Source organism: Colius striatus, chromosome 1 (genome assembly GCF_028858725.1).
Source record: "Colius striatus isolate bColStr4 chromosome 1, bColStr4.1.hap1, whole genome shotgun sequence".
Taxonomy (NCBI): domain Eukaryota; kingdom Metazoa; phylum Chordata; class Aves; order Coliiformes; family Coliidae; genus Colius; species Colius striatus.
Window position 1 is genome coordinate 93665864 of NC_084759.1, and position 288358 is coordinate 93954221.

At 38.7% G+C, this 288358-nt stretch overlaps 2 protein-coding genes across 3 annotated transcripts; one reads left to right on the forward strand and one right to left on the reverse strand.

Moving 5' to 3' along the window:
• Nucleotides 1-274: 274 nt before the first annotated feature.
• On the forward strand, nucleotides 275-122104 carry HLCS (holocarboxylase synthetase). Of its 2 annotated transcripts, none has more exons than XM_062001158.1 (11): nucleotides 275-514; nucleotides 3721-3873; nucleotides 9113-9275; nucleotides 11804-12753; nucleotides 16142-16324; nucleotides 42948-43219; nucleotides 109278-109345; nucleotides 110330-110490; nucleotides 113628-113742; nucleotides 117085-117298; nucleotides 117812-122104. In XM_062001158.1, the coding sequence occupies exons 1-11, from the start codon at nucleotides 275-277 to the stop codon at nucleotides 117981-117983; spliced, it is 2691 nt and encodes an 896-aa protein (XP_061857142.1). In that variant the 3' UTR covers nucleotides 117984-122104. The 2 variants fall into 2 exon arrangements, with proteins under 2 accessions (XP_061857142.1, XP_061857152.1); XM_062001168.1 differs by lacking the exon at nucleotides 275-514 and adding an exon at nucleotides 712-790.
• Nucleotides 122105-125720: 3616 nt separating this feature from the next.
• On the reverse strand, nucleotides 125721-183164 carry SIM2 (SIM bHLH transcription factor 2). Its single transcript, XM_061988637.1, has 11 exons — nucleotides 182990-183164; nucleotides 173814-173896; nucleotides 170834-170923; nucleotides 164520-164628; nucleotides 149094-149179; nucleotides 146669-146868; nucleotides 142712-142818; nucleotides 136635-136782; nucleotides 134595-134763; nucleotides 132604-133012; nucleotides 125721-126448 (listed from the first exon to the last, which is right to left on the reverse strand). Exons 1-11 carry the CDS (start codon nucleotides 183162-183164, stop codon nucleotides 125721-125723), a joined length of 2304 nt encoding a protein of 767 aa, XP_061844621.1.
• Between the last annotated feature and the right edge of the window lie 105194 nt (nucleotides 183165-288358).

The window sequence follows — 288358 nt, forward strand, 5'->3', positions numbered from 1 at the left end:
ACGCCCAGCCCCCGCCCGGATAAGCGCGGCGGGAGGCCTCACGGACCTTCCCGCCGGCGGCGGGGCGCGGTGCCCGCGGGACCACCGCCCAATCAGCCTCGGCGGGGCAGGAGCTGTTGCCCCTCCTCTTTCTCCCTCCGGGAGGCCGAGCCGGCGGTGGGGTGGGAGCTGTTGCTCCTCCTCCTCCCCCACCCCTCCTCTTCCTCCTGCTCGGCGGTTGGTGGCCGTTGGGAGGCCGGGCCGGTGATGGGGCGGGGCGGGGGCGGTGCGCGCCATGCTGATCACGCTGTGCTATCTCTACCTATGGGCGCGCTGGGGGCCTTGTTCGGCCGCGCTCATCCGGCGCACTGTGCGCCGTCTCCACCGCTCCCGCTGCTCCTTCACTTTCTGCTGCTGCGCCGGCCCCCCGGCGCCCGCGGTTCTCCCTGCTCGGCAGCCTCACAGGCAGGTGCCTCCCGAGGACCGAGTCTGCCTCAGGATAGGGAACAAAGTCTTTTTCACGGACGAGACGCAGGTACCGCCCCGAGGCGTGGAGATGAGGCCTGGGAGGTGCTTCCCCGCCGAGCAGGGAAGCGGCGGTGCCGGGAGCGGCCTCCCGTGTTTCCGTGGCAACGGCGAGCCGCCTTCCTCACCGTGCGCCGGCAGAGATGCCCGGTCGCCGCTTCCTTCCCTCCCTCGCGGCTCGGCGCGGCGGGAGGGGGCCAGGGTAGAGCTGGGGGCGGCTGTGGAGGCAGCGGAGCCCGGCGGGAGAGTCAGCGGCTGTGGGACTTGGGGCTACGCTTCTCTTTCGGTGTGTGCCGCAAAGCTTGTCAGTAGCGGGCAGGGACTTGTGGCCGAACAAATCGCTCCTGTAGCTGCTGGGGCCCGTCACGGCCCTGCTTGTCAAGACTAAAGCATAGTAGATGGGACGCAGGCCATTGCCTTGGTAGAAAATCTTAGTACACCTCGCTTCACTAATATAGCTTGTTGGCTGAGGAAGGGTTTCTTTACTATATGCATGTAAAGCGCAGCTTTGACAGTAGGCGCACTTAGGAGGACTTGTTAGTATTTCAATGCTAGTAACACACTTTTAGCACATATAAAGCTTTGGGCTAAGCATACATGCGATGTTTGCGTGTTCGAAATTTGTGTCAGGGATTTAAAACATAGGTGACTCTCATGGAGTCTCAATTTGGCATTTGCTTCTGGAGAACAGCATGCTTCTCCCCAAGCAAAACACAGTTTCAAGTGAGGAAGACAAGAAAAACACGATGGGTGAAAGTCGCTTATTTCGCAAATGAACGGTGAGAGGGGAAGGTGGGGTGAGGCTGTGATAGCCTGCAACATTGGGAAGATACTGTGGCAGAACACAGCTCTCTTGCCATCACATCAAGTAAATAAAAAAAGAAGCTTGCTTCTGACTTTCAGCTTTATAAGTGGAACTCCTGGCACCCCTCCCACCCCCCCCCCAATGAACTCAGTTAATTGAACAAATGTTGAATTTGTCTAAATTTGCCCCTAAATACGAGAGTTCATGTGGGTAAGAATCTTCCTGATCTCTCCTTTTTTTCTGATGTTTATATGTGTGTTTGTGGAATTTATTCCAGTTGTTACACATCTTACTTAGGTAGGAATTTCTGAAATCTATTTATGAAGTGTGTTGCTGGCTAAGCACTGCTCTTTCAGAAGCAGAGAAGCTTTTCGTAAATTCAGTGGGTAAATGATAAGTTTTCAGTGCAGTGAAAATAACATCAGGAATGCTGATAGAGTTTGTTCAAAAACAGTCTTCACTGTTTGATGAGAAGATTATTTGATACTTAAAAGCAATGGTGACAATCTCAAAATCTCTCAGAGAAAAGTTAAATACTGAATTTGCATTTCTAGCATGCAGACTGACTTTATAAGCTTGTCAGTTGGTTTGTGTTTATTGGGAATTGAGAAGCCCTCTAGGGAACTGTAGTTCAGCTTGAAGCTTTGTCTAAAGTCAGTGTTGTTATTCAAAATATATTTGCCTCTTAAAAATATGTATTGGAAGTTAACCTATTGCGTTTCTCTCTTGTGGATCCCCGTGGAAGATGCCTGCCACGCTGCACCTTGGTAATGTGGCATATAAGGGCCCTGACCTGACTGTATTAAACATAGAGGCAGCATCACTGTTGAGCTCTCTACATTGTCTGTGAACACCGTGAAGAGAAAAAAGTTAACTATCATGTTTTTTTCAATGTCTAGGAAGCTAGCTGAGCTACTTTCCTTTCTCACTACGTATAATTGCCTCTGAAGTGTGATCAGTAGCTTCTTTAAGATAAGATACCAGCAAGTCATAAATCGTAACCTGTAAAGTGTTTTTTCTTGATCTCTAATCAAACTGGATGCTTAAGATAATATAAAGCTTCACAAGTTCAGCTTGCTTTCCTATGGAAGGTGAAAATGTTTACTCTTGCAGCTTCTGAGCTCAGTAAAGCTGGCTGCTTTGGCAAGGTATTCCCATAGACTTTATAGTATGTGGTTTCCTTTTAGAGTGATACACGCATTTAGTATGCTATAGGGAGATTCTCATCTGTTTCCACATGAAATTACTGAATGTGTACAAAGCGTGTGCTTCTAGTGTATCAGTAGCAAACATTTCTAATGTTTATCACTTTTAAAATAAGTCAGAAAAATTAAGTTCAATGTAGTATCTGCATAAAAGGTGATGTAATATATAGTGTGGGAACAGATTATGTGTTGAGAAGCTTGGAATTTATTGAAACTGTTCTTTGGTCTACTGACTCCAGCTTTTGAGTTTTATTTTCACCTTTGTGAGGACAAGAGAGGGGACCATTTTTGTAATTTAACAAATAAAACATTTGTCAATGGTGTGATAGGTAAATAGATTACCTTATGGACAAATTAATTTTGAATGAGTTATTTCTTTAACTCTAAACTCAGTTGCATACTGAATGAGTAGTTTTGGTGCAAGTGCAGGAGGGCTTAATATATTAAAAGGTACTCTTTCCTTTTATTTAAAATTTTTTGAGAGTTTTCAGATCGCTTTTTAAAGATTTTGTCCAGGGATTGTAAATATCCACAAAAAGGAAGTCCTAAAACTCTTTAAATTAGGTTTAAAAATTAGACCTTTGTAGAAAAAGATTTTTTTAGTTCTTGGGTCACTTGTGGCTTACAGGTTGTTTGGTCTTTTAGCAGATGGGTGTAGAGACAGCATGTATGACTGCATGTTTCCTGGAGGATGGTTGCTGAACTAGAATGAATACCACTTGGACTGTTGCCCAGTTAGAGGGGTTGTAGAGTCTGACCATGCAGGCTGTGGGTTGTGACTGCTTTCCCAGTCACTGCCAAGTGACAGTCTGTGTCCTTCAGCCATCAGAACTGAGACATCAGTGCCATGAGTTTGTGGAGTCAGGGGAGAAGAGTGAAGGAAGAGGCAAGGTGAACTACAATGAGGATGGGAGAGGAGGATTGGGATGCATGAGGGATGTTGCCATTTTAAATGAACCGTGACAGTCATAGTGCCAATGGCACAGTTGTAGTGTAGCCTGCTTACTTGTGCACTCTTCCTGTAAAGCTGAAAGTTTGGGTCTGAATTGGCATAAAAGCTCAGTTGTCACTTATAGTTTTACTTTTGATTTGTTCCTACTTAATAGTTCAGGCTAGATTTTAATTTAGGCTGGGCATAATTTAAAAATGAGTTATTAAATTGGATACTTGCTATACAGACTTATTTTTATTTCCTGTCTCTTTCAGTTCCTTGATGACTTAAACAGGTGGAGTCTGTTTCTCATTTCTCCTTTTATTTATCCTGATAAGTTACTTAAAGCAGAGCATATAGCTTTTGTGACAGAAAGCATTTCATCTCAGACAGATCATTTGCAAAAAGTACCTGGCTCTTCAAAAGAGGTGAGTAGTTCTCTGTGTTTCTTGCCTACAAAGTAATACAGATAGTTGACTTGTTAGGTACAAACCTAAAACATTTGAAGGGAAAAAAAATCAACACCAGAGAGATTCTGGATGTTTATAATGTTATTGGGAATAAAAACATAATCTCCTAAATAAAATGAATCACTGTGAATACTCTAGTTCTGCTTTATGCTTCAGATAGACCCATACATATTTTTTTACATACATTTACATACATATTTTTTTAGTAGCACACTTCTGCTGTTGTGGATGAGAACTGCAGAATCCCATCATGACTTTGGATAAGGCATGTTTGGTCAGATACATTGAATAGGAAAAACAATGTTGGAAAGCTGCCATACTAAGGCAGATCAGAAATCTGTTTAGCTCAGTTATCTGTCTCTGACACTATCTAAAACAAATATCTCAGTGAGAATATATACAGCAAGTGTATATAAAACTTTCTGAAGAGCTCTTCAAGACTTCAGAGGGGTGGTTATGAAAAGTTGTAATTGAAGTTGTAATTGGAAGCTTCCTTTTCTTGTGATTTATAGGAACAAGTATTATACTTTTGGGTAGTTTTGTCAGTCTACACAAGTAAGACCAAAATCAAGCTTTTGATCTGTTTGCCTTTCTAGAAAATGCATCGGGGGAATGGCAATACTTCTTGGCTGGAATTTTATAAATTGCTTTTGCCTTTTAATGCATAATACTTAGAAAATATTATTGAGGCATCCAAAGATACAAGTTAAACTAGTACTGAAATCTTTATAGTAAGCAAGCATACAAAACATTTGTGTCCTAGATGCTTAGAAATCCAAAAGTTGTCTTCTCCACTACTCTATTGAAAGTGTGGATTTAAAGTATGGTGTTCTAAAACTTGTATTTCTGAAAATATAGAAAATTTAAGCAGATTATGCATAAAAATAGTATCCACATCCTATCAGACCTTACTATGAACTTGAGATAATGTCTCTCTCTCTCCTAAATTTTGCTGGTTGTAACATCTTCCTGACGTCAGGAATGCTTGCTTCCTAGGCATCTCAGCTTGGAGGCTTGTCTGAAGAGAGAGAGAAAGGTTGTAACCTAAAGCAAAAGATAAACTTATTTTGCAGGGAGGAAATATCTTCTAAGTAGTAGAGATTGTCCTAATTCCTTCCTAAGGCAGGCAGTTGTGTATGCTGTAACCTCTGCAGTGAAGTGGAACAAATTGCCTACTAGAAACAGGAGAAATAGAAAGACATGCATGCTGTGTTATTACAGGCAATAATAAAACTTTTGACCTGGTCACTGGGGTACCGTAAAATCGGCAGAGAGCCTTCCCATTATATAGGCAATGCCACAAGCAAATATTACCACCTGGGGACACTCGATAAGGTATCATCCTGAATAACCCTTACTCAGTACTCTGAAGGGCCATTTGTCATCCTTGTCTTTTGGCATCAGGTTTTAGGCTACATTTTGGAGTTAAAAGAAACCTGTCACATACACAGGGGCTTGTGGTCTGTCTGTTTCTGTGGATGAGGAACTTAAGTTTTGCAGGCCACTTGTTCTGGGAGATGATCCAGGAGTCCTTTTCTGGAGTGAACATTGAGAGCAAAGTATTTGGTAAATAGACTTATCTACCTTGACTGCAGGAACAGAAGGACAGATTTGGAATGGGAACAATTCCATATTTGTGCCTGCAAACAAATTTTAAGTACTTTCACCCTCCATGGAGGTCTCCCAAGTCTAGAACATGCTTTTGGAGCATGTTAGTCTTTGCCCTCTGGAGGACTGATGTCCAAGTGAAGTGCTGTATCAAGCCAAAGCATTACTTCTGTGAAGCTGGAGGCATTGAAAGCTTCTTGAGAAGTCTGAGACATTTTCTACTGAAATCTTCTGACCCAGCTTCCAGTGGCCTCGTGTTTCCTTGGACCACACGGGAAATAGCCTTATTAGCTGGTTTGTAAATGTTTTTAATGCATTTGATGTTAAGACTGTGGAATCCACCCCAGGGCTCTGCTTCTGGGAAGTAAACTAGATACGATACCTGCTGTGCTTTCTGCATTGTCTCAGAGTGCACCTAGAGAGTGGTGGGCCAGCTCAGACAGAAGGCTAAGGGAGACTCTTTCCTTTTTTCCTTTGTAGTAGAGAGGTCCACAAAAACACCTGTGTTGAAGCTCTAAGTTTGTTGTTCTTTTGGTGTTTGTTGTTCTTTTGGTGTTTGTTGTTCTTTTGGTGTTTGTTGTTTGACAGTCTTTTATAATTTTGCTTGCCTTTTCCTTCGAAAGGAAAATGTTTGCCATCTTATGTAGACGTTAGTAATGAATTTATCAAACTCAAAAACAGTAGTCCAGGCTGAAGGTCAAAACTAAAGAGGAAAATGACTGCTGTTTTGGTTATTGTTTTTCTGTGTACCTGTCACTTCTAGCAAAGTGCTCTTAATTCTGCTACCTCTGACAAATAGCTGTCAACATAGATGGGGCTGTAAAAACAGATTACTTCTGTGACCTATGAGAATTTTTGGTCAGAAAAGCTGTTCTTTGTAGGGCTATTAGTGATTTGTGGCTGCCTTCTGTTGAAACTGAGGTGGACCCAGAAAGGAGGAATATAAATAATTTACCATCTCTTGTAAAGGGCTGGCCTTTCCTTCTGTATTCTGACAGAATTTTGATGATTTCTGGTTGTAGCAGGAAAGCTTGTCCTGTTTGAAAATATTCTGAGATTTTTTTTTCTGTTGTGAGGTAAATGGATTGTGGCATGAAAAGGGTTACAGGTCATATGTTTTGGCAACAGCCTTACTTTGTGAGGTACTTTTGTGTATTCACTTTATTTGCACTAGAATGCAATAACTATTTTTTACTTGTTAGCATATCTAATGTTTTATTTGGTGCCATGAAAAAAAGCTTAAGATCATCAATACATCTTCCTCAAAATTTCCAGGTGATGTGGGAGTTATCTGCTTGCACCTGTTATCTGGCTAAAATAGGATACCTAAATATGGTATGAGTCTCTTACCTTCCACCACAGAGAGGAGCCCAGAGTCACATGCTTAAAAAAATAGAGAAGGAAGCTACTATCCTATATCATAAATACATCTGCCATGTTTTGTCATTGGTGATTGTGAATTGCCAACAGTTAGGAACAGGCCCTCGGGAATTTTACACCTTATGACTATGACTGGAGACTTTCATTCCATCTGTGGATGTTTTGCCAATAGACTAAACAGCTGGTAATACCTTTTGTCTGGAATGTGATGATGTTTTCCAGTTCACCACTCAAGGCAGTTGGTTGGGACATTTCTGGCTGACTTGGCCACAGACTTCCCCAGTGACAGTGGGGTGAAGCCTTACTAGTGTGCCCAGAAATCTATCCTGTAACTTTGGACCTGGTATTTCTTTGTGGTACAGACATGGAGGTAACCTTTCAGAAGGTGATGGAGATAGAAACTCACTATTGTTACTAGTTGGTGGTTAGTATGGGGTTAGTATAGGTGATGTATCAGAAGATACCTAGCTGGTTTTCTTGTTAGATATATGAATATGGGCTGGATGGTCTCATTTGGGTTGCACTAATCAGAGACTGTCTTTGAGAACAACTTGGAAACAAGATGCAGCCATTAAGGTTGTATGAAATCTGAATTTCTTCGTTCTTCTTGTTACCTTGGAGGTATTGTAAAGATAAAAGTTAGAATTAGGTTCTTTTCAGTATTATTTAAACAACTGCAGTAGGTAAAAAAGTAAATTTAGCTGATAGTCTAATGAACTTATGAACAAGTAAAATAACACCCGCATATTGTGCTTTCCGAAGAAGTGGGATTTTTACTGTATTTTTTTGTTACTGTATTTTGTTACTGTATTTAATCTGTGTTACATCTTATGTGTAGTGATAAAAGGGTGAACTTTTATTTTGGTGCATCAAATTTCACTTTGTCTCTCAGTATTTGGACCATATTACATGGTGAAGAGAAATATTTTATTAGGTCACAAAAACATGTGATGTGTCATGGTCTCTAAAAATGCCTCCACAGGAGAACAATTGGTTTGGATATCCTATAAAGGATAAGGGGTGTGGAATCATTCACACAGTTTTTACAGAAATTTGGTGCCTTACTCAGTTTTTACTTTCAGAATTGACTCTTAAATCACTTTGTCAGGTGTCTGAATATTGGATTTTTAGGTACTGTTGGTTTATAAACAAGGTTTAAAAAGGGCTCTTTTCAGTTAACAGTCAGCAACTAGATTTGTAGTCTTTATTAATGTGTCTGTCTTTCAGAGGAAATCAAAACCCTTTTCACTTTCTTCCACTGTGATTTTTATAGTTAATCTTGAAACTTGTTCTGCAAGATAGTACAGCTGTGTAGTGTGGGTGTAACAAGCCTTCTTGAGGAAAACAAACCTAAGTGTGCCACTTGGATAATGTTTCTTTTCTGGAGAGTGGAATTTTTAGTGTAGATAAGCAGCTTGAATCTTCCATGTGTAGTTAATGCTTCTGAGAGTCAGTGTGTACTTCTATTAAACCCTAGAAGTTTACTTCTACTCTTTTTAGAATTTGTGCTGAAAGCTATGTCTTGGAAATAATTATAGTAGAATTTTCATTCTAGAATGTGATAATGCTCTTGTGCTGTTTTGTGTGTTACTTGAAGCTTTTTATAGCCTTCATTTTGGGAAAGATGGATTTGTATTTCACATTTGCTTTCAACGCTCAGTGTTTGCCTCTGTCAGGACTGAATCTTGTAGCCGGTATTGTTACTACGTGACCCTTTCTCATTAGATTCTTTGATTGTGTTTATTCTCATACATTGACATTTGTAGTCATGAAGGATGCACTTTTGTGTGAAAGAAATTGTCAACCGAAAGCCTTCTCTAGTTGAGCTGTGTTGTCTCATCATACCATTAAAAGTAGTAGTTGTTTTAAACACATCAGGCACTACAGAAACAAGTCTTAAAAATTATTCTGCCAATTTAGTATTCTATAAACCTAGTAGCTATGTATGTTATGTGTTGTACATTGTGTTATGTTTTTAAAGTACTTTCTTTACTTCCAGTCCTTGGGTTTGCCAGTTGTCACGTTAGTTTGCTAATATCTCTCTATTGGATCTCCCTACTATTGTACAGCCTTTTAATAGCAGAATCCTTTGTGTAGGAAGGGCAGTTTTTATTTTTCAGTTCTTCTTGCAAACTCATAATACTGTTGGTATTTAGATATTTTTATATAACCTTTTCAAACTGAAAAACATGCATATGCTTTATTGTAGATTGTGAAGTGGTCAGATTATTGTTCACCATTGGCCTATAAACCTGGTGAGCCTTATAAGTTAATTGCTGAAGCAAGTGTTGATAATTTCAGTAACCTTGGAATAGCATTCATGGAAGACAGGCTTCAAATGGATAATGGAATGGTGCCACAAAAGATTGTTTGTAAGTATCTTCCTAAATTGTTTTTTTAATTGCAGAACATATTTATTTCATGGTTATATTAGGACTGTGCATATAATCTTTATACTGACATGAAAAAACATGCTTTTCTTTTGGCACAGTGCTTTTTCCCATTGTCATTCTAGGTACTCGATCACTTTGTAGCACTATTGCATTTCATATAGAGATCCTTTTAAAGTTAAACCATTTTTTGAGTGAGTTTCTCTTTTTACAGACTGTCTTACAAATGCAACAACAGAAGTAAGAGAAAAATTATTTGCAATATTTTTGGGAAAAAAATCTTTCATTCCTCTAAGCTACTGCAAATAATTACCCTTAGTGTGATGAGATCTCCAAGTATCACAGATGGTGTTTAACCTTTTGCAAGTCCATGAATGTATAAATGTCACAAAGGTTAGAAAATATTGTTTCTGTAATTCTTGTCTGTTAGAGTAACTAATCTAATTGAAAAAAAAAGCAAACAGCATAAACCTTTAGGCAATTTACAATATTTTCAGATTTGAAATGAAAATGTTTTCAAAGCTAAACATAGGTTGAGAACAGTTGCTGTAACTTAAGTATCTTAATCCTTTATATCAGTAAGAGTAAAACTCACAGATGCTTTCTAGACAGAGAGAATTAATAACCAGGGGTAGGAGGGTGATATCAGTAATTGAATTTTAAATTTGTGATGGATTATTTATTTCTTTAGGAGGTGACTTTAATGATATCAAAACTACAAGCCATTATGTCCTCATTAGTTTAATAAGGAGGGAGTAGTTGTGGATGCACTTTTTACACTATTCTTAAGTATGGTTGTTGTCTGGGCTGTGGAAAGTCTGCTCTGCTAAATGAGATCTGAACTTTTTTCCAGCACCATTTAAAAATGCCACGATATGCAGTCTGTTAGGGTACTGTGGACTAGTTGTGTCTCTCATTTTTGTTCAGCAACAGTCTCATTTCTTCCTGCCTAGTTGTGTCTTCTCATCTGTGTTGATAAAACTGTGTATCACTTTGAATTACAAAGTAATGATTTGGGCTACAGGAAAATTTCTCTCTCTCTCTTCCCCTCATCAAAGAAAAAAAAAGGATGAGGCTTGGGGTTTTTTGGTTTTGGTGGACTTTTTTTGTGTTTGCGTTTAATTTGTGTTTGTTTGCTTGTTTGACTGGTTGATTTTTTTTTTTTTTTAATGTAAATGCATTGGCAAATGTCAGGGAATGACAAAATCAAGAAGAGCTAGCTAGGGAGCAAGAGAAATATGTTCACAACAGTAACTAGTGCGAAACTCTGTCTCTTGGTGCTCTTGTGCAAAGATATGATTGCAAGGAGGGGACAGAAGCTGAGAGAGTGCCCCGGTCATTTGCTTTTCATATTATGTTCTGGCTCATTTTGCTGCAAAATTCTTCTGGGTTGTGAAAAAACCTTTGTGTTCCAAATTAGGTAAAGGGAAGATATAATTTCAAGGGAATGCAAGTGTTATTAAGCAGAGAAAATGATTGAACTTGGATCTGGTGTGTTGTGGGGCAGTTAACTATTTTGGTGATAAAATCTCTCACTGAATTTCTTTGAGAAATCAGAAACAATAACATAGTAAGTTTATTTGCTGCTATGAAAGTGGAAAGGGATTCAGTAGTTTCATGCTGACAATAATAACCTTTGCCCTTCTTTTCTCATTTGTGTTTGCCAGAAAATTTTTGTCTTTGTATTTCCATTCTTTTCAGAGGGAAAAAGGGCAAGGTTTAACTATTCTATTTGCTCAAGTTTTCCCTCAGATTTTTATCTCCCAAGTCTTGCTATAGGTGGGTATATCTCTCTACAGACTGAAAGTAGTTCATATCTTTATTTTTCTTTTTTATTTGTAACTCCTTTTTACTTGTGCCAAACTTTTATCTGTAGCCTTCAACAATGCAAGTGACATTGTTCAATGTTTCCATTTTACCCAATTTCATCACTTTATTAGCTTATTTCAAAATAGTTTGTTTCAAAATAGCAACAAGCATTTTTCCACCCTGTCCTCCTAAAGAGATCAGTGTTTTCCAATCCCTGGCTTCATATTTTGTCTTTTGCTGAGGACAGAGGGACAGGCAAAATAACAAGCTGCCAAGGTGATGCATTTATGAGAACTTCCTCACCTTCCCACTCGAAGACTGTTGTTCCATTAAGAACACATCTGCCTTGTGCACAGTAGCAATCGTGGGGTTTCTTTGTGCAAGTGTTTTTGCACTCAAAATAAATGTTAGTTTGCTTAAACATGCCCTTTAAATGTTGAGTGTTGTGCTCTCAGTCAGACTTTCCTGAAACAAATAGTCATTAGAGTAAATGACATGTTATGGGTGCAAAGTTACTGTGTTAAAGGGGGAATGTAGGGGATGGGGATAGAATTTGTGTTTCAAACAAGTGAAATTCTTTCTGTTCTAGATGATTTTTACTGAAATGAAATCTAAATCCTGCTGTGGTAGTGATACTCATCACAGTTCTTTTAATGTTATTTTTATAACCCCTTTTTTTTCTTGCTCTTTAACTCTTCCAGCTGTCCATTTACAGGAATCTACTCTGAAGGAGTTGGTGCAGGTGGCACCATCTGTAAAAGGGGAAAATCTAAGCAGTACACAAATGGATGAAGTAACTCCTGCTGCTACTCTTGGGACTACTGTTAAATCAGGATTAGGAGTAGCTGAATCAGCAGGACAAGGTGAAGAGGAGAAATCCAAACTAGAGGAAGAAAGTGAGAATGAAGATGAATTCAATAGTCTATCTGATGAAGAGACAAGTGCTGGAAAACATCATCACTTGCATCTTTCCAGCTGTCATGAATGCCTGCAACTTGAAAACAGTACTATTGAATCAGTTAGATTTGCCTCTGCAGAAAACATTCCAGAACTTTCTGATGATTGCAATAGCAAGCTGGAAGAGAAGAATGATGACTGTCTAGCAAGAGGAATAAAGAGAGTAAACCTTGCTGGAAAACCTCCTAATATATTGATTTATCTTGGCTCTGAACCTGCAAAAGCAGAATTTGAGCAGGTAAAATCAGTCCTTCAGGAATGCATTGATGCAGACAGCTACACCCTCTACCAGCTGCATGAGGAACAAGTTCTGAAAGCTCCGTGGATCGATAATTCACTGTTGTTGATCATTGCTACAGAGCAACCTATTTCTGAGAAGAACCACAAACAATTTATGAAGTTTTTATCTAAAGGTGGGAAGATTCTAGGATTTTCTTCATCTTTTACATTTGATGGGGTACAAATTAAAAAGAAAAACAAACTGAAGAAAATTGTTCATGAATTAATGGTCTCTAAAATGGACAGCACTGAAATGAAATTAAATCTTTTGATCAGTGGCTGTATTTTTGAGGAAGTAATGAAGGAAGATACCACCAAAATGAAGATATTGAGTCGATTAAATAATACTGATGAAGATATAGTTATTGTTCATCTGACTTACGGAGACAGTGGAGGAGAAGCTATTCTTTCTCAGGTACCGTGTGTGCAGAAGCATTATTTGCTCATTTGCTTCATGATGTTGTACTATGCTAAAAGATTCAGTTATTCCTGTTGCAATGCTCTTGAGGACACTTGACAAGGGGAGATACAGGTGAAGGTCTAGATGAGTGTACAAGGACTCTGAATACAGCATGGTTTTGACTTGGTCCTCAGGAAGCTTGAAGAATAGTAGAGAACTTCACTGCTGTCCCACTTCCTTGTTTTCAGCTTATAGATCACGCTGGATCACAGTGGGTGGTAGAGGAGAGAGCAGATTTGCATAGTAAACAAACATCTTCAAGAGCAGAGCTGTCTTTTTCTGCCTGCTAGAAGTTGTGCAGTAATACAACTGTGCAGTTTGCAGATTTTAGGAGGTAGGAAAAGGAAGAGCTGTTGTTGGTGAACTCAGGGTGAAAGCTTATACTGGCAAGTTAAAAAAAAGAGCCATCCTTACAAAAAAAGAAACCAAACTATGGTGAAGTTAGAAGGGGTTGTAAAATAAACCTTGCAAGAAACTTGTAAGACATCTCCTCTTAAGGTTTAAGGTTAAGCCAGCCCGCACTTCTGGAAATCTGACCAGTGACAGAGAGTCCCAGCTTCTGTTAATTGATTCATCTCATGTCTAGAAAAACTACAGTACAATTCTTGCTTGTGCTCTCACTGTACTGAAATGCCATTGTTGATGTAGGTCTGCTAGTTCTTTTTTGGTAGTGTTGCTACTGTTTCGTTAGTTATATTCTGTTTCTATTTTAGCATTGTGTATGAAGGGAACCATTTACTGGTTTCTTTAGCAGTGTTTTGATTAAAGTTAATTTCCAGATGGATTTCAGGTTCATGATGTTGACCTTGCTGTTCTGTCAGTTAAACCTTTTATTAAATTATAATGCTTTTTTTTTCTGTTTACTATCAAAATTAATATTCTAAAGTTTGATTTTTTTGGTTTTTGGGTTTTTTTTGTAAACATTGACATGATTTTGGTCAGTGATATATACTCCTAATTTATTATCTGAGGGGGAATTAGGAAGAATATCTAGTCTGATGGAAACTTGCTTTTTTCGTTTCCTGAGTTTTCCTTTGGGCTTTAAACCTGGGGGACAGAAGTAGGGGAGTCTAGAATGAAACAAAATCTTATTTATTCCATTTAAGAATAATGATATCCCAGCAAATTGGTACTTCTCCAGTGTTACAATGTTGTGATCTCTGTAAAAAAAGCAAACAATACCCACACCTCATATGTTCATAATGTTTTTTTGTTATTACTCCTTGTCTTCCTGGATAATGTGTGAGGAAGCTTCCATGACTGTGTTAAAGGTAAATGTTGGTCACTGATTATTTAAATATTCACAAATATCTGGCTACAGTTTTGAGTGATAGAAAGGCTGATAAGAGGTATTGTAAGTTTAGCAAATAAGTCTGTGCTTTGGAAGTATGCATCTACCTGAGTGTGTAACCTGTACTATTAAATCTAGATAGATTTCAACCATTTTGTAGTAAAACTTCTGAAGTGAGCCCAAAGGCAACTTGCACATTTTGAGTTAGCCTCCGTAGGAGCAGAGGTGAAGATCTTTTTAGTATGACTGTTCACAATTCTATCACTTTTCTTACTCTGCCTTTGCTTTCAAGCAGCACATTAAGAAAAGCAGAGCAGTATTTATTTAACAGTATTTCAGTAGATGCGGAATATAATGGATATATAGCTGAACAAGCTTTATGAAAGATTCTAGGACCCCTTTTTACCAATATTTCAGTTACAGGAGAACTTTCTCAGGAGCTCAGAGCACTCAATTTAACTGCTCATGTATCAGTTTGCATACACCCTTCTAGCAATTGCATAATTCAGAAATACTTATCATATTCTTAGTAGCATTTTCATCTCTTATCAGTTTATCAGATTATATCTGCTAGCTTTTTGGGAACTATTGTACATAGTAGCATGTTTATAACTTTGCGTAGAAAGCTTTGCCACCCATGTGCTGTATGATTACTAGAAAATTGATTAGATACTGTTGCTATCCATTTCTGCGAGTTCCATGGTAAAACCTGCTTTGCTGTACCGTTTAAATCGACCCTTCTGCTGTAGTAAAACTTAATACTGCAGAAGTTTTCCCCAGAAAAACGGCATTATAGTATAGCTTCAAAAATCAGATTAAAAGGATTAGTGTGTCATTTTATAATTTTAAATGACTTCCAGTGTGGATTTGAAAAGCCTTATTGTTTTCTCTTCTGAGAGAAATGACAGTGACATCAGCCATTAAATATTCCATCACAGTCTTGTTGTTTCCTTTTATTTCTGTACTCTTCTGTTGTCCATCCCCAACCCCGCCCCAATTTCAGCATATTCCCCTGAAATACGATTTCAAAACCAAATAAGAGACTACAACAAACATCAAACAAAAAAAACCTACCTAAAAACCTCCAAATCAAGCAAGAGATCTAGAAGGGATTTTTTTTTTCTTCTGTATTTCATTTCTACTTTACTATCTGCTTCAGCCTTGAGAATTGATTCTCTACAAGGTAGTGTTTTGGGACTCTTTAGTTATCTTTCAGACAGAAACATTTCTTTATCTGGTCTGATTGCAACTTAATTCATGTGACACAGTAAGGACTTGCTCAGCCTGAGTTCTACATATCTTGTGCAACCTCTGATAAAGCTAGTGACAAAACGTGCGGTAATGGAAAAAAGCTGGAACATAAAAAGTTCCATCTAAACATAAGGAAAAGGTATTTTACTGTGAGGGTGAGGGAGCCCTGGCACAGGCTGCCCAGGGAGGGTGTGGAATCTCCCTCTATTAAGGTTTTCAAAACCCACCTAGATGCATTTCTGTGTGACCTGACCTAGGTGGACCTGCTTGAGCAGTGGTGTTGGACTAGATGATCTTTAGAGGTCCCTTCCAACCCCTACTATTCTATGATCCTGTGATAAAGCTCTTTCAATTTTAATGTAATTCTACTCTTGTACAAGCCAAATAGGACCAGTATTGCTGTTGGTTCTAGGTTGCTAGCATACATGAAGAGCAGAAGGAAAAGTTTAAGTTAATAAATACAAGTTTGAACAACTCCTCCAGAAAAAGACCCATTTATTAAGAAGGGATATTTTGTGTAGGTTCAGAGAAAATTGTAGTGTGCTGGCAACTGTGATTCCCCCAAATCAGAACTATCAATATATAGGTATAAACTAGTGTATTAGGATAATAGAGCCTTACTTATATGGATATGGTGAAGACATGAGAAACTTTAAAATTGCACTTAGTAACACTGGACATTTCAGCAAGCAGTCAGGACAAAGCTGTTTTTGGAACTGTGGAGCTTATCTTGCTCTGCTGCTTTAAAATGTGTAATACCACAAAATAATTTTTTTATTCCCTTTGCACATATCCTGCTAGGTACACTTGGAACTGGATGTCAATTCTATGAATGTCCAAACTGAGGAGGATTTTAATCTGCTTAAGATGAGCAATGCCCAGAGATATGAAATTCTCAGAGAGATCCTGACATCGCTTGGCCTGAGTTGTGAATTAAGTAAAACTCCTATGTTAACACCTATTTACCTTCTCTCTTCTGATGAGGTAAGGCTTCTGTTTACATTGCATCTGTTTGAGTATTAACCCTACAAGACAAATTCAGTGTTCACTTAAATACATCTTGTTTCTTATTTGTTATTTTTGTTTGGAGAAGTTTATATATGTATTACAGGTAAGAAAAAACTCTATTTCTACAGTATTTTGTTACCTGCTAGTAGTAGTTTTGAATTTAACCATGGGGGAATTGTGTAACATTAAATTTTCAGATACCTTTGCTGTATTTCTGTTAAGAACTTTTACTGTTAATTTGCATGCTTCTGCAATATCAAAACACAAGGCTGTGGTAAACTGCAGAAAGAACTGCCTTAAAAGACAGAATTTGTTTTCCTCAATCAAGGTAGAAAGTTCTGTACAAGCTGCCAATAAAAGATCAAACTCAAATTGCGAAGAATGGTGGGACAGACCAAAACAGAAAGACCTAAGTGAGCAGAGAAGAATGTGTGGTTACACAATTAAGACCTTTGTTTCTGAGGACTCAGTTTCCTGGAAATAGAATAGCTTATTGTAATTCAAATAGTCAGCTAGCTATTCTGGACCTCTCAAAGATACTGCTATGGAGAATTGTAAAGAACATATAAAGCGGTAATTTAAACTTTTTTTAAACATGACTTCATATACATGAGAACTGTATTATATTGATCTGAAGGCGTGACACAGTAGATGACTAAAAAGCAATACAGACTACTCAGACTCTTTGAGATTTGTTGTTTCCAATATAGCATTGTCACTACTTGCTCTTAGCGTGATTTATGATTCCTACTCCTTTTCTGTACCACTCTTGCATGAGCACAGAAATGAATTGTCGGTATTTAGGGGAACTCAACTATAGAAGCTCTTCCTTGGATGCCTATTTCCAGCCGTATCATACAGGTAAATGTTTTTAGGTACCTTGGATGATATTTTAGATTTAGCTGTCACTTCTCAAAACAACATTATTTAGTCCAGAAGATACGTATGATAAGCACCGCACAATTTATAGATTGAGAATATGTGATATGTGACTTCAGGGGACTGGAGTGTTTTTCTTGTGAAGAAATCTTCAGCCTGGAGAGGACTGAGGGGGAACTTCATTTATGCTTATAAATATATGAAAGGTGCATGTCAAAGGGTTGTGGCAACACTTTTTTTGTAGTGCCCGATGACAGAACTATGGGTCATGGACAAAAGGTGGAACACAAAAAGTTCCACTTAAGGAAAAACTTTCCTGTAAGGGTGAGGGAGCCCTGGCACAGGCTGCCCAGGAAGGGTGTAGAGTCTCCTTCTATGGAGGTTTTCAAAACTCCCCTGAACCCATTCCTGTGTGACCTGATCTAGGGGGACCTGCTTGAGCAGGGACGTTGGACTAGATGGTCTTTAGAGGTCCCTTCCAACCCTGACCATTCTATGATTCTGTGATTCATTGTATAGCAGACAAGTGGATCCAGACAAACTGACTAAAATATGTGTATCTGTAAATTCAAGTCTACATTTGTTTTCTATGTCTTTCTGCTGGTACATTAAGTAATACTTTTGTATAGAAACTCAAGTTGGGTGTAACAATTGATCAAAATTAGGCAAAATGCAGACAGGTTTGGTGGTTTTTTTTTATTCCCTTTGAATGATTCCTCTTCCATGTGTGCCAAACTTTGACAGATCCAATAGTCTTTTTGTCAGTGTGAAGTGAAGATGGAAGTGCTTCTATCCAGCCTTCTGCTAGAAACAGGACTATTACCAACACTAGATCAGATCAGCTAAGCCCTTTGGTTGAATCTTCAAAAACTCCAAGGGTGCATACTTCAACTCTGAGACTTCTTGCATTCTAGTTGTACCATTCTAGTGATTTTTTTTCTTTTTTTTTTTTTCCTGATGTCCAACCTTAAGTCACAGTTTATAGCAGCTGATGGCTTATTGTCTGTCACTGCAAAGATGAATTTGGCTCTGTAATTTTTTTAAAGTCCCTTAAGTTGTTACAGGTTGTTATTAAATCAATCCTTAGCCTCCTCTTTGCCAAAAAGAAAGAACCAAGCTTCCTCATCCTGCTCTTATGGATGTGTTGTGCACCACTAACCTGTCTGTGTTTTTCTTCCAAGGAATCCTAACTAGCAATTCCTTCTATAAGCTTAAATCTGCTTTCCCAAGACCTAACTCTGTTGCTTCCCTTCTTAGCCTTCCTCCAGATCTTGGATTCTCATGGTTGCTACAGCCAATGCTGCTGTCTGTGACCAAAAAAGAAACAAGTTCTTCCCTGTCTGAAAGCAATAAATGTGTAAGAATTAATTATCTATTTGTGTGGCAGATGTGGAAACAAAATGAAAACCCATTTGGCCTTTTTGACTAATATTAAATGTGCTCTATACAGAAGACTTGTGGCTTATTTTTTTTTCTGTTGTACTCCTTCATTCTTTTTGCATTATTGTTCCTTTCCTACACATTTGAAATTTTCAAACACCTCATGAATAAAAAAAAGTTAGCTCATTTTTATCCAAACTTGCCATCTAGTGGCATATTACAGGTTACAGGCCATCTGTTAAAGATTTTTTAGCATTGTGTGCTGTATAGTTAAAGTTTATACCTAAACCAGTCTTTTAAGTGTTTTTTCCACTGTTTTTTAAAAGGTAGTTTTCCTGTGCTTGTACATAGAGTCATTGTTTAGATGTCTTTTGCTTTAGCCATGACATACTTCCAAGATATTGTGTGAAAGGAAATTGCAACTTGTATGTAAACACTGCAGTTGTTAATGAAGAGATAGCATATTAAAATAAAGATGAAGTATGTTCAGCTTTCTAACAAATTTATTTGTCTCCATAAATCATGTTCTAGGGAAGTCTTCTTTCTTTCCTAGAGAGCAAAGAGGTACCTGGCATTTGAATAGTTTGAGGAAATACTTAAGCTTGTTTGAGAAGAGAGTTAATGAATACTCTTGAATATCATTTTATCACTATTTGTATGGGGAGCTTATCTGGAGCTTTGTCGAGAGATTATCTAATACTCCTTGACAGTAAGTGATTTGTGGATGATCTTCTTATGCTTCCTTATAATAAGAAATGCCATGATGAGTCAACTAATAATGAAGCAAGCTCAATGTCCTGTTAGCACTTCCAAAAATGGAACAATCGCAAATGCTCTTCTCCTTGTTTCTAAGAGTTAGCAGTTCCCTAATGATTCTTCACCCTCAAACTGGAGGCTGCATTTGTACCATGATGTAAACATGGTACATGTTTACATCAGTCATGTAAACTGATGACTGACATAACCCTGTGAGATTTTTCTAATTAATTTTAGAAATTACCTTTATTTTGTGTCAAAGAAATAATGATTGATTTTTGCTGTGCATTTGCTACTCCATTGAGAAAAAAATGTAAATTTTTAGGGCACTAATATGAAAATTCTTTACATTAAAATACTAATTTGGTTAGTTTGTTTTTCTTTTCTGATCAGTAAGTTTTGATTTACAGTAGGACCATACTCTATTTTGTGTGATTTCCTTGGTTTGTTTTCCCCACCTCCTTTTTCACTTCAGAACTTTCTTCAGACTGATTTTCTACTGCATTTGGACATCAAATAAAACTTTCTCAACTTTATTGTATGAATAAGTGGCTACTCTTGATTTTTCCTCTGCCTACAATTCCTGAACAATCTATGTTTTTTTGCATTATTGTTGCAATGCCGTTAGTAATGCCATCAAATCTCCTATACTGGTTGATATAAATTTTGGTATTTACTTTCAGATCTTCCCATCTATTCTCTGGGTCTTGGATGATGCCTTTTACAATGTAATTTTTAGCTGCTAAGGAGTGGATTGGAATTTCTTTTTTCCTCTTTAGGACTAACATTTTGAAGTTTCTACTTTATATGGTTATCATGTATCTTAAAATCCCAGTATTACTGTATGGATTTTTAAAAAGCCAGTAAAATATAAGCAAAACTGTCATTAGCTTTGTGAAAATCGGTGTAACTGTAGCATTTGTGGAGACAAGTTCTTTAGTTCCTTATTTTATAAAAAACGCTAATTTTGAGGATAAGGATTGAATTTTGACTTCATGCCCAGGATTTCATATTTTAAAAAGTTATCTATTACTTTTTAAAAAGTTTATATATAATAAAAACTAATGGCTAGTTTGATGTATGAAAAAATAATCAAAGGTATAATTAACTTACACATAATTAAATTTTAATGTAGTGTCCTTTTCTTTGAAAAAAAAAAAATTGGAGAGGCAGTTGTTAACATTTCCTGAGTTTATAATGCACTTTTTGCCTTTGGAACATGAAAATTTTAATTTAAGGTGAACTGTGGAAAACTTGGGAAGAAATATTTAAACCTTATCAATAGTTATATTGAAAATTTACACAGTCATTCAAGAAAAATACATATAGAAATGAGATGATGAAGCTCTTAAAAAAAGTGATGTAATAACTACATATACCTTAGCCAGACTAGGTTTGTGCTGCTTCTAAAACAGGCAGAGATGTCCAGCTGTGCTATATTCAAGTTGGAGATAGCATGAGTCGGAAGCTGTACTAAATGAACACTAAGTCTCATTTTAGCTCTAGAATATCTTTCTGAACAGTGGAAATTAATTCACGTTGTTACTGTTGCTGGGGAAACATTATCTAGGTTACTTGTCAGCAGAAAGATAATGTCAGATTGAGATGTCAAATAAAGCTACTGTTGTGATTGATTCCCATATCTTGGGGATTTTCAGTTTTACTTTTTTTGTTTTCTTCCTTTTTCTTTTCTTTACCTGCCATTTTCTTAAAATATCTATAGCCTCTGCCAGTCTGAAGTTGAAATTCTGTTTATATTATGCCTTTGAATTCAAATAGAAGCTCCAGTACTGAAATAATGGATCATAATGTCCACCTGTCCAAGAGGTCCAGATCTTACTATGTAGGATTATGCTAGTCAATCCTTGACTAGTGGTCACTGCCATTGGTGTTGAATGATTGCTGTGACAATGTGCACTTTTTATTCCTGATCTCCTTTCTTATAAACAGAGTATCAGGTAGGAGATCTGGAAAGTAACAGCACTTGAAGCAACTTTTTCATCACAGGACTTTTTGCACTAAGACTTGCAAGTATGATTTGTTTCAGATACAAATGCATGGACAATTTAAATTCGGTTAACTGGGAAGAATCTATATTTTACAATAATACAGCAAAAAGGAAGGCAGTGTTTGAACCAAGAGCAATGTAGGATGAAAGGCAGATTACTTGCTTGTTATTTTAGAGAGAAGTATTGATACTAAAACGCAGCACCTTTCTCTTTTCCTCTTTCCTTGATCTGTTGTAAAGCAGTTAAGCAAACTGTAGGCTTGTACATTGTGTAAAAAAAAAAATAATCTGTGTCACTGTAGTGCAGGATGAACTCAATATGTTGAAACAAATGGTGACCACTATAAGCCTGTTGTTTGGCACCTCTGTGTTCAGTGGCAGCTTCAAGCATAGAGATCTGATTTTTTTTTTTCCTGCAGCTTTGCCTTGAAATGTTCAGATATTCACTCTTTCACATTGCCATTTCAAAGGATAATTTTTCGGACATAAATTCTAGGATTGTATTTTATTGCTCTGAGTTTCAGCCTATTTTCTAGGTTTCAAAACAATAATTCACTCCTTGAAGAATGAGAGGTTTGTCACAGTAATGGTTATTTCCTTTAAGAAGTATATTACACCCCGCACCTTTGCTCATCTGAAACCTCTTAGACTTTACTACTAACTTCTCAGACTGTGTTGGACTGAATAACTTTTTTCAATATCTTCCAAATGTATGGTGACCAAATGGTGAAATGTAATCAATCTTCATTACTTAGCTTTTAAACAGTACATCCTCCCAAAATAATAAACAATCAATAGAAGCATATTGGCTGAAGCTTCAATTTGGGGGGATTTAACTCTTGTTTGCTGGATACTGGAAGTACAATTGAACATACCTCTTGAATGTCAAACTTGCCTTTAAATTATGCTTTGAGATACAGAATACTGCACTTGCAAGGACAATGCAGTGCCAGGAACTTTGTGCATTTGAATACCTTGGTACACTACAGAACAATCAGAATTAAGTCAGACCAAACTTACGTGTCTTGACCTGCAGGTTTAATTCTGTGATGACATTGTCTGTGTTTAAATTCCAAGTCCATTATATCAGCAAAGAGAGTATGAAGTTACTTTATCCTGAGTAAATCTTTCTTTGAGGATGGGAAATTTGAACTTTCAGCTAATGCTATAATGAACCTAGATTTCAGGGTACATTTTGAGACAATTGTTTCTGAAATATTTCCATACATATTAATGTGTATTGTTGAACTTGAGATTCAACTGTGAAACTTCAGAGTTTTTTTTTAAATTTTCCAGTGCCAAAATGAGGCATAGTTGTACTCCAATGCCTTGTTTTTATTGTTATCCAAATTTTTGTGCTTAAAAGTAAACAAAAAATGTATAATCCAACAAAATATGAGACTCGCTTATTTTCCCCTGTCCTCAAAGCTAGGCATTGCGCCTGTCTTTTTAGCCAGTATAACAAAAAGCAAGAGGCCTTTGAAGGTATTTATTCCAGAGAAGAAATTTGCTTTTTACTCTAGCTCAGAAGCAACCTGAGAGCTGAGAAAAGTACTGAATGAAAAGCACACCATGTGAGAGATCTGAAAAGATTCTGTTGATCCCTGATAAATAGTTCATCTAACTTTTTTTTTGGCTTTTCTTAATGTGATATATGTATTACTTCGAATGAACAGTGCATTGTTGCCAGAAAGCTTTGTCTGTACTTGAAAGCTTTGTCAGTTTGTCTCTTGGCTAGGAATAACAATGTCTTTTGTGGCAAAGTTGCCTCAGAAAAAAAAAAAAATAGATGTAGCAATGTAAATGCATCTGTACCAGTAAAAATATGTATTTGATGAAATAGCTTATTCTTTTTGGGAAACAGACTTAATGTATGCCATGTGTGGAACCCTATTTGCTGCTAAAAGCTATGCTTCTACTAGACTGGTTGGAGAATGCAGTGCATTTGGCAAACCGTTTACATTCTGACAGGTAGTGTGCTTTTTCTCTTAAGTGACTTTCTGAAGAACTTCTCTGTAAAACTTAACCCAAGCACTGATAACAAAGTGCTGTCAATTAAAAAATATTTGTTGTTTAACTCCATGTGGTTAGGGATTTTTTTTTCATAACAAATTCAAAGTTGTTGATTTGCAAGACTTTGAGTTGCATGTCTGTGTAGGAAGGGAGGGTTTGCTTTTGTTTGTTTTGTATTCTTCTGCCTCCCCTCCTCAAATTAACTTTTGTTTCTTTGTATCAGAATTTGCAAAGGGGGGGTGGGGGGTGGGAGGGTGTGTCACGTTGTAAATCAAAACTAATTCAGTACTGTTGTCATACTTTGAAAAGCTCTTTGTATCAATGTCTGGATTCTAATAATATAATCTCTACAGTTTTGGTGGAGTTCAAGCATGTGGTTCTGAAGGAATGGCCCTCTGAGGTGGGATGGTTATTTGACAGTCAGTAGCTCCTTTTTTCCCTCTATCAGCACTCAAGATAATGAAGTTAACATAGGGACCACCTCCTGCTTTGATAGTTCAGAGCTCTTCTTGGTCAGAGAAAATCAGGAAGCTATTCTTTGGAGAGCTAATGCCACCTTTTCGGAGATGTGATCCCCTGCAGATTCCTGATTTGTGCCTACTTCCAGAGGTCAGAAGTTTGACAGCTGAAATCCTCTGCCTGGAAAAGAGACAGTCTCAGAAGAGCTTAGGCTGCACAGGGCTTTTTTTGGCACTGGTTCCATGATGGTGCTGGGCATAAGAGAGAACTGTAAACTGTGGTAATGTAGAGTAACTGACAGGAGGGATGCTCCTCTTTTCTGTCCTTATCTCTAGCATACAGAGGGAGGACTTGAAGGTAGGTGCAGCATGAATGAGGATGAATAGAAAAGCAAAGACAAGGAAATCTGCAGATGGGAACCAAGATACTTGTTCTTGTTTCTCAGAGATACTTCCTCTTATACCTTGGTGAACAGTTCTGTTAAACTTGTTATGTTAGTTGTGTTAGAGAGAGGTAGAATAAGTACCATATATTTTGACACATCTTTCTTCTCTCTTCTCAGTCTTCTATTATTCTGCATACTCTTATTAGTCTAGTTTCCTAACAGATTTGCCAGTTCTTCAGTAAAATTCTTAAACTTTTGGGTTCCAACTATTCAATAGAGGTAAACTTTAAAAGAAGCTGAGTTTCTGTAGCAAGTTTTAATAATATACAGGGCAGGGCAGGATACTTCTCAAAGCTAGTTATATTCAAGGCAGCCTGTAAGTCTTGTCTGGCAATAAAAAATTGCTAGTGAGATTGGCAGTTTGCTAAAACATTCCTCTAACAGACACCCAACCTCTTCTGCTCCCCTCCCAGCTAGCTGGGCAAGCAGTAGTAATGTAGAGGCAGGAACTTGGGAGGTACTGAAGATGTTGGTGTGAGGGGAGGACAGGAGTGTCATGCGGAGTTGAGATATGGGAGTTGGAGATACAGGGTAGATGTGGTGGAGTGATATGAGCTCTATGTATAACTGTGTAGGTGATCTTATGGGGAGCTGCAAGGACATAACAGTAAGAGATAACTGTAAATTGACTGCCTAACATCCATGTTCTTCCCCATAGCTGAAAGAGGTGATGAGAGTGTGACAAAGGAAGCAGCACACCGCTGACACAGAAAGAACATCAATGTGATATTGGACTGTCTGCTTCCTCTTATAACACCTACCCACATTCAAATAAGGGAGGAGCACAGGGAAAGGCAGCACTTTTAACTGGAGCCTTGCTGTTCTCACTACCTAGAAACAAGAGTGAAAAGAGTCTTGACTCTTTAGATACAAAGAGTTGGCTTGGATTAGTGAGGGTCATTAAATTAACATCTTGCCTTGAAAAATGTTTTGTTCTTAAAAAACCCCTTTTGCCTATGCTGCTGAGAAGCATTTGGCTGGCCCTATTGAGAAAGGAGAGAGAACGTGTGTGAGATCAAAATATAATGAGGGCTATTGCAGTTAAACTGTGAGACACAGTTACAGGAAACTAGGCTTTCCTAGGTCTCTGCTCAGAGCCTGCATTTTTTAGTCAATCTCAGTGCAAAGTGACTATGAAACTTAAAGTTTTTACTAGCTTTTGAGCCAAAATGGAAGTGTTCAACAGAGATTGCTTTTTCATGAGTGTTAACTCAGTAGTCTGGGATCTGACTGACAGTTGCGCTTTGTTCATGCTGGCTCCTGCAAGTTTTAGAAGGCTGCATTATCTCTTAATTTGTTCACTTGTAAAAGTTTCTTCAGGCTTCTCCCTCTTTGTTGAAGAGAGGCTGGCATGCTGCAGGTCACCAGCACTATAAGACTTTGGTATTCATCAGCATCCCTGCCCAGGCTGATGCTAAAACAGGCTTGGCATTACATTAAAATTACCGTGAGTCTATAGCTTTCAAAAGCTGGATGTATTTGTGGCTTTTTCTGTTTCTTTAGTGAGGGGAAGGTTTCTTCCCACTAGGGGTCACTTACGAGCTGGGTTTAGAGAACACAGTAAGGCAAAAATTAGGGAACGGATGGAAAACATTTCGTGTAGTGTGTTGTATATAGATTTGCATTAAAATATCATTGCATGTTTGCAGGGACTGCCCTGTATAATATTTCCTCAATTTTAAAACAACATTTTAAATTCCACAGGAATTGATGGTATGTAGTGTCAAAGTACAGTAAAACACTTTCAGTTAAGAAATCTTGGTGGGAGATGAAGGGGACTCCAAATGTGGCGCCAAGTAATTCCAGGTGGTTGCTAAAGCTGCCTTTTGTTTTTTGGGGAAGGAGGAAAGAGGAATCTGTCAAACACTCTCCTTATTTTACACTTACCTAGTTAAAACTGTGTTGTCCTTCTTGCATGATAGTAGTAGGCATGTTGTTTATACTAAACATCAAGCACATTTGTAGGCACATAATAATGAGTATCATACTTATGTTGCATTATGGTTTGTAAACAACTTTTTGGCTATGTATTGATTCAATAAATGTTTTTCAGGATCATTTGGAAAATGCAAGAACCTTTGAGGAATGAAAGAAAATATCTTGTTTATAGCAATCTTCATAAAAAGAGTCTTTATGCTGCTGTGAGAACTAAAAGTTAATGCTTTTTGTGCTGAGTAGCATTTAATCTTATTGTAGAGCTAACTCTGATATGAAATTATTATGTGCTGGCGTCTAACCAAAGTGCCACTCACTGAAGTATATTCTATCATGTTTCAAGGCTTGCTTCAAGGCAGTGTGCATGATACTTCACAACCACTTTCTTCAGTAGACATGTTCTTTCTGTACTGTAGAGAATGGAAAATGTTATTAACTTTTCAGAATAGCTTATGTAACATATTTAAAACATTTGTGAGCTTGATGTTCATGTCTTCTGCTAACTTCTAACTCTTGATAGATAATAGCGTTAGGGTTGAGTACCTTTTTTGAGTATAGATTGCTCTGAATAGAGCTTTGCTAGACAGTGTGTGAAGTTGAGTTTTCTTAGTTTCAGTTTATCTTGGAGTTTGTAATAGGAATCTAAATATAAAAAGTAAAATTCACAGTGGCAGACTAATCCAAATTTACGTTAACTCTGTGTCTAACACAGGCACACATTCTGTTTTAACGTTAAGGCTGTAATTGAAGTGATGGGTCTTGGATTTTGTTTCAGCACTCAAGAGTTGCAATGAATAAACCTTTCGGAATCAGAGTTGGGGGTAATGCCTTTGAGCAGATGGGTGATTTTAGATAGCAAGACTCTACAACTTGTGACAAACGCTCTGGAGATCTATGGCAATTTGGCATCGATTCATTTACTATGACCTCACTGGTAAAGATCTGACAAAAGTGGAGTATTTCCAAACCAAAAAAATTGAAATTCTCTGACTGTCAGTGGGGCCTGTGGCTAATTTATGTAAGTGAGACTGGGAAAATGAGAACAGGCTTGGCATCAGCTGGAGTCCTGTGAGATGCTATCATGTTACCATTGCTCAGAAATGACTGTACATTTCCACAATGAGAATCATTATAATGGTTATCTAACAATTTAATTAGTGCTTCTTTTGTATCTTTACTTTTAAGCAAATTATGACTACATGATGTATTTTAATTAAATAGATAAGTTGAATAAAAATATAGAATCAAGAGGAAATAGAAGTGTTTCCTTATATTGCTCTTCCAAAAAGACAAACCAGCAAACTTTAGCTGTTTTTGAAAACGTGCATTTACCACATTGAAGTCTTCTGAATATATTTCTTTTAATAATTCTTTGACAATTCGGTCACACAATAACTTTATTAGAAAAAAAAGTCACAACAACACAAAGCTTATTATTTAAGTTTATCAAGCTGAATTTATTCTGGAAAATTAAGATACTTAGTTATCATTGATTTAAAAGAGATTCCAGTAGTCTCAGTTTGTTGAAGACAAAAGACTGCAAAAAATTATCACATGTGATGTGTGTCAGCAGCTGATAGGGGAGGGACTGATTTAGAAATTCTGTTGTATTTATAATTTGACAGTTCATTTTAATAAATGATTTTGAGTTTTCTGACATGTTGAGGGAATCCTGAAATTCCAGGTGCAGTGGGAATGGAACTTGGCATGTGACTATCTGGCTGACGTTATGCAGTTCTTACAATAAAAAGCTGATTAAAGAACAGCTGTTAGCTTGAATCAGAAAGTTTGCTGTACTTTCTACTACACTTTTTATGTGAAAGGGTTTTTTTTTTTTTTTGAGTTGCCGTTGGTCTTTGCAAGAAGTGGAATTGGTTCCAGTTTAGTAAATCAGTTACTTGGCAATTGTAGTGGTGACATTAATTATGAAAGATTTACATGAATATTGAAGCAAGGTTTTCTCAGAGGAAAAAAAAATCAGAATATATCTTGTTCTTTTGGTTTCCATGGTATGTGTATTTTTCTTCTGCCAGTAAAAGCAACCTCTGTAAAAGTGCCCTGTAGCTAAGTCCATCTGGACAACCAGGATTACATGATTTAATTTTAAGAATTTGAGATAGTCACTGTTTTATCTCTGTCAGTATCTCCTTATGCAAACACTAGAGGATCTACAACAGTGATGAAGTTTGTGTGTAACTATATATACAGACTTGTGTAACTCTGTATGTATGTGCATATGTATGTTAACATGTATATTTTTTAAATGTCTGCATCATAATCTTATTTTATTAGCCATATTGGCAACCTCAAGTTTCAAATTAGGTCATCTTCTTTTTTTACCTCTTCCTTAATAAATACGTTATATAGTAGAAATCATGAGTGACATGGGCCCTGGAGAACTCCAGCTCTGAGAAAAGCTGAGATGGGAGTTATTCATCTAGTGTGTAAATTGGAGCATGCTCCTTGACTGATATGGGTAAGAAGTTTTTTGAGAGAGAAAAACCTCAGGAGGAAGAGCTAGTGGGTCTAGTTTGATACCAGATGAAAGAGAGGACAGACACTGTGTGGGAGGAGGAGAGAGGGGAGTGGGACAGCAGCTGAAGAGGCAGAGGTAAGAAGCAAGATTGACCATACAGAAAACAACTTCCCTACAGCAGCTAGTTATGATAATTAATATATCTTAATTTTAACTATAAAATCTGTGCTACTTTGGACTGGTAGTTTCCCTAGAATGTAAGATAAGGGAAGACATTTCATTTTGACATCTTGTTTTATTCAGAATCAGTTATCTAGTATGTATTGTTTCTCAAGTTTGTACTAAGTTGTACTATTGAACTTGTTCAGCAAGTATTTTAAGTACTACATCAGAAAAAAATAAAAATATTACTCTTAATTTGTAAAAAATGAAGAAATGTATAATAAAAATGGTTGTTAAAGCCATGTCTTACAGAACCGGTATTGAGGAGACTAGTACAGTCTGTCCCCACTTGTTTTAACACAGAAAAGATTTTCTTCTACAATTTAAGAGTAATAGCGGCCATAATGAATTTTCATTTTTTTCATATGGTGAGAACTAAGATCTTGGGACAGAACAATAGATCATTTAATAACTTAAGTCTTTAGAAGTGGGTACAGAGACTGCTGAGTCTCAAAACATTCTTCAGATAAATAACCCACATCTAGATATTTGCTCAGCTTCTTGTCTTTCAATATAGACTTAGTGTAAAGCGAATACCATGTTTTAACAACTTCAAGACAGAATCTAAATAAAGATTTCTGTGTAACTTACCTTTCAACAGATGAAGTAAGTCATAACTTCAGTAAAAAAACTATATTGTTCTTAATTATTTGAAAGGAAGAGCAATATTCAGTTGGAGAAAGCATATGACCTCTGTTTTAAAGAATTTTGCCTTAGTGCTCACTACCTATGGTATGAAGACAGCTTTTAGGAATTGAAAACATCTTAAGCTCTCTGAATTTTAAGATGGAGAGAACTGTTTTGTGAGGGTGTGTCTCAGCCATTCTGTGTAGTCAAAATTGATGTAAATTAATTCCTGGAGGCATTTCTGAAGGTACAGAATCATTGAGAATTAAATTTAAAAAATTACATTAAATAAGCAATTACCCATGCATTTTTGTGGTCTGGAAGATACTTTTTTTTTCCTTTGCAAAATGGAATTGTTGTTATTACAATTAGTTCATGTACAGTTAGTACCTGACAAGAACAGCAGCTGCAGAGATAAAAGTTATCCGATTAGTTTTGCATTTTTTCACTGAGTTGATATCTAAGTACGATGTAGTAGCTGATGAAAAAGAAAATACAGTAGCTGAAAGCAAATGCTTATTCATATTTTCTGCTTCCTATAGGGAGAGAGGCGCCTTCCCAAAGTTACCATAAACAGAATGACCTGCAAATTACCATAAATATTTGAGCTGCTCGTTTTCATTCCTGAGGTTTTGTTAGAAATACATGAAAACGTTTGAAGTGATGCTTTTGTCTTTAGGATACTTCTGTCATTATTTTAAATGAGTGTAGTTGATATCAGGAATGTTTTGAACTGAGTTCAAAAGATTACCTGTGTTTCATAGGAGAACAATTGATTCGAGCTGTGAGCATATGCTCATTGGCTTGCAAATTCTTGTGGATTGTTAGAAGAAGAGATAGTTACCTTATGCTTGCTGTGCTCTTCTCTTGTGCATCTGCTGCTGGCCACTGTTGGAGAGAAGGTACAATTTAAACAGATTATATACTGATATGGCTGATCCTTTGTCCTTGTGTTCATTTTGTTTGAGCAACAGCAGCTTTTGACAAGAGCTACTCCTTTCTGCTAGGTGCTAGGTATTTTATAATTTGAAAGAGTTGTTCGTCAGTCGTTGCAACCATGGGGAGCTTTTCTTTGTACCTGTTTTAGCCATAAAGAACATCTGGGAAGCAACAATGTTTAATTTGGTATTTTGGTCAAATGGAATGTATGAATAGCTAGCATGATAAGGATATGCTTTAGTTATCTCTGCAGCAACTACTTCCTTTTGGAGGTGGGAGAGAACTTCAGTCTTCCCTAAATATTTTCAAGCTTTTTTCTTTCTTCATTGATGCACTCAGACTAATGACAGTCTCCACTTAGAAGTCTGGAAATAGCAGGTTAGGCAGTTTTGAACTGCAATAAACCTTACTACCGTTATTGCTATAATTATTACTCCATATAAAACATTTTCTCCATCTGTTAAAGGATATCTCTTCCTGTTAGAAGCATATGATAATTTGCTGGTAGAATGTTACTTTCACAGCCACTGTCACATTCTTGATTTTATGTAATAACACTAGCATTAAAAACTGAAAGTACACCTCAAACTTTAAATTCAAAATTAGACAATAATTGCTTTGCTCTCAGTCTCCTGTTTCCCTGGCTATTACATTCAAGGGACGGAGACTTAAATTGTCTCTGTTTAACCAAGGATAAATTAGTCACTGGGTGTCACAGACTGAGTATACAGACTTTGTAACTTGAGTTCATTAATCTATGTAGAAGTGTTCTGGAAATGCATTTTAAACATTTTTTATGCATTTTAATACTGGTAGAAGTAATCCTGGAAACATTTTCCCTCCAGACAAATTTTTTAGAAGGGAACTCTCTTGTTTGAGACTGGTAATTAAGAACCTTCAACAAAGGTGGTTCATATTTAATCAGTTAAAAATTCATATTTGAAGTGTATATCTGCAGAACGAGTTTTCAGTCTTTCAAATTTTGCTTCATTCTGGCCAGGTACTTGACCAGGTTCTTGTAATCTGTGTAGGGTGTTATAGTCTTAGTCCTCATTTCTGTAGAGCTCCCTTAGCCAGACCTCGGCTGTTTTAATCTTTTTAATCTGTTACTCTTTAGTATTACAACAGGGTTGAGAAGTTTCAATTCTACTACTTTTTGTGAGCAGTCAGGAGCTAAGAAATGCGCAATATAGCCATATGCCCAGGGAGCCAGAATCTCCTTTCACTCACTGACTGCTGAGCTGAAATAAAAAGTTGCATTAAATTTTACTGCTGCTCCACTTGAAACCTTTCATACGTTGTCAGAAGTTTGAGGCTTGCACTGCATTCGATAACATTTGCAATAGACTACGCTGGTGCCTATATGAATCAAGCATTTACTGTTTACATAGTTTTCAGCAAGTATTTACATAAGGTTATATTTTGTTGTTCCCTCCAGACTGCTGCTTCCAAGACATTTCCTTACCTGGGTTAATACTAAATTGTAATGGGAAAAATCTGAAAAAATGAAGTCATCATCTTTTTTGGGTGTGCTATTCAGTTGAGTCTTAAAACTGGGCAAAATAGCATGTTTCCAAGCTTTGTTGTTAGATTTTATTAAATGAGGTCTCTTTGGGCTGAATGAGTTCTTGCCATTTGTGTTAACAAATGTTGCAAAATTTTGTTTGACAAATTGGATCTTCCCTAAGCACAGAAACAGGTGGTTATCCTCAGAAACAAGTGGAGGGAATTCAAAGTCCTTTAGAGTAAAGAATGTGTCATTGTCAAAAATGCTACCGACGGCCTGTATTTGCTTTTGTTGACCACTTATAAGCTGCCTTGGTCTTGAGTCTATTCTTGTTTGCTTCTTTGAGTGCCTTATTTCCCAAAATCACTCCTAAACCCCTGAATTTCAGTTATGAGCTTTGATTTCTGCTGTATTGTCTGCAATACCGTTAATGTTTTCTCAGCATCCTTGATTAGCAAGGAGATCTTGGTTACAGTGACAGTTAGCAGTGATCTTAGTAATGTTTTTTATCTTTGGAGTAGGTATACTCTAAATAACATACCGAGCGTATTCTTGCCATTACAGAGTATTATTTCCAAGAAATTAATCATTTCTAAGATGTTTCGTTTGGTATCTTTTTTCATTCATAAACTGCTATGTCAACCTGAATATAGTTTAGAAAAGATTATAAAATATATGATACATATTGAACATTAACCGTGCAACTTTAGGAACATAACTGTATTGTGATCTCTGAATTATGGTACGTGTAGAAATGTGTTGTGTTTTCACTCTAGTATTTCACAGACATTTCTTTTAGCTCAGAAACACATACAGTGTGACAGAATTGGGAGCTCCAGTTCAGAAGAGGCAAAACTGAGGTATGGCTGAAATCTTGTTGAGTTTAGTGGATGTCTGCAGTGCTAAGAGGAGACCCTTTGACTCTTGGTCTACTATTTCATATTCATGAGCACTAAATTCACTCACATGTTATATATATAAACCTGTTGAAAAGCAAAACAAACCTGATGGAAAAGCTTAAACTAAGAATTGTGTATTATCAGTGCTTAGAAGAAATATTTTCATAGATTTTGTTTACTCAACGCATTCCACTACTACTTCCAAGATTTTCAACAAATAATTTTATCCCCAGTTAAAAAAAAAAAAAGGTACCAAATAAAAATACTATTATGTGATAGCTGTTTAACAGAGCCAGTTTTACCAGCTGAATATATTGCATCTAATTTATTGCCCTATTAGCTGAGAACAAAATTCTTCTGTATTTTTTTTCAAGTCAGTACTTGTGAGAGTAATTTAAAATGTGTACAGCATTTAGAGTTAGATTTATATCTTAATTTATTCTTCTAAACATGACTTTGATTTTTTTTATCCCCACTTTAATATGCATAATGTTCATATTTTAGTTTAAAAGTGGAATGTCTTTTCCCTTCTGTCTTGCTTCTCTATACATATTTTTAGCACAAATGCACATATGCTCAACTTAGTGTACAATTTTCTTCTGCAAAAAATAACAATTTTGTTACAAAGTAGATGTCATGAAGACTTAGACGGTCAAACCGTAATTTGTTGTGCCTTTTTTTGGTAGGATAAATCAACACCTACCACTCTTCTGATTTATCAGCCCTTTCATTGCAATACTGATTTTTGTGAAGTGTTATGTAGTGATGTTATGTCAAAATTTGACCTTGCTTTTATTGATCCTGCACCCTCAAAGTCAACTTTAAAGTCTCTTGCAGCAAATGTACCCCAATTACCGTACTATGTTATGAGTTTACTTTGCATAAGTGATCATATACTATTTAATTTCTGAAATTAAGATTTACAAACTATTAAATGAGATTTTTGGCCTGTAATTTTTAGTGTCCTTTAGTTTGGAAACATCTATAATAAAGTTTTAGTTTAAATTTTGCGAAATATGTGGGGGTTTTGACACATACATTCTTTGTTCCTTTTTGTGTGTGTGTATATTTACGTGACTAAGTGTAGTTATATGGTAACATGCGATTACAATTGGCTTAAAACCTGGTTAAATTCAATCCTTTACTGATTCTTGACAGAATTGGGAATTCTTGAAGAGGTTTTGACATCTGACTGTGGACTCTTGCATTCAAACATTTTCAAATAAGGTTTGAAACTGACTTGGCAAGTGCTTGTGAAGAATTTAATACACATGTGTTTAGTACCTCATCTTGCTCTGCTACCTGCATCATAAAACCTGCAATGTAATATATTTTTTTTTTGGTAAAACTGATACTGAACCTAAATCTGTTGTTTTTTTGTTTTTGTTTTTTTTTAACTTGTATAGCACATTGATGATGCATTTGTAATGTGTTAGAGGAGTACTGATTTTGTTGTTGTATGTGAACATGGAGCTAATTTATTCAGTGTTATATGAGTTGATAAGATACTATAGTGTTGTTTAATACATTTTTTTCAATCATAAAACACTGAAGTTTGAGACCCATGCAAGTTTCCTAATAAAAACAGAAGTTATTCAATCAGCACAAGCCACAGTAAATTAGTGCAACGTTATAAAACACTGCTTCATCAAATTAAGGAGTTTTTGTTTAAGTATACTTTTGACCTTTCAGAATGGAATATGGTTGTCTTTGATGTGCATTGTGCTTTTTTTCATATGCATGGATGGCTTCAGGTTTTTTTTAAAGATATGCTTTCAGTTCTGGATGACGTTTAGCCTTTGACCCAGCAACTTTCTTACAATAAACAGTTTGTTGATGAGAGCAGCTGTTGGGAAGATTGCTTCCAGACTGTTCTGTTGCAGATCAGTATGAAAAGCAAAAGCTAGCATGCACCTTACAGCATTGCTCTGATGTCCCCTGTGTTCCTCCACTGGGCTCTGGTTTGCCTTGAGGACAGTGCAGCTAGCTGCCTTCTGCAGCTGGCCTTGTCCAGTGCCTGCAAAGGTTGTTACGTAGTCAGCACTGCAAATGAAAGTGCTTTATCAAAACTGAGAAACCAAAACAAATGTGTTCTGCTTAGGGCAGTACGCATTCATTGTTTGTTTTTTTAAATTATTGTTATTGTTCTGTCCTTTTAATACTATATTTATACTTTTTTTTTTTTGCATATAACAATAAAAAATATTATTGCCTCATTTCCTCTATTTGTTTTACATGACAGAATGATACCATGTACCTTCTAGCAACCCCAATACCTGTGTAATACTGTGCTAAAAACAATAGAGAGATACTGATGTAAAAAACTTGACATGGAGACCATTTTTCATTTTCATTGCTGATTTCTTTTATCTCATTTTTGACCTTATTAACAACATTCTTTTCTCTATAGAATGTAACATTTGATATATTTTTATTAGTCAGTGAATTCTGGCATGGGCCCCCCAGCCTGTTTTTAGAATGGACTGATGCACATTGACTAAATTAATTTTCTGCCTACATACAGTGCATTTTAAAGCTAAATTAAATTTTAGAATCAAATTTAGGCACAGATTTATGAGCAGTTGCTGGACATGTAGATTGGGAATGGGTTGAAATCTAAGATACTTCATGTTTGAAGAAATATAACGGCAATAAAAAGCATAAGGATACCTTGCAGCACTTTGTTAAAAATCTTTCCCATTTTTAGACTAAGTATTCCACATATTGACTGGCAAAATGGACCCACATTATATGTGACTCTTGCTACCTCTCCTACTTCTGAGATCATGCACTGTGTAACTGTTTATGTAATGTAGTACTTGTTTTTTAAAACACACTGAAGTATGGAGACAAAAATAAAGAACTTGGTCTTGAATGACCTTGCAGAAATGATTAGCTTTTTCTGCCTCTCTTGAGAAAGTATCTTGCAGACTAAAGTAACTACCCAAACCACTAGAGACTCCTAAAAGTCCTGTTTGTTGTGAGTTTAAAAAGTTACCAAATGCTGCCATCTTTCTAAATGCCCTTCCATATTTTATGCAATCAACTCAAGTTTTGTACTGTATCTGGGTTTAGGAAATATAAAAAGATTATTAATAAACTGAAACAGACTTCCTAGTTATGTAGTATTCTGAGAATGCATAGCAAATATCAGCCAAGTAACTACAGAAGTTCATGAGAATGTACCTTGGTTGTACTACAGTAAAATCTTTATGAAGTTCTTTGGGGGATGGGGAAAATGAGTGGAGAACTGGTGATTTCTGTCCTTCCTAAGATTTTAATACTATGAACTGAAACACCAGTCATGAAAACAATGGCCTTCTGCATGCTGAGTAGACTAAGATAGATTTACAGATTGTCCCCTGACTTAGCCTGGAGGAGTGACCTCAGCTCAAGTATGTCTTTTTTATTGATAAAATATGCAAAACAAAGTAAAATATTATAAGTAATCTGAAGATAAATTAAAATCAGTTAGTGGAGCCATGGAGGGTAATTCTCTAGCTTGCTCAGTTTTTATCTGTTTCCTTGAACAAGGATTGAACTTTGACTTAGGCAGTTAATATTAAAAGTTTTCTATATGCTTTCTGAAAATGAATTGAGTGGCTTATACATTTCAAATCAGATTTATAATGGTTTTTTTGTATTTTATAGTTCTATTTTTTTTCTTGTTTCAGTTATTACAAAATCCATCTTCAAGCTTACACTTAAGTCTAAAAGGGCAACTATTCAGGACTCCAGACATTGATGTGCAGTTTGGTAATGTTATTAAATATTAGTGACATCTGAACAGTATTGAAATAATTATTGTGACTGTCCAATGAAGTCTTTTAATCTGATTGTCTGGTTGAGGCACTGGCTTTGACATACAAACACAAAAACTAGATCTGCTATTTACAGCTTTTCTCAGTACTGCTGAACTTGTAGAAAATTGCCACTACAACTTCATTGCCGATGTAGTTTTTCCTGGGAGAGTAAAGCAACCTTTCTCCCATTTGAGTATTTCTATAGAAGTGGTTACAGCAGGCCTATTCTTCATCCTCTTCCAGTTCCTCTGTCAAGATTGTGATTGCCAAGAGATTATCTTCTTTCCTTATCTGATATATCAGCTTTGGGGTTTTTTTTATCCTTTCTTTTTTTTTTTTTTCCTAAAGAGAAAGACATTGTACTGTGGTTTTCCCCCCTTGGAAAAATAATAAAATGCTGCCTTTTAATGACTGATCGTGATACTAAATTTAGTATTTATAGAATGTTTTATAAAGCCTCAGTAAAAGGTAATACATATATGCTAGGATTTGAAAACAATAAGGATAGTGTATAACCACTTTTTTTCCTGTGGCTTCTGTATATTTACAGTGAGGGTTTTTTTAGTGCTATTTCTTATTTATGTATTTATTTTAAGCATTTTTTCTATATTAAATATGAACGTGGTTTTAAAATGGGACTATGGTTGTGTTATGAAACTGTCTTCTGCTCCAGACCTTAAAGTATGGCATTGTTACAGGAAGTAAAAACACAGACAGCATCAAAAAAGCATTCTTTGTGCCTCGTTAGTAAAAAATGTCTGCCAAAACTTTGCCCTCTTGTGCTAATAGCTGACTTTTCCTGCTGCCAGCCTCCTAAGTCGCTAGCATTCAGGGATGGAGTTGCCACTCTAGATGTGTTTTTTGCTGGCAACAGCATACTGCTTACTACCATGTTGGGCTTCAGTTTGTTTCTATTGGATTCAAGAGATGCTATGGAAGCTCTCCAGTGACTAATTTAACACCTCTAGACTTGTAGAGCTGTTGAGCAAAGCTGTGTAGTACAAGAAGGATGTATTTTTTTGTATGTAAGTATATGCATGTGTGAATTTTTATATTGTAAAGTTGAAATTAGCTTCCAAATTCCTTGCACTCTGTATTAAAATACATTCTTTTCTGTCATTGCTATTGTAGAATTCATATAAAATATGTACATTCAAGGTCATATCTGAACCAAATAATACTCATTTGAAAACAGCCAGTTCAGAAAAAAAGAATTTAGTCATATTGAAGGTGTGATGTCTATAAATGTGATTATGTTCCATATAGGCTATTCATATGCTCCTCTAAAAATATGGTACCTTGTGCCTGTGCAAGCTTCTTCACTTCCTTGGAGTTAATAAATATATATATATGTACATGACAATCAGTACATCAACTGATGAATCAATGCATGAACTGCAAACTTTATTAAAGTACAGTGAAGTAAGAATGGAGGTAGTTCATTGGAAATTATTACACTTTGCAAAAGAAGGAGAAAAATTTCTAGCTATGCATCCAGAAAGTGGATACTTGGCCTCACTCAACAAGCAAAAGCTAAAATAGAGTATAACATTATAGTCACAAAATTAAGTCATCAGGTAGAGTATCAGTAGTTTAAATTGTCTCATTTTCCTCCTAAGAAAGGAGAGAGCTGACTGATCTATAATGTTTACTTAGTTTATGGCATTACATTTTTAGCTTTCATTTAGTTTCACCTCCATGATTTTAATAGAAACCAAATGAATTTAGACTGTGACTGAATTTTAACCTAACAAAGAATTCCATTGATACAGAGTTTAAGATGTATTGTCACAGAGTTTGGTAGAAAACAGCAGCTTCCAAATATGTCCAATGAGAGAGATACTTGTGTATATGTGTGTGTACTAAATATTAAAAAAGAAAATACATCAAAATTATCTGTATAGAAATAAAATATAAGAGTAAAGTCTTGGATTTGGAATTATTTAAAAGCATTATAACTGAAAGTTTATGTGCTCTGTGCATTAAGTCTCATTGGTTGATAGAGCCCAGGTGCAAATAAAATCTTCTCCATCAGGAGCTGTAATTTTCTGTTATTTTATACTACAACAGAGAAGGGTTCATATGCAGCTGGTTTTTGTCTCTCATGTTTCCCTTTTTTTTATCCTTTTTATTCAATCTCAACTGCTAAGTAAGTGTTAGGAAAAAGTGAAACTAATGATTAAAAAAATAAAAATAATTTTAAACAGCAAAGGAAAACTTATGTTACACAGAGTTTCTTCACACACCTGACCAAACTTTTAAAATCTAGCAAGCAGATGGTAAATCACAAACAAAATACAGCTTTTACTCTTCCTTCTTTATGTTACAATTGCTACTTAAATTTTAGTTCAACAACTTGCAATGTCAGACCTCCAAAATCTCATACAGTGACCCCTAATAAACCTTTTTGCTGATCAGTGGAGGAGCTGAAGATATGTGGTATGCAGTAGCTTAACTCTATGAATTTTGTGAATTAACATTCATTATCTCCCTGTCCACTCAGAACAACTTTTCATTCATTGTTTAAATCTGACAATCAAAGTTCTGTTGGCTGATCTGTTTATCCCTGTGCACCAGATTAGTGAGGTTGTCACTGGTCTGTAGTTTTATATCTCTTCATGCTTCTGTCTGGGATAATTTTGAGTGCTGGGGGAGAATTTGTTAGTACAAAGTGATGGGTAGTACCTGCTGGTGTAATTATTTCCTGATTTTTGTGATTGTTTCTTACAATGCATTGAAAATATATTGTGCTTTTACCATTAAAAGTACTGGTAGAAAATTTTTCTCATGATAAATATTACATTTGTAGTTGATTATTTTAACTGTGAAAAGCTGATAGGCTCTCTTGTCAACAAGTTATTTGGTTACCATGTCAAATTTCATTTTTACCTTAAGAAAGAAGGCAATATCTTTGCTTTAGAGAGTGTGATTTGAAAATAGAAACCATATAAATATCACATAAATAAAAAATAAATTGTGATTTGAAAAATGAACAGGTTTTTAGGAAATTAAATTTCTCTTGACTTCAATTCTCCTATCCAAAACTGATACAGTAATGATAAATAACAATTTCAGAATATATTTGTGCCACAGTAAAGCAAGTGTAGCTATTTTATTTACAAAGTATATTTCTGGTAATTGTGTAATACAGATTTTAGCATTTTGTATGTGTAAGTAGCTGCAGATATTGTTGTATATTGTTGTAGATATTGTTGTTAGTGTCTGAATATGTAAGAGCCATAGCTTTTTTGATTGGACATTCATTTAAAGCTTGTACTTGCATGTTTCAGGATTTTGGTATTGGTCAGGGTAAGCAGTGGCTAGGAGTCTGGGTATTCGCTTACTTTTGCCTTGGGTGCCTTGCTCGACACACTTTATCTGATCCCAGAGGTGTGGAAGGCCAGACAAGTTCTTGAACCAAGACTTTTCATGCAAATGTCCACCAGAGGTTGCTGCAGAACGGCAGACGTGGCTGGCGGATGGGGCTTGAATTTAAAGCTGAGTCCTGAACTTAGTAACAAATCGAACAGTTTAGGTTCTGAGGTGATTATATTGAGGCAGAGGTTAACTCTGACTTCTTATATATGTTTTTTTCATTATACAAAAATGTACTTTTGTGTGTGCCGGTATAATTATGGGCACAAAACTGCATTGGTTCAGCATATGTGTTTCTGTTACTTTGTGTGAAGAAGGCTCTTACAGGGAAAATTAGTTTTTTCTAGTGTGTGCTTCTGCAGCACTGGAAACTTTGAAAATGTAAAAATATATTTTTAAGGAATTTTAAAATATCAAATTCTGGTCTTGATTATGTATTGCACATGCTCATATTTTTCTTCAGCTCAATAAACTTGTACATTATAGGGAAAAATAGCTTCATAATTATACACATGTAACAATTCTTAAACGGTTCAATATGTGCTAGAAGCAGGAAAATTAAATCAAGGAATAAACCTAAAAGCAATGGGGGGAAAAAAATTACCTGAAAGAATATACTCAAGAGGATAAATGGTAGGAATTGTGTGGCATATTTCTAATAATGTAACATCACACATAAATATATGCTATTTAAATATTTTCAGATAGTATGCTGTGGCAAAAATACACCAGACTTTCTAACAGATAGTATCAAGTACTTTCGTTGTTTGTTTAGAATGTAGTAGTACTTTAAGCACCTTTATTTTTTTTAACCTAGTGTCTGTTTCTGTGAGTTTCTTAACCCATCCTCGTGTGAGTTAAAATTATGATTTTGTGTCTGGGACTCATATGTTCTGTTATGCTAAGTGAATTTCTGTGTTTGGAAGGCAATAAGACAATGCACTTTCTGATTAAGCACAGGTTTTCCATATATTACCCAACAAGAATGAAAGCTATATTTTTTCTAAATATCAGTTACAGCTAATAAGTTACTCTGTATGTGTGTAAAACAAGTAGGATAGTGTGTAAAGAATTTAGCAGCAGTCTGTCAAAGCTATGATATTAGACCAAGTGAAGATATAAGTGCTTTATGCAGATTAAGTCAAAGAAGTGCTCATAAAACTTGTTATGCCACATCATTATTTACGATGTATCTGCAAAAAACAAAACCCAAAGAATTTAAAACGTACTTTATCCAAGAAGTTAGATGGAGAGTGTACGGATATAGCTTTAGAAAACCAAAAAATGGGACATAATTTTTCTGTAACTAAAATTTAGCTACCAAGTCACTCTTAGATCATCCTAGGGCTTGGTAACCAGTTCCTGACTGCATTTGGCAAGAGACTATTTATTTCTTTGTGTTATGAGCTGCTACCCATAGTGCAGGGCTACAAACCAGTAAGCCTGCTGCCATTCATTATACAAAGTAAGTCACACGAGAAGCAGTGTCTGAGCCTTTAGAATGTGTAGTTTCTGAGGATGGAAAATCTATAGAAAGGTGCTAGAAGCAAGACCACTTTTCTCATTTCTTCTTAAGATGTAAGTGGGATTTGAAGTAGTTATTTGGATAGATAACTGTCCAAACTTTACTGTTAATTGTGGTTTGTGGATGTTAAATGAGTAGGGCTGGAGCTCAGAGACATCTTGCTCAAGGGCAAGAGAGCTTAGTCCTATCTTCAGCACTTACGTAGGAAACAATCATATTCTGGTTTCCAAATACGGCAGTATTAATAGGAAGAAGGAGCATATATTTGGTTAGAAGTTTTAAATTTAAAAGTCAAATGTGTTCCTCTTAAAAATTTGAGGGCAAGAATCACTAATACATTATTTTCAGTAGAACAGAAACCACAGTTATTGTGGTTTCATATATCATAGATCTTTGAAAAAGCTTTTTGAAATTTAAATCTACACACTTAGTAAAAAGAAGTCACAGCATCGGTGTTCATGGGTTATTAACTTAGGGTTCCTAAAGAAATGGCAAACATTTCATATCAAATCTCAAAATAGATATCTCCAGAAAGACTTCTGTAAGTGGATAACAGTTGGTTTAGGGTGACTCCAGACAGGTAATAATCCCAGTAATTCAGCACTTAATTTCACATTAAAAAAACTCGTATTTCTAACTGACCTAAAATAAAGGAAAGGAAAATCAACATTTTGATGTGTAGATATATACAGTTATATATGTGGGTACACGTATGTTTCACATTTAAAGTCTTTTGCAGAGTAATTTATTCTAGCTGTGCCATTGCCTGGGACAAGGATAGCAGAACATGCATATAACTACATTTCATACACTGGTAGAATTTTCTTAGTTGTGTGCATTCTTGAGTTACACGTGTCTCTTTTACCTAGCTAATTAACAGCCACTTTTGTCTATATTTAAGGTAATAGTAGTTAGCTGAAGGTATGAACTCTTTCAGCAGGTATTCTGCTGAGAAATCTGTAACTACTTTTCCTAGCTGTGGCTTTATCCTTCAAATCGAGTCTTATCAATGGACTACAGGGCTTCCAGCAAAGAAACTTGGTATATTGAAAAACCTATGTTCTTCAGTAGCTGGAAGAACCACTACAAACCCTGTTATAGGGAAAGATTAAGCCTAATTCATCTGCAAAGGAGCATGGTCTCAAGTCCAGTAAGACAGTACAAAGTAATCAGGCCAGATGAGACTAGAACAAGCAGCAGAAGTTGATTTTGAAGAGGAAAATGAGCTAATTTTTCTATTTTGAAGGAGAAGGTGATTGCTTGAATACAAATGTCCTGTGAAGAGTGCTTTTGTGTTTTCATGTATGGTGGGCCATACTTCCATGCCTTATTTTATTTATTTTGCCCACAGGAAATCCATCTTGCTTTTCTGAAATGGCTCGAGGGAAATGTAGATGCTGAAGGACTAAGAGCATCCAGTAAGGTGTCCCTTAAATTTGTTTCATCCTGTGAATCAAAAATGGACATAATTCCATCTCTCATGCCAGTCATCACTGAGATGGGAAGCTTCTCATCAGAACACTTCAGTTTGAAGACATATCAACAGAATCTTCAAACAAAGAAGCTTGGAAAGATTCTTCTTTTTGCTGAAGTAACCACAACAACAATGAATCTTCTAGATGGGTAAGATAGATCTTGCTGAATAAGCTTTCTGATCTGGAATTTACAATTATAATTACACCCAACATTCAGAAAGAAACTTTTTTCTCTTTGGTGTATTTGTTGCCTACAAGCTAGCAAAGGTAAAAAAATAAAAAAGCTAAATATCTTCTGGATAGGACACAAAATAGAGAACTTTTGTGTTCGGAGATTATTAAGTGCTAATGTATAAAATGCCAAGCTTTAAAGGATGGGAAAATCTAAGTGTGACTATTTTTTATTTGACAAAAGAGTTTAATCATTATTTCTCTTGCAAAGCATGAACATCACCATAGGAGAGTTTAAGGTATTAAATATGCATATTTGGGAGATTATGTGCTTTTTCTAGTAGAAGTTATTTTCTAGGATCATTATTTGACAAAAGTAATACCAAATAGATTGTGGCTTTAAATTTAACTCTCAGTCCTTTCACTGACTATTTCACTAAAATGGTCTTTAGTGGTTTGTTTGTGTTTTAAACGTCGACTGGGGTTATGCTAAACATTCTTTCATCATCGCATAGATGACCCTTGTGAATGAGTCGTGGGATTCCTTTGAGAACGTAGTTCATTAGTTTTGAATGAGATTAAGCGATATGAAAATCACAGTTACTAAATCTTAGGTTGGAATCTATGTACAAAGACTATACTGTTATGTTTCATGAAATAGTCTAATGTAAAAAAAATCCTGTCTTTGGAAAGTTGTTGCTCTTCTGGATAGATTTTTCTATGTATGTTTCTACTTGCAGCTATAACTTTTATTGACAGCTGCTTTTGAATATCAGTGCTAATTTATCTGCAGAAATAGCAGATGAGTTTTAGTGTTGAAAATAACCTCAGGAATTGAGTTTTGGATTTTTTTAAATTGACATCATCAGTAAAATCATCTTGAATGTTACTGTAACTGGTTAGTTAAACTGCAAGAATAGCTTTAGTTCTCAGCTAGAGAACCTAAATTTTGAGACTGGTGTAAGTTATAGAATATGCCTTTTTAAAAGTAATAAAGGTGATTGTTTTAGGATATATGCACACAAAATCTGTGAATGAGAGTACATTATAGCACCATGAAAGTAAATTCGTTTCTAGACTTGCAGTTTACACTGTGATGGAATTTACAAATGGTAACTTGTGCTACAATACTACAATTTAGAGACAGCTGGAATAAAATACAGATTTCTTCTAATTCCAAACTCTTCTCTGTGTGTGCATATGTACTCGTGCACATACATTGACAAAATGTGGCTAATTTTGCCACTCCTCCTCCCCAATATCTACATTCTTACTCTGCAACTGATTTTGCAATGGCTCTTGAACATGGAAAAACATGCTAGTTCAATAAGAGGCCACAAAGAAAAGAGCTATTTTATAGAAGTGTTTGTAGCATTTGCTGCTTAATTTTTTATATTCACAGCATATTCAGCCCAATGGATTCAAAGCAGACGCACTGTGAAGAAGCCAACAGTGATAATTTATTTGGTTAAGATCTTTCTTCTCTGACGGTTGTTTTTGATGGTGCTTCTCAGTAGCACTATTCACACATCTCAGTAAAAGGAAGTATATAATTCAGAGCTTTGTGAGTTTATTTAGATATCACAAGCTAAATAGAATCATATCTACTCAATTTGTATACTATTATATTACCAAAAAAAAGCAAGAAAGCTAAGAGAAGTGTCCATGGTTTTTCAATGACCGTGGAAGTTTTACTCTCTTATCTTTAAAGTGCTGTCCCAGCAGAGTGGTCAGCATTCAAGTAGTTTTTTTACATTAAGTAGTACAAATGCAATGAAGTGTTTACAGATGTAGATCTTCAAGATGTTCTCTGTCAGTATGCAGCTTAAGTAGTTGGTTTTCAGACGTAAACTAGAAGTTCTGGCTTTAGGTATTTTACACTGGGAAGATGATCCTAGTCAGATTATAATTGGAACAATTAAATTTATCTTACAGAAAGACCTTTGTTTTAATAAGTGAAAATATTTGTCTTAAGTATTGTGGTTGATGTTATTGTAAATACTTTGTTGTCATAGATGATAGAATAATGTAGTCTATGTAATTTGCATAGTACCATGAGACTTCACAGGTAATATTTCATAAATCACTAGAAATGGATGTAAATACCTATTAGGTAATTTTTATTGAAGATAAAAGCTACCAGTTTTTTAAGGTACTTCCAAATGAACCAATATGAATTTGTTAGGAAATGTGTATGACACTTTTTTTTTTTTAGTGGTGGTCTAAAGGGCTTCCAGCAAAGAAAGTTGACATGTTGAAAAACCTGCATTCACTCCATGCTTCAGTGTCTAGAAGAACCACTGCAAACCTTGTTACAGGGAAATATGAAGATTAAAGAGTAATTCTGAGTGGAAGCAAAATTGTATTTCAGGAAAAAAGAATTTTCTTTGCTTGAACAGAAGAAATGTGTGAGTGATCCAGATGCCTATGGATCACTCGTCATTTTCAGAAAAAAAAAATGCAATAACATGTTTATGTACTCCCATACTGCAATAATCACTTGTTACATGATAGACTTTCTTAGAGTCTCTTGAATTTTAGCAAGTTTATGATGATTGAAAATATGATACAGATACCTCAAGAACTTAATTATTGTAATTAGAAGTAAATTTAGTCTGCGAATTGTTTAGTTAATAAATTATAAATAAATGTAGCATTTAACTTTTGTGACTTTAGATTTTCTTATACCTTTCCCACCATCTGAATGTCAAACTTTTGTGTCTCTTCCTTTCTGCTTCCCCAAACATTCATACCCCCCAAAAATTAAGACATGGAAGGAGAAAGTGGGCTGGAACTAATTTAATGGCTGAGCAACCTCACAGTAGAGAAACAGCCGGAGCCTAATAGGAGTCTTTGTCTGCATTTCCACCCTGACTGGTAACGTGCCAGTCAAAAGTCAAGCAAGAGAAACAGGTGGAAACTATTAGACCTGTCATAAAGTTTGAAAAATTGATTCTGGAGTCTAAGTGAATAGATTGAACTTGACAGTGTTATCCTAAAGATTCTAAGAGAAAATTCTGTAGTTTAATTTGTGATCCCTCGATTGTTCATTAGCTTTCCAGATGGCAGGTCTTGGCAGTTTGCGTATTAATGTACACACTGTATTGTCACGCCTACGTTTATGTGTCCTAAGGTAATAAAGTGTAGATTCACCTGTAGGTGTATCTAAAATTAGATAGTATTAGTCTAATTGTAAAATAAAGATTTTATTAAAGGCCATATAGTTTTAATTGATCAATACTACTTGTATGATTTAAAGTTAAAAGTTTTATGTGCATCATTGGAGAGTGTTTTTAAAATTGTATCCATTTTTATTTATTAAAAAAAACCCTAAATTCTTTACCAAAGATTAGAAGCTTCTTGGTTTTTCTCTAAAAATAAATTATTTCTGTGAAGTTCAGAAACCTTGTCATCAAAGATATTTGTCCTAATGCCACTTGAACAGGTTAACCTTGCCAGAAGCAATTCCACTTTATCTGTCTCTTCTCCTCAGAGCATGCCTGGAACTGAATGATTTAAGATGAAACTATTATTTTTGAGGATGCATCTGGTATAGCAGTACAGGTGTTATGGTGTAGAGACACACTTCTTACACTAACAAGACCTGAACCTGATAAAAGAAATGTTTCTAGCACTCTCTAATTGACTGGAATAATTTCACAAGCATTTCATTAAAAAAATAAATTAGACATACATTTCAGTTTTATTCTTTACCAGCACCTTATATCCTGTTTTAATATTTTAGTTGGCGGAAGGTTTGATTTATACATGATTAAGCCAACATGTGGTATATTCTATATGAAATGCCATTGTGAATCCCTTTTCCTCGATATTTAAGAACCACAAAGTGCCATTGTTAGGAATAATTTGATACAAAAATGATGAATTTTAGTGGAAATGAAATGTGGGATGAAGTTGCTTTCATAATTGCTGAATAGAATATTTGAAATGGCAGCTTAGAATAAATAATTTTTAAACAGTTAAAAGCTTTGAAAAGGAAAATCCTTTACATCATTAGTGTCCTTTTAGTTTTTCTTTATATTTTTGTAGATTCATATTGTTGAATTTTTAAAAAATGTACTAGAGCTGTATTGTTTGAAAGTGAGCATTAGGACTAATTTTATTTTAAAACTCTTTTTTAGTTGCATTCAAAAATACTTGCTGCTAATGCAGGTACGAGTTAGTGAGAAGCAGGAGTAGTGTATAGTTGAATGGAAATGGAATGGCACTTCAGACACGAGTAAAGAAGTTGAGCTCAACAAACTGTATTTTGTACTTCATTATTTTTATTGTTTTTTCCCAAATCTTTGTGATGTTTTGTTCTGTGGAAACAGAGCGGTCTCACGTTGAGTCATTCCATGCACTCTGCTGTTTCTCTGTTTAAACCTTATTTTTTAAAAAAACAAATAAAATAAGCTGGGGGAGTGGTTTGAAATGTCCTTTGAAACTTGGCATTAATGTAGCTTTTGCAAAACATGCCATATAGTCACAGTGCTTGTTTTCATTCCATAGTCAGGCATACCTGTTTAAAGCCTTCCCTCTGAGATACTTGCCTCAGAATTCTATTTGGACTGTACCTACAAGTCAGAATGATGATTCTTACAGCTATTGGCTCAACTTGATTTACCATTTTCTTAAAAGCTATGGAGATATTTTACAACTTTTTGTATTAATTTAGTGAGCCATGTCTCATAGTATAGGCTCAGGCGTGTGAAGGAAGCTGTTTTGCTGTAATAGTCAAAAACCAACTGCAAGCTGTGTCACTGACCTTGTGGTTTCCTCTCTTGAGGATGTAAAGGTTGTTGAAGTACAAAGTCTTCAAAGAGTATTCTTTGTCTTTTAGCGTGGTGAGACTATCCTAGTATATTAATAGCCTGCTATAAAGAAGTGTTTTATCACCAACATTAACAGTTTGTAAAAGTTAACCCTATAGACCAATCTCCTTCAAAAATGTGTATTGGAGCTGGAAAATACCATGGTGGGCAGGAAAGATGTCTTTCCAACAGCAATACCTATTTCCTGAGAGATATTTAAAAATCATGTGCTTATAAATTACTTAGTTGCATTAAAGTGGTATCTGCATTTTATACATAGTCTTTTCTAGAGATACATAATCAATATATCTTGTAAGTTTGGAGCTCTCTTTGTGCAGAGAGCTCTCAGTATTTAACGTTTTTCCCCCAAATCTTAGAGCTTTTTGTTTAGTTTGTTAAACTGTAGTGTGAAATGGGAATACCGTGATATTTGCCTTGATATCTAACCTAAAAAGTGAAGTTAGATATAAGTGGCAGTAGACCTGCTCTTTAAGGAATTTTATGCTTTTAAATCTACATCCCTCTCATTTAACTTAGCCTTGATACAGTATCATCTTCCTTTGTTCTTTATGTCATAGAGGTTACTAACTTTTAAACTTCCATATTTTTAAAAATTCCATATTTTTTAATGCAATTGAAGGGCTTTTTATTCTCAAAAGAAGACAGTTAGTGCATTGGAATAGTTTCTTTCATGTTTGTTTTCTTTAAGTGTTTTTTTTAATTCATGATTTTATGCCTTCCTTTGGTGATAAAGATTAACTCAAATAATGGTTTGTTTCCCTAAAATAAAACTATTTTCAACAGTAATTTTTGCTAATTGAATTTTTAATTTATAGTGTTTCATACTTTATTCTTCCATTCACTTTTCAGTAGTGTTTTGCATCATCGTGTTAGAAAAAGCTGTTCTTCAGCCTGATAACAAAAGATCATGCAGGAATTTTTGTAATACAGCCAACAGTCCATTCCCTTCCTTCCCTGTAGAAAGAGAAGAATTCGGAAGTTTTTGGCACTGATTTGGTTCTGTGCCATTCCCAGACTCTTCTCTGCAATACCATTTTTCATTACATGCTTGCTGAAAGATTTCTGTATTAGGATTTGTCATCTCCTTTGCGTCAATTTTCCGTGCCTTTCTTTCCACCTGTTGTGAACTAGACTTGAGGGCACTAAACAATTAGGTCCCTATTTTTCTGTCACGCACCTTGTGTGTCTGATTTTTCATGGAATTGGAGGCAAAATATGTTTCTTTTTATTTTTTTTGTTATGTAAAATTAGTAGATTTTTTTTCCTGTTAATGAAGTGGGCCTCCCACTTGCACGGTTTTTGTCAGTGCACGGGGAGGTTTGACATTCCCAGAGGGAACTGAGTCATAAAAAAAAGATAGCCGTTTTGCAGAGCAATTAACCCACGTTGAACTCTTATAGTATATTGTATTACCCTGCTGCTGGAAGTTCCTGAACAATTCACATTGTTGTATGAATACACATGTAGCCTTGGAGCACTCATCATTTGTTAAATATGAGAGGAAACCCTGTAAGACTCCACACTTAGAACGAGAGCTAAAGAATGGAAATGCAATGGTTTCAGTAACATTTTACTGTTTTGTTTTACATGGTGCTGTTTTCGTGCACATATTTTAAAACAGACTTTTTGTATTAAGATGAAAAAAATTGAATGCTGAAGTTACAAATCACATTTTTTGAGGAAGAGGATTAACTTGAAAAAGTATATATGCAATAGAATAAAATGCATAATAATGCATTCTATTGTTATATATATTTATAATATTAATTAAAACATGTTACATATATCACTAGTCTTCTTTTTTTACTCTGTGAATGTCATTTCTGCCTTTGAATTTTAACTTTTATTTAATAGTAAGAAATGTTACTTAAACTACCCAGAAGCACTTCAAGATTAATATTTGCACCTCATTGAGAAAGAGATTTTCATGCTTTTTCAATCATCATTTTGTAGCAGATTAACAGTGTCAGTTCAGCAGAGTCAGTATGAAGACATGTCAAGTAGGGCTCTCCTTGTGTTCATCAAATAGCTTTCTGTGCAGTGGGACACCTGCCACCTTATTGTCATTGGTTCAAGCTTAGGTCAGAATGCAGCCTCTAATGAAGTCACGTGGTTATAGTAATAAGTTAAAAACCTCAAAGACAAATGTAAGTCAATGTGGAACATGACCCATTGACTTAAAGAGGAGGGGCTTAAGGCATAACAGAACTAGATAATGGTAATAATGTCAGGTGAAACAACCTCTCTGCCTTTCTAATTAACCTCATTGACTAGTTTGGGACTTTGACAAGCCATGGATCTGCATTTCTCCCCAATATCTTTAAATTGTAATTGTTACAATCATCAGACTAGTAAAAGAATACATTGAAGATGTTACATTTGAGGAAAACAGAGTCACGGTTCTAATTGATTTGATAATGTATGTGATTAATGGGTTGTACACATTATATGTGGCTGAGGAAGCCCCAATTTAGGAACTACACTGCCCAAGTGCCCGCTTGACTGGGCACTACACATGTTTCTTACATGTGACCTATGAAGAAGATGTGCTGGAGATATTTAGTACATGCAGGTTCCAAACAGGCTCTCTGTTTTATTCAGAAAATGGAAATTCTAGATCCCAGTATGTGCTGCTTTGGCAACTCTTGTGGTCTTGCTTTAAGTGATGCATAGGGCCTACCTCAGCTTCAGAACTGTGTCCACAGATTAGTTTTTGTCTATTTATTTTAGGAAGGTAATGTGAAGAATCACTGTTGACTGCCATGGAGACAAACATGCTGTGTGATAGTTTTTTTTATTTAAACCTACAGTAAAAATCTGAATGCTAAACTATAACTAAGTGCGATCTCACAAAGCTTGAGTTATTCTCTGAATATGCCAGTTTCTCATTCTGACTACACAGGGAGAAGAGCTTATTTCTTAATTTCTGTTTCTTAGAAAGCCAAAGATTGATCATGGCTTTCAGTTTCCATTTTGCACATCTCCATCTCTTTGCCCTCGTTAGGAAAAAAGAGACTTTACAATGGTATGGGAGCTAAGAAACTTATGGCATGGTTGTTTAGGGTAGTTTAGACAACACCTGTTCTGGTGTTAAGAATAAATACGTTAATTTTTGTTTGTTCTTATGCTGCCAGTCAGAAGATAGTAATTTAATTTCAGAATAATTCCCTAATTGTTTCCACAGCCAAAAACTTTCGAAGCTTGTGTAATTTCTAACTGAAGCAGTAAACTAAGAAAATCTCACAGAATCTGAATTCTTTACCCAAATCCCACTGGCCTAATTTATTTTCACTTATACTCCTAGTTAAAATATTTTAAAAATCTGTCTGTATTCAAACGAAGGCTTGCATTTATCACACCTCATATCATTTAGGCTAAAATGTCATGGCCTGTAGAATTGTGTGTAAAAAAAGCGAGGTTCTCCCACTGCAGTTTTGTTATCCCCAGAATTGCTATAAAACACTGTACCTCATGTTGCTTTCAAAAGAATTTACTGGCATTGTTCTTGTTGCTTAAATGCTAAGTGTGGATGAACTTCCAAATGTTTTTTGTAAACTTTGAACTGACAGTATTTTTACAGATATTATGTTATATAAAACACCCAAAAATATTTTAAAGGATTATTTGCAAACATAAAGCTTTTGTGGCATTTTACATTAAGCAGCTGTGAAATACCACTATAAACTGTCCTATAGACATTTTTCATTTGATCTGTGTTTGAACGGATCATCAGTCCGTCCCTTAACAGACCAAGATGAAGAGGCATACTGAAGAGAAAAAAAGAGAAGAAAAAGCAGGGGGATGGAGACTGAGACACAGAAAAGGGGAACTAAAAATATGTCATTCAAGGGAAACAAATCTTACCTGAGTTTACTGAATATTTCCTTACCAAACATACTAAACTTAAGGCAAAATAAGTGGGATATAAGAAGATTGAAGTATTAATTGGGGAAAAATCTACACGTTGTCAGAGTGCTTAGCAAACCAATAGTTGTTCAAATGACAAATTGTCTACTGAAAGATAATTTAGATAGTGTTTGAGTTTGATTTCTTCTGAGGTAATGAAGGCTGGCAATAACCCCACTTAAGCATGCAGTGGTTCCATTTCTATTTTTTGTGGTTGAAGCACTTTATTTTGTTGAATCTAAATAATAATTCTACTTGCAGTCATAATTTAATCTGCCAGTTATGTTGTCCTGCTTTACTATGCAACCTGATCTAGATGGACCTGCTTCTGCAGGGGGGTTGGACTAGATGATCTCTGAAAGTCCCTTCCAACCCCTACCATTTGATGTTTCTATGATCCTTTAATTTTTTCCCACCATCATAATATTTTTTTAATAGCTAATCAGAATCCCACAAATTGCTTGTTTCATGCTTTTAAAATTGTGGCTTACAATATATTACATTGAACTTTTTGGATATCATGTAGTTCATGAAATTGCATGTTACAGTACAGTAGAAAATCTTCAGAACTCATTCCACCTGACTGTAATGCTTTCCATCTAATAATATATTATCTTTATTCAAATAAAGAAACTGCCCTTGGATGGGCAGTTAAAAATGCAAAATGGAGTTTCTTTCACTTGTTTCTAAGCCCCTGAAACTTACTGGTAGACTTAGACTTAGGGCTGTGGGCTTAGTGAAAAAGAACAACATCTTTAAACTGCTGCATCTGTCAGCTAAAATATTTCACCCATAGAATCAGTTGCTTTGTTTAAATGCTAAGACTTGATTTTCTCATATATCTAAAAGAGAAACGAATATGTTCTTGCAAAGTTGCTGCTACAGAAACAGCTTTTTGTGTGTGTGTTGCACAGTATGACTGTTGCAGTGAAACTAAGATTTATGAACACTGTAGGAATAAAATGCAGATCATACTTCAATGGCTAAAAATATTATTTCATTCTACATTGGAGTAAACCATGACTTAGAATCATAGAATTGTGTCAGTTGGAAGAAACCTTTAAGATCACCAAGTCCAGCCTTTGTCCCAGCCCTATCAACCATTGGACCATTTCCCTAAGTGCAACATTCACCCATCTCTTAAACACCTCCAGGGACGGTGATGCCCTCAGAATGAATAGTTGTTTCATTTACTGGTGTAAATGCAGGTGTATCAAACAGGCTTACAAGCCATTTTAGAACTGTTTATTACTAGCTTTGGATAGGACCCTCTGATGAAGTACTGATCTTAACGCCAAAACCAGTTTTCTTTCCTTGTTGAATATAGACTCTCTTCAGAGCCCTAGGAGAAATTTTTAAGAAATCTATTTTCATAAAGTTTTTTAACCTTTTTTCTCCAACATGTTCTGTTTGTGCTACTGGCTTCTGAAACGTAAGTTTTTTCAAGATCATACACGTATGAAGCAATAAAGAAGAATGCTTATATGATCTCAATAAGGCATCTATCAGGCTTCCCTTAAAGAAGAAAATAGTTTAAAATATTGTCCATGGATGCAGAAAAAAAAGAAAGAACATTGTTTTATGACTTTTAAGTTTCAAGACTGGAAATTAGATAGAGTTGTCAGTCAAGTCTTGATTTATTAACAAAGGATAATGTGTATACTTTATATGGAGTATGGTACCAGATGTAAGATATTAAATAAATTACTATTTGCCACTTGCTTTAATGCACTTTTAAAATCTTGTGTGGTAGCTGATGTCATGTAGAATTCATGTGACAGAGAATAATTCTAAGTTGGTGGACCATGTCAAAGTTAGCAAGGATTGATGCTTGTGGAATGTTTAATATTTTCCATCACCATTTATCCATCTATTTGAAAAAAAGAGAAGCAAAATAATCACCTTTTGCCATGGTTTTTGAAAAGCAGCTGTGAGTGGCTTGGATATTTCTAATGGTAGCCAGGCACCGCAGAATATTTAATGGAGAGGTGTTGGAAAGTCAGTAGAGTGCTATGACTCCAGCTTTTTTCTTTGTCAACTTGTTTCTAATGTAGCATCATCATTCTACTACCATTCAGTTATTATATTTGCATAGTTTTATATGGAACTAAGTGCAGATTTTTTCTTCTGAGGCATGTTTTCTCCATCAGGATACTGAAAAAGTGCTGACAGAGAAAACAGACAGAAGATGCCCTTGAGTGCCACAGTACCAGTATACTTTAAAGCCTCAAGTAGGAAAGAATCCTTATCCGAAGAGACTTCTTGCTTTTTAGTAGTACTGTCAATTAAAGACAGTTGAAATGCATGTTGTATGGAAATATTCAGTCTGGAAAACTATATTCAAGCACAGAATATCACCTTTGCTTTGATTTAACTGACTATGCTAATCTTGTCCCTAGCAACTGACATTTGTTTGATTAACTTGGATTTCAACAGAGCCATGTGCTGTAGCCACAGAACTGGAAATTGATTACAGAATATATTGTCTTAGGTATTTTGCTGCATGCCGTGTTCTTGAGAGGTTTTTTAACCTCTGACGGAACAAGATGAATAATTTTGCTTAACAGCCAAATGTGACCTTCACAGCACCATAAATGATATTATTAAATGGTCATAATTTGATATAATTTATCTAAGCAGTTAAATTTTAGATCTTCTGGACAAATTTATGCTACTTTTCTGCAATAGAAAAGCATTGAAAATTCATGCTTATCTTTTGGGGACAATAAAAAGACAATTTCTGTGTATGTTATGTTTTGTCTAGTCACAGTCTTTTCCTCACACATTTCCAGTTTTTTTATTTTGTCAGTAATTTTTATTTCCATATTTTTGTAGTTTTTGGTTTGAGTTTACTTTTGAGATGGATGAGATATAACTTATTATTACTGCAATTTAATTAATTAATACCAATTAGTAAAACTAGAAATTGCAGAAGTCACATCTCTGAAAAAAAGTGATTTCATGTTAAAATTTCTCCTTTTTAATTTTTTTTGTTTAATTATTTAACAGCATCTATCAGAAATGAATATTATTTCAGTGCAGACTCAGATCTTGACCTGATACATGCTGGAAAAAAACCCTTATTTTGGTAAACAGTATTGAATTTAGCCTTTCCTGTGCTTTGTTGTCTTAAAACTTTTCATTGGTCTACTTCAAATCGTGCAGTTCCAAATATGGTTTGGAACAGGTAGGTTGTAATGATTCAATACTTTAATAAGAAAGGCTAATATTCTAAATGTTCCCTTCCTTTTTTTCTGTGTCAGCTGACTTGAAATATGTGTAAATTACACGTATTTCTCATGTGTCATCAGAATTTTGCACATTGCCTTCTCTACCTTCTCTGTTATTTTCCATCTGCTTGTTCTTCCTAAAATGAGTTAAGACATTTTTTACACTGAGACTGTTTTCAGAGTATGACTAAACTATAGAGTCAAGTATGAAATTCAGCAGTTACACCTTCTCTTTAACTAACAACAGAAATAGTTCAAAAAGATAAAAGCAAAAGGAAAGAATGAGCACGTAAAATCAAACTATTTTCAGCTATAGGCTGCAAAAATAACAATGTGTTTTCCTAATGTTTCATGCAGAAATAGCAGTAGACAGACAAACGTTTTTTGGGGACATCTGAAAAATGGATGTAACATATTGTATACTTAATGCTAGTTGATACTCTTCTGCAAGACTCGCCAGAAAATTCAACCCAGAATTCTATGGAAACCAGATAGTAAAGGCAACAGGCAAACCACCCACTCTGAAGATTATAGATACAACATGGTCATGTTTTTAGGAGGAGGGTGGAAGAAGAAGGGAAGAATAAGTAAACTTGAAATAAAATTAAAGATTCCTTTTTTATGAAGTCCAGCGCGATTAAGCAGGTGCTGTTACTTGCTGGCTGTGATATAATTCAGTCTGAAAGAATATCTGCTGATCATCATTAGCCCCTTGCTAAAGGTATGTTACTGTTCCAGACTCTTATCGTTTTTATTTCAACTTGACATGGACATAGAAAGTATGGTGGGTGTTTGGGGGAGTGCAGGTAACTGGAAAATTAGGTTTCTACCTCATAACCTGATTTATATCTAATGTACCATTTGGAGGTTTCATCATTCAGTGGTCATCAGGCAGATAATATTTAGTCATTGAAAAATTATATTTCACTCATATCTGGAGAATAGCTGAACAGAAACTTTAGCCCTTTACCTGTGAAGAAGGAACGAATGTTCTCCAGTTGGCTGAAGCTGTACTACAGGGTGTTCGTGACAACAGAGTTATATTGACTTAGAGGGAAAATGGTAATTTGCTATGAGGCATTAGCTTAATAAACTGATGTGCCAACAGGAGAGGTTAAGAAGGGTGAAAATGTTCTATTTTGATGTTTTGCCAAGTTAAGCAGTGAAATATGGTGAACATGAACCAAGTGAAATGGAATGCTTTCTACTTGGATTTGAAACCAATAATATTAGTGAGTGAGTGAGTCAGAAGTGGTGGAGTGTAACAGTAGATAAGTAGATAAGTATCCTTCCTTCCCTGCTTCCTCTCCCACTGAGGAAAAATTGCTGAGCAAAAATCTAAGTGCTGAGGTGTTTATTTTAACACAGGGAAACACTTATTACTCCAAATATTTGCCTGCTTGTATATCATATCTATTATACCAGCTGTGCCACATAGAAATTGGACATGGCTCATAAAGTGTGGTAACCTTAGATTTTTTAAGATTTTGAGTGTAAATTTTACTTTTATTTAACTATTCTCTAACTCATGTCAGGGAGGCTTTCTGGTGATGGAGGGCTATGGCTTTTTAATTAAAATCCTTAGCAGAATTCTTCCCACACCTTAAATATAAACTTTGTTCAGTTCTTTAAAAAAAAAAAATCTTTAGATAGTGTTAAAACAAGAAGTGTAGAAATGGAGGTTGAATCTACTGGATCCAGAACCAGGTCCTCTTAATTATTTGGCTAGGTCTGTGGCTGCATTTATCTAGTACCTAGCATATAGAATGCTAGGTACTATAGCATACTATAGAATACATTTGTCTATTCTATAGAATGCATTTATCTAGTACCTAGCATATACCTTGAAAATAGAAAAGATTCTTTTACAGTGATGGTAACTATACAAAGAAAGCATAAGCTAAATTCAGATCAGAGGTGAATAAAATATAAGAACAACACCAAGAGTCAAATTGTGATGTAATTTTTTTTTCACATTTCCTTGCACTGAGAGATAATTCAGATTAACATTTTATGCATGTGTTTATTTTCTGCTCTATATCAAATGGGTGTTGGCATAGGAGATAACATATTAATTTGGTTGACGGGAAAATTGGATTTTTTTTTTTTTATGACAAATAAAGAATGCTCCAGGCATCCTACTCTGGACTTTACAGAAGAGATGCCAGGCAACTTTGTAGGCTAGCCTGCTTGCACTGTTTGCCCATTGTAGCTGGCTGTGGAGCCAGCTGGCAGTCGCATTCAGTACTACACACTGTGACACGAATGAGCTGCTCTTCAATAAAATAAGGTGTTCTGTTCCTATATTAAATAGAATCTTTAAACACTGAATTCCAAAAAACCATGTTGTGAATGTGCAAGCTTCAACCACATAACTATTAAAAAAGCTAAATTGTGAAGGCTGAGTATTACAAACCATCCTTTAATTTTTAAGAAAATAAAAAACTTTGATTGTTTTGTTTTCAATCTGTCATTTACTTCAGTATTTCTAAAGGTCTTTTTTCTAATGTGCAATATTAATATCATCAAGGGAACGAACTGTAAGGCAGAAGTATTTGCCTAGTCTGTGTTTTCAGTTTTATGTGTTCTAGTAAATCTGAGGTGCTTCGTTCTGGTTTTTAGGTTTCAAAATACATTAACCATCTCTCCATCTTATGCACTGGCTCATACCCACCTCGTTACAAGAAGGGTAGGAATATGATCCCTAGATGTGTTTTTTCCTAAGTAGGTGATTATTGGTGTGTATACTATTTGTGCATAGATCCCTGCACTGGCCCATATTACATAGTGTGTTAGGTCTTCCTAGCATTAGTTATGTTTACATGTAGGATTTTTTCTGTGTGAGCACATTCTGGAGAGTGGTTTTGAAACACTGATATTCATGTTACTGGGGATATGTGTGGTGTCTGCGTTGTTTGCCAGTAATCCGAGTTGGATTTGGTTTCAGAAAATGTGAGCTAGCTTTAAGTCCACTCTGATTTTACCTACGTCTGTTTTAAAGCACCAGCTGTATGGCAGATGCTCACGTTAAGGTTTTGTATTTCAAGCAGAATCAAGAAATTCTCAGGATAGCTTATTTGCTTCTACTAGAGATTTTTCTCTTTCAGACTCAGCCAATCCATAATCATGAGTGTATAACTGTTTCAGTCGTGTCAAAATTCACTGACTAGAACCTGTTTTCCTCCTTAAATTTCTCCACTTCTCTGTACTGCTTCTCTTCTGCCAGACCATAATTGGTGAGTATAATTTGCACTGGAAAGGAAATTCTCTTCTTTGTGTTCATCTCTATCAACTCAAAATTTTGTCACTACCTGCAAGAAGTGTATGTGTTTGACTTCTTTTGCTCTTCATGATATCCATGTTGTTAGTTTTTTAATCATTCAGCAGACCAGTCTACTGTTAGTCTTATGCAGTTTGTATTAGTAAATAGCAGAAGTGATCTGATACTCTAAAAACAGAGACCCTTAACCTGTCTTTCTTGGACAGCAACTTCTTTTTTTGGTGATGGTGATGAATCTAGTTGGCACTGCACTTTTTTGTTTGTTTCTGAGATCAGGTTCCCCTTGCCTTGCCTTCTTTTTTTCCTTTTTTATTTCCTTTTTTCCATCTAACTGCATATCAAAATTTCAAGCCTTCTTTTTAAGTTGGTACAACAGTTCTGCATGTGGACTTGTAAATTAAAGCCAGAAACAACACTGGCCATAAAGCAGTTATGGTATAATATTCTCTCTATAGTATTCTTACTGCTGCTTCAAGACTAACTTGCTCATGTTTTTGTTGAGCCTGTGTGTGGTTTTAAGGATACTTACAAAGTAGAACTTGGTACTAGAGCAGAGTTAAAATTTACCTGTCATATTTGTGCCATTTTCCACCTTTGTTTTTTTTCTGTAAAACTACAGTTGTTTAAAGCAGGTCGTAAATATAAAAGTCAAGTCTACAGGCACTAACTGAGAGTATAATCTGACCTTCCCTCATGTGAAGTGAACAGTCCAGTTTCAATTTTCTTGAGTAATTCTTCCTCTCATAATTTTGCTTCCAGAACTAAAAGCATCTAAATAAACTTATTTTCACTTTACATAAATTATGTTTTTAAAAAATACACAAAAATGTGTTTTAAAAAATACACATAAATACTCTTCCTCAACCCTTTTTAATGGGTGTCTATATTACGCTGTGTGTTTTCAGGAAAAAATTACAGTTTTCCAGTAAAGTTGAATTATAAGAAAAATAAAATGTAATTTGTGCCTCATCCTTTAATTCTCATAACTTCAGCATGTTTGGTTCACAAGGTTTATGAATGGCTAAAATTGAAAAAAATTTGTGTTCTTTTTTGTTCTGTTGATGGAACATAATGCAGAGAACTACTAAAAAACCATTTTATTGCGATGCTCAGGAGGATTTTAATTGTTAGGTTTAATTTTCAAAGTCATCTAACAAAACCCCTAAAACAAAGTTAATTTCTCAGTTTCTAAGTGATATCAGAAGAGTTGCCTTGTCTGTGGTAGTTTTTATAGCTGTATGTGGATTATAGGAAGTTGAATAAAAGTCGCAAAATAAGCCTGAGAATAAATTTTTAGGGAGAAAGCATTAGTTTCTTGCATAATATAATGTCACAGAGATGAAAAGCTAGCATAGTAATAATCAGCAAGCACCTATTTACATCTATATACATATTGCTGTATATAAATATATATATAGATATTTACATATAGATATATACATATTGCTGTAATAGCAAATGTCTTTCTAAATTGTATTTATATTTTTATAGCGCATGTGTTGAATAGGAGTGAACTAAGTAGCAGATGTGGTCCCTATGAAAACCAAGTCTATGTGAACGTGAAGGGATGAGCTCTGCAGAGGATAGCAAAAAATGGATTATGTTGAGTTTTTCTTAATAGGACACAGTATCACATGTATTTTCAAGACCTACAGTACTGTGGATTCTACAAAAAAAACACAGAGGATGTAAGCCAGGTGGTTTTTGATTGTTATGTAGAAGATTTCTGATCAGTTGCACTTAAATGATTACAGAAGGATAGCAGCATTGTTGATATAAATGAAGTATTTGCATCATGCATAACAGAAGCATGAACAAGAAGAGTGCCTTGGAAGCTCAGCTAGGAGTACAAATTGCACCCTTTGACCCACTCCCCACTTAATTGAAGTGAGTTTTCTGGTAACAGGTTCTAATTTGATTCCACAGCAGTCTTGCAGAAAACTGCTGCTGCTGGAACTGTTTCTGCTGTCCTCTGCATAGTGTTGCAAGCAATAAACGAAGCTTTCTCAAAGTAGCCTATATGTGCCTTTGGTCATTCCAAGTATCTTTTTAAAGGTAGAATATCCATAGGTTTGATTTCATCAGCTTTAAAATTCTGGTCAAAAATTATACCCCAAATTCCTCATGCATCAATACACCACCTTGGACATATTCCTGAGGGAAAGGAACAGGTGTTCAAAGAAATTCTCTGGTCATTGTAAAATGCTGCCTGAAACTTTTATACCTTTGTGACAATGTCCTCTGAAATATGTTCAAATAGCAATGACCCCTAGAATTAGGAATATAGTCAGCGACTACTGTTGTTCTGGCAAGTGGAGGGAGCTTGCAGCTTCCTTCTCCACTTGGATGCATCTCTACACACATGAAACTGCTATATGAAATAGATGTCTCTGGAGGCCCAAGTTTCAGAGACTGTAGTTTGTAATCTGGTAAGAGTTGCCATTTGTTATGTTTGTATTACAGCTTCTGCCAAGTACTTATGACAGAATTATGGAAGTATGAAGTGCTTAAACAGAGACCTTGAGAAAGAATTCCTTGGAGGAAACAATATTTCCTTACTGTGGTTAGGTGACTGGATGACTATAGACCACTATTTCATTTGCACTGTGTGGAGTAAGTGCTGGTTCATGTGGGTGGTTCATTGGTTTGTTTTGCTAGGGATACAATATTTCCTTTTCAGGCACTGCTACTCCTGATAGATAATTCAAAGGTTGATGTGTGATAACTCTTGCTCATTTGCTGTGACGGGAGCACTACATGTCCTTTGTAGGAATTAATGTCATGGATGAGGGCCACCATTTTGAAATACTGCCCAGTGAAAAGTTGCAGGTTGCCAAAGAAACCACATGTCTTACTCTCTGGGAAAATGCAGCTAACTGAAGTCTTTTAACTGTCACATACAACCAGCATGCCTGTTTTGTAGATACATACATAGAACTGACACTGATGAAGTTACATATGAGAAGATCTAATTCAGAGAAATTCACCTCCCCCAAGTAGTAGATGAGCCATTTCAAGTGGTATCATGAACAGCTAGCTGCACTCACAGTTCAAACTGCTGTAAATAGTTAAAACTCTGTTTTCTTGATCTTAATTTGTGTTTCTCAGAAGATTGTCTTCTGCCTGAAGTCATTTTGTCTACATGCCAATTCTTTCCTCACGGAAATTTGACTATAATTTCAATTCAAATGTTTAAACAGCTAGTCTTTGCATGAACTTATAAAAGTGTATACCTGTCTGGGTGTCCAGCTGATAAGCTACAGAGACTTTCACCTGGTTGATTTTAGTAAGCATCAGCAAGAATAAAATTTTCAGGTGATAAGAATTCAGTTATCTTGCTTTGTGGAGGTTTGACCCTGGCTGGATGCCAAAGTGCCTACCAAAACTGCCCTATCACTGCCTGGACCTCAGCTGAATAGGATAGAGGAAATACAATGAAAGGCTTACGAGTCAAGGTAAGAACAAGGAGACCACTCAGCAGTTACTAGCACGGCAAAAACAAACTCAGCTTGGGGAAAATTAATTTAATGTCTTGCCAATCAGAACAGAGAAGGGTAGTGAGAAATAAAAACTAAATCTTAAAACACTTTACCACCACTCCTTACTTCTTCCTGGGTCTCTACCTTCCCCCCCACCAACATCACAGGTGGACAGGCAATGGGAGTTGCAGTCAGTTCATCACATATTGTCTCTGCCACTCCTTCCTATCATGGGAAGGACTCCTCACATTTCCCCTGCTCCAACATGAGATCCTCCCACAAGAGACAGTCCTCCATGAATTGCTCCAGCCTAAGTCTTTTCCATGGGGTGCAGTCCTTCAGGAATTAACTGCTGCAGTGTGGGTCCCCTATGGGTTCATAAATCTTGACAGAAAACCTGCTCCATCCTAGGCTCATCTCTGTCCATGAGTTCTCAGGTCCTGCCAGAAGCATAATTCAGCATGGGCTTCCCACAGGGTCATAGCCTCCTTTGGGCACATACCAGCTCTGGTGTGGGGTCCTTCCCAGGCTGCAGGTGGATCTGTGCTCCATCATGACCTCTATGGCTGCAGGAGCAGGGCCTCACCATGGGCTGCACCACAGACTGCAGGGGAATCTCTCTGCTTCAGCACCTCACTTACATTAGTTCCAGATAACTCATAGTTGTGAAGTTTTATTCAAAAAGCTCTCACACTTGCAATCATATGATAAGCAGAAGATCACAGCTGTCTAGATGACTGCTTTTACTGGGATTAGAGACATGCTATTTTAAAATGATAATGTTACAATGATAAAAGTCAATAGCATTTTCGTTAAAAGTCTCGGTAAGCTGTATGAAACTTGGTGGCTATGCAGGTAACAGTAACAGATAACTTTGCCATTTTAAAATTCTAAGCAGAGCATACCTGTGTTATTCCTTTATGATGGACCCTCTGTTATAAAATCTGTTGATGTAGTTCATATTAAATGTGTGCTAATTCAAATAGTGCCCTGCTGACACTAGAGGAAAGAAGGGGAAAAAAAAAGTAGAAATCTCAAAAATGACAATGAGAGAAGAACAAGTAAAAGGATTCTCACTAACTTTCCCAATTGAAATAGCAACATGAAGGAATGTTTTATCTGGCATAAGGTGGATGTGCATTGAAATCAGTTCTGATATGAAGGCTGTAGAGATTCTTTGAGCCAGTTTCAAACCAGCATACACAACACTATCACACGTGGTTGAGCCTGTATTCCTAACCTGTGTTAGCTCCAGTATTGTGCTTTGCTGCCCTTCTTACTATTTACAGATACTTGAGCTCACTAGTGAAAGCAAGTTTGGGAACTTCACATGAATTTCAATTGCTGCTTTTAGTTTGCTGTGTGCAGAAAGTCTTAGAGTACTGACTGTATCAGCTGTAAGGATGTGACATGATTCAAGGAAATTCATATCCCACAAAAGGAATCTAAAAGCTCTGCCTAGAAATGATAGTGACAGCATGGTCAGTTATGCCAGGGATATCTTTCCTAATTATAAACAGATGCTTTCCTTTCTATCTTCTCTTTAAGCAGTTTAGGAAAAGTGGAAAAGTGGAACCTAACAGCACATTAATTTTAGCATTAAATGTTCAAGTCAGCCTTTCTAATAACTGGAGGAGGCTGAAACTGTGCTTTTGCAAAAGCTTCTTTCTACTTAGAGACTGAGAGGAAAAGAAAATCCCACAGATTTCCCTGAATTTGGGGTCTGTTTTAACTTTGTAAATCACACTTAGGAATGCAGTTTCAAACCTGCTAAGAATAATAGGGGAATAGTAAAATCCAAAACATAGAAGATTTTAACTTTAGAAAATATTTGTGTGTATATACTAATGTATATACTATGCTTGTTAAAACAAGAGGTTACATAAATATTTGAGTTTTTAAAGATCTACTGCAGTCTTCTTACAAACTAAATGTTTTATTATCCAAATTTGTGTATAATATCTTATTTCAGGAGTGATATTAAGTATCTAAATGGCAAAAATGTGGATTTGTCACATAAGCAGTCATGGCTCTCTGTTTCATCCTTGGTAAATCCAGCCTCGCCAAGAGACAAGGCCGGATTATTTTTGTGCTACAGAAATGATTCCAAAACAAACCCTCTCTGTAGTTACATTATCCTTCAATGTAAGGAACATGTTTGGCTTACATATTGCTGACATCTGCCAAATGTTTCTTTACCAAGTGTTCAGTGTAATTTGCAGTGAGCTGGTGAATACTTAATGGTCTTTGTAGAACTTCATCTTTTATGTCCTCCTCAGCTAAAGCAAATCCTTTCATCATCAGTGTTACCTTTGTGCTGTCTTTTTGCTAGTTAAATCCTTGCTTTTCCCACACCCAGTTTCTCTGGGATTTCTGGGATTTGATTTGGAAGTGTATGGGTTTTTTTTAATTAAGTGGTCCTGAATAATATCCAATGAATATAGGTGGTATAATGAAGGGACACATTTTTCATTTAACTCCTAGTAAAATGTAAGGATTTACCTTCTTTGGCATCCCATTTCAAGTTGCATAGGTGAAGTTGGATTGATATTGAAATGGGAAATTTAAAGAGTTGGTGGAAGCAGTAATGGTAGCTTTTCTTCTCTTTTGATTTTTTATGTGTAGGTGCACCTAGTTCTGTTTTTATTAGGAAATATTACTCCTTTCTTTCTCCTCTCTGTCCTTCCTCAGTTTCCTAGGCAAGAAAAATATCACAATCATTTCTGTACAAGTAAATTAGGCCACTAAAATTAGTTTTATGTTGTGAATCCAGACCATTTTCTAAAATGTTTGAATTTTGGAAGGAAGGTTGGAGATAGGGTAATTATGTCTACTAAGCTTTTCGCATTTTATTATGAAATATACTTGGGTTCTCTGCCATAATGGGATTGAGTATTTTTAAAATCAAAGAATAATGTTAATTCTAACTGGAATATAAAAAACACAGGAATCAAAAAACTTAGTTTAAAGATTACCAGTGGTAATCTCCATACTCCTCAGTCCTACAAAATTAAGCTACCTGCTTCCTTTACAGGAAATACAGAAATCCACAGTCCATTTAGACCCCTGTAAATGCTAGCTGAAGTAAAAAAAAAAAAAAAAGCTTGGAAAAATTTTGTAAGACATTGAAAATATCCATTCTCATAAGTCACAGAGAAGATGGATAGGGTGGTAAGTTTTTAAAGCAGGCAATATTGGGCCAAGCTGAGTAAAGACAAGTCTTTATTGATGGGAATGTTTTCTGAAAGCTCTGATGTTTGCTTTCAGATTTAGCTGTTATTTGGACAAGAAAGACTCATATTACTTTTTCAGATCTATATGAGCACAGCTTCAAGGTTGCAGATATAAAGAACTTTTACAAATTTTACACCTTCATCTATATTATACTTAATTTCTTTTTAGTGATTTCAACTGTGTACTACTGCTGATGATGGAAGATGCTCTCTAAGTTTTATTTTCTAAGCTGGTTTTGCTGTAAACTGTGCAGCAAAGTACTTAAAGTAGAATCTTCTTGATGTTTGGTGAAAGCCTCAAACTTCAGACTCTTTCAAATGCAATTTTACTATAGAATAATCAATTTCCCTGTAGTGAATTATAATAGGTAGTAACAGAATTATCTTTTTTAATAGCGCCTTTTTTTCACCAAAATAATTAATTTTACTTTTTAGTAGCAACTGACATCTACATAACAGCACTTTTTCTTCTCATTTTCATAAATATCTTCTCTATGTTAAAATCCTTAAGTTTGTGTATTACAGAAAGTTTTTCCCATGTATAACCAATATAGTTCCAGGTTAAAAACTTGTTCTTCTGAATATAGCTGAATTGGTTCAGGAAGCCTTTTGGCTGCAGGTTGCTACCAGAACATCAGACTATTACAGATCTGGTTTACTGCAAACTCACCAGATTAGTTCAAGTTGTAGCTCAAGACAGCAAGTCCACTGGATGATTTCTCAACGAATCAGTCTTGAAAACTCCTGTGCAAGTCAGTGTTCCTGAATTTTGGAGTGCTAATTAACAACTGCAATGAAAAAGTTGTAGCTCCTTATCATTATTGCAGAGACTGCAGTTAGGGGATTATGTCTCAAGCAGTTCATTGGAAAACAGAGTTATTGGATTGTTACGGTTTGAGGAAGACTGATGAAGAGTATTTCCAATCAATAACATGGTTTAGACCTACTGAACATCTGTGTTTTAGTTAAAGGGGCTACCAACTCCAATTTTTAAGAATGTTTTGCATATCATAACCATGCATTGTAATCAAAACTCATTCATGTTTGGTTCAACAAATGAAGATTTCCTAACAAGATTCATAATTGATGTTTAAAAGTAAAATCAATCATTTCTATATAATTGCCCAATTTATAACCTTTCCTTTACCTTGTGCTTCACTTCATAGAACCATGGAAGTGTGCTGTAGGTAGAGAGGAAAAAGAGGAAGGAAAATGGGTTATTTGGTGAAGCATAGGGCATGCGATTGTTGTTTGTTGTTGTATGAAATCACAATCAAAATTGACACAAGTTGCTATTAAACTCTATTTCCTGTGTTAAAAAAAGTCAGTATTAGCTAAAAAGAAACCTGTAGCAGTAGATTTGCACATAGACCTTAATGAGCCCAATTGACCTTCTGTGCTGTATTTACAATTGGCTTAAAATTGTAAGCAGATGTTTGAAAAACTTTTGTTAATAGGTCCCTAACATCTGTTTCACCAATGATATTGCCCACCAAAGCAGTTGTAATTAGTAGAGCACCTAGTGCATACGTCTTTTTCTTATTGGTGCAGATGATCATATTTCTCCCTCGGGTATTAAAGTAAAATCTTATTGGCACTTTTGTTTTAATAAATTCTACAACATCTCTTTTGTAAAGAGTAAAGGTATTCCACCAAATGCAGAGTACTGTAATAGTTTTTCCCTATGAAGTCTTAAAAAATGCAATACAGTACGATACATCCACTAACACTAGGCAAAATGCAGTGGATGGTGAAAGAGTAGAATATGAAATAGTGTGTGCAACTGAAACTTTTGATAGCATTTGTCCATTTGTGCTGCTCATAAGCATGATAGAATGTGTGTTTCAAGTGGAAAAAAGGAAAAATGAAAGGAAGAAAATCTTAAACTCTGCTGCTGCTTCAAAAAAAAAGCCAGTGTCATTTGACCATTAAAGTTCTTTTGTATGACATAGTTTCCATTTATGTGAGAACACAAAAACCTGTCTGCTTGTTCAGTTTATATAGCACTTCTTTCAAAGAAATTGTTATGACAGTCTGCAAGGGTAAAGGTTCAGCATTAACCTTGTGTTGGTTGCCAGCCTTCATAGCTCTCACGGCTTCATTTTTTAAAATAAACTACAATTTGAAAGTGATTCTTTAACTCCTACTTTATAAAATGTAATATGGAAAATGCAACTTGGGGGGAGCTGTGCAAAGCTGCCAATAAAATTTCCACTCCAGCTGTTTCCATGTGGACCTCATTGGAGATAAGTCATTGACAGAGGAGTAGTCCCTCTGCACAGAGAAAAACCTTTTTGGAAATGTTCTGCTAGCTCCCAAAGCAGCTGGTAGCCTTACAAAGTACAGGACTTTGCTGCAGCAACCCTCATGTCTTTTGAAACCTGTGAAGTGAAAACTGTATTATGCAGTAGTTGGAGTTTGTCTAAATACAATAGATTTTACCTACATCATAGATACAGGCTGTATAGTGATGTAAACTTTCCCTTCCTGCAAGTAAGGGAGGGAAAAACTTTTAAGAAATGGGATTAAAAAAAAAAAAGGGTCTTTTTATCATGATGAGGCTACAAGAATGTGTTACTTATTTTCTGCTATCTGTGCCATTCTGTGGTTTTTTTTACAAAACACAGCTTTTTTACAACAGCTCATTTTCAACAAGAAAATTTTCTAAGTTCAGTTTCTGTAATAGCTGTGCAAATACAGTTACTTTTTTTTAAGAACTTGAATAATTTTTCAAGTCCTGTTTTCCTTCCAAGGAAGAAATGTAAACCAGCTTATTTCCTATTCTTTTTGCAGACCTGAAATGATGTAGATAGTAATGAAACAGGTTTTCTCTCAAGATGCCAAAAAGAAACATATTTGACTTATCACAAGAGAGACATTTGTCCATTCTTTATATAGACAAATGTAAAAATAGAGAACATCGTTATGAAAACCAGCTGATACACAGAGGCACTTTAACAAACCACTTCCTTTTTTTTATGTGGTAAAGTTCCTTTCATTGATGCTTAGTTTATGAAACAAAGGAACTTCACGTTTACTCTCGCAAGTCATTTCCAATGTCTCTGCTCTCTAACTAAAATATCTTTTCAAAATAAGCAGTAAAGTTAGTACTCTACAGCTAAAATACATATGCAGTTAAACTTTTAAAACAAGTTTTTCTTTGTTTTATTGGAAAAAAGCCTAACTTTTTACTTGCTTGATTTTGTCAGCCTTCTGTTTGGAAGTAGATTAATCTAAATTTAATCAAAACTCTCAAGTCAAAACATTCTTATACCTAAAGTAAGACTGGAAAAATTTCTATTGTGAAAAGCCCATGGATTTTTTTACATAGTACTTCTTAGCTTTTAGATGTTGTGTTTAAGGGGGGAGGATGTATAGATGTGCCCAGGAGTGTAGGAGGATAAATCCTTGAAAATTCAGACTTCCTTATAGGAATTATTGGAAAACTTCGGCAGTTGATAATTCACAGTCATTTAAGCATCCTTGCCACCTGTGACTTTGTAATGGAAGTCATTCTAAACGTCAGTCTTCTCTAAGGATCCTCTGATTTAAAAAAAAACAAACACACAGAAATGTTCTTTAGAATTCCACTAAGATTTATCAAATGTTTCCTAGTTTAATTAAATACCATCAATAAATGGAAGCTTGTACTGTGCTGATATCTAAGGAATACATTCCTGGAATAAATTCCTCTTATTTTTTTTCCCTTTTCACTTTTTTAAAGTAATATAGTATCTGTGGATATTAAATTCATTTGGTAGACACTATCAGTTAGTGATCACATTCTCTCTGTGTAACACATTGTAATTCAAAACCTGCACATTTTTTCTTGATGTGAACAAATACATGAAATCCTGTGGATATCCTATTGATCAATTATCCATTCAACTTTTCCTTCATTAAACCTGTAGAGAATTATATTTTTTATATTTAAGATTTGCTTTGTAGATTAGAGGTAAGTCATCTAACATGATTATGCTCTTGGACAGCTCATTGTACAGCCTGGAGAAACAGTGAGAACATTGTCTGTGAACATTGTGTAGGTCACTAAAGATTCCACCAGGGCCATTTTAGGATTTTTTTTTTCCCCTCTACCTCTAGTTTCTGTGGATGCTGAAGATGTATGTAACACGTTTATCATTTTTCAGGAAAAAAACATTGAATGCAGATTTGAGAGTTCTAAAATTATTTAGTGGGTAAAACATGTAGCGCTGCTTTAATGTTGTCGTGGTTTGGCGCAGCAAGCACAGCAGCACCATGACAGTCTCTTGCTCAGTGCCCCCATTCACCCCCATCCTCGTTAGGATGGCGGAGGCCCCAGCAAAATGGGAGTAAAAAGATAAGCAAGATTGTTGTGGATTAAGACAAAGGCAGGGAGGGCTCACTGCCAATTATGGTTCCGGGCAAAACAGACTCCAGTACTTGACTTAGAGAGGAAAGTAGGAAAGTTTATTCTACAAGAAACAGAACGGAATAAAAGCAAAAAGGGAGTAGGATGATGAGAAAATTACAACCAGCACTTTAAGATCTCCCTCCCCCACCCCTCCTTTCTCCCCGGGCCCAGCTCACTGCTCCCGATATCTCTACATCCTCCCCTCACAATGGCTCAGGGGGCAGGGAATGGGGGATGTGGTCAGTCTCTCACAGATGGGCTCTGCCGCTTCTGTCTTCTCAGATGAGGACGACTCCTGGCATTCTTCCCCTGCTCCAACACGGGGTTCCTCCACCAGAACACAGTCTTTAACGAACTTCTCTGGTGTGGGTTGTTCCCAGCAGCTGTGGCTTCTGCCAATACAGGGTCCCTCACATGGGACACAGTTCTTGGTGAATATCTCTGCTGTGGATTCTTATAAATCTCAGCTTCACCAGTCCTCTCCACAGAATGCAGGGGAGTCTCTGCTCCAGCACACCTCCTCCTCTCTTTCATCACTGACCTTGGAGTCTGCATGGTTGTTTCTCTCACTGTTCCTGCTCCTTGCACCACCACCAGCCAGAAGAAGAAGGGGCAGAAGAAGGAAAGAAGATGGAGAAAGAAACCTCCTTTTCTGGCTTCTTCTTAAAAAGTGATCGTGGAGGCGTCTAATTGTCTCAGCCCCAGAAGTGGGTCTGGCTCAGAGCTGGGGAGAGTTGCGAGCAACATCTTACAGGAGCCATCTTTACAGCCCCTTCCCCCTTACCAGAAAAGGCTATCAGGTCAAACCATGACAAATGTTCAAAAACAGAGCTTTTGCAAAAAAATATCAGAAACGGGAACCTGCTAAATCACAATAATGTAAGACATTCTGATAGATTTTCTCGTCAAGACTGTGTGCAAGTTACCTTCATAGTAGCAGTGTTATTGACAATTTTCTCAGTACTTGGCTCTCTGTGAAAGTGGGTAGGAGGTGAAAGAGATGACAGCAGCTGAGACCTAGGCATTGCAACCCAGTTGGCCTTTTCTTATTTATCAAATTTTTATCTAATGAATGACAGAGGCATTTATTTACATATGGGTATTGTGCAGCCACCACTATCAGGTTTTACGGTTTTGTAATTGAACCAGTGGTCCTGTCTCTTTATCTTGAAGTAATGACATTGTTCAGCCTACAACTAACTGTAGCTTTTGAGTACACTTTGTGCTGTGCTAACTAGTGTGCGTTTTCTGACATGAAGCTACTTTAGTGACGTACATATTATTGAATGACATGATTTTGGGATAATTACAGTTTTCCCTTTCTTCCTTTAGGTTTTGCTGCCTTTTCTCTCTGTCATTTTAGCACTTGCTTAGAAAACATGTGATGTTTCTGCCATTTAGAAGGCCTGATAGTCATGGGTCAGTTCTTTCCTTGCTTCTAAAGGGCAAAAAATTACCCACATAACCTATCTTCAACTATACTTGTACAATTCATGACTTCAGTTAGGAATTTTGGCAGTAAGGAACAGCCAGAAAAACCCAAATGAACAAACAAAACAAAACCCAGAATAAAGTTAGTACAGCTTTAAAGCTACTCCTACTCTTATTTGTCTGATAGGCAAAATGTTGAGCATTGAACGTTTAGTTTTATTCTGAGGTATTTAAGTTTAAAAAACGTTGCAAGGCTTCTTATAAAATGAAAGGTGCTGGTAATGTTATAGTATATCCCGTTGAAGACATCAACGTCTGAAGGCATTTACATGTTCTAATAGCCAAATGGGCTACATAAGGAAAAACAGATAAACTACTTGGAGAATACATGTATTTATTCTTCACAAATATTTTTTTGTTATAGATTGCAATTGCAATCAATTTTCCTATATGGATTTACAAATATATCAAGTCAGGTGGTGTGAACTAATAACCTAAACTTTCCTCCAAAGCAAAACATATAAGGTGAAATAGTTTTCAAAAGTTTGGAGATGGTGAATACATCAATAGTCAGTGTGTATGTATTATGGTTAAAGATAGATCTTGCTTTTTTTCTCGAGATATCATAACTTTTAAATTCTTACTATTTATATGCCATTTTTTTTAAACAATAAATTTTAAAAAAAGGAAATACTCAAGAGGAATGGCCTCTACATTTTGAGTGTACAGAGTAGAAAGTCTGAATGTATAGAATTTCATGGTTTCATGTGGGCTGTATGGGAAACAGTAGCATTCATTATATAGTTTGACAAAATGTTCATGATTGCAGTTGACTTGCAAATTTTTCTAAAATTACACTTCTGTGAGAAAACAGCTCTTTCAATGTGTAAAAATTACCATTTATTTCTTTAGTTTTGACCTCTGTTGATCTTACTAATTCTTAGTTATTCTCATATGTTCTAGTTTTGCTGGGAGGAAAAGTGGGACTTTAAAGTATCTTATATTCTATCAGAGATTTGGGGAGATTTTTTCAGAGAGCCATAGCAGTACCCATTAGCCAAGGTAAGATTCAGTTGCAGCTTCTATTACAAATCTTTGAGGAAACTAAAGCTCAGTTACTTGAGTTCTATTTAAAAATGAATGTGCCAGCTGTGAGGCTTTTTTATATGTCTTTGAAAATTAACCCAAAATTTGGTTAAACATTTACAAAATTGCATGTAAGAAAATTCAACAAACACACTGCTGTATTGATACTTGGTATTACAATAATATAACAATTCTAAAAATCACAATATGAAAATGATATTCTCAAAGGGACTACAGCAAGATATAGTTGTTTCTATATTTTTAACAGTACCCAAAGTTTTTAACATTTACCCTCTTGTAGTCAACAAGTTATTTAAGGACATGTAAACTATGTTGCATACAGCTGAAAACTCTGAACTGGTCAGAAGATTACTGTATGAAATCTGTTTTGTCTCCAATTATGAGCAGGCGGAGTCTTGGTTTGAAAGAGCTGTGCTCTGGGAAGGCAGTGAGTGTGCATCTGTGACACCTGTTTAGATCAGGAATTAACTTCTGAAAGAAATGCCATTATCCCCACTTAAATGCACTCTGATTCATGTTCCAGTGTTCCCATAGTGTTAACTAGATTGCTCTCAAGTTAAACGTAACCAGAAGCTGTGCTCTAGAAGTGCACCTAGTATGTTTCAACCAGTCATTGGCATTCAGTCGCTGGAAAAAGACTGGAGTTACTCCAAAACCTGTAGACATTGCATCCTTATCACCATCTGTTCCACTCTGCAGATCCACTCATAGTGTGTTGCAGATCCACTCATAGTGTGTTGCACTACTTGCTATTTACACATATCCAGTGTTACCTACTGGTGATAGAGTGACCATAGTTTTAAGGGAAATGCAACATTATCAGACTGATGTGCTTCAGAGGTTCATTTATCTGTAGCCAAGAAAGCTTCCTGGTCCCTTAGAGATGTGGCCTAGGGGATTTCCCTTACTACAGGTAGTTGCTGGAATAGGCCTGAGTTTTAGGGAGTTCAACTGTCTTTTGAAGGGCCCGTAAACTGAGTTAAAGATGAATGAATAAATATTTAGCGGTCTGAAAACTTATCTGTGTTAGGTTGTGTTGTTTTTTTGATATTTTGACTGGTTTCTTTTCATGATGTGAATGCTAAAGGATTTTTTTCCCCATGTATTCATGGTTTTCACTATGTATGAGGATCTCAAATGTCATGACAGGGTTTTTTTATGGATTTTGATGTTATAGTATCTGTTGTGTATCAAGGCCTGTCAGTTCCATTATTTGGGGGTTTGTAGCAATGGCTGTGTAGAAAAATCAAGTGATGTTTTCTCCCAGATGGGAATAAGAGGAGAACAAAAGAATTGGAAAGAATTATACATTTCTGTGTGAAGTGCATTGAGTTGTCCTAAATTTCCTTACATTAGTGTCCATCACTTATCTGTCTTCACTAAAGCTATTGTTTTTATAACTTTTGAAGTGCAACCATTTCTTGACCCATCGCAAAATTTGGAATTGCAGATAAATATGAAAGCTTGTATACCTTTTAACTATTCAGTAAAATGTTGTTACCCACAGGTGGTTTATTCTTAAATTTCTTTATTTCTTGTATTTTTTCTTTTTAAAAATTAAATACCATATCTCACTACCTGTCATTTTCATGGTTCAATTATTGTCAATTAGCAGCATTTACCTACTCAGTTTAAAGTCTCACATTCAATAGTAAGGTTTGGTCTAAACAGTTTTGTACTATTTAAACCTGTCAGTCAGAGGTATGATTTATTTTTTTAACCAATGTAGTTGTATTGATGTGTATCCTGGAATAAACATAGTTACATAGGTATGAGGATATATTTCTACCAATTTTTCTTATTTCCCTTTCCTGTCTAGCAGCATACTTGTTAGTAGTACTACTTTGTATATGAGCAAGATCTTAGGAAAAAAAACAATGCAGAAAAGATTATTGCCCTGTTATGTATTTATTCTACTGGCCACGCTCGCTGTGATCAGTCCCGTTTCTATAGTGTAGTGAGGACATTCTTGATTTGTATATTGTGAGCAATGTGCCAGTGAAGTTTTGGCATCTCTGTAGGAATACATTCTGGAATGAGAAAATCTTGGTTTTCCATTCCTATCTAAACATAGATGTGATAGTTTTGAAATTTCTCAGTAAGAGCAGGATTTTCGTCTTCTTGTATTTGTAAATTATGCTTATAGAATACTTTAGTAAACAGGATTTACTCAATTAATCAAATTTACAGATTAACTTATTGATCACAACTATTTTATGCTGTGGATCAATGCTAATGTACTTCAAATCTTTAATTGTTAATCCATTTTTGAATTAACATTGATGTTTGTAGGTATAATCTCTGCTCTTTTTTGGAGGGGGGGGAGGATGCAGAGAAATGCTTTCTTATCCATTAAGGCATTTATGGGAAGAAAAGGACAAAAAGCAAACAATTCATTTTCTGCGTATCATTGAAGATGTTTTTAGCTAAAGAATCCATGTTTGACTTAATAGTTGTTAGATGTATATTAGGATATCATGTATTATAATTTATAGAGACAGACATACAAGATATGGGGAAGGTAATAAAATATTTCATGTTTAGAACTGGGAATTTATCCTCATTTTAATCAGGGAGATCAGTGATGTCCTGATTCCTATAAGCCATTGCTGCAACTCCATAATGTTCCCATATGAATTGCTAAGTGTCTTAATAGTATTAAATATAATACAGAGCAAAAACAATTGTGCATTTTATGTCCCTACTTGTTTACTGTCTTGCTCTTAATTACTGAGACAGTGGGTAAGGAACAATGATGACATACAGGATAAACAGGAGGCTAAATGATGACTTATGGGACCCCTTATGGTCAGTATTCAATTCAAATTTCTGGTTTCATCCTCAGTTCACTAGAAGCACCGGTTTCATGGTCTGTTTGGAGAGGGGGTTGTGAATAGCAGGGAGGAAAAACCTCAATGTCCTATTTTCTCTGTTCCTTACCTGTCACTCCCTCAGGCTAAAGATCTGCCAAACCCAAACTCTATGATTTATTATTGGCTTATCATGTTTAGGCAGTATTTCTTTTCCACAATGATGCTGGAAGGAGGTGAGAGAAAAGTGGAAACATCCATCCAGCATAGATGACCCTGACCTCGATCAAGCAGGCAGGCAGCAAATCCTCAGCAGAGCAGAACGCATGTTAGCAACACAGAAAAGTGGAGATAGGGTAAGTTAGAAAGGACTTTAAGCTTCCTTGTCCACAAAACCTAGAGACAGATGGTGCAGGAGCTTCAAACAGCTTCCTGCTCTTTATGACAATTAATCTGGTGACTCTGTGTCATACTACTAGTAATTTTTCAGGTGATTGAGAAAATTAACTTTCAGGAGATCAAAAGCAAGACCAGCATCACCACTAAATCCTCTACAGCATCATATGCTGTTAGATCCACGGTCTAACAGCATATTCTCTTTTTTAAAATAAATAAACTTTCTTAGCAATCATTTATATATAAACTTTTAAATCTGAAACTTTAAAAGGGAATTATTTAGATGGCAGAGTCAAGCACTTAGGCTAATAGATCCAACATATGCTGTTTATTGCATACTTCTGTTTATTGCTTAAGGCACTAATTCCCTTAAGTGAAACACAGTATTTCATAGAATTAAATATAGTAACAGAAATTGTTTCTTTAACCACCTTTAACGTGATGAATGTTAAAGACACAGTAGAGTCTACTATTATTATTGGTATAGTTATTGCTTAAAAACTCAACCATAAGTTAAGTTAGCTAACAGAGAGCAAGCATTGTAGTACAGGCAAGGTAGTTCTTTTACATTTTGACATGATTTAGCAGGTGAATTAAATTCCTGTTGAGTCGTGGAAACAAACAGCATCCCTTATCAGCTTGCTGACTTAAGGTACGCATACACTGGGCTTTCGTAGCCAAGGCCTTCATTGGGCCCTGGTTCACTTCTAGATTCTTGTCTTGGCATATGCGTTGCTATGTGGAGTTTTGCTGTGGGCAGTTTGCTCAACTGTGTTTTGGTTTTTGATGTATTGTAGTCTTTAGCATACAACAAAGAGTAATGAGTCTGCATGTGGAGCTTTGACAGAAGCATGGTGAGGTGTATGCAGAGCACACTTTAGGTGCTGAAGCCTCTGCAGATGAGTGACAGTCTATACTCATTGTCATCCCTTTGGAAGATTTTGTTATTTTGCAGGATTGGATGCTAAGCCAAACAGGTTTTTGCTCTGTTGTAAGAGCTGGAGTTGTAGGATAGATTTTAAGTCAGTGAAAGTGTCAGGCTTTTGATGAACTGGATACATTTTGCTAAATACAACTGCTTGTTGGTATTCGATTATTAAAAAAGCAGCATGACTAAGCAGTAAAAATCTGATACCATTTTAATATAGTTTATGCTATTGTGTGGAAAAAAACCTTCTATGATAGTTGCTTCAAGTAGATAAGAATTGAATGTGCTAAACGCATGGTCAGAACAATCTCTCTGAAACAGCTTAACTCTGGTGATCAGTAACAGATTCTCACTGAAAAGTCTGCTGTTTTTTAATGACATACTTGTCAACACGTAACCTTAGAATATAGACACCATGGTAACAGTTTTAACACAGTCTCTTTAAAGAGCATAATTGTGTGGAGCACAAATAGAAACATCTTGACTCTTGTAGTCTTTTAATCCACTTAAGACAAATGCTTTTCAATCCATCAAGCAACATTTTCTGGATCTTGTTGAACATCTGTCTGTCTTGAAATGACTTAGAATAAAAGTCTAAACAGGTTCTACCATGCTGTGTTTACTGTAGACCTTAAAATGAGCACTTACACAATGTAAGTATTTTGATACTAGAATTGAGCTGAAGCACACTAAACAGAATTCTGAAATTCATTTGACTATATTATAACAAAAACATGAGTGGCTCAGATGCTTGGTTTCTTGTAAAATTCATACACTGTGTTAGATTCATGATGGCTAATAACTGTCTGGACAGATTTTGGGCAGTAAAGGCAATAGGATAACTTTTGCTGACATAGTGTGAATGCACAAATCATTGTGTGTGTTGGCAGCTGTACATTACTGGATATTTTACATAGAACCTCTCTGTTAAATATCGGAGTACCATAGCCATGTGGATATCTTTTAGAAGAAGCAGTCCATTACTGTGCTTAGGGCCATCTGAGGGATAAGCACCAAAGTTCCAGCATCTGGAATATTTTCAGTGCTGCATATGGAAGAGCCCTACAGGAAGGTGTTCAGAGTCTGGACTGGTTATACTGCCCTTTGGAGAGCTTTCAGGTTGACAAGTAAACAGGCTCTGGTATGCAGCTATGAAAATGTAGCAGAAATCAGTAACATTTCTGCTAGGCATGGCATAAACCGAGTGTCTTGATATGGTCTAATCTGATGTCTTTTTTAATCATGAGCATGCTTTTACCAAATGCAGTTCAATAACTTACTCTGGCTGTGATGACCCTTTTCTTTATGGTGATAGTAGTAGTTTATTTCCTATAACTGGCTTATCTTTGTAACCTGATAATAATTGATATTCTAGTATGGGAAAGTAAGTGCCAAATGACAATGCAAAAAGATAAGTCTTGAAAATCATGATGTCATTGTTGTCTACATACATTTTAAAGTATAGACTTAAATAGACTTCTATTTAAAAAAATAGAAACTATGTTAGATTTCTCTATCTATGTGAATATCTTTTTTGTTTGACAGTAACATTACCTGGAAAACATTTGCTTTAAAAGATCAGAGTCTTTCTGTATATACATGGCTTTTTCCGTGGTGGATTATTGTGGGCAATATCTTCTGGTCACTGTATATTGCTGGTCACTGCACTCTTTACTTACACAAGAGCAGCATAACCTTTTCATCCCTAATTCAGGAGTCAGGACATAAAAATACATTTAGCAACTGGAAGGAATATCAAGTTCTCAGCAGCAGCAACATTCCCTTCAAAATCTGATTTTCAGTCTAGTTGTACAAAATATCAGCTTTTTTGCAGCACAATCTTATTCTATAACTACAGGAACATTTCATGTGTCGTGTGTCTTTCAGATTACGAGAAAATAAAGCATTTACCATGAGTTGCCTTCCCAAGGATATGGTGTGGTTTTGGTGTAATATCAGACTTAACACAAGTGCATGGTGTGGCTCCTATCTTATTGATACGTGTGATTCAAAATACTGTTCTCCTTCCTACTTCTTTGCCTCTGCCTTAAAAAAATCAAGTTCTGATTACACACTGTTTTATGAGAAGGTATAGTTTCTATTCCTATTTCTTTCTCTTTACTTCAAGCTAGAGAGTAAAAGGCTCCTAATTTTCAGTTGTAGTCATATAGCTTTATTTTGTAGTAGGAGCTGTATTACACAGCTTCAGTGCTGTCCTCAAGAAGCCTATTAAATCTTTCCTTTATGTAGATTTGTGCAGGTTTTCTCACAATATTCTTTCACAAATATATTCACATTACGTAAATTGTTAGTTTCCAACTTTGTGTATTTTTATGAAAATAGATTGATATAAAAAGTTTTGCAAAGCCAAATTCTTACCAACTTCCTTTTTTTAGGAGTATTTTAAGTAAATCAGTGCATGTCTATGCTGTACAAATTAGTCGAATTTATTGCTTCTGTCTACTTTTGGTCAATAATACATTTTCAGAATTCTTTGGACAAAATATTAAGGATAGAATCTGGAAATTCTAGAAGACTAACAGACACTAAGTTTCTGCATAAATATTTATAAACTTACATGAACACAAATACTACCACAAAGATACATAATGCACAAAAGTTAGTGTGTTGAAGTGAAATGACAATATGTTGTTTTGCTTGCCTTCACTAAATTGTCTTTATGACTCTGTGATAGAATTGTTAAAAATTATCAGCAGTGTGTCACTTTTATAACTTTTTTAAGCTCTGTTTCTCTGAATAATATAAGAAAGCCATTATCCTATTTTCTGGGTGGAAGTGTATGTTAAGAGCTATTCAGTTATAGGATTTTCAGTGAAGTCAGTTTTTAAATACAACACTATACTAAATGAACTTCTAATTTAGTTTTCACTTTTTACTTAGTTGTTCTTAATGGTCTTTTTTTTTTTTTTGTAGCTGTTTGTAATGATTCAGTTATTTCTGTGTACAAAGACTTTATCCCATTAAACTTAAGCAAACTCGTGACAGTCCATTGTATTGTGGAAACTGTGTGTTTCGTTCATTTCCTGTGATTTTAGAGCATGAAACATTTTAGTGTCAACATTGCAATCCTTCACTAGCCCTTCAGTTCCCTTTTTGAAAGACAAAATGAACATAATTTTTTTGAGGGGAAACAATATGTTAGAACATTTTTATTTTTTTGTTCATCTTTAAGTAGGTCAGTTTGTGGTAGTTGGAACTAGCAGAAAGTATTAGTTTGGATTTTCCATCTTCTCCTAAAGTATCTTCAAGATGGTGCTTATGTGCTGATTACAGGATTATATCACAAAAGCAGACCTAACTGAAAGTTAGTATGTGATAGCCTAGCAAAATATAGTGCTAGAAATCCCTTCACCCTTCTTGGAGTGAGAGCTGCTCACTGCTGAATTGCTCGCTTGTCTTGCATGTTATATTCTGAGTTTGTTTACAGATAGATGTCAGCAAGGCATTTTAAAGAATAGTTTTGACTAAAAACCAGCTAGATGAGGCATGATCTCAAACAGTCATAATTTTTTTTCTCTTTTTTTGCCAGAGTCTTTTGGCCTAAATCTGAATTCCATTCCTTTCTTGAATTGAAGGCAATTCAACTCTTGATCAGTTGTGGTAGCAAAATCACAGCACATTTTAATCACCATACTAGACAATGTATACATATGTTGAGAGGATCACAAATAGCTTTGCAGAAATCACACCCAGTTCTATTTTTTTTTTTCTTAATTTATCCTGTATCAGGTCTTTCAGGTTACAAATTAAATGAGACCTTTCTTACAATAAGATTTATTCTGGTGTCTATAAATCAATAAATATTCTGTGAAGTATACTTGACTATTAGTGGTAAGTTTCATGAGATATTTATTGTTTAATTAGGATGGGCATGTTTTACTTTCTAAAGTTGGAAAGTAGAAGGTGAAAGAAAATATAAGTTTTCAATGCAATTTTCTACAAAGTTTTGTGTAGAGTATGCTTTTTGTCAAGAAACCTGCTTAATCAAGTTTTGGTGATGCTACCTGCTTCTATTATATTTTAAGTGCTGAAAACACCAGAACATTCTAGATTTACAGAAGGCAAAGGGTTTGATTTTTCATTCTCTCAGTCACACTTCAATCTGAAGACAGCAATGCTAAATGAGATTATGTTGCCTTTTGGTATCCTCTTCATCTGGAAATGAATAATATTGTTTCATAAAGATTGACATCATCTATGTTTCGATATGGTTCCACTACCATTTCAAAATTACTAAGAAAATTTGCCTCACAATGTGAACTACATCTGTTTTCTATTGCTCCCCATCTTCTTTTATTCTCTATATTTACTGGTGAATAAGAATTCTGGTTTTGACCTTTCAGGCTTTTGATGTTGCTGCCTGCGGAGTGGAAGGTATCCAGATGATATTTAGCCCATTTAGAGGTTTCCTTGCTTTATTGCTCATAGATGCTTAAATTGCTTGGTTAGATACAATATTCAGTTAAAAAGTCTGATTTTTTTGTCTAACTGTATCATGATGTACAAACTGAATGTGCATTTGACAAAGTTACTAGCATTCTTAAAGCTCAACATCAGCATGTTAGAAGCACCACATTCTCAGGTAGTAACTTGATAATTTACTTTTATTTCTTTCTGACGTACAAGCAAACACTCCTAAACATAGTTACACATTCCGTATCACTGGAACAGACACTAAGTAGGTTATTTACGTAAATATTTGCTTAAAGGAGGCTTGAGTGTCCACTTTTGTAGGATATTTGCAATGTCATGGAAACTTAGACAATATCTATTTACAGTAGTAGCATGAATATAAGTTTCATTTTATTGATTTGATTTTTTAACAGTTTTTAAGAGATGGTGCTCTTTGCAGGTGCATCAGAAAAGATGCACTGAGTGGTTTCTATCCAACATATTGTAACAAAAGTCGTTTCTTTAAGACCTTGCACTTTTAATGAACCATCTTATTGTCAAATCTCAGAATCTACTAGTGTGCCTTTTGGTGACGTTGTTGAGAATTTTAATGCATTTTAGTTCTCATTCGGCACGGCCTATGTGCTCCTCACGGGAGGGTCTTTAGAAATAGGATTAACTTCTAGAGGAATGCATTAGCCATGCCACAGAAGTAGGCAAAGCTCTAACTAGCCTGATAGATTGCTCCACGCTTCAAATCCTTCTAACTACCCCCTCCCTCTTTTTATTGACAGCTTCTCATTGAGCGGCTAGAAGCATTAGTGTATTTAGGAGTTAGATGTTTTGTATGATCCCAGGCTGATCTCATATTCGCTTTCTGAAATTAATTCGACACTGCTTTACATGTTAATCCGCAAAGGATTGATTTTGAGAAGGTCAGAGCAGTGCAGCCTCAGAAAATGGAAGAAAAGCTCCACTTAAAACAGCTCATTTCAGTTCCCAGAAATAAGTATAGATGCCTTTTCATTGTGACACTTAGCCAGCTGTAGGAGACTTGGTCATCTTACAGAATACATCAAATAGTGGCGTTTGATGGGATCTGCAAGGAAGTTGAGCTAATTAAATTTAGCTTCATTAACCAATTGCAGCTTGCAAATGGCACAACTAAACTCTGAAAACCTGCAGTATAACAAAAAAAAACCCCCGTCCTCTTTTAACAACCAACATAACTGCATAGTAAGAGCAAGCAGGATCACAGTTTAACATAATCTGATGTCTTTATTTTTTCTCTTCTTTGACTGCATATTTATAGAACTTTCAGAGTTGCTAAAACTGGAAATAACAACACATGGAAAATACCACTATGTTGTGGAATATGCAGGTGTTGGACCACTGTGGGTAAATAGTATATTTTATTTGGAGCTACACAGAAGAGCAGGGGATTTGAATGGTAAAGTACAAGACCAGGATAAGGGTGTCTAATAAAAGAAAGTATTACAAATATTGAGAAAGTGTAACTAAGTTGCAGCTGCAGCTTGCTGAAATGATTCTTTCCATTTGAAAGCAAATGTCTCTGATGGGATGGTAATAGCTCTTGGTATTTAATAACATAGTATATTTGTGTGAATACAGAATGTTAAGCACAATATCGAATTATTCCTCACTCTGTCAATTAGCTTAAAAATAAATACTATTTTATATGAAAATGCAAGAGAGGTTTTAATTATAATGCACTTTTAGCTTGTAGATTCATTAAACAATCCCGATTAAAAATACCAGGAAATTAAATGTTTTACAGTTTGTATTTTCACCTTCTTTAACTTTCATGAGTGCAATGTACATATAACTGTTTTACAAGAAAAAAATTTGGATTCACATTTAGTTTGCAAGAGTTCAAACTCTTTCAGGTAAAATTTGTCCCCAAAAGCCTGTAAATATCTAAATTTGACTGCATTGCTCCCTGAAAGAGTAGTGAAGTCTTTTATGGAGTTCAGATGTGCTCCATTTTTTATTTTGGTTTGCTTTTTTTTCCCTTTCTAAAATTTGAGGAGCAGACAATAATAGGACAATATTTTGAATTGTTTTCTGTTACAATGAATTAAACTTCATCCACGTACATCTTTTTCTTACAGTCAGAGATTACTAAAGTAAATTGTGAAATAAAAGTAATTCAGTCTTTGCTGTTTGGTCATATTCCCTGTCTGTGCCTTTCTGGTCCTGGAGCATCATGTACAGTCTTGAATATTCGTGAGCGGGAAAAAGTGAAAACAAGCTTGGGGATGTTTGGAAAACAATACAAGGATTAAGATGGATGGGTTCAAACTGAAGGAAGATGGCACAAGCTCATTGGCAAGCTCATGACTTCTTCAGAGATCTAGATACAGTATGAAGAGACACTAGTTAGCCTAAAGAAAACTAAGGTGTCTTGAAGAAAAACTAGGAATCATATGGAAAAATAATTTGTAATACTGTTACAATTCTTAGCTGTGATGGCCTAAGCATTTATGCTAGGTACAGCATGCAAAGCAGGGTAGCATCTCTTCTTAGATCATCTCTTCTTGAACTTATTAGAGTTATCCCCCTTGATCCTGTATCCCTCCCTGTACCTGAGTGATGACTGCTGGCACTCTATGAATTAAGGGTACTAAGTGTCTGTTGTGTTGGCTGCTGAGCAGCTTTCAAATGGGAGATTAAATCTAGTAATGAGTAGGGTGGGCATATAAAGTGTACCTTTTCCAATGACAGAACATATAAAGATGTAAAATTCATTCCTTAAATGCAAATAAAGTCACTGCGCAGATGAGTTAATAGAAAAGAAATCCATTGAGGATGGAAAGATACTGCCCTTGGCTCACAGAGCCTCTGAGCTGCAAATTGTTAAAAGCAGGAAGACTATCCTGGAAAGGTATGGCTTTGTGCTTGCTCTGGTCAATTATTCTACCCAGGCCATGCTTTTGTTCATTATTGTGGTTTGGATGCTAACCTAACTGAAGCTTTGCTCTGGCAGAGCATTGTCTTTCTTATGTTATTGACTCACCAGGTATTATGGCCGGGTTTGAAAGAATTATTCAATAGCATGTAGCACAGTTTGGCTATAGCTCTTGGTGGATGTTTACAAGAAAGCTGAAGATTAAATGCTGCTTGAAGGAGGTATTTCTACTGTGGGAAGGAATTAAAGTTTCTCCCTTCAGAAGAAATGAGCATTTAATCAGTTAGATCAGAGCTCAGTCCTTTAACTGCAGTGTTGGCACCGTGCAACAAGGTTTTCCCATGGAGTTGCTTTTATTTTTTTTCCCCTATAGCTTTTCTAAGAAAATATCTCCCTGAATTTTACAGAGATAAAAAGTATAAAGTATATATGCAGTTAACTACATTAAATTTGCACACTTGTTAGTAAGAGCCATTGGTTTTGCATTTGTTTTGTAGGCCATCCATTCTGGTAGAAATTAATTGATGAACAAACTGAGGCTGCAATTATTACTTTACGTAGTGTTTTGGCTATGTAAAGTAGTGTACATGCCACATACAGTACAATGCTGTAACATAGGACATGATAGGGAGTGCCATAGTTTTGTCTGGAATGCTTTTTGGAATAAGAGACGTTTTTCAATCTCCTCCTTGAGCCCTGGGCTCTACTTTTGATGTCAGCCACTCTAGCCAGATTTTGAATTTTTCCTTTCACAATTCCCTGCCTCTTACGTTTCTTTAGAAATCTTGTTTTAAATCTGTTCTTTCTTTTAACTGTTCCAGGTTGTAGGATATACTTCTTTTAGCCTGGATGCAGCTGTTTCCCATCGCAAAAAAAGATTTAGTGGTTGTATGGGGAGACTTGGATTGCCTTCTTCCCAAAACTAACAGATGGCTTAAAGATACCTTTAATTGAAGCTGTTTTGCCTTTGAGCACTTACCAAGTGATGACTTTGGAAAAAGGACTTGTTTGAGGAAATCTGAAGCTCACTACAACACATAATTGTGCTTCTAACTGAAGGCCTGAGATTCAGTATACAGCTTTCCCTTCCCCCTTTACCCTCTTCCAGAAAAGATGAGGAGATCATTTGATAGAACAGGAGTCATAACAAATAGGAAACATTTCCTAACGCAATGGTGGAAGATTGGAAAGGATATGAATGGAAGTTCCTTGTTAAAAGGTGATTCATGTGAAATCGTAAACTGTAGTTACTCAGGACTTTAATATTAATTACTATCCATCCTAGAAGATAAGCAGGTTTATTGAGAAACTAAAGTAGAATTCTTCTCTGCCATCTTCTATTGCTGCCTCAAAATTGTCCATTAGTTTAGTTTGGGATATAGATGTCAGAGGGAGCACTTACTTAATCCAGTGGGAAAACTTGTACTGAAAGATGTCCATCATAGTCTGCTTCCATACTTAATGCTGTATTTCACAGTTGAAAATGATCAGTGAAAACATATTATGCTACTGTACAGCTCTGCTATAGATGCTGCTATTAATGACAACTCATGTTTTTTCTTTCTGATCTAACCTATTCGTAGGTGCTTGCTCTTTGCCCTCCTGCCCTCCTCCTGTGGCTCCACAATGTTCCGCATATGAGAAAAATTTTGAAAAAACTGGAAGGAAGCAATTGAAACTATGCAATTAGGAAAAGAAAGCCTGTTCTCTCCTATTTTTTTACCAACATGCAAGGAAAATAAATGATGTTGGTACTAGCACTGTAGATTGGCTGATAGATTAAGGAAAAATAGCTATGGAGGTACTCATTTGTTATTTGGACTTTTGGGTCATGTTTTTCTGACTAACCTATGGACCTGTTGGGATTGGTGATTTGATTTTTTAACTGAAATGCATATTTGCAGGGTTTCAAAAGGCACCTTAAAAAATACTTACCACCACAGTGTGAAGTTTGCAGTAACATCTTACCACCACTAAAATACTGTGACTAATCTGAATGCTCTCCGAGTGTGCTGGCCACTGAGGCATCCTTGATCTTAGTTTGGATTGAATGCTTGGGTACTTTTTTGAAGCAGAAATCATCTCACAAGAAAATAAAAGTAAATAGAAATTAAGGATGCATTTTACAAACTTTTCAGTCACACAAAATGTGTGCAATTCACGTCTCATACATAGAATCGTGTGTCCAAGTATTTGTTTCTGGTGGTGTTTTTTCCTACTAGTGAAACACATGTGAAGATATCTCTCCTTAGACACCTTATGAAAACATTTGTTTGCTGTTTGTATTATATTCCCACTTTAATTTTTTTAAGTGAACAAATATATACGTATTGCCCACCCTCAGATTTTTCTAATTTCAGCCTTGAAATTAAGGCATCATACAAGATGTAACCAAGGGATAGGGAGAATAAGAGAAATACAAGGACTGAATTGTTTAAAAATGTCTTTTTTAACTGGAGGAGATAGTTGTTTCCAATCATCATGGTTTTTTACATTCTTTTGTCATATCTGATTGATAGTGTTGAGAACAGAAGGGTGCAGTCAAGCACTTTCCATATGTAATTATTTCTAATTGCTACTTAATATAATAGGCTATGATGGTATAAATATTTGAAAATAGTAATAATTATTCTTACATCTCCATAAGCTTCATCTGCTAACAACCAAGTTAAGATTGACAGATGCATAGAATCTTTGTACAAAGATCAAATTCTGAAACAAGGCAAAGGAACAACAACAAAAAAATCACTATTTTATGACTATGTAATCTTAGTATATTAATAGATATTGGTATCCATTCTTGTTTTATCTGGAAGTCAATCTGTAGACTTCACCTTCTGAATCTGAATTACATATATTCTTAAGCAACCTGTCCCAAAGTCTGAAATCCCATGCAAAGTAAGCAAAGATAATGGCGAGCTTCCTGCCATTGCTCTTCAAAGTGTGTTTCATGCCAAGTCTTCAGAGAGTGCTTCTTCAGGTGGGCAAAACCATGCTAACCCGTGGAAACGTCAGCAGAGATGCTAGTATCTATCAGTTAACACTGTATGTGGCGACATTATCATTGAATGGTAGTGGCTTGTATTGTTTGGAGGATTTAGCTCTGTATGTGTTTTATAGGGTAATCTGTACTATTAATACACCCCTTTGAATATTAGAAAGGTGCACTTCTCATTGCACTCTAAAGATTTAGGAGAGAGATATCAAATGTGTTTTAATAACGTGCTTTTTTTCACAACATGTTTTCCATTTCCAGCTTTTGTTGTGAAACTTTCTTTTTTTAACCTGATTACTGAATGTTATTTATTGATTTTGAAAGCTCTATGAATAAAATTATATTTTAGCTTGCCTAATAAAATATTTCTTACATAATTATTCACTATCACCTCCTGTGATTTTTAGTTCTGTTCACACAGTTCCCAGCTGCATTATCTACCCTCAATGTAGAAAATTAAGTCAATGTAAAAGTATACTCTGTTTTTTAAAAAGAGGTCACGAATAGCCTTTCTTCCCTCGGTAGTCACCAGTGTTCTTATTACGCTTCATTTATATAGTTGGAGGATTTGGGAGAACCAGCTGGGCTCCCTGTCTGCACTCATCAAGAGTTAATTTCTGAAAGAGGTGCTGTTGTCATGAACAAGTGCAGAAGGTACTCTGGTGGTCCTGCCAAACAACAAGAGCTCTTAATTAGCAGCAATGTTCAATCAGACTGCTTAACCTGCCACAGAGCAGAGGAGGTCATGTTCCTTCCTGATGCACTGTCAGCCTAAAAAGCACCTAAGAACTGATCCCAAATGTGGGATTTTTTTAAAACATGTACTTGGTTCATAGAGGCAAGGAAGGCAAGGCGTGTTCTGTTCTTGAAAGCTGTCAGCAGCAGACTGTTTTGTTTTTTTTTTTTTAAAGGATATGAGGATTTCCTTTTCTGTGGTTTTTCAGGGAAAAATTGTAGCACTGAAGACTAGGAAAATTCATAGACTTTCTATGTCTTGATTCTGATCTGAGAGGGATTGCCCTGGGCTCTAGTTATTTTACAAAGCAGAGCCTAGTGATGCTTTGCAATGCATTCTTTGTTCTCATCAACAGATCTTATGATATTTGGATGCTTAACTGCTTAGGATGTGTAATGCATGTCTCTTAAGTTGTTGGAGGGAAGTTTCTGAGAGCACTGTGGCTGCCTTGGAGGCCATTATCTGTAATGTAGAGGTTGGAATGTGGATTACTAGCTGATCAATTCCTTTAGAAGTTTAATTCATGAGTTACTAGTTATTGTATATAAATTACAAGTGCTAGGTGTCTACTTACGTACTCAGGTATTTTGTAGAATGAGGATGAATAGCACATGAAGAAGGACCCCAAAGTTTGTTACTGTATGAGCAGCTCCAATTAAAATGGTCTGTTAAATAGACAGACTTTTTGAAAACAAAGCACAGTAAATGCCAGAATATCAATATTGATAAAATTTCAAGAAAACTTATCACTTGAACCACTGAAACTACTTGCTTGCCCTTTTCAGTAGCAGTTAGTAGTTGAAATAAAACAATGAAGCGAGCAAACAAAGTTATGCTTGAGCCAGATCCTATTTGTTTTTTGTTTATATTGATTATTTCAGTTGATGGTCTCTTTCCATGAGAAGGATTTTAATTAATACTTATGAAGGCACACTTTCAGGCTTTTATGTACTGTTTTTCACCTTATTGTTCAAAAACTGAAGACTGACATATATTATACCATACTGATGAATGGTTATGACCAATACAAAAGGGAGATAAAAAGCTAAGGCCCTATCTTAAAGTGAAAGATATATTTTTTTAAATTATACTGCTTTTGTTGAAAAGCATATTTCCATTCTAATGGTACAATTCCAGACAGTTGCAAAAGAGGCAAAGATAAGGTAATGTTCAGCAGTGATAAATGTTATGTTTGCAGATTATCAACAGGAGAATCAAAGGAGAGTCAAAACTGAAACTGTAGCTACAGTTTTTATTGCTGTGCAGAGAACTTATTAATAAGCTTGTGTAAAGCATTTCAGTTCTATGCTCATTTCAACCATGTCTTCTTTTCATTTGTAATATATGAGGACTTTTGAATAGGAAGAAATGATTCCAAAAAGTTTTTGTTTATTTATTACAGCATGGGAAGATGCTGTAAACCACTAAGATGAAAGAAACTGACTACTTATAAGCTCAATTTAAAAAGCTTTAATGATGTAGAGGTCTGTTTTTTTTCTAAAGAACAGTAGTATTTCTTTATTTCTCAAAATCCCCTATTTTAAATGATTGAGATAACTGTTGAAGTAGCTCATAAGACAAAGATTGAAAATACATGATAGTTCAAGTTATTTAAGGAGAGGAAATATCTTAGTGAAAACCTCAATAGGATGCAAAGCAACTAATAAGTGAAATGTCAGCAGATAAACAATGTATTTTTGTAGTTTAACAATGATGGGAATTTAAGAGAATTAATCCCAAGGAGATACATTGCTTTATGTGAAGAATGAACTGAAAATATGGAATTCTTATTTCAGAGATTTCTTATTTCTTATTCTTATGGATACATATTTCAGAGTTTAAAATGCATTATTTCATTTTAATTTTTATTTTGGAAATAACCATATCTGCACAGATAGGGATATGTGCATACAAATACAATGGGACCAATTTTTTTGGCTTTCTGGGAAGTCTCTTGTGCTACAACTCTTTGATTTGAATGTATAAATGTTTACTGTTCACAGTAATATTCAGGAGTTATGAGTACCTGGACTGAGATAAGTAATTTGTCAAGTGTTGCTGCTTTGATATTAGCAAAATCTCAGAATACAAAAACTGTTCATCATTACTGAAATAATTATCTTACAAAACTGTAGTTATCTGACACCTGTTTTCTACCTGTGTAAGAAAAAGTTGTTTCAATGCTTGCATTGCTTGATTACTCTACTTGATTAACTCCTGAGCTTAATGTATGTACTGTACACTGTAATGTGTTAAAACAAAACAGTGTCATGCACAGTTAAAATAAAAAGCACAGATATGCTTGTAGAGGCTTATTTTTCCTTCATTTTTTTGGTTTTTACTTAACGACTTGGAGTTTTATGACACCTGCCTGCGTTAGTGATCATCCAGCCACTTTATGAGCGGTTTAAATTAAATGAATGTTTCAATCTTTCCAATGCAGATAGTTGTGTATGTACTAGTGTAAGTCTTAACTGTATCAGAAATAGCTTTTAAAAAATTAATTACATTCACAAGGAAGTGAAATTATAATATGGACAAAAAGATCACTGTCTTTGAGGAAGATAAGACAGGAGATTGCCACAAGCTCCCTTTATAAGATCTTTGCTTAGGTGGGAAAAACCTGGCCTAAAGAGGCCAGGTGTAGATAAAGTACAGTTTAATGTATGTATCATTTTTGTAATAATTTTTAAAATCTAATTTGCATCTGTTGAAAATAGGACCTTTAGTGGTGCCAAGAACAAGTTCTCTAGACAAAAAAAAAAAAAGTAAATGTAAATAAAAGGAACCTCTAATTTTTATGTTTGTACAGAGAATTGGATCCACATCATTCAGAGAGTAAGGACTTTTCTTTTTTCTTTGTAATGATTTGTGAGATTAAGTAGATTAGGAGTGTGACAGGTTACGTTATTCAGTATTTCTTTTCCAGCAAGATTTGTAAGTACCTGTGCTCTTAAAAAAGAACCAAGTAACTATGTATCTGACATGATGACTGAAGAAATAGCAAACTACAAAAGATGACTGTCTCTTAAGGCTCTGGCATTAGCATAATGCTGCATGATGGCAAAAAGAGACTATCCATTTTCACAGAAGAAAAACATATTAGAAGTCTTTTTGTCTTACTGTGCGTAAATTAAGATGTTGCATTAATAGTATTTACGTGTATGTGTATCATGATGCATACATTGTTCTGATGGCTTTGTACAGCTCAGAAGAGTACAGTGTATGTGCTGCGTAAGTATGTAAGACAAGAAAGTCTGCTGTCTTCCTCAGAAGTGTGAATTCTGGGTCTTTGTGAAACCAGTCTGCTTGTTATTTGTAGGATGCCCGTTATTATCTTCTAGAGTTTGTTTTACCTCTCCAGTTGTCATTTTGTCTAATGGTATGTTTGTATAAGTTCAAATTCTGAAAGAAAAGTATGGGCAGATGGAGGTGGAACTGAAGATTAGTAATTTCACTGCTGAACTAAGAAATTTTGGAAATCTTTATGTCCTACTTTTAGCTTAGTTGTGTTTACATGAGTCCTAACGATGATTTTGTACATTTTGTTTGCTGTGTTTTCATGACTGCCATTGTAAACTAGGACGGTTAGGTTAGAATAATAATTTTTCATGAAGGGCTGGATTTCAGATGTCAAGCCCATAAATTGAAGCATAGATTCAGTAGAAAGTGACAAGAAAAAGACCATATCAGTCTCTGAGACAATATCGTTTTATTAATTTCAGTAAACGTTGTATGAGTTAACTAGTCTACCAAAACAAGGGAATAAGAAAGGAAAAGAGTATTTTTAAAGTGAATCTTGTGATTCTAAATGTACAGACAGTATTTTGAGTATTCAAATTGGACATAGTGTTGTAGTATTGATTATTTTTTCATCTCAAGGTCTTGGGAAGCCTCTTCTAGCCTTGAAGTCTTTCAGAGAAAAGTTAATCCTTGTCAGTATTGTTGACCATCCTCTTGTTCCGTCTTCTCATCTTATTCTTAAAATGTAGTCTCCTTGAGGCAGACTGTATAAAGAGTTGCGTAATGGAGTCTCCTTCATAACTGAGAGAAGGTAATTACTTTCTGCCTGAACATCTCTTGCATTTTCCAGTTGGAAAATATTTTCCAAAGTCCTTACTGTTAAGAGCAGGATAATACTGTATTTTTCTGACAAACAGCTGCTGTAGTTTGTTGCTGAGGTGGTTACGTGTGGTGAATCCCAATGAGCTTTTTTCCTAGTTTCTGAATGTATATTTTTCAGTACACACCAAAAAAATATACCTTTCAAAATTAAGATGTTGAATGTGCAAAGTTCTCATTTTATTCTTTTAAATAAAGTGAGATGCTGACATTTCTAAAATGAAAGAGATTATTCCTTAATCAGTAGTTCATTTTTTTCTGTAATTTCACAGACTGGAGTGAGATTTAACCATTTTTTGCAGGGGGTGTGCATGTTTTTGGGATTGGGTTGTGTGTATTGGAATGTGCTTGAAATAACTTGGGTGGTTGTAGATGTACTTGATCTCATTTTCATCATCACAAGCCAAAGATGTCAAAATAATTATTTCAAACTTAATTTGATGAGCATCAAATGCATATTTTAAAAAAGTAAAAAATGTCAGAGAAGTTAACTGTTTTGATTTTTCAGCTTGAAGAAAATGCATTTGAAGATGAGAATGAATGACAAAGCCAATAATTTCTTCTGTGCTTGTATGTCACTTAATGTATAGTTTAGTTTACACTGTTTTTCTGTAACCAACCTTGGACTGATTGTATAAGACACCACCTCCAGGAGTCTGAGAACCTTCTAAAATTTCATGTGCATCTTGCCTTGGATTATTGGACATAGCAAATTCTGTGGGTTTACTGTGTATTTGTTGCATGACTAGTGAAATATTAGTTGGCCTTACATTCAATAGATGGATGTCAAATCAAAGTCCGGCTGACTGCTATATAGAGGCCTGGAACTAGACATGGTAATTTGTGAATGCCCTGAAACTGTTTCAATAGTGCTTTTCAATGTGTAGCAGATGAGTTTATGGTTAGAACTGCTGTCAGATATTCATTGTACTCTAAGGCAGAGGCACAGCATATTTGACTGCGTGCACTAATGTCACATTTCTGGCACAAGATGCCTGTGGTTGTGGAAGAATAAGACTTTTTTTATGTGAAATCTTGTCCTGTAATAATTTTTCAGTCATTTGCACATCCACTGTTTGATTTATTTCTCTGACACCCAAGTATTTTCAGTCCCAGACGTGGGGTATGTGATAAACATGATAGTTATAGCTCCATCTTAGACTATTGTGCTGTCATCTCTGATTTTTAGAAATACACATTATTGATCTGTGTCACCTATGGGATTAGAAGGAGTATGCACAGACCTTCACTGCCTGTACAAAGTCAGAAGTTCAGAGGCTAAACAAAGCATGTCCTTCAAGTTGCACCAAATGAGAGACCTTGGTGAACATGCAAAGCTCTTCATAACATTGCTTATGCACTGTGATAACAGAGTAGTAGAACACTATTGCCCAATGTATCTAAGTCACTAACTGTATAATTTTTTAGAAATGGCACTAGTATGCTCTTTGTGCTTTTATAGCATCATCCTTTGGTAGGTTTTGAAATACTTTGCCAATAGTTATCATTTAGCTTTCCAAGGTCTTTTAGAAACACTTAGATAAATAGTGATTAAGTGCATACAGACATGGGGAAATGGAGCCACGAAAAATATGATTTTGCTTTGCATCTTACAAAAGCATACATAAAAAAATTATTTATGGGAAGATCCTATACTGTCAAAGAAGGATTGAATAGCAAGTAGTGACTGTCTAGACAAATCAAATTCATTTTATCTAATAATAGTAGATTGAAACCAAAGTTCTACCCATTCCTCGCATGCAATCTTGAATATTTAAAACTAGTAGAAGAGGGAGACTTTGATCAAAATTTCAGTGTTATTTCCCTCCCACTTTGAGTTACATATTTTTTTTTTATCAAATGTGGACTGATACTGATAGTTTATCCTGTTTAGCTTCCTTTTTCTTTTCTGTGATTAAAAAAATTAATTTACTTATGTAAGTGATGTCTAAATGGAACTCTGCCATGCCTGTGCCATCCTCATATGATAGCCCAATACACAGCCCTGGGTCACGAAAATGCTCATCGGGACTGCAGAGCCTTTGTGGTAACAGAAACTTAATCCCTGTTTGTCTGGGAAAGAGACAGCCATGTGAACAGCTGCATTTCATGAGGCCTCATGGCAAACTGCCTTGCAGATAATATTTTCACTGAGTTGTGAGACAACCAAAACCATCAAAATATAGTCCAGAGATGATAGTCAGCCATGCAAATAACTTTGTGCTCATATGGGAAGGCACATCTATAGTTATGTATTACTTCTTTCAAGTCCTTTTATTTACAGTGAATACTGTTTAACTAGATTACAAAAAAAAAAATTCACTAGAAAAGACCTGTGGGATTTTATTGATGTGCATATGCACTGGCAACAAAAGGGGTACTAAGGGAGCAACTTGATTGCAAACATTTTATTTCACTTGCTAGAATGGGTTAATTTTTTTTGTGTTTGTGTATACCTAAGCATTGTTTGGACTTACTCCTCACAATGTTTGTTCCACCTGGAAAGAACTGCTGAGATTATAGTTAGTTTTGCATAATGGACAGATAGATAAAGCATTCTTCTGCCGTCACATTTTAGATCACCTTTCTAAAATTCGGTTATATTTTCCTTGTGGAAGTATCCCAAAAGCTAATAAATACAAGGAAATTCAATTATAGGAACGCTTCAATAAAAAAAACCCAAATATTCATGTCAGAGGAGGAACAGAGTGTGATAAGTAATCAAAGATGTATTTTATGCTAACTTCCAAGAGATTTTTTTGCCAGTAGGGTTTTAAAAAAAGCATTTGAAATTGAGATCTTGACAATGTGTTTAATGATTTTGGAAGCCACCTTGCTTTATCTGATATTGGAATACCTAATATAAGTTTTATTGCTTGAAATACATAACTCAAGGGAAGAAATTTTTTACTATTAGAAAGATTTTATAGTAGCTTTTAAAAATGGATAGTCATATACAAAATTGATTTAAATATAAAAACAATAGGCTATAAGCAAATGTAACTTGACAATATCCAACCATTCAGTTCCTGCATTCTATGTGAAGATTTTTGTTTTTTAAACAAAAAATCTTTTCATCTTTTGTTGTTGCCAAACCACTGAGAATTTCTAGGTAAAATCACAGTGTAAATATGTACCCTTTACTTTGAGTTTGAGAGTTATGCTTCTTTTGTTGTACTTGGCTTCCATCACTGTGTGTCTCAGCTTTCAGGATCTGTAGAACAAAAAGCCACACTGGAGAATTAGGTTCTGTGCTGCGTATCGACAGAGGTCTATTTGATCATGTCTGCATTTGATTTTGGAATGAATGTTCCATTTCTTACTGTATAAGAGTATCTGATGTGTGAAAGTATTCCACCCGACTTGAGCACTTAGCATATATCTTGCCTGTTAGTAAACTCTGGGCTCTGCTTACGTTCTGATGTATAGCCGTGGAATTAATGTAACGCTTCTGCAACTTAATACCTGAAACAGTTTAGTCTCTATACATGGGAAATGCTCCCAGAGTTCCAGAAAACCTGTGTGTTTATGTTCTGAACATGTTCATGATAAGAACCCATATGTTGGGTGACAGTCAATTAATTTACTGATCTCAAAAGTTAGTTCTTTCTATATTCTAGTGGGAATTTTGTATATGAGAGAGAATCATTTCGCTGTGGTGGATGGGCTGCAAGGATTAAAGATGTGACATTGCTGTCTGAGCCTTGTATTTTACCTGTACTTGGCCTTGTCAACGTGGCTTGTAAACTCCAGTCCCATTTGGGTTTCTCTTGTCGAGTCATTTGAGCCACCCTTGTTATTGCTCAGAGGCTAGAAGTTACACAACACAAAATAAAGATTCTTGACCCAGAGCTTACAAATTGTGAATAAGACTTAGAGGGATAAGAGGACTATGGGATGTTAGATTGAATATAGTGAACGGTCTCGGAAGTGAACACAAGGAGCTTGTATTTGCTACAGTAAAGAAGTTCTCCCATAAAAGAAACCAAGGATGATGAAAGGACAATGAATTTTACAGGTTTATTCTGGATGGATAGGAATATAGTGTTCTATAAAGTATTTCCTCACCTTATTCTTTCTTAGTTGTAGTCAACATAAATATGTGTGAAAGTTGGAGGTGACCGCTGCAAACACTTGACATTTACGAATGCAACTTTATTAATTCTATGAAGAGTTTCTTGTTAAAATTCTGTTCGTGGAGAAAGGGAAAGATTTTTTTTTTTTCTTCAGTTAATCTTTCTCTTTTTAGATGCCTAACTCCATAGTATCACAGCTGAAGTGTTTAAACACCCTCCTTAAAACTAAGGCCCATGTGGAGTGTGCTTTACCAATTTTTAAAGTGGATTATGGCCTATTGGAACTTGTTTTATGCAAAATCCATGATGGTTTACAGAACAGGATTGCCTATTACATTAGAGCTTCTTGGGCTTAGGAAATAGCTCTGACTTTTCACAAAATCTCAGTGATTAGCCTAGGAATAGTATTTTTGCCATTAGCACTCAGAGTGAAAAGTAGTTCCGTAAAATTATTTGTCTGGGCCAATATACCAGTTATACAATTGCGTTTTGCTTCTTGAAATAAAGGAATTTAAGATGCTACAGATAAGGCTCTTGTTTTGACTATAGCACAAAGGCCCATTTAAATAACTTCCTTGTTTCCATGTCTGCTGTGTATATCATTGTTCCTTTCTTAGTCACTCTTTGTCCAAAGTGGGTGGTATTTAAAGGTTCCTTGAAGATTACAGTTATTGTTCTTGCTGCTTGGAGCTTCAGCATCACAGATCATATTTTCATTGTCAGATGTGTGTGTTTGAGAAGATTCCCTGTGTTTTTCTGATTACATTTGAGTAATGTTCATACTTCTTTACATTGCATGTGACTTCAGTGATTCTGCTGATTCATTTACTAGACTGCTGAGGCTTCACATCTGCCAATACTTCAGCATAGCTCAGTCATTTTCATTAATAATTTGGATGACAGAATGGAGTGCATGCTTATCAAAAACTAAACTCTGGAGGGAGAAGCTATAAGGCTGTAGGAAGGTAGGATTCAAACTCTAAACAATCTTGAATCAAAGAATGGCTTGAAATAAATAGGGTGCAGCTCATTAGGGATAAATGACAGAGTAATGATCAGATGCAAATAATTAAGATAGGGTGGTTGGATTTCAGTTTTCAAGTGAGGTTATGTAAGCTTGAGTCAGCAACTGAATATAAGTTTAAAAAAAAGTCTTACCGTTGTAACAAAGGAGGTGAGGACTGAGACTGAGATTCATATAAAAATGCTTTAAAATATGCTGCACATAAAAATGTACAGAGTAATCCTTCCAATTCTATTCAACACTGGATGTGCTTAACTGGAGTTATTGGTCCAGTTTTGAGCACTGGGATTCAAAAAGTGTGGATTTTCTGAGCACGGATTACAAGGTCTAGGAAACATGACTTCTTAGATCAGGAGAGTGGGATATACAAGAACTACGTTTCTTTCATCAAAAGAAGGCAAGACTGGTGTAAAGAAACCTTTACTCAAATCAATGGTCCCTTATGGGAGGAAAATGAATAAGCATTTCTCCATTTTCAGAGGGTATGGGACAATATTTTAATGCAGAAATGTAGATGCAGTTTTTTCCTTTAATATTGCTAAAGAAAGGTAATTTGCCTGAGTTGTCATTTCTCTGTTATTGCAAGTTTTTATGAATAGACTAGAGAAAGTTTTACCAGACATAGAAGAGGAAGAGGTGAAGACTTAGATAGCACTTAATGTTCATTCCAACTCTTTGTGGCTGTGGTGTAAAATTGTGTCATGAACTGTAGCTGTCAGCATTGACCTGTTGTTAAAGTAGGGTTTTGGCTTGCTACCATACAGCTGTGGCTCATATTGCCATGAATACAAGTCTGAGTCCTGGGAGATAACCTTCTGCTGATGAGGTGGATTTTCACTTTGCACGAATGTACTAACTTTTTTTCTTCCATGTACTTATTAATTGTATTAATTTCTGACTGTTTCTGAGTTGTTTTACATAGTACCATGTATATGTCTGTTGATGCTTCCCATTTAAGACATTCTTCCCAGACCATTTTTCTCTTCCTCCAGACACAAAGGACTTATTTACTACAGACCACCCTAATGTTGTATAAAACCTTACTGTTTCATTTAAAATAAAATGCCACCATGTCTGTCTCTCAATTTCGGCTTGCTTAGTGTTAAGTACTGCTAAGAGTCATGGTATCATATAACTAATCCTCAAGTCTTCCTCATTTGCTTTCATGCTTGCTTCTATTGCATGTGATCTGAATAGTTCTACTCATTCGCTTAGTAGCCCAGAACACTTCTGCTAAGACTTCACATCTGACTCAGCTTTGGTATAACACAATTTGAGTGTCAGGGTCAGCTAACATCTGTTTCGCAGAAATTTATCAGTAAAGCTGAATGAGAGAGTTTCTTCTCTATGCCTGTATTTTGCTTTCGCTTTACAGCTAAAGAATGCACAGAAAAATTAGATGAAAGAGGACTCAGAGGTTTGTCAGAGGGTTCAGAAATTATTTATGATGGATTTCATCTATTACTCTGTGAGTACTGGTTATATATCTGATGAGCAAATACAGGAATGGCACGTCATCAAACACATCCACTGAGACCTAACAGGACTTAATGACCAGATCCTGCCTATTGAGATACTTCAACAGAATAACACTACAGTGGAGATGGAGGAGAGGGGCAAATGGCAGGGAATGAGCTATTCTACTGTTTTGGGGTTTTTCTTACAGTTGAACTACTGTTTATAATGATATGCAGTTAGAATTTGACAAATATTGTCAATATTTGGAAGCAATTCTGAAATTGGCTGAGATAATGTGCGAATGAAAGGCATTTTTTCTTTGGTGATATTTGGTATATTCAGACTTCATTGTCATTGCTCAGAAAAGTGCTAAGATGCCAAGATCCAAGAATATATTTACCTGGGGGACCTATATGGTTTCTTCTCCTCTAGTAATTGCTGCTTAAGCAGCAGACATGATCTGGATACATGATTCAGGATGGTTGTGCAGCTCTCCCCATTTGGATATGAGCTCAGAGCTTTACCTGTTCGTCCACCTCTTATGGTAAGAGGTATTTGTATATATTTTCTTGTCTTAAAATGGGCACTCCTTTGTATTTTACAGAAGTAGGAAGTTCCTGCTCTTGCATTTGCAGAATTTGAAGTAACAAGGATAGCTATGGACCCTTGAGCTTTCTCCTACTCACTCTGACAAAGAGAATCCACTGCTTCAGGATTTGAATATCAGCTAGATTTTGTGTTGGGTCTGTGGTTAAAGCCTACATTATAATGACGGTTTCTGGAGTCTACAGAGGATGCTGTGGCCAGCATAAAGAAACTTCCTTATGTTGAAATCCATTCTTAATCACCCATGAAATTAACTATTGGAATCTGCCATCAAGTTGGCACAGTCTAATAGTAGGGGTTTTAAAAATATTTAACAACATATTTGGAAACAGAACTTTTCTGTTCTTTATTTATATGTTTTTGGATGTTGGCTCTTGCATGAGAAAAGTGCTGTATGCTTTAATACTGAATTTAGAAATCTTGTTTCTGTTGGCACTGTGAGGGAGCAGCTAGTATAAGACTCCAGTACCTGATGAGAGCATTTTTTGTGTTTTAATTATTAGATGCATCAATACACAGCCAAATTAGTTCAGCTATTCTGTGTGTTTGCCTTTTTTTACTCACCATTAAAAAAACCAATCATTTTTCTGGATTACTATCTCTGACATGGTCTGCGACTTGAAATCAGAAAAAAAGCTGAAGTATCATTAGTTCTTTCTTCAGACAGGGAACAAGAAATTGCAGAGAAATTCTATTTAGGGATGTTGAAGTGTAATGTTCAAGATTTATAACCCAGCTCAATGCTTCATTTCAAGTCAGCTAAACAATGAATAAATGCATATAGGACTTTTATGCCTTGTGAGGGTTCTATTTGGGATAACTCATGTTGCTACTCTGGCTGGTAGGCCAGATTCCTCATCTTAAAGTATGTCCCCTGTGAAGTGTTGCATGGCTTAACAATGAGAAACTACAAGTTGGATGGCAAATGTAGCTCCCTAACAGAATTTGAGGCCTCAGAGGGAAACTGAGGCATGTGAAAGTCCTGTTGTGGTACCGTGGGTAGATACATTTCAAGGTTTAAATAATTGAAAACTTTAGCATTTCCATATATTTAAAGCAATATACATTTTTATCTAGGCTGACAATACTCCCAAAATTGTAAAGTGTTTTAAAGGAATAATTACATTGTTTCAGACAAATTAATTCCTCCTTCTCTTAGAGAGAAGTGGGTTTTCTAAATCTGTATTTTCTATAAAAAATTGTTTATATGGAAAACATCTGATCAGGTCTATTAATGCCTTTAAAAAAAAAATATTCTAAACTTTACTTGCTCAACAAAGTATTTGAAATGATAATTAAAATTTTAGAGGTAAATTGCCATTTTCTAGAATTTCTTTTTTACATGGCTTTCAGTTGGACACTTTTTTAACTAAAAATACCTTTGTTTCTAGGAATTTTACAGTTAATTCTGGGCTTATTGATGTAGAAGGAATGCAGTGCTTTTGATTGCTTTTGCACAGCAAAAACGTGTTAGTAATACATTTTTCAAACATTTAATATTCCACAGTACTTAATGGAAAAAAAGACACGCAAGTAAAATAATTGTGCTTTATCCGGCAGTTTATGAAGCCATGGTATTTTTATAATAGTTGTAACACCTCAGTAAAACTATGGAGATTTGATTTAATGCCAAGTAACGTGTCAAATTACCATCTTCATGATGACGCTTGTAATGTACATTGTATAGTGTGTCCCATATCATAAAATAAGAATATGACAAGCATTTAGATCTTAACGACAAGTTCTGTGTGTATTTTTAAATTATGTGGTAGAAAAGCATTTGGAAATTTTAAAATTGAGGCTCGGATCAGATTGGCCAAGGAAAATGGTGGTAATAAAGAAATTTGCATGAAATTTTAGTTATTTGTTTTTCATATTAAAAATATTTGTCAGAAAAAAAGTTAAACTAACTGACAAGTCTCCTGGAAGTAAAGTCTAATTTATAGACTACAAGTATGTTCAAGCAACGTAAAAATTTGCTACATTTTGGTTTAGTGTAGGAAAAATATTGAATGTACCTTTCTAAAGAAGAGAAAAACTAATATTATTTTTTAGTTATCATTGGGTTAGGAAAACTAGAAATTACCACATTCTTAGGTTTATAGCAACAACTACATTACCATTATCATAAACGCCCAGGGCCTAAATTGGAAGCATAATATGTGTTGCAGGCATAAAATAAAATAAATGGAAGTAAAACACGGAAGAAAATTCAAAAGCTTTTAGAGAGTATTCTTTTAACTATAAATTTCTTCTGTGATTTTAAGTGTTATTGGTTTAGATTGAAACTTTCAATAGTAAAAGGATAAAGGAAACATTGTAAATCTGAGGGAAAAAAGTGCTACTGCTAATATCTTAGGTCTTCTACCATTACTGAGCAAGGAATGGATGAGGTTTTTCTTGAATGTCCTGATTTTTTCCAGTTTGCAATGGAAACCTATGTGGAGGATTAGGAAGGACAGCTAGTTTCTGCTCACATAAAATTGGTTTTGATGTTCTCTTTAATTTACGTGATATGTCCAGTGACTTTTGTTCTACATTAACTGTAACTATTTGAGTGGATACTTGGGAATAACTTCATCACTTGTCTGGTGGAAAGTGGCAACTATTTAACACCCTCTGTGACTTAAGACAGGAAATAAAGTGCTGTCTTAGTAAATTACAGAGACATTTTCATAAGGAAATGTAATTACCCAGGCTAGAAGTTGGCCAGAATATGAAGTTAAAATCACTGTGAATGCAAAAATTTCTGTTTGCTATTTAATCTGAGAGATGACTTTAAGTAATAGTGGATGAAGTCAGAGTCACAATGGATTACTTTTGAAATCCTAATGCATGTGATGCTTCACACTATAAATTAGAGAATCCAGTACTTATTTAAAATAGATTTGCCACCTTACTAAAATGCTGGGGTTTTTTTCTGTACTGAATGGGATTACTTATAGCTTTCCCACTCAAGACAGTGACAGAACTGGTACACTCTTATAGAAGTATAGAATAGTTTGGGTTGGTAGGGACTTTTAATGGTCATCTAGTCCAACTCTTCTGCTGTGAGCAGGGACATCTTGAACTAGATCAGTTTGTGCAGAGCCCCAACTAACCTGACCTCAAATTTTTCCATGAATGGAGTATCTACCACCTCTCTGAGTAATGTGTTCCAGTGTTTCACTACTCTGGTAAAAAAGTCTTACTTATATCTAGTAAATCTACCATCTTTTCATTTAAAATTGTTACCCATTGTCCTATTGCAACAGGCCCTACTAAAGAGTCTGTCCTTATCTTAGAAATCTCCGTTAAGTGTTGGAAGGCTGCTCTAAGTTGTCCCTGGAGCCTTCTCTTCTCCAGGCTGAGCAATCCCAACTTTCTCAGCCTGTCCTCATAGAAGAGGTGTTCCATCCCTCTGATCATTTTTACAGCCCTCTTCTGGATTTGCTCTAACAAGTCCATGCCTTTTCTTTGAGAGCTCCAGACCTGGATGCAGTACTGCAGTTGGGGTCTCACAAGAGTGGAATAGAGGAGGATCACCTCTCTCAACCTGCTGGCAATGCTGCTTTTAATGTAGCTCAGGATACAATTGGCTTTCTGGGCTGCCAACTCATGTCCAATTTTCCATCTGCCAGAACCCCCAAGTCTTCCGCAGGGCTGCTCTCAATCCATTTATCCCCCATCCTCTATTGAAACCTGAGGTTTCCCCGACCCAGGGGCAGGACCTTGCACTCAGCCTTGTTGAACCTCACGAGATTCAAATGGATCTGCTTCTCAAGCTTGTGAATCTAATGAAATGTGATGAAATTATTGTTGAAGACGACATCAATACAAGCTGTGTTTATCTGTATAGTTTAGACTTTTTATAGCATCTGCACTCTGCTTTACTTTGGGAAAGAGTGTTTAGATCTGTGTTTAATCAATTCATTTATAACTTTTTGTTTCACTCCGATGAGCCGATTCTTAATGTGTTATGATAAATATATTTCACTGTATTCCAGTAATTATTCTGTTTCTAAAATCTTGACACAGGAGTTTAATTTTTTAATGAAATCTCTTTCACTTCTGTTTGTCCTGTGTTAACTTTTCAGTATAGTTCAGGTAGCTTTCTCAAATAAAAAAAGGTCATGAGTTGAAAAGATCACTTATTATAGGGCAAAAAAAATTTGTTCAAAACAGTAGAGGTATTTGCTTTTCATATTAAAAATTGAAACTACTTAAACTCCTAAACGTTCCTCACATCTCCTTTGGAAACTCCCTTCTTTACTGTAACCCTGTGGTCTTGATGATATTCACAGAGAAGCTGATTTTCTGAATAAAGAAGTTCTTTAAGTTTTCAGTTTTGGAATGGTACCAGTATGTCTGAACCCAGGTTTCAAATTTTACTGGCATTTTGTTGGCAAACCCAATTTTTTGCAGTCCTTTCTTATTTGGGTATGTTTCCTGACACCTTTGGCTGTATGGTACTGTGTTTTAAAATTCTTTTTCTCTTTTTAAGAGGAAAAGCCTATAAACACATACAAAGGACTAATTATAAAATATCTGGTATAAAAATAGAGAGACAAGAAAATGACCAGCTGAAAAATGCAGTGAGCAGAAAAAAAATGAGCATTTAATGGTAAAGTTTTGTCCTGCCTGTTCAGCAGGCCTAATTCTCAAAGCAATTCCACAGGCAAAGCATGCACTATTCTGAGGCCATAAGACAGTAATTTAAATCAAGCATAAGTAAGAAAGAGGTGATTTAGTCTTCCCTTCTGTCCACTGGCCTCTTTTACTGTTACTTCCCTTTTGCCAACAGCAGTGTTCATTATGGTGAGCCAGATTAGAACACTGATCCAGTCTTCCCGTATACTGTAGTTTTGCTGAAACTATATTGTTATTAGTGCACTGCTCTCAAAGACTAACCAACTAGCCAGGTTGCTAACCTACAAGTTGCTAACCTGTGTCGTTCATATATCAATAGATTATTCCTTGCAGAAAATGTCATGACTAGTGTAGGACAACATTGTTTTTGTAGTATTTAATCTTAGAATGGATAAAATTAATAGGACATAAAATTAATAGGACAATGTGATTTTTGTAGTATTATTGAAGTAAGGTACAAAAACTAACAGCCCAAGGTTAGACTGTTTTCTTGAAGTCTGGCACACTGAAATCCCTTAATGCTTTTCCTCACTGATGTAAGACGTTATCTAAGGAGTTCAAAGAGGATCCGACTCTAATTGGTGCTTTCTCTACTAACATTGCTGTAGGGAAACCTGCAATGAAAGAAGCTATGAATTTTTGCAGTAGAACAGAAAAGTACATTCATGAAATGGTGTATTCTGGCACATATTTTGTCAGAAATACTCCACAGATTCTCTGGGCATCCAATTCTAGCGCTTAGTTACCCTCATAATTCAGTGTTATTTGCAAACTGATAAATCATGGAATCATAGAATCATAGGAGTTGAAAGGGACCTTTAGAGATCATCTAGTCCAACCCCCCTGCAGAGGCAGGTTCACCTAGATCAGGTCGCATAGGAACATGTCCAGGTGGGTCTTGAAGACCTCCAAGGAAGGAGACTCCACAGCCTCCCTGGGCAGCCTGTGCCAGGGCTCCCTCACCTGAACAGTGAAATAGTATTTCTTATGTTTAAATGGAACTTTTAATGTTCCAGCTTCATCCCATTACCCCTTATCCTGTTGCTAGAATAAAGGTATGTCCCAACCTCCTGACATCCACCATTTAGATACTTATAAATATTAATGAGGTTCCCCCTCAGTCTCCTCTAGACTAAACAGCCCTAGTTCCTGCAGCCTTTCCTCATAAGGAAGATGCTCCAGTCCATAAAAGTTCATGCCATTTCCTCCTATAGGTTGTTGTTAAAGGTATTAAGATATTAAATAGAATAGGTCTCAGGATAAACCCCTGAAGAACTGCAGTTGTATCCAGCCTACAAGTAGAGTATAAGCCATTACTTTTCAATTGAAACACTTTCTGCTCATCTGGTGATGTATGCATCCATCTAGACCACAATGGCCACTGGATACACGGATACTGTGAAAGATCGGCTTGAAGATGCTTGCAACATTTGCCCTTCTTCTTCCATCTGGGGCTCCCCCTGATCTCCATGACCATGATGATAGAAAATAGCCTTGATGTGCCAGCAGTAAGCTCCCTCAGTCCTCTCAGATGCATCCCATCTGCTCTCACAGGCTTGTATATGTCAAGATTTATCAAGAAATTTACGAGATCAATCCTTTTCTACTATTGTTATTGTTGAACCCTGCTTGTATATGTATAAAAGCCTGAGAGACCATGTTGGTGAAGACTAGGCCAAAGAATGCATTGAGTAACTCAGCCTTATACCTATCCACTCTGCTTTTGCTTCAGTCAGCTGCAAACCCACATTTTCCTTGTTTATTCTTATCATGTATCAGTAGAAGTTCTTGTTGCTATGTTTCTACTCTACTATGGTTGAGCTTCAGCATTCCTATAATCATCTTTACCTGTCTAGCCAGTGTTTCTGCATTTCTCCTTTGTCACATTTCTCCTTATTTCAGTCTCTTCTGTACATTCTTTTTAAAGTCGTGAATTCCATTATTATCCAAAACAGACCCATTGTTCTTCTACTTATTTTCCTCAGGATTTTGGTAGACCATTATTTTGTGAGAGGTTGTCTTTAAAGCCCAGGTCTGGTGAGCTCCCTTGCACTTCAGAGCTGCCTCTCGTAAGATCCCATCCATCAAGTCCCCGAATAAACTGAAACTTGCTCTCATGAAGTCAAGGGTTTATACTCTGTTATCTACCTTCATTTTTCTTCTCAGGATACTGAACAGCATTGATTCATGATTGCGATGACCAAAACTGCCACAGATTACCACTTCCCCAATTAACTGCCTGTGTTTGTAGCAGATGGAGTAAATCACTCCAGTTAGTCATCTGATATTTGTATTAAGAGCTTGTCCCTAGCATCTCCCACAAATTGGCTGTATTTTTTGCATCCCACTTTCTTGCATTTTAGTAGGTATGAGGATATTGGGGTCTTCCATAGGAATCAGGATGTGTGATCTGCAGACATCCACAAGTAGCCCAAAAATAGTTTTTCCACTTTGTCCTTCTGATTATAGAATCACAGTATCTTACTAGGTGGTTTGTCTCCCACCATGAGGTCATTCTTGCTGCCTTTTCCCCTGATCATGGTCCACCAGCTCTCAGTCTACTGCTTGTTTTACCAAAGACCTTCATATCTTTAAACTCTTTAAGGTATTCAAGTTCTCATGGTAACAAGTTTCCAGGTAGAAAAGAAAAACCTAGACCAGTGCTGCCAACAAGGAGTCAGCTGCCTGGACTTGAGTTACGTACTCTGCTTGGTCAGCATACTCACTCTCAGGCCATTCAGTGACTATAATCAAGACACCGCATCAAGCATTTAAGGGCTATGAAAAGGAGATAGAGGGCAATGGAGGAGAATTTAGGAAACATATTAGTAGGCACACTGCTCATTTTCAAATGAACATAATGGACAGGAACAGTGGTTTTGAAGTAGTAAAGCTAGTGTTCATGTCATATTTTTGTGCAAAATAATACAATAAACTGGTCAAAAAACATATTCCATTTGACTAAAAAGTTAAAGGGTTGGTTTTTGATGGTGCTTTTATAATACTCTGTAAGTAAACTATTTCACAGTGAGATTTTCAGATAAGGAACTTGAAGTGGAGGAAGAAACCTGTTCATAACTTACCCTCTTGTGCCCAGGTATTTTAACATCTGGAATGTAATGCTGCCTGTTGCAATACCTCTGCAATACTGTAACACAGCAGGATGCATTAATGAGAGTTTCAATCTTAAACCCACAACATCAATGAAATTTATAGTTGTCAGGCCATTAAAATTATTCAAACACAGTTTTTGTGGTTTCAATTCCCATTTTACATTCGTGTAGGAAGAAAAGTCATTGTGTTGACTAGCCATGAAGACAGAGTCCTCCTTAGACTTGAAATTTCTATAAAACAATTAAGTATTTTTATATACTCTTGACAGCATTCATAGTGTGCAATACAGGGCAGGGAGAGGGTATTTGTATAAAAAGATGTGATATATTTAGAACTGCTAGAATATCTCTTAATATTTCATCTAGTTAAAATTCTTGGATACCAAAAATGTTTTGCTCGCGTTTTGGAAAATGCCACGCAAATGTTCAAAGCAGAAAAGAAACCTTTACATAGAATTCTAGTGTCATCTTCTATGTTCATATAGGTACCATCTGATAGTCTTCCTGATAGGTAAATTTGTCTTCATATCCTTCATGTTTCTCTACTTTTGTATGCATATGTAGTCTTTTGGCTTAATATGTAGAGCAAGTTAGTAAAAGAGCACAAAAAAAGAACAGAGAATTTCTAGAAGGAAAAAAAATTCAGGGAGAAAATGTGGTGAGCACTGTTGTTAAGTTACTCTGCAGAAAAATAGGATCATTAAATCTGCAACTGATTAAGTTGAAAGAAGGGAAGTCAATATGTAAAAAAGTGCACGTACACTTACTCTTTCTGGTAAGGAAAATCCAAGTTGTTTCTCCCAGAAAAAAAATCCAAACAAGTACACACAATTTACAAAGCTCTGAAGTTTGAGAGTGGCAGGGTGAGGGCAGTCATGTGGGTTTTTAACTCTCATAGGCTTCATGGTAATTCCGGCACGATATTCAGGAAGCAGTAAAAATAAATCTTATCTATCTTTTGCTGTATCAATCTGGGCATTAACAACTTCCCAATGTTGTGTCCGTTAAAGAATTTCTTCATAGCCCTTAAAAGTACAAACACGGTCTCTGCATTTAATATGTTATTACCTGCTGCCAAGCCTCTAATAGCTACATTCATATGTTCTGTTAATCATATGTCTTTGTTCTAGAAGTCTATGTTTTGGATTCATAATTAATTTTTATTTCCTGCTCTGATTATTTTCCTTCCATTATGGTAACACATGACCTTTCTTTTTTTCCTATTTTAAAAGAAATATGTGAATTGAGAAGAAACAGAAATTGGTGTATTTCAACAAAGCCTGCTATCTCTTCCTAACAGTGTTTCCAAATTTAAATTGCATTTTTGTATTTCAAAACCATGAAATTGGTATTGTAATTGAAATCACATTGTTCCCAGAAGCTGAAGCTTCATGAGCCACAGAGGATTTTCCTCTAGGTCCCAGCATTGAGTATATTTTTTATGTAAAAGGTTGGTGGTAGATAGGTGAACCTAGTCTCAGTGTGAAATCCATAGAGTACAAAGGAAAGAATTTTCAAAGTGTATTCCAAGTGAACTGGAAGAGGACTGGCAAAGAGATCTTCTGGCTATTTCTGTTCAACAATGTATCAGGGGCCATATGGCAAATATTGTGGAGCCCATTACAGCTTCTGTCAGTTTGGATTCTAATATCTTTAATTAGCGAAGGCATTTGCAGTCCAGACTTTTCTTGGATTCTCTAATAACCTCCCATGTTGATCATCATGAAGTCAAGTCAGCCATTTGAAAAACACTAAGAAACTTAGTGATCATATTTGCATTTGCTACTGATACAGCCCTAGGAGTTACTGTTCAACCTGCAAAGCAGAAGGCATGGATAATTCTTTAGTTTGTCACCCATCTAAAGATGTGTGTCTGGGTGGCAGGGGTACACTTATGCTTGCAGCTGGTCTTTGCTGCCCATGGATACTTGCTTGAATCTAGAACTTGAAACAGCTTTCATATATATCTGCAATTCAGAGGAAATAACTTTGAATTATGCTGTCTGATGATTTATCTCCAGGACAATATTGCTTTTATATGAATGAACAATGTAATATTTGTGCCCATGTTAGAAGTAGATTTGTAAGTTATACATAAGTTTCTGGATTTACTTTGCTGGCAACATCTTGAGTATCTGTTTTATCTGTTAAATAACTCTTCCTGAAAATGTTAAATGGAGGAGGATCATAGTACAGTTCAGATCTGGTTTAAAGTGGCTGGAACGAAGTTCTCACAGTAGTTTTTTTCTTCTTTTTCTAAGTCTAACATTGACTCATTTGGTGGTGTTAAAGTGCACTTTCTACTTATCCCCAGAGGAAAGTTAGTATTCTTTTAAGTGAAACTATTTTAAAAGCCGAACACAAGTCTAAAATAAGCCAGTGTTCTCTAGAGTTCTCAGAAGGTGTAGATTTATTTACTGTAGTTAAATCATAATTAGTTCTCAGGGGATAGTGTATCTTTTAAACTGCTTTATTGCCACCATATTGGTTTTCTAAATAATCAGAAACTGCTGCTCATATTCTGTAGTATGAACAAAAAATTGCTCTAAGTAGAAACAAATGTCTAGAATCGCTAGTTGTCACTTACTGAAGATAGTGACATGCAAAAAAATAAACATTTCAAGCAAACATGAATAAATGCAAAACGTATGTTATCAGAAGACACCTTATATGAACTACAGCTATAACTTTTTCCAGTGTAATAGATATAGTAATGTTTTATGTTAATCTTTTTTTTTAATATTCTAATGCTTTCTGACTAAGAAAAAATGTTAACTGAAAATACATAAATGGTAGTGCAATGTTAACATAAAATATTACCTGATATTTAAGCCTAGATTTTCATGAATGTAGCTTAGTGTTCCAGCTGATAAGCATGGGTTGTTTTTTTTTTCCCTAATTGGCAGATTAATATTCGAGTTGCCTGAGGAGATGGGTTTAATAGCGGTTGCTGTTCGACAAACACAAGGGAAAGGTAAGTTTCATTTTAATGCTATTAAATGTGTATTAAACATTTTAAGTTGGACATTTTAATACCACCTAGCTGCCTTAAAGATACTTTATGTGCATCTTTTATATAGAATCTATAGAATAATCATGTCTTCTTCTGCTCCAGCTTGAACTCAAACCCAAAGTTAATAGAGACCAAAGTAAACATTTTCAGGATGTTTGGTGGCTTTTGCAGAAATGATTTAGTGGTCTTCTAATTTGTGCCAAAAAGTCTCCCTAGTTGTGGAAACTGCTATCACTACATTTAGTGTAATACAAGTCAGATTTCCAAATTACAACTACTTTTTGACTTAACTGGAACAAAACTGGGTTTTGACTTACTCTGAGGTAGAGGTTTCTTGAATCTGCAGGACCTGCCCAAACTGTCATGTGGGTTTTCAGTCTTTTGCAGATAAATATAAACAAGTTCTGTCTCTTCCCCAGGAGGGTTCTAGCACTGAATTAAAAGCTATGTTGATTTTATTATAACATAGTACCCAGCCTAATAAGCTCTTCTGAGCATACATCAACATGAAGATGGTTACCGGACTTTTGTTACAGATCTAGAAGTGTCAAGTTGATTCACAATGTGGTTCCTAGTTGCATGCAGAACATCTTCACAAATACAAATACTGTTAAACAAAGAAAGATTTTCGAGATGTGTATATTACCAGATACCAGGAGAATCCTGGAAACAAGTCCTTTGGGATATTCTAGGAAACTGAGTAGCAGCACACACATTAGACTACCTGCTGAGTTGTTTTAAGAAAAACCTTTGCACTTTAGCCATTTTTATTTCAAAATTAGTTTGGGAACTAAATTACAGGACATGTGGTAGATTCTCAGAAGGATGATATTCTCTTTTGTAGCTGTCTACATCAACAAAGTGATCTTTTTAATGAATATTTTGAATATTAATGATTTTTTCTTCTTAAGTTGAAGTTAGCTTTTTTTTTATCTCCTTCCCCAGGACGTGGTGGAAATGTTTGGCTCAGTCCCTTGGGCTGTGCATTATCCACTTTACATATCGCCATTCCTCTACATTCCAACCTGGGCCAGAGAATTCCTTTTATTCAACACCTGGTATCCTTGGCAGTGGTAGAGTCAGTTAGATCAATACCAGGATATGAGGTATGTCATTCTAATTTATCTCGTAATTCTTGTTTCCATTTTCATTAAATTCGGGTTTTAACTATATCTTCTGTGTGTAGAATGTCTAAATACATAATATAGTATAGTGGTAAACGTAGCCTTCATATATGCAGGATTATTTATGTTTTAAGAAATCTAGTATACGTATGATGAATACTGTCTTTTACTCAACTGATTAAGTATACTACACTCATTTCACTTGTAATCTTACGAAACTTAAGACTTCAGTCTTCAACAGTAAAGGTCAATTTTGTTTGTCTAACAATTGAGTTAATTTGTTTTGATTGTCAGGATTTGGGAAAGAGGGAGAAGGGAAAAATGAACAAAACTGACAAATCCTTTTCTGCTTTTTTTGTTGATGCTGTTTCAGTAGTCACTTTATCCCTTTTAAAGGATTTTTCCAACCCTTGTTTAAGGTTGAAAACTAATTTCTAAAGCAAGAACTTAGGAGTATTGCTCTCAAGAGGGAATCAAGTGTCCTGTCATCAGTATTAAAATGAAGAACCAGTCTTCTTCATCACCTCATATATCTCCTTTTTAATGTTACCATTTCCTAATATTTGCTAACTATAAAACTTTGGTATTTTACAGAAGTAGTTAACTAAAGCATATGTTTCCTATATTACAGAAAATCAATGACTTATACACATTTACACATGAACTTTATTATAGTGGCACCCAGTAGCTTTGCTGTAGTTTAGGGTCTGTCAGCCTTTCTATTAAACCCTTTTAACTTCAGTGCTTCATAACCTGACTATAAAAACAAAATGCTTCAGGCTAAAATTTGCAATATATAAAATATTCAGGTAGAGTGAATAATTTAACCATTTGTAATAGAAAGGACAAGAGTTGGTTTTATAAAATATGAGTCTGTCTGGGGAGGGAGTTAATTTATGAATGAAAGTGACTTTTCTTGTGTATGCCTACTCTGGTATACTATGGCATTTATTATTTTATTCCATTCAAGAGGAAAAAGGTGACTGAAGTACTAAATAGAAATATAAAACCAGTATGTATCATTAATACAGGTACTGTACATAGCACATGGACTGTACATAACACATGTACAGTACATAGCTTGCTATGACCAAGAGAAAGCTACTGAGTCTCTTGGATAGTACATCCACCTTTAGGCAATGGGTGAAATTCATGTTAAGCATCTGCACTCAAATATGTTAAAGCAAGGAAAGCCAAAGATTTATCAGAAAATCAATGCTTACGTTTCCCCTTTGGACTTAGATAGCATAGGGTTTTTCTTCATGTCAGATGAACAGCCATGCCATGCAAACTGCAGTAGCTGCAAACAACAGTCTAATCTGTAGATGAGGTTTCATTCTCTCCTCCAAATTTCCATACTGCTGTGGGCGTATGTCAGAATCTTAGTAATAGTTTAACATACTTTAATTTCTTTCACTATGCTCAAAGTCCCTTTCTGGATTTCCATTAAAAAATCTGAAAGACCTATGTCTCAATTTACCAGCCAGTCATAATTTTCAGCGTTGCCATGAATATTGACTGTACTCACCAGGCAGTAACTGAGACCTTTGTTATGGGTTCTCACAGAGAAAATCTGGCTGCTCAGTTGGAAGTTTTACTGTCAAATGTTAGTGCTGCAAATGCAAATGGGCCCTATATCAAAAGAATGCTTTGCTTTCCCACTCTGAGAACAACAGACATTTCTCTCTAGTAAACTAAGATAAGAACATGCTCATTTAAAATGTATTTTATGCCACCCATTGTTGCTTTGACATACAGATAGTTGTGCTGTACTTTGTAACTCCATTTTGTGGCAAAATCTCTGCTAGATAGTTTATACCATGGGAATACCAGGTTGCCATAATGTCCTCGTTGTTTGTTGTCACTTCAGTTGCAGATATAGTGTCTGCTGTCTTACAGATGTATGTTTTCGTTTAGGAAGATCTACTGAATAGCTCTTTGGAATATCTCTTAACACTGATAATACTTTTTAATTATGTCATACTTCACATCTCACAAGAGTCTTCTATAAATCTTTTCTATAAATCTTCTATAAATCTTTTAAAGAGTCAAATTGTTTTCCATAATGAATATGAATTGGTAATACTCTCTCTTAGAATGCTTTGATAGCAAAATCAGGTAGTATTTCCTGTCAATGTATGTGTAATGGAGTCCTCTCTGGCCTTTAAATCTGTCAGGAAACTAGACACAGACCCAGGTGCAGTTTTCACACATCCTGTAAGTGATTTCATAATCTACAATAGGAGGGAATGCAACTCTTGTAGTCTTGGAGCACCACCCATAATTTGCCTCTGGGGATACAGTCATATGCAGTTTTTCAAACTACAGGAAGCACATTTACTTTCTTTTTGTGTTTAAGTAGCCAGTGCAAAGTTCAGTTCAGTTCTGTGGTTTCAACAAAAACTTCTCTATTGCACTATAATGATGTCACACAGCACAGTTTGTGTTTTCAGCTTCATAGTGCTCCTTGAGCATAGATGCCAAAAGCATGAATGTATTTAGAACATTACTGAAGTATTTGCATAGTTGTGAACTGGAATTTCTCCTGTCTGCTAAATTTCCTTTCTGAAATTCAAGATGTCATTGTCTCCTTGTCTAGTTTCTGCAAGGATCCGCAAATACAGTGTTGCTGTTATTGTGGGCTTACCCGGGTTGTTTATCAGCAGTGAGCTGCAGTGGCTGCCACAGTTTGCATCCTTCTTGAATAGATCTTTTAAATCTTTGAAAGGGACTCATGAAGGAAGGAAATTAATTCTATAAAACCTCCAAATTTTGAGACTGAAAACCTTTAGTGTCTTCAGTCCTCCTTGTGGTTGCCCTAAGCCTTTATTATCTGTCATAATTTTGTGGGTTTTTTGGTTTGTTTTTTTTAATAAATAGATACTTTTCTCTGACTGCTTCCAACCTCCTTAGCAAACCATGTAACCATGTTACTATGACTTTTTTAGTAACATTTGTGGAGCATTTAAATAGGTTCTCATTATGGAGAGCAGTTGATAGGATCACATTCATTGTGCCAAAGAGGTAAAGTGTAGAATATGGAGTGATGAATAAGCTGTGTCTTTATAATCTGTATTGAAGAGCAAAATGTTTCTAAATGTATGATTTTGTTTCTTTAGGATATTGATCTGCGAGTAAAATGGCCAAATGATATTTACTACAGTGATCTTATGAAGATTGGTGGAGTTCTGGTAAACTCTACACTTATTGAAACAACATTTCATATACTTATTGGTAAATATCTATTTTCAAGCTTTTCTATACTGTTGTCTTCTGAAGAAATTTGTTATTAATGTCTTTATGAGTTCAAATGATAAGGACAAGAACAAACAATGGCAGCAGGTATAGGGAAATAAAGCATAATATTAAATCCAAAAGAAACACAAAAAGTAAACTTTTTCATTCTTACATTTTTAATAATTCCATATGATATTGACAAGGAAACAGAAATGCAAGCATCTGGGCTGATGTAGTGGAGTTCAAAGGAAGAACATTACAAGAGAGAGAGAAAATGTCCACCTTGCTCTATTGCTAAACTGGTAGAATATACTGAAAAATTTATTCCTTTCTTATTTCTTTTTTTTTTTGTAACCTGGCAAATAGCTAAATAAAGAACATGCCTTTTCAATCCAAAGAAAAAGAACTACCTGCACATAGTAATGTTTTAATTTCTTCTTTCATCCTGTTAAAATTTGTGACTTTTTTTTTTTGACTGCTTTCTAGAAACCAGAATATTGCTAGTGAAGCAGCAGCAAAGTAATGATTTGAAAGCTTAATCACTTTCTTCAGTTCTCTCAAAAAGTAAAATTTGCAAAGTAGTTGGGAAGGCTGCATCAGGGAACAAAGCGTGGCAATCTGTGTATTCAATTTCAAGACAAACAGTCTACCTGGAAAGCTGATTCCAAAACAATAGCAAATAATGGCCAATCTGAAAAAAGACTTTTCTAGCAAGTGCCAGTGCTGTAACAGGGGAAAGCATTTAGGTGCACAAATACATGTTGAGATGTTTTTAGCATTTCAAGTCTGATAATCATCCTGCTATTTGTTGAGGAAACTTTTTCCACTAACCAACAACAGCACATATCTGTCAGACGTGCTTAGAAACCTGCCAGCAGAGCTCTAGGTTCTGGTTCCAAAAATAATTAGCTCTGCTATGTCTAAAAAATTAAAGTTCCTTACTGAGTCTAAATGGTTAAAGAAAATGATAACATTTGTTTATGTTTGAAGGTAGCATAGTAGATGAGTATCTTGCAAAGAGAGGATGGGCATGATATCATTTCTGTCAAGGTGCTGTAAATTTTAAGGTGCTAACAGGCAAACCAGTTGAAGTAGTCATCTATGAATAGCCCAGATAATAAATTTTCTATTTGTATATATTCCCTCTGATGTCCATAAGAGTCATGGTGGTTATAGGTCTGAGATATATACAAGGATGTACATTTTCATCAACTTTTTTTAATCTGGAAGCTTCTAAGATTGAAGCTTACTTGCCACATACTAATCCATGTGTCTTTTCCATCACTTCAGTGATGTACATCACCGAGAGTAGTGGGAATGACATCTCATTGACATCTAACTTCTTACATTAGTAGCAGCAATGAGATCAAACTTCCACAACAGTAAAGACAAGCCAAATGCATCATCCCCTTTCTACGTCATCAGGATTCTTACCTAGACCTTATTGTTTACCTGGCACTCATGAAGAGTATCCTGTGTATGAGGGTAATGATCAAAATCAATGAATCTATATGGCTTTACTGCTCTGAGAAGTACCTCAGAACAATAAGGCAAAAGACAAACCTGGCTTCTCACCTGTAATTGTGTGCTCGAGGCCTCACAGATGATTCAGCTTACATTGATAATTTTAAACATGTTTTTAAATTATTTTTTTCTTAAGAACTTAATTGTTGCAATAATTTTGGAAGAAGAGTTATGCAGAAGAATATATTTCATTAATGTAAGGGCCAGATTCAGAACAGACGTAGGTAGCCAAACACAAGTGGAATGCAAGGCACGGCCAATGTGCCTGCAAAAGCTCTGTCTGCCTCTCTGTGCAGCTAAGGCACGTCTGAACAGTGCACAGATGCTGAAGACAGGGCTAGCTGTAGAACTGGAAGATGTATTAGCCACATCAGCACACTGCAAAATCAGTGCTAAATGTTGATTTTTCACTCTTCTCGCATGGGCAATGCAGAGATGCCCTAAGAGTCCTGAGCACCTAGTATTTTTCAAATAGCTGGCTACATTTTTGCCACCACATTTATTACCAGATGCTTCTGCCTCAATTGAGCTGATCTTCTCAGTATGTCTCTCATGCCTGCTTTGATTTTTGGATTGCTAAGTAGTGATCTCCATACATAGAAGCCTGAGTGCCCTGAGCCTGCAAGATGGTCTCCAAGGCCAGGTACCGTGACTGTACCGATCACAGCTTAGTGATCACAACCACTCTGTATTCACTTGTACTGTGTTTGAGTGTAGATTTGCTGACATGACACATTATATTTTCCAGTTCGTTTTCCTTTATCTTTTTCTGAAAACACATTTTGCCTCATTCCCATATGATTTGTGTATTAGTGTTGGTGTCACTGTGGTTTTCTTTGCATACATTGTCTGACTAGTTAAAAGTCAAAAACTCTTTTTCACTAAAGAGATCCTTCTACTCATAGTACGAATTTCTTCCGTATATGAATAGTCTCATTAATAGCAAATTTACAAGACAGGGCATCTGGACCTTCTTGCAGATGAAGGTGTGCCATGTGTAAACCTAACTGACATCCAAAATGTCTGAGGAAAGAAAAATCCTAATTATTAGGAGAAAAAAAATAAACAGTTAATACAGTTCTTTACATCCCTCAAAGCCTGTTTCAGCAGGCTGCAAAAAAGGACCCAGGAGCCATATTTAAATAAGAAAGGCATTCTGCCAGCATTATTCCAGCTGGAGAAATCTCAGCGAGAGACTTGAGGCTTCTAAAGGACATACTATGGTAAAATAGATTAAGCAAACTGGAGTCTTATACAGCAAAGTTAAATCTGCCGGGCTTTTCAGAGTTAACCAGACAAGGCTTGTCAGCTGAGTAAAAAGGCTTAATTTTTAGAAAATGCGATTGGCTAACTGCAGTAAACAGAAAAGTCTCTTAATTAAATTTTAGAATGAAAGATAAAACTCCATTGTTAGAGTATGACTAATGATTTACTCTCAATTAGCTAATGAACTGTCAGTTTCCAGGGAGTAAAATAGTTTCTCACTTTTATGTAAATTTAACTAATGTGCAAGTTAACCCCATCTCCCTATCTATCATCGATAGGCTGGTGTGTTGCTGAAAGAGTGCACTAGATTTCCTTCTACAGTTCTGAGGAGGCAATTTAGGGCCAAGGAACAAGTGAAATCTGGACTGAGATTTGCAATTACACAAGTAGGAAAATATAAAGGTGTAAGACACTGAAGAAAAATAGCTACGGGAAACATCCTTAGAGATAATCATATCAAGGGGTTGAATAAAGTACTGTACTTTCTGGTGATAACAAAGTGTTCATATTTACAGATTCTGTCCTCTCCTTTTGGTTTGTTTTCTTCAGGCTTTGGATTTAATGTGAATAACAGCAACCCCACTATATGCATCAATGATCTCATCACAAAATTTAATAAGGAAGAGGGGACACAGTTAAAGCCTTTAACTGCAGACTGTCTTATTGCAAGGACTGTAACTGTACTAGAGAGGCTTATAGATATTTTTCAAGAGAAAGGGCCCAATGGAGTTCTTCCTCGTTACTACAAGTACTGGATACACAGGTAAATGTGATGTTTTTCTCAAACGTTCTTTTAAGAAAGTTGGAAAGAACACATGGATTTTTTTTTCTGCTATATTGCCTTAATACCAGTGAGTGAAATAAAATATACTCCCAAGTAGGATGTAGTGTTTTAAGGGAGAGTAAAAATAGCACATAGTAAACTCAATAGACTAGCACAAGTTAAAGAATGCTTCTAGGTATTTTATATGTATCATCTCAAAACAAAGTGAATTGGGAATGATTTGTTTAGCTAGTGATGAAGCTGTTTTTCTCATGTCCTTTATAACAAGAAAAACCCCCAAAACATACCATTTGGATTAAGTTCAACTCTGTTAGTTCTACAGACAGAAATTAAAGGAGGTAGAAAATGCTGTTGAAAATAATTTATCTGTAAAGAACCAGTGAAGTGGGAAATAAAAATATTCTGCTAGACATTAGTCCTCTAAGCTATTTTTAATTGTTTGTTCGGTGTCCACCAATGAATTCCTAACTGTCTGGTTCTCTGTATTTGCAGTGGTAAGCAAGTCTGTCTCCACAATGAGGAGGGCCCGCTTGCTTGGATAGTCGGGATAGATGATTACGGATTCCTTCAAGTTCATGAAGAAGGCAAGGGTGTGGAGTCTGTGCACCCAGATGGCAACTCTTTTGACATGCTGAGAAACCTCATTGTCCCAAAGTATTCATAGTCCTCAGAGCTCACAGTGCAGAGAGAGGTACTTTAGTAAATGGCACCAAGCAGCTAAACTTACTTAAAGGTGGAAAGGGTAGTTGCTAGCTAGATTTCTGATATCATTGTTCTTTAATGTGGATAACAACGACAGTTGAGGTAATTATCTCATTGCTGAAGGCCTTTATTCTTTCATATTAACTTCAAAACACATCTATGTTGCCTTCTTTTTTAAGCATCTGTTCTTTAAAAGGAGCCTGATTGCAAAGGAATACTTGGCAGTGAACAGAACTTCTCTTAATTTACACACTGTATTTGAGAAACTGAAGTGGCTATATTTTTTCTTTTTGTGTCTCTGTGTTTTTATTGTACTTTAGCCCAATGCAGTACAATATTTACATTTGTACTATTTTTTTTTAAACTAAACTCTGGTTTATGTGTTGTCTGCAGTGGAAACAGCTGACAGAGCTTGTCATATATTTCTGAATGACTGGGATTACCAATGTGTTTAAATTCAGGTCTAAGTGTAGAGCCTTGCTGGTTTGGTTCTGCTCCATGTGGACCTGTACACCAGTTTACCACCCTGTGCATTGATCTCACATCTGCAACTCTCTCATGGCTGCCTTGCATTTTTTGAGAGTTTTCTATCAGCACTTAAGAACTGTGGTTGGTTATCCAAATGGTTTGTACTCTGCTATACCTAGGTGATTGGTTCTGAGTAAATCATCTCATATCTTCTTTGAATCATAGTCATCCAAGAGGCTTTAGCCCCATAAGAATAGCCTACTGGAGCAGTGTATTGCCAAGTTGCAATCTTCTTATCCAGGTTCTTGTAGAATGCCATGTCAGGAGAGGGAAGTCCGAAATAATTTTGAATTTAATAGTAATTCTATTGTAACAGCAATGAAGTGAAGAAAAAAGAGAAAATGTCCAGCTCTTAAAATCCCTGCTGTAAACAGCTACTACGGGGAAAAAGTAAAAAAAACATGCAGTTAAGCTGTGTCCAAGTTCTCTTCCATTTTTTGTGTTGTCGTTCCCTTTCCCAAAGCCAGTCATCTGGTTTTGGTGCTAACCATGAAAAGCAAAAGGTGTAGCACCTGCTGACTTGAAAGTCGCTTGCTTTGCAGGCTGGCTGCACAGTTCTAGATTAGGTGTAACAGCTCGGTTGTGATTGGAAAGCATTGTGAAGCAGGCACATGGGAGCTTCCGGGTGATGGCAGCTTGTCAGGTTTTTTTCCTCCCCGGCAAGACGAATTTGCACCAGGAGGCTGGGTCACCACAGCACTTCAAACAGTTCTCTGCAAATGTAAAGTTTGTCATAGATATGATGTGGCCAGCTTAATTTCCTCAAGTAGGCAGCACTGCTTATTATGTTACCTTGTGCCTACCGAAAGTGGATCAGCCAAATTGGTTTCCACAAAGGGTTTTTGTCTACTAGCCAGAAATGGGGTTTTTGCGTTAAAGTTCACCTCATAAACAATATGAACATGTTAGTAGATTGTTTCAGTTACAAAGCCAAGAAGTCTTAAAACAAGGAAACTAGTCTGTAATGGTAATATAGGGTAATCCTCACATATTAGGGTTTAGGTGGTTTGGCAGCAAGTGCTAGAAATTAAGTTGTCCCTGTTACGTTTAGGATTTTATGCTTCATATCACAGTAGATTTGTCCGTGTGCTGGTTGTCCATTCCCTGCTGTTTTGTTTTCCCCCATGTTCTGCATTGTATGAGACTGCACACCAATATTTCACAGAACAGCATAGCAGAGTGTAGACAGCTGTTAAGTGGAATAGTTAAAGTGATACACATGAACACCGTTTTTTTTCCCACCAGATGCTTTCAGAACTGCTTTGGGCTGTTAATTTTTGGCAACTACCTTTATTTCAGAGTCAAGTATTGATGCATATTATAATCAAATGAAACTTGAGTCTGAGTTAATAAAGTTTAAATAAAAAGAAGGAACTATTTATATATTAATATATAAAAAATGTATGTGTGTGCATACACACTCTCACATCTTCTTTGTGCATCTTCACTTGCCTTTTCCTTTGAGCAGCTTATGAGCAACGCATGCTGCTGCAGGTCAGCTGTGGAAAACGTAGCTCTGGGACTGTTTTCCAGCCCCAAATTTTACAAAACTTTAGATCTGTACCTCAATCCAATATTTTTAGCTAAAACACTCTTTCTGTTTTGGTACTGTATGATATGCCTATAGGAAGCACCTCTGATCTCACTCAAATTCCAGTTAGACTGCTGAGTGCCTGTAGAGATTTCTTGTAACAACCAGGTCACACATCAGGTTTTGACTTGAACTGCTTCCTTAAAACATGCTGTCCCTTTACTAGTGACAAGAATGATAGGGGTAAATGATAAAACATGTTCCTCTGAAGGACAGAATGAACCTGCAGGCCTTGACTCAGCTACATTACCACAGTGTCTGGGCAGCAGGCAGATGGATTTTTTTTTTACAGTAAAATGCCGCAGTATTTCCAGGTTGCTATCATTCCTTTTGGATTTCTTCATAGCCTTCTTAATTAAAAGCTTGTTCTAGTCTCACTTTGAGTTGTGAGATTATTCTGAAAATTAATTTTTGCTTTGGAAAGAAACAGCATTTAGCTTCCTTTCCACAAATGAGTATGTGGACGGCACTGTGGGAATGTACCACTTTGCCTCTACTTTTCAGTGGCTTATTCTGTGTGCACAAAACTACCTGTTGTCTTGAGGAAACAGCCTTGAGTTGGATGAAGTATGTGTTACGAACCTGACCTTTCCTTCAGAAGAACCAAAGAACATCAGAAAGAAAATTGCCATTGTGTGGGGAACAGCTGCATTAAATCTTTCTGACCAGCACCTGTTCCTATCAGAAAGCCAGTGAACCTGCTTTCACCATACTCACCTTAAGACAGATGGAGAGCACAGCCAGTAGTCTTTTTATGCCAAACTTGGCACAGGTAGAAAGCCACAACATTTTTGTATGAAAATGTGAGTATTGTTCTTTATATAGGACAGACAAATGTGGTGTAATGCGTCTCTGGACGTGGGTGTGGAGAGAATCAGACAGCTCCAGATCCAGGAGTAATGCACTGAAAATGTTTAATTTTATTCAACTGTCTAGATTAGTAAAACACCTCTTTCATTGTGAGGCTGATGTCATAACTTTAACTATTTTCTTGATGAAGTGCTTTCAAAAAACATTTATTAGGGTGTCCATATTTCTGAGAGTTCATTTTTTTTCCCCCTCCTGCACTCTGTTATAACATTTCTCATTACACATTATAAAAATATTTGTAGAGATTGTTTATTGATAGGAAAACTTCTGCTGGGTGTGTTGGCACGTGTGTGTGTTCAGACAGAGTAAGCGGGTTCTGTCCAGGCAGCACCAAAGCTGCTTCCAAAGATTTGAAAAAGTAATAATGGACTCAACATTTAAGAGTTCAAGCGATACATCTCACTGCTAGTAAAAGGTTTTATAAGACTTCAGAGAATTTCTTAAAATATATCAAGCAGATACAATCTACTTCAAGGGCTATTACCTAGAAATAATATTGAAGCAATTTAGTTCTTTATGCTGCTGCTTCATTGTACTTTTTAAACATTTATTTATTTGCTTTTTCGAATTCAGTTGCGAGACATCAACAGCCTAAAAAAATTAGTCTCTGCAACTACTTTGGAATATACAGTAGCCATAGAAAAAAAAAATAAAATTGAAGTACGGCTTAATATCTGTCATGAAAAAGATTTGTGCCGCAAAGACCTGATTCCTCGGGGTAACCGGTTTGATAAAAGCATTTGCATGCACGAGTTGCTGCAGCGATGCACCACACTGATCAGACACCAAAGAAATTAAATCTGGACTGAGGAAATAACAGAGGTCAAAAAATGCTGGCGCGCTTCTGGCTGCGGTCATGTAACACACAATTGAGAGAAAAGAACCACAGGGAGGAATTGTAAACTGACATCGTGTTGGAGTATCTTGCATTAGCGCCTTTCATTAGTGATTCTGTGGTATTTGCAGTTCCTCAAGAGTCTGTCTATAAAATGCAGCATGGCTAAAATTCAGTAAATTTTATAAATCTTTCCACTTTATAGTGCATTATCTGTCAAACATATTACATATTACAATTGAAATAAATTTTCAGATATACAATGTTGTTCTTTGTGAAACCCTGTGTTTTGTAATAATAAAAAAGAAGCCCAGCTCACTTTTCCTTTCGCTACAGGATTTTATTAACATTTTAACAGTTTTCTTTTAACATAATAAATAAGCAAAAATGCTTTACATTTTTAGGGAATACATGTATAATTCTGAGCATTAATAGGTTGTTTGTTTTGCGTGCTTTTTCACCTACATTTGCCAAATAGCTTTTATCTGCATCATATAAAAAAGCAAAATCTAATGTTCAGGAAAAGAATGGAATAATAAAATTTCCTCTATGTTGTTTCTGAAGTACGACTGAAAATGTTGAAAAAATACTTGGTGTCCTGCTTTGTGATTTTTAGAGAAATACTGGTATTCTGGCAGATTTCTTATTAGCATTTTTTTCTCAGTGATATATTCTCCAATTTTCATCTATTGTCCACTGTGTGTCATTAAATTACTTTAATACCCTTTTTCAAATTGCAGGGCTACTTGTTCCCTTGTCACCTTATTTATATTGCAGTGCATCTGTAAATAGTATAAAAACTTTGAGATCTCCATTTGGGATTAACATTTCAAACTTACATTTTGGTAAAATCTTACCTCTCTCACTCTCCTTTTCTCTCCCATTCTCCATATCATTTACTTGCTAGGTCTAAGCTCTGCTAAGAGTTAAAATCCTATCAAGACGCATGACAATGGTACATGTAGTGGCTCAAACAAGTACGGTACAGAGAAACGAGGTTGTTTTTCATAATATATTCCAATTGACACTCCACTTCTGTGACATAATTTTTTCCAATTATTAAAAACATTGCCACTGTCAATGGCTGTGCCACATTCTGCAGCATGAGCATGCTCTAAACTTATGTAGTTTAACTGACTTAGAATATCATTTACTCACTTTCCAGATGTGAACATGCAGTTGCTATTTCTATTTTGGAATGGCAGGAAAAACATTTCACACATTTGCTTTTTTAATCACAAGTCTTTTCTAAAACTTACCCTCTGTTATCATACGTGAATGTGTAATTGATTCATTATTGCCCAGCAGGGAAAGTTCATGTACCGGAATATCACATACTGTAAAACATCTGTGGGAAAATGATCGAACACCTCCTCTGCCCAGGCTCATTGAATAAAGCCTGGAAGTGTGAATAACAAGGTAGATGCTGGAAAAATATTTTACTGAAAAATATCAATGACATTTTTTTAACCAAAGCCTAATTTATACGTTCATGGAAACATGTTTTAATAGTGCAGAAAAATATACCAGAATGACTTTGTGTGCAGCCATGCCACTAATGAGGTATAGAGAAAAGTGTAGTATGAGAGCTGTGCATCAGGTTTCTTTTTAATGATGCAAACAATGTCTGTTACTCCTTTATAGGGCATGGTTTTAATTTAAGAAAATTAACATACAAGCCTTAGCATAATTGTATCTTTTAAGGAGTTGAACCTATTATTTATTAGTTGCACTGGCTGGGAAGGCGATTAACCAAAGCCACTGTAAAACCAACTTGTGTCTCATTGCTTTAATTTATAAAGTCAGAATGACAAAAGCATTCACTTACAACATGTCTCTAGACTTGCCAAAATTCTCTAGGGCTGGGCAAACTGATGAACACAGTTACATCGAATGAGGGAATATGCTGTTTTGGTTCTGCTCTTTCCTTTTTAAGTCAGTATTCTGGTAACGGCTGATTAGGTCATTTTATATTTAACATTAAAGGTATTTTTCACGCTTTTTTAGCAAGTGAAAAAGTCAGACAACTGTGAGCTTCCAAGTGAACATTAAATTAACTTCAGAATAAAACCTTCCCTGTTAAACTTTTAATGGGAAGCAATAAAAATACTGAAAATTGTCTTCAAACATATGTTTTGAAAGTTTTTGTGTACTTAGAGCCATAAATAGTCATACATACAGGGAGATGACTGAATATTATTGCTGCACATAAAAGATGGAGAACATGTAATTTCTAAAAGTATATACTTCAATATGTTTTATCTGACAAGGTGCAATTCATGAGCAAGTGGGTTTCCATATTGCTGAAGACAGGTAAGCATATTTTCAATGAAGTTCTCTTTAGAGAGAGTCTAATAAGAAAGTTGTTAAAGCTTTGAATTGGGCTAAGAAATATAGCTAAGTATAGCTGACTTAGATCTACAACAACCTTTATTCTTGGTATTTACAGCTATTGTTTAGAGAGTCATGCATAATATTATCAAGAGCACACAATGTTAGGGGAAGTGGTTGAAGAACAGAGTGGACTGACTGTTGTCAATTAAACACACAGATCCATACCTCTTCTTGTTTGTAAACTTTACAAGTAAAAAAAAAAAAGAAAGGGGAAAAATCAGTTCCTAATAGGCTGGACAAAATATGTGCTGTATGCTCTTTGCTTGCTACCGTTTATTAGCACAAATTGAGATGTATGCCAAATGTTCGGTTCCAGACACTGATGTACTCAAACTCTGCTTTACTTCAAGAACAACTTTGGGGGTTGTGGTTATGCAATGACTTTCGACTTTCCTTATTGGGATTGTCCATTGACATTATTTGTGAAGTGCACAGATCAGTCAAATATTAATCTTACCTTTGTGTTGACAATGAGATTTATGCTTAAGGAAGTTGAGTGTGTTAAAAGCTGAACCCTTCAAATTTCAGAAGTCTGCTGGCAAGTTTAAAATAAAACATAAATGTTCATTATTCCCTTGACTGTAAAGAAAACATTTCTGGTGCTATTATTAAGATGTATTTTTGACTAGCTGCTTTGAAAATCTGCACAGCATTCTCCCAGAATACTTAGTGACACACACATTTTAGAAGTTTCTTTTTCTTACTACAACATTTTATGTGGAATAGTCTTTAGTTCCTGCTATGTGATTTGTCCCAATTTGCCATGACAAGACCTGTAACCCTTTTAGTACATACCTTTGTACATATTAATTTGTCATATTGTTCCTTGTCAAGATAAATGGTGGTGGTAACAACCTCAGAACACTGAAATCTATGTTAAATCAAATTTAGGTTTGACTGACTTAGTTTAAAAGCTTTTGGATAATTGATAAATAAGCTTTTTCAAAACTGAGTTCCATTTGGTTATTACAGCTGTATTATGGATACTAAAAAACACCAGTCTTTAAGGAAGGTTCATTTGTCACGGTGTTTAACACATGGGTGAAAAGTTGATGTAAGGTTTCACACAGTTTGTCAAAAAGACCTATACTAGAATGTATAGTTTATGACAGTTAATGATAAAAAAGTCTTGAATTTATTTTGAGAGGGAGGAGTTGAGGAAAAAAAATGTTCTTCATATAAATCTCTGCATATAATGCCTATCATTTAATCTTGTTGCACACTATAAAATAACAAAAATAAGATCTGTAGCATCTTTTCACTGGCACCAGAGCTTAATGTGTGACAACGAAGCACGGAAGCTAGATGTGGTTTTTTTTCCTGACCTTGAAGGTACTGCTACACGTGGCTTGCCAGGAACATGAGTCTGTCCCTCATTGACCTTCAGCTATGCTCAGTAAATGTAACCATGTTTTCTCATGCTTTTTGCAAATCATTACAGTTTGGCTTCTTAACTAAATGTAAATACTCCTCTATTACCGTCACCTTCCATTGGCTATTATTACAGAAGTTCCAATATAATGGGGTAGTGCAGATTCCTTGTGGGTTTCTGGAGAAGAAGCTGAGGAGGGGCTTTGGTTTTTGTAAAGAAATGTATTTACTTCCTCGGAATTGTATCCATAATTTTCTCCTACATGTCCTGTGGCTGTACATGAGGAAGTTTGAAATGTACCATGTTTGGCTAAAACATGGTGATAATTTAGAAGCACAAATGGAACTTGTCCAGAGGGTCTCACATCCATCACACGTTCACTTTCAGAGTCATGATCAAGCTTTACAGTCATTCTCTCCTCGCTGTCCAGTTCATCTAGATTTGTAGGGTGATGACTAATATGCCCATATTTAGGTTCTTTCATACAAATCCTTCTTGTTTGCTCATATACTGAGGACATTGGCAAGAGATGACTTAATTGTCCTATAGCTTTAGACTGGAAACATTCTGATTTTGGCAGCAAGGAGTTAGCTATTGAGTTTGAAAAGGAACTTTCGTTAATGCTCATTTTTTCTTGTAGGTCTCTGTTAAAAGCTAGCTTGGTTTCTTCTTTAATGAGGTGATGAGGTGGCTGAATCCGGGTTTCTATTTTGTTGGATTTCATGATGCTGGAATCATAAATCTCTTCTTTGTATCTGCTGCCTGGCATGGGTGCTGTGCAGCTTGTAAAGTTGTCAGATAGAGCGTCTTGGCTGTATCTTCTGTTTGAGATGGGCACTTTTAGGAAAGAGAAAACATATTAATTACTGACAATAAACTCGTATAATAGACTCTTAACACTTTTTCATGACTGAATTTTAATACCCATTTGCTTTGGGACAGATCCAAGTCCCAGTGAAGACACTCCCATTTGCATCAGTGGTTTTGGGTAAATCTCTTTAAGACAGTGCTGAATAGTAAAAAACAAACCCAAAACCAAACCCAACCCATTCAGAAGGGGCAACAGTGCCAAACAATTCTGAAAAGGTTTTCTGTTTGAAATGCCCATTTGTTTATTTGACTGAATAAATATACGTCAGTCATTATTAAAATTGTTATAATTGGGGGAAAGAAAACAAACAAATATTTTGAAGTGTGACCTGCTATCAAAACCCTTGACTTCAAGTGAGCTTTTTTTCAGAGATATATCAAACAATTTACCGGAGGTTGGATAACATTTGAGACTCAGTGATTAGAGTAAACCAGAATTTATTCTTCCTGTCAGTGTGCAAGCTTTTTCTCTAAAATGTATTGAGTAACCTTACTTTTCTCTTAGCTTTCTGCATGGTATGTGAACTCTTGAAACGTTTTTATTGTTTTCTGCTTGGCTTACGCAGCTTTTCCTTTTCATACACTCCTGTCTACAATGGCTAAGAGCAAAGCCACCAGTTTACTCCTGTACAGTGTAGCTAAAATTAGGCAAGTACTATTTTATTTTGCACTGTCTTGTGTGAACAGTTTGACAGTTATACTGCTCCTCCAAGGCGTATTTGAAAGTTTTATGTTAAAGGTTAAATGAGGCACTTAGCAAATATCTCAAATTAAAACTAAACTCTATTTTGTGTAATGCTCACTGAGAGCCCTGGACACTTAAGTGCCTTTTGTAAAAGTGATTTTCTGTTTTTCTAAAAATTTTCTTCAACTTAAAAGTTTTGGAGTTCCCCCGTAGTGGTTGCTGATGTAACTGTACGTGCTAATAATTAAATATTCCCTGTGCTATAGTAGACTGGCAAAGCCTTCATGTATAATAGAGGAAGCAGAAATAGCTCAATTGTACCTTTTTTAATATAGAGAGCTTCATTAATTTCAGAGGGAGTTGCACCACATAATTAGTAGCAGAATTTAAATAGGAATCTGGATCCAATTTCTTTGTGATCAACCCACCACCCTCCTAGAAACAACAACCTTTTAAGTTATTCGTTTTAATTTCCATGTATGTATTTTGTACCAAAAATAAGCAATCCTAAGTAAACTGAATTCTCATCAACTGTTGAAAAGAGGGCCCTCACAAATCAAAACAGAGATTCAGCTACATGCTTGAGTATAACTTGGAAATGTTACCAGTGTAATTATACTACTATAATTTTAACTCTACATTTGGCATTTTTACTATGAAATTAGTATACATGCTAAGAGCTACTGACATATGACTAATATGGTTTTACTAATCTGGTATGCTGGTTTTAGTGTTCTTCCTGCTTGAGACATCCACAGGAGCAATGGTTTTGTTCTCTTATTGCACCATGGCATGTTGTTACTTTATGGCTCTAATCTCGGAACAAAGGATTGTCTTTTTCCATTTTTAGAGCCCACACTTATAAGAAGAAGCTGAAGCATCACAGCAAATAGTTCACCCCTGTCTTATCTTCATTTTTGTAATCTCCAGTTCTGATGGGCTGATGGCTGCCTTCTTCGTACCAAGAAGTAATTTGCATGCTTGGGAGATTTACAGGATATTATCCATTTTGTTCTATCCTGTTGTTCAAACATGGTTGTCATCTTTTTGTTGAGGAATAAAGTAAGCATCTGGTTAATTGTTTGCAGATTTCCATTAAAGTTGTCAGCACATTCGTAGAGTTAGACCAGAGAGTTAAGCAAGTCGTGTCTGCAGTGCAACAGAGCACAGTTGGTTTTGTCCACTCACATTTGGAACAGTTACTGGAGCTAAACTTAAACCTGCTTTTGGCTTCCTTTGCAGACAAAAACAGAAGGGTGCTCTGGGACAGACTCTTCCTGGGGAGTTTTTCATATACAAGTTAATAGAGACCTGACCAGTTGCCTTCTGTTGCTGTAGAAAGGCAGCACCCCAGGATTGCTTCCACCCATCTGGTGCGTGGGCAGTTGCCAGAGTACCTGCCTCAGCAGGTGCACAGGGATCCCATGAACCCTGCGCTTCTACATTGCTGAAAATTCTTTGCAGATATTGAAGTCAGTGCATTAATTTGGGATGCTTTCCAGACCACTCTTCTGCCAGAGCAACTCAGCTATGCCAAATGAGGTAGATATAGTGCACATCTAAGGTTGTTTATCATACCAGAGTGATAGCAGCATTTTAGAAGGCCATTTATACTTGCTTACACTGCCTCCATTCATAGCAGCCTCCAACTGCAACTGTGAACTCAGTCCTTCAGGCATCATGTCTGTTAATTCTTGCCAAGTAGCTCTGCTTCCACAGTGATGCGCACAGTGCAGCTCAGGCAAGTTGAGGGAAAACCTGGAGATGGGAACCTCATCACCTGGCAGCCTGCTGAGATTTCAGCATCCAACCATCTAAGTGGGAACAGGAAGGCTACTCTAGTAGATGTTGGTCTTTGTTTAAAACATGTAATATCGAGTCATAATTACAGTATACTAGAGTGATCTTTCCCCTGTCAAACATCGTGTTGCAGCAAGGTGCATTCCCTCCTCACCTTTAAATAGTGCAGTCAAAGATCAGCTAGTGCTCAGTGGAGAAAGATGTTTGCAAGAAAGCTATTTCATTCACAAACATGCCTTTCTTTACCAAGAGGTTAATAGCTAGAATGACTTCTCATTCTTTCCTGTTCAGTAAAAATTAAAGAAATGCATATAGGAACCAGATTAAAGCCAGGAAAGACTGGTACTCAGTGCTGATCTTCATGGAAAAGGTAGGCAGTTGTTATCAGCAGAGTTTTGCATCATCTGTGAAAAAAACTTGTCTGTTTTTAGGACACAATCAAAGCCCTCTTCATGCATTCCTTGTCTTGCATCATTTTATTTGGGCTTCCAGATCTACAGTAATCTCAGAAGACTGTATTCCTGACAGTTACTGTATGCTTTGCAAAGACAAAGCACTTGGAGGTTGTAGCCTGTGAGGTTTCAGCATGTTTCCTAATCCTTTGTACAAGAAGGCCTTCAGAGAAGAGGAGCAATTACTCAATTGCTCCGAGTTTTGCTGAGGACCAAAGAGCAGAGCTGCTGTACTGCTCAGGTCATGCACTCCTGTGACACAAAGGCATGCTAATATTCCTCTGAGTCAAACAAGGCAAAGATATGAGTTTTAATACTGCCTATGCCCATGAAAAAAAAGATGGTTTAGATTAGCTGAATAGCTGTGCTGTGTCCTGGTCCAAACCCTAATTACAATTCATCTGACGCATGTGTGATGTTGTAATTATGATGTTCTCCATCATTCTCTTCAGAAAAAACAATAGTAAGACAACATGAACTTCAAGACCTCCTTGTCTCTAGTGGAATACACTTTTCAAAGAAGATGTCATGTATTTCTTCCAGTAGTCACAGGCTAAACCCAAGTAGCTGGTTTGGGGGAGGAAGGCAGACTAGAGCTTCCTCATAGGTTTTCATAGTATTCTCATAATATGAGTTTTGGCATGATTAGTGGCACTAAGCTTCACACAGATAGTATAGACTGGCCAACAGCTGAACTTAATGAGAAGTAGGTACTGTGGTACAGTAGTAATGCATCCATTGGAGCATACAAAGGAAACTTCCCTGACTAAGAATATGGCTACCTTCTCTGAAGCCAGTTTCTTTTCTGATGACTAGGCCAGCTGGAAAAAAGTGGAAGAAGCTTCAAAACCAGATTCTGAGGCAGCGGCATCTGATTGGCAGGCAGTTTTATCTGCTACGTGCTTTTCCAGAGCTTTGATGGCTTGGCGTGATCGTCTTAAAATCTCTGACGTCTCCAAAAGGAGCTATTTTCCATAGAGAAAAATGTCTCTGGCCTACGGCATTTTTGGCAGATGCTTCTATGGATGTGATGTGGAATAGCCCTTGCATCCAACCCGGTTGCCAGATGTCATATTTGGCACTGCCTTTGGATTGAAGATAATGATGCTAAGCAGATCCTCTCTGCTTTGAAGCTCACTGGCTGTGAGTTTTTCAGCGAACTGCTGGAAAAAGCAGCGGTTGACAATGTAAGGAAAATCAGATGCCCCTTTCAAATCAAAGCAAAAAGCCACTTCCGAAGGTTTGGATTTCTCTTCTGCCACCACCCTTAGCAAAAGTACAACAGAGCAAATTCTACCTCAGGAGGAAACAGACTCTGGAACAATTAAATATAAATGCTCTTTGCAGTGGAGTCTCTATTTTTCTTTCCGCTCTTAGAACAATGTCTGTGAAGTCAGGCAATCTCTGACCAGGCCTGAGTTTGGCCATATTCTTTGCACTCTGACCAAGTGCTTTGGCAGAGAATTAATTGTACCAAGGCAGTTTTCATCAAATGTGCAACAGTTATCCATTAAAATACATCTGTGCTCTAAAGAGAACCAACATATTCCCACTTAAGCTACAAAATCTTAAGTAGAAGTAAGGATGGCTGGCATTTCAGCTTCATTTGCCTTTTCAAGAGGAAATAATGAAGGTATGTATACATGATGAAACTGAAAAATACCAACAGTTGCTTGGGATTTTTTTTACCTTAACATATTTAACAGTATTCCTGTGGAATCCTTCTGATATAATATATTGACTAGCAGTTATCTGCCCATACCAACCGACTAATGGTAAATTGCTTGTCTGCTGCTATGCTCACTGGACTTTTCTGGAAAATGTTATGGCCACAATCAATTTTACAGACTTTTCTCTGGACAAGGTGTTCTTTCCACATCCATTCTCAGTGGATCTGATGGCACCTTCTGACCAGCAAGGAATGGATCTCCTCTCTTGGTCAGTTCACAGCATCTGTCAGGCTAGAAGCAAAGCTGGGCTGACCTAGAATACATCTAGAATAGCCTTGTTCTTCAGACTTACTGGAAATACACAGGATTTACTTCAGTCTTTATACTTTTCCTCAAAAGACATAGCTTTTTTTTTTCCTTTTCCACAAAGATATGTCATCTTTAGAAAGGAGAAAAGCATTTCTTATTTTTGATCCAAAGCTACTCCTTTTCACACTCAGTTGACAACAGCAACAAAAGGAATCCAGCATATTAGAGGAGCATGAGCTCAGAAAAAGCATTTAACCTGTACTAGGCCTTAAGAGCTTCAGTCTTGCTCATTTTCAACTTAAACACAGAACAGTAAAATAAAATGCTACAGTCAGCTAAGTGAGGTCAATCAGCTAGGTGAGGTCAAACAGTCCTGTGAAGGACAAAAACCTGGGAAGAAGTTATTTGCTTCTCTGTGGGAGGCACATTCAATGTCTGATACTGTCTTCTGTCTGAAACAGTAAGCTCAGCTTTCAACATCTGTAGATAGTCACTTTGGATCCAGGATATCTAGTGTCACGTCACTAAGTGAATAAATGCTTGTTTCTGGTACTCAAGAATCTGGACCTTTCTAGCTCTTTTAAATTTCCACTCCTGCTTCCTCTGTCCCGTCCTCAGTGAAGCTAGAAGAAAGGAGTGTTTCCATCTAACTTCATAACAGTATGCCAACCAGTCAGTCTTCATCAGTGATTCTTAACTAATCAAAGCAGTGTATGCAGCTAGATGTAATGTATCTTGAGATCTAAGGACTAGAATGTATCTTGAGCTTGTTTACATTTAGGTACTTTATAGGTTTACAAGGTTGTTTCTTACAGGATGCCACCTCAGAGAAGCCAAAATGTCTTCAGTGCTTCCTTCAAAGTATTTGAGCTGACCATGTGTACAGAGATAATGCAGCTGATCCAGGAGAAGCACAGAAGTCATTTTTGAGTAAAGCAGAACACGGTGCATTTCACTACTCATTCACTGTAGTAACTGCAAGGTAGAGACATTCAGAATGGTTTCATTCTCAGAAAGGACAGTGTTCAATTTTTATGGAAATAGGTCATATTTATTTTCATTTCAGTCTGTGAACTGAAGTACATTTACTTTCTGACTTCTGCGATGACTTACCTGAGCAATTCCACTAACTAACTAATTACAAATCTTTCCCAGACACCCCATAGCTTTGCTTTGCTTTTTCTCTGCTTTTGAAGTGACACTCACCTTCGTAACTTTGTGCAAGATTATGTCGGATGATGTTCACTGGCTGATCAGGAAGATTTTTGGACGGTGACTGGCTGTTGGGTACCAAGGAGTTAGCATAATGCCACTGGCATTCTCCATTTGGCTGCAGCGTACTCAAGAAAAATCGAGCTACTTCACAAGGTGCTCCTTGAGACTGCCCAAACTTCGAAGGCAGCATTTGCTTTTTGCTGCTGAAGACATGAGAATCTACAGGGAAGTGTCCATAATGGTAAGAGAAAGGCAAGCTATATGATGGGGCATATAAAAGTTCACTGTTTTCTGAATGGAAGTTTTGTTCTTGAATGGTGGCGGCATTCACTGCGGGGCTGGATCGCCAGTTTCCCACCTGGCTGCATTCCAGTTTGTCTGTTTGGAATGAGTTGTATTGCTGGGAGAGAGAAGAGGGAAAAAAAAAGGAGGGAAAGAGACTTAAATGACTAACTTTTATATGAAACCACATAACATATCATACAGGCGCCCGAGGCTGGGCCTCCTTGAACTGAGATCTCACTGGCTAAAGCAACTGGCTTATAAGTGCATTGAAAGTTCCTTGTCTTCACGATAACTTCACTTTCATTTAACATAGGAATAAAAAACTCTTTTGTCATCCTAATGTTAAGGGTTTATTTGATAAATTTACCAGTTGGATTGTAGCTAGTAAGTTCAGGCAGTTGTAAATACCAGAGGGCAGATAAATGGAGTAGCAGACCATGAATATGACTTTGCATAACGTTGGCACATTAAGCTTTGGAATGGTGGGAAGATAAAATCTGTCTCTCCTACTCTCCTCCCCAGACTCCAAATCCTTTTTGAGCTCTCACTGTTTTGAATGGAGTATATGTGCTAACTGCATTCACTGCTGTTTTAAGGTAATAGTAGCCCCTTCCAGCAATATTCATTGCAGTCTTAGAATGTCTTATGGTGGGTGTCAGTTTCACCAACCCGATTTTATGGACAAGCTCCATAGTTTCCTTTCATGTCTGGTTCTAGCTCACCCAGTGACAGTGGGACAGTGAGCACTGGTGAGGCTGCACCTTGAACACTGTGTTCAGTTCTGGGCCACTCACTGCAAGAGGGACATTAAGGTGCTCGAGCATGTCCAGAGATAGGCAATGAAACCGATGAAGGGTCTGGAGAACAGGTCTTATGAGGAGCAGCTGAGGGAGCTGGGGATGTTCAGCTTAGAAAAGAGGAGGCTTTTCAGAGATATGATCACTCTCTACAACTGTCTGAAAGGGAGTTGGAATGAGGTGGAGGTTGATCTCTTCTCTCCAGCAATGAATGATAGGACAATATATATATTAGGAAGAACTTTTTCAACAAGAAGCTTGTTAAGCATTGGAATGGGCTGCCCAGGGAGATAGTGGAGTCACCATCCCTGGAGATATTTAAAAGAAGCACAGTTGAACACGGGGGGAACACGGGTTAGTGGTGGACTTGGCAGTGTGAGGTTAGTGGTTGGACTCAATCTTAATCTCAATCTTTTCTAACCATAATGATTTTGTGACTCTGTGTCTATGATAATCCAAATCCCACTCCAGTGCTCAATTTACTAGGATTCATTCCTATGACACATTCTCCAGCATAATGAAACTGTTAATACCTATGTGACATTAGGAACTCTACATACCAACGGTGAATGAGATGCATTCTACACCAGTGCAAATTATTATAACCTAGCTATTCTTAGGATGTGTTTTAATTCTTTTTAGCAAGGAAGCACATTGGTTTCAAAGTAGTTTACAAACTCCATATCAAAATTTTATGTGTTTGCATCACTTGCCAGAGTTGGTTTGTACTATTAGTGCTGTCCACCCCAAAGGTCTAATTGTATTCCAGCCTACAAAGGAGTTCCTGTGGCAAAGCGTGCTGTAGTTGGTTTTATAGTAAGTTCACTTCTGTGTAATGTCTATCCTGTCCCAAGCACTCTACAACAGCAATTGGTAAGTAAATATTGCTGAAAAAGTTACCTGTTGTGGGTAAGGTGTTGTTCTGAGTTTTGCCTTCATTTTATTACTTTTGGGTTTTACTATTTTCCTTGTTTCCTGCGAGGTAGATACTGAGTTCCTGCATGAAAACTGTGACTTAGAAATGGTAACCTGGTCCAGTGACAACTGAAGTTCCTTATATTCAATATCTCTGAAAAATAAAAGTCCAATAAATTATGTACTCAAAAATACGGCACAAATCAAAACCATCTCTTTGAAAATATTATGTTAGTTTTCATAATCTTTGAATTTTTGTTCTTCCAAGATTTTCCCTGCATCTGCAGTGTGAGTCTGTAGATGTCAGCAGCCAGTGAATTTTATGGTCTGACCCCATCCCCACATAAGTCCATCACAAATATTCGATTGCAAACCATGTTAACATCTTTGTACCAAGTGTCCTCATTCTCTCAATCTAAGTTGTGCCAACTTCTTCTCTGCCATCCGTGGCATCTTGCAGTTTGGAATCACAGCCATATCAGCTGATAGGAAGCACAGATCAATTAATCTGTCTGCTTCTCAGTCAGGAATTGATCTCTGCCCTGGCTCTCATTAGTAGTCCTGAAGAAAGGAAAGGAAGCAATGTTCCTCTCCTGTCAGCGCAATGTGCTTATAACTAGACCATAGGAGGTGCAATGCTGTTTTTCTGACAGACTAGACTTTCACTTCTGCTCCATTCTATTCAGTTTTATCTGTCCTATAGCCAGGACATGTGGTATTTTTGGACAAAAGAGGCTAAAAAAACAAATCAAGAGCAAACTGTGGATTGTATTTTGAAACAGTAATTCACATGGTTCTGAAGATTAAATGATCTGCCCTGGTTTTGTCAATAACAACAGTGGGGAATGTTTTTGAAAGGATAACTTAAAAAAACCCTACTTCTCTCTCAATTTCCATCTAGAACTCATTTCCATCACTTGTTGATGATGAGTAACCTGGAAGTGAATTCAACTCAACAATTTGCTGTTACATCCCTGGCACAGTGTCCTCCTTTTTACTCAAATCACTTGCCCCAACTCATGGAACTCAAGCAGGCGGCAGAGTCTTTCCCTCAGGCTACTGGCTCTCACGTTGTACAGGAAGGAGGGCAGCATTAGTCAATGTGTCTAGGGCTGAATACCTATTTCAAGTAGTTTAAGGAAATGTGGTTTTTCAACTGATACACCTTAACTCCCCAAAGACAGGTATTAGAGACAACATTGTAATGTGCAAACACTTACGATCCTACCATACATCATGTAAACTCATTTTACTTTCTAGCCAGATAAGAAATGCACTAGTCAGGACAAAAAGAAGGACTATATGGTTCCTTTCTTTTTTACACTATTCAATACAAAAAGTGCCCACTGTGTTTTTTCTTCTCTTCCCCAGAAATAGTCTCTTCAATCACAGTCTGTTTCACTATTACTTTTCCCTGTTATTAGCTATAAAATTTTGTATTACTCAAGTTTATGTCAAGATAGGAACTTTGTAACACCTTCATAACTTGAACTAGAATTCATAAACTGCAGATCCTACCTACTGTAGATTCATCAGCTCAGTGGGAGCTACTTGCCATTGTGAGAATGTAGTTTTACCCTGAGTATCTGTGCAACCCAAGGCAAGTAAGGGAATCCTCTGTAATTCCCCTTTCCCTGAAGAGTAATACTTCCTACCCTGTCTCTGTCTCTCAAATTGGTGCTATGACCTCTGCTGCATAGCAGTGGCTTTCACTGTGTCTGGACAGCCCCAGTACAGTTGTGATGACAATTACAGACTGGAGTCTAGGTCTAATAGAAATGGCTACAAGTGATATTACATTCAAGTATACAGGAATACTAGCTCTTTTTAGTTCATTGTAATTAAAAGAGCGAGAATATGAAGTGAGAAGAGTGGTTGTAACATGCAAGCACTGAATGATACTGGAAGACATGAGTAAAGCAAATTTAAAAGGAGTTAATTAGTAATGAACCGATTACTGATAACACGCAAAATGAATCAATCAATTACTGATAACACATAATGGTACAAAGTATTTTGACTTACGTAAGGACATAATTGACACTCACTATGCAGTGAGGCCGTGATGAACGGCTGTTATGCACAATAGTTGCGTAGCTCTGTACCCAAACCCAGCCTCCATGCTTGGACAGTAGTCGATAGTACTTGGTTGTGACTTGGCCTTTCACCAACACTGAATAGGATAAAAAAAAAACACATTTCACATTGCTTGGACTTGTGACGGCGTCCTGGAGATTTATTTGTAAGGCCAGTACTTTTCATCCTCCTCCCCCTTCCTTAAAACTTCCACCTTCTCCCACCAAACTTTAAGTAGCTCCCCTGCAAAGGTATTTGTCCTGCCCCTTTACATAGTTTCACAAGGTCACATTGCTTACAAGTAGCATGTTGCAAAGTTTTAAGTTTTGTCTTCCCTCCATTCTGGATGACCCAGCTGTCTTACGATTACAAAAATCCTCATACTGTTTATAATCTAACTGAAAAATTAAGTTCAAGGCAGCAAAAGTATTCTGAAGCATACACAACTGGCTTGAATTTTTCCAGTATACTTGGAAGCACTGTTGTCATTCATGGCTTGAGAGATTGCTTTGTATTTTTCCAATGCGTTACATGCTATGATGCTCTTTCTTCTGTCAGCTCTACATTTTGAAGGTTGATTGTAAAAGGGAAAATTAAAATGCTATTTGGTTCTTAAGCACACAAAGACAAGGCCAGAGAGGTGAATCAGTTGTCTGAAAGATTTCATTAGAAATGTAATCCTTTACACACCAGTTTGGATTCTCTGTGAAGAAAGGTGTTTTGGCTGAAGACTAAGCTGTAACACTTGTGCAGCATCTCTAACTATTTAATCTTGCTACAAATATTTCTGATTCAGTGCCAGGCACTTATTTAATGATTCACTAGAAGCCTTCGAAGGTGGTTCTTCTCTTATTTGACCCTGGAGCATTCCTCTAGGAAACTCCACCTTTCTGACTCTTCTATACAACCAGTTATTTATTTTCAATTAAGAAATAAGGGACTGAGCTTGCTACACAAACTACGTCCAAAAAAAGGTGATCAATAGCAGCAATTCCTTTATATAATACATGACTAATAAATGGTATTACTGCTTGCAAATGTAAGGCTTGTACTAGACAACTTGGTAGCAAAGCTCACTGTAATTTTGCTCTCTTGCTTGGTGCAGAAGCAGATACATAATAAGGGAATTTAACAACAGCTTTCTCTTTCAGCCAACTCTAGCAGAGCAAATGACCACTTCAAATGCAAATATATGGTCTTACAAGGAGTATTCATAAAAGAATTTTCTGATAGGGAGAGTGCCCAATGTTAGACTGGTAACTAAAGAGTGCATAACCTTTGGGGGGTTGTTTGCTGTTTGTTAATTAACTACATGGCTATCAGTCATTGCTGTACTTTGCTTTCTTTTGTTCAGTGGTTACTTGGGGGAGTAGGGATTTGTAATTTCAATAGTAATCAGAGACCACAATAATGTTAAAAATGTGAATAGCCCAATGTAAGACTATCAGACGAGTTCTTGTCCTCTAAGCCTGCAGTATATAGATCATCTCTCTCGACTGCTTACTCTCCTATCCATCCTATCCATCCATTAAGCTCTTACAAAATGACTGTAGACAGGTCTTTCTGGGAGTTTCAGTTCTTCCATTACATGGTATAGCATGCATTTATTCAGAAAGTAACAAAATAAACATCATCACCTTGCAGGACCTTCAAAAACACATCCTTGCTAACAGTCATCACTACTGAGAGTTTGAAGTCTTTCTTAGATACCAGCTTTTTGCCTCATACTTGCTGGTGTCCTTTTTTTGCTTGCTTTTCCATATAGAATACTTTATGGGTTGGAGGTGTGCTTATGCAGATATTTAAGAAAGTAATGAGGAATGTGTGTGTAATTATGTAAACACACCTACAAAATATAAAGGCAAGCTCAATATATCCTTCCAAGGTAAAGGTCTTGTAGCTACTACTCAAAGATTCAGTGTAATAATGCCAAATATGTCTGTTGCAAAAATATTTGTTAATAATCAGCTATATGCCATGGAATCACTATGTTTCTTGATGTTCTAATAATCCAAATGGTCCAGTTCTGGGAAAATATGTTTACATTTCAGCCTAGATCATCTAACAGATCTTTTTTGTAATGTGGTCTAGGCTTTTCAGAACTCAGTCTTTGTGCTAGTTTAATGGTCAGGTTTTCCTTGAATTCAAAATGCTTCGTTATTCACTCTTCCAAAACAGAAATTAACGCTGTAATGGATCGCTTGATATAACAAAGTTCTTCCTGGTGCTTTGGGACTAGTTTTGACTTTCTCACTGTTGGGTTCTTTTACAGTCCTTGTTTTAACTCTCCGATCGAGACAGTATTTTAAAAGATGTGAAAACCACTGAGGACTACAGTGTTCAGCTTTCCTTCCAAATTATATGGATAAACCAATATTTCTCCTGGGACAGGGGAGGACTCCACGTCTCTTGCATTTTTAGCAATCTGGGGAAAGTCTGACCTTGGCTGAGGGACAGTAGCCTGCTTCCGCTACAGTAAATGAGGTCAATTTCCATTTGGCTTTGTGTTAAATTACTGTCTGATGTTGGCTGGGAAACCTCAGAGATGGGAGTGAGGTAAATCTGCTACCAAGACAATCTGTGCAGACTCAGACTTCTTGGTGGCCTCCGTTGCAATCAAAGGGGGAGGACTCAGTGGCTTCAGCCTTGGCTCTTAGATGTGCCATTTGTAACTGGGTGTTCCGCTGTTGTGGTTCCCTCCTGGTTTAGCAGGCAAGCTGAAAAAGGCACTGGGCTGGCTGGGCTGGTCCTTCTGGTCTGTCACTGATGGCTATTTTAAAAGACTACAACAGGCTCACGGACATATGGCTGGGAGTTCCTAGGCTGCACTTAAGGATAGAACTGAGAGAAACAGATTTCGTGGTTCCTCACTTGCAGCAGTAATTTTTTTAGCTTCTTTGGTGCATGCTACTTGGCATGTCATCAGTCCAGCCCTTGAACAGATGGTCAGTGGATGGTGCCCTGGCCAACTCTACAGTTCTTTTTCCCTACTAAAAACTAGTGCACCTCTGCTGGAAGGCTTGATTGCTGGTGGAGCAAAAGTAGACTCAATGCTATGGACAGAGTATAACATGTGCTTTGCTAATTGTAAATATATAGGTTGGCTTCCAAGAAGTGGCAGTTTGGTAATGACATCAGCTGGGGCTTGCCTTGCCTTGCCAAGGCACAGAGATGGGACTCTTGTAAAAATCTGTGTGGGAAGAGCAATGATGTTACAACATGTGGGATGCACAAAATCTTCCTCACAGAGAGACAAAGATACAAATGAAGTGATTTTTCTGAGGTCAGAAAAAAAAAATTGTCTATAAGGGAACAGAGGTATATTTTATCTGTACTGCCAACGACTGTCTCGTCTTTTAGAATGCAGGATCCTTAGGCAGGGGCTCATAATTTTTTGTGACTACATTTCCCTGGTTGCAGAGCAAACACTGTGGATATTGATGGTGCTATAGAAATAAATAACGCTAGTTCAAATGTCAGGAGCTTTTTCATATAGCTGGAAGCTAATCAAATGTTTAAAACAGGAAACACTGTTTGCTACCAGCACACCTTAGGCAAATATTCACATCTACATTTTCCTCATAGTCTGATGTTCTTGTACCTGTGTATCTCTTCTAACATGTTCCCCTCACTATTTCTTTTGTTTTGTTCTCTGTGCTGCCTAACTTAAAGTTCAGTTTGGGAATTTTGTTTTCCTCTGAAAAAGTAATTGGTTACCCTACTTTAAGCTTTTCCTTTCCTTTCCTTTCCTTTCCTTTCCTTTCCTTTCCTTTCCTTTCCTTTCCTTTCCTTTCCTTTCCTTTCCTTTCCTTTCCTTTCCTTTCCTTTCCTTTCCTTTCCTTTCCTTTCCTTTCCTTTCCTTTCCTTTCCTTTCCTTTCCTTTCCTTTCCTTTCCTTTCCTTTCCTTTCCTTTCCTTTCCTTTCCTTTCCTTTCCTTTCCTTTCTTTTTCTTTTTCTTTTTCTTTTTCTTTTTCTTTTTCTTTTTCTTTTTCTTTTTCTTTTTCTTTTTCTTTTTCTTTTTCTTTTTCTTTTTCTTTTTCTTTTTCTTTTTCTTTTTCTTTTTCTTTTTCTTTTTCTTTTTCTTTTCGCCTTGCCTTGCCTTGCCTTGCCTTTTCTTGCTTTGCTTTGCTTTTCCTTTGCTTTTTCTTGATACCATTATTAGGTGTAAGATGTTTCTCTCCAGATTTCTTCATCAGATGACACTTCATCATCAATTGCTTTATAGAATGGTATGTCAAACTTGCCAACCTTTTACAGTTTGTGTAAGTCATTTACTGATGGATGGCGGGGGAATTATCACAGTGGTCCCCAGAGGAAATTTCTATACTTTACATCTGTTTTAATAATTCCTATTACTCAGTATTCTGACCGTGATTCTGTGCTGTTCCCACTGTTGTTGCCCAACCGTTAGCCATTATTTTTTGCTTCTTGGCATTTATTTGCTTTGAAACTTTTATAAATTTCTATGCATAAGTCTTGCAATTCTCTTCTGTTTTTGAACTTCACAGTAATTTATCTTTGTAATTTGGATACGGTCTCTAAAGAATTGCTTTTAGTTATTCTGTCTGGTTGAGGTTGGCTTTTTTGTTTTTTCTTGGAGGGAGGGGGTGGTGGGGGTGGTGGTGGTGTTTTAACTCAGTGAACATGATGTTTCTCTCTATTTAAAACTCCACTCCTACATAGATCAAGCCAGTAGCCAAAGCACAAGTTTTCTACCACGCACACAGAATTATCCATCACTCTGCTCTATAATGGAAAACTGTTTTCCAGAGATGATTGTGGCTATAATGGAATCATCTCTATACTGGTTGACATAGGCATTTTAAATAGTCTGGTGGAAATAATGAGTGATATTTTTTACAGGTCAACAGTTACATCCAGATGCAGACATTAACACTACAAAGAGGATGCCCACAGCAGGAGATTACCATATATCCTGGTTATTCTAGCTTTAATTTGCAATGGCCCAGAGGATTCAATCATGCTTTGGTAAATAAGAACTTGCTGTAAAAAACAGTTTCTGCTTTCCCAGGCACACGGAAAGCACACTGCCATCAACAGAATTCGGCACTCCATGTTTCAGCACTGGCTTGCCAAATTCAGTTACATCCTCTTTTATATGCCAGACCCTCGTGAAGAGCACATATTAAGGTGAAGAACTGAGCACTTTCTCCTTCAAGAAACCTAAGAGAGGGATTTGACTCTAGCTGTTTTCAGCCCACAGGAGTAATCTGGCAAAAAAAAACCCCTGACATTGGTTTTTGGATGTCATGTTTGCATCGCATGGGCTGCGGCACACTGAGCCAAATCCAAAGTTCAGCTATTCCCTCAATTTGCTTCTCAAATTAATGTGCTACTGGATTAACTACTTCCCAAATCCAGATGTCTGAAGATATGATTAGTGTCTCTGTTGGCAGATGGGGAATTATTAAATGTGTAATTTTTTTCCCTGACACTCCATTCTCCAAACCTCATCCACATGCTATTAATGAATGTTCATCTAAGGATTTGGGGATTTGCCTTCACTTCAAACATGGGATAATTATTAGTAACATATTTCAGACGAATGGGGACCTGTTGCATAATTTTTCTCTTAACAACAGAAGCTAGTAAAATTCACATTTTTCCCACTCACTCACTCACTCACTCACTCACTCTTTTGGGTTTATTTTTTCACCTAGAATCAAGTCCAAATTTTCCAAAGAGCCTAGATCTTTTAAGTAGAAAGATAAAAGTGGCCAGATATGCTTCTGCAGGGGGGTTGGACTAGATGATCTCTAAAGGTCCCTTCCAGCCCCTACCATTCTATGATTCTATGATAAGGAGTTTTTTCAGAAGCACGTCATATTGAGTATCTAGCTTATTTGCAGAACTAATGGCTTCCTTAAGTGATAGCCAAGCACTTTTGAAAATTTAGCTCCAGTCAAGATTTGGAAAGCTCTCTCCACTTCCCAGTATAGTGCCTGTTGCCTGCAAAACTTCTCCCTCTACTTAACAGATTTCAGTTTAGCATTCTTTTTACTTACACAAATGATGAGCATATCGTAAATGGAACACATCACAGCCATGAACATGGTGGTAGAGTGTTTTTTCTATCAGATCTTGGGGTTCATACCCAGTTAATTCTGTCACCCTGGAAAAGGAAGATTCCATAATAAGCAAAATCTCTAGGGATATTCGGTTTTATTAACCTAATATTTGATTGTGCCAGCAAATCAGATGCCTAAAAACTACAGGACGAAAATATTAGTTTTGGAAACAGAATCCTCATCTTTATAAGAAAATAAACTCTCGCTGCCCAGCCAAAGCAAGGTGCAGTTATTCCCTGGCCAGCCTTGCACGCAGGCAGGAAAAAGAGTTCTTTTACTTATTTCCACTTTGGGCTTTTGCCACTGCTATGGATGATCTTTTGCACAAAGATCCAGTTGAGGAGCCATTCACAAAACAATAAAACTACTCTTGTGGACTGCTGACATGTTTTCATTTGCTTTTGCAAACATACAAGAGTAGCATGTATGTCAATTCATAGCCACTCCAATCATGGTCTCTAAAAAAATTCAGGCTAACACCTAATAGAGGGAGGAAGCAGGACCTTATTCCAGTTGAGAATACAGAAAGGCAAGGAGCTATGAAGATTGTAAGCTAAGAAAATGAAGACTGAAGGTAAGATTCAGAAAAACATCCTTGCTTGATGAGAAGTAGAATAATGGAACAAATTTGAAACAGCAGCATCTCTGCAGGTGTTAAAGAACCAGACTACACTGGTCAGGCTTACACTGGATCAGACCTACACTGGATCAGACCTAAAGAGTCAAGTCTCGTGGTTCAAAGTGGACTTTTGGTTATTTAGCACTGTTACTTGAGAACAAATAATCTCTAAGGTATGTTGCGCTGCTCAGCCATAATGTGGCTTGTGTACCTACTGTTGCTGGGGATGTTTTACACTGTCCAGGACTACCTTCACCTAAGAGGTAGAGCAGAGGTACCATACAAAGACATGTCTATATTAACAAGCAACACAATCCATTAGAAGGCAATCTGTAGAGTAAGACTGTTGCTGCTAAGGATCTACCAGAGCAGCAGGTGCATCTGTGTATTTTAATTTTGGAACTTTAACTTGGGACTAGCTCTAGTCTAAGTCTGTGGACTGAAAGCTTTACAACAGTTGGAATGCCTTAGACAAGCACTTGAAGGTTGTCTTCAAGTTTAGATTTGTCCAGAAGGAAGCCAGTTGACATGCCTAAGGCCTGTGACATGAACTGCACTGCATTGAGTGGGAACAGTCAGACATTCACTTCAAAAGAATGCTTCTGAAACAAAACACTGGTGAGGATACATGTAGCAAAGAATAACACAATAGTAGCATACAGAAATATATGCAAGGGTCTCAAGGGACTTGTGTCATTAGGGGTTGCAGCTAATGTGAACTTGGAATATCTTTTTTTCTTTGGTAGCTATTATTCGTCTTCTCTACTTTCACTGTAACACTGAGTAATCATGTGGACCACACAGAGACCAGGGACTTTACATCCTACTGTAGAGAAAGTGCTGTTGGCTGGGATCTTCTGAAGGAAATCAGAAAAATAACAGCAAAAAAATTCTTTTGTTGTCTGATTGATATAAATACAGCATAAATACATCCATGCCTCTCCTTGCTATACCTTCATCTGGGAAACTGCTGCATGCCTTTGCCTCAGTCAGGGACTGCCAAAGCGGAGTGAACACATGTGGTCTCTTTCTGCAGGAGGATATGTGAACACATGCTTGTGTTTCTCTTCTGCATGGTGCATTGTCCCTCCTGGCTTACAATTCAAGGGGCCCAAATGAAATACTGGTGAAACATACTGTTCAGGTCTCAACGCTCCTTCTGACTTCAGTGCAATTAAAACAAGCATGGCAGTTTCATCTGGCTCACTTAATTGATGAGTATGAAACAGCTAATCCAAAACCAAGCAAAATACTACAAACCTATTGCAGGCATTATTTTTTCTGGAGGTGCAGCCCCACTTTAGAGCTGGTCTTCCCAGGGGTCAAAAACACCCAACATTAAGAGTTACAAGGACACAGCAAACTTTTGAACAGTTTGAAACTGGAAATAAACTCAACTGCTTGACTTCCTTAACACAAAACCAGCACCTTGATAAACCACTGTAGGGAGCCGGGGCTCTGAAGATTGTGATCTCATCTGTGATGGGGCACATAGAAGGAAACAGAGCTTGATCCAATCACCAGTTCTGCCTTCTAGAGTTCTCTAAAGCCTTTATAAATTACATAGCAATGAATGAATAAGCTACACCACAAAAATCAGAACCAGTAGATGACTTTGGAGGGAAGGAACTCTCCTTTTTCCAGAGGCCTTGATAAATGAACTCTTGCATGTTTTACATCGTATCAGGTGTCTAGAAAGGCTGATCCAACTGTTCCTTCCTATGGCTTTAATACTGGCCTGCCTACTGTGGTTGTTACCTCTAACGATCTAGCAACACATTTCCTTTTATGAGTACCAGAAGCAAGACTGAAAACAGTTTTGTCTTATTCCTAGTGTATTCCTGCTTTGAGCAAATATAATTTGGTTTGCTCAGCTGGGAGAGCAAAGGACTTTGGTAATACTTAATACCCCTGATTGTCCTGTGCGTGGATGACGCCCATCTTCTCTTTGGTAAACACAGCTATGTAACAGTACTGGTTCTATCTGTGCTCCTGTCAACACCTCTAGTTATACTGTCTCCTTTGAAGACACTTATGTCTCCAGGCAGTTCCTCTTAGGCACAACATTTCCCTTTTTTCTTTCCCACATGCAAAGACATGTTGCTGGATCTCTTGTGCTTCTTTGTAGCTGTTACATTAAGCAAGCCAAAAAAGAAAAACAAGAAAAAAAATAATAATGAAGGTAAAAAGAAGAGGAAGGATTCCAGAAACAAATAGGTCTTTGTATTTTAGCAGCTGATGGCCCACTATCTCATTGACTTAGTACAGAGAAAAAGCATGTTCTTGTGTGGTTGACCTGTCATGCAAAACTTCCCCACTGGCTTGGATACACACTGTTTTTCACTCTTACACGTGAATATAATTTCTGCTTCTTGAAAATCCAGCATGCTAGGGAAATGAAAGAGTAGGTGACATACTGCTCCAGATGCAGGGATTTTTGAAAAAATGATCATCATGTCAATAGTCAAATCTGTTTTATCGTCTGGGAATTGAGCTTTTCCCCTCAAGGTAACTTGAACTGCACTGTACAAAATACTGTTTATAAAAAGATACCTTGTTTCAAAAGGGGAGGAGTGAATCATTTCACAACACCTTCGGTTCTGGTTTTGTGCTCATCTCAGCTGGTGTGTGAGTTACATCAGCTGAGAGTGGAGGCAGGATTCTCTTTCCTCAGCAAGTTTTGTTTAAGAAGGCTGTGTTTTCTGGTGGTAGCTAATTGAATTCCTTTTCATTCTAACAGCCTCATTTGGTAGGATTCGTTTCATTGTTAAGACATTACACTGAAGTAGAGAAAACTGTTTTCTTCTTTCTCTGTCAAAGGCTTTCTGAATGTCTCCAGCAAGTCATTTGAATTCAGTGTTTCAGTTGTGTCATGATTTGGTTTTTAGTTTGTTTTTTTTTCTTTAATTATGAATGATGGTACATCCTTATTCCTTTTGCTAGCTTTGTATGTTAAAATTGTGTCCTTTAAGGTAAAAACATATTACTGCTCACTTGTCTGTTATTGACAGCAAGAGGGCTTTCGCTGGCTCCCTGAAGCTGTAGGTAACTGTAAGTTAAATTGTACAGGCTCTTATAGGTTGTCATTCAAGATAAAGTATGAGCTATCCAGCTACCTGAAGGGCTTTGAAGATGCACATGGCTTTTCTCTTCCAGATCTATTTTGTAATGCTTTATTCTTTCATGGATACATTGATCTGTTCAGAAACCACTGTAGCTTATGACAACACTTGACTTTGGAAACATTTTATGGTAAGAATGAAATAGCTGCTTACCTGGAGTCTAGAAATATTAATTTTAAGTCCAAACTCGCTCTGAACATAAACATGTTACTGTGAAGTTTGATCTCAGTGATTGCACTGGGAGGTAAAGATTGACCTACAGCCACCAGTCCAACGATTTGGTAACAGGAATCATACAAAGACATATCTAGCATATACTGACGTATCTTCAAATAGCCACTGCAATGAATCACCTGGGATAACAAGAAAACACATTAAATGATGGAAGTGGAAAAGGTTGCAAATTATCTGACCACTCAGTTTCCGTGAGATTATAAAGCAATACACCCATATAACACTTAAGTACTGCGTAGTCTGTTATAAATGGAGATTAAAACATAGTACATGCAGGTTTTGTGTTTACTGCCAACATAGTTAATCCAGTATTAAAGCATATGCACTTTGGGACTATCTAGACAGCTTTCTAGTTAATACTTTAAAATCTCTTTGATATAGATTTCTTGTAGATACAGTCATAATTCCTGTTCATTAAGCGAAAAATCTGGAAGTTGCTGTTTTTAATGACTCTCACGCACATTCACACAAAGGTATATATAAACATTTGCATTTTTATGAGTTATTATTCTGGGGCAAAACAGACACTTTAAAAATCCAGTGGAGATTAATCCATCACATTTACAAAGATCAACTGCTGTATACATAAATGCACTAGAAATTAGTTTTAAAATCTTCAGTCAAGTTCAGATGATATTGTTTTGACATGTGACCAAGCTCAGGATCTTATGCATCCTGAATCCCCAATTTCCACTCTTAACAGCTTCAGTGTTAGACTGTCAAAATTCACAATGGTAGCTAAAGAGGAGAGGAAATTGTAACTTGAAGACTCTTTCAGAAAGTAAGATTTATTTAATGTAGTATTGGTATTTAGATATCATTTGTGCTCCTACCAATTTTCTAGTTCAAACAGTAGGCGTACTACACACTCTTCAGCTTAATTTCTGTATTTTTTTTTTAATTGTTAACTGTGTCCTATGAAAAGGAATTAATTTCCACTCTATTTAGTACTTCTGAACAACCTACTAAAGTCTCCAATAAATAGGCTCCTCCTGTATAACTTTCCTTCCTCTTCTCTAAACATGAGATTAGTATGTTCAGTACAGCAATGCTAAAAAAAGAGTATAATAGCAAGCAAAATTTATTTAAGCTCTCTCAGCAGATCCCACTAATTTCCATACTATTTGATTCATGAGTTTTTGCTGTGCTTCGGCTACTTGAGTGATATTTTAAAAATTATTAAGTCCCGACTCTAAATACAGCCAAAGAATAAATTTAAGTCAACATCTCTGTAGATGAATGTATCCTTGAATGCTTCACTGTGTAAACTTTCAATAGTGAGCAAAAGAGGAAAGAGTGTGATCCCCTTGATTAGCAATCATAAACAAGGAAAACAAAAAATGTACAGAGATACCACCACCATAAGCTCTACTCTTTTTCCTGATTTCAGATTCAGCTTTGAGACAGAATCATTTTTTGCTAGGAAGCAGCTGAGCAAACAAGAGTCCACATAATGAAGAATTATCAGTTTAACCAGGTAGATAGCAGTGTAAATAGACAAATACATACATGGCCCCGAGATATATTCCTTACAAGAGGTCTGCTTCTCTTGCATGCTTTTCTTTTTGTATTTGAATAACTCAAACAAAATGAAGCCTCACCAGACAGTATGTGAAACACTCTTCTCTCTTGATGCTTATGTGATAGAATAATACTGTTTAGTTCAAAGAGCGGCAAGTGAACACTGTGAAGCTGAAAATAAGAACTACCTGAATGGCAGGTGTTATTATACAGTCTCAGCATCTGCTGTGGCTTCTGATTTCATGTAATAAATAAAAAAATTAATACAGGCAAGAAGATTTATTAAAAAACTTGGTGGTTTAGTATAATTCAACCCTGAGTTGCTATTAATGATTGTTTACGGTAACATTATGGTCTTACTAATGCTGAAGTAGTTCTTGTCAGGTCAATGAGGTGACTTGTGCAACTGAGTGGATGCTCAATTGGAGCATGGTAACACCAGGGCAGAGGAATGCAGGAAATCTTCCAAGTTCCTGTGTCTGGGTTCCCACCTCACCTGCTGCCAGTTCCATAGGGGAATAAGACCTGGCTGTGCACTCCCCTTGCACCTCCATGGCTGTGCTCCAGCCAATGCCACAATCTGGAAGATCAGGAATCAGGATGTGGGAATGGGCCACAAAGAAAACTCCAACTCGCTGTGAGAGAGTCTAGACTTTTAGTACTAAGTGAATCTGCAATCAGCAGTGGCATTTTTCTGCATCTATTCTGATTCTTTCCATCATGGACTTTGTTTTCAGCTGCACATATTTAAAACAAAAGAAACTAAATAAACTTGTCATTTCTTGAATACTTGATGGGAAAACGAAAATCTTATATACATTACCTTGTAGCCACTGCATGTCAATCCTGCATTCCTCTTGGCTAGGACACACTTCATTCTCAGGAAAAATGATCTCTCAATTTCATATTCTGAAAACACAAACCACACTGCTTATTTATTACTGAAGATTTCAAAACTATCAATAACACTGTCTTTCATGATTTAACAGATGTATTTATGTCTCAGCCTTAGGCAGCAATGGAAATCGGCCTCCTCCTCTATCTCTGCCTTCAGGATTTCACCTTCATGTTAGGATTCCCTGTGAAAGTTGAACAAGTCAGCATGGCTAGGTCTCCAAATTTCTGTTTATACCACCCTTCACAAGGCAATGACCTTGTTTCTGAACAGCTAGTTACCAGACCATATTGGTAAAGGGAAAAAAACCCGCCTCCTTTGGAATGCAGGTAAATTAAGGTAGTCTCCCAAATAATTGCAGAATGGAAAACAAGAAAAATCATTGGTTTTGTAATAATTTGAGTGTATGTAGCTAGTCATGCCCAGATTGGTGATCTTCTGACCTACATATCCAATATTATTAGCTGTTTCACTGTCTTCCAAAACTATCTTGGTCGATGGGTTATAAACAAATGTCTTCATTGATAACCTCTAGAAATGTATTGCAGAGATAGAAACGTATTTTCTACTAATAAGTTACTCTTTAATGTTAATTATTCTCATTGACAGTTCAGACATCATTTATACATCTGAACTTTCTTTACAGAAAGTTGCAGTTTGGCAGAACACAGCTATCTAAGGAAAAGAAAACTCATTTGGTACATCTGTGAAAAGGAAAATCAAGGAAGCAGAAGGGCTTTCAGATTTGTTGTAAGGTGTATTACCTCCTAACTCCCCACAGGGTTTGATCCAGAGTCTGCTGTACTCAGTTACAGTCTTGTTTTAATTTGATTTGACTGCTGAATTGTGTTCCTGATTTTTGTGCATCCGTCACCCAATTAACACCTCTTAGCCACACATCTGCAGTGGTTTCAGTCTCAGACCACTACCTAGAAACCAATAAATTCTCTACATTCAGTTCTTAGTTTTAAAGGTCTGAAGATATAACCACAGAAAAAGGATTTATTGAGGAGGGAAAAGAACTGCAATACGTAGTGCATCTCAAATAGTATCAGCATTCCCGAGGATTTGAATTTTGCATTTATCTTCTTAAACCAAATTAGATCCCTAGGGGAAAAAGAGGCACTTAAATGAACTGGCACATCTATTATAGAGTTTTAAATACAAACTTATACAGTTTGGTGGGAGGAAGTCATACAGTACAAATTACCGTTGCTGAAGCATGATCTCATGAGTTAAGAATGGATTTGGTAGTTGAGAACATCAGTGCGATTCATGGCTTCAATATAGATTTTCTGTGTGACCTGACAGTCATGCCTGCTCTCTTTCTGCCACGGTAATGTGGACACAAAACAAAGGTAACTTTCATCCTTCAAAGGTGCCAAGGAAGTAAAATAATTAACCCACAGTGATGAGAGTACGAAGGCCATCTTTGGACATGGACTGAGTTGCTAGCCATTTTTATGACTTACATTCTTCTATAAAAAGAGATGATTCATGGAATTGAAAGCAAGACCTTAAAATTCACAAACATCCTAAAACAGGACCTAAAAGAGTCTCTTGATGTAAAAAACTCCTTCCAGGCACCTTCTTTTTGCTGCCTCCTTCATTTTCAAATGTTACTCCAGGCTAGCACACTGATACAGAAACATCCAGTTATCTCTAACTTACTGTTCCACCAGGAACAGGTTATGATGTATAGTGTGGTGTTTTGGTGTCTATGAAACTAGAGTAGTCTATATACTGTAAGATATCATTTTTACTTTATTATTTAAAATTGGTAATTATTTGAGTCTTTAAGAAGCGATCTTGTCTCCCTGATTGCATGGTGATAGACTGTAAGCAAGAAGTCCTCCTGGAACACCAGTCCTCGTAACTAGCTACAGGCTCTCTAGGAAATCAGTAAGGTGATTCAAACAATTCAAGGAAACAAGGAAAAGATGCTGCATGGTTTAGGAGGACAGAGTAAAGAGGGATAGAGTTTCACTCCAGCACTAAGAGTTATGTTATGGGAAGGGTAGGGTGATAAATTGTAACTCAGTAGTAGCTGCATGTGATTTGTAAGACTGAAGAGTAATAATTAGTAGCTTTCTCATTGTGTGTAATCAAGTGCAAAATTACATAAATAATTTAATAATTATGTGTTTATTAATTGTTGACCGTTTAATTACTAGGTTTTTGGTAGTGTGTTGCTGAACCAATAAACACTGGTCTCTTAAATCAGTTATGTCTCATGCCAGCAATCTAAACAGGAAAGAATTCCCTGTGAGGTAACTGGGGACTCATCTGGGAGCCCAGCTCCCATTTTTGAGACTTGAGCTACCTGGTATTAAGATATCTTAAGTGAGCAAAAGAAGAGAGGGTCTGAGTGGCCAAACAGAATCTGGGCTAACACACTGCCTTTTTACCTGAAGAAGCTAAAGTACCATTTGCATGATGGTAAGATGTGCATTAAGAGCAATTGTTTGTAGCATGTGGAAGCCACATTGCTATGAGAGTTGTCATTTTGGGGAGGGAAAGTAGAACGTGTCTAAATGAGAAAAGGAGAGCGTGAGCATTTCTAGATGTTCTGTGGCTCTAACAACTCTTAATGCAGTTGCTCAGTAATGCAGCCTGTCCTGTAGCACAGGTGGATGCAGAGTGCCACGGCCAGTTGGGAATGTTACATGGCTGGCTAATGCTAATGGTTGTGTCAAGGTGCCCAGTGAATAATGTGCAGGTGCTACATAGTGTCTGGCACCTTGTTTACAGAATAGGAATTGAATAATTCAAAAGCCACCAGAGAGAGACCCTTGTAAGTGTGTTTGTATTTGTGTGTGAGGGTGTGTGGGAGTATAAAATCTACCAGCAAGCTTTGAGAGTGACTTACTGGCAAGGAAAAACAGGACCAGGTCATCCACATTGTTCATGCTTATGTGAGTGCTATAATGTGGTGTCAGTAAAATCACTGTTCTGCTCTTCGTGTTGGTCTATCATTGGTGGGCACTGTGTACATATCTGTGTTTCTGTATTCCTACTGGGAATAAAACCACCTCCAGACCTCATCAACAGGCTGCAACATGTAAAGAGACAGTAAGACCAAAGCTCCTCACATTAAAAAAAAATCTAGATGTGCAAGACTGTGAACAGTGTGAATTAGTATTCATATTAACTGGTATCTTTGCCAGTGTTACTCCCCAGTGCCACTGAAAGTAGGAGAAAGCGGTAGCAAAGCAAAAATGAATGCAAGTAAATTTGTAATTGTAAACCTCATTGGGAAGTAAACAGCCTTGTTATCCTGCTGGATGCTAACACATCCATCAATGTACATTAGCAAAACTTAAAGTATCACATCCAGGCTATAACTGATGCAGTTTAAATGATCTACGCTGATGAAGACAGCCCAGGAAGAAAACAAGGTACTTGAGTTCCGACAAAGAGGGAGATGCTAAATATTCAAATAGGAGAAATCGGATGAGCTGTGAGAATACTGATTACTAATGCATGCTGTCCTGCTGCAGAGGTTAATCACAAACTTGTGAGGAGATAGTAGGCATGAAAGCTCAGCTTTAAAGCAGTTAAAAAAAGCCTGCAGCATGAATAACCAGCACCTGCTATAAAAACAGAATTGACTGGAGATGTCCAAGGATGTAGCAAAAGTTTCAAATTAGGGAAGGCAGGGAAACGGTAGATGTAAAATAAGCACTTCAGCCTATTCTTAAGAGTTAAGTGATTTTATCAATCAGAATTTAGTTTCAAAAGAAAAAATTGTAAAGCCCCACAACATAAAGCATCTAGACCTAGTAATGTGATTACTGATATCACTAGTGGTCTTTCAAGAAATTATGTGAGCACAGCACATATAAATAACAGAAAAAATCTTAGGCTATCAAGAAGGTGAAACAAGTTTGAAACAGAGGAAACCAATCAAGTGCTACCAATTCTTACGTAGTGAAATACTGAAAACTGTGGGTTAAGCAATATATATGAAACTTAAGAGGGAAAATAACAAATAGCAAAATGTTATGACTGAACCAGAATACAAGCAACACTGACAGAAAAGAGTCTTCCTAATTATTAGAGAATATTCAGGCCATCTAATAACTGAAGATTAACAACTGTATTCAATTATTCTGAAGTGTTAACTATATAAATGTGTCACCGTGATTTTAACACCTTTCCTTTAAGTGTGAAAAAAATGTTAAAAAGCTGTGTAGAAACTGTGTGTGCTTATTATAGAAAACAAAGGACAAGAAATAAAATGTTACTGAGTAGATCAGAAAGTCTTATAGGGATGTTCCAGCTGAGTCAACACACAAAAAAACCCCCCTATTAATAACAATCTTTGTGGGTTTTCATCTTCCATATGTATCACAGAAGAAAAAGTAATCCATTCAAACCCTATGGATATTGACAACTGCATATTGCTCAGCTTTGATTTGAGAGTTTGTGCATGTTTTAATTTCTTTTATGAAAAGAAAGAATGAGAAAGAAAACTGGATCCAATGTAAAGATGTTTTCATCTCTAGCAAAAGAAACCTCATTTCTCTGCATGAGGATGTATTTATTATTATAGTGATAATGATTAAAAGAACACTATTACAGTGCTGCACTTTCCATGTATGTATTCTGTGTATTTGTACAGATGTAATTATGTATTTACAAAAGAGCACTTCTAGAGCTATAAGAAACAAAGGAGACTTCATTAAGCACAGTAACGTCTCCCATAGTAAAGTGTACTTTCCAAGTGCGCCTGGAACTGAAACAACTACATCTTCACACAATGTGGTACTGAGGATATTTTAGATGGGAGTAAAACAATCTCATATGTACATTCACATTTGTCACTGCAGGAGGTATTATATATTATATTGCACCATCAACTACCAAAAAACTTTTTTGCTGACCAAAACTTAAAGAATGTTATTAAGAGCATTGACCAAATGCTTCTTAAACACTGAGAGGCATGGGGCATTGACCGCTACTCTGGGGAGCCTGTTTGCCTGTTTGACCACCCTCTCAGTAATGTTTCCTATATGTTGTCTGAACCTTCTCTAGTGCAGCTTCCCATATGTCCCACCACTTGGTCCCAGGGAGAAACGTTCAGCACTTCTGTCTCCACCTGCCCTCCTCAGCAAGCTTGAGAGAGCCATGAGATTGCCCCTCAGCCTTCTTTTCTCCAATCTAGACAAGCCCAAATTCCTTAGCTGCTCCTCACAGGACGTGGCTTTTGCCCTTTCACCAAATTTGTTGCTCTCCTCTGGACCTTCAACCTTCTTAAATTGTGGGGCCCAGAACTGCACACAATACTCCAGGTGAGGCCACATCAACACTGAATACAGTGGAATGGTCACCTTTTCTGACCTACTGGTTATGCTGCATGTGACACATCCCAGGGTGCAGTTTGCCTTCTTGACTGCCAGTGCAGCAACCAGCACCCCATATCTTTTTCTGCAGGGCTACTCCCCAGCTACTCCTCTCCCAGCCACTTGAGGTTTCCAGAAAATGAGCAATCACCACATAGAAATGGCAAATTTTGCCACAAATCATGCTAAATTTCACCATTGTATCTTTTACTGAATACCATTTCTTTCAAATACCCACTACTACAGCAAGTCCACTACAGATCATGAAACTCATTTAATTGCACCTTCTCTAGCATTTGCCACAGCCATCTTTAATTCTGACACACTGTTATGTATTGTTATCTTTTTCTTTTCACAGTTTTCCTTTGCAGGTCTAAGTATTGCAGCATGGATCTTTTCCACCTGCCCCTTTACTTTCCATGTCAGCATCTATTTTCCCACTTTACCTGACTGTGACTTACTTCTGTCTCTCAAACAATTTTAGAACAATTGGGAAATTAATCATTTTCATAAATGAGTTGAATAATTTTCAAAGTTTGTACATTCTTCTGTTCAAGCTTTTTTTCAGAAGATGAATGTAGAACATGTCTCAATAGCTGCTATAGTTAAAAAGAAACCTTCACCCACAGCCAACCGTCTTAGTACAGCTTTTAACATTTTCCAGGACTTATTGATGTCATGTTTCTCTACTACAAGAATTAGAGATGAAAAGCAGAGCTTTAGGCTTCCTTCTAAATGTTTACTCTCCCAATTTTCACATAATCACAGAATCACAGAATGGTAGGGGTTGGAAGGGACCTTTAGAGGTCATCTAGTCCAACTCCCCTGCAGAAGCAGGTTCACCTAGATCAGGTCGCATAGTGCTTTTTTTATCCAGTTATGTAGAACACAAACACAGGTCTATTTTTCTATTCCAGCCACTTCCAATATTTGTTACAACTTGGATTTACTTATGATAGCAAATTTCTGATAATTTTTATCCATGTATCAATGTTCAGCATTTGAAAGTGATTGCCCTCTTCTCACTGCTCCACAAACTTTTATTGAATCTTTTTAAGAATGACCAGTAAGACTCTCAGTTTGTATTCTAGAAATCCATTTTTCCCAAACTAGGTAGTTGATAATAGTTGGAAATGAAAACTGATGCATGTAGAACACTATATTTGGTCAGCATGACTATATGCTTTGAGCTGATTTCTTTTCTGCTGGTCTTCTTTGGAAGGGTGTAACTGAAGTTACTGAGATCCTGACTTTTTCAGTACCTCTGCTAGCAGAGCTTTTAGTAACATTGAGGTATCTTTTGTAATGAGTTTTGTAGGGAGAGTGACTGCAAATCAGAGTCTGCATCCATGTCCAGGGTCTCAATTTCAAATACATCACTGTTTAATTTTTAGCTGAACTTCTCATTTCCCTTATATGATTCAGAGAAGTTTCTCTATTTTACTGATATTATATTGCCTGTTTGTCTTACAGAGGCACTCTTTCTCAGAAGCTCTACTACAATGTAGCTGAGCAGATTCAGTAAAAGCTGCAAATGAGGCAGAGAGTAAGTAGCTTCATCCAAATCCCAGACCAAACTTATTCGTATGTTAAAACCCTCACAGAGCTGAAACACAGCAATCTGTGATTGAGAACACAAAAAGCCATGGTTGTCTGTGAACATACAGAAGATGCTTTCTCACAGCACTGAGTACCATTTGTACAAAGTATGCCTTCTCCATTAATACCTTTTCTTAGCTTAGTATATCACACAATACAGTCTGACTGTAAATACAAGTCAAGAACAAAATAGCCTGTTTCTATTTGACAGATTTATATTTTCTTACACAAACAGAGTGAATGTCATGGAGAGGAAAATGAGTCTTCCTGTTTTGGATAAAGAATTTGTGCATTCATTTACACATATAGCATGTAACTGACAAACAAGATTCTCTAAGCGTTTCTGTGAAATTATGGTTAGTTTTATGGGAGTCAGAATTCTCCATCCCTGAGAGCGCAACTATGAAATCTGTCTTTGCTTTCCACTCCATCTTTCTTCACTTTTGAAAGAAAACAGTCACAAAATTCTGTGGTTTTCATGCAGTTTGCACAGTGGTCTGAGAAAAAAAGATCTTCACAAGTTTTTCCACAGCTTCACCTCTCATGCCCTTATTTTCTCTGAGGTAAAAGCTGATGTTTTATATCTCTTTCCCAAAGCCTCTAAGTTCGGATATTAGCAAAATATGACATCGCTTTGTTGCAGAATCACTTTGGAATTTAATAGACATCAGCATGCAAACTGCAGACTGCTGCACCATGCCCTATTTTAACAATGCATCTGTCTCATCTGTCACTACAAAAGACACGAAGCAGCATTGAAACAATTTGGAAGCTTTTCACACAGCTAATGATTCATGTCCACTCTACATTGCTACGTGTCAGAGACAGAAGCTATTCTCAAAGGGCATATTTAGACCGAAGCACATGGTCACTTGCTTCTACCTTCACTCCCAACCAACTTCTTCAGAGGCACGTGGCTGCCTCAAGCTAGTGCATTCCTCTGGAGACAAGGCACACGTGTGTGATGAGCTTCACCCCATGTCCCTGCTAGTCTGTTTTACAGGGTGGAAACACAGATACCACAAGTTCACGTTTGGATAACACTCCACTGCCCATCCCCCAAACACCCTGCATATTTCTGCCCTTTCAGTTGGTTATTTACATCTTACTTCCTCTATACTAGAAAGTCACACATGTTCTGCTCTTATTCTCGTGTAATCTGCAAAGCATCTGGGTCCCACCAATCGTGTTGCTTACTAAAAGAGCATGTGAGTGTCTTGGCTAGTCTCTTGTGAGCATAATAAGGCTAAAGCTTTTGTGTGACACAGGAGAGAGAATGCCACAAATTCTATCCCTTAATTCTGAATGAAGATGACACCAACTCCTAAAACAAAAAAATAGGACAAATACCAAAGAGACGCTTGCATAATAGCACATGGTCTTAAAGTAGTCCTTGAAGCTGGGAATGCAGAATTGACCAACAGGGCCAGCATGAGAAGGGGCTTGCAAATGCCTTTGGTGGACTTTCCTCATGACAAGTTCAGAAGCAGGCCTGGAGACGAGTTAGTGGAAAATGAGGAGTCAGACCTGTCAGTCTGGTGCATACTGATCATCTTTATTATCGCTATGCCAGAAAGAACAGTGCAAAATTTAGGCTTTGGCTAAAACTATTCTGCAATGGTGCATGCAAAGGGACATACAAAGACATTTCCCTGTCCTTCATTGGTACGTGTGGTCAAAAGCAATTACAAGTTACAGAGAAGAAACAAAGCAGTTAGACATGCTTTCCCTTCTCCCTATTACAGCATCACATATACACATGCAAGTTATAGACTTCAGTCTTCTTTTTTAGCAAATGAGTGGCACCTGTTGAATAATAAAATATAAATAACTTACATGGCAAAATTGCAAATTGCATATCTAGAGAGACAGCAAGTTCCCATGCATGTACTACACTTTTCTACAGCCAAAATAATAATTGTGTATTAAAATTGAGTGTAAAAAAGACCTTTCCAGATGTACAATTTTCTATTCCCTTCTTTCAATAATGAACAAAATGTACGTAGAGAAGATGTGGGAAAGTGTGGAGTAGCATTTACTCCTTAGCTGACTGATGCCCTTAAAGCATCAACCACAATGGAGAAAGTCTGACACAATATATTCCACATTCCTTGTGTAGCTTACATTAGGCTTACAACTAATCATATAAGAATTATGCAGTTGTTAGCAGGCAACTTGAGTGTCTACAATGACTACATTATTTTTCCCTTTGCTCTGGGTAATGTTAATAAACTGGTTTTAGTACACCATGCCTCAGTGTGCAAGTCAGCAAAAGTTGTGAAGATGTAGAAGTTTTAAAGGATTAAAATCTCAGAAAAAACATATGAAACCAATAAAAGACACACAATATCTGACTCCAAATACACACACGGAAGAGCTGCACACAATGCTGAATCCCTCAATTGCTTGTCTCAGTTAACCTGCTGTGTAAATACCTCTTGTTTCGTATTCTTCTTGCATTCAGCTGCAATGATGACAGGTGGACTGACTAGCCATAAACAGTTTGCACTACCCTGATATTTCATGCAAAAAATTCCTTCTTTATTCTTATAGATATCATTCAGGAGGTACAGCATTTCCCTAAAGCTTCCAGATGGTTTAATATTACTACGCTGCTACAAGCCTAATGCTCTATGCTACTAACTTAAAGAAAACATCCTGAAAAAATGATTGGTACAGACATTCTTCTGACAGTCACATCATTTGAGGGCTTAAGGTACCAATTTATTCTAGTGTGTGCATCCCAGCCTGTGTCAGGATGTTTCCTCTAAAGAGCATGCTAGGGGGAGCTGGGCATAGTCAATAATCCTGGTGTGATCCTCAACATTCAGTCCCTAAACAACAGTCACAATTTCAGCCACATTCAAAATCACCTCTGGACAAGACATTTCATAACAGTCACTTCACAAACCTTTACCAGCATTGTGTCTCCCACAATGCTAGTACCAAAATGCTTGCTGCTGAGCTGTAACAACTTAGACTTACTACTCTGACAGACATTGTATTTTGGGCTATATGTGAGCTGAGAAAAGGGGCAAACTCCTCACATGCCTCCATAAAGTTATGGGTCCATTGTTGGCTAGGTAGAATTTTGTGTGGCACCACAACCTATGCAGTACACACTGAGTCTCTACAGTCAGTCATAAACATAGCCTTGAAGTTTTACAAGATTCAGAAACTACTATTACCTCACCATCCTCACATTTTGGAGCCCAGACACCCTGCTGGATGACTACATTCTGCTCCAGCAGGAGAATCTCATATAGTGGACCCAGCTCTGCTACTCAAAGAAACAGAAAAGAAAAAGCTTTCAGAGTTGTAAGGGTTCAAGGAAAGACAGCATGTAAAAACCCACTTCCCTACATCCTAATAAATCAGTTTCTCATCCCTATTCCATGAAAGAAATCTCACATTCCTGATAGTAAGTGTGGCATATCTTAGGATAGAGACATAGGAATCCTGATATCCTATGCAACAGATCCAGGTAGTATAGGGAGTGCAAAACTGAGGTGTAAGGCTTCACAGGTACAAAACTAAGCCACAACTCACTAAAATGCTGCAGATCAGAAATACATTAAGCAATATTTGGAAAGGCGTGAAGGACCAGTGAAGTCATATAAGGTACAAACACAGCCAATACATCATTTGGAAAGGATATAAGTTTTTTTCTTTTTCCTGCTAACCCATCCAAGTTGAATAGAATGGATTCTGGTTTTGTTACAACTGGTGCATACCCTGCCTTTAATGTGTACATGAGATTATTCTTTTTCTCCACCCCAGCTACCCTCAGCTGTTGGCCTCTTTCATAGAAAGGGACCAGAACAAATTGCTTTACATTTTCAATGCTGGACATGCAAGTAAAAAGGCAGTTTAAAGACTTTGTACGTTAAAGCTGAAATTCTCCAAAGCCTCCACAGATCGTGAGGCTTATGGCTTTCATTGAGTCATAGCTTGCAGACTTTAAAGGCCAGTAAGGAGCATTAGATCATAGAGGTAACCTGTACATTACAATTTGTTAAACTTCAGTCAGTTATTCCTGTGCTGAGCTCTTCTGTTTCTGAGCTTCTTCTAAATAGAAGATGAGAAACTTCTATTTGCCTAAAGCATATCTTCTCTAAAGGCATTCGGCCTCGATGTGAAGATATCAAAAGAGGAAGAAACCACTCCTTCCCACAGTATTTTATTCCAGTGGTTAATCAGTCTCCTGGTTATAAATGTATGCATTATTCTCATTTGAGCTTTTGTGGTTTCAGTTCACAGACATTGGTCCTTGACATGTTTTTTTTCTTCTAAACCAGTCCTTTAGTTCCCAGTATTTACTTTCTTTGGAAGTATGCACACACAGTAATCAAGTCACCTCCCAGTCTTCTTTTTGATGAACCAAACAGATGGTGTTCTTTTATGTCTCATTATAAGCCTTTCTAGTCCTTCAATCATTTTTGTGGCTCTCCTCTGTACTTTCTCCAAATTGCCATTTTTTTTAAGCAGACAACAAAATTATACAGGAAAATTCAGTGTCCATTTCACTAATACTGTACAAAGGATACAACTATTCACCCTTGTTATTCCTCTTCACTATTCCCCTGTTTATAGGCACAAGGATTTTTCATTACCCCTTTTTGCCACAGCTTCACAATAGGAGCTCATACTAAGCTGTTTATCCTTGATGACTTTGAAATGCTTCTCAGTGTTGCTGTCTTCCAGTGACTTGATCCAAAAGCTTTCTTATCAAAACTTGCTGTAGCACCAAATTAGACTTATCTAAAGAATGATGACACAACAGCTAGTTTGCAAACATCTATTTTCCCAATTTTTATTATATTTCATATTGCTATGAAATCCTAGCTTCAAGAAACAAGTGATTATCCAACAGTTCTCAATGTTTATTAAAAAACCTCAATCTACCCTCTATTCTTGATGATGGGCCTTGTGCCTGAAATGTTAGAAACTCCAGGGCAAACTTTAAAAAAATAAAGTTGTAACTTCAGAAGGCTTATGCCTTTTAAACTCATACTTCATTTTTTATGTACCAGGCTGAGTTGTCTGAAGAAAAACAATGTGACAGTGAACATGATATAAAGAAATCAATACTCCATCTGATTTTAGGCAGTGAGCAATAATTTGCATTTCCCTGAGAAATAAAACTCATGAAAATAAGATTTCTGGAGCTCAACAGCTGCAGGGCTTCTACCTTTCTCATGTTTGGTCTTTCAGAAAAGCTTCTATGGAACTGATGAAGCACTGGAAATACAAGGGAAGGTTTGAAGACCATGATGAAGACGATTAAAAGTAAATGAAGAAGTAAATACAATGATAACATCCAAATTTACAAAGACTATAAAACTGGAGGTAAAAAATAATCTATATTCTGTGTTCTTCAATACCAGTAACAGAATAATGCAAAATATAGATATGTATGTTCACCTTTGTGATTTTATTTCTATCATAACAGATGTTATCAAGTTACAACTGCTGAAGTAGCAACTGAACTAAAAATGTGTATATATATATATATGAGAATTAGCTGAAGACACATCTTGATCAAGTAAAGGTACATGAGCCAAGCTGTAAATTTGTGTTATAAATCTCTATATCTGCAGTGCAATTTTGATTTTACTCCTAATATCACAGATTGGAAAGATCTTTAATGTAATTAAAAAGAAATGTTTTGCTTGACCCACTGACTTGATGAATCAGGTGTGTTTTCAAAGATTAATTGAGATAAAATCAGACTGAAATGACAAAAAAAGTTCTTATTATTTGAAAATATAGCTACTTTCATTCAGCTTCACTCAGTCCTAGAGTAATTTGCAGAACTCCATGTTCTGTATAACTGTTCCAAATATCTACTAAAATACAGACAGAAATTTCTTCATTACTGTCATTTATTAAATAGGTTTCCAGGTTTAATTGAAAAAAAAATAGGAAACCTGCTTTGATTTCTCTAGGACAAATAGTTTCAGGTTATACCTGAAGATATATATGTATAAAATGTGTGCACTGCAGGAATAGGAGCTACTGACAAGGGGAAGACAAATATAAATAAATATCATTTTAAACAGATTTAGCTATGTATTCCAGGTGTTTTAATACACCTGCTCCATGCATTGTATGGGGAAGAGAGATATAAAAGTAAGATTTGCATAAAATAAACCCTATACAAACCAGAACACAGGTGAACTCCTCTATCTTCTCCAAGCCTAGGAATTCAAGGAAGATGCTGTTGTTTTGAGGTTTTTATCATTTTCCTCTGCTACATAAAATTTTACACAAAAGAAAACATACATGAATAGATCACATTTCAAAGTAAATTTTCCTGTACCTTTGCACTATTAAGAAACTGGAGCGGGATACTAATAAAAACCAGCACCTATGCAGAATAGGGCAAAGAAAGCTACAATGAGGCATATATCTGGGGCTAATTATACCATCAGCAGAATTTCTGACTGAAACAGTTGTGAGTAAATGGTTTCAACTGTGTATAAAGTCTTTTTAAACAACTGGAACAGAATTACTCTTCATGGACAGGAATTTGTTAAGGAAATAAAAATTCCACCATAAGTAGCTAAAATGAGAAAGATTTGATTGTTTCAGAAAACAAATGCTAACAGGCAAGATAAGCATCCAGAAACATCCAACTGTAAGTAAGATATCTTACTTTGTTATTCTGAACAAAACAAAAAAAACTTCTGGAACTGCAAGACTTGTGCTTTGTCTCTCTGCTTCTAGTAAACCAGTCATGATATTAAACAGAGAACGGGAAGAGCTGTGATCTTATTTGCACTTGACATATAAATTCATTCTGATTAGTTGTCCGTTACTTTACATGTCTAAAAATCTCCAACTAAGAATTTTTCTTTAAATGTATGTTCTAACAAGAACAGGAGGCTCATGATATTGTCAAGAGAGTAGGTATAAAAATGCTTTACTACCAATTCTGGATACCAGCAGAACTGCATGAAGATGAGTTAATACTGGAGGTATCCCCTCTGCTCATCAGTAAGGCAGGAAAGAGGAAAAAAATGGTTTGTTTCTTGTTTTTTCAACTGTCAACACTGAAAAAAAAAAAACCCCTGACAGAGGAATGAGCAAATTATTGTCACATAACAACCAGAATCAGAAGAGTTCAAGAGAAATAAGAGATTGTTTTTCAAGACACCAAGGCACACACAAGACAACCTGTTTGGAGACGAAGAAGAGAGAAGGAGGCTAAGATAATTTTTCCATTTACACCACTCAGAGCGGTACATATTCTTTCAGGTATTGGAACTTTCCAGCAGTCAGAACTTTGGTGAAATCACCAAATACAGAAATTGCATAGGCATCCAAGCTGAAAAAAAAAAAAAAGCCTGATCCTAAACAGAATTGTAGTGTGAAACTGAAGTTCCTTGTGCTTTTAGGTGCCATACCTTAAGAAAGCCAGCAGAAATCAGCAGGATGTGAGCTCCAATTGATTAAGCAATTTAAAAATATATGTGAAAGCGCACTGTACATGACAGAGATAGATTATTTCTGATACTCTAAAGTTCAAAGAATTGTCCCTGAGGACAAAAAAGATGCTGAAGAAGATAGTACAGTGCAAAGATGAACATCGTTAGTTATATAGTAGTTTTAATGCTGAAGCAAGAACTTAATACACAGAGGGTTATGTTAATATTTATGTACAATGGCTGAGCACAGCCAAGGTGGACAGTCTGATCCAGCTGTTCACATAAACAATAAGAGTTCTGCTGTCTTCCCTGACATTCCATCCAGCTTAGCATCATGCTGTATGGGTATGCGTGGGTGAATCATCTGCAGCACCTGAACAGGATGCTTGGAGAGGCTTGGTGAATCAGTGATCCAATATCAAGGGATATTATTTTGCTGAAGAGATTACTCTTTTTTTTTTTAATGAGAGTTTCTACATTAAGGTCATTCATAAAACCCGTTTTTACTCTTCCTACAGTGTAGGATATTAAGTCTGGCTGTTTGTCCAAGCTTCAAATTTGACAGTGGCTTTTAAAACATTTAAAGTGTCCTTCTCTTTCCCAATTGCCTAATGTTTTGTTTGTGGCTGTTTTTTTATGCTAAGACCATGTAGCTGCAACTGTGCACAGCTAGACCATTGCAACATTCCTGCAACCTCAGCAGTGATGACAAAATGAAAGGGCTTAAATGGCCACTGGGGAAAATCTAAAAACCTGTTTAAAACTGCGTGGACTCCATGGCATGAAAAGTATTAGTTAATCGAGAATACCTGATTCCCTTTACTACAACAAACCAAAATCGTGGGTCACAGTTTCAAGTTCATGCTCCTCCTCCATTTGTGTACATAGCTTCATATCAGATAAATAGGGACTTGGCACATTTCAGCTTAGAGTTGTTACATTTGTTAGGATGGCATTTTGAACATAGACCACACAAATACCTTGCAAGAGGTGAGGATGAAGAGGCTGGTGAGCAGTAAGAACAGCTGTCATCTCATCATGATCAGATGGATGGATGTACTCATAAATGCTGTTACCAGTAAGCTCCACCTGTGAAGAGACATGTAACACATGAAGTGGTGCAGCTGGCTATTTTTTTTTCCTATCCCAAAAGTGCTCTCAAGTAACCTGCATACACTGCATCTGGGTAACCATTTTGAAAACATAAGTTGGATGTATAAAAATAATGTTCCAAATTATAACCACTAAACGGAATTAATTCCTTCTGCAGCAGTAACTAATATGATAAGGGCTTTTATGGGAATTTCTAGTGATCATCAGGATACAGAAGAGCAGCTATTAGAGAGAGCTGGCAAATGAACTGACAAACTAGAGCAGCTGTGGAAATGTTAGATTGCCACAAAATGAGATAAAATCTCTGTGGACTGTATTAATGTCTCTCGAGAAGACAGATACCCAAAAAAACAACGTTTCTACAGGTTCATAGAAACTATCACCTGCATTCAGTTGGCAGTTGAACTTTCCACAGAGACAAACCCCTAGACTTACACAATTCCTTTCTGCCTTTTCAAAGATGATCCACTACACTCGATCCACAGTAGCACGAAGGACTCAGAACAGTAGCCAGTGAACTCGAAAGGCAGACTTCCATTAGATTTTCATAGACACTGGACTGAGCCTGCACTACTTTAAATAAACATGCATGGATCTAGTCTTAGATATCTGTGTATTCCCTCTTCTCACTTGAACTTTGCTCACGCAATAATGCATTTCTGCCTTTCCCACTGTTGTACCCATAATAACTACTGCTCAAAAAAAAAAAGGAATGGCATGCACCGTATGTCCTTTTAGCTAACTCTATTTGCCACGTATAAAACTCACCAACAAAAGTCTCCAGATAGATGCAGTAATTGATTTAAGGAGTGAACCAATACTTTGAGCCTGTGTTTTAAATTAGTGTCAGGCTGCCCAATTGTTCAGCGTGGCCTGATGTGCCTTGGGCCCCCAAGATCAGAGGCAGCTGAGAGGTGAAGTAATTTAACCTATTATTCTGAGCCAATCCTACTGATTTGCTAAGATGTGTGAGTTGCCCTTTCTTTGGAATAAATGAAGTTGTCTACCCCACAAAGCAATCTTTTTCCGAAAATGTTTCTCATCGTCCCATTTTCTGCATTATTCATGGAATGTCTCTTCCCAAGACTATGCAAACTAATTTTTTTTCTAGCCATCTATTCCCCGTTGCTTGTTTCCAACAACCCCTCCCTGCAAAAACAAAACCACCAACACTGATTTGATATTCTAGCCAGAATAAAATTTCACCAAATAAGGGGGGGAAAAAAGAGAGAGAATGAGGATAAAGAAAAAGCAAGACCGGGAGAGAGAGGGATAAGAAAAAGAAAGAAAGGCAAAGAGAAAGAGGTGGAGAGTGAGAAAGAAACAGGAAGAAAAGAGAGAGAACAATAGGGGAGGAAAGGGAGAGAGAAGGGGCAAGCCAAGGAAACAAGAAGATTATTTACGTTGGTTCATTTATATAATTTTCTCTAAAGTTGTCTTTAGAAAGCACTGTCTGTTCCTTCTCAGGATTGGAACAGGTGGGGACCTGTTAATAGTAACATTCCATATTCAAGCTTTAGTGGTGGGAGAGTGAGGAGAATATACATGCTTCTCAATGCTTATATTTGTTTTTAATTACATGGAGAAAAATTTTTTGTAAATGTCCATAACTGCCTTCATAAGTATCATCACCACCTACAGACATGTAAAACTGAATATTTAAAAATTCTTATGCTGATGGGCATTTGATTGCTCATATACTTAGTAAACCAGAACTTGGAAGAAAAAGAAACACTGTATAAATGTACAGCTATGGTCAGTGTTCAAACCAAAAGGACTATCATTTATGAACTTGCTCTTTTTTTTCTTTTTTTTGGCTAATAAGTGTTTTGCTGAAAAGCATGGTTTGTCTCTGAAATTAAAACTTTATCAGAGAATGCAACTTACAGCAACAACAAAAATCATGGGTGGTTGTATGCAAACAACCTCTCCCTTCAATATAAAGGCTTTCTTACAGAAATATCACCAAATAACCTGACTAATCACATCAACTGTGGTAATCCAAAAGCTGTTGTTGCATCTCTGCTATTAGGAAATAGAATCATAGCCACATCAACATACCTCAGCTCTCCTACAAAGTACAACTCCTAGGTTGGGCATCTCTTGCTTTTACAAAAGTCGTTACCTATTTTTGAAGGACTCCTCACAGAAACACTTTTGTTCATAGGACTGGACCTAAGGCCACAGTTTTATCCAAACTATGATTTGTATCCCAGGTCTTATATCTAAATCTCAAAACTAAAGTGCTTTGTCAAACTAGGGACTGTTTGGGTTTTTTTTCTCATTACACACATAGGAGTATATCCTACTCCGATGTATGCATTTGCAACCCTAGCAGAATCAGTGGGAGGTGAACACACAACACTGAAACCCAAATTGACTGTAAAAATGCAAGTGGAAACATAAAGCCGTCAGCAAAGAGATGGAGGCTCTGAAAGAGTCAAATAACCAAAATATGTATACATAATTTTGAAACTGACCACAGTCTCCTGCTACACATGCTATTTTAAAGCCTACAATGAAACACTGAAGACTTAAAAAAATAAATTATATGGTTCAATTCATAAACTTTCTAAAATCCCTTGCCTCAGGCTTATTAAACCAGCTTCCTTGATGCAGCTTTTTAATATCTGTAAATACCTGCTTACTACCAAATATCACTATTTCCTACTAAGAGGTTTTTTTATGTGTAACATTTTTTTCCTGCACATTTTTTTCCTGCCAAGAAACGATTCATAATAAACAGAGGACTAAGTAGATGGATTCTAGAGCAAATAATTACATATTTTTGCCTTTCATATACTTATTTGATGAAAGTAAAATAAACTCTTGGAAAAGTTCAGATGTTTGTGGTTAAATATTTCAAGACTTATCAAAAGTCAAAGATAAGCTTGGCTCCCTCACGGACCCAGTAAATGGTTGAAATAGACTCCAGACATTCAAAATTAAAAATAAAAAATCTTTCCCCATTGTTTCCTGAGGATTTTCCTCCCCAGTCTGTACCTTTGGACTCTAAGGGGAAAAATATTTGGGGATTTTGAATATATTTGTTATCCATGGCAAAAAAAAAAAGCAAGGAATTGGCTCTCTTGGCTAGTACAAGTCAGCTCAACACCAGTCTGAAGTCACTTGAAATTAAATTGGGTAGGGGGTCCTAATCATTAGTACTTATAATATTTACCATTAGAGTTGAGAGCAAAGGCAGATAAAATACAAAGCCACAAATGAAGTGATAGATCCACAAATGGAGGTATAGCCTTTTCAGAAATATTCAGAACTATTGCTTCTAATTCTCTGGCGTTGCAGTCAGAAACGAGGGAAGTAATGCTGAAAAGCGATCCTTAATGTTAGTTTTAAATTTTAAACTAGCTTCATTAGGTCAACTGGTGAAGGGTTATTCAGAAGCTCTCATTTCTTTCTGCTGAAGTGAAATTCAAGATCAACTAGAAGATAAAGGCTACTGAGTAGGTCTCCAAGAATCTCCTGCAAAATAGTTTTCAACGGACTTTTTATTCAGTTTAAATATATATTTTTAAACAAATTGCACTTTAACTGGAAATTGATGTGTGGACTAGTTAATTGTCAAATTGTTTAATAAAAAGGCCTTTCTATGCCCACTCTAAAAGATTTTCTGCAATCATCATCACTCTGGTCTCAGCTTTTATTGGCTGGAGCTCTATAAGAGCACTTGTTGAAAATATAGTGTGAGATTATGACTTGGTGAGGGAGACTGGCTGAATTTGCTTCTATGGACCAATTTCATTCTTGTTGATGTCAGTGGCAAATCTCCCAGTGATTTCCAGAGATGCAGGAACAAGAACTCCTTTAGACCCCTGGGAAGCTTACAAGAATATCCCAGAGTTCATGTATTAATATCCTAGTATGTAGGAGTAGCCTGGTATTAATGCAAGTGCTACTTAAAGCAAAATTGTCTCTTCAAAAACAGAACATTGAGAAATAGCAAGAACAAATTAGATGCTAAAATACTATGAGGAAAGAGGAGGGGGGAAACCCACTGCCTTGTTTAACTCGGGTTTTGTATTTATAAATAAAAATCTATGTGTTGTGGAAGTGCTGGAGTACTTAGTGTTTTGAAAGTCTAAAACATGCCTTTGGATTTCACATCCCTCTGCCCTCTCCAGTCTATAGCTTTCTGAGGAGTTCAAGGATTCACAGCCCATTCATCTACAAATCTCTACTAAAGTGAAATATGTGTGATTTTCCTCATCAAACTGACCTCATCAAGCAACATGTCCAAATCCTCTAGTTTTCCTCAGCACCTCTTGCACTAAGGGTTTATAGATATTTACTTGTGCAATGCACATGGAATTCAGTCTGTGCAGATGGCCATAAGAGCATGAGGGCTAAATATGACTAAGGCCTGCATGACACTTTCAGTCCACTCTCCATGAATGTGGCCAAGTCTATTTAGTGCCCTACTGATTCCATAGTTCTTTAATTTCACTAGATGACTGGATAATACTGAGACCTACAATATTGGTGACTTTATATTCCTCAAAAAGAAAAGAAAGAAGTAATTTCTGGACAAAACCTGGAAGGTCAGTTAGTACTTCTCTAATAGCAAGAAGCATGGGACAATGAGACTCTATTTCTGCAAGGACAGATGGGAACACTCAGTGATTTTGGATAAATGTAATGACCAAATGAATCTATTTAAGCAGTCAGCAACATGGTGGATATTTTTTAAAAGTTGGGAGGAGTAAAATTTTGAATTCAGAGCAGAAAAAATGGACATTCTCTATGATATTTTATTCTAAACTAAAGCAACATTTAAAGTATTTTGAATGTACATTAAATGTTATGAAGTAACTAATACTATACTTTAACAGACTCAGTTGAACAAGCTGCTTGAACTAATGTTCCCTGGACACATTTTTAAAAGTTGGCAGGAAAAAAGTATCCACATAGAATATTGATTCTCAAAATTATTTTTTCCAAAAGAGATTACAAATATAGAGATTGGATTTGCCTTTGGATTTAGAAGTGTTGTTTATGAGATTATATACTTGCTTTTTCTAGCTCTTTAAAGTTCTATTTTTTTCTCACAGCTACTAATTCTTATAACACACATCCAAAAGTATTCACAGTTTTTCAATCAAAAGCATTAGTTACTACCAAAGTACACAAAGAATCTCCACAACTCATCCCTTTCTCTGCTTTTCAGAAAAGCCACAGGGTATATTCCCTAGATATTTTCAGAACATCCTGCTCTTTCTAACCTTCATCTCCTCATTCTTCCTCCCTCCGCTATTAAGTCTTTATTTCACTCCATTTAACTCTGAAAAGTGTTTAGGCTGCAAATGGTTCTGAAGAAACTCTTCTGTTTCTTGTAAGTCTCATCCAGGGCCCAGTGAAATTAATTATGAGGTTTTCTATTGGACTTTGGTAAGCTTTAGGTCAGGTGCTACCAATGAATTTGTTAATACATTTACACACAATGGTATGGAAACTTGCACTGTGCAATAAATTCAGACTATTTGCCCTTGTGCCTATCCCAAGATGGCAAAAAAATTAGAAATGTCCTTCCAAGAAAAAAAAACAATAAAAAACCCTTATACTTCTTGTGCAGAACAGTAGTAAACTGAGTTTTATGAGTTCTATCACAACCATATAAAACGCTTTACTGAAAAGACCACTGAGCTGGAAAAACTCAGGAAAAACTACCCTGAATTCCATGTGAACACTCATAAATCTGCCCCCCTTTTCTTTTTTTCCTAAAGCACATTTGCCATAAAACTCATGTTCCACATCAGATTTCCTCTCTATTTCATAGCAAGTCTCAATATCTTACACAATCTAAAACACATAGTCTTGAATTCTAAACTTTATTTCAGACGTATAGCGTTACCACATAGGCAATCGGTTTGGGTTTCAAGCTCTGTATATATCTGCAATTTGCAATATCATATTATTTATTACCCTTCTTAAAGGCAATGAGGAGTAAAATACAATGAACAAGAAAAAACATAAAGACAGTAATGATGTGGCTGTAAGTAAAGGAAATGTGAATATTTAAGAAAGGCCATTTGTCAGAGAACAAAGTTGAAGCTTCAGAAATACCCTTAGAAAACAATGACACTATATACATGGCAAGACACTAGCATCAGGTTCCAGATCTAGTTTCTGTATTTAACAGATGGGCAGAATAAATCACTCATACCTGAGATAAGCCAAGATGTACAGAGGCTGTTTCTGAGATGTACATTATTTTGCCATCTGATGCTACGACGAAAACAAAGCCATCCAAAGTCTGAAAAAAGAGAAATATGTAGGGTTAAAAAACGCCCAAACAAACAAGCACTCTGTTTAAACCATTTACAGTGAAAAACATTTTGAAGCCTTTTGTAGGAAGATTGCTATCCAACATCAACAGCGGCGAATGTCAGCAAAATTTAAGGAAGAGAAACCTTGCTCCGATGCTACTCCTACAAACTCCATCGCACATGGACACATTGTGAAATCCAATTCATTCCTGCTACAGATGCTAGCTTTACTGCCTCACTTCAAGTTAACATTCTCCTGTTGATTCTGGTTATTTTAGTACTTAGCACAAATCCTGAGCTATGTGGTACTTAGAGGAAAGTCTAGTACTAGGCAAGCCATTTTTTATGGTGTAATTGGCAGACACAGCTTACCGCTATTTGCAATACATTTAATGATACCATAAGCAATGCTTTACATTTCTTTGACTATATTTTTAATAACGCCTTTCCAAACAGGGAGAAGTCTGCTATGTAACTATGCAAACTTAGGAGAAGAAAGTGAAATAAATCAGCATTCAAAACTTTATCACACTTGAAGAGAGATATTTGTGCTCATTTAGTTGTATCCCTACAGTTTGTGCATCTCAACTAAAGGTAACACGTAATGCAAGCTTGAGGTCCGGTCCTACAAATTCTTATTCATGGGATATAGACTGGAAGGTTAATAGTATTTGTGTGAGTAAAAAAAAATAAATGTTTAAATTAGTCATATATCATTCACATGAGAAAAAAGAATATGATACAAATGATACAGGTTAACCAAAACTGGCCACGATTTGGACACACAAACTGTCTGGGGGCACCTTGATTCTTCATTGCACAGTTTGAGCCATTTTTTTCAATAGTATCTGATATTCTCAGCTGAAAAGTATCTATTATCTCTAACGAGTTTAGGAAGTCTCCATCATCACATACATATGAACATCATTGGAAAATATATGTGGAATAGAAAAAAAATAAATTGCAGTACACAGGTAAAACAAACACCTATTTTAATTCATCTTTCAAGTTACTGAACCGGGAGGGAAGCAATAAAATCCCTTATGTTTCATGTTCTTACAGTGCTGCCCCAATAAGAAAATATTCCAAATTATTCTTTGGCCTACTAACGATTCTACAGCATGTAATTGAAACCAGATTACTCTTTGCTTTTACCTCCTTTTTTTTCCTTTCTTTTTTGGAACATAAATTAAATCTGGTAGAACTATTTAAATAGGAAATAAATTATTGCATCCTTAGCCATAACTTTGCTTTTAAACACTGTCATCTTGCAATTGCTCTGTCCAGTACCGTAACTTAAACCGTGTCAATGCTTCCATTACTGCATTATATGGTGCAGTAGGTCTCTGTAGAAACGTATATTGAAGCTGAAACTTCACATGTAAGGTTTCAGTCTAAGAATCCTTAAAAAAGATTTACAGTAAATGTGGGTTTATTAAAATGTTAACCATTCATCCTTCAGGAATAATTGAACTGTAAAATGAGAATTGCAGGTGATTAGCATATAATGCTACTTAAGTTCATTTAATGCCAGACGAAATGTGAAATGGCTAACAGGGAGGAGCAAATGTAAGAAGAATTATTTTTATAACTAGATAGGTGTTTTCTAGGCAGAGCGGTGATTCTGAAGTGGTTGATAGGATATCAGCTACTCGATGGAAAATTTTCAAGGCTAGACAAACCTCCACAAGAGATAATCTTGAACTTTATAAATTCCCCTTTACTGTATACGATCAGTAACACATGCTTCAAATCACTCGACCGTAAGTGTGCTCTCTTTTTACTTCGGGAGAACGGCGGGCGCGGCATTTCCAGCCCTGAACCCTCTCGCACAGCTTCCCCAACCAGCCCGACCTGCCGCCTCTAGCTTTCCCGAAGGACGCGGCTTCCTTGAGCCTGGGGAGGACGGCAACGAGGCGGGGGGCAAGGGCCAGGGCGAAGCCCGTACACTACCCACTGACAGGGGCGAGCCCTCCTGGCGGTTAGGCGGGGGGAAAATGGTCACAAACCCCGAACAGAGTTTCCGTTGAGGTTTTTATCCCCAGACGAGTAAACAGTTAAAACAGCTCCAGCTCTGTGACCAGGAATTAACCTCCCACAATAAAAACGGCCGTTAAATGATTACGGTTTACTAGGTCTTTAAAATCGGGAGAGAAAAACCCTTACTGTATTAAGTTCACATATTAAAAAAAAAAATGAGCTAAACGTAATTATTCCACACACACCCTCCTCCCCATCCCCGGCTGGCACACACGTCCCAGCTACAACTTCCTAAACCCTCTTACGTGGGGGGAGTTCAGAGGCATTCCAGAGCAGATCAACGGGATTGTGAACAACGTTATTTTCAGGTGCTAACGTCCACTGGAGATCTAATCCAGATGTTTACCCCCCGCCTCGGGAGCCCTTAGCTCCCTTACAGGTTTCCCTTCCCGAATCACCGGCTGAGGATGAAGATCCCCGGTGCCCGGCACCCTTCCAGCCTAAACACGCTCCCCATCGCCACTTGCCGGGGGCTGCCTGCGGGACACCCTCAGCAGTTCTTAGGCTTCTGATGATAGCTTTTACGACTGGGAGACGCTTTGCATGTACAGAGAAACAATGGCCGTTTAGAAACATAAGCTGTTACGTCTACTGGTACCAAAGGTGAGAACAACATAAAAGTTAGTTTAAGTGGTTGATGTCTCCTTTTTTTCCCCCCCTCCCAGCCGGTGTGAGGCTCGGGAGTAAGAGGAAGGCTTTCACCCAGGCTTCTCTCCCGGAGCAGGAGAGAGGAGGAAGAGAAGGAGAAGGAGGAGGAGGAGAGGCAGGAGGTTGATCACACTGCAACAACAGGCTGGCGATGCGCAGCGCGTACGAGAAGAGGAAGATGTCCACTACCTGAAGCAAATGGGATCCGAGCTCCTTGGCCACGTTATCCAAGGGCCCTATCCTGCTCGGCTGTCCCCAGGCGTCTCCCAGACCTGTAAGGGAACCAAGGAGCTGGTTAGAGGGGGAAGTGGAGCTGGGCCCGCCCTGCCTCTCCGGTGGGAGAAGCGCTGCCCCGCAACCCTCCCGTAGTCCCCCTTCTACCGCGGGGAGCGGTCCAGGACGCGATATGAGGGCTCGGGTGGTGGGAAAGGCTGAATCCCTTCTACATTTACGTGTGGGAAGGGAATTTCTCTTTTTCTGGAAGTCCGGGCGAGAGCAGCCCCACGAATTCACTTTCTCCCTCGCCGGAGAGCCGCCCACCCTCCCCCCAGGAGGCTCCTGCCCCAACTGCTTCCCCTCGCACACCATGCCTATACAGTCCTGCCAGCAGCATCGTTCCCGTCCCTCCTTCCCCCTCGGCCACGCTGAGGAAAGTCTGGCCAAACACTGCGCACCCGAGGGACGAGACCCCGTGGAGGCAGCCGCGGAGCACTCGGCCCTCCCGCAGCCTTGCCAGGCACAGCCCAAGGCCCTCGGCGCCCGGTGAGAGTTTCCCACGCGGGTGGCACATGGGGATGCGAGACACTCGCTTGTGGCCAGAGACCGCCTCGGCAAGGAGTTGCTCCCCCCGGGCACTGCGGCAGGATGGACCCCGACGCTAGATTGTGCGCCTACCCGGCCCCCTCCATCCCCTCCTCCGTCCCCCTGTTTTTCACTTCTGCCAGTAGGTTGTGCGGGAGTGTGCTCTGCGCGGGAGTGCGAGTGCCGTCGACCCTCACGCTGGTCAATGCTGGTCCCAGATGGGGAGGGGGTTGAGGAGGTTAAAGAAGGACAGAGCTAAATTGTGGACAAACTGCCCCGACGGGTTCTTCACCTGCGCATGGACGGGACCGAGCAATTTGAGGGTGCGATTGCACAGCACTGCCCCCCTTCCCCCCCCTCTAACCCCCAGCCTCTGCCCTCGGCCAGCCTGGCCCCAGTCGAGCCCTGCATCCCCTCACCCGACAGACCCACCTTGGCCCCCCATAGCACTAATCGGCAAGCTGCAGGGAGACATGAGCATTGGTCACGGCGAAAGGTTATCGACGATGTGTTGGGGCCGGGGGGAATGGGGATAGGGCCTGACCTAGGGTTGATATGTTTGTTTTTCATTTCCTCCATGCAAGGAAGGCTTGCACTGGCTCCCCAGTGGAGATGAGACCACTGTCCGTGCCAGCAGAAGAGCTGCAGACTCATGTCGGCACCTAATGTCAGACTGCAGTGTGTCATTGCCCGCAAGAGCCCACAAGACGGGTCGAGGGGTGGGGTACACGCACGGGACAGGACGACGTCCGTTTAATGCCTCCTTCTTAGAGAGAAAGAACAACCCTCGGGTCTACAGCACTGGTGCCGAGGCCGCGAAGCCCAAAGGACGTTCCTATCCGCGCTTCCTGCAGCCGGGAGGCGCTGCGGGCGGGCCGGTGGCGGGTGAAAGGCAGTGAAAGGTTGTCTCAGTGCTGCGGTGGTGCTGGCGGCTGGGGCGCAGAGCCGTGGAGTCCGCAAACGCCCCATCTCCCTGCGGAGGAAGGCCCCGGGGATCCCGTCTTTAGTGTTCCGCGTGGGTACACACGATGGATGCCCAGCCCTGCGCCCTTCAGTCAGGGCAGCCTTGTGTCTCTGCTGCGCAGTCGTGAAACCGAGCGCTGCGTTTTCTTCCTCTGCCCTCTCACCGACCAGGTGCTTTCAAAGAGACCTCTTGCCACAAGCTTGCAGGGGCAAAGGCCGCTGAAGCAGGAGCCCTGCTCGGCTCCGTTGCGGGATGGAGTAGTTGGCACCTAGGTCCTGCCCTAAGCTCCTCTGGAGCGTGTTTGATCGTTTAGAAACGACTGGAGCCTTTCCACTCTTGGGGCGTCCCTTGGGTTAGATAGGATCTCCCATTGGAGAAATTAGGGGCGACGGAGAGGATGTGTGGCGAAATAAGGCTGCACGCCTTATCTCCCCCCGATTTTCGCTTCCTCCCGGTCTCCCGGTGCAGAAGAGCTTGGCCCCGCGCTCCACTCGCGCTGGGCAAGCACAAAGGAGCCTCTGGCTCCCAACGGCAGTCAGGGTACCCTGGGGACCCTGGCTGGCCCTGATGCTTCCTTTCCACTTTCTCAAGGCAGTACCAGCACACAAGATCAGTCCCGAGAGGAGACGTTTCCCCGTGTCCGTTGTTCCTACTGCCCCGGCGAGTCTCTCCAAACGCGCAGTAGTGCACGGCGTGTGGCTGCTCTTTCTCGTGAGCAGCGGAAAGACACGCTCCGAGACAAGCGTTTGGCCACGCATTGGGAAACTTCCTTTGAAGAACCAAACGCAGAGTCGCACTTTTCTACCGCCGTTTCTCATTTCGCAGTTTGGACAAGGCTCCTCTTTCCACTTTCAGGGACCCATCAAAGCATTTTTTTTTCTGCTGAAACACTAATTCCCCTGCAGTGGAAAGTTTGCGAGTGGCAGAAACATCCCGCATTCTGTTTTCCGAGCCGCTAAGAAATGCAAACGACAGGGTCAGTCCTAGTGCTTCGCGGCTCGCCCTTGTTTCTATTTACTAATTGCAAATCTCGAAACATGGGACTGTAAAAGTATCTAGGCGATTACGCACAGAAGCGCAAAAACTGTCCTCAAACGAGCCCTAACTTTCCCAAAGACGATATTTTTTTTCCGATTGACTCTTTCAGCCACTCATGAAGAAACTCTTCAAGAACGAACCGTATCTTTGCCACTCTCATGTGTGGCAATGTGCTCCGTTCTGTCCCTGACGGATGGCCAAGTACACTTTCACAGCATCCTCAAAATCTCCGCTATTTTTGAGGTTCTTTCCTAACCTGGACTGAAAAAAGTCACTTCCGCAGATTTGTTCCCTTTGAAACTTTAAATCGGAGTTACAATTGGGAACTCATGTCAAACGTAAACGCTTTGGGTGGATAAGTCAGGCATTCGCCTAAGCTTATTTTAAAGCCGGTGATTTTATCATTTAATCCACCAGTAGATCGCTTGAAAGGTGGAAACGAAACGAATCAAACCTCCCATTTAGATAAAGCACTAACGCCCATTAACTTGTCTGCCGAGAGATTTGCAAACGCGCAGCGCGCGTCCTGTAAACATATGGATGCAATAGATTCAGCCGAGCTGCTCCTGCCCTGCCAGTAAATAACGCACAGTTTCACTCACTGGACTGGACTGAGGCCAAAATTGCTGCCGATACAAACCGAGCGTTTCCTTCATGGCTGACGCGCGGTGGGAGTTTGTTGGGGTGGCCCTGGCCAGGGTCAGGGTCTCCGGCGGGGGAGGCTGCCGGATCTTCCACACTTCTGGGCAGCCGGTGGAATGCCGGATAGGTCAATTAGAATGGAATGTTTAAAAATGCCGTATTGCAGCACGAAATACTCAGGGCGCTGGCCCAGAGAGTGGTTTCGTTGCCAGCGGGAGAGCAACCAACGCATCCTTTTTGCAAATGCTGGGGACACCCGTGGTGGTGGCCTGTCCCCCGAGCGCAGCCCCTTGGCAATGCTAGAGGGTAGGAGATCGCCTACAGCCAGTGGCTTGGAGCGGCTGCGGGCGCTGCCGGTAGCGTATCTCCGGGAAGCCAGGGACGGGCTCGGTGGGCTTGAGCTGGCACGGCCCGCGGGGAGAGTGACTTGCTGGTCCCAGCCACAACTTCCTCTTTTCTCGCATCCCACCATGGATGAAATAAGCCCTTCTCCCTTTTTTTTCCCGTCTGTTCACCGATGTCTCTTACCTACGGCCAGTCCCGTCCGGTGTTGGGGGAACAGGACAGGCACAGTGCGATGTCTGGCAGGCCAGGGGGGAAATAACCGGCCGTAATCACAGTTGCGCACACACCAGTACCTGCGGGCACCGGGAGAGAGGTTCGCTCCCACAAAGGCTTCCCATGGGACAGAGAGGGGGTTTTGCCATAGAGAAACATGGGAGTTCTTATAAAAACGCGTCCCCCTCCCTTCGGCAAGCACAGGCAAGCTTCCCGCCCGCCCCCCCGCCCCGTTTTTTCACATCTCAACATATACTTTCTACCCTTTCCAATCTACCAGGGAAGGGGGATGGGGGGTAGGGAGTTAAACTGTGATAAGATCTAGAAATATTTGTGAACAATTCCCACTTTTGCTCTCAAAATATGTAAATTCGTACATTCACACACACTCACATTTGAAAGCCCAGTAGCTTTTCTGCTTGAGATTCTGCTAAAAGAAATACTTAGCGATGTATTATGTTAGGTATCGAATTGCCCTATAACTTGGAGTATTTCCTTTGTGTCTACTGTATTGTTCCCCGGCTTCCCCGGAGCGCATGGTCACCCCGCGTTATTCAATCACCATCCTTCACAAGAAACCTGTATCAACTACCGGCGTCGGAATTTTCAGTGCCGTCACCTCTGTTAGATTGTTTATTATTGGGGTTTTTTCCCTATAGTAGTTGTGCCTCTCTCCTCGGTCGGTAGAGCAACGGAGGAATTACCGGGGGCACGGCGAGCTGCTAGCCCCGGTCCACCGGGACAGGGAAAGAGGCGGCGCCAGCCGTCCGTCTAGCTTTTTCTCCCTCGTTTAGTCGAGCTTCTGGGTTGGATGGGGAGGGGGTGGCTTGTTCAGCCCGTGAGATGAGGTAGACGGCGGCGCGAGGGGCGAGAGGCTTTGCCCCAAGCCCCATCTGCAGCCGGGGGCGAGGTGTCTCAGCCTCGACGGCACAGAAGATAGCACCGCCTGACAGCCAGGTCCGAGAGTCCGGGCCGGGTCTGGAGCCACTGAGAAGCCCCCGGCCCCGGTGGGTATAACCTCTACTCTTGAGGGGGAGGCTCCTAAACTGAGGCCTTTTTTGGAAGGAGCAGAACTACATTAGCTTAAATTTGGCAGGAATGTTCCGGGCCGCCCACCTCCTCTCTGCGGGTTTCGGCAGCGCCAACGTCTGGAAAGGCGGCCGAGGGCAGGGCCATGGGAACGACAAATGGAAAGATCGAAAATTTAGTTAAATAAAAAGAAAAGAAAATAATTAAAAAAAACAAGTCCCAGAGGGAAAAAAAAAGCAACAGCCCAAACCAAAATCCACAAATAGGACAACAATAACTCCCTCCAGAACACCTGGACAAACCCAGATCCGACGGGCCAGAAACATCAGATTATTTTAGCAAGACTGAAAGCGGGTGCACGACAAACAGCGAGGGTCCCCGACAGAGGCATTGCTACCACGGCAGTAACTCCCTCCCGCTCTTCCTGCCCCCTATCCGGGCAGGAGAGGTCGGAGAGATCCCGTCACCGTTCCCCGTCCCGCACGATAGAGTTGCCTGCTCCTGCTTCCTCGGAACGGCCGCGCAGCTCCAGGGAAGCCCGAACTCCGCTTTTGTTTTAGTAAAAGCTTTAACTCCCCTACTAGAGGTGGCTGCAATAGAGGCACGGTTTCGAAGAGGGATTACTTTACACCATGAGATCGAGCTTTTTAAATTTATTTGGTTCATTAACGAACGTCTTTAGAATGTGTATAAAAATTAGACGAAGTAGCTGCAATTCGCCTAGGTTTTCTTAAAATATACGTTCATAACCAGGTTTTGATAAAGTCCGGAAACACTGTATGCTCCTAGTAATTTCTATTGTCTGTGTGTCGGAGTAAAGAAGAGATCTAAGATCTACTGATTAGTCATTTTATTCAGAATATTTTTTTATAGCCAACAAGATCTTTTCTGAACTTATTAATAAGTCATTTAAACATCCGTAAATATGCAGCTTCAGCATCAATTTTGGAAAGTGCGGCGGGGACAGAGGAGCGAGAAGGTCACAATTTAACCAGTCTATTGTAACCAGAGGGCAGATAATCGTGTTTTTGAAGCATGATTTATTTTCACAGCTCTTTCATTCATTAGCTCATTTTCAGGAAAAAAAAAATCACAGAAACCACAAAAAACAATATGACAGTCAAGACAGAAGATGTCCCGTGGTGTACTTTTGTTCTAGGGTAATAAATACCTTGGCAAAAAATCAAAATACAAGAGAAGATGATGTTACAGAGCGGGAGCAGGGAAGAGGCTGTAGGTTGCTGTGTCCTGGACTTTAATTAATGATTTTGAAAATCAGAAAGAAACCGCACGGCAAAATCTATGATATTGAAGCACGATATTGTGCCGCCCAGGGTTTGCACTTTGCGGAGTGAAAGGAGCTGGAATATTAATCTCCATTCATTCTCACTTCTGGGAACCTGACTGAGCACTCCGTGGGGGGGAAGGATCTGTGAGTTCAGTCAAAAATGTGCATCTTCGGGGGTGAGCTGGGGGAGACCTGTTTGAGCCACGTCAAAGCTCTGGGACCAGAAACCTCTGTGAGGGTTTCAAACTTTGCCTAAACTATGTGTCAGCTTGCTCTGGAAATAAACCTGAGCGGGGGGGGAGAGGGGTGGCTACTGGGGAGCCGGAGGAGTCATCCACAGGAGTTTTTAAAAACACAACTTTCTCTCCCACTGCAGTCTAGACGGAGCTGGAAGTCGGTTTTAAAGCTGGACAACTTTTTTTATCATGTTCACTGCAGCTACGCAGGGCCTAGCATGCATGCTACAGGCGTCCCAGGCCTGTTCTGCAACCTCCTTCCCCCCCCCCACGCCCACCTGCCTCCACCTGGCCCCGTCACCGTGGGCTGGAGAATTAAACTCCCTTTGAGCCTTACAGAAGCGATGCCATGTTGCCGGCCAGTCTGGACGGCCATGGCAAGGCCGGGGAAATCGCGGGCAGGAGGACTTCCACCACCCCGAGAGCAGCGGTCAGTGGGTGGCGAAGGGGCCTATTACATGTCTAGTTTTATTTCAAGCCCTAGGATCTCATACTTGGTCCTCCCTCTCGGGTCCATAATGCTCCAAGGGATGCTTTCCCCAGGTCTTGCTGCCTCAGGTTTAAAGGTGCTGTTCAGGGCTTCTGGCCCCCACTTCCTCATCTCCCAGTGAAGACAACTAGAAACCACCAGCCTGGGAAGAACAACACGGGGATGGGACCAGGACACCACCCCCCCACCCCCCCGCCTTCCGCACACAAGTGCCGAGGGAAAGAGAAGTCAGGATAATGTGGGAGGGTGTGCCGTCAGGCAGCACCCCCCGCCCTACTGCAGCCGTCCGGGGAGCGGACACTGCCAGCTACTGCCTCTCTCCGGCTCCCTTTTCTGCCTTCCATCCTCCCAGGCACTAAACAGACAGCTCAGGGACGGAAAAGGTTGTTCTCTTGGCCTGTCATCCCTATATGCAAAGCTTTGGTTTTAAATATATTTCCATCTGCACTTAAGACGATGAAAGATCAGGAATTCGCTGTATGCATTTAAATGTTGCTCTTAATAAGCAGAGTGTGCAGAAGCGCACGCCCGGCCTGTTTAAGGAAGACAGACACATAAAACACACGCAAGCTGCGGGTATAAACCTGTTCTCGGGGTCGTCTTGTTGCTCTTGAAGATCAATAGGGCTGGAAAAGCAGGGACACATCCAGCAGCATCTCAAAACATGACATTTTTCTTTCCTTTTAAATCAAAACCATTCGGGGCTATGCTCCACAGTCAGGGCCGGCGAGCGGCTTCCCAAAATTACGACTCTCTATTTCTCATCGGGAAATTTCCCGATGGGGGGATAATGGCTGGAAATCGCAGCGGATCAATGCATCGCTTCCCCTTGCTCTGCTATTTCGGCATGCTCAGGAGCGCACATTGAAGGAGCCCTGCCTTTCTGTAGCACAGCTAGTAAACGCTCTCGAAATTAGTGAATTAGGTGGCCATAACGGTAAGCTTCTCTCGGTTTGGGAGTAGGATTTTTTTTTTCCACATCTATCCCTTTTTTATTATTTTTTAAAGAATTTGCAATCTTTAAATAAAACTCCTTAGAAACCGCGACGAAGAACAGATTTTCCACTCCAGAACCTGATAATTCCTTCACTCCCCCCCCCCACCCCCGTCCGCAGAGGCACAAACAAATGACAAAGGGGGAGCTGGGCTTTATTTAGCCACTCACAGATACTAACCAACATTTCATTTCACATCTCACATCAGCTCAGGGTCGCCGCAAACAGGACAGGCGGCCGACAGCACCCCACGGTGCCGACCGCCTGCTTCCCCTCGCCCAAAGCTGTCCCAGCCGTGCGTCCTTTCGGCGCTCGGGGGGTAGGTGCAAGGCTGATCGAGGGGGTGATTTCTCACCAACCCCTGGAGGGAACGGAAAGCGCAGTGTCAGGCCTCGTTGCTGCGTGACTCCGAGAAGAGCTTACAGGAGTCACTGGCGCTCGCTGCCGCGCACGGCCCCGGCCGAGAGCAGCGGGGTCCCGGCCCCGCTCGGGGCCAGGTCGGGCTCAGATCCAGCCCTCCCCTATCTCTCCGGCCCCGGGAAGGCAGAGGGTCTCGTTGCTTGCCAGACTGCTTCCCTTCCTCCAGAAAACTCCAACTCAACCAAAATAATAGTAACATCCACACTATTTTCCCGCCGAGGCCGTGCCTGGGCACCGTCAGGAGAGCCGTGCCGCAGAGCCTCTGCCTCACGGGGCGCAAATACTGGGCACGGAGAAGCCGAGAGGAGCCTGTTCTTTTCGGGACTGTCCTTGCGGGACGGTGCCCTCGAGCAGACGGAACTGAATCAGCAGCAAAGGAGGAGATAGAAGAAGGGAGGGGGGCGATAAACGGGACGGCTCTATCCCCCGGCTGATGCCAGTCGGGCTGCCCACCCCAGCTCCGCCGCCATCCCGGCGCGGCCGCCGACCGGGGTCCCCGCGCAGCGCGTACCTCTGGGAGGGGCTCCTGGGGGACACATATTCCTACGCCTGCCTGAGGAGAACTGTGTTCGGGTTTAGGCCTCACGGGACCGGAGCTGCTACCCTCAACCCGCCTGTCAGCATGCCATCCCTGTGGCAAGCTCCGGCTTTCTGGTAACTCAACGCCGCCTTCTCTTCCCAGACAAGCGGGCTCCTTTCTACGCTCGGCGGTTTTTCACTCGCTTGCCACCTGAGGCTCCTGCAGGCACCCCCCTTCCTCCCAGGACACAGAGACGACGGGGACTCGTCTCGGGGTACGTACCCCCCCCCCCCCCCCGTTTCGAGTCTCAGTGTTGCCCCATCCCTCCTGTGCGGGCCATGCGGGAGGCGGCCAGCCCCTCCCGAGAAGTGCCAGTTTGGTTACCTTCGGGGAAGACGGCTCGCATTTTCAAGTAGCTGGTGGTGAGGCGGATGATGGACGCCTTGTCCAGCTGGGAGGTGATGGCCGAGGGCAGAGGCAGGAGTTTGGCCAGTTCGTAGAATTCTCCATTTTCTTTTTCCCGTCTAGTCTTTGCCGCATTCTTGGATTTTTCCTTCATCGCGACTACTGTAAGGCGAAGATGACACTGGCATATTAGACCCGATTCTTCTGAATTGCAGGCGGCATGGATTTCGGCTTCAGTGATAGTATTTTCGTTTAAGGAAGGGAGGGAATTCACCCAAATCAAATCAAATAATAGAAAAAAAAAAAGGGGGAGAAAAAAGGGGGAAAGGGGAGGGGAAAAAAAAAAAGCCAAACCGACCAAACAAAACCAACACCAACAGAAATGGTGCGAGGAGGGGGAAGGTGATCTCTGAGCCACAACTACGACAGGCCAGACGCTCGGGAGAAGGCAGTTCTGCTCTGACCCTGCAACGCCTAGTGCTGGAAATCGACACTGAAAAACCTATACGAACCACGGTCCTTTGCCTGCAGCTGGAATCGGATCTTCTCAACAGAAGCAAATCACTGGAATCCCTTCACTGAAAGATTTCTTCTACTCAATCTTTCTCCATCCAAAAATAATAATAATAATGATGTTAAAAATAGAGCGTCCACACCAGAAATCATTGGGCTAAGCAGGTTAAACAATTTTTGGACACTTTATGTCTTTAAAGAAAAAAAAAAGAAAGCAAAGAAAAGCGGGGGGAGGGCAGAGGGGAGAAGAAAAAGAAAGACCGTGTTGCTTGTTTAAACGAAGTGCAAAACGATCTGGTCCCGGAGCCCGAGCTGCCGAGGAGACGACGAGCCGGCAAGGCAGGCCCTCCCCCCTCCCCCCGCTAAACTAAAGTCAAAGCCGGTGCGGAGGGAGCTGATGCCTGGAGTCCTCCGAAATCACAAGCTCGCATTTCCTTGAAGAGCTTCTCTCTCGGCCAGCTCTCCGCTGACTGCGGCTGGTCTTGCTGCAGAAAGACGCTTTCGCTCGTCCCCGAGAGGCTGCTTCAACGCCGGGGCGCGGAGGCCGCCGGGCCCCGCGGGGCGGGTAGCGGCGGCGGCAGGGCCGGGCTGGTGTCGGGGCCACGGGCGCGGGGGGCTGCTGGCCGCGGGGCTGCTCCCGCCGCTCTAGTAACTGCCTCTAGCTCCAAATGTTGTTCTCATGCGGAGTCAAATTAAAGGATCCGTTTTCTTTGGGACCAGTGCCACTTCAGCGTTGTCTATTTCCAAACAAGTCCGAGCGCTGGCAAAGGCGCGCGATTGATTTCGGTAGATTTATTTATTAGTTTTTTCCCCCCCTTTTCCTTTTCAAGAAAAGAATTTGAATGTTCAGAAACTGTCCCTTTCTCTTTTTATTTATCACGTATTTAAAGAGCAAAGCGACGACTCGTTCACACAGACATCCCTTTCAAAGGCAAAGGGAGGATTTGCTACATTCACCTCCCGCAAGGAGCAGCGATCCTCACCATACGGCAAAGACCGAAGGTAAATCTGCCATCCTCTCGGAAATCCCAGCCGCTACGATCCTCGTCTGAAAGCACTGATATCTTCACTTTTTTTCCCCTTTTTTCTCTCCCTCTTTTTTTTCCCTCTCCCTCTTTTTTTCCTTTCCTTTTCTTTCCTTTCCTTTCCTTTTCTTTTCTTTTTTTTTCTTTTTTTTTTTTTTTTCCCCAGGGGCAGAAGGAGCTCTGAAGTGGACCCCTCGGTTAATTCTTTAGCAAAGGCTGCAGAAAACCGGGAGAGCCTCAAGAGGGGAGGGGATAACGTATCCGTGACGTGTCCTCCAGCGCAGCGCCCTCCGAGGGACCCAAATACAGAGGGAGCATGCAAAGAGCCGCAATTAGCACTTGCGATGGGACGAGAGGCCGGGGAGGGGGGAGCCGGGGGCGGGGGCCATTTGCTGTGGCAGCCAGAGCCCGCTCCCCTCCGACCTCCCTAAGCGGTCGCGGAGCGCCGGCGCACACCCGCGGCTCCTTTGCCCCGTAACCTGCCGTCGCTCACGTTCGTGCTCCGTGCACTGGCCGTGACCCGGCGCCACCGGGGGACCCCTCGTACCTCTCCAATAGGCACCTGGCTGCCAGAGGGATACCGAGGCATGGGCATGCGTGGGGACAGGACACGCGCGGGCCCGTCCTTCACCAGACACAGTGCACCACGGTACACTCTTGCACTGAGTAAAAAGGTGGAAAAGGTACCTGCATACACATACGTGTATATGTGCTTGTGTCTCATATGTACATATGCATAAGCACACTATAATATATGTGTATATACGTATGTGTATATACGTACATAGATATGATATATCGTGATGACTAGAGTTTAACGCTTGAGAAGCAGCCGAAGTGGCTCTCCCAGGGGGAGGTGAAGAAAAACCCTGTGTGCCCGGGCTTTGCCTCCTCCCTCCCCGGCGGTGTGGGCAGAGCTGGGCGAAGGGACGCTCACGGGGATATAACCGCAGGGCACCTTTACAGAGGTTGTCACAGCTGCCGCTAAACAAAGACCAATGCCTGGGTCGTGTCGCGAGCGACAGAATTAACCTCCAACTGCGTTGTGCCAGAGCCTGGCTTTGACGCGGCCCCTACTCGAGGGGAGCTCTTCACGCTCCGCGAGTACCGCCGCGCTGCTGTCAGGGGAACGGGCGTGGGGGATGCATACACCCACTCCCAAAGGGGAATCGGCCCTGCCCAGAGCCCCGGTGTGGTCTAGTTGTGCAGGGACATGCGTGGCACCAGCACCGTCCCAGTCGTGCGGGAGGCAGCTGAGCTTCAACCGTCGATTAAAGAAGTAAGGAGAAAACCCTCCTTAAGGAGGGATCAGGCAGAGCCCGGCGAGACGCAACTCCACAACCGCGGATACAGGGAAGGACGCCGGCATGTAGGGGGGATGGGATCTCCCGTTTGCAAAACACAATGCACCGGTCCTTAATATTAATCCCCGGGAGAGGCATGGCCGGCGGGCGAGTGTATTTGCTTAAGCTCGCCCGCCCCTCTGTAATTATCCTATTACACCAGAAAGGGCCCGGCCCGGCGTTGTCGAGGGAAAGGCCACGCTCTTTAACCTCCCCACCGCCGGCGGAGGCCCCGTGTCCGCGGGCGGGACTTGCGCGGCCCCCCGCGCTGGCACCGCTGCCCCAACTCTCCGTCCCCCCAGTCTCTCCGCCGCCTCAGGCCGCCCCGACGGGGATGATGTCTCACGAGGAACTCAGTTTCCTCCCTGCGATCAGGGGACGCCAAGTAGGGATATTGGGGCACCTTCTACATCTGCTGCTGGAAACCCTGGGCAAGGAACGGGGAGAGCGGCGCCCGACGGGCCCTGGGGCCGTGCCCGCACGGTATCTTGCCCAGTCCTGTCCCGAATCCGTTCCTCTCTGTACTGAGGTACCCAGTACCGTGCCCGTGCCTTGGCTGGCACATCTAGAGGAAAGTAAAGAGGACCGTGGGGATCGGGAACGGGCTCTCTGCCCCGCCGCCCTGGCTGGGATTTAGGCTTAGAGCTGCCTTGCGGGTCAAGGAAACCCGAGAGAAAGAGCCGCACAAGAGAAACTCGGGCGATGTGACCCATTTTATCACCCCATACTGACCTTTTTACCCGGGGAGTAGCCCCCTGCTCCTCTCGTGGGGCGGGGTACACTGGACGCAGGCCTGGGGACGGAAAATGTAGTCAGCTATTAAACCCGCCGCTACATCTTTGTTTTTACGGAAGCATGCTCCGGCTGGGACTTTTCGTCAAGCAAAACAAACCAAAATTAATCTAGGGAAAAAACCAAACCAAACCAAAACAAACAAAACCAACCAAAATCCCCCAAACCAAAAAGCAAAACACTAATCGAAAAGAAACTTCAGCCTTTGGGGGAAATCTCAAAATTCAATACCACCTCCGGCTGCCGCCGAAACTGGACTCATAAGCAAAGGTAAAAAAATGTATGGGGATTTAAAAAATATTTTATATATATATATATGTATGTATGTGCAGGAAAGCAGCTGTATTTCAAGGCAGGTCCTAACGGGTCGGATACAACAAGCTCCGCTATCGCTAGCCTGGAGAAAGAAATTGTACAAGACAGTTCTGTATCCAATAAATAATATATAGGGTCGAACGACTGAGTGTCCAAGAAAAGAGACGTTACATTTCTAAAAAAATGACGTCGGTTTGGAGAAAAGACAGGTTTGCGAGTGTTTGCTACATAATCCCGACCGAAGAAAAAAAATCATGACGCTACAAGGGTGGCCCAAATCTACCGAGGTAGTACGCAATTCTCAACTCGGTGAGTCCGAGGTGGCTGCAGGGACCTTCGGGAAAGGGATTCCCTTTCTCCGTTTTGATAAGAAAGCTCATGGCGAGGGAGAAAATAAATAAGGAGAATAAATATTAATTATTTGTATATTCAGATCGTATTTTCACTGAGACGTTATTCTTGAATCAGAAATTGGGTGCACACAGAAAGCACTGTTATCTAACAACATTTTTTCCCTGGCTCGAGGGGGAAGCCCTTCACTGAGTGGGAGATAAAATGAGGGCATTTGTTTCTCAGGTGAGCTGTATTGCAGAGGGATATTTCTCCTGTTGTTTTTAGTTGCTATTGTTGGGGGTTTTTTAATCCCCAAGGGAAAAAAAAAGAACGGAAAATAAAGAGGAAAACGCGTGGTGAGAGAAAATCCTCCGCCACACCGCAAAACAAACTGTCGGCAGCAGCTACTTCTCCCCGCAGTCCCGTACCGCTGCAGCGGGACAGCCACCGGGGCTTGCGCAAAGGGGCCGAGCCTTTGCGTTTCCTACGGCGTGTGCGGGATTGTGTGCATGTGTGTGTGTTTGTGTTAACGCGCGTAGGCGACTGCGGCCCGCCGTGGAGGAAAGCGCGTTGGAGGGACCGCGGATCCCACGCGTGTCCGTCGGGGCAAGTCCAAGGGATTTACTTTACGCCAAGAGTACGAAGGGGACATCCTGGGGAAGGTGCTGAGAAAAGAGAAACTCAAAACGAGGGGGTTTCACGCCCACTTTTTGGTAATACCGAAAGAGATAGCGTCTTCCTGATGAGGTGTGTCCTGGCACAGGCGGGAATCCCCTCGGGTGCGCAGCGGGGTGGGCTGCCTGGTGCCCATCCCCTGCCCGCTGTTCCCTCCCGTCTCCCACTCCGACTGTGCTGCAGGAATCGGACGGCGGCCGCCTCGGCCCTGACCGGGAACCGGGGTGGGGATTTTCCGGGGTTCCTTCGGCAGAGGTTTGCAGAGTTTGGGGTGTTTTGGTGGGGGTAGTGGTGGGGAAGAAGGGTCCAGGTAGGGGCAGGCGGCAGGCCGGGGCTCGCCGTCCACGCTTGTCCGTGAAAGTGGTCCCGGTGCCACTCGGTCAACCCTTTCAACAGGCACCTTCGCAGGGCCGTAGCTTTGTTCTTCCATGTTATTGTAGTTTTCCCGTGTTTCTCGATTCATAAACTCATGTAATCCAGATGACATAAGGCAGTTCCAGGCTGGGGAGAATGGCTGCAGGGCCAAGCATGGTGTGAGTCTTAACTTCGGTCTGATGTTCTCCTCTAATGTATTAACTGTGAGAAATACCACCAAGTTCTTCAGGAAAGAAAATATAATTAGATATTTTAACATTTCTGGGCTGCAACATCAGCATTGGTATGAGCTCAGGAACTACCAGTGCTTATCATCCCCGGAGGAATCCCTTCTATTTTTTTCCCTGTAACTACTGTTCCCAAGTGTGGATGTATACACACACGCGCTCACACACACAAATCCTATAAATGCTAATAAAACAGATTCCTCCGGATTTGTTTAACTTTCCCTGCCACCACAATCTTATATTGATATTCAATGGGGTTACTAGTGTGCATGAGGATTACTAGTTAAGTATAGACCACAGGATCAACCTTCTAGTATGCCACTTGAACATGTCCTTACAAATAAGAAAGGTAGGAAATGTAAGCATTGACAATACGATCATTTTGCATTGAATACTTGAAAGGGAAAAAAGGAAGTGGAATCATGGTGCTAGAATTATTAAACTATGCAGAATTGAGGCCTCCGGTTGCGGGAGATCGTTTTCAGCTCTTTACTTGAAGCTGTATTACTGCTATTGTCCAACCTTTGCTGGCCCCATGGGACAGCGCTTGGCAATTGGACAGAAAATTATTTCTACTGGGCATGAACTGGAAATATCCAGCTGGGATGTGGATCCCATTTCTAATCAGAGCTGAGAGAAGGAAAAGTCAACGCTCTTTCTTGTTTCTCAGATGGCATTTTTAGAGTTTGTCAAAAGTGGCTTGAGACAACTATCTAGAAAAATATCGACTGTATATAAATACGGGTGTTTTCTTTTCCTTAGAACTGATAAATTTGGTTGGTTTTTTTTTTCTGTGCATGATGTAGAATAGCATACATGGTGTACATAATGTACAGTGCTTTTATATAACGTATGGTGATAACATAGGCATGCAACACTGCAGGAGCTGTCAGAGTTGATGGACTGATCCAAATGGATGACATTTGCAAAAACTATGTCTGAGTTAAAATCCCTGAATGCTCATGTTTGGGTCAGGTTTTCTATTTCAGTTTTCTAAGGAGAATAATGTTATTTTGTTAAGGCCAACTTATTTTTTTTTTTCCAACTAGACCTGAAATTTGATGAATTTTCTGAAAGTATTTTCATAAAACTCAGATAATTGATATTAATTATGATGCCTAAACTTTCATTACCAAACATTTGCTTCTGCTAATATAAGCTGAAAATCATATTTCTTTTAGCTACAGTGGACAGTTTAAAAGGTGAAAGCTGTCCTTTTGAACAGGAGAGGGAATGTATCAGTCACAGAGAGGAAGCTTCTAGGCTGAAGAAACAGGAAAAATCTAGTAGGAAAAGCACACAGTGGAGCATTTTTGCTCTATCTGTCTGAAAGCCTTTGAACATTATGAAAGTCAATGTAAGTATTTTTATTTACTTTTTTTTTTAAGTTATGTTCAGTGACTTGGACTTGTTTTCTCAGTGGCCCTCAGCTTATATGAATCCTGTGACTAATCTAGTGGAGATGAGTAATGGATCTGTGAGGAATAGAGGAATTCTGATACAAAAACATCTCTCTTTTTTTATGGTATTTTATGCTGCTTGGCATTCAATATATTATATAATAGCTGTCAGAAGAACTTTGCTAATACTTTATGGTAAAGTTTATAAATAATTTAGTCATGATATAGCAATGATGAATGGAAAATACTATTCATAAGTAATTATGTGATGTTTTACTGTGTTCTAAGCACATTCATAAGCAAATGTACATGCTGTCATTAACTGCTCTACTTTTGATTTCTTGTAGCATCCTGATTCAATATTTTTTACATTTGTCCCTTGAACGCTTTGTAACACATGTAATAGCTTATTTCTAAATAGGTATTTTACCATGCCTGTCAACAATAATCTATACACATGGGACTGGGACATTATTGCAAAGGAGAGGATGGAGAAGGGATCCAGGGGTTCTAACAAAGGTTGTTTCTGTGGATTTAAAACCTCAGCCCTGCAAATGAATGTCTATCAGTCGACTCTACACGCCAGTAGCTTAAAAGAGTGTGGAATACTCAGAGCAGTGCAGGCTCAGCAAGGCAGGACAAGGCACTGAGAAGAGTGGGAAGTGAGTGTGGGTCTGTCTTCTTGGTAGTTGAGCTGATTGGTAAGGTCTAGCATGGAGATGGGGAAAAAAAAGTATTCCCAAGCTCAGTGGGGAAAATTAGGATTCCCAAGCTTAGCTGTAGGGGAACTGCTGGTGTGGTTTCAATGAATGTGATCCCTTTTGGTTCAAAAGGCAGAACAAAGAACAGCCTCATAGCATGGTGTCTTATTTGAAATGGGCTGCAAGTCTCCCAAGCTTCATCCTTCCAGACTCAAGGCTTTGTGAGTGTGTAAGGAGCTTACATGAGCTGACCTCATTGAAGGCAGAATGCAAGAGCTATTCCTTGCATCTGCTCACATCTTTCCAACATAAAAACAGACAGTTGTTTTCTTCTGGTTACCATGAGCTTCTCCAGTAGCAGTGAGACTGTAAAGTTGTGCCATTTGGGTAGTAACTGGCACAATACAATTACATTTGCCATTGAACATTTAAAAATTATCCTGAATGAACAAACAAGGCATTTGCTTGTATTGGTAACTCACCTTTCAACAGACTCCCTCCAGTAGATTTTGGAGCTGAACTGCTAGTCAGTCAGCAAATGTATCTGAGACAGGAGCTACTCTCAGTATAGGATCGTTCTGTTATTTCTCATTATTGTTTCCAACTTTGGCTATAAGTTCACATGCCTTCATCCTTTTATCAGGGTTTCATATTATCAAGGTTTCCATGCTTTTATTATGGGAACTTGGGATATCTTAACTGAACAAAGACAACCCAACTTCAATCTCTGTTAACATCACAAAGATACTCAGAAAACCTTGGCCTCTAAAATGATCTGTTTGACCTTTAGACACTGATCCTGAAATTTGATCCTCAAGACCCACCAATACCAAAGAATTAGACACTTCAGACCCTGGATGCCATTTGAACTTGCTCTCATTTTTGGAGCTCAAGGCCAGATCCAGAAAGGGACTCAGAAAGAATGTAGATGCTGAAGTCTAAAATGGGAATGCTGAGCACTTCCACTCAGTTGCTAGCTAATTATGAATACATCTGAAGCCCAATTTTCATCATTTCAGCACTTCAAATACACCCTCAGCCACACCTCAGCCTTAGCAGGGTGGAGCTAATATGCCTAATGCTAATGCCTAATGCAGGCCTAAGAAGCAAGTATTTATCTGATTCTCTCCTTTGATCTATGCCCAAACACAGACAATGGATACACTGTGGAAAGGTGCTAAAGTTCCTCTCCATAATCAACAGAAGAAAATGTTTATACACAAGACAAATTAGTCAGACATGATGGTGAATATCCACACTCAATTCCCTCATTTGACCAAAAGGATTCAACCACAGCCCTTTTGCTGTGGAGGATTGACTCTGCCTGGATGCCAGGTTCTCACCAAAGCCGCATTATCACTCCCCTTCTTCAACTGGACAGGGGAAAGAAAATACAATGAAAGAGTCATGGGTTGAGATAAGGACAGCCAGATGACAGCGTTTGCCATCATGGGCAAAAGTGACTCAACTTGGGGAAAAAAAAAATATTATTAATCAAATCTGAGTAGCACAATGAGAAATAAAACCTAAATATTAAAATACCTTCCCATGATTCCTCCATTCTTCCTGGTCTTTACTCTCAAATTCTCCATCTCCTACCTGCCAGTGGTGCAGAGGGATGAGGAATGGGCATGCTGTTCGTTACAGATTGTCGCTCCTTCTTCCTCAGGGGGAGGGCACCTCACACTTTTCCCCTGCTCCAGTATGGGGTCCCCACCATGGGAGATGGTCCTCCATGAACTTCTTCAGCATGAGTCCTTCACCTGGGCTCTTTGCAAACTGCTCCAGTGTGGGTTTCCCATGGGTTCACAAGTCCTGACAGCAAACCTGCTCCAGCATGGGCTCCTCTCTCTCCATGGGTCCATAGGCCCTGCCAGGAGCCTGCTCCAGTGCAGGCTTCCCACAGGGTCTTCAGACATCTACCTTCCCTGGCTCCACTGTGGCCTCCCTGGCTGCAGGGACAGGGCCTGCCTCACCATGAGCTGCACCATGGGCTGCAGGGAAACCTCTGCTCTGGTGCCTGGGCACCTCCTTCCCCTCCTTCTTCACTGACCTTGGTGTATGAAGAGTTGTTGCTCTCACACGGTCTCACTTCTCTTACCTGCACAGCAGGTTTTTCCCCCTTAAATACACTCTTGTAGAGGCATCACCACTGTCACTGATAGGCTCAGACTTGGCCATCAGTGGGTGTATCTTGTAGATGTCTGACATCAGTTGTATCAGACATAGGGGAAGCTTTTAGCAGTTTCTCACAGAAGCCACCCATGAAGCCCTTCTGCTACCAAAACATTGTCATGAAACCCCAATACACTTGTCTATGAATAATATGTTCAAAGTATCAGGCCATTGACCATGCAGTGTGTGTGGGAGGTACTTTCCTACTGAATTGACTTCATTATGAATAGAAGAATCAATATTTACTGGAGGTGAGACAAATCTTTGATGCCTTTTCAAAGTGGTGGTGGTGTTGTTTGTTTATTTAAAATGTGTATTATTTGGGAACAGACATTGCATACAAATTCATTAAAAGTCTTTGGAACAGGATGAGAAGCAGGGCTCCGTTCTTCCAGTCAACTGTACTACCAAACAGAGTAGGATTACATTCTTGTTTTTCCTTTCCTTTCGTTTTTTCTAGGTAGAGCAGCACAGTGTGAACAGTCCCTCGACTGTGAGTCTCAGTCCCATTTATATCCTGCTGTTGTTGAAAAGATGGAGGTAAAAGTGTGAACTTCCTCAAAGGCAATTAAACTTTCCCCTTATTTAACGAATTCAGGACCACATTGTGGTATGGCAGGAAGAGAAGGAAAACTGATGTTCTGCCACCAGCTTTTGAGCTTAAACAATGTTTTCTTTTGCTTTTTCTCCTAAAACCTCCAAATTCAAACAAATAAATATATCAAGAAAAAACAAACCTGAAGAAATGAAAATGTTAAAAAACAGCCTAGTCAGAAAACCTCATTATCCAGTAGATGTTTAAGCCTGAAGAAGGAAAAAAGCTGTAAGAACCAGTCCACTCTCTTAGCATTCCCCTATGGCTAGTTCACGAATTTGCTGCTCAGCTTTTTTATGCATTCTCTTTAGAAGAGACAATTCCCACAGCACTTTATGTAGCTAACAATGAGTTTGGAAATTATGCTAAGATCTGGACTATTTACAAGGAGCAGCATCACCTAGCTTTATGTCTCCATTAAAAAAACCCCATTTTCCTATCTAAGAAACCCAAGAGAAATCTGCTTTAATGTTGCTGTGGGGCAATATATGGAACTAGTCCACTGTTTTCTGATGCTATTTGTTACAAGATCATCTGGTCTCATATAATGATCTCAATGCAACAAAGCCCAGTCAAATAAGATTCTTGGGCTTAAGTTTACAAAATGGCAGCCACCACGCTGCCATGTAAAGAAAGATACCTCCCCTTCACCCCTCCTTCCTCCCAAGCCTGTTTAATTTTTTCTTTCATTTTCAGAAATGAAATGTACTTCTCTGAGAGAAGAAAATAGCAGATTCTCTCCATCAGGAGCAATTGGTACATATTGTTGTCTCTAAACACTCCCTTTATAATTTGAATGGTTTCATAAAGGCTTTAGTTTCTTCACCTCCTTCTACACAATATAAAAGTAAAATTCTGAGTGTGCTTTTCCCCTCTTTCCTCCATTTTGAACTCAGAGCCTTTTCTGTATGTATTTTTTTCCCCAAGCTTTCTCTACTTCAGGTTTTCTCCAGCACCAGAGGCACGCTATTAGCATATCTTGAGAAACCTTCCTGCAGTGGGGATTGGCAGACAACTGTTTACCCTGAATAGATTGCAAGTATTGGACAGTGCAAATACTCACAGTGAGATTGATTACATCGATGTCTGTAACCCTCTGAACACATGCAGCATGGACTTGATAGTTATGAAAAAAAAACCAAACCCACACCCCAAGAGGATCTTAGACTGAGCTGAATATTTGTGCAATTAATATGAGACAAATATTCTCCCAACTGCCTACTCTGTGCTTTACTGACTACTAGAGACCCATTGCTGAGGAAGTTTGTGCTCTAATTCCATAAACATGTGGGATTTCAGGCAGGACAGTAGAACAGATTTTAAACCAAGACATACAAAAGCAAAGTGAGAGGAAATGGGAGCATGAAGAACGCAGAGAATATTATTTATCACAAATGCCTGGGAGAATTAGTTAGAGAGCTGAAATGAATTTAGGGAGAGATAAAGCTGACAGATAAATCTTAGCCAAATCTGAGATGAGGGAACAGCACGATTGGAGAAATAAAATACATGTGGTGATGATATCTGCTAGAAGAGGAGTGAAGCTCTGCAGAAGTTCAAACCCATTTTCAATAAGATATTTTATCTCTGGGGATTACTCAACTAGAAACTACAACTCCTCTGAGATTTATCTCAACACCAGTAAAAACGCACAGGTCTGATACTGCAAACAGGGCTCCTGTGAAGAGGCTAAACTCCTCATGAATCAACATCATGGTCTTCAGTCGGTGAAGGCTTTTTGAAATGATGTAATGTTTGTAACTTGATATCCTACTCCATAATCCTAACAAGGACAGAGATTTTGGAACACTCTTTGCTTACCTATGAGCTTTTGGTTAAATGGTTTAATAATTCCTTATGTTCAGCACCTGGGACACAGAACTTGTCTCACGGCCTGATGTTTACTATTTAGTGACATCAGACCTGATACTGAGATATTAAAAAGGAGAACTTCAACCCTGCCTGCTACTGCTCTGGTCCACCACAGATGTATACTTTGAGTGTTGATGTCCCCTATTTTTGTAAACCAAATGAAAAAAAACATATAGAGATTGTGTATGCACATCTACATGTGCTTAGCATAGGACTGTTGACAACTTGTTTTTAACAACAAGGCAAATTAAGAAAAGAGTTTCAACCCTTAACTCTAAATTTCCTGGGATCTGCGATATTAAATCAAATCTTTTAAGGTTATTTTACCATAGCTTTTTCTGTGCAAGTGTGTGATTTATGTCCTCTTTTCATTGCGTGAATCTTTGTCTCAGTACTGTTTGATTTAGTCTACTAATGGCTCTCCACTGATTTAGTTTTAGCATTTGCAAATTTTTGCACACAAAACTAGACAAATGCAGTGCAGGTTTAAATTAAATTGTGCAATTTAGTAAAAAAACAAGTTACTAAGAGAACAAGATTTTAACTGTTGATCCAAACCAGCTCTGCATATAAACAATGGATCCTTGGTGTTTACTGTATACTATCTGTCTAAATACAAGGATTACTGTTTCCTCTGGTGTAGCAACTGGCTGGAGGTTCTCACTAGTAGCTGTTATTAGTAGCAATGACACATTAATTGAATTTCACTGCTTCCAGGTGTGTGGCACACTCCGGGGTCATCCAGTGCACTACAGTTTCATGTGTATTCAATTACTGTAGCATTATGAAGGAATTCAACATGTCATGCATTAAAATGTCAATTACCACTTTTTATGGCATAGAGGGTAAAATAAGCCAAAAAGCTTTTCCTAGTGTCAATTTTGTCTGCTTCATTGCTGTGAGCATCCAGTGTAGTATACGTTTATCTTCTACCTCATCTATGCAAGCAGAAGAGGAAGAGAAATATGTTTAGAAATTACTGCTCACTGTTAGAAATGATTGGATTACTTGTGTAGGAATGAGTGGCTTTTAATAATGCATTGTTATTAGTGACACGTCATAGGATCACAGAATAGTTTGGGTTGGAAAAGACCTTTAAAGTCCACCCCTCTGCAATCAGTAGGGACATCTTCAACTAGATCAGATTGCTCAGAATCTTGCCCAACTTGACCTTTAATGTTCCCAGGAATGGAGTTTCCTGTTGTGAAGGAATCAGTATCAGTCCTCCTCAGTGATTTGGTCGGAGACACTCAAGGTCATGGGCAGAAACCCTAAAGTGTTTTCAGGGACACAAAACATCTAACACTCTGCCCTCTAGCCGAGTCAGTGGTAGCATCTTTGCCAGAGCAGATCTAGCTGTGCTTCATAGGCTTTTCCATCAATTTTTACAGATGCCCTAGGAAATGCCTCCCTCTAACAAAAAATGCCTTCTTTTATCAAGACATTTATTCTTCCCAAGATCTCTTTCCCTATGCTCCTTTAGACAGGCTGTTGCTGTTGGGAAATCACTTAATAGCCAACCTTTTGTGTTAGATAGAAAGTGGAATCTTTGGAAGCAAATTTTAGCTAAAGAAGATAGAATAAAAATATCCTGGCATGGTTTTTATTGTGGTATATTTCCACATCACTAATTATGCTCCATGAAATTTCAATGCTCACAGTCTTTATTGGTGAACTATTTCTAAGATCTCTTTGAAAGTTATTTGTTGGCTGTGAAGTAGAATTTAAGGAGTGAATGATTACCAAGCCACATGGGCCATGCCATGGTCAGCTGAATATTTATCATCAGCATTTTTTTGTGTTGCTACTTAGGCCACAAATCATTGCTTAAGCCTTACATAGGTAAGATTTGTATGTAGATCTTCCTAAGGATCAGGATATGTTAACCACTAAATGAAGGTATAGACTTATTTTGGAATTTAGGCCGTGGAGCTTTTTAGTCTGTTTCCATAGATCCTCCTGATCTTGGAAGCTGGCAATGGTAGAAGCTTCTGCAGTGCTGGTAGGGACACTGGACCAACCTCCTTCATCAATAACATCCTGAAGAAACATTGTAACTGCTTCTAACCAGATCTTTCTGACCCCTCTGTTTTTGAGAGAATGAACCCTTTATAACAATGTCTGGAAACAGTGGAAAATAATGTGATCAAAAGTAGTCCTGCATTCACACATGATATGTATTGTACTTAATTAAATTTCAATTGAATATATTTCCTCTGACTACAGGAGATTTTACCTGTGATTTTGTAAGCCCTTATTGAAAAAAAAAGTATCAGGCTGGGGTCACAAGTGTCTAGCTGCTCCAAGGTAAGAAATTTTCCCTCAGTTTCCACATTTCCCTACTGGAAATGAGCTGTGAGAAAGTATCAACCTTTTCTGTCATACTAAAGACACGTGGTATCCATCTGTGTGATACAAAGTTCAGCTTAGGAACAAGACATTTTTCACTAGGGAGTGTGATAAGTTTTGTGTAACTTGAGACCTTTAAAATTAACTCGGGTGTGTAGATACATAGTATGTTGATTCTAAAACCCCAAGTCTTATTTCTAGCTCTTCAAGTTCCATTACCACTCCCATGAGGCTAAACACATAAGTCACATGAGCAGCATCCTGGGGCTTGGATCCTATTGGACATCCAAGGAAGTCTCTGGGAAAGAGAAGAGAAAATGGTAATTATCCCTTCTAATTTTGAAAACTACCAAATAGTCCTGGATCATGCAGGAAGATGCTTACAAAGTTTGAAAAGGACTCTTGTTTCCCAGTTCTCTCTTTTAGCCACAATCACATACAATACCTATTTATATATTGTGACCTAAATAAATACATCTTACCCATTTTAATAATAATAACAAAAAAACCTAAAAGGACTCCAAATCACACTAACAGTTCTTACGTGTCAGAAGCAAATTAATTTTAATGGATTCTTCAAAAGAATGCAGATGCCTAAAGAATTGCATAAATCCTTTCTGTGACAAACAACACTTTTAAAGATAGGATAAACACATATTCACAATACATAAAAATATCTCCGCACACATGTCTATAAATATATGTATGAATGGTTATGCAGAACATTAGCTTGCACATCATTACTTTAGAAACAGCATAAATGGCTCTTTCTGATGTCTGTGTCTGTGGAAAAAAAAACCAAACAAACAAATCGAGAAACCCCAACAAATTCTAGATCACATATAATTTAAATACGAATGTGCAAAATATCTACTGTGTTGTGGTTTAACCACAGTCGGCAACAAAGCGCCACACAGCCCCTTGCTCACTCCCCCCTGGAGGGATCAGGGAGAGAATTAGAAGAGAAAACGTGAGAAAATTCTACGGTTGAGATAAAGACAGTTTAACAAGTAAAGCAAAAGCTGTACATGTGAACAAAGCAAAACAAGGAATTAATTCCCCACTTCCCATGGACAGGCAGGTGTTCAGTCCCCTCCAGGACAGCAGGACTCCAGCACACAAAACAGTGACTTGGGAAGATAAACGCTGTCACTCTGAATGTCCCCACCTTCCTTCTTTCCTCAACTTTATATGCTAAGCGTGATGTTGTATGGTATGGGATATCTCCTGGATCTGTTGGGGCCATCTGTACCAGTTATGTCCCCTCATAACTTCTGGTGCCCCCTAGCCCACTTGCTGGTGAGGTGGTGTGAGGGGAAGAAGAGGCCTTAACTCTGTGTAAGTGCTGCTCAGCAGTAACTAAAACATCTTTGTGCTATCAACAGTGTTTACAGCACAGATCCAAAACATAGCCCCACAGTAACTACAAGGGAGAATATTAACTCAGTCCCAGCCAAAACCATCACAGACTGTGACCATGTCTTATTTACAAATATGTGCTATAAAACCCCAGAATGTACACTTTATTTTTAAATTCAGTACACAAGGGGATACTGTTTTAAGTAGGCATTCAAAGTAGCTCCCTTAAAAATATTAATTCTTAAAAAGAAGGGTAATACAGAAAATTTGAATCGGGCCATTGTAAGGAAAGCAGTTCTGAAGCAGACTTTGGCCTTGCACAATTGTGGTGAAGTCTTTGATACACTTATTTGTTGCTGGCACAGATGAATGATATAACACATTGTGTTGCCTTGTGGGATAGCAGGAAACAGATAAGCCTTTCTGGAAAATATTTATCTCCTCTTAACTTTAGGTGTTTAACCTCAACAGATTCAGAGCATGGGTACCTAGCATGATCAAACAGAAGCACTACACTTGATGCCTCAGAGCACCTATCTTGGGGATTTTGTCTGACTTTCTGTCTTAGTCTCTCTAAAATATTTGTCTCTCAAAGGATGAGACTTTCTCTCCCCTCAGTGAAATCCCACCATCTCATTTCACTCACTTCAGCAGAGAAGTTTTTCTGGTCCATTAAATATCTATTTTGTCACTGTGTTTTGGGAGAAGACCATCCATCCATTAAGAATCGGGCACAGGCAATTCGGACAAGAAATGTTAATGCATTTTGTACTCTGTTGACTGAGGCCTCTGTGCAGGCAGAATAGGTCTAATTTTAAGTGGTCTCACTGACTTCTGGGACTGCTGACATGATTAAAATTAAGCGCAAGTTTCAGTCCCTTCCTGAATCAAAGTTTAAACGAGATTCGAAATGGTTGCTTGACTTTACATAACATTAACATTAGCAATTTCCTGGCTATTGTTTTTCTTCCCCCTCAGTGGTGACTTTTCCAAAATAGATCTCTCATCTGACTGTAAAGGTAAATGAAAATCAGGCCCATTAAATTTACTGTCTGTAAAACGCTAATGCCTAACAAACAGTATCTTTACATTTAGATGGCATTTTTATCCTGAGGAATCTCAAATCACTCTATAAACCCTGACCTTGATCCTAAAGTCACTTACATACATGAGCAACTTTATATTGTGTATTGAACAGGATTAAAAATAAATGCAAAATTACCCATAAGCTTAAATGTTTGCATATTGAAGACCTTAATCTATAAGTGTCACTCCGGACAAACAATTGATATGCAATATTAAGAATTCATCAAATTTTCAGATGTGCATGCTGTTTACCATATATCAAATAAAGTTTCTTGACTGCATCTTCACAGCTGTTACCTTTGTCCTTTTAAAGGACTGCAAGAAATTCTAGCATATATTTATGTTACAAAAAAAGTGCTAATGAAAATCAGAATTACACAAACTAGGCATCATTTAGGGTTTTCACAGTATATTCTCAAATACTGTAAATGACAAATTAAAATTCACTAACTATGTGATGACATTTGACTGTTTTGCCAGATTGCACAGTCCTATTATCTTGACTAATCTGATGAAGAGGTAAGTAGACTGATTTCATAAGAATATCACACATTGCACATAATTACAATTCGCATAAATTCTCCATGACTGCAGACTCTACTTACTATCCAGACAAGGTATCCTGATATAGAAAGGAGTTTCTCTGAGGATGTCCTAAAATTATTCTTATTTAAAAAATTTTACATAATTCATTACCCTCTTGGTAGTTGCTCTTGCCCTTATCTTATAAATAAACTAATAAATAACTCACTAAAAAAAATCTAAGCTATAAGAGCACAAGATTTAGAAGAATCTCTTGTATCAGAAGGCTGAACCTTTTTTTTTTTTTCCCCCCAAACATTTTATGTAGCCTTTTCACAGGCTTTTCAAAAGCTGACCACACTGCAGTTTGAGTGTAGCCAGGTAACTTTTTAGCCCATTTGCAATGCCCCAATCCTTTTGCCCACATATGCCTGTCATCTTCCAGGTGACAGCATACTTACATGAGAACATTGGTTCTTAATGCCAAGCTCAGAGGGAATTGCATTGTAGGCTGCTACTTAAACAAACCTTTAAGGGACAAATTTCTATGTACTGTCTTCACAGTCCTTTCAAATTAGCAAATTTTCACAACATTGTACCCATCTGGTAAAAGTCCTGAACATGCTGTAAAATACTTGTTGACATATTCAAAAGAAGTGTCCCGATGAAGGTTGACTTAATAATTTTAAAGCAAGATATAAAAGACAGATTCTTCTCTCTTATTTCTTTCATTCATCTTGACACTTGACAATCCTGCCTCTGCTAGGTCAGCATGGGATTTGCTGTTTTACTCTTGTTGGACAACATTGCTCATGGTGGGAAAGATTCTGAGATTAACAGCTGCCTTTGAAAAACAAATACCCTTCCCTCCCTCTCCTTTACTAGATCAATCAGTCTTTTGTTCAGTTCCACATAGAACAAAACAATGTGACAATAGCAGAAAATATTCTATATCTAACATTTGTCTTATACAAATTCACTGGAATAGAATTTAGTCATTGTTTAACTTGTATGACATAGTATGCAAGGAGCAAGGGCACTTGTACTTTTCTTTTACTAGGCTGTTTAAAAAACCCCTATTTTTATTCAAGAGAAAATACTTGACACAGTTGTATGCTCTCTATTTGCTTCAGCATTAAAAAATAATTATTTGTCAAACTAATCCAGATAAAGTGTCTTCTTCATTTGCCTTGTATTACATATTATTCACACACCACATAAAGTACACACATATACCTGGAGGGCTCTGTCCATATTCAGAACTAATACATGTGCTAGATGCTGATTATTCTACTCCAGCACTTCTCATTATTCTACTTAAGTACTGATCTCTCAGCATGGTTCGAAGACAAGATAAAAATCAGCTTTATTTCTTATTCTGAGAAAAGCTGACATCGGGATCAATAAATCCTGACAGAAGCTATTAACATTTTAATGAGTTACTCAATAATATTCTAAAGATGTGCTGGCAAGTCAAGCCTCCTTTGATTAAGGACAAATTTCTTAGACTACTGTAAATATATATTTCAAGGTCCAGAATGTAAAGCTGTCACTTATCAATCAAGAAAAAAGGGCAAAAGTCATGACTAAAGAAGCCGAGGAAGGGGCTGTCCACATGATTATAATGATTACTGTACATGATGGAACTTTTTAAGATGCCATTCATCTTAACCAAACAGAGCCAAATATTAGTAGTGGGGTTGTGTGTTTGATTGTCATACAATTGAAGAAGCATCCATGATTTCCTTCAACAACATACAGAAACCTCACAGTGTTGGGAGCAGTGGGACATATCTGTACATGGAACACAGAATAGAACAGCAAATGCAGGTAGTGAGTCAGGTGAATGGGAAAGTAAGTATCTGTGCAAACTACTGAGCCTCAAGAAAAAAGCACAAGGGGCCAACAGGGTGAAATATACTTGTGTAAGGGCAAAATTTGCCTTTAAACTGCACAATTTGATTGCACTAAAATGGATTGGGATTTGACCTAAAGGAGGGGTGTTATTTGACATAGTGCTAAATGTTGCAATGAATCTGTTGTCAGGATTGTGTTACTGAATATAATGGCAATAAATTACACAAAAATCTTGGATGGGTTGCCATGCTTTCAGAATATTGACTTGAAGGCAATATTTCTAGAAACAAATACGAGTCTTTAAACACAAAGTCCAAAGTTACTTTTGTAATGAAGGCACTCCAAGAGAATCCAAAGTACTGGGCACAGCAAAGGGCTGTAGGGGCTCTCTTTTAAGACATGGGAGACAACTGTGTAAGATACATAAAATCACATTAGCAAGTTTTCCCCTAAAGTATGAACATACAGAAACATGGATCAGCTGAAAAGAGACTCATGTTACTAGGTAAGCTCCTCTGTGGGCTTGTTTTACTAACAATGAAAGCATTCATTATTTCAGTAGGAGTTATTGCGCTGAACATAAGATAAAACTCTCATCAAAACAGAAAAGAAAAAGCCTGCAAACACAGAAAAGGCAGCAAAATGCTCTCAGATATTTTGTGTTGTTGATGATCAACTTTGTGAAGTTGGTTCATAATATTCTAACACCTGCATTTCCACTTCATAATCTAAGAAATAAACATTTGTGATCAAGAACTGAAAAAAAAAAATCCAAAACACTCCCAGCAGATGATATCCAAACATTGAAATGAAGCTCTGGAGTTTGATGACCAGAATACATATAGTTCTTAAAACATCAGACAAAATCTCAGAGCTATCTCATCCAGTTTGGAGCACTCTGGTGCTTTACAATGAAGAAAAATTCCTGTAAATGTGTAATGGTTTTGCGTGGTCCAAGTAGTGAGAGGGTGATGCAGGGTGTCTTCTTTAAACAAAGAGCTGCTGGAAGCTTCCCCTGTAGGGGGGAAATGCCAGTCAATTCTAAAATCGACCCTGCAGCTGACCAAGGCCTGGCCAATAAGTGATTGAGGTAATATCTCTGCGAATAACATATTGGAGAAGAGGAAGAAGTCCTTGCTTAGTTGCTGGGCTGCAGCAGCAGGGAGTGAGAATGTGATAACATCTCCGCAGACACCAAGGTCAGTGGGGAAAGAGGGAGAGAAGGGTGCTTAGGCCCTGAAAGAAAAAGTACCCTGTGACCTGTGGTGAGGACCATGGTGAGGCAGCTGTGCCCCTGCAGTCCATGGAGGCAACCAGGGAGCAGAGACTCACCTGCAGCCCATGGAGGACTCCATGCTGGAGTGGGTGGATGCCTGAAGGAGGCTGTGACTCTGTGGGAAGCTCACCCTGGAGCAAGTTCCTGGCAGGACCTGGGAGCCCATAGGGAGAGAGAGGAGCCCATGCCAGAGCAGGTTTGCTGTCAGGACTTGTGATCCCTTGAGGGACTCAGGCTGGAGCAGTCAGTAACTGAAGGACTGTTCTCCTGGTGTATGACCCATGTTGGGGCAGGGTGTGAGGCACTGCTCCTGTGGGAGACCCCATGCTGGAGCAGTTCATGAGGAGCTGCAGCCCATGGGAAGGACGCACACTGGGGAAGTTCATGAAGGATTGTCTCCCGTAGTAGGGATCCCACAGTGTAACAATGGGAAGTATGAGGAAGCCTCTCACTGAGAAGCAGCAGTGGCAAAGTCCATCTGTAATTAACTGACCACAACCCCCATCTCCCCATCCCCTGCACTGCTGGAGGGGAAGGAAGGAGGGTCCCAACAAGAGGGAGAGGTGGGGGAAGACGTTTTAAGATTCAGTTTTATTTCTCATTTCCATACTTTGTTCTGATTGTTCATTAATAAATCAAACCTGTTCTCCCCAAGTTGAGCCTGTTTTACCCATGATGTTAATTGCTGAGCGATCTCCCTGTCCTTATCTCGACTCACAAACCTCTCATTATATTTCTCTGACCCTGTCCAGTTTAGGAGGGAGAGTGATAGAACGACTTGGTGGGCATCTGGCTCTCAGTCAGGGCCAAACTGCCACAAAAAGAGAACAAGGAAAATGAAGATAATGAAAAAAGGAGCAGGAACTTTGAATATGCTGCCTATTCTACACAAGATTCTCTTTTATAGTTACCCATAGTTATGGGTTTAAAATGCCAGTATATGTAAAAGCTCTATTCATATCATCTTGATAACTTCTCATAGTCATCCTGCTCAGAAATGAGGAGCACTAGGACTTCACAAACTAGTAAGCCATGTGACTGTTGAGTAAATTGAACTCCATCACACAGCAGAGGGAAGTGTTCCAGATTTCTTCTCTTTGTGCTTTCTATATATATTACTGCCGTGGTTTTTGGCCCATCAGGGAACAAAGACCACGATTAGCCTCGAGTACCGAAGTGGCTGAGAATTGCTCAAGGGCAGGGAGAGCTTAATTGCCGCTTAAGGTTCAGGACAAAACAGACCAGGCTACTCAGCTTGGGGAAGAAAACAGAGAAACAATTTAATGCAACATCAACTAAAACATACCCCCAAAAACCCAAAACATAACCAAAACGAAACAACACAGAGTAATACATCAATGAAGAGTCCAACCAGCCTTTTTAAGAACACCTTCCCGCCACACCTCCCCTCTTCCCGGGCTCAGAGCCCTGATCCCGGGGTTTTTACCTTGTTCCCCCCTGAACGGTTCGGGGGGGCAGGCAGTGGGGGTTTCAGTTAGTCTGTTCCCGGTAGCTTCTGCCGTTTGTCCCTCCTCAGGACGGGTGAACTCCACACCAGTCCTCCCTGCGAGTCCGTGGGGTAACTCACACACATGGCAGCCCTGCACGGGCTGCTCCGACGAGCACTTATTCCAAAGGCTGCAGCTCCTCTCTGCCTCTCGTGTGGGGCTGCTCTGTGGCGTGCAGGCTCTCCAGCACGGCCTGGGCCATGGCCGTCTCCCCACACAGTCCCTCGCCCGTCTGGGCTCACTCACACGGAGCTGCTGGTGGCTCTCAGTCCTGCCACGGGTCTCCATAGGTTGCAGGGGCACAGCTTGCATTCTCGCCACAGTTTGCAGTGGGGTCTCTGGTCTACTGCTTCTCCTTCTTTCCTCCTTCTCTGGCTGAAGGGTCCATGTGGTCGCCTCCATCTTGTATCACTCTTACACCTCCTGCCTCGCATTCCGAATTCCCATCCCCTAAATAGTGATGGCAGAGGCGCCAGATTGGCCCAGCCGGGCCGGAGGTGGGTCTGAACCCAGGAGCCGGGGGAGAGTCCACAAACTCTTTACCGGGTCTTCACTGCAACCCGCTCCCCCTGTTACTAAGCCAAAAGCTGCTCCTTGCTAAACCAGAACAATTACATATATAATGTGTGTGCATATGCATAAACAAAATAGAAGAGATTCCGGGATTCCAGAAGCAAAATGAATAACATTTGGTATTCATAAAAACTTTCAACAACTGAGGGCTTTGTTGCAATCAAGTTGCTGTTGGCACTCACTAATAGACATGACATTTATTTACCTCTCTGTTGGCTTCAGTGCCTCACGACATAAACCAGCATTTACAGGACTAAGTCTTGAAAACAAAACCTCTAGGAGAGACATGAATGCCACTTCAGTATATTGGGCAGGTGGCAAAGGTATACATGTCACCCAAACCCATTGATATGCTCTTATTTTTGCTTTATTTTATGAAGCTTTACTCAGGCATTCATATCTCAAAAATATCAACAATCGGGAATAAGTTCATATACAGCTGTATTTTTTTAATTACTGTTTTGACAGAAAGGTGATCTGTGCATGGACAATGATGAATATTTGCTTGGTGAAGCAGAATGTTTTGTGAAGATTGATTACTCTTCTATTAAAGTTCTTACACTGAATGAGATCATCCATGTCATCCAAAGGACCCATGGGTTGACGACACAGTCCTCACACACAGTCCAAGTTCTTGTAGAGATTGCATAATAAAAATCTTCTCTCCACCTCACTTTTTAGGTGCATGAAGTCTTTTAGACCCCTAAATATCTTCTTCTGCAAATGGCCATAATGCCTGTAACCCCCACAGAGCTGCATAGGTTGGATTCAGGCTCTTCCTAGGAGCTACTGAATAATTTTAACCAGTGCAGATGTCATGTATAATGTATAAGCAAGCCTAAAAGCTGGGCTAAGTCCCTGTGTCTGTCTTCCCACGTGAGGAGCCCATGCACCTGATTAGAACATCACTGTCCTTCTTAACACAATGACTCTTGAAGGTCTTTTGTGTGTGTGACCTCTCAAATAGAGAAGTGCCTATCCTCACCAGTAGCTCTGTCTCCAGGGTACTGTCTTGCAAGAGCCTTGAACAACCTGTGTCCTGAGAAGTGCTTTAGCTGCTGAATTAGAGGACAAAAGGTTATTGTGATGACCACGAACTCTTGCTCTTTTTTAGCCTGTATGATAAAAGAGAAGAGTGACCTCTTGCTACCTTGTTGAAAGGAACAACAGTCTGGGTTAAGAGCCTAACCTCCAAAAGCAGCAAAATGCATGACATGCTGCTCTTTAAAGCATTCTTCAGTAGCTGATTTGTGAGGCTACCCGCTCAGCATGCTGGCGGCAGAGAGTTCCAGACAGTACACAGAAGAGCCAAGTGTGTAACCAGGGCTGGACCTGAGTCGTGGGGCAGGGGAGACAAGAGCATCTACATCCTTCTGTGGACCTAATCTAAAAGGCCTAACTCAGATGGGTTTTTTTTCTAGATATTATTTTATTTTTTTTCTCTTGTTAATTCAAATTTTCTTCACAGATCCCGCGTTCTATGTGGCTGGTTATTCATATTTCTATTTTCCGACTTATCTCTAATTGAATTCTGTGGTGAAGAGGATGGATTACTTCCCCTACCCTGCAGGCTCTATTCCCATTCAAGCCCTGGATGGCATTCACCCTTAGCAGAGAGGATTATGACTCAACTAATGACCTGCTATAACAACCAGGTCTGTCCTAACACAGCTACCATCTGTCACCTTGTTCCCTGTCCTGTGCCTATGCCATCCCCTACATATCACTTCATCCTCTTTTTTACTGATTTAAACACTTTTAAATATTATTTCTCAGTTTTGTAGCCATTATGTAGAAATCTCACTATTTACAAGTCTTCTCAAACTGGAATAATCTGCAAATGTGATTAGTACGTTACTTATTCAAGTCAATAATGAAAACACTGACTAGTACCAGACCCCAAGATAGACTTGCAACTGTGCTAAGAACAGCTTTCCATGCTGCTAGCAACTGCTGACAACTACTGCTCAGGACCACCTCTCCAAGCACCTTTGCATGCACCTCATAAGAGCTCCTACTATGTTTTCTCTCTTTCCAGTCTTCCAGTACATCAGTGGTCTTCCCCTGTGTTTCCTGTCAATAGCTTTCCCATTCTGTTCTATGGTCTTCCTTCTGTCACTTGCATAGTAAGTACCACACTTGCTGCCTACCACTTCCTACTTGCAGCCTCACTGCCAGTTTTGGGTTGGAAGGTGACTTTCCCTTCCAGAGATCAGGACATCCAGGACCATCTCTCAACAGCATGAAGATTTTTTGTATAACGTGTCTGGGAGTTATGAGGCATTTTGTGCTATTGCAGGGTCCTGGGACAGAGGCAGTGTGCTCAATCCTCTCCTGCCCTCTTCCTGTGGTTCAGAAACATCTGTGAGGTTTTGTCAAGAGGATCTAGATTTTTTATATAGCATTTTGGGTAGAATTTAATTCATGCTCTGTATACTCTTTCAGAGTGGATATCTGTTGCAGAACAGGGAGTCAAACAATCCTTCCTTGCCAGTGCTTTCCTGCATCAGATATTCTTGGTGCCCCATGTGAACTGAATTTGTTTTATGCCTTGGCCTCTCTGACTTTGTCACTACATGCTCATACTCTGTTTCTGCACTGATTTGGAAGTACCTGATTTAATTTCTAACTTCTGTGTACTCTCTCCTTGTGTTTCAGGGCTGTGAAAAGAACTCCCACTTTAGGTATCTTTTCTACACTATTTTTCCCATTTCTTTCACAATTAAATAATTTACTGATATGTTTGTAACATCATTTCCTTAAGAATCCTTTCCACTCCCTTAGGTTGATTTCCTGGAAGATCAGTCCTACAAAGTCTCTGACTTCACTGAAATCCACTTTCTTGAAGGGATTCATGGTTTTAATTTTGATGCTCTTCTTTCTCCTTGACTGTGAGCTCTACTGTTTCAGTCATCTTTACTCAAGCTACCTTCTGGGTGAAACAGTTACTCCCTGGCAGCTGGAATTGCGTCAGAAAAAGCTTCCTCTCTAATATCTTTCTTCACTTAGAATAGTCAGATTAAAAAGCAAATTGATTTGCCTTTCTCTCCCTGAAGATATTTGGATAATTAAAATGTGTACAGACCACCAAACTTTGTGCCCTGAATGATATTGTTAGCTACTCAACAAAGTACTTATCCACTTGACCTTCCTGATTTGTCAGCCTAGATTGGATCTACAGATCCATTACTAAGTTCAGTTCTTATTTCATAATCATCTCTCTCATCCTCTGCTCTGCTGGCTACACTGATTCGTTCTTTTTAGGAAGCTCCCTTTCATTCTTTTGTCCAACTTTAGTCCTTTCTTCATTCAAGTAACAAATTGGTGTATAAAGATGCTCTTCTCCTTTCTCATGATCTTAACTCTACCAATGCTCAACGTCATCATATGGGATGGGATGGCTACTGGCAATGTCATCTGTGCAGCCACACACAGATACCAGATCCTGGCAGGGAAGTTGGAGGGACATACTGAGAACAGCACCTGGACCCCATATATTTTATTCCTGATGTAGAATTACAGAATCATTTTGGTTGGAAAAGACCTTTAACATTGAGTCTAACCATTAATCCAGCACTGCCATGGTCACCACTAAACCAGGTCTCTCAGCACCACATCTACATGGCTTTTAAGTACCTTCAGATGTGGTGACTACACCAGTTCCCTGGGCAGCCAGAACATTCCAATGCTTCACGTTCCTTTTGGTGAAGAAATTGTTTTTAATATCCAATCTAAACCTCCCCTAATACAACTTGAGGTGGTTTCCTCTTGTTATATCACTTGTTACTTGAGAGAAGAGGCTGACCTTGACTTCACTACAACCTCCTTTCAGGCAGCTGTAGAGAGTGATAAGGTCTCCCCTCAGCCTACTTTTCTCCAGATTAAATAACCTCAGCTCCCTCAGTTGCTCCTCATAAGACTTGTGCTCCAGATCCTTCACCAGCTTCGTTGCCCTTCTTTGTACACCCATATGCTCAGAGTTATTCCTGGTGGTGTCATCATTAGTCAGAAGACTGACAGACTGAGATACCACAGAGATGCCTGATGGCTTCACAATTTCTGTACAACCGTTTCAGATCTGAGCTCTTTGCATGTAGTTTACCTCCTTGAATGTGAAGGTAGGTCCACTAATCTTTGCTACCTCCTTCCCCAGAGCAAGGACTGCCATCACATTGTGCTTTTTTTTTGAAAGTAGTAGTGACTGGGTCTCATAGTCTTTTTGGCACATGATTCGGTTTTCCACTGCCCTGTCCTCTAACTGGTTCATTTCCCATTGGAACAAGAGAATAAATTTCACATCCAGGGTACATTCACCTCCAAGTCAGACTCAGTCCTTTGAGATTGATTAATTAATATTAATTATACACACACACACACACAATCTTATATAATAAACACATAATTTCTTTCATGAAATAATTTTGTCCATTGCTCATGCTACTACAGACATCATTCACTGCCTTTGGGATACAGTCTCTTACATTGTGCTGCTAATGCTCTCATGATTGTAATTAAATCTCACACCACTTCCTCTCCTACTGCTCTTATTTGCCTCTGGAACTATTTCTCCAGCAAGCATCTCCTACGCCAGGTATCATTCCCAGCCTTGTTTCCCTGCAGCGAATTTGGACAATCTCAGCTCACCATCTGGGTCCTCTCTCTGGCTCTCTGAGGTACAGGAGAAAAAGACTTCCAAAATTCAATTCTCTACTTATATTGAAGCCATCATGAACCATCCCTTAAAAACATAATTTGCAAGGCAGTCAAACTGTATGTGATCATTTAAACAACATCTGCAGAGGTGCCAGGACATTGCCCAATAGTGTTTATAAAGATTTGGGCCAGATACTGTGTAGAAGTTCACTAAAGCCAACAGTAATTTGTACTTGCATTGAGTGATGATATGATCTGTCTCAGAAACCACTGCATATTATACATGATGAATAAGTAAAAAGGACCTATGCTTGAGCATCAGATACAAGAATATCACAATTTCAAAGATTAACAGCAGCTTATACAATACCTAAATCTTTTGATAACTCCATTTTGAGGAAAAGCTTTGGTGATCAGTAATTACATTTCACCTACTCTGCCCGCTGCTCATTGAGTCTCCCTCCTTGCTAACCTCCAGAAGGGCTCTTCACTCTTTTTTAATGAAATAGCCCGAACAAACATGAAGCTTCCAGTGAGGCAATGTGATGTGTGTTACTAAGCAGCCTTTGTAAAGAGCTTGCACTGCTTAAACCCCCTCCCCCTTTTATCACTTAGATGTTATCTGCACAACAATCCTGGTTGTAAGTCAGTGCTGACGCTAAAACATGAGTAAGCTTCAGTTTTCCACTCTCACATTATGCTTTTAACACACTACTTATTCTGAGGAAACTGAGTAAAATGATGGTAATGACCCTCAGCTAAAAATACCTGGTGCATACTAGCCAAGAAATCTAACAAAAACATTAAATATGTTGCAGGAAATAAAATTTATAGTGCAGGAAAGGTTAAGTGACTTCATTGCTCAAATTACCAGTTGGATATCAGTTTCATCATCATCAACCTCCAATTTCCTGTTTTGCTTATCATAGAATTACTGTTTTCTTTTTCAAATATTTGCACAGCCCCTATGGCAACAGCTACACTAAGATTAGATACAGGGGTTTTCTATGATGGACTAAAGATCATATTTGGTTTATGACATTTTAAGAAATAATAATAATAATTAAAAAAAAAACAAAATCAGGAACTGAGTATATAAAACACAAACAGTGCTTATACACTTTTCTTTTTTTACTATTGGAAAAAGTTTGATTCATGGCAGTATGTGTATTAGTACTCTGTAACCATTGCTGATTTGTGTCCTGCTTTGGAACTGTTCCTTCTTACTGACTAATAAGTGCCACTAGACCTCTGGCAGTTCATAATAATATTATATATTTCTAGTCTCTACTGAAACTTGTTTGCCTCTTCTGTCTTTACCTGTATGAATCAGACATTGTGTCATCTCTTTATGCTTAAAAACTTTCCTATTGATCTTACGAGTTGCCCGGTTTTGCAAATCTGACCCGCTATATATTGTTTCACTCACCTATGAACCTCCCTTATTGCAGAACAAACTTGTTTTTTTTGAGGATGAATGCGTTTCTTTGTCATTCCCAATAATTCTGTGAAACTTTAGCTTTCTCATGTAGTGCAGAGCTTCAAACCCAGTTGATAAATCTCCTCAACCCTCCTCTCAAATCTGTAACCTCTCACAGGCCTCTCTCAAGCTCCTTGGGAGATTCCTGAGCAAAAGGTTTGATGCTGCCTAGAGATCAGTCATCAAGACTCACAAGACTCTGCCAGGGATGTTTAGGCCAGGAAAAGACTGGATGTTTGGGCAAAGAAAGTTGGTCAGAAAGCAACTTTTACCTAGGTTCAGTCCACCAGCTCTACATATCTCACAGCTTTAGTTTATGTCTGTAGCTACTTTATTGAATTTTAATCTAACTTCTGAAAAAGTGCAGCATATTGCATCCAAAACAAAATGATAACTTTCATCTAAGTGACCAAAATCACACTTACAAGGTCTCTATAGTGAAGGAAGAAAGGCAATGTGATCACTTCGTGAATCTGCAGGTGGTGAGTGTGGAATTATTAGCTAACGCATATTCACAGTGTGCATATTCACTGTACCAGGGAATAAACACAATTTCAATTGTTATTTAGGTTTAAAAATATGAGGATAATAGAAGTAAAGTTGCTTATTGAAGCAGTATGAACTTGACTTACAGAAAACAAATATTTTAAAACCTTTACCAATTGATTGGCACATTTTTTTAATGCTGTATTTTTAATTCGGGAAAAAACACACTGTAATGTATGCTGAGATGCAAAAGCAATATTAATGTCCAAATTAAATTCAGCTTCATGATTATATTATGGACTTATAAAAATATAGTAGATTTATAAATGCAGAAGCCTACAGAAAATTTCTTTTAACCTCTTGCAAGCATCAGAACCTCCTGGTGGAAAAGTAAACATTACCTGACAGATATTCAAACTAAAACATAATTAGTTGTGCACGTAATTATTTCCTATTTGCAAGATCTGACTTGTTGTCTACTTAAGCAGTTACAATACACTTTTGAGACTGTCTTCTACTTCTTTTTCTCAAAGAACAATGCAGTAGTATTCAGAAAATTTTCCCCTCTAGGGAAGAAAAAACCCTAAACTAGGTAAAGTTTAGTTCACAAGTCCATGTGTACACATAAAACTTCCACATTCATCAGTTCAGGAAACCAGACTACTCTTTTGGGCACTTTAACTCAGATATTCAGGATCAAGAAATTTTGAGCAGAAGTCCAATTAATATCAGTGCAAATTCTTCCCCCTCATTTCCTTTGCCTTTGTGAAAAGATGGACCTCCTAGTGGGCGTTTTGCAGACAATTCTGACAGTTGGATCAGCAGGGGAAAATGGTAACAAAATTTGAAAACCTCTCACCTAGAGTCCCCAAAAAAACCATCTCTGCAACTTTTATTGCCAACACCAAACAATATATTTCATAAAAGACACAAGAGAAATCACATGTGTATAAATGTCCACAGTTTTCTCAACCTTCCTTCACTCAAACATACTTCTCTATCCTGTCTCTCATGTGATGTGGCTGGTACTTGCATTTATGCTAGTAGGGTGGACTTGAGTCACAAGTCATCCCAATGAGGATGTTGTTAGTGTGTATGACAGAAAAAAGACTAGAAATGATCTGCCCTACATAAAATGGGTTCCCTTCCCTTCCCTTCCCTTCCCTTCCCTTCCCTTCCCTTCCCTTCCCTTCCCTTCCCTTCCCTTCCCTTCCCTTCCCTTCCCTTCCCTTCCCTTCCCTTCCCTTCCCCTCCCTTTCCCATTAACTGAGCAATAGGGGACTAAAGTCTTGTTATATATATATTAAATTGATGGCCTGGAGTGGGTTTAGACCAGGCAAGAAAGAGATTTTGACACACTTTTCATGGGATTAGCCTGTTCTGACATGAACAATTGCTCTATTTGTCTCTAACAATGTTTTATTAATCTGAGTGAAATAATGTTTAGTTTATAGGCTAAGTACTCTAAATATACTGTAATTTTTTGTGTGGTAAATATGGGTTCATATACATTGCTATAAACATCTGTGACAATAAGTTGAGTTATCAGTGGTGGCCCTGACAATCAGCTCTATAAAACTTTTTCCATAAAGAAATTGTAAAAGTCTAGGGACAACAAACCGCTGTCAAGGTTTGGATTTTCCAGATGGCTCTCTGGTTTTAGCAATTAAGATTATTAAAGAGAACTCAAATGGCACGGTAATCTTAAGTTTCTGACCCTCTGCACAAAAAATCTTTTCCCACAAATCACACTTTAGAGCCCAGTGGATATTTGTTGTCTCTGCTGTCTGCCCTGATAAGCAAAGCCCATGGGCTGTGCATGGTTTTTTTGGCTTTGGTCTTTTGTCAAGAGTAAGATTAAGAAATAAAACATTTGCATTTACAGCTTGATGCTCACTTCCTTTGTATTCTGCTTCACTCTCTTACTAAAAGGTACCAGCTTCATTCCATAAAATCTATTTTCCTGAACCTTTTGGTGAGTTTAAGGTATCCAGTGTTAATGACCAGCCAGTGGATGAAAATGTGATTCTGGTGCGCAACCACAATCTGTAATGACTATGGGGCCATGAAACTCACGTTCAGTGCAAGTCACTGATGGGACACTCTTCCTTTTAAGTACTGCTGAATCACCCTCAGAAACCTACCCTTTACTTATTAGGCAAATAAGAATAAAACCATATGATCCTCAACTGTGTAAGTACACCATGTGCACAGATCTTTCACAGGCTCTGTAAATTTTCCGACTATGAGCAGAAAAGGAGATGTCAAAATGACCACATTGAGGTTTTGAGGAGGTACAAAATACTAAATACCTCATGAAAAAGCCTACTTGTCTGGGCAAATAATTTGAAACTAGCTCAATGCATCAAAATACTGCTTTTAGTATACACTATCTCACTTATTCAGTAGCATTTGGATAATTCAGATTCTGTCAATCTGTATATTGCCTTGGACCCTCTCCTTCTTCAGCCCTGAGCTCTTGGTGGAGACCCAACTGCCCCCTCAGCTTGCAAGGGAAGAAAATGATTCCTGTTTTCGTGTGCTCAACACATGCGCACGCTCAGACATGTATGTGGTCTGACCTCCGCACCGCTACTAAGGATCGCCACTGCAACATGGTCTCTTTTGCTCTTTGACTGTATTTTATTTCAACAGGTGCCTTTTCAGTGGAGCAGCAATTCAGCTAGCACTCACCTCTCATCATGGCACACGTCTGTAGACCTGCAGCTACTTATGCCAAGCCACATTTGTCCTACTCACTGTATGTTCAGATTGCATTTCTGGTAGGACTTACTACTGAAGAAATGGGTCAAGCATGCAGGAATTTTTGACAAAGGCTTCTTTAAAACAGCCCTATCAATCTATTGTGTACTGTATTTCACTCACACATTATGAAATAAGACTAGGGAAAATGTTCATCTGTGAAAAATTCCCCAAAGAGAGACATGTCAAGACTGCTAGCCTTTCCATATTGTTATGAATGAAACTCAAAGTTTCAAGTATCAGCCCTCAAAAGAAATCACTAGAGGTTTCCACTGATTTCCACCCCCACTCAGTTTTAAAAGAACTGCATTAAAAATATATGTATTAATACATTAAAGCATAATGCACATACAGAGCAGCAACTGCTGCTCTTGATGCAGCGAATGACCCAAAAATTGGCTAAGGTTCAGAGAATACTCCATGTTTTGGAGACTGTCATGACAGGCAGGGATTAGATTTTACATGAGTGGTGATGAGGATACTTCTACTGACATGTGGGGGCTGTATGTTTTCTTGCCAACAGGGCAGAGTCACATAATTCATCTTTCTTGCTGAGAAAGGAGCACATCGACTACAGAGACTCCCTATTTACACAGGGAGGACTATGTGGTGCACAGAGAGACTGTGGCTACATGTTGAATCCAGCATAACAGACTATTAAGACTGTTTTTGTCCATTAATTATTTAGAAATATTTATCTTTTGAAGCTAGGACTGGCATTGCCACAGACAAACTGTGTTAAGCACAAATAGCAGAAAATCAACCCCTGCAGATGTATAAATCTACTGGTTTTAGATATGTTAAACACAACTTTTATTTCAAGAGTCATCATCACTTCTTATTTAGTTGTTATGACTGGGTTATAAGCAGTCCTGTATAGAGTATGTTTCCCTAGTTTTCCTATGGTCACTCAAAAAATATATGTACTCTTTAATTTCTACTGTCATAACTTGAGAACATATCCTTGTGGGACACAGAGCACTTAGATAAGTGCTGGAAGAGCTGTAGCATCAAATATCCTGATAGAAGTTGGTTATTACCAGCCAATAAGTACAGGTTTACAGCAAGGAGTTATTTTCAGATATCTCATCTACAGAATAATAAAAATACAAAAAATTTAAATGTTTCTATTCCATACTATGTTTAGCATTCCGCTTTACCATCAGGATTTTTAAAGAGTTTATTTAAAGTTACTGACAGTATGTTCTTTTTTTGGAGTGTAGGTGGAGTGGACCAGCTATCTTTATGTTTTAAATTCATGTATTTTTTAACTGATCATCACTTACTGTTTTTAGTGCTTACACATACAGTGCACTATCTAATGCAACTGTCAAGCAGTTAAAAACCCCTGGTAAGCACATTACAGCTTCTGTCAGAGTCATTGTTATGTTTTGGAACTTTTCCACAAGCCATGATAAGACTTTTGGTCTTAGTGTATAGGGGGATGTGTGTGTATATATATAGATATAGATATATAGTATTTATATGAGTAATTTCTATGCTTCCTTCTTTTTCTTTTTTTCCCTAGCTCAAATAAAATAAGACCAAACCTAGACACTTCTGCCAAACAATAAAACCTTGAAATTAGCAGACTTTAAAAAGGTTATCTGCCATTCCAGACTGGCAATTTTGGATTTCCACTTTGAGTAAGATCATGAGTGATAAAAACAGACACAATAAAAGAGACTGTTCTCATAATATTTTGAGCATGGCCAGACAATAAATCTCGCTCAGGCAGAGAGATTTCCAGCATACATCTAATGTCTGAGGTCTGAATGAACAGAATGAATTTATTAGAATTCACTCATCACTTGGGCTGAATGTGACACAGTGCTTGTGTTGCAAATGCAGGCATGGCTTCCAAACATTTTTGTGATCTTCATTTTTTATTTTGTGTTTCAAGTGAAAGTAAAACTTGAAAACCAGAAACTTAGCTATTATTATGTTTTGTTCCCGTTTCCACTCCATGATTTAACTCGTGCTTGCTTGAACTTTATCTATTCTTACCAAAAGCTTGCCAAACCTGGCTAAAATATGGGGTTCAGCAGCAGAATCATAGTGGCAAACAGAATCTGGATGCAGTGTCATGGTATTAAGCACTACAAACAAACTATGCTTGAAAAATTTAAAACTACTGCTAAGTTTTTTTTTATCAGAAATGTCACAAAACTACAACAGCAGGAGGGGTGAATTCTGCTTGGGAAGTACAGGAGACCTGACGTAGTTTCTAAGATAGCCATGTTTTGGGAACATAGTTGCAGCTGTGGAACACTTTTCTCCAACTCTGGTAGACAGATTTAAAAAGGGTTGAGATTCATTTAGTATACCCTCTGAAAGCATCGAAAGGGGAAGACTGGCATGTAAGAACAAGGGCACATTTGCACTGGAAACTGGTTGTAGATTTGGTGCATTAAAGAATCCACAGCAGCTGGTGTGCAGGCAGGACAGTAACACACCACATATTCCCAACCTTATGGGAACAGTGCTTCTTGCACTAGGTCTATGAGCACCTCAGCAGAGAAAGGAGTATTTCTTCATAGTACAGCAAAATACGGTTAATCACCACAGAAAATGTCTCCAGGCAGGGTTTTGGGAAGGATACTACCATCCTTAAAAGGCTTGAATTGTTTTCTGCCACGAGAAACAGATTTTTTATTTCTCCAGTTCTTTGGGTGAATCAAATTTTACCTTTAAGGTCTGAGTTGGAGGCCAATAAATCTCTTTCTGTTAGAGTGACTGCTTCAAAAGGAGAAAAGACTGTGTGGTAATCAACAGAAAAAAGGGACTTCGGTACATAAACTCACAGTGAAAACACCCTAAGAACTACTGTCATCAACTTAGGATGAAATGGTTAGTAGAAGATTGCCACTGTCTCAAGGGGAACCAACAAGGGAGATAGAAGATGCTAGAATAAAACAAATGCCAGTGTTCCTGTTGCCCACACTATACAATAGAGAACCCGAGGCAGAGAAATTTTAGTTTGTTCCATATTACCTATAGAATCTGTTGCAGACTTGAGAATCATGTCTGGTATCTGAAGTTTGGGTCCAGAACCTTCAATATAATCTCACTTCCTTGCTTCCTGCTTCATTAAAATTGTTCATCAAAATTCTGAAGCATCATTGCCAAAACAGCTACCTCATTACGTGTTTTTTTTATTCATTCATATTTCACTCCTGATTTTCACTAGAAACCACAGCTTCTCCAGCCTGGGGATTCCTTTTGATGCTGCAATAACAAAACACGTTTGGCTTATCACTTTCTCCCAATGAGAGTATCGCGTACCACACTTGTATCTTCTGTGTGCTGGAAACACTCTACTTGAGATTCAGAACTCGCAACTCCAAAACACACCTCTAATCTATGTCAGACAGGGTAGACAAGAGCTTATGAGAAAAGAGATGCAATCTTCTTTTTTTGTCTTCTCTGCCCCCAAATCTCACCTCTGTGTTCTTACAGCTCATGTAATAGTAGTGGGAAAAAGGGAGAGAGAGACTTAGGATGACTGTTGTGCTAAAAATGAGGTGTCTCTAAAAGGAAGCCATTTTCACCTTACAGTATTTGCTGATTTTCTCTGCTAAATGTACTGATGCCACTGAGAAAAATGCCAAAATGCATTAGAACAGTCACAGCCACCAGACTGTGAGGCTAGCTAACAGGGAGTAAGGATCCCGTTGAGTTCAACGAGTCTTTTGTGATTTCCAATGCGCTATGAAAAAATGCCTTCAAATTACCCAAGAAGTATGTTAATAGCTGACTAATGCACAAGCTGGCAGGAATCATTTCTGCTTGAGCATGGCTCATTAATCTTACTGTTCATTTTAAAAAGTCCAAACTTTTTAATAAACAATTTTTATTTAAGAAATAAAGAACACCAGAATGTACTTTTTGCCAGGCAAGAGAGTTCCCTGTGAAATAAAACATTTTTTTAACTTTTTTTTTTGCATGTAAATCCATCTTTCTTCCATCACTATGTTTGGAAATGCAGGGTACTTTCCACTTCTGTAAACTCTGAGTGCTAATTTTTTAATCTTTCTTTTCACCTTTGCAATCTTGTCTTTCTTAGACTGAAAACCTCCTGCTGCTGATCCCAGCCCATTTCTTCATGAGGTGTGCAGTGTTTCTCTCCAGTTAGGAGCTGAGGGGCTGCTGGGGAACAGAAATGAGAGGAGAAAGCTTCATGACAGCTGGACAAGATACTGTGTGCCGGCCCACAGAACTCAAAGTACCACTTCACACCAGCTCAGACCCACTTGTGATTGTTTTTTGAGGAGAGGAGAGACTGTGAGGACCTCCTGTTTCCCGAGCCTCCTGGGAAATATTGCCCTCTGACTTTGTGAAACATACCTGGGACAATTTTTTATGCTGAGGCCATCACTTTCATGTTCTCCTTTGTGGTTTTGGTTTGAATAGTTTTAGTGGAATAGATAACTGTGTCTGGCCTTACTCTTTAGGATCCCTTCATCTATACAATATGACTTCCTCACTGCACTGAAAATGAATTATAAACTACATTATTACTAGTAGTTACAGAAACATAATTGGTTTAGGTGATGTTTTATCAATAAACACTAGGCCAGAATGACAACATCAAACCTTGCAAAGTCCCGATTGCACAGACAGAGAAGTAGAAAAAACCATGAAAAAACATCTGATCAGTGTTATCGCTGATATTTTACTTTCACGTACATCTCAGTAGAGACATATGCTAACTTTTCTAAGCAAATGCTCTTCAAGGTTTCTACAATAATTTTATTTGCCTTTCAAAACAACCCAGGCTTCAGGATTTATTAATGCAGCAATTAGTATGCTGATCATGCCCAGCATGCTTAAATCTTTATTGGCTGTATGCACCACCGAAAGTTTTAGTTTTATTAAACCTGAGCCTCCTACATACTGCTGTTTAGTGTGTGTTACAAAACTAAGATCAGCTCTGAATGTAATGTAACCCACATGTTGGATTGCTTGCTTCAGTGACTTACAGAAATATTTCAGGTAGCGAGTATTTTCTTAGTGCTCTGTTATAAAAATATGTCAGGCACACAATGTTTGCATTATGTGTTCCTTTTCTGTTATAGAAAAAGAATTCTGCAGCAAGCCCTTGTGATCCATTCTGAACTGGATTGTTGTCATTTACACCAACTGTGTATCAAACTACTGTAAATCCTCATGTTTCAGCAAAGATTTTGTGATGAGAGAGATAATGTGTTAAATTAAGGTACAGTTATCTTCATCATATGTAGATGGATGGATAGACAGATAGATAGATAGGCTGCTGGAGTAGCTACTGTATCTACAAAGCAAAAGCTAGAAATAGATTGCAGGTTTTATTCAGGTGAAGGAAGGAGCAAGTGCAGCTGAGATTTTGTTTTTCCCCAGCAAGTGCCAGAGGCTGTAGGAAATTCTCTAGGCATAAAGCTAGGCATATTGATCTTTGCAGAACTCTCTTGCTTTCATATCCTAAAGACAAAAATGTCAGCATGATGGAGCAGCCTCCTGAAAAGCCCTGATCTAAGTCCCTCAAGACAGCATGGTCCTGCCCCCTGACTTGCAAGCACCAACTGGGCTCTTCCTACAAGCAAGGTTCTTCCCCTGCCATAGCATTCAGCTGCAATATTGGTGTTTACACTGATCCTAGGAAAAAGAAGAGCCATGGCCAATATGATCTGTAAAAACAATTATAACAGGTGATGCAGAAGCTTGGCCAGGTGACTAAAAAGGTTTACTCCCTCACAGAAAAAGAAGAGGCAATTTGCGAAATTTGTTTCAGATTCAATCTGTGGCAATTAATGCAAGTAATTTGACTAATGGAGCTAGTCTAAAGAGACTTCAAACAACACAAGTTGCCCCCTGTAACATACTGTTTAATTTTCATTCCAACACATGAACTTTCAGACTTCATCTGCTGGTGACATCCCCAGACATTGATACCCTTTCCATCCCAGGTTAAAAGTGGAAGAAGAAATGTGATTGCTATTGTATTCACACTGTCGACTGCCTGGCACAACGATCTGATACAACGTGTGGGCATTCAGTTCTCTTCTCCCACCTCTGCTGGGGCAAGTCTTGCACCTGGGTCTTGTCAACACTAACATCCAAGGGGCCCTGGCTAATATCATAAATTTCTGTCATCGGCTTGCCAAAATGTCCCCTTTGGAGCCCCCTTGAGTGCAGGATTTAGGACTGAGGGCAGATGGAGAGCTCTACATTTGCAGAGCAAGAACAGCACAAACAGCTCAGGATTCACCAAATTACAAAGGAATCTGAAGTTCAGCAGAGGAACTCCACAGCCCTACCATGCTATAGCCAAAATTCTGTGTTTAAAAATATTGCACCAATTCCGTTGTACTGAGATAGCTGGCAAAGATGTTCTCCAAGGGAAAAAAAAACCAAAACAAAACTTCTTGAAACGAGCCAACAAATTTCTGCTCCATCAGCTGAATACATTTGAAAGTCAACACACTCAGGCTTTGTTGGAGCTAATTCCAGCACTTAGGATTTAAGTGCAAATACCCCTCCCTTTCCCATAAATACACACATTTAAATGTGTTCATTTGAGTGTTTCAAGTCATCTCAAATTCCATGGCATCCACAGAAAAAAAAAAGCCAGTCTAAAGTCAACAAAGCCCACAATGACATTATAAAAAGAGTTGCTATTGGGAATGAATTTCTGTTTTCTATGTTATATCCACTGCACAATTGCTAGCCCTGAAAACATAGTCTTAAAATTAAAATTGGTTGATCTTTTTTGTTAATCATCGCAAGCAGAAATACAGTTTTTCAGATTTGTTAGAGCTCTACTCAGGCTAAACACATTATGAAAAACTCTAAAAGAGTTATATTTGATGTAAAACAAGTGTCTTGGGGATTTAAGCACAGGTTTTTATCAAAATTTCCAGCAATTGAAATACAGATAGTAGCAGCAGACAGCATGAATGAAATCACAGAACTGTTAAAATCAGTGGTTATTTGGCTATCAACTAGAGCAAGATTTTACATCCTGTGTATGCTACTCTAACCTACTAGATTTATTTTAATCATATCTATATTGAATCCGATCAATTTAACCTACCTCTTTTTCTCTTATGAAGCTCATGTAAAACCTTTGCTAACACAGAATAAGTAAGAGATAGACCAGGGTTACTTTCCCCACCCTCATTCCAACCTTCACACAGAGTAATAGGACTCCAAATGGTTTGGTGGATTTAAAAAAAATTGAAGGGGTAACTAAATGAGCAAGAAGATTATCATAAGTTCCTCCAAAACATATGCTAGAGCCTGAAAACATGAGACCAATGTGAATAGGGGAGGAAGAGTACAGCTGGATGTGACTGGCAGAGTTCAAAACACAAATCTCCACAGTTGCATTGCTGTTTGCTGAGAGCATTTACTATAGGAGGACCAGGGGAGTCACCAGAATGGACACTATCCCCCAGTAAGGGGACACTGGATGCTACAGTCCTTATAGTAAAGGTTATGGGATTCTTCAGTTTGATGTTTGAGGACTCTGACAACCACATGTGCATATTTATGTGAAGAAATAACCCTCTTCACTCTACTCTCCTGTGTATTAAATTAGCCTTCTCATCACCAGCAGACTTGAACAGCTTCCTGTCTACCTTCTCCTTCTCTCTCCACCTCTTTCCCTTAATACAACAGCATCCAGCTTCACCTGTGTACACAGTTGTACAATTTTTGTAATATCCTGGAGTTTTACATCTTTTCCTGACATTCCTAGCACAGGGCACTGGCAAACAGAATGGTGGCATAGCCAGTGACCAATCCCTCAGATGTTTTATTATATCCTTTTGAGTGTAATATTGAGATGATACTTGCAAGCCTAGTACTCTGCTGCTTTCAACAGCTTGCCTCATACAGTCCAAACAAGTTTAGTATAAAATAATAATAGTAAAAGAAGAAATGAAGAGCTGTTGCCATGAAACCATCTGTTCAAACATCATCAAGAGGGGAAATCCTGCATGTAAAATAATACTTTCTATAGCCTGACATTACAGAACAGTCAAGCTTGCCTGCTGAAGCAGGTAGGGCTATTGTTAGAGAATTTTCTTTAGATAAATAAAGATTTTTTTTGCAGCTTCTGTGAATGAGATGAGTCATATTTAGTGGCTTATCTGGTTTATGCCTGAGTTCTTTCAGGACTCAGGTAGAGGCTTAAAGAGAAACAGAGTTACGCCACACTCTTATTTTGTTCAATGTGGCTTTTGTCTAAGAAAAACAATTCTCCACCCTCTCAGTAAGAACTAAAATTTTAAATTGTTGTCTTTACATCTCTCATCGAACTTTCATCGTATATTTGCATGAAAGCTGAGTTGAAAGAACACTTCTTCAAAGAGATGCTACCAAGAGTCAGATGTTGCCTGCAGTTTGCATTAAAGCCAGAGATTTTGTTTCATTTTCAGTTACCGTGCAAACTTGTACATACGTTTGCCCTTTTTACCATCAGAGCTGAAGAAGAAAATATGAGGTGAAAATGTGTTGGCAGCTATAAGATGCCTCAGATGCTTGACTGCTCCTGCAGGAAAGTGCAACTTAAGTCCTGCTCAATATGAGTAAAGCAAGTTCTTTGCTGGCATGACTTGTTCAGCTGAATTCAGCCTTTCTTGTCTTTGTCATCAGTGGGAAAATAGTTAAGTTTAAGCAGAGTATGATCTTGAAATACCAGAGTTAGGTTGGTGCCTATGTACACGGGTATATCCATCCTGGGTTGGAAGCAAACGGCTGAGTCTGAGGCAGAGGCAAGGGAGACTGTGTAGCCTCTGCAGCTCAGCAGCTTGGCAGGGCTGACCTCAGCACCAGAAACCTCCTCCAGTGATTTCTGTTAGCCTTTTGGAGCTTTGCCCCATGTTTACATCCTCACACAGAGCTGCCTGCAGAGCACCACTCATTCTCCATCACCCAGTGAGGAGGGAGAGGGTGGCTGACCTCTCTTCCCTATGCTGCATGCCTGCCTGGGCTGAAAATAGACAAGAGTCTCCCCACCACTCAGTGAGAGCCATTCATCACCTTGCACTGCCAGTTTGTCTCTTCAAGACAGGATATAGGAGCACAACTTACAGCATGTTTCAGTCTGGTCCAAAACATTGGCTATATTATAAGCAGCAATCCTCTTTGATTTTTTTTTAAAAGAAAATAAAAGCATTTTTATCTAATGGAGATGGGAGGTTTTTTTTCTTTCCTCCTGCTGAGGAGCACTAGGGTTTGAAATTGCAAAAATACTTAAACACGCTCCAAGCTGAGATACCACAGGGGATTTATTCAGCACTCCAATGTGTTAATAGATGAGCATATTACTGAATTGGGGCCTAAACTGGCATATTTTCATTTTATTTTTATGAAATTTCTTTAAATATCCATGCAAATAACTTGGTGAAACTTGACTTCACTGGTAAAACATTTACTAGAAATTATTTCTTAATTAAAATCCCAAACTATAATTTTTCATCTAAAGATGATGTGCACAATTTTTCCAGTGTGAATTTGATGTGGTGCAGAATTTCAGGTATGTGGAAGAGAAGGAGAGGGAAAAGGTGAGCAGTCATCTGGAAACTGCAGGGAAATATGACAGAGATAAGGGAAACCAGGAGACTATATAACAAATATAAAAAGATATATCTTGTTTTTAATCAATAATTGCTGGGAAGGCAATTCCTGGGAAAAAGAATTTTTTTATTGCTTCACACTGAAAATTCAGAACAGATTCAGCAAGGGTTGGTGTTTTTTTTAATGTATAAACTGTCCTTGGAAATTAGAATTTCAAATAGAGCACAGTGAGCAGCTAGAAAGAAACTCAGTTGACTTCTGTGAGGTGCAGAGCTTGAAAAGCTGACTGTTTTAACATCTTTCAGCCCTTGCTTTCTCTACCCTGCCCCAGTCAGTTCCTGGCTGCCTGTCTCCTGCTTGAATTGAAACCCAACAAAACAAATTTTCACAACAATTGCAACTCAAAACTTACATATTTCTTGAAACTGTATTGCGCTCTTTGAGGTAGCCAGCTTTTTTACTACCCTGAGCTGCTAATGCTGAAGTAGATGTGAAGTATCATTTGATTGCCAGTCCACAGAGAGATATGAGGAGGTTCAGTTTTCTGCATATCAAAAAGAAGACTCACAGGCAAGAGTTCCCATCTGTACACACCCATATCAAAGCTGAAAAAGAAAAATAATATTACAGGAGGAAATATCCTCAAGTGCAGACAGCACAGAGACATCTGACATACTCAAAGATCGGTGTTTTGCAGCACTCGAAAGTGCAAGATATCAGCATCAAAAACCATGTTCCTGGTACCGGTGAGATGCTACTTACAGAAAGTATTTAACTCTCCTTTCCAGCACTTCTCTTCAATGATACAGCAGGAAAAAGGTACTCACCTTACAGATTTTATTACCACAACTTCCCTGACATCTGCCAGGAGTATCAGTGGTCACCGTGGATTGCTGCTGCCGGCATCCAGCGTGAGCAATGCCTCACAGCAGCACTGCAGCCAGTCTGGGATGACAAAACTTAACTTGTGAGCTCTGTTTAATACTTCTCCAACAGGGTCACTGCAGGGCTGAACCTAGACCCATAAACACACTTTAATGGTTAACATCTGCAGAAAACTCAGAGTTTATGGTTAGAGGTGTTTTGGGGGTAGGTTACTGCTTGCTGCCTCACAAAATCCTCACACTGCCCTTTTCAAAGCTTGGTGACAGAGCTGTCATCAGACACAAAAGCCAGCTGAGGCACGCTGGCACTGAGAATATGTTTACCCACGATTCTCCTACACCGACGAAATTCTGGGGGCAAGGGGAATTGCACATGCTAATACCAAATATGACGGACACTGTCCTTGGGCTGACAATCACACCCAGCACCTCACACGCAGGAGGAACCCTGGTTTTAGGGCCAGCTCCTCTGAGCTCGGACAATCCTTTCCCCTGAAAAGCGAGAGGCGTACCTACCCCACACGAGGATGTGTGAGGATTAGCTCTCTGTAAAAACAGACGTCTCCTCTGTGGATCGCAATTTATATTGTGCGAGAGGCCTCGCCCAGGCCTGGGTGTCGCTGACGCCAGCCCTGTGCAAACACGCGGGCTGACAGACAGACTGCAACAAAGGGCTCCTGGCCCCAGAGTGTTGGGACAGGTGATGGAGACAAACATGCGGATGGGAGAGGGAGAGAAGGAAGGTGATACATGGAAATCCAAAAGTAGCAGGATGCCTTTATGCTTAATAGCTGCCAAGTGTTCTGTTTGGGCTGTTTGGCTGAACTATAAAGCATGAGAACTGTGCAAAAATGAAAGCAAAATACTGTAATTACAATACAAAAAAGCCAGAGATACGTACTCATAAAAGAAAATAACATTTAAGGCTATTTTTAAGCTATAAGCTATTTTAAAATAACATTTAAACCTTTTAATTTAAAGACAGACTTTCTGGGGAAAAAAAAAATGCATATGGACTTTAGCAAATCCTGGGGAATTGCTCTCCACTCATCTTCTGGTGGGAGAGCAGAAATTTTGTGAGGACAAAGACTGAACTATCTGTGAGAGGGCAGCAAATCTCACGTAGAAACATCCTCCTTCCCTGGAGGTGCAGATACCTCTCCTTTATCTTTCTGGACACAAGGTGTCCTGGGGCCAAATGAGGCCAAAGGAGAAACTGGACTCTCCAGACAGCACCATGGCCCAGGAGCATCACACTCCAGTACCTTTCCAGCAGAAAACACCAGCAGGGCTCAGCACAGAATTGCCAACTCCTTTGCCTTTGGGGAAGACAAGATTATTATGATTTTTAAAGGAAGTTTGCAATAAGGAGGGAAGTAGGGCTATGGAAGTAAGCCAAGAGAGTAGCCTTATAGAGAACACCCTCTAAGGGATTGATTTGAGGGTTATGGAGTTTATGACAGATTTCCCCATGAATCCTTATGCACCATATGGCTGGAGTGACAGATCCAAGTCTTGCACAGACCATTTCTTGTCCATGTAGAGGGAGATATTAAATGAGAAACTGAGTGTTGAACAGGGCAAAACTTACTTAGAAAGTTTCTTGTAAGAAACAGTAGTAAGAGCATGTAGTTGAGGGATGTGTTAAAGTTAAAATAACACAATCATTCATTTTCTTCTTTCATTCTGCCATTTATTATTTTTTTATTCCTCCAGTTCCTTAGGCCAGTTCTCCCCTTGTGTAGGAAATGAAAGTCAGGAACGGCGCCATTGAATTCAGTGATTTGTCTGGACTCCATGCAGTAAATGCTGTATTTGATAATTTCCCCTTCAATGAATTGCTGTGTAGGAGAAAGTAATAATATCTTTCGTCTTCTGAAAAAGTACTTGAATTAATAATTCATTTATCTTAATTGGTTTTTTAAAATCTTTCCAGAAGAGAGCTTACTTAAAAAAATATTTCTCTTACTTCTTACCTGTGATCATTACTTATGTTTAATGCACCAGCTAATCCCCCATGCCTGATAATTTATGTTTGGTCAAGTTGCCTTTACAGTCATAAGAAAGATTTCTATTGAGTCCAGTGAGAAAAAGCATTGGGCTCCTAATCCACTGCCAGAGACCTTGGCCAAATTGCTGAACCATCTGCAAAGGCCAGAAACAAAGTGAACAATATGGGACAAAAAGAAAAAGAGGGAGAGCAAGTGAACAAGGAAAGGAGAAATAAAGAGAAATTTCCAACAGCACCTCTGTGGAAGTCAATGGCAATACTTATACTGGCTCTGTCAGCAGGAACATGCCTTTAAGCAATTAAGCTCAGCCCTGTCTTGGCATAGGATCAAGCCTCACAGAACCCCATCCAAATCTCCCATCCTATTCTGTGCTAAGCCCAGTCTGACAGCAGGTGAGATCCTAGTGTTAACAGTCCACTTCCTCTACCATTTCTATCTCCATGGTGAATTACTCACAAACCCTTCCAGTGGTCTTTGCAAGAACAAGAAATAAATGCAGTTTGGGTTTGTTGGCCTTTTTTGTTGGGTTTTTTTTTTTTGGTGTTTGGGTTTTTTTTAATGGAATGAATTAAAAATAACAGTTACTTAAATCAAAGGTTACAACTGTGTGTAAAACTGCTACTGGTATCTAAGTGAATCTAACTATGCAGAGCTGTTAAAACATTTTCCTCTTTTGCCTTGTTCAAAGAATAATATTGGATGGAATTACAGTTTTAAATCAAACATACTTTTTCACGATTGTGAAATGGGAGGAAGGAAGAAGAGATTCAAGAAAAAGAAGACAGGAAAAAAAAAAGCCAGAATCATTGACCTTGTACTAAACCACTCAAATCACATTTACTCAGAATAACTTCACAGAGATGCCCCTGGGTGGTCTTGCTTCCAAACACACAGCGAGATCTCTGTCTGATGCATTTTACTATATTAAGCTTGGAGAAATGAAATGTATCCGGAGGTGGGAAACTGCTTTACTTGTAGCCATATCCACTGGGCTTTAGGAGTGTTTGCGACCAGCACTTCAGAGTTTTCTCTCTTAAACTGTGAAGGCAAAGGCCCACCACTAATGATGGGGGGTTAACTTCATGATTTCACACATTAGACCAGTCTCCACAAAAGCAAATTCTCTTACATGGGAGTCACTGTGAGCTTGCATGTTGTGAGACTTTTACAGGAGGTTTGGGTGGCATATCTTGCACATAACTCAAGAAGAAACAGAATGTAACTGGTGTAGACATGCAATTTCTGCTGCCTAAGGCCTATTGAAGTGCAAAACTGGAACATGGAAATCCCCAGGGGAACTTGCACAGTAATCTACAGTTCCCACTCATATCATAAGTGCTGTTGTTTTCCATCTCACCAGAGACCTGTTTCAGAAAAACAGTATTCTGGAAAGCAAGAGTCAACATCTCAGGTGTAGAGCTTTGCATATGGAAACCCCATATTTTGGAATCAGCTCTTCTACAAACACACACACAAAGTGTTTTGGCAGGAAAAAAAAAGAGGAGGGCACTTAATATGCTATTCACTCACTAGAAATGTAGACAGCTCTGTCTCTGGTACACTTAATTCCAGATATGCAAAAAAGCCACTTTCAAAATCGCAGGTGGCAGAATGAGCAGCAGCCCTGTTGTAGGTCTATGCGTACATCAGCTCGCTTTTGCCCACCTACACTCCAGATTTCCAACTGCAAGTGAATGAACAAGAAACAGCTATATGAACTTGTCTGGTGTGATGTTACCCTTCGTAAGCCTAATTTCCCAAGAATGTGAAGGACAAGTATCGGTCAGTTTGGAAGAACCAACGAATTTTACATCCAGTGCTGCCTGAGCCAGAAATCAGTGCTCATTCATCATACTGTAAATTTCTTTCTCCAGCAGGCTGAGAAAGAAAACCCCATAGTGATGTAAATCCCTGTTATATTTTTCAGTAAAAATCTGTCATGACCTTGGTTCAGTAGCTTTTTACACCTTGCAAGCACTTCAGATATAAAAAATCCTTGGTTAGTAGAGCTCTAAAAGAAAGAGAAAGTTCTCTCTTACATACATTCAAGCAACTAAGCAGGTCAGACAGCTAACCGACAGTAATGTGTGTGGAAACAGCTCTATGCTCTCACAAGTCTTGCACTAAGGAAAGAAGAACTTCTTCCCATGAAAGCTCATTAAAATGAAAACCAAAAGCTGTTGGTCTCCACTAAACTATGATTTTATGAATGAACTGCCCCTTTTTTGCAGAACCCTCTTTCTCACTTTCTCCTTTTCTAATCTTGATTTTTCTTTCCCCTCACTTTCCTCTTCCTTGTTGGCTACAGCTTCTGTTCTTGGGGTACAGAGCAGCACTAGCCAGGATGAGATGAATGAACTCTGTGCATCTGCAAGATATCCTAATGTTCCAAATGTCGGCAGACCCTCTCTCCTGCCACAGCACAGCCTACCTACGTTGTCAAGTGAAATAGGACTGAGGCTGAGAAACAGTGAAAGGGGTGTCCTTCTGACATCTTTCTCAGCCTTGTGTTTGGCTAGCTGGCCAAAATAATTGAAAAGCAGGAAGTTATTGAAACATTGCTTGCAGAGGTTAGAATACGCTTAAGTCCACTGCTTGGTTTTCTCATAGGATGAAGCAAATGTGTACTTGGCATCCCGGCTCCTGCTCTAAAGGGAAAGGCGAGGAAGAAGAAAGGCTGTGTCAGAGCCAGGTGGAGAAGCTCAATGTTAAACCCCCAGCTTTTTCAGACTTTCAGCATTGCATTGCCTCTTCATGGTGAAAACTTTCACATTTAAACCAGGAACTTTTTATCCAGAGAGCTAATTTCTTTTGTTTGAAATGCCCAGGAAGCTTCATGGCCCAGCATTTTCACAGGGTTCCCTTCAACTTTTCACTTTGGTCTTAAGAAGATTTCACCTACAAGTGCTTTCCTTTTCTGATAGATCCAAACAAGACTCCCCACTTTCTATGAAGATTAATTTAGGTTTTCTATTGCAGAGACATCCACCCCCCAGTCACGTGATCCCCCTCCTTTTGAAAACTAGGTAAAGCCTGTAAAGAGGCAGCTGTGTTTCAAGCTCTTTGAACAGTGTCTCTTATAGAAGAGGAGAATAGATAAGCTGTCTTGCAAACACTGTTAGTAGAGACCAGTAATCAGTGTAGAAGAAGTCTGCACATGGAATGAATGTATCAATTTACCTCAGGCTGTGCACTTCAGAGATGGGCTTTGCCCTAGATTGGGTACATTTTAAGCTTGGCCTGTAAGTAAAATTAAACCACTTTGTTATGACAGAGGTTTGTTTTTAAATTGCAGATTTTCCCCTTTGTATGAAAAGGCAAGCCAATGACACGCTAAATCTGCCTCTTTTGGGGTTTTGCATCATGAATACATACATTACACACACAAGCACTCTTTGCTTATATGTGTGTGCATGTGTAAATATATCTATGTACCTATCCATCTATAAATAGGTAAACCAAAATGCAGCTCGAAACCTCCCTTCTTCCCACTCACGTAAGCTTGTTATAAAACAGTAATTTAAAATCACACATTGTACAACACAGTGATGTCTTAATTTGCACCTGTCTTCTGCCAGCACTACGAAAGGGAATCCTGGGAGCCGTAAAGCATTGTTAGCTGCATTACACCACTGTTTGCACTTTTTGTTGTTTTACCCCAGTGATGATCAAATTAAAACTTGAACTCTGTTATATATAAAGCTAAAAGTGGGAGATCAAAAAGTGTTCTCTGAAAATCTAAGCCTGTACAGATTAAGGTGAGGTGAGCACTCTAAGAAACTGGGAAAGAAGATACTAGTGATTCCTGTAGACTTAGTGTTTTGACCACTATCTGGGAACAAAGTCAAGCTGCCTACAGCTGACTTTCAGAAAAAAAAGATTTCACATCCCGGAGGAAGATCAGCATATCTAGTTCTCGGAGTGCTTAGTGAGACAGGGGAAAAACTCCACATGGTTCTTGTTGCATAAAAGGAGGGAAAACTAAAATATCAGATAGAAACTACCAAGAAAATAATGACGATTTCAGCTACTTAAAGGATCAATGATTCAAAAAAACTAGCCTGAAACTATTCAGTGAAGCCACTTCAGTTGAAGATCTCTGGAACTTCAGTATGGAGGAGGCTTTAAATTTCTTTTAATCAAACAAAAAAGTGTCTTAAGTCTATCCTAGTGAAAGGGAGAATGTTCATAAGAAAGATCTTCAGACTGAATGGGTAAATAAAATTTCTTTACGAAATGAGAGTAGATGAAAATAGCTGCAAGGATGAACAGGAAAAAAGCGCAGGAAAAAAGGCAGAGAACTGCATTCTAAATAGGAAAGTGTAAGTATAAAGCACAAATTTTCAAGAGTCAAGCTACAGTACATTTTGGGGGGGAGAGGAAAAAGCAAGTAGAAAAAGATTAATCCAGAGTATCTATTAAAAAAAATCACATCCAGTGAGAGTGTCAGGCATTAAAGATCGTTCATTTGATGATGAAGTTCAGATGAACTTCAATATCTTCTGAGAAAATCTCATCTTCTGAGAAATATACCATTGTTGATAACGAGAGGTCACATGGAAAGATGACTATAGAAATGGAAATAATCATGGCATTGAAAAAGAAATTGCAATTCCAGTGGAAGGATTTTTATCAAATTGATCAAATTAAGAAGTGGGACCAAAAAAACAGGGAGTTGTGATAGTGACATATGTATTTTAGAAGAAGTGTCGGACCATCTTTGAGTCCATTAGTCTAATCTCAGTAACACATACGAAAATAAACATTAAAAAAAAGGTATTTAAAAGGAAATTCAACAGGACATAAAAAAATATGATAGATGTTTGCTGAAGAGATCCTGTCAGATATTTTAAACTCTTTGATAACTGATTTTCTAGACAAAGGAAATCTATTATATCTACTCTCTCTGGCCTTTGTAAGGTATCAAACCTGCTGACAATGGGTAATCTTTATACAGTAAAAGAGATGGAGATTAATTCATCTGTTGAAAGGAAGTAAAGAACTACTTGCCAGAGAGGGGCAAAACCAGATTGTAATGAAAGCAAGTATCAAGCCACAGGGAGACTACTAGGATAATTCTTCAAAGATGGATCTAATATCCATGCCAATAACTGTCTCACAGAAAGTATGAACTTCACCAGAAAGTCAGTATTCATTGCCAATACATAAGAGGGGCAGGATATTTAAGAAGACATGGAGCAATAAAACTGGATTAGTAGTGTAGAGCAAAACATTCTATTTTGGGAGCAATAAGTGCTACAGATTCTTTTTCTTGAATACTGACACATTAAGAGAAAATGCTGTTGTTGAGAAAAAGACAAAATATTTTATTTTAGTATTAGTCAAATTCAGGTAATTGTTGAGAGTTTTATGACAGAGTTTTATAACAAAATTACACTAATATTACATCAGATGTCTGAGGTATCTATTAAGAAATAGGCAAGTTTCTGGGAAAGATTTGACATCCTTAGTTTCACAGAACTCCTGAGAGCTAAAGAAAACATTCCTAACTTCCACAGCAGGAACTGAGGGATATTCAGCAAGTTCAGGTTCCACCATTGTAAATGCCCAAGGACTGTATATGTCACTTGTGTGACGCAGACTAAGACAGTGGTTCAGATTTAAGAGCTATTAACAGTCATACAATTGTCCATCACCATCACTGTTACTCCAATAGGGAACTGGAATAAGGCTGTTCTAGAGAAACAATACTTTTGTCTCTCCTTTTTTTTTTTTCAAGTGTGTATTTTGGAAATGCAATATGCAACTACTGAAGCAGATACTCCCTTATCTGAAGAGTAAAGCTGAGCAGGTTCACCACATTGTGTGAGAAGGAGTTGCTGCGGTTGTGGGTTGAAGATAGACCTAGTGTTCAGAAAGACCCCAGCCTCCAACAAATCTGTGCTTGCAATTCTGTAACACTTCAGTAGATGAGGACACAGCTTAGTGATTCAAGAGCTTTAGCAGATTTAGGATCCTTCTGGATTGGATTAGAATTGTGATCTCACCCTCATGAGAAATTTGATGAAATCTACAGGAGTAAACATATATATTTTGATACAGGCATGACTGGTGATATAGAAGACCCTCTCCTACTCCATGTTCCAGAAGACATCTTTATTCTTCCATCACGCAGATGATATTTTGCTCTCCACTACAAACACTTTAATGAACAGTCCGGTGTGGAATCATTTGCAATTTAAAAATATACTCTATAAAGGTTTGGGTTTGTTTTTTTCAAGAGCCTGAGACAGTCTTTGTTCTTGGTACTTTCCACATGTCAGAGAAATCACTAATTGCAACAAAAGAGCCAACCTATTTAAATTCAATTTACCAGTAGCTTAAAATCAGACATTCAGACTACTCCTTTTGCTACTGAAAACTTTTCCTCTGTGTGTTAGATCTGATTGTAAAGTCTTATTCTAGAAGGAGAAAGTTTCATGGCAGATAGCCTAGATTTATTGTAGGCTTAGACTATGGAGCCCTACCAATCCATAATGGTCATCCAGCTATGCTAATTAGTGCATTAATAGCATGCCTTGGTAGGGACATGCCTTGGATTCATGCCAGAGCAATTACTCTTATGTATAAATTTCAGAGTGATTAAAAGACTACACATTTATCTTTAGTAATCATTTGAGTGTGCTCTTTGTAATGGTTGTACTCATGCACAAGGATCATTTGTATTTATGTTGCTGAAAATGGTATCTTAAAAGAACCAGCTCTTCATTTAAACACTTCATTACAATAGCAGCAATAATGAAGTCTCTAAACTGTTCCCTCACTGTTTCTCTCTTTCACCTATCCCACTACAAAATAAAATATAATGGGACAACTAGGACGATAAATAAGATAAACTTGCATACAAGTTCTTGCAGAAAATATGCAATATATGAGGTTGCAGCAATGGCCCAGAGGAAAATAATATTAGAGCTTTTTTGAGAAATGCACCTCTGTCATATCTACATTAAGCTCTCAGCTTTCCATGCCTGATCTGGAAGGATTCAAAAACACACAAAAAAAGACGTAACTTACTGAAATATAACAAAATTGCAAAAGTGAATGATGCATAGATCTATTGCAAGACAAGAAATATGGAAAATGTGTGGCATGCTTTTCAATTCAACTGAAAAGGAAGGTGTTTTTGATAAACCTGACATTTACCCCTTTCACATTGCATCCCTTAAGGCAGAGCTCCAAAATAGCTGAAGACATAGGTTTTCTTCCAGAAGTCAAGTAATTTGAAATAAATGAAAATAGAAAGTACTAGCAACCACAAACAATTTAAAAGTGCTTTGGAAATATGCTGTAAGAAATGTTGCTAGTGAAATAAGAGAATTGAACAAGAAGAGAACAGCATAGACATGAATGTGAAAATATTTGCAAATGACATCCCATTGACAGAAGTCTGTGGCTATTTTTATCCCACCAACGGTTTGCTCATTTCTTTAGCATCCACCACAACAAACTTAGAGTCCTACCTTGGTTACTTGAAGTAAATACCTCAGCATAGCAGAATGGATCCTGGACATTCTCTAGTTTGTTTTAAAAGTGTGATCTTCTAGCTCAAGTTGAAATATCTTTCCTTCTAATTTAGGTGGTCAGCTGTATTTATAGGGCCAAAACACTGAGAATTTTTTTTAAAAAATCTTACTTCTTTGTTGCAAATCCTTGTTTAGAATTTGAAACAAAAATAAAGAAATTATTGAAGATGCTTGAAGGATTTTTACCATCTTCAGAATTCCTGGAAAGGTATACTTTCAAGATCTTCTTAATTGCCAATAAGCTATGTATTAGAAGAAGCAAAGAGAACTTAAAATAAGCTTTCTCTGTTTTTCTAATAGATCTTAAACTGGGGACACTTTCTTCTCCTGTGTCTTGCACTACTGCTAGTAGAATCATAGAATAGTTTGGGTTAGAAGGGACCTTTAAAGGTCATATAGTCCTATCCCCTTTGCAATGATCAGGGACATCTTCAACTAGATCAGGTTGTGCAGAATCCTGTCCAATCTGACCTTGAACATTTACAGGAATGGGGCATCTACCATCTCTGGACAACCTGTTCCAATGTTTCGTCACCCTCATTGCAAAATTTCCATCTTTGAAGGGAAATTTGAAGGGAAATTCAACCTTGCCACAGATAAAGGAAAACAGACTACATGTAGTCATCATGTTGCACTGATCAGGCAGGCCCCCAGGTTTTGGCTATGGAAAAAATCTCCTCATTTTCCTTTTTTTTCTCTAGTCCCTATAAAGTACTTTTTCATCACAGTGATCTTAGTGATTTCCAACTAGAGGAATCTAATGCTACAATAAAAAAAAGATGAAACTAGTGAAGCATAAAAACATGACTATTGGACACATTGTGTCTTAGATCTTAAATCAGGAAAGAAATTTCATGGAAGCAAATGAAAATAAAATTGAAATACAATTTCTTAAGGATAGTTCAGAAACATATATTTGATTTAGATACAACCAGTAGAAAAGGAAATATGTTCAGCACTCCTTTGATTTTAAAAGTTTTTCACATATATACCTCAATGAAGCATCAATACAGAAAGAAGATCAATGGTTTTCAATTTGTTGTGTACCCTCGTATTAGACAGAGCTTATTTGGAATGGAGTTCACATTTCTTCTTTGGATTGCAGACATTGGGAATTTCAATGAGAAGTAGAAATTATTCTGAAGAATTTTGATCATAAATGAGAGATCCTATCAACTTTTCGTAAGTGTTAAACTAAAAGAAAAGAATTAATGGATACATGCATAAATGATCGAATAAATAACTGATTTCTTATGAAAGAGTGAACATGGTTTTTATAGTGAGAAGTCATGCCCTTGCAGATCTCTTAGAATTACTTGAGACAACAAATGTGCACAAGGCAGATACTGTGTGTTACAGACTGCTTGGATTTCCAAAAGATTTTCAATATGATTTTTTTCACAAGTATTCTTAGAGAAAATCAAAGTGCTATGGGATAGAATTGGAGTCTATGACGTGTTTACATTATTGATGAAAAGGTGAGGAACACATAGGAAAAAAGTTGGGTTTTTTTCAGAGGAGGAAATTCAAGTGTGAGTTTCCTCTGATTTCTGTGAAAGGGCTGTAATTGTTAGAAATCAGCCGAAAGAGGAGGCGAAGAGTTGACAAAATTGGCATCAAAGCTAAATTATTCAGGATATTAACAAGTAAAGCCAATTGCAGAGCTCCAGGAGAACCTCACTATATTGAGTAACTGGGCAATAAAACGGCAGATTAAACTTAATGCAAAGAAATGTAAAGTTATACTCTTGGGAAAAAAAAAAAAGCAACTTTTCAAGCTATCTGCTATTATTCAGGGAAAAGATTTCTGAGCTCTGATAGATAGCTTATTGCTCGGTAGCAATCAAAAAGCAATGAGTGTAGGAAATGACATGACAGAATACTATGTCTCCAGATAAACCCAAAACACGCCAGCACCTTGGTTACTGGGGTAGTGTTGATTTCTAATCTCTATTTCTAGGCAGATATTTCAGAACTAGAGATAGATTAGAGAAGGTCAAGATGATATTGGAGAGCATCCACGTGAGCAGTGACCATATTTTAGTTTCAATGTGAGGAGTGGAGAGTATGGGAGAACATAAGAGTTAACTTCACACAAACTACATATCAAATTCTAGATGATGTGGAGATAGTGAATACAGAAAATTATAAATTGCCACTGTAATACAAGAAAAAAAAGTAAAATCAGACAGAGATGTAATCACAACAAAGGAGATATTTCTTCATGTGACCTGCAGGCAAGCTGTGAAACATGCTGCCATGTGCCTTTGCAGGAGCTCACAAAATAACACAGTTTCAGAGATTTATTTGACAAATTATTGGAAGGGAAATCCATCAAGAACAACAGTGGTGTTATCTCTGACTCAAAAAAACTCTGATCTGGAGACTTCCTCAGGCTGTGAGTATGGCCCAGATGCACATCCCTCTGGGATTACCTGCTTGTGCTACATTTTCTGGGCATCTGCTAATGGCCACTGACAGAGATAGATCTCCAGTCTGCAGTGTCTCTTATGTGTACATGAACAGGTTTCCTTGTAAGAAGGTACATACACTTGATAAGCAACCATGTGTCTTCCAGGTTGCAAATAGACTTGGTCAAAAATGTAAGGGGAGATTCTGATTTCCAGAACTAAATGGGAAATGGTTTTCTCTTCAGCTCAGGCTTCATCTATAGGAATATTTTTTCCATTGCTTATAAATTCACTAAATAAATGGATGGCATTGATAATGTCCAAGAAAGTTCTTTGATGTGTACTGTTTACACTGTGCAGTTTCAAATAAAATGAATTTTATCCTTTATACCAAAAAATTAGAATGATGCCCTGGCTAAAGTTAAAAACAAAGGCTTAAGTCAGACTTGATAGGAAGAAAAAAATGTATTAAATTTTCATAGAAATGTAACTCATTAAATATTGTCATGTTATTTCAAATTGACAGGCAGAATATGTGCAGATGTGTATATATGCACTACGCATGTACACAGTTAACAAATTTACCTGTTTGAGTGACAGGAAAATGATTTAAAGCAAAGCAACTAAGAATTGATTAAAACTTGCCTCTAACTTTGTTATGGTTTGGGAGTTACTGTTAGATAAGGGATTTGTAACACGTGAAAAACATATGAATTGCCATGCCTGTATTTTGAAGCAGTTTTCCTATTTAAAAATTGATCTGACACTGGTGGCAAAATATATGTAATCCACACTTACTACAGAAGCAGAGCCACTCCTCAGTTTTTGCACGGAGCAATTACTTGAGGCTGCTTCTCTTACTCCCTTGTTCTTTTCTCTGAGCACGTTGAAGATGAGGTATTACATTTGATGAAATCCAGGACTGCACATCAATACACTATGGAATCAAGATATGCTCTGGACAATGTAGTTCCTGCATCTTTAATATTCTCCATTTCCTTTTATCCTAACCTTCACGCTCCCAGGAGCTTAATAGCTCTTAGTCAGCTTGGTGGTTCCAGTGCCCCTCTTCTTCCTGCTGTCAGACACATGCCTTCCGGCTTGAAATGCCGAAGTACGTCGCACAATCTAATTTATAATCCTAAATCTTCTGGAAATGGCTGCAGAGGCCAGGCCATACAAGGCTTTCCAAATTAATTCTGAAAGTATATGTAGCAGGCGGGTAACTTTATCTAGATTTCAGAGATTTAGTTACATGAAAGTGAGAATATAAAAATGCTTTCGCATGTAGAAGAATACTGTTGAACACATTTGGAAAGGATCAAGTCAAGACTACCTAAATCATTCAATAAAATCTGCTACATAAAACATCTAATAAATTGTAATGGCAAGGACTTGTGCAGAGAGGCTGAAATTCCAGCTATGTGCTGAAAATAAAAGTTTGGTCACAAAGTCACTCTCTTTTCTTTTCTTTTCTGACTTTACTAGCCCTTGGGCTGGAAGTGTCCAGTTTCACTGGAACACCACAGAAAATGTTTGGCACTGGTCTCAAAGAAGAAATGATTTGGTATGCTGTGATTTGCTTTATGATTTTGGGGATACTTTATTAATCCCTGAAGTTTCAAATCTCTTAAGACCATGATTAAATAAATAAAAAAAGGTCTCTTGGTGTAAAGGAGACTCCTATCATTAAGAAAAAATGATCACAAAACTCCTGTGACAAAGCAATAAGTATTTCATAGTAAATTACAGAGTTAAATAATGATAGTATCTCACATGAAAATAAAACTAATTCAGTTAAGCACTCTGTAAGCAAAACTGGAATACTGCTTATACAATAAGATTTTTGTAATCATGTTAGTAAGAATGATAGCCTATGTTTCATTATCTGTTCCTCAAGTTCAGTACCTATAGGATGCAGTACAAAATTCTACAGAATACATACAAGGAATTTGGAAGCATCTGTTTCTGTTACTCTTTGCTCTAGCCAATATGTACATTGATCAAATTGCATTTATCAGCATTTTTCCCGATGAACTGCCTTAAAGACATAACAACCAAGGCTAGGAAGCTATTCAACATATGCAATACCAAGTATTATGTATTGTCCAAACAAAGTTTTCTTAGAGACAGGATTGAAGATACTGGTTATTATGTTGTAGTTGTCATGATCCAGGAACCAAGTTCAGTTTGGGTACACTTTAGAAACTGGACATTTTTTTTCTTAGTAATTTTTTATTTTCTAAATACCATTGCCAATATCACAGAATGGTAGGGGTTGGAAGGGACCTTTAGAGATCATCTAGTCCAAACCCATGCAGAAGCAGGTTCACCTAGATCAGGTCTCATCAGGAACATGTCCAGGTGGGTCTTGAAGACCTCCAAGGAACGACACTCCACAACCCTCTGGGCAACCTGTGCCAGGGCTCCCTCACCTGAACAGTGAAATAGTTTTTTCTTATATTTAGGTGGAACTTTTTGTGCTCCAGCTTCATCCCATTACCCCTTGTCCTGTTACTAGCTACTATAGAAAAAAGGGGTGTTCCAGCCTCCTGACACCCACCCTTTAGATATTTATAAACATTAATAAGATCTCCCCTCAGCCTCCTCTTTTCCAGACTAAACAGCCCCAATTCCCACAGCCTTTCCTCATATGAAAGATGTGGAATATGCTGTCCTCATTTTAAATGTGACTTGTGGCATCCCTATAATTTTAATTACTAACTTAAACTAGATCCAATGAGTACTGCAGAAGCTAGCATAGAGGAACTCAGAGAAAACTTCGATATATCAGCCTAAGGAGGAGCAAAGATTTCCTCAGAAACAGCTTCCTCTCCCTTACCTTGCCTGTTTTTGTCTATAGTTAAAAATTTTAATGTAGAAGATGTCCTTGTGCTTCATTTGGACATGTTAGCTTTTTACTTATTCATGGTTAACGGACTCTGAGGCAGCAGGTCTGCGTGGTCCATGCAAAAGGCAGCATATAGATTCCAATCATATGTTACAAACAAGATAGCTCTGCCTGGACTTTTCTCTGCAGCTTCCCTTCTGCAAGGTCAGGTCAGTGACTTATCTTAAAAATATGGGTCAAATTGTAGCTGTATAATGTGAGAGACTATATAGAGTAAAAGTGCACACCAGGTATCCAGATTGATGCTTACACTAGCTCCTGCAAATAAGATGAGAGTGGTATGAAGGTATGACCATAGTTCGGTGAAGTTTCAAGTAAAACCAGCTGCCCAAGATGGGAGGGAATGTAAAACATACATTTTTTAAAAAGCCTAATCAGAACAGGTGGTATGATTACTGCAGTACAAAAAGCTAAGGAGCTGAAAGCTACAAACCATTATTTTCTGGGTTGTTCTTGCAGTAAGACTGTGACTTCCATGAGCCAATATTTGACATAGTTCTTAGCTCACTAATGTCTGCTTCTCTCCAATTGGGGCTCAATTCCAAGGTCTCCGATATTACTGAAAATACTTATATAGGCTGTAATGAGGATTTGATTGGAACCAGAAGTAATAGATAACAAATAGAAGTTTGGAGAGCCTTTTAATATAGTAGGAGTACCTGAGCAGAGGGGAACAAACCAAACATTTCTAATAAATTGCCACAGGATCAGAATACCTATCTGATGACATCTGTTTAAAGAAGACAGTGATAGAAAAAGTCTTTCTTTGAGTTTTAAAAAAATGCATCTGATATGGAGAATGATATGAAAAAGACTGCATCACAGGTGGCTAAAGCTGAGTCATAACTACGTGAAGAGAACAGCAACAAATCCTACATATTCCCAATACACAGATGATCCTGTGCTTATTACTTGAAGTATTCCTTACAATTATAACTGTGAAGTATGTCTCAAGCTCATTCCCATCCTCTTGGAACAGAAATGGCATCACAATTTATTAACAGCACAGAATAGAAAGGGTGCAACCTAAAACCTGAGTAATATAAAATTTTCCTCTACTGACGCAGAATAGATGGAAAACAGCAACATCTCAGATCCCAGTGACCAAGAAATGCTGCAGTGAAATATACACAAGGCTGTTGTCCAAGAAGGTCAGCTTTCCCCTTCCATTGTGGGCAGCAATGCAGCAGGGCACAATTGACCATCAGGAAGAAAAAAGTGCTTACGGTACAAAGCCTCGACAGGAGTATGACATTCTTGAACAAGTAATAGTGAGGGGAAAGAAGGAGAAAGAAGCTGTAATAGAGTGGGGAAAGAGATGAGTGATGTCCAATATGCAGGGTAGCAAATCCCTTTAAGAAGCCAAGACATACCAGACATGAGTCACAAAAAGGAAAGAGGAGGAAGAAAAATGTGTTTAACTCAAAGACCACCATTAGTGGAAACTCTTGCAATAAACCCCCGACTGACTGTTCTCTCTCCTAGGACAAGCCTTCAGGTTCTGGCACCTCATTCTTATGATAAATATTCCAACAAGAGCAGGAAGAGACATAATCTAAGTATGGTTTAACAGCAACTTGTAGACAATAAAATAGGAAGTGGTGCATACATGAGGTATTTTTATTAAGGTCTTAGCTTTTGTTGTTTTGCAGTCTTCCTTGGACAGCTTATTACTAGTTGAAAACTAGTCCTATACCTCTGTCCTATTATGATTATTATTACCAGTAGTATTATTACTACTACTACAACACCAAGAATAAAGTATTTTTCTCAGTATATGTTTCAGAAGTACTTTCTGCTTTTCTTACGTTTGGCACAATACAGCATGTTGCTTACAAAGAACCTCATGACTCCCAGCCAAGTTTTGAAATATATAATCAGTTGCAAATGTTTTGGGGTGGTTGACTGATGAATGCAGTAACTTTAGCATTTATACCATTTTTTACCATTAGCAAATCTTAGATATTTTCAAGACAGCAGCACTTTCCATTTTTTAGGATTAAAAAAAAAAACCAAAAAACTTCTGAAATCAGTCAAAACAGCTGTTTAACACATTGGTTGGTCTTCTCGTAATAAATACAGTAAGTAGTGCTTTACAGTGATGAACTTTTGTAAGAATTAATGTAGTAGGATAATTTCTACTATAACAAAACACAGTGTGAAAAAGTAGTTACCTGCTATTCTTACAAAACTCACTTCTCTCTATTCTCATTTCAGCTTCTTCCCCTCATAATGATACACTTCATCATTTCAAGAAAAAAATCAACTCACAGAACAGTCCCTGTGCTGCCCTGGGCCAGAAGGCTTATTATTAATTCACTCTCTTTTCGGTTCCATACTTGCTTATCATTTAGAGTTAATCACTTTTTCTTCCCCCATTCAGCATGTCACCTGTGATTTACATGAAAAATAGAGTCAGAGGTGCGTTGGTGAGGACTTGCATATTTTGGAAGGTATAGAAATCTTTGTATGTCAGGACATTAGCCAAGGTCTAAGTAATAAGGAGTTGCTTTTATATCAACAACTTGAGCTAGGATATTCTGCAACCCCTTCATGCTGTTGGCCTCTGACCACTCTCAGAGTGAGTATGAACAAGGAGGACCACCAGTCTCCTCTGATATAGAATTTCTACAAGAGATTATTCAGACAGTTGTAAGTTATTTAGGGGAGAATGTGTGTGTGTGTGTATGTGTGTGTGAGTGTGTGCATGCACATGTGTGCTCAAGAATTTCTTTCTCAGCTTGCCAACGAAGAGTGAAAACCAAACTGTCTCTGAAGTACAAATACATACTATCACATCAACAACTCTGTTGAGGTGTTCCAAGACTGCTTCCACATTAGGGAAAGAAACCCCTGGCAGAAAACCTGCATGAGTCATTTACAGGGGACCTACCCCTCAAGTTAATAAAAATATCTCACCTTACGATGAAGACTGGAAGTCAGAGATTTTTCTCTGGTATCTATATTTCAACACTAAATACATCTTTCTCATTTTGCAGCATTTTAAATACAATCCTACGACTTCAGGATCTGAATATGTTCTCAATAATTTATCTTCAGAAAGTATTTCAGAATGTATTTTCAGAATTATGAAACACTGCAACAATAAAGCAAAAAAACCCCGATCCTTTGAGTAAATAATTTTGATTCCCTGGTCTCTCATGTTCCCAGGTAATGTCATTTTAAAAGTGTGAGGTCTTTAAAGTACAACCATCTAAGCATTTTTAGATTTGTATCTCAATGGGCTTTGAAATTGAAAAACCTTAGTCCATAACGTGACATGCGATTGCATCTGCAGTCTAAAGACCAGGCTTCACTTTTGATTTGATTCTGGCTTGCTGCAAAAAATGGTGGAAAATCTCTGTGCCTCACCATGCTTCTGTATCTTTCCCATCTTTTGTCTTATATTTAGACTGCACATTGAGATCGTTGATGGCTCTTGGAGAAATCATAGAAACATGTTAGAAACAGGGACCTTGGTCTGTTTGGATTGTCAGGTATTACAACAATTTAAAAGTAGAAAGCATCTATTTCTGAGCCCAGATGAGTTTTGTAACAAGTTGTTCTAAACAGATTCCATCATCTTCCTCACTTCTGCTCTTCAGCATTCCCAAATTTTATATCTCAAAATAGGAGGTAAAACTCAGCTAATAGGGGCTGTCAGAACTGTGTTTATTTCACTGGCATCATGACAGTTCACACCAGCTGAAAGTCTGCTTTCGCATTTGAGCTTCCACCATGTAGACAATGTTCCATAACTTGCATAGCCAAGATAGGATTTTCAAAGTTAGGCACCTCAAACAGGGTAAAGACAAGCCAGAAACAATGTGGTTACACTTATCACACCCTCTTTCCCTGTAAATGTGCTGAAAATCCATGCTTTTAGTCAACAAATCTTACAGTGACTTTTGTAACTAAAGTTCTAAAAGATGTAGAAGGAAATAGTTTGTGTTTTTAATTTGTAAATCCTGATCAAGTTCTTTGCTACTTATTCTTAAAAAAAAAAAAAAGAGGGAAAAGAAGGAAAAAAAAAATGGGGAAGAAAAATCTTTAGAGGCTTCAAGTCCTTTATTCCCCACCTCAAATTGAAAAAGCTGCACTTGTTTAGTGATGTGACAGAGAATATACATTAATACAAGTGCTAAGTCTCAATTATTCTATAGACTTCAAATTTTAAATATGAAGCCCATCCCAAGGAGCCCTCTGTGAGACAATGGTAAATTTGTAGGTCACCCTAGTCTATAGCAAGGCTTTGTGTACATTATAAAGGCTGTAGAGAAAATATTTACCGATGTTCTTTGAGAATATATTGAAATAATGGTTTCTCTCCCTACAGATTGAAATATATGTGGATAGTTAGCAATACAAGTTACAGTAATAAGACAAATATGAGAACACTTTCTTTTTGGGTGAATGCCACTACTGGCATCTTGGAGAGTATGCGTTGATCTGAGTGGTCTCATCTCTGCTCCTTTAAATACTCTTACAGCTGCTGCACAATTTTAGAGATACTCCCTTTTCCTCTTCCTCCAGCCTTTGTCTGTCTCCCTCAGCCATGTACAGTGACTATTTTTCCTTCTGGCTCTATGTCCGGAGTCTCCCCATTTCCATCACCATGCACAGTGCTCAGTAGCTGCTTCTGGAGGCTTGCCTTCCCTCCTTCATGTACAGCTCAGATCTCCACAGGAGAGCAGTTAAAATGACCATCCATTACTGCAAAATCCCTGGACACCATCTGGGAAACCAAACTTTCCATCTGCTCTCTCACATGGAGAAGATGCTTTGTAGTGGAGATGGTTGAATTTTCTTCAACTGACAAAAACAAAAACCAAGCCCTAAACATTTTTATTAAAACCAGAAGTATGTTCAGGTCCTGGTATTTCACCAAGACACAAAACATATTTCCACAGGAAATTAATTTTTTTTGAAAGTTTCCAGCACCCCCTTCCCTTAAATCAGCCCTAAACTTCTTTACCAGCCATATGAACTCTCTGATAACCTCACTGTGCCGTCGCTGTGGAAAAGGCAGATGGAAAAAATTCTGACCAACACAAAGAGGAAAGGATGCCCCTCTACACAGGGTGTCCAACAGTAATCATCTGCTTAGTCTCCTTCTGCACCTCTGGAAACCTTCCGCCTGCTCACCACAGAGCTAAAAAGAGGCTCTACAGCCATTCTGCTTTGCTTAGAGCCACAGCACAGAATGGGTAAAAATAGCCAAGAAACTGTGCATCTCCAAATTATGCCTATCAAGCCCTTGCAATTTTCTCCAGTCAAAATAATTTTTACCAACACTTTTCAGTGGTGCAATTGGTCTTTGTGGAAGCTTTTACAAACATGGTGAAGTTGTATTTGCAAAGGAACTAGCAGTCAGGAATGCTAAGTGTAGTACTGGCTCTCTACCTCTTTTTGCAGCCTAAAAGTCACTTGAAAGAGTTGGAAACACTCAAATCTTCACCAAGCTTAGCTTTTTTCCATTCTTTGCCATCTCAGTTTCTGTCTCCCCACTTTGTCACCCACTTCTGCAAAAGCTGGTTTTCATGTAAGGAAAACTCACAGGACCAGCATGGATCGAGGGTTCACCTTTCACCTACACTTTATCCCATCTTACTTGTTTGAAACTACAGTCATTTTTTAAAAAGCCTTGCTTTTGGGTTTTTTTCTTCATGTCTTAGATCGTTATAAGTAATGTTTGTAACTTCTCTTTGGAAAGTTATGTTCAGGCTTTGATCTTCTTTAAGCATATAACTTAGACAAAGTTGTTCTATTGAACTGAAAGAAACTTACATTCCTGAAGTCAAACATATGCACAAGCATTTTAAGAATTATGGCTTCACCCTAAGTCAATCCTAAACCTTACATGAATTTTGGATATTAAAAAGAAAAATGTTTTAAAACCCAAGTCTCCAAGGAAAGAAATAAATACTTATATATGTCCACTATATTATGAAAACTACTGTACTTGAATAAGACAGTCATGAATGTTTTTTAGATTTAAGAAAATAATTTTGAAATAAAATATATCTATACATACATGATTAATGTGGCTGTTCTCTGTTCTCTTCTGCTCAAATTATTTATATTCCTAGTGAGAGGGGAAAAATTCTTTCCAGCTAAAGAAGCAGCCTCTTTTATGAATAAAAATGAGCTTTGTTGGTTTGTTTTTTTTTTTTTTAGAAAAGAGGAAAAAGGGTCTTTCAGTTTGATTTTCTGACATCAAAATAATATGGTGAAACTCTGAATATGATCTTCTCTCTTTCTTATTACTATGCCAAATTTTTGTAACAGTCTTCAGCAACACTTAGAGACTCCAATGAGGCATTTGGTAAAGTATATGCAGTAAGCACGTAGTCATGGCCCAAAGAGCCTATAAGGAGAAGACAGGGATGGAGATAACACAGATATTGTTAACAATAAACTGTTAACGATAAAGTAGCGCAATTGAAATAGCAAGTAGCAGTCATTCCACGCCCATTTCCTTATCATCATAATGGAATGATTTCCCAGCATTTACATTTATCATAAAGACTCTTACAGATAGCTGTGTTCAGCGAGATCCCAAAGATTCAAGTCAAGAGGTCAGACACTTAATGAGCAAAGAAAGAAAACTAGATAGTAGTGTAATCCATATGCCAAGTAGCCACATTGCAAAGCAGACGTTAGCCAAAGAAGAAATGCTAGAACAAAATGTTTTTGTAAGATCAGGTTACTAAAAAGTGGAGAGCTCTTGAGACAAGCCAGCAATTTGGGCAAGCTCCAGAAAGTGAGGAAGGCTTCCTCCTATAGAGTCCCCTCCCTTGCCAACTCAATACATGGTCCGCTTCTCCAGATTATGGAAGTTTTTTCACTTAAAACAGTGTCTTAAGCCATTGGTGATGTCCTCATTCTCTTCTTGGGACATTCTGTAATACCCAAAGTTGCTAGGGGTCTTTTGCATTTACATATAAAGTTTGCTAAAGGGTTCTGAAGAACATTGTGGGGCTTGCAGTAATTTTTTTCTTTATTTTTTTTTCTCATCTCTCCAGACAAAGTGACTATTTCATGCTTGTTTGTAGCTGTGTGATATTGGGCTCTGGGATCCCAGGGGTTCAGTCCAGGTTCCTTTCCACTAGCCAGTCCAACAGACCAAAGGCTACTGATGCTGCAATAATATCTTCACTTTTCAAAGGGATGGAGGTCAAATAGGAACAATAAGAATTTGCAAAATTAGACTGTTACAAGACAAACACAGGTGTAGGAGCTTTCAACCAAGAGACGAGCCTTCAGCAGCTCAGAGATGAGAAAACAAGGTCAAAATGGATGTGCTTTAGAGACAGAAAGGGGAAGAAGACAGAATACAAATTCAAAGAAGAATAACAAGGATAGCAGGAACAGAAAACAATTGCTTTGTTTGCCTACAGATCCAGCTCCCAGTGTGCAACTTCTGATGACACATAGGTAAGAATACGTTTTGAAATAGCACTTTTCTGAATGTCTTCTCAAAGGTGACATTTTCCCGCTACCTGATCCATGCTGAAGATCTTTGGTGACAAAATATAGACAGGTTATCAGACACAAGCATACTATGTATCTAAGAGGTTCATTTGTAAGAGCAGTATAAAAAAAAGTCTCCAGTAAAAACCAACTATTAAAAACCTCCTGCCTAAATGCTGCCCAGTGGAGACAAAGGTAAGTTTGGGTTATGTGCTGCCTTCTTCTCACTCCTGCCCCAAAAGCAGCAAAGGCAAAACCACGAAATACCGTCTGTTCCCAGCTGTCTCCAAGCAGCTGAGGAGACAGAGTGGTGGTGCCTCCCCGCTGTGGGCAATGCCCTGAGGCAGCTCTTGTTTTCCAGGAGGCTGCCTTGCAGTGGCTGAAACAACAGTCACAGTCAGGGAAGCCAAAGGAGAGAAAAGCGAGCTGCCTTGACATTGGGGAATTGAACAAAATTAATACTTTGTTTCAGAAACAAAGGTTTCATGGTTTTGTAGCTGCCTACTACTACTTCTTTTCCCACCTCCACCTGCCGAGCCAGAGGTTTAAAAGTGGTTTAAAATCATAATGGATTCTTCAATAGTTTTTTAAAAATCACTCTTGGGGGGGGTAGATATCTAACTGTCTTATTTGCTGAACTATCTCAGGAAAAGCCATATAAAACCCAGTCTGTTCTTAAATCAAAAAAAGAGAGCAAGTTATTTGCTTCAATATTGCAGACATCAGTACTGATCCCGCTCAAGGGAATAGCAAACTCCCTTTCAATTTAACCTCACTGGGACACTTGGCCGTGATTCTTTAGTACAGGTACACAAGTGAGTCAGTCATAAGTTATGCTGAGCAGCGAATCAAATTGTATCATTTTCCACTGGTGAGTAATAGACGGGAAATGTGAAATGTCATTACAAGGCTGGTTAACCATCTGGTAAAAGCTCCTGTATGAACAGTGCAGATGAACTACATTGAAATATTAAGGAAACATCAACTGAAGCTATTTAGCCCCTCCAGAGACCTATAGTTCACGCATGGTGGGCAGGTAATAATGTCCAATTATTCTGGAAACAACTAAACAAGTCACTGTAAAATTATCTCATTTGCACTGGATCCAACATTAAGTATTTTCTAAAATATTCATCATTCATTCCAGGTAACAAAACAAAACAACTAATCAATCTCTGAGGAACCAACCATAAATCAAAAAGCCATACTGAGAAGCTGGCAATTTTTCATTATTCCAAGAGTAATATTTTAAAGCTGACAAGCTGACGGGGTGGTCTAGGTCTGTGATATTATCACATCTGTGATGAACAGCCAAGCTTTGCACAATTACACTAGTAATTGTTAGAGTTACACAAGTTATCCCAGAACTTGTGAAAAACAAAGATTTGATTTTTTGGTGTGTTTTTTGGTGTGGGTTGTTTTTTTTTTTTTCAAATCTGAATTTAATTTACTTAGTAGAAAAGTTTTTAAAATCAAATCTTGTTATTGCAATGTAGAGAAAAAGATTTGGTTTCACAGCCCCTTATAGTGATGAGCCACAGACTTTCACAAAGTCTGCTGAACAGAAGTGTACTTTCAACCTCTATTTATTTCAGAGCAAGTTGATGTAAAAAGGTTAAAAAAACTGCAGTGAATGGCAAATCAGGTAGTAAATTTGAGGCTATCCTGCTTGCAAGTGGTGCACATTGATTTATCGCCTGATGGTGGTGAATAGTACATAAAGTTGTCCATCGCTTTACATCCCTGTCTGCTGAGGATGTAGTTCAAGACTTTGTCAAAGTTACCTAACTGCCTACTGAAACAGGTAAAACCAGGGCTGGTAGAGCTTCTGATGAGTCATGTTGGATGCCTGTCCTACCTCTTAAGCCAGTCTTAACTACTGTCATAGCTTAAGGTTTGAGCAAGCAAATTCTGAAAGTTATTTAAACACATAGACCAATCCTGCACAGTCGCAGGGTGATTGGTTATACACATGTGACGAAGACTTGAAAGAGAGCAAGCAAGGCAAAAGGACAGAGCCTAAAAGTCTGGTTTAGCAGAGCAATGGTATTCAAGCATATGGATCTTCTAGTAGATGTGCACTTTATCACCTTTTTAAAAATGTTACCTTTTTTTAATGTTACATTCTGAGCAAATACTGGCTGCATTTACAGATTGTTTGGGAATGGCTTCTTTTCTGGATGGTTTTGTTTTGGAGAACACTTCATCCAAGTTTGTGCTGCAACATAGTTTAGGAACTCACACACAGCAGAATGAGGAACTGCAGAAAGGAGTCTTTGAACATGAACCTTGAGAACGTACAGAACCATACACATACAAGAGCACCTCATAAGACAACTCAGCTCACAGTGAGTATGCTGTATCTCCATAGAGCACATATTAACAAAGGTATAGTAATAATTTGTTTAGGAAACACCCTTTGCACTTTCTCAGCAAATGGCCTGAGTATGGGTAAGTATGAGATGGGAGTGGGGAGGGCACAAAACTTTTGGGTGACCCAAAGGACTCAATGCTTGAACAATCTGTTGTTTTATCCAGTCTACTTAGTGCATAAACCAGGGAATGTAACATGTATGAGAGCTCAAGTTGATGTCTAGTCATGTAGGCAGAAAGATTTGACTGATTGACTTGACCAAAAGCTTCTGTATGCAGCGCTGTGCTTAGATTTTGCTCTTAACTAGCTCAAATACTTGCTAACAAAAATTGGGGAAGGGGCAAGGGATGTCACTTCTTTTTGCATTCAGATGCACACACAAAAAAAAGCATCAAAGTGTTCCTTTAGCCTCCGATCTTTTTATTTTGCCATAACTCATTTCACTTTAGCAAGTTTACCATAAGATGCAAGTGCTTACTTCCCTCATTTCTGTCCACTTCCCTAACTTCTCTCCTCCATTGTCTTTTCTCGTTCATTAAAAATACAAAGGATTTGTATGTTTCTACAAGTTATCTCTTTCTTTTAAAATTTTGACAGTACAAGAATACCAGACATTGTAGAAATCAAATTTCTATATATTCAGATGTGGCCACTTGCAGAACACAACCTCTATTTTTGGATGTTTATCCTCTGTATCCAAGCCTTTAAGCTTTGTTTACACACTCAAATCCTGTTGTGCTTCTCAGGCACCAGTAACGAAGTAGAAATCATTAGATAGTAATATATCAGCAATAGTCAAAAGAGACAACTTGCAAATTCAAACACTCAAACTTCAGATCTGGTTCCTTCAATCTTCAGCAAATTCTAAGAACAAGCACCGCAGTATATGTCTGAGTATTTTAAAGACAGCTTTTAAATCACAAAATGCTTACAAAGGCATACGGTCCCATTGCCAAGAGCTTTGTACTGCTGAATCCAAGGACCTCTCAGCAATATTCTCCAACTGATTTTTGTTAAACTCTCAAACTGCAAATCTAAGGCTACATATCCGTTAGCAAGCACACAGACTGATAACAGTGGATTTATAGAGTAAAAAATTGGTGTTGAGTATCCGATGTGCAGATGATGCATGCTCCTATAGAATTTATTTCAGGCTAGTTTTAGTCTGGACCTGTTGATTGAACATGTAGAAAATAAACAGAGAGCATTAAGAGCAACACTGGAACACATGGCCTGGTTTCATTTAATTGATAAAGGAAACCACTTTCTATACTGTCCTAAGACTGTTCTATGTTGTGAGCCAAAGTATAGTAAGTGGCAATGATTAGGAGATCACTAATGTAGCTGCATCCAAATTGTCATTTTGGTCTAGCAGGGAGGTTCAGATTCATGTTTCCTAAGGCAATTATCAGCAAATTTAATTGGAATAGTTATATTTATGGTCCTGAAGAAATCTCAGTTATAACAAAACCAGTCTCTGAATTCCCAAAACTTCCCTGTCTCATTCTACAGATACTTTGATCAAAAATAAATTGGAAATTCTAGTGTGTCCTTGCAAAATTCCTTTATATATATCAAACCTAATGACTGAGGACTAGGAGGAGAATTTGAGCCAAGTCATGGTTCATAACTTGATTTTGAGTCTGTTCCAGTAACACCACCCTGCCTCACGCCAGTTTGATTTAGAGATAGGCTTTGTGCCCAGCATCTAATTTTGTCTATAATTACAGGTTTAATGTTTGTAATATGTTTTTTGTAAAAGGAGGAGCTCTCTGAGGAACCTTCAAACTATGCCAATAGTCTGAATAGTTGTTTAGCTTGAGACTCAGACACTTAAAAAAAAAAGACAGAAAAAGTGAAGATAATAGATTATTACAGCTCAGGCACACTCACACTCCTTATCTGCTGCACTACTTGCCCTTGGTCGGTGCAGGAAGTTGTCCTCTATATAAATGTGTGCACAATGTTTAGATGTGGAAGTGGTGGACTGAGATTAGGATCACAGTAAAACAGGCTTGATTTCAGCATGTAATATGAGGATTATTGCCTACACCTCAGAGATGTGTTTTCTTTTTGTGACTCCTTCACTGGCATATAGATTGCTGAAAAGCAGGAATTAGACCCCAATAGTCAGTAGGATGGATTCTGCAGCTACTTTTGCTCCTTTGTTTCTTTCATGCTCAGCAATCTTCATCCATGCTGCCTAGGCTTGTCTTCAACAACAAACTCGTATGACTGGCAAGTTTCTGTACAAGATCCACAGAAAATTGACAAGTAACAATTTCAGACACAGTGATGCAATGATTACAGCATCACACCTCCACATGTGCCTGTATGCCTTTGTGGAACATTGCTCTGACAATAAAGCTGGCACTACATTTCAAAATTAGTCAATAACCCAAACAAGAACTGAACTTTCACCTCAGAAATTACTCACAGAGGAAATTTCTGCATAATCTTCAACACAAACTGTAAGCAGATTGGTATCTGTTAAGACAATATGGAAGACTAAGGGTTGCAATTTTTAAAACTGAAATGTTTATTGGTGATACAGCTTGACTGGTTGGGTATTTAATAGACACTGGTAATATAACATACTTTATTGACTGGATACTATGCACAAAGTAAATCAGAAACTCTTGGGTTTATTTTTCAAATGATTCACGAGGAGATTGAATTATTAAAAAACTCCAAGATCTTCACTGTCACACTTCTTCATCGTTTTGATACTCCAAGATAATTCCTATTGATAGAAAAGTTATATTGTTAGTAGTTAGCTAACAGTCAGTTTACTTCTGGTGGAGAAGGGAAATGAGTGGCTTAGTTACGACGTGGCTAAATATGCACCACAGTCTGTAAAATTGTGTTGCATTCTAGAACTCATAATTGTTGTTATCAGCATATTGTTTAGTTTATCTACAAATGACACTCCTCCATATTATTTGGTGTCATTTTAAAAGAAATTGTATTTTCTAGCAAAGCCAGCACCCAGATATTCTCATTCAAACCAATCTTTAAGATTGATGCTCTGCTCCTGTCTGAAAAAGAAAATGGATTTTTCTTTAAAATGAAACATTTTTTGTAAAGTCCTTCACTTCAGGCTGTTGCTATGACAAAGAAAAAAAGAAAGACCTCTTGCACACAAAGTCTTTAGAGAAAATTGTAGGTGTACTACACAAGCACAGCAAAATAGGCCATGTAGTTGCAAACAGATTTGACAGATTTGAACTGCGCTGTGTAAAAGTGTTTCTCAGCTGCAGGACTTGGTATTGCTCCTGAGTACAGGAAGCTCCTTGGCTACACTTTTACACCACCCAGAATGAGGTGAGACCAAGGTATATGTAAGCCTGCCACCCACCCCATTTCTAGGGGAAGAAATTCTGGCTATACAAGCCAAAGCAGAGCCATGGTGCAGTGCAAACAGGTCACAGAAGCATAGAATGGTTTGGTTTGGGAAGGACTTTAAAGATCACCTTAGTTCCAACTCCCCTGCCATGGGCAGGGACACCTTCCACTAGACCAGGCTGCTCAAAGCCCCATCCAATCTGGCCTGGAACACTGCCAGGGTTGCCTCTCTGGGCAACCTGTTCCAGTACCTCATCACCAAAGTCACTGGATTAAGAAGGATGTGAAGCTGTGCCATGATGGTATACATTCTAAACACAATGAGAAAACCATTTTAGGAGTTATACCTAATAGTAATGTGATAACTGAATGGGGAGATATCTCTATATACAACTCTAACCCTTCCATGAGGAAAAAGAGTCTGTGGAGAATAAATGCAGGAAGGTAAAACCAGAAGAAATATCAAGCAATATTTACCTCCCAGAAAAGCAAACCCTTGAAGAATACAAGGTTGGGAGAAAGGATCTGGCAAATTAAGTCAGTGAGATGCCAGTAGTCTTCTGAATGAAGAGCCATTTCCTCGTGCTGCTCTGCTGGCTCCTGATCATCCTCCTGACAATTGCCCACTCTCCTGGATGCAGTGCAGCTACTGTCCATGTCCCCCAGTAGGTTTCTCGCAGAAGCCTCCACAGGACTGAGTATTGCTGAAGCCCAGCAGCTGCTTTGCCCTAGTCCCTCCTGATGCTGTTTCCAGCCCTCAAATCACATGGAGCCACTTTAACTGCAAGCACAAGACAACTGTACTGCAGATAGCCCTCCTTATTCTGAAAGAGTAAGGGCAGAAGAAGAGATTGCAGAACCAGAGCAACTTTGGCACCTCACAGGTGGAAAAGGACCTTCCTTCATGAAAACTCACTCCCTTCATGAAAATATTGATTGTATAGTTTTGCTTTCATGCAATTTGATGCTTTCCTTCTCCATTACCAATAAATAAACAAATGTCACGGGGGGAAACTTGGGTCAAATTTTCCTGTTCTTACTTCGAAACCTGGAAGAGCCCAGACTTTCTAATTTCTAAAGTTTATTCAAAGCATTTGACCAGCTCAGCTACTTGACAACTGTCACCTATGTAACTGTGACAATACAGCATGATCAAGGGTGGCTGTGGTCATAGGCCCCTAATGGCACACTATAAAAATACATTTTTGCAACAAAATATATCTGGTAACAAAACATTTACAGTTCATTATATATATGTGGAATATAAGGGTTTAAGCAGTACCCCAAAGGAGTTCTACAAAAGGTTAATTGCTGTTTGGTGGGGAAGACAAGCAAGTCTGCAACAAACCAGGGATCTGAAAGGGCATACAAGTTCACACGTGTGATAGAAAAAGGGTTTAATTTATCTAACTAGCAGAATGACACTTTTCCCTCTTTCTCTATTACAGGAGCCTTTTCTTTTACCTTACTAAAAGTAGCTCTGTATTAATAGCTTGATCAAACATAGGTCATAGGTGACATTAAGAGATCATTTGCAAAGAAGACCTGGAGCTAATAGAAAAAGCAGAAGGATTTGGAAGGGGTTCTAAAAATTTTACCTCAATCAACAGAAATGCTTCTACAGGTAGGTTGGACTAGATGATCTCTAAAGGTCCCTTCCAACTCCTACCATTCTATGATTATGATTCTATTTTAAAGCAACAGAGATGTCTTCAGAGTGAATACAGATATTTCTGTTCCTCATCAACTAAAGATTGAAACCTGTCTGTTAAAACCTCACTGAGCTTTCCTGCTTTATAACTGGATATTGCATTAAAATAACCAAACAAAAACAAACTAAAAAGCACTCCTCCCCACCCCCAGTTTTGTGTATATTTGTGTGACAGATCACATTTCCTCACCTGATAGTCACGTAAACAAAGATTTTTCCAATCTTCTTCAACTAACTGAAGTGGTGGTTGACAAGAGCAGATTAAAACAGGATGCTGTGCAAGGCTTGTCAAATGTGTCCTTTCTAAGTGCAACATACTTGTTCCAAGGAGTATTTCAGGGGGAGTACAAGGTGAGGTTAGTTGTAAAGCATCAGTTGTCCAATTTTAAGTACATTACTTCAAACCAGAGAGTGGAAACACCTGGGGCAAATAAAGCTCTCTTAGCTCCTTACAGGAAGTTAGATCCTGGATGAACATCTGAGGACATGAATAGAGACCTTATGAGGGAGATTGGCTCTATTTCTCGCTTCTGCCCTGCTGATGGTATTCAACATATTGTATATCTCTCCCATACACAATTATTTCAGAGATTTTTAAGAGCAGCTGTTTCCATGTGCATGTACCCTCTCCCTTCCCACATTCCACAGGCACAGGTGGCATAGTGGCAGAGAAGACACTCAGCTGGAGCTCCTTGGCAAGCCTACCAGGTAACAAGGAATAGCCCCCTGTCCCAGTCATTTTCCTCAGGCTATCGATCCCACTTGCAAACCACTTTGTTTCAGCTGATTTTAACTTTTCTGGGCTATCGTTAAGATTCAAAATAAATAAACTGAATGTACTGTGGAAGCATGTTGGTCTCTTGAAATATTCCTCCAGGAGAGTGCTTCCTCTAGCAAATCCTCCAGTTCAAAATACAGGCCAAAGAGCTTCTGATAAAGTTTCTTTAAACCCAGAATCCACATTTTTTTGTTCTCCAACCATTACAAGAACCATTGCTCTCCAGTAGCTCTCCTGAACAGCCCCATCACTGGCTGACTTGGCACTCCACAAGGCTGTGAAATTCCACCATTCTCCATTTTAACCTCCATTCTTGGCAGTAGCTGGAATTGGTTTTCAGAAGCAGAAAATTTCTTTTTGGCAGCAACCCAAGGGCAATTCATGAGAAGTCGGCTGAGCTCGGGGCTCATTGCTATCATCACTTACCAGGGTTTAGTGAGTCCGAGCAGCCAATTTGCCTTGGGTCACAAAAGCATTAGTTCTTTCACACAGTGAAAAATACTACTATGCTTTCTTCTGTTTGACTTTGTCCATTCTTGACTTTACAAACTATCATGATTTATTGTTGTAATTACTCATAACTCTTCCAATATCTGCTGTTTCACAGACAATGTAAGTCAACATCTGTAGCCTATACAGTTTATAGGATTCCCGTGCATAAACATCTCCCCAAAGGAAAATTAGGGCATAGCAACATTAGGAAGAAGAAATATTATTGGATTGTATTAATTGTACAGCAATATGATGGTGCATTGCTGTGGCTAGTAGTACACAAGCACAGATTGTTTCAGACTTAAAAAAATGAACATATCAGCCTTACAATGGTCAGAAGGTTTCTATGCCTCATGAAAGGAACAAGTTTTAATGAGATATGTTAAGGAATTATTATTTCCCAATGTCCTGTATGTCCCAGAGTAAAGTAAATTGCATGTTTCTAGGAATAGATGGTCAAATACCTCTGCTGTTTGCCAAAAGAGAAAGATTTTCAATCCAAATTTAGAGACATTAAAACAAAAAAGACTATTAGATCATCTGCTCCATCCTCTGCCAACCTAGAATTATTCCCCAAGTTTGCTAGGTTTGTCTGCTGCACTGCTCAGTGAGTCAGGCAGTGGGACCTAGTGCATCGTTTTGGGGAGATTCTTGCACAGTTCAGTAAGACTAGTCAGTTAAGAATCTTTTCCTAATATTGTTTTGGATAATGATGATATCAATAGGGTGGATATCTGGCTTACCCTAGTAAGAATTTTGCTGGGTTCTCTGTTATATTTCAGTTTTACATCCTCTAATCTGCTTTACATTGAAAAGCACTGTGCTTCCCTTGAAAAAATCTCATGCTAGCCCTGTAGCATCCATCACAGAATAAATGAAATAGACAAGTGTTCAAATACCTGACTTACTTGTTCAAGCTTTGTGAATGCTCTGCCAAACTTAAAGTTTAGATGTATAGCAAACATCTGAAGGAGGCATTTCTCTTGCCTCATCACCTACTATGGCTTGCTCCAGATTTTTTTGTTAAATACAAAACCTTAGGAATGTTTGTATTATTTGCAAGAAGCAGTCCCTTGAAACAGTATAAGTAGATTTTTATGGATCTGACAAGACTTGACGATATAGTGGCAGTGGGATTTTTTTTTTTAATTCTAAAAAAAAGAATCAGGGGTGAAATGTCTATGATTGGGATAGGCCCAGAACATGGGCTTGGGAAAGCTGCAGCAGCTGTGAGCACGAATAGCGAGGCTAGGTGACTCTGAACCCACATCTGGATTCAATGTTGGGCTAGTTCCTCTCTTCAGAATGATTGCACCAAACACATCAGACCAAAACATCCATGAGCTTTCCAGGGAGGCAAGGATGGGAAGTTTACTGGATGAATGCGAAGAGCTGCCTTTAGCAGACGTGGCACTTCCTAAAGAATCTTTACTGGTGATGGTATTCACCAAACTGAGTGAAAATGCACAGCCTCCTATTCAAGAAGAATATTGCTTCACGATGATGCAGCCTGGTAGTAAATAAACAAGTTTCCAGTTCAGATGCTGCCATCTTCAACATCCCAAAGTCAACTTTGCATTTCAGCCCCATTTTCTTTAGGTAGGGGCGCACATCTGTGACACTCAACCAGCCAAAGGCATCCCCCAGCCTTTCCACATCCGTCTGACAGTCTCTGCTGCTGACTCCCAGAGACACAAACGCAACGTTTGCCCAAGTTTCTTTCCTTGAAAAGCAAAGGCGCTTCACGGCAGGAGAGCACAGCTCTGCGGCATGGCCCGGCTGCCTGGGACGGCTTCGCCCCGCAGCCAAGCCCCGGCCCAGGGGCCTGCTCCCCCGGCTCCGGCTCCGGCCCCGGCCCCGGCCCCGGCCCCGGGTCGGGGAGGGCGAGGGTGGGCCGGCGGTCCGAGTGGCAGGAGCGGAGCAGCGGAACCGTCAGAGCACACTGACATCTAGTGGGAACCGGGGAAAGGACTGGACTGTCTTCTGCGCCTGTAACAAATCGAGGGGGTAAAAGACCAAGGAAGCGTTTGGCACGCCACTCACTTCCAACATCCAGGCAGATGTCTGAAGAGGGCTCTTGAAGTGTGCGCTGTGGCACTTGGCTTTACTGCTCCCACTCACCGATGCACTTGCTGTCTGACCCGGGAGAATCCATTCCCAGTTTAATGTGGTTTTGAGGCTACAAGAAATTCCCAACACATTTCCTTCCTTACCAGTTTGCCTTTCAAGCCCCAACAAGCAGAATCATAGGATTGTTTTGGTTGGAAAAGACCTTTAAGATCATTTAGTCCAACTGCTAACCTCACACTGTCAAGCCCATCACTAACCCATGTCCCTCAGCGCCTCATCTATGCGTTTTAAATACCTCCAGATATGGTGACTCCACCACATCCCTGGACAGCCCATTCCAATGCTTAACAACCCCCTCAGTTAAAAAAAATTCTTCCTAATATCCATTCTAAACCTTCCCTGATCCAACTTGATGCCATTTCTTTTTGTCCTGTCACGTATTACTTGGGAGAAGTGAAAAACACCTACCTTGCTACAACCTCCTTTCAAATGCTTGTAGAGAGTGACCATGTCTACCCTCAGCTTACTCCAGGTTAAACAACTCCAGTTCCCTCAGCCGCTTCTTGTAAGACTTGCTCTCCAGATCCTTCACCATTTTCACTGCCCATCTCTGGACACGTTCCACCACTTCAATGGTCCTCTTGTAGTGTAGGGCCCAAAACTGAACACAGAATTCAATGTGTGGCCTCACCAGTGCCAACTACAAGGGGACAATCACTTCCGTGGTCCTCTTGGTTATTTCTGGTCCAAATCAGAATGTGATTGGCCTTCTTGGCCACCTGGGCACACTGTTGGCTCATGTTAAGGTGACTGTCAAACAACACCCACAGGTCATTTTCCTCCAGGCAGCTTTCCAGCCACTCTGCCCCATGCCTGTAGCCTTGCTACAGGGTTGTCATGGGGGTTGTTGTGACCCAAATTCAGGACTAGGTACTTGGCCTTGTTAAACCTCGTATAATTGGCCCCAGACCATTGATTCAGCCTGTCCAGATCCCTCCTGAAGAGCCTTCCTGCCCTCAAGCATATTTATGCTCCCACCCAGCTTCGTATCAAATTTGCAAGGTATGCCATAGAATCATAGAATGGTAGGGTTGGAAGGGACCTACAGAGATCATCTAGTCCAATCCTCCTGCAGAAGCAGGTTCACAAGTGTAAATTTCTTTTTTTCTCTTTTTTTAATGAAATAGAAGTGTTTTCCAAGATGGGAAGTGTTAACCATGTCTACTTCTGGGAGCCTTCCAACGCTTTTTGTGCTGGGAGCTGTTATGTTCACCAAAGTCCTATCCTACAACACAGGCCATCTTGTCTTCTCCCATTGAAAGTACATATTTAAGAATTAGATGTTACAAGAAAAGAAAACTTTTATTCCTCAAAGACATTCATCTGTATGCCTGTAGTATTTCATAAATGCTGATGTGGGATTGACTTCCAGCACAGTTTTTTTGCAGGAGCTCCCAAAGAGAGGAAAATTTCCCTATACCGCCAAATTATTTTGCAGCCTTTCTCTTTCTCTCACTCTGTCCCCATCACATTCAGCCCTCAGAACACCAAGACACATGGAGAGTCTGGGGAAGAATCTTTGTACTTGCCCAAGGTGCACTGTTTCTGAAGTAGCTCTGGCATTAGCGAAGAGAAAGATGATCCTCTTCCTTGCCTCAGCTTCATTTTGGCCACAGTTCCCACCTACTTTCCAGGTGCAGTTGACAAGTCCCCTTTTGGAGTCTGAGAGGGGAAAAAACAACTCAAAGGCTGTAGCCAGCCCAACATAACTTCCTAAAAAAGGAGATGGCTTACTGTAGAGGAATGTATAAAGAGAAAGGGACAAGGAAAAACAGAGGTGAAATACTTTCAGTTACATACTCTAAGATGACTTTCTTCCTTAGTCTAGCTATGTCCCTCCAAGCTCATGTTACAAAAAGCACGGGTGTTGGATTTGAGGAGGGAATGCGATAGGAAACCCAATTACCCATCCTGGTCTGACACTGGAGGCTGAACTCTCATGCCATAAGGCATATTGCTGTAGGTAAAAAAAAAAAAAAACAAAACAAGAGTTAACTTGTATTAGACTGAAGGGACCTCATATTTGCTAGTCATGCCCAGCTGCACTGTTGTCTCCATCTCAGTGACCACCACTCAAAAACTCACAGGCTATCTGTCTCTAGGAGACTGTAAATAGTCAGCTAAACCCAATACTCTCATTTCAGCATTGCATCCTCTACCAAACAGTTAGGCACGCTCTGTTTTCTGGCACCTCTCCTCGCATGACAAATTTAGACAGCTTGAGTCATGTACTACCAGCTGGTTATTGACACAAGACTCCTTCTAAGCAAAAGATCTGCCTACAGCATTTATATGTGAGAAGATGTGTTTCTAATTCCCGCTTTCAGGGTCTCCTTGAGCTCTGCCCCCTGGTAGTTGTTTGGCTTGTCCTCCACAGCATCTCCTAGTGATCCATGTCAGAAGGTATGAGAGAGTCCTATAGGAAACCAGCTGATGCAGACAGTGGATTGACACTGAGTGTACAGCAGGATAGCGCTGCTGGGTGAGCATATCAGTCACTGCCTGTGGCTTCCCAGCAGTGGGTGTACCGTTTCCCTTCACAACGCGGTACGTCTCAGCTCCAGTCAAGTGTGTGATGGTATTACCCTTTAGCACTTGTAGCCCACCAGGGATTATCACTGCAAGCTTCTGTGCCGATGTTTCTGAAGCATGTAGAGGCAAGTTACGGGGATGTCACAGAGCTGTACAGAGAGCGTAAGTCACGGCGGTGGAAAACAGGCACTTCTTGTCTTTCCTATTAAATGTGCGGGTGAGAGAGAGAATGGCTAACAAAACCTGCTTGTCGTGTTTTCCTAAGCAATGCATATAAAGCTGATTATTTGCAGAATGAAATATGTGAGTTTAACCTGTGTGTTTGTCACAGGTTTTTTTATTCAGCCGGGGTTTTAAAAAAATCCCAGGTCCTGCACCAATTGAGTTTGTCAGAGTACTATGTTTATTTAGTGCTGTCTCAAATGAAGATTCCTCTCCTCTTGTTATGAATAAGTAGGAACAAAATTGATGCAACATCATGTTTTTAGAAGGTATGAGACTCCAGGAAAGGAGAGGGAAAAGTGATTTTAGGATGTTTTATTTTCACCTAAGGATAAACAGGGTCTATTGCAGCCTGCTGTGAACACAGAAGGTTGTTTCGACTGTTTGGCGTTCCTGTTGTTTGTAACTAAATAGCACTGGCGGATGAAATTTTTTGGTATCTTAATGATTTCTTCTAAACAGCTTCCCTTCTGTGACTGCAGAAGTCAACATCAAAAGTTTACACTGAATTTTAGGTCTAGCTGTGAAAGGCTCAGACTTTTTAAAGAAGAAGAAAAAGATACACTGTCCTCTACATCAAAATGAAAATCAGACCAAAGGTGTTCAGATGTGCAAAGTTTCATTTTGCAGTAATTGTCACATAGCATTCACCTTATTTCTGTACAAAGGTTTTGGAAAGCATTTTCTTGTTCACATCACATGTTGCCAAAGGGCCATGGAGCTTTCGTAGCTTTTGGATGTCTGCAGACAGTTCTGACTAGCAAGAACTGTTTGAAAGGAGCCAGAAAACCATTTAACACACTCCTGAATACATATTGAACACATATTTGCCAAACACTAACCTAAACAGAGCCAGCCTATAATAAAGCTGAAGAACTTATTAATTCACAGAGTGCAGAAGCTGGTGCTTTAAGTCTATTACTTCTGCAGTTTTGGTTTGTGCTTCTCTTGTGATAGTTTTTCCTACTCTCATTTAGCTGTTAGAGTGAAACTTACCTTTCCAATACACAGTGATGAAGTGAGCTGTAATTAGCCAGAGAACTCAAGAACTGAGGATATTAAATTCACACTCTCAAGCCACAAAAAACTGCCTAACTTTCTGCAGTTTTTACAAAAGCTTACAAAGGGGAACAGGAATATCTACCTTGTTAAGATCCAGTGGCCTACATTTTTGCTTGAGGGAAGTGCTGATGTGGTAACCTGAACCCCATCCCATTATCTTCCTAGCTCTCTGCCAGTGCAGTCTATTCAATATAACATCATGCCAGTGCAGATTGCTCAGCTCACTGCTTGCATTCATGCAGCAAAGCACCTCAGAGCAGTGGTGGCACAGTGAGACTTGCACAAATCCTTCTCCATTAGGCAAAGTTTCCATTTTTCCTGCCCAGATGAAATTCCACTCGCAGGTGTGGGATGTTTATTTGTGAGAGTGTGCTACAGAGTAGTAATGTATACTGTATAAAAGGTCAGGCAAAAAGTCTCATATATAAAGCAAGCAGGATGAGGTAGGGTTTAGATACAGGATGAAAACTATAAAACTGGCTTTAATATTTCTGTTATGCTTACATGGGAAGGAGGGAATATGCTAGCAGTTTTATATTAGAGGTAAACACAATAAAAAAATAAGCCTCAGAGAGATCACAATGCCTCTCCTCTCTGGCTGTATTTCTTTTTAAAGTAATAACTGAACTTCCTTCATCCAGGCTTCTCAATACTTAAAATTAGCACACAGTAACATTACAGTTCCTGAGTCATATACAAAATTAAATTATTGGGTGTCAGGAGGTTGGGGCATCCCTTTTTTCTATTGTATCTAGCAACAGGACCAGGAGTAATGGGATGAAACTGGAACACAAAAAGTTCCATTTAAACGTAAGGAAAAACTATTTCACTGTGAGAGTGAGGGAGCCCTGGCACAGGCTGCTCAGGGAGGATGTGGAGTGTCCCTCTCTGGAGGTCTTCAAGACCCGTCTGGACGTGTTCCTGTGTGAACTGATCTAGGTGGACCTGCTTCTGCAGGGGGGCTGGACTAGATGATCTCTAAAGGTCCCTTCCAACACCTACCATTCTATGATTCTATGAAATAACAAATGTCATCAATAAGGCTACACCTGTCTATTACATTTGCTGTTCAGTATAAACCTATGGCCTGGGTGTTACTTCTGCCATGTAGTAACATAGAGCAACTGGGACGATGTTTGAAATACACACTGAAAGTTTGTTTCTCTGAGGGGTGTGCCATCACTTTACTTATGCACAATTTCCTCCAAAATAATTTTGAATTTATCAGCGAACTTCTATCAGACTTGAGAGAACAGAAGCTTCTGTGATATTAGGTTCCTAAACATTTAATGAAAGTGAGCAGTTAGGCAGAGAAAAGTGGCTTCCAATGTGAGAAAGACAGCAGCAGAACTGCATTTACTAAACAGCACAGAGACAGCACAGGGATGCTTGCTGATCTGCAAGAATTTTTTTTTTCACTCCATTTCTTACTAAAATACAAGTACTTGTGGATTACCCTGTTAGAGATCAGGTGTCCTCTGTAACATGAGAGCTGAGGCCATCTTAGAGAAGTGATCATACCCCTGTACTCATCACTGGTGAGGCTGCATCTCAAGTACTTTGTTCATTTTTGCGCTTCTAACTACAAGAAAGACACTGAGGTGCTGGAGCATGTCCAAAGAACAAGAAAGCTGGTGAAGGGCCTGGAGCACAAGTCTGATGACAAACATCTGAGGGAACAAGGGTTGTTTAGATTGGAGAAAAGGAGGCTGAGAGGAGACCTTATTGCTCTCTACAACTACCTGAAAGCAGGATGTACTGAGGTGAGGACTGGTCTCTTCTCCCAAGTAACAAGTGATACGACAAGAAGAAATGGCCTCAAGTTGCACCAGGGGAGATTTAGATTGGAGACTGGGAAAAAATTCTTAACTGAAAAGGTTGTCAACCATTGGAATGGACTGCTCAGGGAAGTGGTTGAGTCACCATCCTTGAAGATATTTAAAAGACATGCAGATGATGTGTTTAGAGACATGGCTTAGTGGTGGATATGGCAGTGTTTTGTTGATGGTTGGACTCGATCTCAAAAATCTGTTCCAAACTATATGATTTTATGGTTTTATGATCCTAGGAGACAAGGGGTTATGAGAGGTGCAGAATCCATCTTTACAGGGATACACACAGAGCTGTACAGGACATTCAAAGTGAGATGGGTGCTAAACGTAGGTGCTGTCTCATATATCAATTACTCAAAAACCCATCAGGTTCATAGTAAACAAAATTACTATGTGTTACTACTTAAAGCCTGCTGCTGGGGACTCTCCTTTTTAGCTTAACAACTCAAACAGGTCAGAAACTTCTCTTTCCCTGCTAGTAGTCTTGTCCATAAATCTTTGAAGTGTATAATGTCTGTAACAAAGCTAGTAACATTTGACCTTCATTTATGGTGCCTCTCATGCTATACCTAATCTTTATGTATTATTTAACTTTTGAAATTCTTGTTGTGGGCTAAAAAATCTGCTGCAAAGCTCAATGCTTTCTGTTTGGTATAAAATTTTCAAAATTGTGGTAAATTCTGAAGAAATGTTCTTCAATGTACTTATACACACTCTTAAAATCAATGTATATGTTACAAAATATATGTCATTAATGTTTTTCACCAAGATAAGGCTAATGGAAGTATTTAGGTGGCTATTGCTACACACCTGGATAAAGAGCGCAAGAGGAAAAGGACTTGAACCAGTTATACCCTGCACACTTTAATTCCTTTCACAGTTACTCTCAGAAGAAAGTAAGGGGAAATAAAACTAAAACCACTATTTCTATTCATCCCCCAAAATATGATACATCACGAGCCTGAGTGAGAGCTATTATTCCCCATCGTTTCTTTTGCAGGCAGTAGGTGCTGCCGTAAATCCCTGTGTCTTTCTGACGAGGTGAAGACAGATTTTAAACCTTCATTCCATATGGCTTGACTTTTACAGCAGTAAAAAATGTGTCAATATTGCCTTTGCAGTATAATATTTCTTCAGTTCTCATTGGGTCTATTCTAAGTTTGCTTAAAGATAAAAGAGACGTTAATTAATTTGTCCAAAGAAAAGGCAGATCCTTAAATCCTTTCCTGTTGGAAAGCAAACTGTAGTGTGTGCTTAGAAGTGGTAGTAGTTAACGGGTTTCTCATATTCTTCCTTTTCCCAAGGGGAAGAAGGTGATTTGTAAAAGCTCTTATTATATAGGAGGATCCACTTATAGTGTTTGAGGACGTTAATTCAATCCCAGGCTGTGAGTTTTAGCATTCTTGTAGAGATTGCTTTATTAGCACTACTTCTCAGCACCACGCTTCTAGAATAAGATGCTTAGTAAGGACTGGCTCAAAGCCTCTATTTGCAATACTCAACAGCCAACAAAGTATTGCTATTAGTCACACAAAACCCAGAACAATGTTAAATGTTCTTCAGCTGGAACATTATCCTTTCACTATCCATTAAACCAGACAGAGTGACAGACCTCATAACAAATTGCCCAGTGCTCTTTCCTATGGACTGTTTTTGGGTGCTATACAAATGCCAGTTGTCGTGAAGTGGAGCTTTTTGAAATGGTTCTGAACAAGAAAATGAGATGCTGAGGGCAATAGCACTATTCCTGTTGGCTTTAGCCTGAATAGACCATATAAAAAAAGCTGTTACTGGAACCTCACTTGACACAGATGACTTTGGTTACCCAGACTTCTCTTACTGGTGTTTGTCCATCAGACTTCAATTTGTGCTATGGTACTTAGAAGTGTGCACTGGTATACTGTACCTATTGCAGCCTTAAGCCTGACAGTTTTGTTTTGCTGACAGTGAGGCACTTCTTATAGTTGAAACAATCTTTTCTGATCGTTGCATTCAAGTTGATGTTCATTATGAAGCAACAGAATTCCCACTTTTTTCACCAAGTCAGATTCTACCCATCCTTGCAGTGAGTAGCATTTTAACGGGAGAACTCACCATTCCTGATGTTTCACTTAGTGCTTTGTAAGTTCTTTGGCTTCATTTACTAGCTCTACACTGTCTTTGAAGGAAAACTCTTCATGCAGTTGTTAGTTTTGTGGTGTAGTTGTCCTTTGGGGGAGCTCTTTTGAAAAGCAAGGGGTCATGTCTTCTGCCTCAGCCTCTTAAGTATTGGGCAGATCCACACAGACTTAGCAGTATTTGGGATGAATTTCTTACATCAGAATTGCCTATAATCTATTTTTAACCATTTCTAATCACAAAATGAAGTTTATAACTTTAATGAAACAATCTGTAGAAAGAAAATACTCAAGTTCTGTGCCGCCAGTGGCCTTCTTTATTCCTCTACCACCATCATCTCTTTTCCCCCCTCGAAAGCTAAACTGGTCACAGAGTAGCTGCAAGAAAGGTACTGTGAGTTTCCACTAGCTGGGAGTTAAACATGGGGTAGTTGTGTGTAAGGCAGCTCTACTCACCTCTGTAACATCAGTGTGCACTCCCTGATAGGAAAACAACCCAGAACGTTCCACCTTTTGCTATGTTACTGCACTAGTTTCAGTTTACTCTTTGTATAGTGAAGTATTGGTCAGTAACAATAAATGTAGTAGAACAAATTTTGTCTGCTCCGTGCTGAACTAAAATTATTTTTTTGAATGGACTACAGAAGATCGTAGTATCCTGGACTTATAGAATTCTTTATGTTGGAAAAGACCTTTAAGATCATTGAGTCAACCGAGCACAGACAGGTCCATCACTATACCATGACCCTCAGCACTTCACACATCTTTTAGGCACCTCCAGGGATGGTGACTCAACCACTTCCCTGGGCAGCCTGCTCCAACGTTTGTTAACCCTTTTAGTGAAGAAATTTTTCCTAATCTCCAATCTAAAGCTGCCCTGGTACAACTTGAGGTCATTTCCTCTTCTTCTTGGGAGAAGAGACTGACCTCCACCTCACTACAACCACCTTTCAGGTAGTTGTAGAGAGTAATAAGGTCTCTCCTCAACTTCCTTTTCTCCAGGTTAAACAATGTCAGCTTCCTCAGTCACTTCTTGTGGCTCTCTAGACCCTTAACCAGCTTTGTTGCCCTTCTTTGAACACGCTCCAGCATCTCAATATCTTTCTTGTAGTGATGGGTTTTAGGACAAATGTGGAACATGACAACATGCTCTGTATGAAATACAGGTCAGTTCAGTCAGTCACAGGAGTTACGCTAAAGAGTAAAACCACTTTCTTGATTTACAGGATGGGTCCCTTTCAGTATTCACACAAGTTAGACGAGACTCGACTCTCAGAACAAATAGAACCAAGTCACTTCTTAGAACATTCTTGAAAGGCTTTTTGAACAGGTTGTTAAGAAAAGTACAGTGCAAAATCAGAAGACAACAAAAGTTATACAGCAGGAGAAATGCTCTGAGTTTGATCTTTTCAACCACATCAACCTTCCCTAAGAGAGATTTGCACTTACTATTTCTTCCTTGCAATTTCTTCCTTACGTTGGTAAACCCCGATTTTTCAGATTCATACAAGTGCCTAATCAAAATATCTTTTTGATAGGGACCCAAGAAATGTATGCTGGTGATTTTGGAGTTTGTCCTTTACCTTTCTTTCTAATCAGATTGAGCCATGACAATGGTGATACTTTTGGCTCTTGATCTTCAAGATGTTTCAAGTTCAACATATTATGATTAAAGAACCCTGAGAGAGAGGCAAAAGGCCAAATGTGAGTCATGGGGAACAACTACAAAAAGGAACCAAGGGAGAGGGAGAACGTCTTTGTGGGCCAAATGTATTTCACACATCTTAAGCTCTTGCCCTTCGTTCTCTGTATCACTGTACATCTCTGCTTCTCTGCTTCAGAAACTTCATCCTCTTCCCTTGTGTCCTTTGTGACTTGCTCTAGGTGGTCCTGCTCTGGCAGGGGGATTGGACTCGATGACCTTTCATGGTCCCTTCCAGCCCTTGAGATTCTGTGATTCTGTGGCAAGAGCTCTGTATGTCCTATCACATTCCCTTTTCACTCCTATTCAGTAGCTTTCACTGTTCTTTATCCAAGTGCTGTCTGCTTTGTAGCTGAGTTCTACAATCCCAACCCACAAGGAGCTAAATTTTCTTTTCATAATTTCTTCTCAATACAAGAAGTCACCATACTATGTGTTAATCCGTAACTCCTACAGCTGAATCTCCAGATTATTGGAGAAAAAAAACCCCAAACCTTGAATTTAAGGAAAACAAGAGTAGATTTTACTGTGTGTACTGGAGGTTTTGTGGAGTATTTGCTTCTTAAATATAGTGAGAGGCACACTGTGAATATTTCTGCTGAATCCTATGGTATGGGATATTATGGAAAGGATGTAGCTCCTACAGTACTTAAATGTTTTGGAAAAAAAAGGGGTTTTTTATCCCTGTCTTCTGGGATAATTCCAGAAGCAATAGACTTCTTGTTTTCCTCCTTAGCATGAAGCAGAGAAGCCAAGTAGACTACTGAACCCTTCACAATGGGGCTGTGAGTCAGCTCCAGAGGGAATCTAATCAACAACCTGTCATCTTGCCTGAGCTTTAGCAGGATGGAGGAGGTTTCAATTACTTTATCTCTTCTCAGGGAAAGTGCCTATCACCTGGTTTCTGATGCCAAGTGCATTACAGGGAGATGGGATACTAAGTTCTTGGTTTAATTATACCAGATTATTTTTTGAAGTTGAGCCCAGCAATTGGGAATGCCTCTTCTCTACACATAAAATCTATGCACTTCAGACTCTCAGAGTCTCTATGTGTATAAAATGTTCAGAAATATACAAGAGATGTAGGAGCCCTGTAGCAGCAATGTAAAACGATAAAGGCTCCTAAATCTGTTTTGGTGCTTTGGAAAATGTTAACTGCTGTGCCTACTGATCATAGCAAGAGGAGAATAGAAGAAAGATGGACTGTGAGCCATGCCTGGGCCATTTCAAGATTTTACAGCTGATCCTTGAAGCCATTTGTTTAAGTGGACCAGGAGTCCAAGGGGAGTGCAGAGCACTGGTGTGAAGTGCTTTCTTTGGCATGTCTGACTCAGAAGACAAGTCTTATGAACTAGTTGCAGGTTCTGAGTGCCTTTTTGTGGTTAACTCCAGCTTGAGAATGTATTGCTTGCAATAGTCTAACTTGAAGGTGATGAAAGCATAGTTTGCTTAGCCAAGTTCCACATCCAAATGTAAGGGGCATAATTTCCTGGCTAGTTTCAGATGAAATTAGGCATTCCTGTTGTTATTTTGGTTTCCTGAAATAGAAGGAGCAATGAGATCCTTAGGTCCACATGCATCTTAGCTGCAGAAGGGCTGGTCCTTCCACAGCTTCCTGCAGATCTGTTGGTTTCTCCCTTTTTGCTATACTCAACTGCTTTCTCCCAGCTCTTCTCCAGAAGAGAGTTCCTTGTCTCTGATTTTCAATTTTCTTCTGACTACAGACAGCTGGAAAATGTTGCCAAGGCATGGGAAAGAGAGGGTACAAAGGTTGCTGAGATAGTGATAGGGGTCATGGGGTCTTGTTCTCCTGGCTCATGGTTTGACACAGAGAACAAGCAAGAGGAGGGTGATGAGACTCTAAAGAATTTCACAGCTAAAGGTCTGAGAGAAAATTAAGAGGCACACGAGCTACTTTGTCTGAATCTATTTATCATGAGACGTCTGAGATGGTGTACATGGTCTATCCTGGTTGTCAGATTGCCCCACTCTGGAAAAGGCACCTGTTTATCTGGGCAGAGTCACTCCTACCAGCTGGCTTTCTTCTAGTGCCAGTGTAGACCTCTTGCTTGCTGCTGAGGTCCTGCAGGTTCCTACAGGCTGTATGTCACGGATCCTTGATAATGCAGCACATTTCATCAGCCTTTCAAATTGTTGATTCTGGATTGTTGTTGGCAATTTTTCTCTGAAAGGAACTTAACATGTTTTTTGACACTTTTGGAAACAGTCATCACTCAGACAGCTGAGAGTCACTGCAAGGCAGTTCTGATGGGTCTGAAATCTGGACTGTCTCTGGTATTTCAGAGTACATTGTGAGGCCTTTCACTCAGACTATACTAAATATGGAGTATCTTATCTTTAACATGCTGATACCCTACAGCTGAGCTCTTGTGCTGGAAGCTGAAATGTTATCCTTTTCTTGGTTCAGAAGATGTTGAAAAGACAGGTAATGTAGAGTAAACGCAAATAAGCAGGTGACTAGTACAAATATTTGTTGTGTGTGTTAGAAGAGAACACTTTATTTTGAAAGTGTTTCAGTATTGTTAACTTGGTTAATTTAAATCCTGAGCTTTCACTGGAAAGATGTGTATTGAATGGGTAGGATTCCTCTTTTTTTTTAAGTCTATAAAACTTGCCAGTGCTGGATGCTGTCTTCTTTACTTTGCAATTATCCTGCAAGAGCAGTGCCTACTGTCTTGGCCACATTTTTCAATTACTGCAATTCTCTTTTGGTAGGCTTCCCAGACAGAGAAAGATGTAACTGCATAGTTTCAGAGCAACAGGCAGCCACTGTCACAGTACAAAGCCTTGCTTTCCTCACATTCCATTACTTTGCTGATATTTGAGATCACATCACCATGCCTGTCCTGAAGACTCGATGCTGGGGTGTGGCCAGGAAGATTTAGGCTTAAATTGACGCCCTCAGAAGGGATCTGAGGTCTGTCTGGAGAAGTTTCCTCTACAGGAAATGAGAAATATAGGAATCTGTTCCAAGCACTTCTCCCAATCTGCTATGTGACCAAGTATCCTTGTAGCGAGTAAATATTATTACATTCAACCGAGGTGAACACAGAAAGCCTCCTCTACAGTAAATGTGCCTCATCTCTCCTTCTCTGGAGCAGCAAGTGTGTTCACACACCCTGTGTGCCCAGCCTGACTTACTTGACCTTTCCTTTTCACTGCAGGGCGCAACCCCTCTCCTGACACATTAGCTATCATCCATGTAGTATGCTGTATTCCCCATGGTAGCTATTGGAACCTAGTTTTGCTCACCTGATGATATCATTTTAAAAATGAGTAAGATCAAAGATTTTATATTCCCAAACAAACAAAGGTAAAAGCTTTTATTGACCTATTGCCACTTGCTCAAGGAGCTGGAAGCAAGCTACAAATTGCATGTCACTCAGTGAGCTGTTATAGCTTCTGCACACTCCTTCCTAGGGGTGTGAGTTCTCTGCTGCTGACAGCAACAGAGGGATTTGCAACTGGTTCAGCAACACTCAAGGCTGAGGATCCTAGCTAAGGAAGCAAAACTGAGTCTTGGCTGTCCCCAGGCTTTGCCAAGACTCCTGGAGAGTCTGTGGTAATTTTTCTTACCTGCTCAGAGAGGGAAAGAAAGAAAGGCCCTAGTGTAGTGGCCTCTCCTTTATGGCACAATGCCCCCAACTCCCATCAATTTCAGCAGACACTCAGCAACTTAGGAGTGATGGTGCCTGCTATGATATGAGCCTTGCTTAAATTTTGGTCCTCAAATACATATTAATTTTCTGTAACTGGTTAAAGAAATGGTGTTATTCTGTTGATCTATTCTGATTTATACAGGCAGCAAGTATAACACTCTCTGTCCATGAGCCTTTTTAGATTTGCATGCTGAAGGCAGCCAGGGGTGAGGAGAAGTTTGTTTTACTCTCTCACAGGTGTGCCTCTCTCTGCAGTTCCTCTCTGCGAATGAACTCCATGGTAGAGAAAATCTACCCAAGCAACATTCTTCTTGAGTTTTTGTTTTTGTCATATTTTTAGTCTATTTTTCCCTGAAAAGTGATTTCAGCATCTGGTACTCCCAGGACCAAAGTGGTTTGCTCTACAGCTGAAACAGAGCGGTATAATAACAGACGTTTGAAGTTTAGATTGCTTTCATGGTGTGCCCAGAAGCAAGCCTTGCAACTGCAATTATTGTCAGATAATTTTTCATTTTACTGATTTAACCTTTTCCCCATATCACTGATTGTCAATCAAGACTTTTTTTTTTCCACTGGACCATTGGGTGTAAGGCAAAATAACTTGCAGTCTAGTAAAATCGTAATAATTGAATGGCATAATATACACAGATGTGTCTGGTGAGGTTTCAGGGTTATTTTCTTGGTGGAAGTTACACAATTCCAGAAGTCTGAATTTGTCATTTACTTTTTGTTTCAGAAGTTGCACTATTCAGCCTATGAATATGTATTTTTTGCAAACAGAACCTAATAGAAATAACATACGTCTTTTTTAAAACAATATTTGGTAATAAACCCAGACCTCCAGTATTTTAAAGATATATGTAAAGCCTTGGTGCCAGCTACTCAAAAATCATTTAGAGACCAGCAACACAAGATCAGATTCTGCTGCTGTTCCTCAGCATGAGTCATTTTTTGCTTTGATTCAAGTCTTTTGAGGCTAATTTGCAATAAGATAAAACTCAGTGTGAGAAAGAGCAGCAGAGCTGGACTCTGAGTCACCTGGCACTTAGCAAAAATTGAAAAATACCAGAGGCACCTGAAATTTTCACTGAAGAGTGGTGGTCACCAGCAAATAATAAGTATTTTAGTGGTAACAGTGAGTCTGGGCTTCACTGACCTTTTACAACTTTAAGTAAACAGTTACTTGCCAAATTATTATTATCATCTTGGCACTCGATGCAAAAAAACCCCTGTAGTTTTCCATGTTTCTTAAAGCTGAGTATACATTTATTGAATGAAAACATTTATTAAACATATGGGGACAGATTCTCAACAGACATTAAATAACTTACCTCCATTTGCCAAGAACTCTTGCTTGTTATGTTTTATTATGCTGAGAATTGCAGGTTGCATAGGTGAAATAGTGGAAAATGGTGGAAATGCAGCTTCACTATGGAAAGCCAACCTGGTTTATATCTGCAGATGTCATGTATCTCTGTAGTTTTGAATTGTCCTCATGGTTGTGTCTATATTACAAGGACACGAGCAACACAATTAAATACAGAATTACTATCCTAATAGAAGAAGAAAGGATCATACAATAAAACTAGGATATAGTAGTTTCAAAATGTTAAGGGAAAAAAGTGTGCTTTATCCTCTGCCACAGGACTCTTGACATTAGATGCTTGCATGGGTTCAAAAAGTAATCATATCATAATGAAGTAAAAGTCATTAAGGTGAAATGCTAAGATAACATTTCAGAGTCAAGAAATCCGTGATCATCAGCTTGCAAGGACAGTATTCTGGAAAAGCGGTGCTATATGTTTTTCCTATTCTGACTCTATTAAACCTCAGCTGTTGGTGCTGTTGGGACAGACTGCAGGAGTGGACAGATTTTGATCTAACTCAATACAGTTTTTTACATTCTTATGTAAACAGATTTTTTTGAGACAAAGAATGAGAAAAACTTGCACAAAGAAAGTGCTGTATGTTGAGATACATACTTAAGCTATAAACTCATCCTAAACCATAACCCATATCTCCCAAATTAGATATCTTCAGGCATAGGACTTGATGTGATCCTGTCACCAGACATATTAAAGGCACACGGTACTAGGTGTGGGGATATCCTGATTTCCGAATTCAGGCTGATTAAAATTAGATGGGATGTTTACAGTAAAACTTGGTCCATTCCAAAGATAATCTGTTTTGAGATTACCCCAGCTCAACTTCTACCGAAACAAGTAAGACTTCTGCCCACATAAAAGCATTTGGACTTCTTCCATCAATGATAAATATCAGCAGACAGACCATCTTCCTGCCTGAATATAGCATGCTATTAAGGGTCAAAACAAAACTAAGATGTTGTAATGAAAGAGTCCTGACTGTGTGATAGGGGTTCAGAGGCATGAGTTGACATGCGCTACTGGTTGCTGGCATACCTTCCTCAGCTCAGATAGACACCATCAAACAAAAAGAGTTGAAGACTGCTGTTGTTTAACACTTACCTAGTGTTAAAATAATCTGCTATCCCAAATTATGTCTTTCATTTGTCCTCTGATCTTTTCATTAGCTGAGCTCAGCTGGCATTCACCCTAGCAATTGTGTCCTCTGAAAGCTTATTGTTATCAACAGTGAAAGAGAATAATTTTATACCACTCCGAATTTAAATTTTGGCCCAGGACTCATCCAAATGAATGGTGACTTCAGTGAGTGCTGAATTCGGGACTGACAGTTTTCTACCTTTGTTTATTTGTTCCATTTGTCTGTGAAAGAAACCCAGGTACGTAAGTCAGAAAACATCTAGGGACAGATTCAGATATTACTAACAGCAAGGTCACACAGATGTCACCAAGAGGGCTTGTAGGCTTTTATTACCTCTTTCTTTTTTTGGTAATAACTACTTTTTTAAATGATTCACCAGCCATACAGCCCACCACACTGCACTGCTTTATCTATCAGCATTCAAATGAACTCCTACTAATGGGCAATCCCCAGAGGATGATGTTAAACCCCAGGAAAAGGAAGGTAAGTTTGTGTGTGGGGAAACAGGTTAATATCCATATCCTTAATAAGGCCCTAAAGCAGTTCTGAAGAGCCAGAGAGTTCTTATGGAGAATCTGATACACAACGTAAAGAAAACTTGACCCTTTCACTGTACCTTGCATCCCAAGACAGCACAGCTGCTGTGATCTTCACAGCATGCATGATATTCCAGTGGTATGTGGTAGAATAGAGGACAAATAAACCAGAAAGGGTAGGGATTAGATAGTTTAGGTCCAAAAAAGCATTAAAGGGCTCTTGATAGCTCCTGGGAACTATTTACTGATTCTTTCTATGCACTGCACATTCTCATTAAGTGATTTCATTTCCTTATTTCTCCTAATCACATCACTTGGTTTAGAACTCGTTTGCTCTCTGAAAGCTGGGGGTACAGAGATAAGTTCAATTTCTCATGTGGCTATACTTTTTATTACACATGAAAAGCTGATACAGTAAAAGTGACTCCTTGGAGCCAGCAGGTCTGCAGTTTTCATCATCACAAATCACTGCATCAAGGAAGCACTAGAGGGTTAATTGCTGTGCTAATCTCAGTCAAACTAACATGAAGTTTTTTCTATTTCTGTAATGGGCAGTTCTGTAATGGTAAAGTTCTCAGAAGATGTGGCTGCCTCTGAAAAGTATATTATCACCTTGGAAATAGTAGTAAGAGACTGGTAATAACAGTAAGAATAATAGTAAGAGTAAGAGTAAGAGTAGGAGTAAGAGTAAGAGTAAAAATAAGAAAAGAATAGGAAGAAGAAGAAGAAGAAGAAGAAGAAGGTGGCACTGACCCTGTAATGGTCAAATCCTTTAATCATTACAACAGAGATTCAGTTTTCCATAATAGCTGATGCTGCAAATAAGCTCTACTGTAAAAAAACATGTTCCATACTGGGCTACACTACTTAGAAACAATTTTGTTTTGTGGGGTGTGGAGAGACTGGAGAAAGAGAGAAGAGTTGCAGCTTTGGCCTTTGCTTTAAAAAGTAAGGAAGGAGTGGCAGGTCTTCAAATCTTTCCATTTGGGAAACTGAAAAAAAGAGCATTCTTTACTCTGGAAAATGAGCATTCCTTACTCTAGTTGACTCTCATATGTCATCCCAAAGCCATCTAGTGCTTTTATTGCCTTTGCCTTGAGGAGCTGCCAATGCTTCAGACTTCTCAACTGCCAGTTCAACAGCACAGGAGGTATATCTTCCTTTCCTGAGAGAGGGAAAATTCACCTCTGCTACCTCCCAAAGCACATCTGGTGGCAAGGTAGGGCGGGGAGAGCACCGTTGTTTCCAGAGGCAGGAAGCAATGATGGCTCAACAGTGCCTGGAGAACAGAAGGTTTATATCTTCCATTCCTGAGAGAGGGAAAAGTCACCTCTGCTACCTCCCAAAGCACATCTGGTTGAAAGGTAGGGTAGGGAGGGCACAATTGCTTCCAGGGGCAGGGTGATCCAGACCATCACATGCTCCCCTTGCAGATCTTCCAGCTCACTTAAGGCAGGGTTCCCCGTGAGCTGTGGATCGCCCAGTTCAGTTGCTGGCACTGTTTACCTCTGAGCCAGGGAAAAAGTCTGCAGCTACTCTGGAACAAGGAAGAAATGAAACCAGAGTTACAGAACATTTGGTCTATTTCCATTGGCTCTGGCTGCTGAGCACGACGGATCAGCAGCCTTCAGTTCCCGAAAGGTCCCACCTTTGCAGATATTTATAGAGGCATCTGCACCAGTCAACTGAATGGGACTTAAATGATTGAAAAATAAACTTATGAAATGGTGTTTCTCTTTCTTTAGAACACAGTAAAAGCGTCTCCTTTTCCTTCCAGCACATAAACTAGATACATTCATCAGCAGACAAAAAGACGCTGGCACATGGTTCGGGGAGACACATATTCAAAGGAAACAAACCTGCATCACCCAGAACTTTCCAAATGAAATACTCCCATCATTGTACATATTTTTGAAAGTGAGGCTGCCAGCTGTGTGAATCATTTTCTCCTGTATGATGCTAAGCCCTTTATGGGACCTTTGCTTCCACAAGGTTTTGTGCTCTTTGTAGTACAAATGATTTGCCTTACTTTAAAAAGATATTGGTTTTCCATTGCAACTCTAAGTCATATTCATATAGGCAACTTCCTATGATTGACACATCCGCTCTAAGTGCAGAGCTGTGTGTCAATTAAGGTTAGCAATAAAACAGTTCATTGTAGACAGTCGCAGAACATCCAGTCCCTTCCTGCTGCAAAGAAAAGAGGATAAAGTACTATGTGAGAAGTGGGTGCCTACTGGCACTGCATCATGCTGTAGTTCATCTCGGTTGGACTGAGGGACACTGCCCTTCCTTTACTTTCAGATTTCACCTTCAGCTCATGAGGGCTAAAAAGCCATCTCATTGTGGAGAACCAGCACGAGCCTTCAGACACTGCTTAATCCTGTTTAAGGGGGTTTGAATACTCTATGGGTCTGCTAAGTCCCTTCACAAGGGGAGAATTTTCACCTAAAAAGATCAGCTAATAAAAGAGCTCCCACCATCTTTTCACCCCCAGAAAACCAGCCAGCAGTGGGCACAGAAACAAATTCTTAACTCGAGATGAAAAACAATCTGAGAACGACCTGTGTTTTGTTTTAAATGAACATGTTTTCTCTTACTTATTGCGCTACTTTATGATTCCATATAGACAGAAAGGATTAATTTTCCACTCACATTCAAGGAATATGCATGCTGGCATCCATTAGATGTAATTCGTCACCTGTTTAAATCCCACATGCATCAATAGGAATATTAAATTCAATTTCCTTTCAAGTTTCAATCTCTCTAAAGATATTCCCCAATCCAGGAAAGTATTTAAGCAAGTGCTTCACCTGAGGCATGTTAGTAGTTCTAGTGATGTCAAGTGCTTTCCTGGACAGCACTGTGATCCATAGCAGATGTACACCTGCACCGTAGAATGAACACCTAGCAAAAGCAGGAAAGTTAAGGCACTAGGGTATTAGAAACACACTTGATTACTTTTGAGGTCCTGCAATTTTGCTCCTGTCCATGAGATTTTCAGTTGGAAAAAAAAAAAACCAACCAACCAATCCCAAACAACAAAAAACAACCATGAACAAAAGCAGAGAAATTAGCTACAGAAAGGCAATGTTTCGAAAGCACATAGTTCTCTCAGTCTCCTGGGGAAAATTTTACACAATCCTAGTTTCAAAATAATGTTAAGGTTGCAAAATTGAGCAATCATAAAAGTCAGGAAATTTAAAAAGTTAGTACGTGTCTTTCAATGTTAGCTGAGCAAAAGCAAATATACGTAGTGGGAAATATACAGCAATATACAAGTTTATACTTGCAATTTCTGTGTTAAATGTGAAGTATTCTTGTTCATTAACAAACAACGTAAACTAGATTGGGTATTTAATGTCTGTAAAGAGGCATCATAATCATAAGAAGTTCCTGACCTTGGAAGTCGGAGGCCTTGGTTTTGAAATATAAAATGTCACTGTTGTGTTGCTGAGTTGTTTTGTCTCTTTTTTCACTTATGAGTGAAAGACATCACTGGGAAGGAAAGGTAGTTTAACCTGTGTCTTAGCACAATTCTCCCATTAGAACAGTTTTGTGATGTTTGTGAAAGGTCGTGATTTATATAGTTAGGGAACTGACTTAATTTTGGGTTGGTTTTGAGGGGTTTTCTTGAGAAGTAAAGACTTCTGTGGTAAAGAGACCGCAGTGCTTCCTCCTCTCTGGCAAGAGAACTAAACCTCCCAAAACAAATGTGCTCTACCTGAATTAATAGTATAGAGCTGTTCCGCACAATGTTTAAAATACAGAATGATCTTTCCAGGCCAGATGTACGACTTTCTCAAACCTACGTGCAGTGGTTTAACTTACCGTGAAAACCTAAATACAGTGTGATGGTAGTGTTTAGATAAGACAGATGTAGAGCACAGTGCAGGCCTGCTATTGCAGAAACGCTGATCCTTATAAATGAGCTGTATTGCGCTCTGGGATTTTCCTGGCTGAGCCTTTCAAAACCCTGGCTAGATTAAATCATCACAGCTGGGGACTAAATATCAAGAGTTAAATAACTACTTTATGAGAGTTGTAAGAGTGTGAAAGTTTTAAGAAGTTAAATAATTACAGCACTCTCTGAGAGCTACAGGAAAGACGAATGAGTTTGTGGCTGACAACCTTGTGTGTCAAAGTTAGGGGAAGAACTTCACACACGACCAAAGATGCGGCTATCAAAGCAAACAAAGGTCAAACTGTGGCAGTAAGGAGCCCCAACACGCACTTAGCTCAAAGGAAAGATGACACTTCGAACTCAGTGATTCCACAGATTTTTCTGTTACCTTTAGTGCCCAGGGTCTTGTGCAATAAGTCATGAGCTCTCTGCTAGTCTGCTGTCAGCTTGCTTGTTAATGGGATAAAGTATGTCTTCCATTGAGGCACACAAGTGTGAGGACTTGAGATTCTACATAAAATCTTCACAATGGTGTCACAAGTCCAAAATTAAGGCAAACACCTAAGGGAGAAGGTCTTTGTATTGTGTTTGATTCCAACGTATCATCCCCTTAATCAGAGGGACTCTGAGAAAACTGCTCTCTGCTTACACCAACATGAGCAAGTCCAAATCCACTCTCAGATGTGTGTTCAGCACATCGAAATGTTATCTAAGCAAGAATGGGGATGTTTTCCTGATCTGAGGTTGTCAAATGTCTGTCTAGAAATGCATTTGCAGCAGCATTGCCAGTTGAGACCCTAGGGTCTGCCAAACCTGGACAGGGGGCACCATGTGCATGTGGAGCCCCAAGGCAGCACAGATGCCACCAGGCCTTCGTGCTGCCCATCTGTCCAGGCTAGGTGCAGTTTGTGCACCATACACAGGCATACAGGATGAACTGCTCAGAGATTGACCATAGTTCTGCCTGGAAGGCTCCCCAGAAGAAACACAGAAACATAGAATGGTAGGGGTAGGAAATGATCTTTAGAGACCACCTAGTCCAACTGCCCTGCTAAAGCAAGATCATCTCAATCAGGTCACACAGGAACACATCCAGGTATGTTTTGGAACTCTCCAGAGAAGGAGACTCCACAAATAAAACAAAAAATGTGAGTGGACTCTGAATACCTATGCAGTTGTGGACGGTTAGGATGAGAGCTTAGCAGGCCAAGAGGGGGGTAGAAGGGAAAGGTGAAGGATGTCCTGAGTCTGTGCACATGAAAGTCACAGGGAGACATCCTGCTGACTCCGGACAGCTTAGCTCAGATCCAGCAAATGGCCTTTCCCCTCCTCCTTCTGCTTTGTGGTTGCTGAGTGAAGCATGGCAGCCCAGATCTTATTTCAGGTTTTGCGGTAGTGCATATTTTCTGCCTTAGATCTTTCAACGAGCGAGCACCAGGCTCTCTGTGTGGGACTGCCAACGCCCCCGGGACTGAGCCCAGAGACAGGGGGTCGGCAAGGGAAGGCTGGTTTAGCTGCCAGCCATTGCCTCTGCAAAGCCTTTGCCAATCCCAGGGACGAGAAGATAACTGAAGATATAGACCCCAAACAGGTTGTGCTGCTGGCAAGCTGGTAAATTGGATTTCAGTCTTTAACAGCGTAACGGTTCAAATACTTGGAAGGAGTTTCTGAAATCACCTGCATCACAGGATAGCGCTGACTAGGAGCAATAAACAAGAAGGCTTTGCAATGAGTGGACCTGTGCCAGTCTGAGTAGCACGATCCCTTTCTGAGATCCTTTTATGCAACGGCTGAAGGGGCAAAGACAGCATAACATCCACAGATAGAGATACAGAGCCTTGCAGCAAAGATGAAATTAAATTGAGCTGAAAAGTATTTCAAGCACTATTAAGTAATGTAAATAACATGAGAGGGGGGAGGAGAAGGGGAAGAGGGAGTGAGCTCAGGTGAGACACGGATAGTAAAAAAGGTATGATAACTCTCAGTAGGTATTTGCAGGGTGTACACATCCACAAGGTAATTTGTTTAGGCTGATTCAAGGAAATATGGCTGGGAGAAAGAGCCCGAGGATCTGGTTTGGCTCTCAGGATGTATTTCTAAACCGTGAAGCGTAGCAGACTGTAGAGCAGGCTGCCACAGGAAATGTTAGAAACTACAAGGCTTGAGTCATTTAAAAACTGACTGGACAAAATCACCCAAGAAAAATCTGGAGGAAAATGCTCGTACAACTGGCAGTCACAACAGTCTCTGGTCATAAATTATAATAACTTGGATACAATAGGTAGCCATCAAGATACACACGTGCAAACAGGGCGACAGAGCTCAAAACCCCTGCCTCCCAAGCTCCCAGAAGCCAAACATTGTGTTGGTGTAAATTGATGTAGTTTCAGTCCCTCCACTGAGTGATGGTACGTGGATTTATGCTAGCTGAGAGCCTGGCCCAAAGGCTTCTGACCTTCAGGCTAAAATCACTCCATCATCCTGTGGCATTCCCAGGTAATAAATACTCTGATTTAGCTCTTAGGCTTTCGTAATCTGACTGGGCAGCGATTAATTTACCAGCTCACGCTTGCAGACAGGAATCCTCTGGGGCACAGAGCCCCCCGTAAGTTCTGCGTCATTCCAGCTGCAACCCTTTCTGCAGATGTGGTGGCCTTTTAATCTGAGGGACCGATAAAAGGCCAGCCTACGCACAGACTTCCCCTGATTCCAGCAGATCATGTTCCAAAAATGGATATGGTTGTTTCCAACACAAGGCTATGGATAGACTTTCTGATGTTGATTCGGCTGCTTTTATTCTGGAAGTAAAAGTGTCCACAAAGACACTGGTACAGAAATGATTAGAGTTTCAGTTCCCACATCCCCTTATTTTGCACAGGTTATTTTTGTTGATATCATGCATAAATATTGAGATAAACTCTTGCCTTGCCTTTTCCCTCTATTCTAACTTACAATAAAATGCTACACTAAGTTTAGAGCAATGGTTTTGTGGTCACACTGCAAAACATCTGTGTTTCAAAGACTGAAGAACTTACCCTCAGTTGAAATTTTTTCTATTTTGCACATGGAAAAGAAAAGCCAAAACCTATTAGAAATGTCACCCAATGTTTAGTGTTTGGCAAGTGGAACCACATATCTGATTTTCATAGTATATTTCATAGCACATTGCTTTGTCTTGTCTCCCACTGAATTTCTTAATTGTTATGCTTGTCACGTTTGGTACCCCCTCAAAATGAAATCTGGCACCTGTGATTTGCCTGACACTGCCCAGGAGCTTTGGGAGTAATGCGAGTAAAACATCCCTGATGGTAACCTGAAATGAAATGAACACATTTCACCTTCCTAAATACAAGCCATTACTCCAGACCAAAGGAGAGAGGGCTCTAAAGGAAAAAAGACCATTTTATCGTGTACACGTACTGCACTTTATAATGTTTATGTGTTTGCAGACAAATCCAAATTAAGAGTACCCAGGTAGGCTCTAACAACTCCAGCAGAGTTTCTTCCACAGCCACAGTCAACATGTAAGAAAAGAGTTCATTATTTCTAGTATGTTAAGCTGACTCATCTAGCAGCATCCCACAGGCAAACAAACACCTCCAGTAAACCAATTTTGGTGAAAGGTTTGACTTTCTTAAATTAACTGAAGGTTTATAGTGTATGTTTGCTACAATGCTCTTTTAAGATATTAATACTATAAATAAAGGGCAGAATTAAGTAGCCACATTGCATGCAGAGTACACTTTATAAAAGTACATTTCATCATATCCTCCTCGATGTTATACTACACAGACAAGCCACTACCACGTCGTGGTTGTTTATTATCATTCAAAACTAATAACCTTGGCTATGTTCAATAAGAAATGACTTCATGTGAGCTGCAAATGGTCCAAGCACAAGAGCCTTTGTTCAACTGCCAGACAAATAGTTATATGCCTATATCCCTGTCTGAGCACACTGATCATTTTAATACAATCACAGTTTAGGTCTTGGATAATTTTGTCCTTTCATTCTTTTTTCCATATCACAGATTTTATGGATGGGCATTGAGACACAGTTATAGATGTGACAAAAAATGTTAAGTTTCCCAGTTGTTAGAGTTTAAATCTGACTACCATAGAGTCGAGCGTTAGAAAGTTTCTTGTGACACATCCAAAAGTACTGGCACAGGCTGCCCGGGGAGGGTGTGGAGCCTCCTTCCTTGGAGGTCTTCAAGACATGCCTGGACACGTTCCTATGCGACCTGATCTAGGTGAACCTGCTTCTGCGGGGAGGTTGGACTAGATGATCTCTAAAGGTCCCTTCCAACCCTACCATTCTATGATTATGTGATTCAAAACACAAGCTGCTCAAACTTATTAGGCTCCTTTGAAAGGTCTAGTCCATATGAACAGTTTTGGGAATATCTACAAGTTTGGAAATATGTATATATTCTGATGCATACATATATACAATTTCTGGTTAGTCTTGCCTTCATCCCTTAACCCTGTTGCCTATTAATGCCATGCAAACCGCTTTCTGTTGCAGTCCTCATCTCAGATGTCTCAGATAAGGCACTGAAGCATCTCAGTGAGGAGATCCCAGTAAGCTGCCCTTACTGATCCCAAAAAGTAGGTAGCAGCTCTTGAGGGAAATTCATGCCAGTGATGATCTAAACATCTCTCTGGAGAAACCTACCTCGGCCCCTGGCTATCTGGAAGACTGCAGAGTCAAGATGCCAAAATTTGGGGAGTAAAATTAAGTGGGATCAAAATATAGTCCCAATACATTTTGTTTGTGGGATTTCTAGTTTTTCCAGATCTATTGATTTCTATATAATTTCAGTTCATATCTCCAGCAAAACCCTAAATAATGCACCCCAAAAAGTTAACTACTTCCATGATTGAAAGAAAAAAAAAGGAGGATCCACACAATAACATTTCAAAGTGACATCATCTCGAAGCTGGCAGTAACTGGTGCAGAGATGATCTGTGACTCCTCTCAGGCAGGAACAAGCCGTGAAATGAATGGCAGTACCCATAACCAAGACAGACACCAAAAAGACACCTAAAAATGTGTGCAGGCAGAGCACCCTGACACTCATGAGAAGGATCTAATCTATACAGAAAGAAGCAATGAGGTGGCACAAGGCCAGTTATAACCCAATAGCACTGCACAGGGAAAGTCCTGGAGGCTTTGTAGATCTGAGGAGGGGTTAAGGCTCCTCAAGCACATTTGGCAGAGCAGCAGCTGCAGTTCAGTGATCAATGTCAGTGTTTGCCATGAGGACTTGTTTCACAGAGAGGGGGTGGAAGTAGGTGTAGGATCAGGGTTGGTTACAATGTGCCTTTCAAAGTTTTATGGATTTACTAATCTCGTCTTTAAAAAAATAAAGGAGAGGGAGAAAGAAGAATTTTACTGTGAGCCTAGCGGGCCTTTTTTCCTCTCAGATCTACCCAGCCTCACCCACATACACGGAGGGATCTCTTCTTATAGAGTATAAGTTAGTTAATTTTTTTCCCCTGAAAATATTTCAGCTGGAGTTAGCAATGAAAGGGCCTGGGGAGGTGAAACAGCCGAACTCACAGTGTCAGAGTGGGTAACCTCACTTGCCTGTTTGGCGAAGGTACTACCTGAGCATGCCTTAAAACTCTGATCCAGCTGGCACTTAAACATGGGCCCAATCTTAATAATTCAGGCTATGTGAGATTAAGCGAGCATGTAAAATGAATGTATACTTAAGGACCTGGCTCAGCTGAGCTCCACAACAGGGAGGACTTCAGGCCTGCCTCTCCAGTAGTCTGCAGCTGGTAAGGACATCTGCAAAGGACATCACCAATCACCCCCCCTGTGCAGGACAGATTTCTACTGGTTTTGAGAGAATCGGTAGAGAATGTGAGGGGCTGAAGTGGAAGCAGGTTGGTAAGGGGGTGCACTGGGAATTACTGAAATTACTGAATTAAAATTCATTGGCAGAACAATCTGAGCTTCAGGGGATGAGACATTGCAACTGTAGAGTGAACGAGAAGAAGCAATTCACAGATCTGGAGGAAGAGCTTGGAAAGAGAAGAAACAAAAGGAGAAGACTGATATGAGTAGGGAAATAGTAAAATGAGAAACAATGAAAGAGGCAGCAGTAAAACATGCATCTGTCATTTAATCCCGGGTAAATACCCAGATTAGTGACATCAGTTTCTGCTGTTTATTTGGAGCTTACTTTGAAACTATGTCTAGCAAGGCTAATGCAGCTGTGATACAGTCCAGTGGAAAGCACATCCAGGGATTTATCCTGGCCATTCCTGTATAACACAAGAATTAGGTATAACTAACGTTTGTATGACTAACGTTTGCATTAAAAAGTTGTCTTTCCAACCCTTGTGCTCATAAAAATAAACCTGGTATCATCTGGCAGAGCAAGGAAATTCAAAAGTTACACAGTTTCTCTTCACAAATTTACACATCATCTTACTCCGTGCTTACATGGACTTTGGAGGTCATGAAGGCTAAACATGCATGCTTGAACCAGTTGTGGGGGCTTGTCATTGGGTTCCAGCACCCTGTGTACTGTAGTAAAGTAACAATGCTCATCAATTCAAGTCTGCTACAGGGGGTTCAGTTCAGCCAGCTTAAAGCTTCTCACCAGTACAAGCCAAACTGCACTGAGAGGATGAAGACAAAAAGTATTTATCTGAGATGGCGGGCTTGGACAAGAGCCCAGGAGGTTGCTGGTGTTACTGCTGGAGAAGGGTGCAAACAGACACCACTGCAGCTAAAAAGGGCTTCTCCTGAAAGAAACAGCTCACATCTCATGTACTCGGCAGCAGCTGAGATGTGAATGTCTGGCTGAGCAAGCCAAAAGCAGAAATGAGCCATTTCAGGACAGTGCTTTGTTTGAGAGAGTCATCCCTGACTTCTTTGGCAGTTGTGCACTGTGGGCAGTAATGCTACTGCCCCAACTCAGAAACATGCAGCCATTTTACCAGCTTTTATGGCTTTTTACCCCAGACAGCCATCATCTTCAGCGCCCTGCAAACGTCAGATCCGGTTCACTCACTTTCTAAAAAAAAAATGCTAACCAACAAACACGATCCATGCAGAAAAAGTGGCTTGTTTTCATTCTCACGTTTAACTAGGTCAGCCCATGAGAAACATCCAACCACCTGCTCACCTGATCCCACTGTGGCGGTCATGTTCCTCGCCTAACCCGTTAGGAACAAAGCTGTAAGGTGAGACATTTTAACAAGGCCGTTGATGTTCTTCGAGATAAATGTGTTAAGTTACTGCTGGTTTTGCCACCTGCAAGCAAGATCTGGAAGGCTGGTCCACAGCAGTTAAAGTGTTACTGAGCACTAGGGGCAGCTGACATTTGCTGAGAAAGGCACATGGAAACCATGATGCCAAGTAAGTGGGGCTAATTAACATTGGTTTCTTAAATTAGAAGGCTTTTAATGGCTAATGTTTAAAAATAACGCCTTAATGACATCTAAAAATAGCTGCTGCCAAGCTCTGGTGTATTCTGACCTCCATTAAATTGGGAGTCCGTTTCCCGTGACTGGTGGTGTAAATCACATTTACCTTTTATATCCCGTTCTCACTGGGATTAGCTGTAAAGCCTGATGCCTGACCTTGAAAGCCTATTTGGAAAGATGCAAGAGTAACCTAAAGCACTCTTCTGAATGGTGTGAGATACACGGATATAATGTGTGGGCTGAGTAATTAGATAATCTCAAGTTGCAGTGATCTGCAGACTTCATAGGGAAAAACACTGAGGGAATGGAGAACTCTCAGACCAGGCAGAGTCCAGGGGTATGAAAAGTGGTGCAGAGATTGGGCTTTGGGACAGGAACACACGAGACCAGACTATGTTTCCAGTTTGGTTGCAGATTTCCTGTGTGACCTGGATAAATCCCTTGTCCTCCTACAGTGCATCAAAGCTATGTCTGGATCTCCTTGATCCCAGGATAATTTCTCTAAGGTGTGTGGCATGCAATGATATACCTCACAAGAGACAAACAGTAATGCAGTAAAAAAGGAGAATACTGCTTATTTTTCCTTATGCTTAACATACAAGCCAAATATCCTGGAAGACAAACACACATTGGGAACTTCTAGAGCTTTTACCAAAAGCATATAGTGGGAACAGAAGACATCTCCAGTACTGAGACAGTCATTTGCTTACTTTTGCTCTACTTCTCCTGCTGTTCTTGGACCTAACCTGTGCCCTGTGACACTGTAATGTTCTGTAATAGTTGGTACAAAGAGAGAAATCTACAGCTTGACCTTCCCTGGCAGAAAGCAGAGAGAGATTCAGTTCCACCTACCTGTAACGATGATTTCTGATATCATATCCTCTGCATTTGGCTCATTGTTTGCAAATTAGGCAAATTACTTCAACAGCCAGATAAACTCAGTTATTTTAAGTATTACGTGACAAGTATCTGAAAGGCCAGTAAGCTCTAACAGCATGAAAATGCCTTCCCAAAACTAGCCACACTACAGGAAAGCTGGCTTTGGTTTTTCTCTTCCCTTCCAGTCAGAGGGCTGGGTATTTCTATGCAGATCCTGTCCAATAGCACATTCCTCCCCATCCTATATCTGCACACAGCAGACACACTCCAAACAAATAAAAGGAACATGTGTAAGTACCAGGCTCTTAGCCCACGTTGCTGTCCTGCCTAGCCCATGTAATCCCTATGCTTTTCTTTATGTTTTGTGTTCTTCCCCTCTTTCTTTTGTCACAATGTCTGAGGCTAATTCTGAGTTGTTTTGGGAAGACATGTCCCATCTCCTTGTTATGGAGAGATCAGTGCATGTGACAACAGTCTGGAGACCAACATCAACATTGATGCACATTTCAAGCACTGCTGCCTCATTAGTGAGTTAAGGGGAGTGTAAACCAGCTTCCGCTTTTCTCCCATCGTGTGATTTTGCTGTTCTAACGTTCTTCATTCCTTTGTCCAGACAGTTTTTCTTCCTCTGCCTGGTAAGGCCCAGTCTTGCAGGCACTTATGCTTTCTTCTACAAACATGCGTTCAGCACGTGCACGGGTCTTTGCAGAATTGGAGCCTAAATTTGTTTCTGTTTCTGAATTCCAAGTTGAATTTTGATGCAACAGTTATTTTATGTATTAAAATATCAGGTTTCTGCCCACACACATAATGCATGATGTGTAACAGACCTTGCAAGGCAGCCATTAGAAAAGACCACTTAATCTGTGATTTATACAGAAGGAAGAATTACTATTTCTTGTTTTCCAACTGGAATGTATACACAATCAAACTGTGAAAGTGTTGCTCTGCAGAAGCTCCATGATGTGCATCTGGGTTTGCATGCTGTCATTTTGCCCACAACCTAGAATCATAAGCTGAAACTCCGCAGGG

What these genes read in the sequence shown, in the direction of transcription:
- HLCS (XM_062001158.1), top strand. Translation starts at nt 275, where the DNA reads ATGCTGATCACGCTGTGCTATCTCTACCTATGGGCGCGCTGGGGGCCT. An exon ending in TTTTCACGGACGAGACGCAG is followed by an intron (nt 515 to 3,720) that starts GTACCGCCCCGA and finishes TGTCTCTTTCAG; the next exon opens with TTCCTTGATGACTTAAACAG. An exon ending in AACATTTCATATACTTATTG is followed by an intron (nt 113,743 to 117,084) that starts GTAAATATCTAT and finishes TGTTTTCTTCAG; the next exon opens with GCTTTGGATTTAATGTGAAT.
- SIM2 (XM_061988637.1), bottom strand. Translation starts at nt 183,164, where the DNA reads ATGAAGGAAAAATCCAAGAATGCGGCAAAGACTAGACGGGAAAAAGAA. An exon ending in TACATCTTGGCTTATCTCAG is followed by an intron (nt 164,629 to 170,833) that starts GTATGAGTGATT and finishes GTCTCTTCACAG; the next exon opens with GTGGAGCTTACTGGTAACAG. An exon ending in TTAATATTTCTAGACTCCAG is followed by an intron (nt 142,819 to 146,668) that starts GTAAGCAGCTAT and finishes TTCCTTTTCCAG; the next exon opens with GGTGACAGAATTAACTGGGT.